Below are 288,358 nucleotides of genomic sequence, written 5' to 3'. Positions count from 1 at the left end.
TTTGGAAAGGATTTAATTTTAAATGTATACAATATGTGTATGTGTGTTTGTGTATCTAGAATTTAATATTATGGTATAGTGTTATGTATGGGAACATCAATAATAAGTATACGTGTATCTGTCTTAAATGTCTGAATGAATGCAAAATTAGATGAAACGATTTATTTTTTCTTCTTTACCAAAATAGAAAATGGAATAAAAAAATAAGGACTGAAAAAATTGTATTTGTAACAAAAGTATAAGAGTACAATTGAAGATTTAAATTTTTTTTATAAAATATTTATTGTTCAGAAAAAAAGATTTATTTATGAAACAAATTTTAAATTATTAGAAAAAATAGAATAAATTTTAATTATTTATGGACCCAATGAGAATTATAAAATTTTATTCCATATTAAAATTTAACTAGCTATTTGTGCATTAAAATATTTTATAAAATAAAATCAATATTATTCTATGTGGTATATAAAATTGAGCAGCAATTTGATATTTTATAGACGATTGAATTGAATTTATATAGTGTAGAGAGTTTTTAACTTTAAAATTTTAATGGCATTTCAATAGAAAAATGAGCTGTGATTTGTTAATTTTGTGATTTAGAGGTGCTGATTGTTAAAAAAATGTCCTTGAAAATTGCAAATCAATAAATTTTTATGAAATATACTGCTCCAATTCACTGTTTTCAATGCTCTATTAATTAAAAATGTGTAAAAAAATTATCAGAGCTAACAAAACCAACATAATTTCGGGTTCAAAAAGAGATATAAGACATAAAATATTAACAACAGGAAAAATTAATAATTATTAGTTAACTATTATAGATTTTACTCATATTTATTAGGTATAAAACGCTTCAAAAATCTAATATTTAAAAATTGTGCAAATACAATAAGACCCTTATATGAATAGAATTGAAATTTTAATATTTTTCATGCATTTAGTGCAGTGAATCAATAATGCTATTTTATTTCTTGATATTATTCACTATGAAGAGAAGAATTTTATTGAAAATATTTGCTGTTGTTACAATAAGAGGAGGGTTACCATCTAGGCTATTCAATAATTTCCAGAAATTTAAAAATTTATAAGTAATATAATATTATTATACCATTGAATCACGTGCATTCAATTAACAATTACAGTGAAAAGGAAGTGAACAGTTTCGAGTAATTTATAAAAATTGAAAATTTCCATTCGTATTCTCATTTTTTCATTGAGAATATGAAATTTTAAATGCCTAACATCTAGCTTCTCCCAAAAAAAAAATCATTCTCTTTTACAACTTTTGAAATTGGGGAAATTATTATGATTTTCTCTTTTCAATTGCCATTTAGATTTTATTTCTCCAAAATATTTTATAAACAAAATTTTTTATTGCTCTTTCAATTTAAATGAGTTTTCAAGTTTTTTTTTTTTTTATATTTTTCTCTTAATAATTTTTAATTTAACGCTCATTTTTAATAACATAAACCGATTTGGTTTACATTATTTTTTTTTCTGTAAAAGGAGTGAGGTTTTTTTTCCTAACAAAAAATAAAAAATTAAAATTTTAATTTAAAATTATTTAATAAGAAAAAAAATTAATCCTTAAAAAACGTATAATATTTTTTTTTATAATGCACGGAATAAGTTTTAAAATTCGTAAATAAAAAAATCAAAAAATGAAGTAGAAAGCAAAAATAAATTGTCATCAACTTTTTTATGAATTTTTTTTTGATTATAAAATAAGCAAAAATTTTGTAGCTTTTTTGAAGAGAAAATTAAGTAAAAACATTGAAAATGATTTTTCATCCGGATTTCGAGATCTTTAGCAATATTGTGAATAATTTTATGACAGAAAACTATTCGCGGATTTTGTTTTTGAAACGAGAATTGAATATGCTTCAGATTTAAGTATGGTTTATTTTGGGATGAAATTGTAATGGTTTAATTGGGATAACATTATTAAAAAGTAGTAAAAAATTTTACTATTTTATTATAGGACATTAAACTTAGAATACATCCTGATTTTAATAAAACATAATTGAACACATTCTTTCTAATAAAGACAAGCGTTTTTAATCCAAGAGATCCGGATATGTTAGTAATAAAACTGTTAATTTTTCATAATTTTTTACAATCAGTAAATTACAATCGCAAAGTTCTTTTAAATTGCTCAACAACGCTCCAATTGAAATCCAATTGGAATATGGGAATTTTTGTAAACATTTTTCTACTCTTTCCTAATTGATTCCATTTTTTAGCACGATTTGTGCTATTCCTCAAGTATAATTGATACTCGTAGGATATGCAAAATCCTATTTAAATTATGTTTGCGTGATTGTGTGTTTCAAAAAATGGCTGCATAAGCAATTTGCCGGTAATTCTTTGATTAGTCTGTAGCTCATTTAGTAAATCATTCGCCTGGAAAGCGGTAGGTCACTAGTTCGAGGCCAGTTGGGTGGAAATTAAAAATATTTTCGAAATTAAAAAATTTTTCTGTTGTATAAAGGAATTTGCTTTATATTTTTATTAAGAAATTAATAAAAAATAAACTACTACCCGTTTTCATTATTTATTTGTCATAGCTGGTTGTTCTTCATATTAAATCCATTTTAATTTAATTTTTTCGAAATTTTAAATGTTATACTGTAAAAAAACTTGCACTCCAGTTTCCTGTTTCAAAAATTTTCTCGAAAGTGCTTGTTTTTTTCATATTTTTTCTTTTTCTAAAAATCAAATGAGAAAATAAGATTTTAGTACCCAAAATATCATAAAAAATTTTATTTCTTTATTTTCTATTTTGTTTTTTTTTTCTTTTTTAAATGGTATCATAGCCATTTCAATTAATTTCGAGTATCGATTCTCAAATTACTCATTTTGACAGACAAATGACATTAAATTTAATGGATTTTCTGTTTTTTTTTCTTTTTATTTTCTTTCTTCCTTATTTATTTGTTTGTTTATTTGTATTTTATCCTATAAATGTTTTTTGCTTTTGGTATATTAAAGCCAATAATAGTATATACCGTTTATGTAGTTTATGCTTGATATTCCGCCACATTTAAGTATAGTAAAGATGATTATGTATGTATGTTTGTATTCGTTTTCTAAATGGATAATAGCCATAATAAGTGTATGTTTATAAAAAGGATATAAGTAAATTTAGAATGTATGAAGTAGATATTGTTTTTTTAGTGTTTTAAGCACTCAAAACAACATAATATCATTTTATCGTATTATCATTTAAATATCAGGCATTCTGCTTGGAAAAAGAGGAAAATCAACTTTTCAAATTCACAAAAAAATATTAAAATTCTATTTAAATTAAGTTAATTTTACATTTCGAAGAATATATAACTTTTGTTTTGAAGATCCTTTTATTCTTATTGTCTATATTTGAATGAATTTAATTATATTAAGACATGGTCTCGTCCTGAATGAATTTTAATTGTAAACTTAAAAATAAAATTGTGCATTGTTTTCATTCTGTAATATTATTTAGAATAAAATAAATTTCTTTTAAAATTAACTGTACACACTTTGGTGTAATAGCGAACAGAATATTTTGCTAATTTTGCAATCCTTGCTTCTATATAAAACTGAGGTGACTTAGATTTGTCAAATGTGATTTCATTAAGGCTATATAGAACTTAAATATTTTATACATAGAGCTCATCTGTTCCTTTCTCTTACAATTCATTATTGTAAATGAAGATTAAATCATTTTGGTTTGCCATTCATTGACATCATGAAGAGGATGACAATCGATTAATGCCTTCAAATTAGTAACATTTAATTAAATTAATTAAGAATTTGTTTTGATTAACTATTAAGATAAAATGAATTATTAATTAATTTTACGTTTTATTTAATTAATTTTAAGTTTTGAGCTTGGTAATATTAACAACTAGTGGCGCCTTTAAATTGTTGATTTTGAAGGTTAAGTAAAAATTTTTTTTCGGTACTAACCATCTAAATTAAGTTGCAAATTTGGAATACACTAATACTTATATTATTTAATTAATAGGCATATCCTATGTTTACATCAAACTGTATTTGAAAGTTAAATCGTAGACAGCGACTTGTAAGAAAATATCGCATAAATTTGGGACTTCTAAATTTCATAAATGAAACGTTTAAATATTCATCAATGTTATATTAACACTTTTCACTAGAATTTTGCATATTTTTCGGGGTTTGATAAAGATAATAGTACAGAAAGAGTTCATACTTTAAAAAATAAGCTTTTAAATTTTTTATAAATAAATTTAAGAGTTTATTGTAAGATTATTGATAGATGATTTGAGATTTTTTAGAAGTGTTTTTCTGTTACTTTGCCGTATTGTTGTAGAATTCGTACAAGAGTGTAATTTTAAATTTCATATTAAAAATTTTTGAAGCGAAACTTTTGATCATCGTACGTTTTCAGATAAAAATCTTATTCTCACAATTTATATACGAAAATAGCTAAACAATTCTCTAAGTACCAAAATAACAAGCCGATACTTACATAATACAACAAAAAATCTAAGGGGGAAACAAAATAACTGCTTAAAAATTGTAATTCTTTTTCAATTTTAATTCAAAGTTGCTAAGTTGAATTGAAGAACAAAAAGTGAAAAACAAAAATTGATTTTTTGATCGAAAACACCATTAATTTTATCCTACGCTATTTTTCGTAGAATAAAAAATTTATTTGAAAAAAATTTTTCTTTGAATCACAAAAAAGTGTTCTTTTTTTTTTAAAAAAATAATAAACTTTAGTTAAATGGAAAATTTTAATTTTGTTGCTTGCTTTCACTCATTTCATATTTACGCTATGAAATTTTATGAGTTTTCGTTTTAAAAACGGAAAATTTTCCATGTATGTGTGTGTGTATAGATATATATAGAAATAGTTTCAATTTTTCTTGTTATCAGAAATAGGAAAAATATTATAGACAAAAACTATATAAAATTTTCAATAAAAATTATTTTTTTTATCGTTTTTAAACAACTATCTCTCCTACTGTTGTATTTGTATGGATGTATGAAAGAGAGTTTGAAAAATAATAAAAATGACAAAAAAAAGGTTCTTAAAAATATATAAATTTTTAGATCTCTCTTAAAAATATTTTCGCACTTTCACAATATTGATGATTGAATATTAAAAATTAGAATTTTGCATATTTTGCGGGGCGAAGGGTTATAGTTTATACATAAAGATAAAAAATATGAAAAAATATGGTGTTTTTCTTTGAATAAAATTTTCTTTTTTAGTATTCATAAATTTTTTTTTTTTTTGTCATTTTTATTTTACGATTAGGAAATTTCTGTTTAGAATATTAAATTAATTATATGAACCAATAAATTTATATTACTTGGCAATTATGGTAAATGATCCAATTAATTTTAGAACTGATATAGCTAGTAAAATATAAAAATATATTTGACTAATTTTTTATTATTTTTCCATTTGGTAAATTCAATATGTTAAAATGAAGCATGAAAAAGTGTGGGTGAAAGTTAAGAAGTCATTTTCAATTTAAGAAATTTTCTAAAAGATTTCTCAAATTGACATTGATTTCTAGATGTCCAACATGTTCTTATACCTATACGAACGTATGTTCAAAGTGAACAATAAATTTGCCTTACCGTGTATAATGCTAAGAAATAATGTCCTGAGATAAAGAATAAATGTATGTTTTTGATCGGCGTTCAAATTTTGTCCATCCGTCCGTTCCAACGATAACTCAAATTTTCACAAATGATTTGTAATAGCAAATGCCATAACTCCCTATCAATTAGATGTGATCGGGGCAGTGGACCGGGTAGCTGCCTTGAAACTTCCAGAGTTGTTTGGTTATAACACCAAAATTTTTTGAAGCTATAATATCGAAAGTTCGCAAAAGCAAAGATATTATTAGTTTGTGTTATGTGTGATATTGTTGAGTTGAGTTGTGAGCCAAAGTTATTTTGTTATAAACTGAGAAATTTTTCACTATTTCACTATTTGAAAACTATTTGAAATTTCTTAATTTGTGGTGTTATATATGTATCACCACTAAGCTGTGGTGAATTTTTGCATAACACATAAAAACCAGCGTTAGGTATGGAACATTGTGGTAATTAACACAAATCTCTCAAAATCATTCAATGAGTATAAAAGAATTAACATGGTAAACTCTACCTATTCTGGTTTTTTTAATAAACTCGTTCAAATTAACTAAATTGCTTTGTCAAATTATACGTATTTCAACTGTTTAATTTAAAATTTCAGAATGGGGACATTAAAAATAAGATTAACATATGGGTATCTTTATAAATCTTCAAATTTAGTACAACTGATTAATATTGCTTTAGGCTTAATTTAAAGAATTGCCAATAAGGCTTTTACCTGTACAAATGCTAAAATATTAATAAAATCAAATTAAACACTATTTACCTATTTTCGAAGAAAATTTTAACAAATCAAAATTTCACTTCATATTTGCATTAACTTTCTCAGTTAACTTAATAAATTAAGTTTGAATATTTTATAGTTTTGTCTATAACTTCAATTACAAATGCTATGATATATGGGGGAAATTTAGAACATATGAAAATTCAATTTATAATTATTAAACAGTAATATTAGATAACAAAATTTGAAATTTGTAATTATTCAAGTTACACAAGATACACAATTTTCTAAGAATTCCTCGTAAAATTGGAATTAATTTCAAATATTCTCTTTTTTCTTTCCTTAATTTCAATTGAAGGTTATACAAATTTCAAAATGTCATACCAAAAAAAACCTAAAATACTAAAGAAAATTAAAAAAATATTATTGATGTTCTGATGCATAAATAAGTGCTTTGCTTTTCAAATTTGGGAATTAACGAAATTCAGCAGTTTCTACATTTTCTATTAATTTTAATAAAAGCACTCATTTGCTCATATACATTGTAAATAGGTATGCATGCACAAACTATATTATTTTTCCTTTATAAAACTCTCGAGATTACAAAATTTTCACAAAAAATTTTATACTTCAAAACCAAAAAAAAAAGAATCATGAGAACTACATATTTATGTATGGATACCTATGTTGTTTATGTATATAAGGTATTTATGAATATATATATGTGAGAATTTTTATCATAATTTAAAAATTTAGGCCAAAAACTATAAAAAAACACTATTTTTTTTTCTCAAGAATACTCACATAAAATGCATAAATTCAAATTACTCTTATTTTAGTACTGTCCTTGTAGAAAATATAGTGTGAACTAAAATGTCAATTCAAAATATCAACAAAAAAGAAAAACAAAAAAAAAATGAGAGAATGAGAAAAAATGAAAACAAAAACATAAGATTTACGACTTACAGAATTTATCGGTAACTTAACTACAGAGAAAACTACATAACATTTTAATATGTGAAGTAGGGATGTGTTAATGCAGCAATATGTTTTACACTAAAAAAAAAAATAACTTACTATTGCTGTCATCAATGTTATTGTTGCTATGTATTGAGTATAATTTTGCTCAAATAGAGAATTTATAATGTAATTATATTGATTTACGTATTTTAAAAATTTAAGCAATACGAAATAGCATTTACTTTGGCGCTGTAAAAGAAGATTTAATGGGCGCTGCAATCATTTGTAGATTTCTTTTGCACTCAACAAAATTTAAAGAACAATTTCCATGCTACAAAATTTTCTCTTTGTGCTGTAAAAGTATAATATAAAATTGTCAATTGTTAAACGACCATTATATGATTACTTTTCCCTAGCAATTGTAAATTATTATTATTATGTCGGACAAGAATTATATTTAATGTAAGAAAATATTATTTAGAGAATTGTCGTACACCACAATTACATTCACGGATTTTTTGATCTTGAATTAAGCAATAAATTTGTGTAAATAAGCAAAGTAATTTGACAAATGAAGTTTTTAAATTTTAATTACATACCTAATCGCATTGCGAGAGTGCTCTCCTACTTATCCTAGTTATCCTAGTTAAGAAAGTAATATCGTTTAATTAAATTAATAATTAATAGTTAATTTCAAATATTCAAAAATTAAAATGAACTGATTAAATGAATCTTAAATTAGCATTATCACTTATTATTAATTAATATTTAAAAATTCTTAAACTAAGACTTTTACTCTCCATGGAGTATATCACCTGGATCAGGTTATTGAAATTCGAATTGATTCATTCATCTTACATTTTATAATTAATGAATTTAAAAACTATACTCTAAGTTTAACCCGTTGTAAATTAAATAAAATAAAATAAATTTTCAAAATTAAAGCACTCAAGATATCCCTATATTCTTTATAGTTGAATATTTTTTTAAAAAACACTATAAAAAGCATTATTAATTCCCAGCAAATACCATCTACATTATATAGTATATTTATATGCAGATATATAATCTATTGACGTGTGTTTGTACACATATTGTAAATTATAATCTAGAATCTAGAAGCATTATAATACATTCCATTATTGTATATGTAAAATTATAAGTAACTGTATAATGTAGATCCTTAATTCATATAGAAAAATTTACACATCTTAAAAAAAAAAGCAAAAAACAATAAAAACAAAAAGAAATGAGGGAGAGAGAGAGAGAGAGAAAACATATTCATCTTAATATAAAATGTAAGTGTACATTTAATAAAATATTTTGTTTTTTTTTTCCTTGCTATTTTTGAAGGAAAGGATCCTTAAAGAAAAAAATATAAATAAAAATTGTAAATCTATTTTTTTTTTTATTTAATGTGTGACCTTTGGTCCTTTAATATGACATTTCTAGTATTTTTTTTTTCATTTATGAATAAAATATTTTGTTATTTATCTTTTTTGAAAACTACTAAAAACTATCTAAGGATAATATAAATATACACAGAATACAAAAGGAAATTGAAGAAAATGAGGAAAAGAACTTAAAATTAAAGAATTTTTTTATCTTACTAAATTCAATGTAAGTTTAATAAAATATACAAGATGTTCTAGAAGCTAAAATAATTATATATATATATATAGATATTTATTTATTTGCATGTACGTAATATGTATAAAACGGTGAATTATGAATAAATATGCGAATTAACTTATGTGCGTATATATGAAAAGAGAAAATATAAGAAAACTATGAGTATTGTAAAAATGCGTGACATATTTTTGTAATTTTTGAATTCGAATAAATTTCGAATTTTAATAATTTTTAATAAAGTGATGTTGTAACAGTATTTCGTAAATAATTTATAATTTATTCCCGTATATATTGTTATACAGGATTATGCTATGAATCAATTTAATTTTAAAGTTTTATACAAATTTAAATAATAATTTGTGATAAGACTTTTATTTCCAATATAATTTTATAGGTGTTAAGTTAAGTATTCAATTATCAAAAATTTCAAATAAAAAAAAAATTGGTTTATTTATTTAAAATTACTTAATAAATTTAGCTATTAATGTTATACAGTATAACAAATAGCACCTCCATTAATGATATATAACATTCTTTCAACTATGTAAGCCTAGTTAGTCTAAAGACTCAACTATATTTTATAGGCATATTTATTTCCTTGGATGGATGCAAAAGCGGTTCAATTTAAGAAATAATTCTAACTGTACTACGCTGTAGTTTAAGGTGTTCAATAAAATATTAATTCGAATTTAAAATTAATATCTATCAAAATTTAATAAAAAATTCAAATTATTAAAATTTAAAAAAAAGTGCGAGAGACGTTTAGCGGCTGCTTCTCTAACAAAAACCAGATTTAACAAAAGAAATTTAGCAAAAACACTAAATTATTGTTAAAAATTTTTAATAACTCAATAATTTTTTTATTATTTTATTTTGTCTAATAAGTTATGAGTATAAGTAATGTTCCGATTTCAAAAGGAAATAGAAAACGTCACATAAACAAGAAAGTAATTAAACAAAATCAATGCTACTGTGTTGCTTGCTCTTAATCACCCTCTTTTTTATGTTCTTATAATAAAGTAAACAAATACAAGTTAATTTTGCGCAACATATTCCTTATTGCCTATGCATTCCATAGTCCGTACTATGACGCGGAACACTGAAAAGTTCGACAAAACTTAAGTTATTAGAGATTCTTCCTGTAAGAAATTTGAACCAATAAAACCGGGACTACCCAACCCAAATTAATGAATGAAAACTTTATCGGGAACCATCCTACGACAACGAAGCCACCTCAAGTCCAAAAGCGGAATCCTGCTTCTTTAAGAGGCTCTAATCTAAATGGATCCGACCAATCCATACCACGAAGAATAAAACGAAGAAAACTCTTCTCCATAGTTTCAATACGATCAGTATTAACATAACGAAATAGAAACCAAACTTGAAATGCCTACTTTAAAACGTTCCATCTACTCTTTTAAGAGACGTAACATGACTCTTATGAATTTTACGGAACACTTTGCATATACATATACGAACCCAGTTTTATTTGATTTTTAGGAAAAGTATAATAGTGAACAAGTAATTTATTTTAAAACAATAAACATTATAATGTGCAAAATATATGTACATTACTTTCCTATTTATACCGTAACAAAACATGGGTGTAAGAATGTTTGTGTATGCACGAATACAGCATATTTTATAAGGATCTAATTCAATATTTTGTTTTTATTGTATATAACCTTGAAAATCCTTTTAATGTCCTTGACTCGCATACAAAATGAAAAAACAGAAATAAAACAAATTTTTTTTTTATTTTATTTGATTTTTATACATTATTTTTTTTTTTTTGTTCTTTTTTTTTGAATAATACTACTTTGAAGTACGTGCGCTTTCATATGACTCATGACTTTGTTTTTTCCTGTGAATTTCATATAGTATGATGTGATAAACAACGAAAAAAAACTTAATTTGGAATAGAAAACAAAAAGTTAAAAATGATGAGTAAATTTAGAAAACAAAAATTCCCTTTTTTTTCGGTTTTTAATAGAAATAGAATATTTCGTTTCCAAAATATCCTTTTTGTGTTTTTTTTTTTTCTTGTTTATGAATAATTTTCAATTATATAATATTTACATAAAATGGAAAAAACATTATGAATAAATAAAATAAAATTTGCTTAGATGCTTTCATCTAAATGAATAAACAATAAAATATGGTGAAAATTTTGACTGTGATGTTCGCAATGTTTAAAACAAAAAAAAGGAGAAAAAATAAAAAAATGAGTGAAATTTTGGTGGAGAGAATGGAAGCTCATCTCTATAACCTTGGCATAATCACATTTATGTTTTATTTTTTCTTTGTTGTTTTAGGAAGCCATTGGCATAAAATTAAATGATTAGTATGATGGAAATTTTAAAAGTTTGAAAGGCTTTGCAGAAAAAATATTTAATTAAATAATTTTAATTATTGAATATTTTTAAGAATTTAATGATATTCGGTAAATGTCATGCTACAGTATTAAAATTTGTTGCATTTATATGTAAGAAATCGAAAGATTATCGGCTTCCCTTGTTTTATGTTAATAAGCTGCTTCAAAATTAATCTTTCTAGCAAAATTTATTGTATTTACTGGTTTACATTTGCATGTTTCCAAACCTTGCCCTACTTTGAAGCAAATGAAATGGGAATTTTTCAATGTACAGGAAATATGCTATAAAATAATAATATTTCAGTAGAAATCTTGCTTTTTTAAAATGCCATTTCTTTATTATTAAAGATAATAATTAATTTGCTTCCGCGAAAATCATTAAGTTAATTAACAAAAATATTATATTTAACAATCAAAGTATAAATTTTAAATGCTAAACGTATTTAAAGTATTTAAATTTTTACTCTACAATTTTTATTAAATTCATAAAATAAACTAATCTAAAATTAATTATAATTTGAAATTTTTCAAAATATTGTAATTTAATATACAAGTAACTGTAGTTTAGATTTAAATATTTTGTATTTAAATATAAAGTATAATAATAATTTCAATTTCATACTGAAATTATGGCAATTGTAGCAAAATTGCCTATACAAATTTTATATGCTATAGCAGAGAATATTATTATTAAAGAGTAAATTAATGTTATATTCTTGAATTGCATTGTATTTTACTTGTAGCATATTGAAATTCTCATTCTTATTGTGTTGCTATGCAGCTCTCCCAATCTCATACAGTAAATCTAATATTCATGTAAAATTATAATTCTCTTTTAAAAGCAGAATCCAAAGAGATACAGATAGAAATTATTGAAATCATTGTACTGAATTTACATGGTGATGCAATGTTGAAACAGGTAATAAGTTAACCTTAATAAATTGGCCTAGCATTACGAAGTCAAAAAAAAAATTTTAATGTGATTTTTAAATTTTTGATTTATGTGAATGATTTCTTTAATATTATAAAAAGTTAAAAATGCTATTTTAAAGAGGGTAAGATGGCGTATCAATATACTCACCATATTGTTTAATTTTTTTAACGTATACGATATTAAAAATTAAAGAAAAAGAAAAAATCATAAAAATTTTGAATGAAAAAATAAAAATTTTTTAAAATTTTGTTGGTTGTAACTACTTTTGTTTTGCTTTCTTTTATTTTATTGTACTTGTTTGGCATTTCCCTAAAGAAAAACCGCATTTCACAGCCAATAAAATGAAAATTTATTATTTCTGGCAAACGTAATCGCTTGCAGACATTTTCGTTTTTTTTTTATTATTCTTTTTCTTTTTGCTAATATTTTGTTTTAAATATTTCAGTTTTGCATCACTTTTTTTTTTTTTGAAAAAATATAGGTGGGAATGGAAATTTTTATTTTTCATATATTTGGTTGGTAATTTTTTTTATTCCACATATTACTATAATAATAAATTTATTACAAAATGGTTTGAAAATGGCATAAATTTAAATCTTGGAACTCTTAAGACGCAAGTAAAAAAAATTTTATTTTTCTTTTTAATATTTTTGTATTGTCAAAAATTATTTTATGCTTGAAGACGCTTTTAAATACAAATATGATGGCATATAACTGGATATTTTTTTGCTTTCTAACGTGAATTTTTTTCTTATCCTTAAAGAAAATAAAAAAACAAAAAAAGAATAAAGGAATAATGTAATTTTATTATTAAATTTAATATGCCTTCGTGTATGTGTGAATGGAAAAATAGCAAAATTGCAAACCATACATTTGATTTGTAATTTTTTTTATTATGGCGGTCTACGATATACGTGATGCAAGAAATCCTTGAAATTTAAAAATATTTTTTACATTTTACGAAGTTTGTAATAAAGAATTTTTTAAATTTAAATTTAAATTATTAGTAATTTTATATAATATACAAGCAATTTAGAATCTTAATGTAAAATTCGTATTAAAAATTGTAATTAACGGGCATTGTAATATTCAATTAGAACTATAAAAATTAATCACAATATTGGTTACAACAATTAACATTGTCAACAAAGTAAAGGTATTCGAGAATTTATTTATAATAATTAAAATTAAATTCTTTAAATTTTGTTAATCGGCAATAAAGACATTAAATTAAATTTCCAAATATTTTGCAAAAAAACAATAAAGATTTCTTATATAAAAATTATGTAATTGGATCTAAAAATATTATTGAAATTTGCTTTGATATACAAGGAATTATACTAGCGATTTAATTTTAAGTTTTACAACAATTTTCAATTCGTAGTGTTGATTATTCTACTTCCATTTGTTATAAATAACCTAGTATAGTGGGTATTTTATACTATAATAATCTAAATTTGATTAAAATGTTGGCAATTAAAGAAATTTTTATTTTAAATCCGTATTTCAAATAGGAGAAAATTAAGTCTCCACTAAATTTGAGTATGCGTATATTATTACTCCTGGAAAATTGGATGAATTACAGAAAAATACAAAATGAAAATATTGTGAGCCATTCCATTTCTATAAATTGATTTATAAGATTTCGGCAACACACAATTCTCTTCAAAAGATTTTAATAACTGTCCACAATACCATAATACGCTATAGTTCAAATTACAATGTATATGTAGATAAATGGAAATGGAAATATGCAGAAATGGTGTAAAATATTTCATATTTTACGGAAACAATATACATACATTATCTGCAAATTTTATTTACTCATATTCAAATTTTTATTAAATAATTATTTTATATTATGGCTTTTTTTTAATATCCAACACACGCCGTTGTTCAAGTATATAGATATTTTATTATATTATTGTTATACTTTATATTATTTTAGATTTTCCAATCAATCAAATTATAGGTTAGTTGTATATTTGGGGTGAAATATAAATTATTTTATAATGTTATCAATACCAAAGTAAAAATATTTATATATCTGCAAATAATATGAAAAAGTTCAATTCGATAAATTTGAGGAATTTTATGAAAAATCACGCTTCTCCTTTTCCAAAATTTTGTTTTCTTTTCATTTTTTGTAATAATTCTTAAATTTCATCTTAAATTTTATACTTTAATAATATTTTTTTCTTGATTTTGATTTTATTTGATTTAGAGGAAGTGAGAGAATATTATTTTCATTTTTGTTTTTTTTTTTTTGTTATACACATTTTCTAAGAAATTTTTATTCTTATATTTTTTATTATTATTAAAATGTAAAAATACAAATCAAATACTTGAAGCATTAAATTTAAATATGGAAAATCCCTCTCACTCTCTCTCTCTCTATCTATATTGGGAGGGAAATAATTTTTTTTTCCTTTTGGGTTTTCTTCCCGCAACGTAATGAACATCAACTGAGAAAGATATAGAAGAAGAGTTCAAGAGGAAGAGTAAAATCATTGGTAGAGAAATGTTATAACAAATAGGTAGATAAAATATTGTATAAGGCATAATATCCATAAGAAAAGGAAAGGAAGAACCAAAAAGTAAAAAAAAAACAAAGCAAAAGTTGTAAAATACAGAGAGGTCCTTGAACTTACATTTTATATTATAAATGTATTAATGTAATATGTACTAAATGTGTGGTATCAAATGGGTAAGGATATACATATACTTATATAGAAGCCATATTATACTTTAGGTTCTTTGAAAGAATATTTTTTTGATATTTTAATAAAATAATAATAATAATAATAATAAAAATTTGAGGAAATTTTAATATTAAAGTTTTTAATTCAATAAAATTTCGAAATTAAATTCGGAGAGTAGGGAAAACATTAAAAAAAAAATTTTTTTTTTTATTTCAACTTTCTTTTATACTTTTAATGGTATTGAAATTATGTTAATTATAAAAAAAAAAATAAAACGAAAAAAGAGAGAAAAATTCTTGTAATTGATGGTAAATAAAATATGAAAAATAAATTATTGAGAAAAAATTAAATAAACAGATGTGTTTAATATTTTTTGTTTTTTGTATGTTTTTCTTTTTGTCCTTCAAATTTAATATTATGTATGGTGAATTCTGTTTGGTCATAGAGAAGAATTGAACGAAAAAGGGAGAGTGGCAACAAAAGAGAAGAGATAGAGAAAATTTTGATTAAAAGTAATTAAAATGGAAAGGAATAAAAATATAAAAAAAAAAATTTTTTTTAATATAAAATATTTTCGATTTTGGGGTCTTATTTTTTTTTGTGCTCTCAGATTATTATGTATATGTAAATGATGTGTATGTGTATATGATATTGTGATTTATTCACATTTTGTATAATTACTTAATGTTAATTATTAATAAAAATATTAAATTTCGGGTTCAATGACCGTCATTACAATTGAAAATTGATTTTAAAATCAGAGTTTTTTCTTTTACTGGTATTGTTTTAATGAATTTTATTATGGGATTATCTACGTAATAATATAGATTTTCTTTTAAACTCAATATATTAATAAATAATTTAATATTTTTTAAAAGAAAAATTAATAAAAAATTTTGTTATATTCGAATAATTGTGGGTGTTTTTGAGTTATTAATTTCTTTTTTATTCAGAAAATTTAATAAAATATGAAAAAGGAGCAATTGAAATGCTTAAAATGAAGAATGTTATAAGCGGAATTTTTAAGATTGAGGTAATAATGAAATTTAATGTCTCGCTTTTCTTGTGCAGCTCATTGAGATTTGTGTCAAATTATTTAGCTCAAAATTGAATTTAAAAATCATAATTAATAAAAGCATATAGATTCTCATAAAAATATTAACTTTTTCATTTGAACATTTCAAATGTATTATTATTTAAAATTCAATTTATGTGCAATGCAATAATTTCCTACTAAGTATCTGAGAAGATGCCAGTGATTTTTTTGTAATTAATTCTATATCAAAAGTTCTATGACTATCAAGTATCCTATGATTTGAACAAACTATTTGTATCCGAAGATTTGAAAGTGTTTGCATTATGTGAAAACCATTTAATTAAGTTATGTTACAAAACTGCTATCTTATATGTTAGTTTTGGTATAAACTACATTTTTTTCATATTAATTTATTAGAGCTTAACCTTAATCTCTTAAAGAGTTAATATCACAAGTTGTTTGTTTAATAATTGAAAATACTGCATTTTGTTTTAATGTTCACATAATTCAATATCTGGTTAATTATACTCAAACTACTTAATATTTTTTTAGTAGAAAACACAAAAGGATCTTAAAATATTTTGATAGAATTAAATTCAATATATTTATTAATAAAGTAACAGTAAATCTAATAAATATATATGATGTAAGTATACCTAAACATATATGAGAATATAATGACTTCTCTAAAACTTTTCATGTCCCTTGATATAAATATTATAAGTCTCTCATATAAAAAAATCTCTTATGAATTCAAACCATGTTATATACAAAAATTTATCCTTTAATAAATTTTTCTTATTTATTATTTTTCCATTATAGAAAAGTAAATAACCTTTATACAAATTTTAAATTACTTAATTTTAATATTATATTACTATTTTAATTTTTAGCAATTTTCTAAAAAAAAATTTTGAAGAAAAAGTGCTTATTAATTTCATTCTGTCCGTCCGTGGGTCCGTTTACAAAGCACCTACACCCTTGAAGATAGAATATTGAAATTTTATGTGCACATAGATCTTTACTAGAAACTTATTTCCATAGAAGAATACTTTTACCTTATTTTTACCTATCTCCTCCCTCTCAAAATGTTATAAGCCCTTAAATTCCTAAAAACGTCATTTTTTATTTATTTGCTGTAGCGAAACCATAAGCAGCATTTATGAAATTTTGGAAACGCAGAAAAGTACAGGTTAGCTTCAATTACAGCAGCGTAGCATACCTGAACTTTAAAATAACAAAATGACCGTTAAAATCAACAGTTATCTAAAATGTGTTTTTTACTTTTTTTTCAAATTTCTAATATATAGTTTTTCTTCTAAAGTTCAGATTATAGGAGTCTGAAATTTTACCAGCTTTTAGACACTAATAAATAGTTTATTTCGACATAAGAAAAGTTTTTTCCACTTCCGATTCTTCTCGGATTATGGCCTCTCGAAATTGGTAAAACTTTAATTTTTGGCACATTATATTTCCGAAACTGCATGCTTTTCCAAATTTCTATAAATGCCGAAAGCTGAAGGTAAATTCCATGCCATTAAAAAGTATATAATTATTTTTTTTTTAACTTACGCAATTAATTATTGCATTCGAGTATTATGTTAACGTCTTTTTAAGTTTTTTTTTGTGTCATCCTAAAAGTATGCAATATGCGAAATTTAATTTTAAAAATGTTGTACATAGGTAGATTGCTTCTAAAAGCATTTATTTTTACTTGTAGAAAGGAAAAGTGCTTAATTACAAATTATGGGTTTGACCCTATTTTATTTAATATATAAATATATACAATAAAAAATTAAAAACTATTTTCTCTATAATAAATAAAGTTTATTATAAAGTTTTTGTGGATTGCATTCAAAGTAAACAAGTGATTCATTATAAAGAAAATTTCATTTTAGGTCCTTAGGAATTAAGTATGTAAAATCAGGCATACAAATATAACTAAATATACTTAATATACATTTTGTATATTTAATCTAGCTCGATATTATTATAAAAGCATTCTAGGTTAAAAATTCCATTAATTTTCAACGCTATTATAAGGAATTAAAGTATAAATTCGAAAAAATATTTTTTGTTTTTCCGTTGTTTATTTTTTTCTTCTTCTTTTTTTTTTTTGAAAATATTTACACGCATTTCTGAATATATTTTGTTAGAATATGATACCTTGACATAATGGTATTGGAACAAAATCAGGAAAATCCATTAAAAAATCATTTTTCATACTTAGATATTTTTATTTTTATAAACACTGTGGGGTCATTTAGTTTAGGAATGATTCATTTTTTGAACAAAATATGAAGAAAAAAAGCAAAACAAATGATGGGTTTTAATTTTCTATATTATGTTTAATTTAAAAATTAAATTAAATATATAGAAAAAAGAGATCGAAAAGAAACAAAAATTTTTAGCTTAATTCGATGGACGAATTTTGGGGTAATTTTTTAGTAAATTGTAGAAAATGGGACAAGAATTGTTTTTTAAGAATTTGAAGAAATTAATTTGGAAAGTGTTCAAAGAGCAAATAGATAGTGAGAAACTGTTCGGGATCCTATATATTTATAAATTTTTAAATCTTCATACTTGGTTGGTATGAAATTGGTACTTCGTTCATGTTAGGTGTTGACAATTTCTCACAGAATTCAAAATGTAAACTAAACACACATTTTTCCATGTCTTTTAAAAGAAATTTTAATTTTTTAAATTGAATGTCCTTAAATTTGATTGTAAGTATTCTCAACTCTTTGTAAACAGTCATAACGAGGTAAGTGATGAAAAAAACTGCGAAACAAATGGTTTGAATGTTTGAAGATTGTGTGTTTAAACTAAAAATAACAATACACAGAAGGAAAAATAAAGGGAAAATAATTAAAAAATGAAAAAATCTACTTGAAGAAGTTGAATCACGACTCAATAATTAATTAAACCTAATCTACTCTCAATAAACGATTGAAATTTTTCAAATTTTAAGAATTTTTTAATCTGATGAAATGAATTTGTCCATTTCTTTTAAAATATTAAAAAAATTCGGGCATTTAATAATAGGAAAATTCATTTACTTTGACTACGAAAATATTTTTGAAATATAAAATATAAACTTTTATTTATAATACCTTGCTCTTATAATCTGAGCGAAAAAGGATATCACAATATTTAAAAAACACAAAAAAAATTTTTCAATATCTATAATTAGAACTACTTTATATTATACCTACTTGTAATCTATTATATATTATTTACTTAATTTCTCTAAGCATATTTTAAGAAAAATTTTATTTTTTAGGATAATAAAAAAAAAAAAAAGAAACCAAATAAAAAGAAAAAGATCTTTAGAAGAGGAAACAAAAACATAAGAAAAATTATTTGTGGGTTTGGGAAATTGGAATTTCTGATATTGTACACTTACATACATAAAATAATATAAAAATATAAAAATATTTAGGAAGTAAAATTATTTTCTTGAACAAATTCAACATCATAAAATTTTCTCTCCTTAATCCTTAATAATGATTAATGATTTTCCTAAGTAATAATTCAATGAAAACCACAAAAACCGAAACTTGAAAAAAAAAAAAAAAACAGAGGAAATCAACAGAGAACAAAAACAACAACAAAATTATATGAAAAAGAAAAATAGATATTGGGGTTTTTGTAAGGTAAAGTTTCCCTAAAAACATAAAAATGAAATTCATTAGAAGAGCTAGAGTAAAGGTTTTTGTGGTTTTTAAGAAAGCATCAGAAATAAAAATACATTAATGTGCGGAAAAACAAATATTTTTCTAAGGAAATTTTAAATTTATATTTTTATAATATAGTTCGGTATACTTAAGACAATATTCTTTTAATAATGATAATCAGACTTGGGTTTGAGTATGCACACACACACACACACAGTATCCTAAAAATATTGATTACATTTTGAAGAAGAGAAATAAGAATAATTTTTTTTTTTTATTTTTAGTTTTTCAAAAACGAAAAAAAATGAAAAACTATAATTTTTTCTTTCTGTGTATAGTTTGAGTAATCTTCCGTATAACCTTATGAATTATGGTTATATAAGAAGAAAATTGACAAGATTTATGTATTCGATAATTTTTTGTTTTTCCTGTTTTTTTTTTTTTTGCACATATACATAGAAATTTTTCGTGAAAAGTTTAACAACAATTATTCATTTTTTGACACATTTTTAGTAATATTAATTAACTTATTCTTGAAATGTGAAATTCTATATGAATATTTTTATTTTTTAAGTTTTAGAACCAAAAATACAAAACAAGATAGAATGTGAAAAGTATAATTAATTTAATGGTGAATTTCTTTTTTTTTGTTTTGTTTTGAATCATCAATAATAATTTAAAGTTTTAGACAAATATTTTTATTAATGGTATATATGCATGTAAGAGTGTTCTAATGGACTTTTGCACATTCTTCGAGATTTTGTGAATTTGAATTAGGACTCAGAAACTGGACTCAGAAATTAAACTCGGAAAATTTTAAATAGAGACGGTAATATTTTATAGAGAAATATTTTACGCTTACGACTACATGCGCAATTAGAAAATTAACAGTTTTGAGATGGTGTCGTGTTATTTTCAAGGTGCAATATATTAAGATTAAATTGGAAAATATAATAATATTATGTTTGGGTTTTGAGAAAATTTCGTTACAGAAAAATATCTAAATATTGTTTTACTTTATTGGAAAATTCAAATAATGTTATGATCTATAATAAACAGGGTGATTTAGTAAAGAGTACAATATTATATATCATTGTTTAGGCAATCAAAACTGGATAAATTTTTCTTTAGTTGTCAAAGGAAGTCTCTATATCTTTTTCGGTAGGGAAGTTATAAGCAAAAAATCTTGGGCATGTAGAAATTTCGTGAAAATTCATTAAAATCTTTTTATCTTGGAAATTGTTGAGATTTGACTAGTTCCAAAAAAAAATTTTTGATACCATAAACATGGATATATAATATTGTACTCTTTACTGAATCACCCTGTTTATTGTAATGTACAAATTTATATGCATATTTTGTAAAAAAATTGTACTTACAAAAGGGCGGAATCAAACTTAATCAAAAGTTATTTGTTGTTGAGGAGATTTTCTTTGAAAATCAAAATGTATACAAATTTTTCATATTAAAATCTGAAGTTTTACTAAAATTATTAATTTTCAATCCAAAACTTACTTCACTCTTGTATTTATTTTGAAGTTTTACTTCTTATTTTCTATTGTAAACGTTATTTGACAAGTATATTTTCATTATAATTGCTTCTTATCATTTGCATTTCATCATCTTTCTTGAAAGAACCCTGTTAACAGGGAAAGGAAACATCTTCCTTCCTGAAGGAAGGAAAAATACGGAGGTAATATTCATATTTCAACTAGCGAAAGATGACTTTATTGTGCCTCCCTCATTGTTATTACTAATATTAGATCGCACTCTCCTGATCTTTATGTTCTCGTTTTTTATAAAACTAATTATGGGAAATTTGAGCCTATTAATAGCATGCTGAATCTGCGTAACAAATTTAAGAACACTTTCGATTTTACGATAACAAAGGATAAGATGAGAAAGCTTTTATTTGCTTATAGTTAGTTAATTTATTCTGCCTCATTTGAACATTTATTAAAATTGTAATATATCTACATTTATTGTAATTATTAATTTATTTGCAATATTTAATTTGTTTCAAAATGTTAATTTAAAATTTTTATTTTATGTTCTGTAGTACCTACTTACTTTATTCTGATTGTGATGTGTTTGAGCTAAACATTGCAATAAAAGAAAAATTTGAATTGTTTCAAAATAAACCATTATAAAATTTTAAGATTTTTCTTGATAACATGCACCATTTATTTGCTAAATGCATTAATTTTAAATTATTGGAATGAATTTGGACTCAAATGCCCTTAATTACCTTAATAATAATTTTCATAACATTGACAATAAAAATTGAAATTTACTATTCAAAATTTAATTATTCAAACACAAAGCAAGAAGTTGAAGAAAAAAAGAAATTCTTTTTTAAAATTTTATTATTTTTTTTTTAATTGCATAAATAAAAATTTTTAAAACCCTTAAATCTTGTCATGTTTTATAACCATTAATAAATTAAATACAAAAAAAAAACGACTATCGCCCATAGTTTTTCAGCTTTTTGTATAATTATTATGTGCATCTCCGAAACAACCGCCTCCTGACACACACACACCCTCTTTTCCGTGAATATTTAAAAACATTTTGTGCATATGTGCACATTGTAAAATTAACAACACGCGAATTTATTTATTTTAATGTGAATATGGTAATAAAAAAAGAGAGGTAGAGGTAGCACAAATTTCTGCCGAAAAACAACAACAAAAAAATCAAAGGACAAAAATAAAAATAAAAGAATTATTTTATTTTTATTTCAAAAATAAAATTGAAAAATTTTCCGCTCCAAAATAAAAAAACATTTAATTTAATTAAAAAACATTGTTGTACAATTTTATTTATTTTTGTTTTTGCAACAATGTTGCAACGAAACAAGTGATATTCTTCTGCTTTTCGTTGTTCATGTCAATACAAAAAAAAAAAAGTGTCTTGTACACGAAGGCATATAATGAATTGAAATGTTGGAATGTTGGATGGTATAAGCAACAAATTAGAGCGACAAAAATTTATGTTATTACCAACATTTTGCAATGATAGATTTTTGATTCGAACAGAAACTACAAAAAAAAATAATGAAATTAAAATAATCTGTTATCGTTAATCTAGTTTACTCATGGTCTCATTTTTAAAAAAAGAGAAAATAATATTTACAATGCATATGAGAAGAACTAACTGTGTTGGTTTAGCGTACAGACAGGAATTTAACATAAATGTACATGAATTTCTTTTACTCTTATAGTATTTCGCGGTTATATTTGGAATCTGTAATCAGAAATAGAATTGAATTGGAATTAACTTAAAAATTATATTGCATTAAAATTTCTCTCTTATATAGATTCTTCACCTGTTTCATATGAAATTGTGTGCCACGGCATAGCGCTATACGAATTGCTTAAGGCTTGTTGTTTTATAAAAATCCGATGCGAGTATTTTTATAGGTCTTACAATTTTTTTATTATTCTTTAACAAAAATTACGAATAAAGATAAATTTATATCATATACATGATGAAAAATGTATCAGTAATTAAATATCATCCAAATTTCGGAAATTTGAAAGATTTTTCGAGTTATTTTTTAACAAATAACGAATTGTACGTGACTCACAACAATGTTTTATTGTAATCAATACAAAAAGTTTTATGATATTAAAAATTATTTGGCTGTTCGTTTCTTTCTTTATTAATTTATGCTTTTAATTAAAGAAATAATATTAATTAAAATGAACAACGCCTAAAAAGTTATTAAATATTTGCAGAATTATTAATAAACTTCAAAATGATAACACACATGTTGTAAAGCCAAAATATTTGTTTTATACAGATTTCTTTTTTTTAATTGTTATGTCTAATTATATTATTGGTATAATAAGAATAAACGTGTGGTAATAAAATCATGTAATTACCTAAATCCACATCATGACTTATTTTTATTTAGGTATTATGAACTAAACAAATAATTTTGGTATAAGAAAATAAAATGTTTATAACAATAAATTTGTGTAATAAAAATAATTCAAGAATTAATTATAATAATTTTATGATGCCGCTCCGCTTGCAATTCTTACTATTATGATGCCGATAATTATTCTGATGATTTTTTCTTCATATACAATGCCAATTATAATTTTTGGCAGAATCCCGTAAGATTTTTACATAGAATGGAAGAGAAAGAATATAATAAAAATCTTTTTAACATATGAATTGATATTCCGAATATAGAATGAAGATTTTTAATATTTTAGCTAATAATATAGCTATATTATTTCTTTAGTATGTACTTGCATATTTTTGTTTAGTAAATGAATATAATAGCTATAATTAAATTTATTAAGTCATAATATTTTCAAGAAAATATTGTTATAAAATTTTGTTTTCATAATTTTTTTGCAAAGATATTCAAGATTCTTAAGTATCATAATTAAGATACTTATCAAGAATCATAAGTATCATAAGCTCTGTTAGATGCGACTCTTAGATGCTGATACAATATTGGGCAATATTAAATTACATTACCGAACACTGTTTAGTTCAGGAATGAAAAATGTTTTCAAACACATTCATTGGATAGTATAAATTTCACGGGATAGTAGTTTTAAATAATTTAGGCTATGTAATCGAATTTCAATTGGGAATTTTGTATTAATAATGAATTTAAGAAATAAACACTAGTTATATCTAGTCTTGCTATTCATTATTTTTCACTCGGGTTAAATTTGGAGCATGAAAGTAAAAAAGAATTAAGAAGATGACAATATCAGTGAAGAGTCATTTTCGTTTTTAATTATAATTTCAAAGCCCCGAAATATATGCAATTTTTTAAATATTTCAACAAATTGTGAATAAATTTATCTTGCTATACAAGATTAAAGCGTTTCTTTCATTACTAAAGTTCAAAATGAAATTCTTGACAAGCATGCTTCAGATTTTAAATATTAGTTCTGGTCATATTCACCAATTATATAAAAATTTCACAAATATTATTTTTTCAAATATTTCTTTTGTTGTTTTCACTTCACTGAAAATATTTCTTTACTATAATAATTTTACGGCCACTTCAAGAATAAATTTTTTTTTTTTATAAAAAGAATTTCATTTATTTTGCAAACGTTTTGCTTTTTAAGAACCAATTTATATTGCAGAAATTGTGGTTCTTCAAAACATTAAATTTGTTGGTTTATCCCGGAAACTTTATGAATTGAAATTATCAAATGGTACTCGTATTATTTTCACAATAAGATTATTTGAGATAAATGATTGATCACTTTAACAAGAGTTTTCAATTACGGCAGCATATTCAAGTATAAGAAAAAATAAATGTAATAAGATCTAACAAGAGCTTATGTATAAAACAAACGAATTAAAGTAAATGAAGGTCACAACTGTAAAAACAACATTGACAATTTTCCATTATTAATAAGTGAAATGCTGTATATAACTTTTAATTAAATTGCTTCCACTTATTTTTGTATTGTAAGAACAATGACCATTTTGAAATTTAATATTTTAATAAGAACGAATTAAATAATTCAAAGTTTTGCACAGATTTACATAACAATATCTGCAAAATCATTAACCTTAAATTTTTGTGTGTTCATCAACAAAAATTTTAAGTTGATTTTGTGTTAAGATAATAAGTCAATTATATGAATTTGCGTCGTATATTTTCAAATAATTTTTTAAAGATTTCATTGAATATCCTAAGGGGAGTATTAGGTTCATACCAAATTTCACATATATCGAGATATGAACACAACGCAAAGCTAGTCTTTCTAAAATTCTGTGTCTATTAACTTCGTTCACGATTTGCTTTTTCTTCCTGATTAAAAGATAACGATCTTAATTTGCTATCTGATAGATGAATTTTGTATTCTAAATTAGTCTTTCATGAAATGATAGTTTGGATTTGATTATATTGGATGGTTTGTTTGGCTTCGCAGTTGGTCTGAAAAAATACATGTTCTTAATTTCCTCCCAGTCCGATAATTTGTTACAAGATGTTTAAGAAAATTTTCCAAAGTTTGTTTTAATTTTACAGATTTTCTTTAAAATTTGTCCACCTCTCCGTGGAAATCGGAAGTTATCAAGCTTAAGTATTAAAACCAATTTGGATACAAGAAAATTGGATATTTGCATACAAGAAAATATTAACATGAACTTTGTTGAAATTTAATATTAAGAGCTTTGCTTGTCAATGAAACTTTCTCACAAATTTCTTATAAAAGTCGTACCTCAATGACTGAGTCTCAAAATAATACCAATAAGAACAGATTTGCGTATACTTTAAATATTAATACAGAAAAAACACAATGCATTCGGTTATGTGCTGGCCACATCAGACTTTTATTTTGTATTCGTTGTTGAGAAAATTATAATTTCACTTTCATTTAATTTTATAAGTTGAAGAGTACAAATAGACTGACTGACATTGTTGACAAAAAAATGTGATGTCTGCGGGAATGGTATGGTGAAATTGGCGAAAGCAATGAAATAAAATGAAAGCAGAAAAATTATAATTTTGTTATTTTTTCAACAAATCAAAATGTTGTTTGTTTTTTTTTTATTTTTTCTCATTTTAATTTTCATGAACTCTAATAGTTTGGCTCTTTTGATGAATTCAAAATTTTATGGTTCGTTGCGGTTCAGTGTATTTTTCTAAAGAAAAGAAAAAGAAAAAATTCTTTTTCTTATAAGAATTTTATTTTTATTATTTTTATGCAAAAAAGTCTCAGAAGTTTAATTTATTTTTAATTTTATAATGAATCTACCGCATAAAAATTTATGTATATATTTATTTAATTTTCCCCTCATTGTGATTTAATGAAATGAAAATAAATTATATGCATATGTGCTTTAAAAAGATTTGAGTGCATCTTATAGTGCGTATGCACTTGTGTACCTTCAAATACTTAGTGTTATATGCGTGTTTTAGAAGCAGAATTTTCAATTTCTTCCTTGTCTTTCTCAAAAATGCAAAAATAAATAAAAAATGTGTGTATAAGAAAATTCGTACCTTTCAACGAACTCATTTCTCGTCATCATCTATAGTAATTAGACGTACAATTTAAGATGATGGGGCTATGCACACAAAAAAAAAATTAAATAAAAACAAAATGAAAAATAATAATAATAATAATAAAATATTAAAATCCAATTTAATTATGAAGCAATTGAAATTATTAATGACAGAACAACATTAAAAATATTTAAAAAGAAGTTTCCATAGAATAGATTCTACATTATACTTGATTCCGATGCAATGCGGCATGTTTGAGAAATTTTTATTTTGAAAATCGGAAAAAATGAAAGTTTAGAGTATAATTTTTTCATTTAGCAAATAAAAAATTAAAACCTATTAAATTTTAGTGTAAGTAGATTATAATATGGGAAATCGGATATTTTAGTGTGTAAATGAATACCCTGTGTAAAATTAATAATAATAGGTTTATTTCATATATTTGACCATAATGGAAGTAAATAATGTGAAAATATTGTATTTAAATTACTTGTAGTAAGTCATTGTATGATCATTAATAAACGCATGCATTTCGAATTTAAATTTTCGTTTCTTTTCGAGTTGTTTCGAATGAATATTCACCATATTCTCAATAAAATAACCTTGTTTTATAAAAAAATTTTCACTTAAATTATAATTCCCCTAGTACCGATTCTATTGCGAACAAAAACAAATTTGTCCGCTGTACACATTCTTTGTGACTGTTAATAAAGATCTAAAATTCTGGGCACCAGCGTTTTGCCATTAAATATTCCCATAATCAAATATTCCAAATAAATATTCCAAAACGAAATCTTCCGATTCTTTTATATACTTACTAGTATATAAGTGTTTGACGCCAAAATAATTACCGTGTCCCAAATCCTCCATTGCGAACTATTATTATAAATAGAATTACAACGGTCAGGATGGTAGTTATTTGAGTTTTGCTTTCAATCCTGTAAATTTTACTCATACTTTCATTTCCATAAATTAATAAGGGCAATTTGATTTAATTACAGAATTCAAAATTGGTTTGAAATTACTTACATTTTAAAACTAATTAAAAAACATTTTTATGTATCACAAAATGTACTATTCTTTAAGTTTCCCCAAAAAATATTAATCATATACTTAGTTAGTGAAGAGGAGAATTTAGAAAAGATTATGGAAACTAAATTTTAATTGAATAACTGCATTTAATTAAAGTGATTTATAATTTTTAAATTTCTGTCGTCTTTAATATTAGTCTGTAATTTTTTATTTTATTAACAAAACTGACTATGAATAATATTTTGTCTCTTTATAATTCCTTTTCATTTTCATTTTTTCTCTTGTTTGTTTTTATTATTTTCTTATTTCTCGTAAATTTGTCAACTTTTTTGTTGTTATTTTTCATTATTTTTTTTTTGTTTTTCATTTATTTTTGCGATTAGATTTATTATATAACACAAGATGTAAAATGAGAGGTTAGAAAAAAAAGTAAGCGAATATATATTTTCTATATCTGCAATATAACAAAAAAAAAAACAAAAATAAAAAAAATTGACACAAGAAGAAAAAAAGTATTAGGGAGGCTCTTTAAAAAGATCTTTTAACAATAAATTATCGTAGTAAAAAGTCATTTTCTAGAAATAGAAAATTTATTACTTTTATAGTATTATATAGAAGACAAGCATCCCATAATAATATAGAATCACAAAAATATATTTTATTGTGAAAGAAAGAGATGACAAGAAGTTAATGTCGAATTACATAAATTAAATGTTGCAAATAATTTAGAGTAATTTTTCATAGTTTACAATGTATTGAAGTGTATATAAGAATTTTCATGATTTTCCTGCAATAAAATAAGAAAAAAGAAAAAAAAAACAAAATTGTGATTGTGAAAGTTGAATTGCTTTGGTGCAAAAAAAAAAAAAATTGGTGGTGTGTTGATGAGGTTATTTTGCCAGCACTTAAATGAAATTATTTTAAAATTTATAGGATTTTATTTTTATTTTATTTTTTTGAAATTTGCTTTCATATCAGATTCATCTTAAAGTGTTTAGAATAAAACAGATTTTTAGTATTCAAAATTGAAATTTATCTGTTATACGGTTATAGAAAGTAGCTAGTCTTAAATTTAATAAATTTTTTTCAAACATAGTTGATATTAAATGATTTAGCGCGAAGAACTTAAATAGCAAGGACCATGTACTGTTACAAATGATATAATTTGAATTTTTTTTTTACTGTATGGAACCCAGATCTTTAGAGCCTTCGGACTTCGGCCCATATATCTAGGTTTCTGATAAATTGCACTATCGCAGCCACCCAAGATGCGAGAACTCCATCGGGATCATAAAGCCCCATTCGAAATATCTCAGTCGTAGGCGAGCCACCGCTTCATGTTTACACAATAAATGCTATACCGTTTCGTCTTTTTTCAGGCATAAACGTCACAACTCGCTCACCGTCTTGCCAAAATTTTTCGAATGGACCATCAAGAAGCAGTTTTTATATAAAACACCTAAAAATAGCCTCAACTCTAGACAGCTGAGTGCGGCCACAATCTGAATTTATACTGATTTCTTTCATTTTCACACTTTAATATGAATCCTATTGCAATTAATATAATGAAGAGAATTTGAATAATAGAAATGGTGGTCAGTTATTATGATGCTCTTTTATATTAACAATTTAATAAATTAATAAACAAAATGTTTTTTACAGTTTGGCAGGTGGAAGTTCATTTTCCTCATGTATTTTAAAATGATTTTAAACAAGGCCAACTAAATACAGGCGGAAATAAAAAATAAGGTTTTTTCGCGATAAATTTTCAAAATTAGGAATTAATGAACTCAATAAGTATATGAAAAACAAGGAAATTTATAATGAACTTATTTTTATTACAAAAATAAGTTCATCATGTTTATACGAACGAACCAAGGAGTAAACGGATCAGCACAGTTATTAGGTGGATGTGTTTGCAATAAGCAAGCATTGTGTAAGTTATGAGTGTTGGGTTTAAATATAGAAAGTTGGGTGTTAGCTGTAGAAGTTTTACCCCGGATGAAATTAGAATATTTGGTTCCATTGTCAGTATTGTTGTTGTTCTCATAATTTGTACTCTAATTGTCTTTTTATTATTTTTGGTATTTTTGTTATTTAATATTATCATTAATGTTAGTATTATTGTTCTGAAAATAACTTCAGCTTGGAGGTCTGATTGATATAATGGCATTAAGTTTTATTTGAAATTTTGCTAAAATTTTCAGGAAATTAAATTATAAAAATTTTTCTTTTTATTATCCTGCTTTGCTCCTTGGATTGGCATAGTGCTGGTATATGATATCGTTGAGTCTTTGAACCAGTTTCTTACGTCATTGAGTTTACTTGGTAGGTGACGAGCTTAACGTAACTTATAAAACGTAAATGCAATTTATTAATAATTTGTAAATAAAGATGAAAACTGTTATATAAATAAGAGAGTAAATGTTGCGACATTTATAAAATTTGAGAAATATTTAATTTTATACTGCAAATATTTTGTTCTCTCTCACTGATTTATTACTACAGCATAATAATAATAATTATTAATTAATCCGGCATTTTCTGTAGTTTCTCGTGCAGTAATGCCATATTTTTTTCTCTTGATTATTATTTTTTTTTATTTTTCTTTCATTATTAATATAATGTGAGTGACCCCGGCTTTTGCTCTTTTCACTCCTCTCTCTTCTCTTTAATATTTTTTGAAATCAATATATATCTCTATTCATATAAGTATGAATTTATTTTATTAATCAATTTTCACGGTTTTATTTTTCCTTTCTCTTGATAGTAATAATTGTAAAAATAATTTTCCATGTTTTCTACACGTTAACATGTTTTTTACATAATATTTTTACCGACCGTATTGTGTAAACAATAGGTAGGTTATGTGATGGCAACAAATTTTGCATATCGAGTTTTCAGTGGGAATGCACTTCTCCATAGTAGGGAAGTGTAAGTAAACTATTTTTAGCAACCTGTCGGTCTGTCGGTCTGTGTGTGCACGCGTGTATCTCAAGTTCGGCTGAACCGAATTTGATGAAATTTTATATGAAAGTTTGTTTCCACCATGGCACGGATCGATCAACTTTTGGAATATATCAGATCTCGGGAACTGCACTTTTTAGCGGGCCTGTTTTACATTTTTGACCATTTTGAAGGAAATATTCAACCGATTTACTTGAAATTTCATATATAAGCTTTGCTCGACCGTCCGCAAAAATATGTTTTGGAATAAATCATCCATCGGCAACTGGACGTTTACTATGGGCCAAATATACATTTTTGGGTATATAAAGAGAAATAATCAACCGATTTCATTGAAATTTAATATTTGAATACCTCGTATTAAAACAATGAACATATAAATTTTTTGGAAAGATCAGGGCTCGAAAACTGATCTGTGGGCCGATTTTACATTTTTCAACATATCTACGGAACGAATTTATGAAATTTTTTGAAATTTGATATTTGAATTCTGGTTGATACCGAAAATAACATTTCATGGAATTCGGGTAGCACAAACCGAAACTCTACTAAGAGCCAAATTTACATTTTTCTAGGTATGGTAACTATAAGCTTGCTAATGTCCTAAAAATTGGAAAGAAGTATTTAAAAGACATTTTTATAATATTCAGTAACACTTTCTCTTAACTAGAAAATACACAATGCGGTCGGTTATGTGCTGACCACATCAGATTTTTTTTTAATGTATAATATTATTATGTTCCTGTAATTTTCATGTATACTTTTATTTTGATATATGTTCGTACTTATGTATTTATAATATTAAATTTTGTGTAGGTATTATGTACAATACCTAAAGTAATATGTTTTAAAACATAAATACATAATATCTATACATATATATATATTATATTATTAACATACATATAATAATATTACTCGTATATTCAAAAAAAAAAAAAATTTAAAATCATGTTCCGAAAATTATTCCCCAGATAATTTCATTTACTTGTAGTCATTATGTACCACAATCTATATACTTACATAATATATATATTAATATGGTGTAGATATTTAAGCGACTTGCGTTCACTGATTACAATGCTGTTGTATCGTCATAAGTGTAATATGAGTATGAAGTGCAATTACTTTTTTTTTTGTTTTTTGTCTTTCTGTTACGATATGTGAATATTTGCATATACATACACACACGGATACATATTATGCATATATATAAATGATACTTATTCGTGCATGCACATGTACTTTATACTAGAATGGCTTTAAGTAAAACAGAGAGAGACCAATTTTCCTTTAATGTTTGGCAAATGAGCACACAAAAAAAGAAACAAAAAGAAAATTCTTGATAGCTTTTTATGTCATAATCATAGAGTTTTCGTTTTTCTTTTGTCATTTTTTCTTTTTATTTTTGTTTTTTTTTTCTTGTTACTTGTTTTTTTGTTTTGTTTTATTCTATATTCGTTGTCCTTGTTTTCCTATATATATATATATATTTAATTTTTTCCTTTTTTTATATTTTTTAAAAGGAAGAAATCATTATGGGAGAACAAAAGAGAAAAAAAAATGGAATAACTTTAATGTTGAATTAAATTTGATAACAAAAGTTATTCGTATTGGAAATTGCGTACTTCCATTTTGAAAGGTTTATGAAAGTTTTCAGCCTTTAGTTTGAAATCCTATTTTTTGCAAAGAAAATTCTTTGAGGAAATTATTATGGATTATTATTGGAGAAAAATAAATATTACAGTTTTTTATTAATTTTACAAATTTTATAGAAAATAGAGCACATAGTTGCACACAAACAACACATAATATTGAAATAATCCAAGCAAAGGGTGATAATAATGCAAGCAAAATATTATGTAGAAAAGCACACAAGTTATGATTGTAACTGAAATATTATAGAGTTTAAATAAATTGTAATTTGAATTTAGAAATTCTTTATTTGAATTTTGAGTTCTCGATTGAATAAAGCTGAACAATAAAATTATTTATTTTATAAATTTAAATATAAAGTTTTCTCACAAATTTTCTCCGCTGAAAACTCAAATTATTTTTATTTATTTACTCGTATTTATATTAGAACAAATTTAATCAAAAAATATCATAAAGAGAGCACTTTTCGTAAATCTATTTTCTCTTCTTTATGGTAGGCTCGTCACCTACCTAGTTAGAAACTGATTCAAGTTCTACAATATCATGCAGTAACACTATGTTACTCATAGGAGCAAAGCAGAATAAAAAAAACTCCTCTTAAATATTAAAAAATTATAAGCACTAGCATGGAAACAGTAATTGAACAGAACAAGAGAGAACAAAAGCATGATCTTGTGAATTGTGTTTTCGGGAAGTTACACTAAAACTTTTACGTTACAATAGCCTTAATCAAAAATCAGTTTGACTTCCATTAGTAGTTCGCTCTTAAATACAGTTAATCTTAATTATTATAGATTAATAGAAATTATGAAAAAAAAATGTCGCGCAAAATATTTTATTAAACGAAAATTTCCTTTCCGCCTTTCAGTTTCTTGATTTTTTTCTGGCGAATAGGAAAAAACCGAAATTTTAACTTGTAAAAACAATAGGAGGTGTAAATGGACGGATGATCAAAATAACTGCAAAATGGTTGTTTAATTTTTTTTTTTATCCCAATTTTTTTCTTTCCTTTTTTTTTTAAACATCTCAATTGTATTGCATATATACCAACTTTTCTTGGTTTTGTTCTTGTTACTTTTTTTTTTTTTGGACAAAATACGAAAATGCGTTAAAAAAATATAAAAGGCAAAAAATAAAAAGAAAAAAAAATCTTCAAAAGAACCGAAATATACAAAAACAATAACCAAAAAAAGAACCAATAAGAAAAACAACAAAATGAAAGAGTGACATAAAAAATAAATGTTTTTGTGTATGTGTGCGAGTGTGTGTGCATGTTTTCTGTTGAATTTATAAATCTTTACAGATTGTTTGAGATTCCATGAAGTTCCAAAACCAAAAACACCTAGTGACACTTTATTTTTTGGACTCTTCTTTTCGCGTTATGGGGCATAAGAGTTAGAATATCTTAAAACTGTTAAAATATTTTAAAAGCCCACTTTCTATACTCATATTAAAGTTAATGAAATTCTTAACGTGTAATTATGAGTAAATCGTGATTAAAGAAAAATTTATTGAAAAAATTTTGATTTCGCACTTGAATTTCTCCGAAAATTTTAAACGCCTTTAAAACCGGTTATATTACGAATTTAAGAGGAATTTTATTAGCTTTAAAATGAGTGTACAAAGTTGGCTTTACTCGAGTTATCAATTAAATTGTAAAAATTAGGCCGTTTTCAGACATTTCAACTCTGAGGCCTTCGAAACTCAAGCGGGAGGATCCAAAAAGCAAAAAATTACTAGGTGTTTTTCGTTTTATTGTTCGTCTAAAGTTATTCTATCATCCTGGTTTGGGAATTCCATTGATTCCCGAACACCCTGTATGAAGTGTGTAAACCGGTACATTTATATGCACGTACATATTTAGTACAGCCTGCCTCGTCCTGTCTGTTTATTATTATGATATCCTGTTTTTTCTTTTTTATCTTCCTTTACTCTTATTTTCTCTATTTTGTTTATTTTTCTTGCCTGTTTTTTATTTTATTTATTCAATTTTTTTTTCTTCTTTTTGTTTTTTTGTTAAATTCCTTTTTTATCGTTTTCGGCTCTGTCAAAAAAAAAAAAAAAAATTTCCTTCGATATTTGTTGTTTTTTCCTTTTGTTTTTATTTTATTTCCTTTTCAGTTTTTTTTTTCGTAATTTAGAGTTGTTTTTTTTGTTTTGCTGTTTTTTTAAGTGAAAAATAAAGCAAAAGAATAAAAATCGATTAACTTTTTGAAAGGACAACATTGTATGCAAGAAAATGTGTGTTTGTTTTAATGTTGTTTTACTTGTGACTTAAAAAAAAAAAAACAAGGAAGAAAAAGGAAAAAAAATAAACAGAAAAACACATGAAAATTGGAAGAGTTTTGAGAAGAAAAGCAGCAGCAGCAACAAAAATTAAAAGAAAAAAAGAAAATATTAACCAAACATCCAATTTTAGGTTGCCTCGATTTTGAATATTTGGTACGGAATTCATCCTATTGTTTTTAATATGCTTTGATTTTTTGTTTGGTTTGTTTTGTCAACCTCATGTTTTGTTGTTGTTTTCTTTTATTAAGGACTCTTCTTTTTCAACTCTCTTGTTGCAAAAACAATATTCAAGAGTTTTCTTCACTTATCAGCAATGATGATTCAAGCAATGATGATGACGACAATTTAAGACATTTTTTGGTTTTTTTTTTATTTTATTTAGGAATATAAGAGCAAGTTTTATAACATACTCTCTCCATAGCTGGAAAAATGTTAAAAAAATGTTATCTGAACACTCTAATTTTCGTTTTTTAGAAGAAACAAAACAATAAAAAAAATTAAATTAAAAAAAATAGCGAAAAATATTAATTTTTAAGTGTGTTTTTTTTCAACTATATAGAGTTTTAATATTTGATCTAGTTAATTATGAGATATTTTAGTGGAATAAATTATTTTTCGCTATTCAAAATGCACTTTTCATAAATAAAGTAGGTAAAGTAGGTAAAAATGTTCACATCTCAACAAGTTTCAAAATCCACAGATTTACATCAGTGCCTTATAATCAACCTCAAAGTGTTTTTTCTCTTCATATATCAGAAAATTATAGTATAGCAATATTGATTCCGGCATTAGATAGACGCATGAACAAGACGACCTTAAAACAATGGTTGATTTTTCATGAATATTGTTATAAGAACATTAATTCCGAATAAAGATTCCAGAACTAAATTACTGCAGCTTTCTCCAATTTTAGTACATTTGGTATGCTTATAATTAGACCTTCAATTTTGTGTAATAATCGCAATTTTACATAATATGTTTTGGGAATTACTGAGAAAAACATGGTATACAGCCTATTCTTTTTTATACCAATTTGTTGTCCTTGAATTTATGACTGAAATTTACAACAACAGGAATATCTTTTCTTTCATGCAAATATTCAATCTCAATTAAGTTCCTTGAGGATTTGCAAAGATTGACGACCTGAATCAAGTTAAATGGCATCTTAAGCTATCTTAGTCGGTCTTTTAGCTCAGCTTTTTCAATAATATTGCGAATTTCTTTTCAGTTTTAATAATTGTGAAATTTTCATTAGGTATTCAAAATTTAATAATTAAATTTAGAAAAAGAAAAAAAAAATTAAGAAATTTCTATAAAAAACATTCTCCGTCCTTCGAATTATCTCAAATTCTTTAATGAATATATTTGCCTTTCTTCCTTTTGTTTTATTTCCAAAAGAGCGGGGCATTTTTAAAAATTTTGTAGATTTAAAAAAAAAAGTAATAATAAGTTTAGCTTGAAAAAAGAAAAAAATAATAAATTTATTATACGATTGGGAGTTTTTCTCTTTTTTTTTATTTTCATTCCATTTCACAATTTTTCTTTTAGAAGGACCTAAAAAAACAAAGAAAAAAAAAGTAATAAGTAGAAACAAAAGCGTTTAAAAAATGAAAAAAAAAAAAAAAATTGAGAAAACAAAACGCATAATAATTTTTTTTTTTGTCCTTTAATAAAAAAATAAAAATAAGAAAAACAGGACATCAGAAAAACAATAAAAATGAAAAATAAAAATAAATTATTTCGCGTTTTCCTTTTTTTTTTCTCAAAGATCGCTCCGAAAAATATAATCGAATGGCTTTTGTTTTTGTTATGCAAAAATAAAAGGAGAGGCAAAATTTTAACCTCCTTTTTTCTTTCCTTTTTTTTGCCAATAACTGAGATTAAAGAAAAATCTTTTATGTATTGGAGAAAAGTAGTGATGATTTAATAAAGAATTCAATTTTAGATGCTTAATATCGTAATTGTCGAAGAATTGTTGACGAAAATAAAAAATTTAATGTAAATTTTGAGAATTTTGGAAAAACTGGGACTTATTGGGAAGATTCCTGCAAGGTCCGCTGGAGATATGAGCCTGCAACGAATAAAGGGAAAATTGAGTAAGGTCCACTGGAGATATGAGCCTACAACAAATAAATCGGAATTCTAGTAAATTCCACTGGAGATATAAGCCTACAACAAGTAAATGGGAAAATGAGTACATTTCACTGGAGCTATTGATTTGAATTAAATGTAATGTTGGCTTAAATGCGAAGTGACATAATTTTGTGAAAAAATTGAAATTAGATGAGAAAACCTCACAAAATTCATATTTTCTTTTACTTTTTTTCTTTTTACAAATTTTCGTATACAAATTATAGCAGCTCGTCTATTTTTAAAAATTATGCAAAATTAATTTCAAAATTTGAAATAAATTTGCCGAAATATAATATGAATGATTGGCATAGGCGGAAGGTATTGGATTGGATATAATGATATACAAAAATTTCAAATTTTTCAGAGTTCAGACGAATTACAAAACTAATTTATGTCCAACTGCAAATTATTTCGAATAATTTAATGAATAGCGTTTTAAACAGCTATTACTAAGGTTAGTGCAATTTCAGATTTGTGATATTTTCATATTCAAAATCGAGATTATTCTAAATTTCAATTATAATATAAAATAATTCAAATTTCCTCACAAAATCATATTACGTAATACAGCAACTCATTTTATCCCAACAAATTTTTGGAATGATTTCAGTTTAAGATAAAAAACAGAAAAAATAGAAGAACAAAATGAACAATGAATAAAACGATAAAAGGATGTTAAAGATGTCACTTTATCAAAAAACAAGAAAAAAAAAAGGAAAATGAAAATCGAATTAGAATTTTTTCGAGGATAATAAAATTTGTTTTTTAATTCCCATTACCTTTTCTATCTTATAAAACAAAAAAACAAAAAAAAATATTTCATATTCATCCAATACCACTTTAAAAAAATTTTTGAATAATATTGAGGAAAGCGAAAATTAGAAGAGAAGTAGAGTAAAAAGGCACAAAATGACAATTTTTTCTCTATCCCTCTCTCTCTCTTTTGCGTTTTAGATAATTAAATTAACTTCTGTGATGCCATCTATTTATTTTCATGCATTTTAAAGACTTTATATTTAAAAATTTTCCATTTTCAAATTTTCTTGCGTTTTTTCTCTGTTTTTTTTCTGCGCAAATATTTTCTTTATTAAATTATACAAAAAAAAAAATAAAAAATAAACGTCTTCTCGGAAAGTAATTGAAATATTTCAAAAATTAAATTCAATGAATAGAGAAAAAATCTCTTTGAATGAATTTCGTGCTCTTTTTTTTCTGATTATTTTTATAGAGAAATCAGGATTTTCGCGATAAACTTATAGATTGAAAGAATGGAATTAAGTGTTCTGTTGAATTAAAATAATTACCAAGTTGAGAGTTTATTGATATTTTTCTAAATTTTTTGTGAAAAATAAAAGGTTCTTACTAAGAATTTTTTTTTTTTTGTAAATTAAGTAACTAGCTAATCAGAAATTTGATTTGGATTTAAAATTCTTCATTAATATTGTAATGAATGAAAATTTCCTTAAACAAATTTTTCTAAATTTCAAATTTTTTATTTTTAAATTAGTCAGAAAAAGAAAGAAAAATTTAAGAGGGAAATTAGAAAAAAATCTGATGTGGTCAGCACATAACCGACCGCATTGTGTATTGTCTAGTTAAATGAAAGTGTTACAGAATATTATAAAAATGTCTGTTAAATACTTCTTTCCAATTTTTAGGACATTAGTAAGCTTATAGTTAACATACCTAGAAAAATATAAATTTGGCTCTTAGTAGAGTTTCGCTTTGTGCTACCCGAATTCCCTGAAATGCTCGCCAGTTAGTTTCGGTAACAACCAGAACTCAAATATCAAATTTCAAGAAATTCCATCAATTTGTTCTGTGGATATGGTGAAAAATGTAAAATCGGCCCGCAAATCAGTTCTCGAGCCCTGATCTTTCCAAAAAAGTTATATGTTCATTGCTTTAATATGAGGAATTCATATATTAAATTTCAATGAAATCGGTTGATTATTTCTCTTTATATACACAAAAGTGTATGTTTGGCCCGTAGTAAACGTCTAGTTGCCGATGCCTGATCTTTCCAAAAAATTTACATGTTCATTGTTTTAATACGGGAAATTCATATATTAAATTTCAATGAAATCGGTTGATTATTTCTCTTTATATACACAAAAATGTATATTTGGCCCGTAGTAAACGCCCAGTTGCTGACGCCTGATTTCTTCCAAAAGTTAGGAATTTTTGCGTATGATCGAGCAAAGCTTATATATGAAATTTCAAGTAAATCGGTTAAATACTTTCTTCAAAATGGTGAAAAATGTAAAATCGGCCCGCAAATCCGTTTTCGAGCCCTGATCTTTCCAAAAAATTTATATGTTCATTGTTTTAATACGAGGAGTTCATATATTAAATTTCAATGAAATCGGTTGATTATTTCTCTTTATATACACAAAAATGTATATTTGGCCCGTAGTAAACGTCTAATTGCCGATGCCTGATTTCTTCCAAAACATAGGAATTTTCGCGAACGGTCCAGCTGAGCTTATATATAAAATTTCAAGTAAATCGGTTGAATACTTTCTTCAAAATGTTCAAAAATGTAAAACAGGCCCGCTAAAAAGTGCAGTTCCCGAGGCCTGATATATACCAAAAGTTGATCGATCCGGGCCATGGTGGAAACAAACTTACATATAAAATTTCATCAAAATCGGTTCAGCCGAACTTGAGATACACGCGTGCACACACAGACCGACAGACCGACAGACCGACAGGTTGCTAAAAATAGTTTATTTACACTTCCCTACTATGGAGAAGTACGTTCCCACCGAAAACTCGATATGCAAAATTTGTTGCCATCACATAACCTACCTATTGTTTACACAATACGGTCGCTAAAAAGAAAATATGTAGAGTTGACCGTTTCAACTATATGCTGTATACCCGTACGAATGAATGATTTCAAGAATTTTACTGTAATTGTCACGCCGTTTCATCTTATTCATTATTCATATTATAGTGCTATTTTAAGCATATATGAAAACGATACTGAAAACGATAGCCTTATTACAATATAATTTATGAAAATTTTCAACACCGTAATTTTATTAGTTTCCTCGATCTAATCAAAGAACTACTGAAGTTATAAGGCAGCTAAATCGAGATATTTCAACGATTTTTATCACACATGACAATCTCAGTAACATATGTATGTAGTTGTTTGCGCGAAATTCCTATATTATAGCTTTGATAATTTCTGATATAATACAAAATAAATATTGAAGTTGTATGGCAGCTATTCGAACCAGTATCTCGATCGTATCCAATTTAATTAGGATTCTGAAATTTACTACGTATATAAGAAATCTTTTGTGAAAATAATTTTGTGCTAGTTTTCAAATTATATTAGCTTTACAATAAAATATATCTGGATATTTTAAGAATTACTGCAATACTTTATGTAAATCAACTAATTGTTTGTGATTTATTAAAAAAAATAATTGCATTAGTCTTTGCAATCATTTAAAATATTCAGTATGATGCCGGGAACAATCATTCATAATATCAGTGGCGTCTGCTAAGATGAGAAATTAAAATAGAAATAGATATTATCATTAGTCCTTTGGAAATGAGAAAAATTAATTTTGATGCAAAAAAACTAGAGAAGGAGAGCGATAATTCCCTCTATTATTTTTCGATCTTCTGCGTTAATTTCATTGGTCTGCTTCAGTAGATTTTAAGCACCATATATACTATATTGGATGTTTATACGGAGGAATTCCATCATTCCACCATTTCAAAATAATAATTTAAATAACAATAAATCCGTAATGGTCACGCAAATATTCAGTTTCTATATATGTATATTAAAAAAATTGTATATGAATCAAAAGATAAAACAAAAAAATAGAGGAAAGCCAGGTCTAATCATAAATTATTTTTTTTTTTGTAATACAAAATTGGTAAACTAAGTAATCATTTATCCGGAAAATAATTTATTTTTTCATTTATTTATTCTTAAATCTAATCATAAATTATTTTTTTTTTCTATATTGTACTGATTATTTTTACATGAGATCATTAACTACACACCACATGACATCTTCATTATTAACATTGAGTAATGAAGAAAAAAAAAATTATCTCTCTCTCTCTCTCTCTTTTATCTCAATTTTATATATCAAATAATCAGCAAGCATCTAAAATAAATGATTGTATTCGCAGGATTCACAGGACATAAATTTACTGTTTTCTTTAATTTATATTTTATTATTTTTGTATGTAATATAAGTGTAGGTTGGTCAAGTTTTTTTTTAAGAGTTATTCAGTATGATTCTTTACCCACAAACTGGGTAAAAAAGTGGTTGAGGAAAAGAAAGGGGAGGAGGAGGAGGAGGAGGAGTAGTAGAAGGATGCTGGATTGTAAAAATCAAAATTACTCTTTTTATATCAATGATTGACCATTTTCTAAAGTGGAATCAATTAAAATTAATTAAAAAAAAAAAAATAATACAAAAAATTAAATCGTTTGATCAGAAAAGTTAATGAAATCCTTTTTGTGTTATTCTTCTTTGTTTTTATCTTTTTTTATTGCCTTCAATTCGAAAAATTTTAACAAAGTTTTTCTCAACCTGTTTTTGTTGCGTTCTTTCTGGTTTATAATTGAAATGTTTAAAAACCCAAACCACTTATGTAACTGATTCGGTACTTTATAAAATAAAATTTTTTCCTTGTTTTGTTATTCTTGTTTTTTTTTTTTTTTTGCATTTTCTGTTAATTTTAAAAATTTCTTAATATTCCATTTGTATTTTTTTTTTCTTTTATTTTTATGGAAAACTTTTTTAATTTGTATTCCAAAAAAAATACAAAAAAAAAAAAATAATTGAATCGATTTGTTTGTTGTATCAATATTTTTCAGCTTTTATTCGCTTTTGTGTATCCAGTTTAGTGTTATGTTTTATTTTATACACAGCATAGGGCTACCAACACACATTTACATTCTTGTACAATACTGTATAGTGAAAATTTTGCTAAAGGATATAAGAGATATTAAAATTTTTTCTTGTTATTGAATTTGAACATGATATTGATTGTGATGCACGGTTCCATAATCCACGTGACCAGCTATATTTTAGGCTAGGAAAATATTTTCAGCACATATAATAATATTATATAAGACCAAGGACCTTCTTGAGCATTTTAATAGTTACACGTACTGATACCAAAAAAGTTTAAGTATTACTGAGCTTCTACTTGTTATAACTATGCAAAATTAGTTTTGTAATTATTATTGAATAAAAAATGGAAGTCGATTTTCCTATTTCATTCCAAAATTACACAAATCATTTTATTTCTTAATATTACTTAAAACTGAATGGGTTCATTCTGTTTTAGTAGAGTGTTTATGCATAATTGGTCAAATCAAGTTCTATTATTAATAAAATTTTAGTAAGTTTTCAAAAATTTAGTTGTAAAAATTTTAATTGCTCAAGAATTTGGTTAAGTTGAACAGTAATCGGATCTCTCTTATATAATATAGGAAATTTCAAAAGCTTCTTTAAACTTTTCTTCATATAAAGAAAAAATTCCTAGCATTTTCATTTTAAGTTGTTCATATAATAATTAGGTTATTTTATTCACAAAATCGGACAGAAACTGTAGCTTAAAATCAAAATTTAAAATTAAAAATTTTTGAACATTAACAGAATAGGAAAAAGTTTACCAACCAGTAATAATTTTTGTTTTCCCAAAATCAACTACAATTTTGTATGGTAAATTTTGTATGTAATTTAATGAAACTTTGCAACTAGCTTTCTGCTTTTTGGAATTTCCTTACACAGGATTAACCTGTTACACTGTGATACAACCTCTCAGAGGCGGAAAATATTTTATGAAAAAAATTATAATATTTCTCAGGGAGGGGGCCCCGCAAATCAATATTTAACCAAACTAGATATAGCTGTACTTTCAGATATGTTCTTGGATGTTGACTGAAGAGGCTGTTTTACAATAAACGATTTATAACCCCCTTTATAACACTTTTAGTTTAAATTCCTCAACGATTTCAAAACAATGAATTTTTAAAAATTTTTTCGCTTCTTGCTTTTTTGTGAGAAAATATTACAAAATTTTAGAGAACAATAAGTTTCTTTTTTATAAAATCCTGTACATATACTGGATATCGTATTTTCTGTAAAAATTTCTTTAGATTGTAAACTATATTTTTAAATTTTTCAATAGCAATATTTTATTGGCGTTTTGTACTATATTCCTTTTTGAGTTTTATATATTGGCAAAAGGTTATGAACGATTAGAGATGTATGTATACCACATTAATCATAATGCAATATAATGTTTCAATGTCCATACTATGTGCACCAACAAGAAAATATTGAGAGCACACAGTTAAAATATTTGAATTTTATTTATTTTTTTTTAAATATTTTAAAAGTTTTCAATAGTATACACATGGAACTCAAAAATAAATGTATATGTATATGTATGTTTACATGTAAAATAGTAATATTTACTGATCTGATATATGCTAAAAGGAAAAGGATCTAAAATATTGACAGCTACATTAAGAAATTCAATTTTTTTTTTTGTTTTTCTTTGTAAATAACAGTAAAGTTATTTTTATTTTATTTCTTTAATGTGAATAATGTTATAAATGTGTATATAAAGGGAGGGTATTTTAGAGTCCGAATATGATCTATCAAATTCCATTAAAATTTACGATATTATGCATGTATTTTTTTTTTGTATTATAAAAAATACAAGATATTTTGCATAATAAGGACAGTTTGTGCTTAAAAAATATACTTTGTAAAGTAAATATTTTATTTTTTTTTATTTTTGAATCGCTGTAGGGGGTTTGTTTTTTACTTTTCATTCATGATATTGGATAACGAAAATTGTGAGTCATAGATAAATATTTCTAATGAAAATATCATAAAACTAATGTTTCGATGAACATAGTTACTTTATTCGTTATTGAAAATTTTCAGCTTAGAACACAGTGGTATTAAATCTTATAAAAGTTATTTTACTTTAGGATTTTCCTAAATGTGCAGGTTGTCAGGATTTTTCCCTCTGGAAATTTTAAGTTAAAATTAAATTTAATATGCACTTTCTGATATAGCCTAATAAAGAAGTATTAATTATCCCATACAATGTTTGAATGCTATTTATGGTCGCCAATATTATTAAAATGACTGAAACTAGAGCACAATGTAGAGCACAATGAAATTTATTACCTAATGTAGTATTAAAAATTAATTTAACTATAGCAGAAAGTTCCACTTAAATTCCATTTAACTCATAGTAATTAATTTGGAAATCAGTTCTTTATTAAACAATTACAGTTAATTCAACAATTTGATTTCTTCATTATAAAACCTAATGAAATTTATTTAGCATCTGAGAATTACCACGCAACTAGCGAGACTATAATTTTAAGTGTAAGTTTTAACTTTCAAATTCCTTCCCGTTAAAAAAGTTTCATAGTAAGAGTACATATATTTACAATGTTTTCCCAAAAATTATTTACTGAAAATCTTGTTAATATTAGCACAGCGCTGGATCTATAATATATGCAAAGTAAGCGTTTCTAATTAGCGCCCGAACATAATGGTGCCATTGAAAACATAAAAAAAAACTCTAAATTTTGAAATAAAAAGTTTTATTCAAGTTTTTTATTCCAAAACATTTTTTCATTCTACTTACGCCGTAAGTGTAGTGTGCAAAGCGTAAAGCTAAAAGTTTAATTCCGGAATTTAATTCTACACTTTATCTTGCATTCAGCACATTTAAATGAATGTAAATTTGAATTTTTTTCGTAATTAAAATATTTTAATAAATTTACGGTAAGTAACCACATAGTACCGTAAATTAAGTTACGACCTGCTCCTTTTAGCTAATTTCTTCTAAAACTCACCACTGTTATAATTGCATGACGAGTCTAGCTGAAATTTCTTAGTCTAGCTTTATTCTATTGGATATGCTCCATTTTTAAGATTTTGAATAATTTTATTTTGAACTCTAAAAATTTTTCTGTTATTTAATCTCCATCTTAAAGCGAATCCTGAAAATTCAACGTACAAAAACACATACTAATGTTGAAATTTTAAAGTCATTAAAACCTCCAATATGATTTGATTGCATATTTCATACCAAAGTTCTAAAATTTTGAACCTTTTGTTTTACCCATTTAATATTCTTTTAAGTTAATTTTTTTTTTCATATTTTTTTTTTTAAATTTTTCATAGCAAATTTTATTTTTATTTTTTTTTTATTGTGATTTATTTAAAAATTCCACGTGACTTTTCTTATTTTTTTTTTATTTTTAAAATGAAAACTTTTTTTTTTTTTTACTCTTTAGTAGCATGATAAAGTTACAATACAAGAATAATAAAAGTAAAGGTGTACAACTAGAATGGTGGTAGTTTGCACTTGTGGAACTGAACACAAAAAAAAAACTGTCCGAACTTTTAGAAAACTAGAAAAATAAAAAGTTTTCCGCCCTTTCTGTAAAACTTTATTCTTTTTATAGCTTTTTGGATAAAAATGATTGAGTTCCCTGTGAGAGCATTATATGGGAAGATTTAAACAAGAGAAAAACATGAAAAATTTTAAAAAAGAGAGGGTGGTGAAATGGTGAATAATTTTTGCATACTTATTTTTTTTTTATTTTCCTTTTTTTAAAAAAACTTTTTCTGTTTGAAAAATTCACTTTTTTTCTGTTTTTGTTGTATTTTTTTTTTGTTTAAATTATTTTCCTTATGTAACCCGCCTCTTTCTCTGGTCTCAACAGCTTTTCTCTCTTATGTAATATACATGAATTCATGTTTAATCTATCAGAGATTTTCAAAAAACACAAAAAAAAAATGTTCAACTTTTTTAATATTAAAAGGATTAAAATAAAAAATTGGAAAGTGGAAAAAAAGAAGTAAAGAAAGAATGAATCGTTTTAGTCGTTCATGACTAACTAGCGTACAATAATGTATATGAAAAGTATACAGTCGAGTACAAATGGCTTGGAATAAACTTACGGAAAATGTAGAAAAGCAAGAAAAACAAAAAACAGGAATTCATGATCCAATTCTGTCAAAAATTTTCAGAAAATGTTTTTCAATTAAACTGAAAGGTTCCACAAACTACGCATACCGTGTTATAGCCCTATAAAGAAGGATCAGAGCAATAAAATAGCAACAGATATCGAATATCTTTCTCCAAAATATTTTATATTAAAAATAAAAAATTGAAATTTGTTCAAAAGTTTCTGTTCTAATAGTTGAAGTTTTCCTTTTTTTTTCCAACACCACCACCCTATACCACTAAAGCAAAAATTTAGTAAAATTTTAAAAGTTCAAACTACGATGTATGCTTACATAAATTTCAAAAATTTTTTTATTTTAATATTGAAGCGATAAAAATTGAATAAAACAAAAAAAAAAATAAGAGTAAATTTTGTATTGAAAAACGGTCCAATATTCGGCAATTTTATACAGACATACAAACTGACACATATCATACGTATGTATGTATGTGACTGTATTGATTTTTTATTTATAACTGAGAATTGAATTTATCGATTCCATGTTAATTATATTTTTTTTTTAGAGAGAAAATGAAAGAGAAAATAAAATATTAAATTGCATAACTTTAGGGATAACTTTGAGATATTTTCATATTACAGGCAAAATGTAGATGTAGATCTATTAAAATTAAATTGAAAATTTATGTATTTGAATATTCTCCATTTTCAATTCTCAAATTTAATTTTGTGTTAAATTTGAACAGTTTTAAAATAAGAATAATGTTTTTTTTTCTTAATAAAATATTAACAGGGACTTTTGAAAAATATTTCCTATTTAAATATGAATTTAAAATTTGAATTTAAAATTTTTTGTTCGGGATAGTTAAATATGACAAAACTTTTGGAATTCGCCCGTGTAATATTTGCACGTAAGATAATAAATTTTTGAAAAATTATTTGTTTGGTATAATAAACCAAAATTCCTCAGGGTGATCTAGCACAAAATCGGCGCTATACTATATTATTGCATCCCTTGTTTCGGGCGAAGTTAAATTATTCAAATTAAAGTAAAAAAAAAGCCTACCTCATCAGTTTGTACTTTTAAAATATCTATAAAAAAGCTATGATCTTAAAAATCTATGCGGTACACGATGTAACATAAATTAATTCATGGGAGGGATTATAGTAATAATCCATTATTACAATAATTAATTCATTATAGGGATTACAGTCTAAGTCTTGTTAAGTGAAATTTATCAGCGAAAAATATTTTATTCCAACAAGACTTTCAGTATGTTTTTAGTATGTTTCTAAATCAGTATGTTTTTTTGTAAATTGTTGCATTGCTATACTTATGGGCATGAAACCTCTGACTGTGACGTCGAAAGGGTTCCTAAGTAAAATTTCTATATTTTTTAAATGTTGGCCAATATGAAAATTAAAATAGCAATTCTTTTATTTAAAACTATTTTTTTCCTAAAAATTTAAATGTTAACAATTAACCTTTTAAATTATAAAGAGTAAAAGTATTTAATTTTACAAATAAAAAAACATTTTTCTAAAATAAAAACTTAAAAAAAAAAAAATACAAAACAGAGAAAAAAAAAAACATTAATGTTGAAAATTACCAAAGGCGGACACATAAAATTTAAAATTATTAAAAAAGAAAATTCAAGACCAGTGGTCAAAAAATATACAAAAAAAAAAAAATAGTACAGAAACTAAAAGCAAAAATTTAAAAAAAAAACATAAAACGATTCTTGGACCCTTGGATCCTTGGATTAGAATTTCTTTTTGGAAATTTCAGTTTTCATTTAAAGTATGTGTGTTTGTGTACTCATGTTGTTGCTGTTGTTCATTTCTACAAAATTTTCTTTTACATTTTCAATGCCAAGAGGAATAAAATGTAAAAATTTATCATTTTTCAACACAAGCAGAAAAAAGGAAAGAAAGCAACAAAACAATGAAAAAACTAAAAATTGAAAAAGTAGGGAAAAGTAAAACAAAATGAAAACAACACGACAAGCTAAACTTTGTACACACAGACATTCCGAATAATTGTGTATATTTAATATATGTATGGATGTATATGAATATACAATATTTATACTCGTATACATATACATTATTACACAAAATAATATTGTAGAATTGGAAATTGTGCATTTGGCAGAGAAGTAAAACATTATACACAAATGAACAAAGAAAATGGAAAACGGAAAATGGAAAATAAACGGAAATTGGAGAAAAAATAAGAAATTAAAAATATAAATGAAAAAAAAAAAAAAACAAAGAAACAAAAATTGATATAGTTTATTTTTTCCCAAAAAAAAAAAAAAAAAATTCATTTTTTGCAGTTGAAAGGCAGGTTATTACGATTTCGTCATTGCGTTTATTCTTTTCTCATTCATCATTGCGTATAAATATTTGTGTATTGTACGTGTATGTTTGAGCGTATAATTCAAAGAAATTGATCTCTTTCAAATTTAATTTTGTATGTCCCCGAATAAGTAGTAAAAAGGAAGTTTGTGTTGTTGAAAATATGCACGTGCTGATTGTGATATAAAAGTTTTGTACAACAATAAACGACAACATTTTATTTATATTTAAAGGCAAAAAAAAAAATAACACCAATCTTCTTAAATTGTTAAAGGCAATTGTAAATTGTATTGTAACTTATACAATTGAAATGCGAGTACTGATGTGGTACAGTATTAGGTTATAAACACCCTATATTGCTGTTTTTTTTAGGAGAAGTGACGATAATATCAGAATTAGAATGACAAACTTAAATTGATTAAAATTTTTATTTTATTTTGTAAAATTATGGTAAAAAATGTCCAAAAGACAAGTGTACAAATGTAACAAGAGTTAGAACATCAAAGTAAGTTCTCTATAACTATTATACTCCCAACATTTTAATTAATTTTAAAAAGTAAAAAGCATCTGCACACAATTGCAACTTGGACGACATTGAAATTTTAAAATTTTTTAAATATCTGCTTCAGATATTAAGGGTTTCAAAGAAATTGTTAAAATTTGCCAAACGCATAAAGTAAATGAATTATTATTTGGTATGGTTTATGCATATTCCGAAGACTACATCACTATCTCAAATTTTTTCGATATTTGCAAGAAAAAAAGGTGAACAAATTGAAAAATATCACATGAACGTGAATAAAATTTTTTTCACAATTTTTAGTTATAATTTTTCAAATGCCATCTAATACATTCTGTCTATGAAGCTTCGATATGTCAAATGCTTCGATTTTGAAATATTTGGTGCCTTACTACGTAGTTTGATTTTCGTATTCGGAAAAATGGTAAGGTTACAGTACCAATTAATATGAATGGTACTACCTTTCCACTTTACTTCCTGTCTCATAAACTGAAAAAAAAACAATTAATTTGATCTTTGGATATAGAGAATTAGATACAAAGATTTTCTTTTCTAAATATGACTGGAAATAAGTCCAATTGATTTTAAATCTAATATAGAAACTCATAAATTTAACCGATATTTAAAAATTCCTAAATAATTAAGAATATTTTATAGTCTAGTCCAAAATGAGAATTCCTTTTGAAAAATTTTTCCCTTTAATTAGTATAATTTAGTGAGGTACACAAACAGTATCTCAATGACAAGCAAATGAACAGTATAATTGTTCTTTTTGTATCTTACTAAGAAATTATTTGAATTTAATCATTTTTGTTTCAATTATTCCTCAAAATAAAATCTAAATGGAAAACTGTTCAATCTTAATTTTTTGATATTTAACTCACATAATTGATATTCTAATTATTAAATAAAATATTTTCTTAATTTAAGACACTTATGGGAATTAAAAATTGGAAAATTTTTTTCTTAAAATTACTTGTCGTCTATATTAAACAATCTTAAGTACACTTGAGCGAGACTGAAATGAAATTTTTTCGAAATCATTCAATATTCTCAATTCAATTTCTTTTTAAAACTAAATGGTCACTGGGAATTGAATGGTCACAAAAGACAATATAATATTATAAGAGGAAATAGAAATAATTTTAAGAATTTAAAAAAAAAAAAATAAAAAAAATTACAACAAGAAAAGGAGCACAAGTACAAAATGTCTTTGAAAATGAGATCAAAAACAAACCGACAGCTTAAAAAGAAAAATGTCCTGCTTTTAAGAAGATTTGTTTTTTTTTTTTGTTTTCCCGTTTCCTTTTTAGTTTTCCTATTTTGTTATTGTTGGTTTTCCATCTTTAAATAACAAAAAAAAAAAAAAGTTTGGTGTCTTTTTAATTTTCTTTATTATCTTCTCATTAATCATCATTGTACGAGCATGATGAAAACATTTGCCTTGGTCAAGGAGGAAAATTCAAGGATGATAAGAAAAAAAACAAGCATTTTTTTATACTACTTGTTATTTCCCATTTCTAGCCTTACTTTATCATTTTCATTTTGATGTAGTCTTAAATTTTTAAACGATTCTCTTTTAGTTTTACTTTTACATTTTTAATATTTTATTTTCTGTTTTGTTTTTTTTTTTCTTGTACAATTTTTTCGTAAATCAAGGATTTCAGGACATTTAATACTATATCTACTTTTAGTAATATACAATTTATTTTAGTAATTTTGTTCATTGCTGCCTGCTATTCGAATGCCATTGAGTATTCTCGTGTACATTTTTGAGTTTATTTGAGTCTATACCTACGGAACAAAAAAAGAAAAAGAGAAAATTTGAAAATTAAAAATAAAAAGGAAAAAAATTTATCTACAGCGCATTGAAAATTTCCTTTTTGTCTATATTTCTCTCTCTTTCCGCCTTCTTGCTTTTTGATTGCTAGTTAGTTTCAAATGTTCATTTTTTTTTTGAGAATTGAAGCAAAAAAGACAATTTTTTTTTTTTGATATTTTTAATCCTCTATAAAATGTCCTTTGCTCCCTTTAGAGTGCAATCTTTCAATAGGATTTTGTTCTGGTTTTTTTTTTTTTTTTGTGTGTTTGTGTGTGTAACGTATAAAAAATATTTTTTTATTAAAAAATGTTATAGATCGGGAAAAACTTTATTTCTGCACCTCAACTATTTTAAGTAGTTTTCTAACATTTTTTTTTTTTTTAATGAAAATACTAACAAACCGCTAGATTTATAAAAAAATACGGAAAAAAAAAAATTAATAATTATTAAATTAAAAGTTTTTGGTTTGTAACTAACATGCTGTTTAAAATTTACAGAAAAAAAAATATCAGAGAGATTGAAATTTTAGTTTTTTAAATTCGACGACGAAAATATTTTTGGTACACACAAATTCTATGGTTTGAAAATGCTTTGTATAAAATTTAAATTTCTTTTAATTCTATAACAGTATCATAAACAGAAAAACCCATGATTTTGATGAATCCATGAGAGAAAGAAAACTATTAATTGGTAACTTAAGTTTTAAAAGCATCTATGTTAACAAATTTATTCATAACCAGAAATATTAAAATCTTAAAATATATTTGGTCTCAAATAGCATGATGCTTCTATAGAATTAATTTTTTTTCCTTACTCCACTTGTGAGCATTAAGAACTTTCAATTAACTTTTGAGTCAAGCATCAGTTTTACAAGTCATTTTAGGTAAACTAAGTATTGAATACTAAGTATTGAAGGTTATGATTCTTTATTGTTTATTTTTAGTTTGTGTGCTCTATCGAATATTATATCTACATAATATTAATATGCAATTCATTTTATATTATCATTTTATTTTATAATATTGTATATTAAGTTTTATAATATTAAGTATAATTATAATTACAGAGTTTTAACCCAAGGCCCTTCGGTCAAAAAACTGGTGCCATTAATATTGTACCATTGCTCAGATATCGAATTAATTATTCATCCTATATTTAATGGATATGAGCGAAATATGCCACTGAAAATCATGATTATTGATGAATACCGCATAAATTGCAGTGTAATGTACTGGGAATACAACCGTTTAATATTTTTATTTGGAATATGCTTTTGCAGTACTACATAAGTGGTTGAGTATATAGAATAAAAATTTTTAAATCTTTTTTCTCGAAAAATAAATTTTACTAAAGATATTAGAGGTTACCGTCAAAATAAGTAGGAAATGTGCTAAAATATTGAAATCTTAATTTTGGTTTTTAATATTGAAAACTAAATTTTGATTATAATTCCAAAATGCTTAAGTGGTCTTGAAGAATTTTGAGAGATTTGAGAATAGAGTAACATTTAGCATATTGATGAACTAAATTTATTTAGCTGAAATGTGTTTCGTGTTGCAAATTAAAAGTGAAGTAGAGCATAATGATATGCAATCTTCTCTAATATTTTGTAAAAACAGTTTGCCATTGACTGATTTTCGGAGTCAATATTTTCAAAAACTGCATTCCGACTGTATTTTTTTTCTATACAAACGTTAATATTAAATATTTAAAGCTCAAAACATTAAAAATTTCCATGTTGCAGCAAATGTTTTAAAAATTAATTAATCTCAAAAAATTATATAAATTTTAGCTATTCAATCTAATTTATTTTGAAAATAATAATTAGACCTAAGTAAGAATGAAAAAAAAATATTTGAAATTGATTAATTGCTATCATTTTTGAGCTCATAATTACCTTGTACTTGCGTTTTCTTGCTCTATTTTTTAAAGTAATTTTTGCTTTTGTATATGATTACGATTTTTTTTCCATCTCTTTATAAATATTTTCATAAATTAATCATTTTGGATTTAAAACAAAAAATGATTTCATTAATTTATTCTCTTTGTGGTTTCTTTTTTTTTTTTTCTTTGTGCATTAACAACTAAAATAAAATTATCAAAAGTAAAAAACTGTTATTAGCGAACGTATACTATAAATTTTAAACGCAAGGTCATAATTAATAAAAAAAAAAGTTTTTCTCTATATCTTAATTTTACTTTAAAAAATTTTTTATCACACTTAATAACAAAAATAACACTACTTAATCCACGTTTTATAAAACCAAAAAAAAAAAAAATATTGCCAAAAAAAATTACTTTGTGACAGGTGAAAATTATAACAAGTAAAAACGTTTCAGTCGGTATAAACCGATTGAATTATACCCTGCACCTTTCATTGTTGTATAGCAATTACTCAAACCTGTGAAACCATGAATCATGAAGTTTCATGAATCTGACTTTATTATTTTTCCAAATATTTAAAATTAGCTTTTGGAGTTGTATGGCAGGTACCCGAACCTGCCAAGCAATTCCACTAAAACTTCGCTAATATATCTGATCTATAATTGGACACACAACTGCCAAGTTTCATGAATCTAACTTTTTTATTTTTTCTAATATTTAAAGTAAGCTTTTGGACTTGTATGGGAGCTACTCGGACCTGTCAATCAATTCCACCAAAACTTCAGAAATATCTTTGACCTATAATTGGACACACAACCGCCAAGTTTCATGAATCTGACTTTATTATTTTCCCGAATATAAAAAATTTGCTTTTGGAGTTGTATGGCAGCCACCCTAACTGGTGCAGCTATCTCATTGAAATTTTTAAAGCATATGTAGAATATAATTGGACACATGTATACAAAATTTTATATTTGTATCGTTATTAGTTTTTGAAATAATTAAAATAAACTCTTTGAGTTGTATGGCAGCTACCCGAACCCGTTGTCCGAATTGGTCCAATAACACGGACGGACGGACTGACATGTCTAAATCAACGCAGAATTTTACGCTGAGCAAGAATATATATATATGTCCATACCGCAGATGACTCCTTCAAGTAGTTACAAACTCCATACCAAAGTTAATATACCCTTCACGAAGTGCAGGGTATCAAAAATATTCCACATTCAAAATTCCATATTAATATTACATACACACTCATACAAGTACATACATAAAAGAATCACCTGTTCGTATTGCACTACAAAATATGAAGTGCCATGTCAAAAACAAAAACAACAGAAAAAGAAAAGAATAACAAAATATGAAAATATTTTTTTTTTTCTCGGGTGTTTATAAATTCACATAAGTTGTACATAGAGGGCATTAATATTTAGCCGGTAAGTGTCAAGGTTAAAAATGTATAACAAAATTTTTAACTTTTTTGGCAGTTCAAAGGAAAAATAAAAAAGAAAAACAAAATTAAAAGTTTCTCTTTTTATTTTCGTTATTTTTTTTTTGTGTTTTTTTTTTTTGGGGAAAAAAGAATAATTATGAAAATTAACACGAATTTTGCGAATACTAGGAATGATTAGTAAATTTAGAATTGTGTCGAAGACAGGCAGTTAAAAGTTTTAAAATTCAAAGAATAATTTTTACTAAAAAATGAGTTTTGTAAAGGTTGGTGTAGTTGAAGGTATTGTGGAATGGGTTACATAAGCAATTTAACAGTGCAAATTTCTAAAATACTGAAATTAAGAAAATTTTATATTAAAACCCAAACAAAATCTGCATCTTGTTCAGGTTTCTTACCCATGATTAACACAACAATCATTTTTCATTGACTCTGTTCGCTCAATATTCGATATTATAAACTTTAATCTGAAATGTTTAACATAATTTAGGGATATCTTGAAAATTTTCGATTCGGTTTCTTGAAATTATTTTTTTATATTATTATAGTGACGCGAGACGACCTACTAAAATGTATTAGTTTTTAAAGCGTCAGAGTATCTTTTAAGTTTATTAAAATATATAACGTTTTTGGGGAAAAAATTGGCAGAGAAGGATTTGAAAAGAGGAAAAATTAAGACTTTTGGACTAAAACCGAATTCATATTAAATAGATAACTAAATAACTACTATAAATTTTTTCAAACTGTTATATTTTGCTAAACTGTTATATTTTGTTAAACTGTTATATTTTGTTAAACTGTTATATTTTGTTAAACTGTTATATTTTGTTAAACTGTTATATTTTGTTAAACTGTTATATTTTGTTAAACTGTTATATTTTGTTAAACTGTTATATTTTGTTAAACTGTTATATTAATTATGTTTCAATTTGATTCTTGATAAGTAAGAAAGAAATTAACATAAAATATATTATTGGAATATTGTAGCTTTTCATATAAATTCGGAATTGGTTGACTTTACCAAGATTATTTTGTTATAATTGTGAGACCAATTTGTTTTTCTTCGAAATTTTTGTTTCTTAACGGAAGCTGGTAAAACTGCTACTGAAATTTGAATATGTTTGTGAAATTTCTTGTTCATCAATATTATATTTTTTGCATTTTAAAAAAATTATTTAATATTTAAGATTTTATTTATAGTGAATTAGTAACAGTGTTAACTTTTTTAAAATTTCCATAACGTACAGTCTTACTAGAAGTGTTAGTAAATTCTTTATAGTTATTACTTTTATTTTATTATTTTTTATACTTCAGTTTAATACGAATTACTTATATTAAGAGCACATAAAGTATTATACTGAAATAACCATATTTAAAATTCTAAATATAATCGAATGACATTGTGAATGACTAATTATAGGTGAGTCAAATAAATAAATGAATAATGTTTTCATTTAGTTTTTTATTTTTATATTCTGTTTATTTGTATATTTCGTATAATAAAAATTGTCTGGTTTTGTCTTAATGTCTAGGTCATTTCATTATAATAATAATTTTAATTTTAAACATTCTATTTATCTTATTTTATTTAATTTGTATAAGTTATATGGAATTATTGTGAAGGATAATAGGCGTGTAAACTTTTGTCTATTTGGATTTAAAAATTTTTTTTCTTTATATGAAATTAGAAATGTATATTAGAAGTATTTAATGTTGCATTAGTATTATTTTTCTAATTTGAAATAAAAGTGGTATAAATTTAAGACCAATTACTAAAATTACATGATTCACAAAAGTTTAATTGCAACACGGAGCAAATATTTACATGGCGCTGCTATGTAATATTTAATTAAAGTATTGAGTTCAGCTCAGTATTAATTTCACCTTCGATATTAAAATAAGTTGTTATATTTCAGTGTAACTGTCATGGTACTTGCAGGATGAGACTATAATTAATTCATGAAAACCTTCTTTTAAGTATGACTGACTAAAAATAATTACTTTTTATCCTTCACCATCTAAATGAAACTTAAAATTTCCATTATCAGAATAATTTTGAAGTGATTATAAAATCGTACGAAATTTACTTTTTATATATATATAAATTAAATGCAAATTCAGACCTAATTAGACCTGAATCTTTTCACAATATTATTATATTTTATTTTCAAGTGGTGTTGGTTGGTGTTTCTTAAAATTTTTGCTCTAAAATTTAGATTAAAACTTAAGAAAAAAAATTTTTTTTAAATAACGTTTATTATCGTTATGGATAATTAATTCTCCTCTAAAGTTTTTCATAATCAAGGAGAATAAATTTTTCAAAAAAAAAAAAGAAAAAATCTTATAAAGAAAATTAACGGCCTTAACAAAAATCTTTCATATTTTATCTTAATCCTTCAAAAAAAAAAAAAAAAATTACTTCTTAAAGGAGATCAATAAAATTAAAAAGAAAATCTAGAGAACCTATCCTTTTCAGTGTAAATTAAAATAAGAGAAATAAAAAAATGAAAAAATATTCTTCAACCAAAAGTCTTTATCACTTTAAAAAACTATCAATCACACACTTGATTCAAAAATTTTGTCTTCATTAAAATTTCTTAGCACGCAAGACTAAGAAAATTTCTTATATTATGGTGTATAAAATACGGCAACGGATGGAAAATGAAAAGGACATTTTTATATAAAAATAAAAGAGAAATATGAAAATTTTTGAGGGTAAGAGAGAAAAAAAAAAACAAAAAATCAAAAGAACTTTTGTTAAAATGAATGAGAATTTCATCTTGATAGAATTTTTGAGAAATTTTATTCAAAAGTTTTTTATCAGTTCTTTCACACAGAGGGAAAGAAATAGAGTGGAGGATGGAGAGAGAAAGAGTAGTTAATATAGAGAAGTTATAAAGAAAATGAAAATTACATGAATACAATTTTACAGAAGATTAAACGAACATAATTTATACCAGAAAGAAAAATCTTAATTTGCAAGTATAATTTTAAGGCTTTCTTTCATTTTTTTTTTTTCATATAGAAGTGAAAAAGAACACTTATACAATCTACTCTACTTTATTTTTAATTCTTCATAGTTATTTTCTTCTTCCTTCAGTGTTTATTATAATATCGATATTAAAAATTTAGAATGTGTGCTATTATTATAGCATACATTTAGGATGATTTATAAGAAAATTTGAGATGTAAGCTACAAAAGATTTTCTATTGCCAAAAATTGCTTGTTATTTGGCCGAAAATATCGATTTGGCCGAAAATTTAATATAAAGTTTTTTATTATTGGACTTAATTTCTCAAAATTATTTTATTATTATACCCGTACGAACGTATGTTCGAAGGGTATACTAAATTTGCCTTACCGTTTGTAACGCTAAGAAATAACGGTCTTAGATATAGACTCAAGTGTATGTTTTTGATCAGCGTCAAATTCTGAGTTGATTTAGCTTTGTCTGTCCGTCCGTCCGTCCGTCCGTCCCAACGATAACTCAAAAACTAATTGAGCTAAGTTCACCAAATTTTTACAAATGATTTATTGTACTAAGTGCCAGAACCCTATTTAAATTGGACATGATCGGGGTATTGGTTCGGGTAGCTGCCATACAACTTCAAAAGTTATTTGGCTATATCTCAGAAACTATAAAAGCTATGGTATTGAAATTTCACACAAGGGAATATATTAGTAGGGCCGATGTGCTTGATAAAATTCGTTAAAATTTCTTGGCTCTTTCTGGTAGCTGCCATACAACTTACTACAGTAGTTTGGCACACACAGTATTTTGAAAAACACATTGTACTGAAATTTTTCATAAATCAATATACGGCAACTACATAGTCAGTTATGGCATCTTTATTCGCACATAGGATAACGAATTCGTACGGGTATCACAGAGTTGACAAGGTCAACTCTATTTTTTTCTCGTTTTTCTTAAAATTATGTTTCAAAAGTAGAGCATCTCCCATATCTCCCATATATACAGAATAGTTATTGTTTATGTGGATTGATTTAATTTCTAGCTAACGAATGTACTTTAAATGTAATTTTAGAAAGTTATCTCTAGAACATCCCTAATCTGTGTCGCTAAAAATATCTTCTAATCACAAAATTATAGAAAAATCATGGACACCAATTCTATTTAAATCCAATATCAATCCTAAATATACTATTGTTGAGGTTAACAGCTTTCACTTTTGCAGATTCTGAAAACAAGCTCTTTTTTAGCATTTTGGAACTTGAGATATATAAAAGAGAGTTGAATTTTATCGAAATAAATGGTTTTGTTCCAACAATAGGTGGGTGAATTTTAGGGTGTTGAAATAAAAATGCTGGTTTTTAACTTAGGAAAACAACTTTGTAACAACTGAATACTGTGACTTAAAACATGGAAACGAAGTGAATCAGCAATTGAAACGAAAGTTTGTTGAATCAAGAATTCATAGCTATAGTTTCATTTGAGTTTTATATAACTTTAATGAAATTTGAAAAAAATGGATTTCATAAGTCGAACTTGGTTGCTTTTAATACTAATTCTAATTTAATTTTTAACAAAATTTTGCTTACAGTCTTTCCTGCTTTTGTGAACTCAAACTTTAAGTTTACTTTACTTGGAAGACAACAACCTTTTCAGTAATTTTTCTGTTACTTAAATTTTACACAAGAAATGAGAATAATCAAGGACATTATAAACGAATCAAAGTAAATTATCATAGATAAAAGTCCTTGTCTATATTATTATTATATTATTCGTATGTTATGTATATAGAGTATCAGTATATTTTATTTTAAATGAATTCTGTGAATTATATTAATATATCAGCCGCTATTTAACCTGATTTAATTATACTTATGCGGTATATCGTATATATATACACCATTTAGAATTATAATTCTATTATATTATTTTGATACATATAAGTACCCATAGATCTAAAGCTAAATAAAGAAATTGTTAACCCAACCATGGATAATTATATTAGATCAAAAACATTTTTCAGATTTTCTTCTCCTTTATCTTATCAGTTCGTCATGTTTCATTTCAGGGATAATAAAAATGAAAGACAAAGAAACCAAAAATAAAAAAAAAAAAATGTAAATATGTTTCTGAGTTAATTTTATATACTTAAAATATATTAGTATTCAAGCATTTAGGTATTCTATCTCTCACCAAAACACATTCATCACTTTTTCCACTAAAAACTCAAAACGATATAATACGCAGTGTGGTCTTATTGTTAAAATCCATGAAGAAAATTTTTTACTGGATAAAAAAACGAAATAATGATTCTGAAACTGTGAAACTGTAAAAGTAAAAAGTGAAAGAAATGTTAAGATTTTCCTATTAAAATTAAGAAGTTGGAAAATTTTTAGTTTTCATTTCAAAAATTCATAATGAGTTTCACTTAATTGTGCATAATTATTGCAATTGTCCTTTTAATGAAATTAATTTCATTAAATTTGCTATAAATTAAATAACCTTTAGCTTGAATCAGTTTAATGCCCAAAACCTGCCCAAACCATAACTTATTTTTCAAATAAAAATAAATAATTTGGTAATATTATTATTGTTTAATTGAATTATTAAAGGGTTTTGCAGGACATTTTCAGAAAATTATAAAAGATTTCAATTTTTAGCCTTTTTTTGGTTGCTTGATATTCGTGTTTATATGGCAACTGGAAGTTTCAACTAATTCAGTTTATATTCGTTTTTAAGTGTGATAAATAATTAGATAGTGATTTTTGAATCTGAAATTGCAGAAATCCTTCATTAATTAAGCATCTGAATTAAGCATCAAAACAGTAATATAATTTTGAAGTAAGAGAAGCTAAGTTTCCCTGTATTCTAATTTAGTAGAGAATGATTGTATTTTCTCTTGAAATTATTGACACATTTGAAATACATTACTACAAGTTAGTAATTTAGTATCATAATAACAAAAGAAATTTGAAAATAGAGAAAAATCTGCCATATTATGTGCAGAATAAATTGTTATAATGAATTGTTGCAAGTCTCAAATTTTTGTACTCAAATTATATTTTATTACCGTACGTATTGTGTAAACAATGGGTAGGTTATGTGATGGCAACAAATTTTGCATATCGAGTTTTCGGTGGGAACGTACTTCTCCATAGTAGGGAAGTGTAAATAAACTATTTTTAGCAACCTGTCGGTCTGTCGGTCTGTCGGTCTGTCGGTCTGTCGGTCTGTCGGTCTGTCGGTCTGTCCGTCTGTCGGTCTGTGTGTGCACGCGTGTATCTCAAGTTCGGCTGAACCGATTTTGATGAAATTTTATATGTAAGTTTGTTTCCACCATGGCACGGATCGATCAACTTGGCCTCGGGAACTGCACTTTTTAGCGGGCCTGTTTTACATTTTGGAACATTTTGAAGAAAGTATTCAACCGATTTACTTGAAATTTTATATATAAGCTCAGGTCGACTATCCGCAAAAATTCGTATGTTTTGGAAGAAATCAGGCGTCAGCAACTGGACGTTTACTACGGGCCAAATATACATTTTTGTGTATATAAAGAGAAATAATCAACCGATTTCATTGAAATTTAATACATGAATTCCTCGTATTAAAACAATGAACATATAAATTTTTTGGAAAGATCAGGGCTCGAAAACGGATTTGCGGGCCGATTTTACATTTTTCACCATTTTGAAGAAAGTATTCAACCGATTTACTTGAAATTTCATATATAAGCTTTGCTCGATCATACGCAAAAATTCCTAACTTTTGGAAGAAATCAGGCATCAGCAACTGGGCGTTTACTACGGGCCAAATATACATTTTTGTGTATATAAAGAGAAATAATCAACCGATTTCATTGAAATTTAATATATAAATTCCCCGTATTAAAACAATGAACATGTAAATTTTTTCGAAAGATCAGGCATCGGCAACTGGACGTTTACTACGGGCCAAACATACATTTTTGTGTATATAAAGAGAAATAATCAACCGATTTCATTGAAATTTAATATTTGAATTCCTTGTATTAAAACAATGAACATGTAAATTTTTTGGAAAGATCAGGGCTCGAAAACTGATCTGCGGGCCGATTTTACATTTTTCATTATATCTACGGAACGAATTGATGGAGTTTCTTGAAATTTGATATTTGAGTTCTGGTTGTTACCGAAACTAACTGGCGAGCCTTTCAGGGAGTTCGGGTAGCACAAAGCGAAACTCTACTAAGAGCCAAATTTACATTTTTCTAAGTATGTTAACTATAAGCTTACTAATGTCCTAAAAATTGGAAAGAAGTATTTAACAGACATTTTTATAATATTCTGTAACACTTTCATTTAACTAGACAATACACAATGCGGTCGGTTATGTGCTGACCACATCAGATTTTTTTTCTATGCGATCCTCTTAAGGTACCGCCATATGAAGATATATGATTTTATTGTTAGACTTGTTGATGTTGCGCTGTCGTACGATAATCACTGATGTGGTATTTATTCATCAACTTGTTTAGGGGAACGTTGTTTCGTTGTTGTTTTGTTGTCTGCAGGTTGCTTTCAATGTTCGTTATCACAGTATGGATTAGGGTAGAAATGCGTGTCGCTAGTTCTAACTCTATTTATTTCCATCTTGATGATTTTAAAAGCAACTTAAAAATTCTGCTGCTTTTGATCACCATTGGTTCTCACATTGAGAAACTCTTTTTCTTTTCTAAAAATTTTTTAGTTTTTAGAAAAAAATAAAATTCTAAATAGAAATTTTTGAACTCTTTAATCGCTTTAATATCACTCTAAAAAATATCATTTTTTTTTTCTGGAAAAACGAATATGCAAGTTATTAAACTATCTTGATTCGATTATAAAAAAATAATTTTATTTCACACAATGTCACAACTATTACTTAAAAATTAAATTTTACAATTACTTAAATTCGAATTGATAGTTTAATTATAATATTCTATTCTTATTAACACCAATTTTAGACTAAATCATATCTTAAAATCTAACAGTATTTATAGTAATTAAAATTAAGTTCATTTCCGGCCTCGTGCAAAATTATAGACGTTTCGTCAGCATTTTTGATGGGAACGATAATTTCGTAATTTCTTCATGTTTAAACATGTTCGATTGCAGACGCTGTGTCAGCAATTTTCATGTGAACAGAAATTAGTATCGTACTGAAGATGTAATTTGATACCACTTGAATATGTAACTAAAGACGGTGATAACTCCTCCCCCTTCAAAGATCTGCGTCCCGTAGATCAAGCTGGAATTTTGGTGCTTCTATGTATTTTCCTTGTCTTATAATGATTTGATTCTGGAAGACATTTATCGGCGTCTCGCAGTGGGGTATGAGATCAGAACTGTCCTCCTCGCCACTATGTGCTGTTTCCGTTACGCTGTCCTCATCTGAACTGCTTGCCGTTTCGGTCGAGCTTGTTGATAAGCTGTTTACTTCGGTTGGCAGCCTGGATAGTGCATCCGCGACAACATTTGTTCTCCCAGGCTTATAGATCAGCTCGTAGTTATATTCCTCAATTTTTGATTTCCATCTTTTGAGCTTTGCATTATGATTCCTATTACTCAAGGTGAAAGTGAGTGGTTGGTGATCTGTAAGTATCTTGATTTTGTTAGCCCCATACAAATAATTTCGCAAGTTGTCTAATGCCCATACTATCGCCAACATTTCCTTTTCATTTGTGGCGTAGTTTTCTTCCGTGGTATTGAGCGATCTGGAAATGTACGTAATTGGCTTATCTTTTCCAATCTCACCTTGTGATAACACCGCTCCAATAGCTGTGTCGGAAGCATCGGTTGTTAGGATGAACGGCTTCTCGAAATTTGGAAATATTAGGACTTCTGAAGATATAAGTAATTCTTTCAGCCTGTTAAATGCCTTTAACTCTTCTGCATTCAATTTGATTCCAACTTTCTTAGATTGATTGGCCTTTATTTGTGCGTTTTCGCCTCTTGTTAAGCTCGTTAGTGGTTTCGCCACTTTTGCAAAATCTTGAATAAATCTGCGATAATATGATGTGAGTCCCAAGAATGATTTTAGGTCCTTCAAATTTGTCGGTGGCATGATGTTCTGAATGGCCGCCACTTTTCTGGGATCGGGTTTGATTCCTTCGCTTGTGACTATATATCCAAGAAATTCTGTCTCGGTGTTGAAGAATTTTGTTTTTTCCAGGTTGACCTTCAGGTTAGCTTTTTCCAATATGCTAAAAATCGTTTCAATGTTCCTTAAATGTTCCTCCTCCGTTTTTCCATATATGATAACGTCGTCGATGTATACGTAGCAGCTTTTGCCTATCTGATCCTTTAGAACATCATCTATCATGCGTTGGAATATTGAAGGCGCATTCCTCAGCCCGAATGGTAGTCTTAGGAATTCGTACTTTCCATTCATTGTTGAAAAAGCCGTCTTGGGAATGTCCTTTTTGTGCATCATGATTTGGTGGAATCCGGATGTCAGATCTAATGTTGTAAAGAATTTGGCCTGGCCTAGGCTTGCTAGTGTGCTTGTAATATCCGGTATAGGATATGTGTCTGGTACCGTTACTGCGTTAAGTCGTTTAAAGTCGATAACCATTCTATACTTCTTCACACCTGATGAGTCGGGTTTCTTGGCTACTACCCAGATCGGTGAGTTGTAAGGGCTTTTCGAAGGGCGGATAATTCCATCCTCTAGCAGCTTTTTGATTTGTTCCTCTACTTCCTTCCTCATATTGGCTGGGTATGGATATGACTTGGTGTATATGGGATCATCAGTAGTAGTTTTAATTTCTGCTTTCACTTGTGTGTCTATTATTTCCCTGTCGTTTATTGGGCCAAATATTTTCTCGTATTTCCTTATTATTCCCATAATTTTTTCTTGGATTGCCTTCGGTAAATGGTCTGCCCCGATTTCGATGGTGTTGACTTGAGCTGATGCCTTTGCCTTTAACGGAATTTTTATATCTGGCTTGATCCTTAAGGTGTTGTTCTTTCTGTCTATAATGGCTTCGAGCTTCTTAAGCGTGTCGTCTCCAATTATACCATCAAAGGTCTTCAATCCTGGCAAAACAAAAAATTCAATGAAGGTGTTGTTTCCCAGACTCTGAAAAAATCTTCCTCCGATCTTCTTGGTGATTGTTATATCTCCTCCAGCTGAACGTATCTTGAATGGTTTTGTTGTTGGTTTGGCATTTGTCGCGATCTCTTCTCTTACAAAATTTTTATTAGCTCCTGTGTCGACTAGAAATTTTAGGAGCTGGTTGTTTTTTGTCTTGAATTCTAAGTAAGGAACGCTTGAAAGGCGTCCGTCATAAAATTTACTTCTTGAACCTCATCATCTGCATATGCTGGTTCTTCGTCATATTCGCTGCATTCTTCTGGGTGGTCATCTACGTCGTCTTCAAGTGTTTCCATATTGAATAGCCTTTGGTGCTTATTGCTAGGCATGTTGCCTACTGATGGTGGCCTCTTGTATATTCCCCTGTAGTTGTCTGGCCGGTTCATATAATTAACCTGACGTGTTTGCATGGATCGGTCAACGTCCATCTTCTCTAACGGTTTTGGCGGTCTAGGTGGAGGTTGCGATTCTCTCTGATGTTGAATGTTGTAAGCCAAGTTCCGTTGTTCCACTGTTAATGGCTGTTCTGGTTGATACGACCTTGGGTTCCCAGCACTTGGTTGTTGTCGTTTCATGGACATTTTGTTGAATGGTACAGTGATTCTGTTGTTATCATTCCTGTTGTGTATAGCGAAGTTTCGGCAACTATAGTTCTGGAGCTCTAGACACGTTGAATATGCTTCTGGCAGAGTTGACGGTTTCTGAAGCATCAAGTACCTGGACAATTCCCCATTGAGCCCTCGGATAAATACGTCCAGTGCTCTGTTTCTTTGTGATTCTATCAGTACGTCTATAGTTTCTTTTGTATAATTCTCGGTCTTGATCTTATTGATTATGAGGGAGAATTGATGGTTGACTCTGGCGTAGAATTCATCTATGGTTGATCTTCCCTGTGTCAGTGTGCTCATTTGGTGCTCCAATGTGCGTATGTCCCGTTTGTCGGCATAATGCAGGGACAAACACTGCTTGATTGCGGCCCATTCTTCGTCGAACAGGTTGTACGATATTAGAGCTGCATCTGCTCTACCTCTAATTTTTCCTCTAATAGCTTGTAATATTGCTCTGTATATGGGTTTGTTTCTGACAACTTCGTAATCTCGTAGAATTGATTCTACGCTGTGCACCCATGATACATACTGCACTGCATCGCCATCAAAGGTTTGTAAATCTTTGACACAGTCCGGAAGTCTCGATATTTGTTTCAGGTCGTCTTCACTTTTCGGTGCTGCCAAATTTGTTACCTGCGGTTGTGGTGTATTGAACTGAGCCTCTAGTTTTGCTAGGCGAATTTCAAACCGTTTGCTTTGTTCAATTTGAGCATTGATGGCTCCATTTAATTTTTTGAGCTCTTCCATTATTTGTTCCATTTTTAACTTTTTATTAAGGTAATTTCACTAATTAAATTATTCTATTACGCGGTTTTAAACTTTTAAATTATATTTTTCTTTCAAATTTTGTCGATTAATTTCAAATTTTTTGTTAAATTTAAGTTTTTAGTTGGTTAATCTTATTAATTTTTCACTGGTTTTATTTAAATTTCTGATTACTTTTGTTTTATTTTTTAATTAAATATTTCTTGGTAATATAAAATTTAATTGGTTAATCTTATTAATTTTTTACTGGTTTCATTTAAATTTTTAATTACTTTTGTTTTATTTTTTGTATTAAATATTTATTGGTTAAATTTTAATTTTTCAATTTATTATCGGTTAATTGATTAATTTTTCAAATTTTCAATTTAATTTTCATTTATCACTTCAATTTTTTTAAATCTTAATTTTTTTTAAAATTAACGAAGCTTCTATATTTTTAAAGCTTATTCAGTGAGATGCAGTTAGTTTCCCTCAGTTAAGTTTTTAAGATTAAGTGTAATGAAAAACTACTTACAGGAAAAAAACGTAATTCATCTGTTTGAGTCTTGGTGAGTAATGCGAATAGCGGTTGAGTTGTGTTTGTCCTTTTTAGACGTGAACTTTTATTCTCGTAAACGTCCTACTGCGGCACAATCTTCAACACTTTTTTGTAAGTACGGTTTGCTTCAGTTCCTTTTTCTTTTTATTTCACTTCGGATTTCCACAATACGCGCACTATAGTTGGGTACACTTTTATCGCGATATGCTTATTTTTCTTCTTTTCTTTTAAAATTTAACGAAGAGTTTTGCGATTTCACGATTCAAGTCACGTTGGGCGCCAGTTATTAAACTATCTTGATTCGATTATAAAAAAATAATTTTATTTCACACAATGTCACAACTATTACTTAAAAATTAAATTTTACAATTACTTAAATTCGAATTGATAGTTTAATTATAATATTCTATTCTTATTAACACCAATTTTAGACTAAATCATATCTTAAAATCTAACAGTATTTATAGTAATTAAAATTAAGTTCATTTCCGGCCTCGTGCAAAATTATAGACGTTTCGTCAGCATTTTTGATGGGAACGATAATTTCGTAATTTCTTCATGTTTAAACATGTTCGATTGCAGACGCTGTGTCAGCAATTTTCATGTGAACAGAAATTAGTATCGTACTGAAGATGTAATTTGATACCACTTGAATATGTAACTAAAGACGGTGATAACTTGCATTTTCCATTTTTAAATTAATCTCAGTGTCTATATGAGAAAGACTCAATTTATTTAAGTGCTTATGATGCCATTTTTAGGATCATTTTTTAAATTCGGATCGTTTAAATTCTATATGCTGTCATTCCATTCATTTTTATCCCATCAATCTGTCAGTAGAGATGGTTGGTGGCCAAATTCATTTTTACGCTATATAAGAGGTATTATTAATTCAAATTTTTATATTGAAAAAAGAGAACAGAAAAAAAAAAAAGAAAAAATGAAATGGTTTTTTTTTTTCTTGTTTATTTTGCTTTTATTATTATGGAAAGGACTAAAAATATTCAAGGCATATTTTAAGTAAATTTAAAAAAAAAAGAAAAATTTTTTTTTTCATTCTTTTTTATTCCTTTTCGTTTTTATGGTACTAAGCAAATATTTATTTATAATTAGAATAATAATACATCAAATCAACTTAATTTTAATAATTGATTCAATTTTTAAATTGAAGAAAAAGAAAAATTTTGGATGGGAAAATTTTTTTATAAAAAAGAATTTTCAAATAAAAATTAAATGAAGATGAAAAAATTTTAAAAGAATGAGAAGAAATTTGATATTTTTTTTTTTTTGTGGCTACCATAGGGTCTCTTTGACAAGAGAAATATCTCAGAGAAAAACACAACTATACAAACACATATACAAAGTTATATTGAATCTAAAGGCCTATTGAACATTTATTAAAACTTTTTGGTTAAGGTTCTAAGATTGTATTTATTTTTTTTTGCTAATAAAACACGTTTTTTGTGGCTTTAACAGAACATTGTTCGAATAAAATTAATTTAAAATTTCTTTAAAGGAATTTGTTTGTGTTCAAATATCAAAGGAAAAATTTATGATTTAATCGAAATATTGTAATCTTATAATGACTAATATTAGTATATACTTTGTGCGAGATAGTACACATACACAACATGTTCATATTCGGACACTGCCATGTTGTGTTGACCAATAACAGTATAGAGCTGATAAATTTTGTATTCAATACATGACTTACAATATTTCAGTATTTCTAAAATTTTCAAGAAAATTTTAAAATATTTAAAATTTAGAATGTTAATAATTCTTAAATATGAATTTTAAGAGAATTTATTGTTAAATGCCATTAATGCATTGTTTTTATTGACAATATCGAAGTATATACGTAAACAAGATGCAAATACCAAATTCAAATTAGTAGAATAATTGAATTGAAGTTGATTTAGTTTTTTTTCCTACTTACTTAAAGGAATCATTGAAATTTGAAATTAAACAAAAACATCTTTAGCATGACATTGAAATTTAGGAATGGTTGAATTTAGAATGAATAAATTTTATACAAATTAGTAAATTTTAATGAAACTCAACTTTTAGACCTAAACATAATTATGAAAAAGTATTGATAATTCTAGAAGAGCTACTGACTTGAAACTTTAGATTAGGGTCCTGGAAAATGCAAGAGAATAAGTTTTAACAAAATATCAATTACATAGTAGTTGTTTTATTAATAAATTTATTATTCCAAAAAAAAAAAAAAAAAAAATTTAAAATATTGAATTAAAATTTCAATTTCATTTCTTTTTGATTTAATACTAAAATTTTTTTTTATTTTGATGTTTGGGATCAAAAATATTTTAGAAAATTAAAAATATTATAAATAAATTTTAATAAAAGATTATTGTATTTACTTGGAAACCCGAAATTTTAACAAAGTACAGTAAGTACAAAGAGAAGGAAAGTTAAAATGAAAGGAAAATTATCCAATCGAAAATCGGCTTCAAAACATTTTGTTTTTATTAATTTGTTAAAAAAAATATTTTCTGTAGCTTTGTAATTGTTTTTAAGGAGTAGATTTAAAAAGGTTTTTAAATATGCATTATTTCGCACCCCCCATTCAACCACTAACGATCCGAAATCAATCCTAATTCAGGGCATGCTGGAGTTGTAACCATAAACTTTTACTTTTTGGCGTTTGAAAATATTTTTTCTATTTTTGGTCAAATTTTAATTATTAGCGAATTTATTCATTATTAAGAGTAGTCTTCCCAATTCATCTAAGTTTTGATGAAATAAAACAAATTTAATTATTTTTCAAAATTCATCCAAGCTTTTAGAACTAATAGAAATCCTGCAAAATCAAAAAAAAATATGAAATTTTTTAATACTGTAGCATACTTTTAGGGATGCAATATATTATTTTGTAAACAATAGGTAGGTTATGTGATGGCAACAAATTTTGCATATCGAGTTTTCGGTGGGAACGTACTGCTCCATAGTAGGGAAGTGTAAATAAACTATTTTTAGCAAAATGTCGGTCTGTCGGTCTGTCGGTTTGTGTGTGCATGCGTGTATCTCAAGTTCGGCTGAACCGATTTTGATGACATTTTATATGTAAGTTTGCTTCCACCATGGCACGGATCGATCAACTTTTGGTATATATCAGGCCTCGGGAACTGCACTTTTAAGCGGGCCTGTTTTACATTTTTGAACATTTTGAAGAAAATATTCAACCGATTTACTTGAAATTTTACATATAAGCTCAGCTCGACCGTCTGCAAAAATTCGTATGTTTTGGAAGAAATCAGGCATCGGCAACTAGACGTTTACTAAGGGCAAAATATACATTTTTGTGTATATAAAGAGAAATAATCAACCGATTTCATTAAAATTTAATATATGAACTCCTCATATTAAAGCAATGAGCATAAAAATTTTTTGGAAAGATCAGGGCTCGCAAACTGATGTGCGGGCCGATTTTACATTTTTCACCATATCTACGGAACGAATTGATGGAATTTCTTGAAATTTGATATTTGAGTTCTGGTTGTTACCGAAACTAACTGGCGAGCATTTCAGGGAATTCGGGTAGCACAAAGCGAAACTCTACTAAGAGCCAAATTTACATTTTTCTAAGTATGTTAACTATAAGCTTACTAATGTCCTAAAAATTGGAAAGAAGTATTTAACAGACATTTTTATAATATTCTGTAACACTTTCATTTAACTAGACAATACACAATGCGGTCGGTTATGTGCTGACCACATCAGATTTTTTTTTCATATAATAAATTATAAAAAATTTATAATAAAAAAATTTTCCTTTTTATTATAAAATTTTCCGAGTAAACGATAAATACAATGTAATCAAAATGAATTCAAAATTGCTACAAAGAGAGAAAAGAAAAAAGAGAACACGCCCAAAAATAGGCTAAAATAATAAAATTAATTAGAAAAATATTTTTGTTTTTCATTTTGTACTTGTGTTGATATTTTTGTTTTTTTTTTTTTTTTTTATAAAAACAAACAAAAAATAAAAAGGATAATAAAGTCCTTAAAATTTTTGAATTTAATTAATTGAATCAATTGCCATTTCAATAATATTTTTTTGTTTTATTTTTTATAAATCTCATATAAAAATATAAAATGGGGAAACAAAAATTTAATTGATATTTTTGACTTTTTATTTTGTCAAAAAATAAATTAAGTTTTAAGTGTTTGGGGGGTTTGCGATAGAGAGGAGGAATTATAAAGAGGGTGAATCGGAATTAAAAAATTGAATGAGAAATAAAAACATTGAGTGAAACTAGGGTAGAAAAAAAAATTTGTTTTCTCTTTAATTAACAAAAATATTTTTTTAAAAGATTGAAAAATTTCCACTTTTAAAAGAGTTTTTTTTTTTTTTTGTTTTAATTCAATATAAACAATCACTGTTTTTCAAAAGAAAAGGATTTAATTCTTATTTTTTTATTTTATTTTTATTTTTTGGAAAAAGAGGCAATAGAGTTTCTGTATAATGAACATATGAAATTGATATGAGGAAATAAAAGATTGCTGACTGCTCAGTTCATTGTAAAATAAGAATTAAAATTATTAAATTTTCTTTGTTAAAAGGAAATTTATTCAACTGGAATCGTTTCGTGGAAAATTTCTATTGAAGTGCAAAGTAGATAATAGATAATGTAGAGATTTTTCTGACATTTTTGCTGATTTTATGAATGAAATCTGTTAACTTGAGAAATTATCGTTGAAAATAAGCATTTTATTGAAAACCATTTTGTTTTAAATTAATTATAAAATAGGAATTTCACTTGATTAATAATAATGTACTCAAATTTGTTTACAAAGTCATTTGTGCTATATTTTGTGATTTTTCCGAAAATATTAACAAAAATTTTGATCATGAAGAAAAAATCGAAATAAAATTCTAATGACATCTATGCGGCCACTGAGGCACAGTTTAGAATTTAAATCCAATTCATTGTCTTTGTTTGATTATAGAAATGGATTTACGTTTAGTTTTTTTAATCAAATAAAATAGAATAATGCCTAGCTACACTAAAAATTTTACTTTCGTCAAGTGTTAATTAAATAAAACAAAATTTAGAAAAATACATAGCCTGAGAGTGTAAACCCAAACTCAGACCTATCGATTTAGTTTAAAATATTTGGCCTTCATTCATAATTCAAACGAACTGAGAAAATTATTTTTAAAAATTTCACAGTCTTTTATAAAAATCTGTTATTTTTCAACACATTCAATTTATTATGATTCTACTGTATTTCATTTTTTGATAAAATTTAAATTTTGGAGTTCATAGGTTGACATTTTATTAAGTATGTATTTTTTTTTTTTTTTTGTGTACTTATCAATAATTGATTAAAACCGGTTTTATAAGTAGGTAGTTGCTGTTTTTTTTTGTTTTCTTCTCTGTTCTCATAGTTTTATAGAAAAAATCACAGTGCAATAAAAATAAAAAAAGATTTTTTAATGGCTTTTAAAAAATATCAAAGTAAATAGGAAAAATAACAAAAAAAAAAAATATTCTTTGTTGTTCTTTTTACAATTTGGAATTAAAATGGTTAAAATCTTCTCTATTCATTAGAACTAAAAAAAATATACTGAAAGTGGGAACAGTCATTATGCTCTTGTTTGTTTATTAATTAAAGTCAAAATGTTTTCAATATTTAAATAAATTAAATTTTTTTTTTTAAAAATTCCAAATTTTATTGTTCAATTCTTTTGTAAAAAAGAAATCTCGTAAACAAACTGTTGATCTATTTCAATAAACGTGAGCGTTTGAACGTTTACTCTTAAAAATTCTTAAATACAAAAAGTTCAAGAAAAATATGTAAATGAGCTAGCTACCAATCAATTAAAAAGTAAATATTCTAATATTAAGAAAATTTAGAATTAGTATATTTCATTATGATACTAAATATTAATAGTAAAGTAAAATTTTTCAAATAATAAATAATTAATAAAGAAAAAATAAAACTTACAGGAATTTTTTTTGTAATTGTGCCAATTTTTTTTTTTCGTAATTATTAATATACCCGCAGGAGGAGTTGCTTTTAAATCTTATTATCTAAAATTTCGTTTGCATTCCTTTTGTAATTTTTGAGATCATTACCGTACTGTACATATGGTAATGAACAATATAAACCAAATGAACTAATTCAATAGTTTTAAAATAAATGTGTTATACACAATATTCCAAAATACATTATAGGTTTGTAATAAAGAAACCTTATAGAAAAATAAATTTATTTACTGAATTTATAAATTTGGTTATGATTTTATCAGGAATATTTTGAAATTTAAATGATTGTAGCAAGGATAATTTGCATTTAAGCAGTTAATAAATTTTCAACTCATACGGGTATTTAATAATAAAATGATAATTTTGAAGCTTACCTGAAATAAAAAAAAATAAGAAATATAATTAGAATATTATTGATAAATTTTTTAATTTGAAAATTAATTACTAAAATATTTTTATAATTAATATAAAATTAACACAAACATTTTTTTCTTGTACTTAAATTAAAAATAAAATTAATTTTTCTTATTTATACAAGACCATATTTTTAATTCTGTAATTTTAAATATTATTCAAAAGTATTTTATTGTCTTCACGTAATTAAATACAGTTTTCCTTGCCTAATTAAAAGTCTATTTAAAGTATATGAATTTAAGGGCACACACAAATTTTAAATTTATGGAAAACAGGTTTTTTTTTTTGATATCGGACTCAAATGGTCTCCTCTTATATGCCAACAATGATCCCCATTAAACTTCAGTATGATATTTGGGTATTTACATTATACGAAATTATTATAGGCAGTAGTAAAATGTATTTAAAACGTAAAAAAGCATCCAGTTAAAGGTAAAGCCATGTATAGTTAAAGGCAATTGTAAAGGAATCCTCCCAGAAATTCCCTCAAAAATTTGCGCCACTATTACCATATTTTAAATTGGAAAACCTGAATTTTCACTTTGCTAATTTTTTCAATTTGGGCACTAGTACGCTTGAATAATACAATTGAATAAGAAATTTGAATTTATTTGAATCTCAAATTTCAGAATCTTTTATTTATAAAAATAAAAATTGTACACAAACGGTCGGAAAAACTAATTTCAAAATTATTTAAGAAATTTAAAATAAAAATTCGCAACGAAATTTTTCATAAATTTAAAATTCAAAATTTTATTATACCAAATTGGCAATATATTTTATGAGTTCATTCAACTCTTCACCTGAAATGATTATATTGCTATGAAATTAAATTATAAAAAAAAAAAAGAAAATCTGCCCATCATTAAAAATATTTTAATTTTCTCAGATGTTTTATGTGTTCAAATAATATATATATATATATATATATATTTTTTATTTAATTTTTCTTTTGTTTTTTTTTTTGTTTATTTTCAAAATTTAATATTCCACTTAACCTCATTATGGTAATTTTTACATTTAACTACATTTTACTACTGCCTATAATAATTTCGAAGATTAAATTTCGAATTAATGGAAAAAATTATAATGTAGGTTTTGAATTTACTATATATTATTGTGGTTGTTTAAATATTACATACACATATACAATTAATTTAATTGTTAAAAGGTTTTAAGTCAATAAATTTGATTTTTGAGTAAAAATAATTGAGTTCATATAAAATTTGTGTATGAATTTTCAAAGACACTAAGTAAAATTATTTTGTTTTATATAACAGAGTCAAATTGTGCTAACTTAAAAAAGTCGCTATCGAATGAACTAGCAAAAATGTTCGTAATAGTAATAATGATTTAATTCTCATTAAAACCCAAATTATTTTGCATGATAAAATTTCGGTAAATTTTGAACAAAACTTAAAATTCTTTTTGTATTGTTCATAAAAATTTTCTGAAATGTTTTGATGGTCTATAACTCTATACCAATCCAAGAAATCATATTTTTTGAGTTAATAGACTTTGTTTATGCAGCGATTATAGAATAAAGAAATTTCAATTTAAATCCGCATTTGAGTTAACTAGTAGTTTCTTATTTTTTTTGAGCGCTCGTTTTGGAATCATGTCCTTCTCACCATCAAAATGTAATAACTTTATTCCAAATTTTAAATGCCGATATTTTAATAAAATAATTTATTCAGTAATAAATATTTAATTCTATTATTACAAGGACTATAAATTGCAACAGATTTCAATAGGATATCTCGTGATCAGCTGCAGCCATACTATTTATCTTGACTGTCCCCCATTCATTTGATAAAGACGGTCAGATCAATTCAATTCAATTTAATTTTCATTTAAAAGATATCATAATTATTATTAAAACGGGAAACTATGAAAAATCTTATTTATTCTGTCTTAATAAATATGTACAACAAACAATACAAGTATATTATTTTCAGAATATTTTAAATAATTCAGTCAAAAAGTCAATTAAAACAGCAAGCAAAGAATTTTTTTTTTTTTTTTTTAAATTTCGTGAATAAAGAAAGTAAATGCGGCAATAATGAACAATAAAAGAAAAAAAAAAAAGATCTTAAAAAAAAAATAATAATTGCCTTTTGGGAATTTTTTGTATCTCATTTTGTTTTTTTATTTCATTTGTGAAAATTAATTATAAAACACTGCAATGCGGTTGTAATGACGATTGCCTATATACAATATAAAAATATGAAAAAATTCTCCTTTATTAGGATTCCCTAACAATGCCTTTTAATTTACTAATATTTTCAAAAAATCTTTTCCTTTAACTAATTGTGAGTGCAGGTATATTTCAAATCAACGTTCACAAATCGATAATACTAATAATATCAATAATACTAATCTTGGTGCCTATATGTAGGGTAAATTAAAAAAAAAAAACCATCTATGTGATTGTTTCGCTGCATCCTTACTCTTTGAATAAGCCATAAATAAAGTAAATATAAAGAAATTTATATTTAAATATTTAAATTTAAAGATTTTCTTAAATCAAAATGGTACGAGAGCTGTTTTAGGAAGTACTTTAGCCGCTTCGATATTGCAGGAACTATTATTAAAATTGAGTAGGAGTATGAAAAAAATTTAACGCATTCTTTGAAATAAAATTTATGCTGATTAATTTTTCGAGAAAGAGAGGGAGGGAAGAAAATCTGCGTACAAAATTTTACAGAATCTCAATTTTCATAACACAGTTATATGTCAGACATTAATTTTTAAAGATTAAATGAACTGTAAGGGCAGATTTGAACCAAACGTAATCTGTTGTTTCCTTTAGCAGTAGAATGAGTATTTTACAATGATTCAATCTAGGATCAGGCATTTTATAAGCTCAATATTTTTCTGGTACCTTGTCATAAATTGCGATTTTTGTTGGCTAAACGTCATTTAGAATCATTTTTTTTTTCTTAGCTCTATCAAACATTGTCAAACATTGTCAAACATATCATGATATGTACTGCATAACAATAATAATCATACAAAATCGAGATGAAAAAAATATTTTCCAACTTGTGCATTGGACATACGATCCAAAATTTTTGTATTTAAGAGAAAAGCATATTATTTTTCATTTCTGAAAAAAAAGAAAAACAAAAAGAAGGAGAAATGAAATTTTAACAAACATAAAAATGTTATCGTTTGTAATAAATATTTTTTACACACACTTACAACATACATAGATGTGTATATATGTATGTATATTTTATCTGTATGCTATTCTTTATGCTATTGCATGAGCATAATATAAAAATATGAAGGAGAAAAAAAAAAAAGAAAAACAAAAGTAAAAAATATTATGGTAAAAAGCAATGAGGCAAAAAAAAAGTTTTTTTTTTTTGCAATAAAACAAAAAATGTGGTACAGCAAGCACAAGAAAAAAAGAAAAAAAAGAGCACCCCAAGAATATCAGTCGGACTTCTTTTGAAACATTAAAAACCAAGAGGGAATCATGATATTATTATGATGTGGCTGTCATATGGTATCGTAATTATTGAGTTTTCCTTGTATTTTCTCATAAAAACTAAAGGTTTCGTTCTTTTTTCTCTCTTTTTCTTTCTTTTAATGACTAAAGAATCAGTTTGAATTTTTTTTTTGTTGTTGTTTTACTTTTTCCCATTCTTATGCAGCAAATTACTTATCATTTTTTTGTGGTTGGATTTTTTATTTTACTTCAGAATTTTTTTCAGTGTTTTTGTTTTTTTTTTTTTGGTTTTTTGCGTGACTCGTAAAATTTTCGCTATTATCAGATGTTTTTTTTTATATATATTCATTTAATAAAATTAAAATATATACGAAAAATTTTTCTTATGAAAATTATTAATGTTTTGTAAAAAAAGCAAAAAAAAATTATCTTGCAAAGAACAAGAAACAAAAACAACAAAAGAAAAATGTTTGATGTGCCATTATTTTGGTTTTTATTACGACTGATGAACTGATTTTAAAAGAAACAACAGAACGCAATTACTTACAATATAAAAATGCATTAAAAAGAGTTTTAATAGCACTCCAAGTCTATAAAAAACGATAACAAAAAAAAAAAAAAATAAAAAACAAAGAACTTAAACGAAAGAATGAATTTTATAGCCAAAAATTTAAGAGCAATAAGAAGAAAAAAACAAGAAGAGAAGAAAAAATAAAATAAAAAATTTTTAGCACGTTATTCCAAGAATATAAGGAAAAATATTAATGATATGATTATTAATCAAATTTTGTCACAGATTGTTGGACATCTATAAATAGAATTGTTGTGCAAAATTTTAGAAAACACTGAAAACTTTAAAATCCAATGCATTTTTCTTTTTATGTGGCAACTTGTCTTACAACAATATGATAGAACTTTTAACGGATTCAATTAGGGAGGCATTCACAAACAGCATCTTTTGCTTTTAAAATTTCATAGCTTTCTGTATAACATATGCAGTTACCAGGCAATATACGAAAACTATAAATTAATATTGCTAAAGCAATTGTGTATGATTTAATATAATTAATATCATTTTATTAACATACGAATGTAAATGGTAAATGTAAACAGTATAAATGAACTATTCTCAAAGTCTTGAATTTTTACATTTTTGAAATTCCGTGTAAATAAAAGAAATAGTAACGTAGGACTCTTAATTCTTAACAAATTAACAAAAATTATTAGATTTCTATTCACTTTCCATTAAGAATTTTCCATAAATACATACAATGTTAGGCTTCTGTTAATAAATTTTTCTTCGGCTCAATAAAGATAAAAATTGGTCAATGTTATCAAATAAGGAAAAGAGCTTTCTCTCATACCATTTCTTTGCTCTATTAATAAATATTTTTTAAAACTTATACGTATATTTACTTTTAATTCAAGTAAACTTGAAATACACAAATAAATTTAAGAATATTAAAATTCGAATTTAATATTCTTAAATTTTATAATGTGCAGTTTTTTTTTTTTATAATTCTAAAAGATTAATAATAGCTTCATTTTAATATAAAATTTATGAATAAAATAAATTTAAATACATTTATTATGATAAAATTTTTATGTACAGTACGGTACTGTACCGTAAAATATGCAATACCTTTTTTATTTTTTGCTTTTGGCAATGATTTTTGATTATGACTCTCTTATCTCTACTTTTCTTCAAAAATATTATCATTGATTGCTCATTTTGTTCGAAAAATGCATTCATTAATTTAGTTGTGATAATAACATGAAATTTTAAATATTTATTCAATTGAATGTTTTGTTTTCAAATGAATTTAAAAATGGTGAAGAAATTTAGGAAGTTCCTAAGAAGTTGCTTCCAAATGTATAGAATTATTAAATTATTCGTCGATATTTAATTAGTATAAAATTTTGTTAAAATATGAAAGTTTTCTTCATTAAATACGAAATTTGTGTCTTAATTATTTTTCAAAAAGATATTATGAATTTGCCAAGTAATCAACAATCTATACACTAATATAATTCTGTTCTATCATCAAAAGGATGAATAAGTAATATAGAAATTATGATGGAGAAATTCATTGCAATTTTAAATGCGGCAGGTGGTATTATAACAATAAAATTGTTTAAGATTTTTTTTTATGGCCTAGAACAAAAATAATTATTTTAGAAAAATGAAAGTACTCGCGTGCCTTAAAATAAACAAAAGATATTTGTTATTAACACAAGTATGTCGATTTATTTATAACCAACATAATCTTATTTTTACATACATTATAAATATAGAATCAATGAGATTTTTGTTGTTGAATTTCTGCGACTAAGTCATCAATATCAGGATGATAATTAGTTGTTTTTAAAGAAATACAGACTTCACTTAAAAAATTTTTGAAAAAATTTTTTAGCAAATATAATTTTTATATTTTAAGCAAATATAATATCGGAAACATAAAAAATTTTGCACTGAAGTATTTATTAGCGCGTGCCAGGGAAAGTAGAGACGAGTGCCACCTTGGGCACGCGTGCCTTAGATTAGCCATCCCTGGCCTAGAATGTCTAAGCTATTCATAATATCAATGGGAATTTCCGATATGAAATTTTACACATTAACCATTTTATATATCAAAAAAATTTTGCTAAAATAATCATAATAATCATTAACATTTCTATTACATTTTTCTGTATAATATATTTAATGTTATTTTCATTATTAATCTATTATTCAAGTTATTATTAATAATTTAATCTATTATTTAATCTATTATTGGTTGGAAACATTTCAGATTTTGTCAAATCAATTTAGAAAAAAAAATGTTTTTTTGTCATTTTTTTATAACCATGCAAGCAAATAATTTTTCTTGCTAAATTAAATTATTTTTTTTTTTCTTCATAACCTAATATGGTTATTGTATATACATTCGCTTTCTAACACCATAATAATATAATATGCAAATTTCATAATAAATTCTTCACCTCTTTACATATATTAAATAAAAAAAAATATAATGACAGTAACAAAAAACAAAACTAAAAACTTTTTAGTTTTCAACTCTGTCTGATTTAATTTTCGTTTTTTATTTTCTTTATTGTATATATATTAAAATTTACAATTTCCTATTACACAAATTCAAATTATTAAATAAATAAAAAAAAAAACAAAAAAATTAGAAAAAAAAAATATGGAATTTCTCACCTGTTCGTCATAAATACTCGTAAAATACAGGTATACCTACATGCAATTCGAATACCTTTAAAACTGTTATAAATAAGCAGTAAAAATAAATTTTTTTCTCTATTCTCTTTTTCTAACATTTTGCATTCAAAAAGTAATGTTTTAAAGCATAATATATAGAAAAAAAAATGAAAAAATCAAAAGAAAAAAATCTGTCGCAATTTTTGCATATCATAAAACAACGTTACACTATGCTACTTCTTGTCTAAACAGCAGGTGAGAGTTGATTTTTGATGCTATTTTCAGGTGAGAGTGTTTTTTTTTCCTTCTTGTTCATTATTCTTAAAAAAATTCAAATATTTTTCAATTTTGTTTCTGCGTTTTTTGTTTTATTTTAAAATAAAAACTCAATTTAAAAAAAGAAATAGCAAAAGCAATTTAAAATATCAGCAGGAATTTTAAATGCTTTCTAAACTAACAAACAATCAAACAAAAAAAAAAAACAAAACTTAAAAAGAATAAACAATGAAAAAAAAAGCAAAAAAAAAGGCAAAAGTAAAAAAAAAGAGAATTTAAAAATTTTTTTTTGCCTAAAAATATGTCACAACAAAAAAAAAGAGAAACAACAACAAAATAAGAAACAAAAATAAAGAGAAATGGAAAGTTTAACTTCCGCACATTTTGTTGTTGTTGTTTTTTTTTTATTTTAAAATTATTACGAATTTTTGCTCTTGCTTTTTATCTTTTTGCAAATTCAATTTCGAAATTCAAAAAAAAAAAATATTCAGGTGTTTCGAAATATTTGAATTATTTTGAGGAAAATGTGTTTCTTTTCAAAAATTTTATATAATTTCCATTATTGTTCTTATTGTTTTATGTCATAACTAATGCTTGTGTTTACTTACTGACTGTTAACTATAAGGTAAATTTTTTTGTTCTTTTCTATATATAAAACTTTTTTTAATATTTTTTTTCTTCTGAATTGCAATTAAAGAATGAAAATTTTTCTTTAATTTTTTTAATTAGATTTTTATTTTTAAGTAAAATTGAGTGAATCCTGAAGGCGATTGAAAAATATTTATTTGTTGTCTCAATAAAGTTTATAGAATAGGCAATATGAAATCATTGCTCCAATATAATAATAAAAGAGGATGAATGAAAATAAGTCCTGTAGTATGTCAAGAGTTGGAATGAAATCACTTGATTACTTGAAGATTATATTTAAAATGCTTTGAAATAAAAAAAAAAGAAAATATTGGATTCATAATAAATTAGTTATAATTTTATAGGTATTCAACTAGAACTATTTGCAAAGATGAATTTCAAGAAGCTATTAATATTATTATGGTCGCAGTAAATGTAAGAAAATTTGAGTGAATATGAAGAATTATGAATTTTTCAACTTTTAAATCACTTTTATAATGTATATTATAAACAGAAATTTGCAATATTGTTGAGGCAATCAACATATTTTAGTATTATAATTATGTATAAGTATACTATAGTATATTATTAAGTGTTAGTATACAATAATATTGAAATATGAATATTTCATGAAAATATGAAAATTTTAAATAGTAGAAAAGAGAGCAACTAGGACTACGGCTTGCAAAATGAAAATAAATTTTTATTTGGAAATTTTGTTAATATCGGCTTACAAATTCGCACAAATGTATAATATAAAATTAATAATATTAAGACATTAACATTTATTTACTCTTTAGATCCTCTTTAAATTAAATATAGATTATAGTTGTGATTTGTGAGTAAGTTGTTTGCTCCTATAATAAATCAATAATTCTTATATGATGTTATTACTGAACTAATTAAAAATTCGTTATTAACTCTCTCACACTCTTAATATTGCATTCAATTAATTAAGTAATTTTAGTAGCTTATAAAAAATATAGAGTCAGAGATATGCGGAATATTTTTATTTGGATTTTATTCAAATTTCTCAAATCTAACAAAATATAGGCTAATATTCCCACACTTTGTTATTTTTTTAGTAGAGAAATGGTTTCCTTTCTGTTTTTCAAAACTGTTTCTATTTTATAGCGAAAATTTTAAAGAAATACAGGGATTATCATTTTTAGACTGATTATTCCCCCCACCCCCACCCCCATAAACACCTTTATTATTTAAAAAATGGTAACGCGTTTCTTTTTTTCTAATTTTATTCTTTTTATTTTTCAATTAAGTAAAAACGATTGTGTGAAAAATAACAAAATAAAGGTTGGTGTAAAAAAATAAAAAAATGCTTGTTGTCATTCAAGGCCCTTGTATATTTTTTTTTTATTAAATTAAACGTTGCAAACTACCTTTGATTATTATTTTGTTATTTTCTTACCAAATGTTTTATTTTTTTGTTTGTATTTTTCTTAATAAAATTTATATACCCATTGTTGTTAATTGCTAATTTAATGCGTTAAAATATCGGGAGAAAAAAAAATATATATAAAAATTAGGTGAATGTACATTTTCTATTTATTTTATGTAGGTATGTTGGTATACACGTGAATGTTATTTTGATTGTTCTTTGCTTCATAATTTTCTTGCTTTAAAATGCTTTTAAAATGCTTTTGAAAAATGAAAAATACATTTTAGCGAATTGCTATTAATTTTTTACCACAATGACGACACCTACACTTTTTCTTTTAAATTATTTTTTTTTGTATTTTCTTTTCTACTTTATCTACAATAATATTGTGTACGGTTGTGTCGTTTTACTATAGTAGATAATTTTTCAATTTAATTTTCTTTGCTATTTCAAATTTTTTTTTGCTTTTTTGAATGGAATTTCAAAATTAAATGTTGATTTAGCATTTTTTTTTTGTTCTTTTTCATTTTTATGCTTTGTTTTGAATTTTGGTTTTTGTTTTGCTCCCCCACAGTTTTGGAATTTTCGATTATTATATTATTGTTATTATTTTATGTTTGCTACTGGTATGGCTACTGGTACAACACAACTACTGTTATCATAATGCTATGGTAAAATGTTCGATTGAAAAACAAAAATGATTTTTTTTTAATAGAAAATTGCATGATGATGATTTCATGCATGAATGAAGTAAAGGTGCGCATTCACATAATAATTGCAAAAAAAAAAATAGTTTTCATAGAGAAAAAAGAACAAAACAAAAACAAAAATTTTTTTTAATTTGCGTGCAATCGACAACAAAAAAAAATTAAAAATGAATGCGAAATGGAACGTATGCAAAATTTCACAAGGTAGCTTTGTAAAATTTTTTTTTTTTTCTGATTTTTACATTAAAATTAGTCAATCAAAAATTTAATTGCCTTTGTTTTTTGTTTTTGCTATTTTTCTAGTTTAATATGCGTGGAGGTTCTCATGTTAACAAAAAAATTATAGAAAAAACACACGCAGATTATGGAATACATTTTTTTTAAATATTTCTAAAAGGTTTGCAAGGACGTCATGTGTAAGATGGAAAACTGAAACTGAAATTGAAAAATTGTATGACTTTTTTTTTATCAATACTTTTATCATATAAGAGAAAAAATATTTGATCAATAATCGAAAGTTTTGTAATAAAGTTTGTAATAAAACGGCAATGCGGAAACTTATTTGATAGCGAAATCTGTTTCTGAACCATGTTGAGAAGCCTGTATAGTCATTGTTTGTTCCTAGTTTTGCATGACTGATGCATTTAAATAGATTACTTCTGTTATATAAAGATGTTCCAAACAAAATTTTAGAGTGCATTTGAGGTGTCAAATTACGGATTAAAAAGTTATTGTAAAATATTTGCAATTGAAAAAATAAATTTCTTGAGATTCATTCATATATTAATAACTGAATGCCAAATCTTTTAGTTTAAGTTACAATATTCGAAAAATTAACAAGATATGGTCCCTTAAATACGAAAAATTTTACTAAAATAGTATACAGTACTCTCAAGAAGCAAAGCAACCTTCGTAATGTAAAATTTCTTGTTAAATTTATTAAAACACAAATTTATCCCTGAGGCTGTTACAAATATATGCCAGTAAAATTCAAACATCATGGATCTCCTATGACAATCATTATTAATACTTAGATATATTGCATTTTCCGTAACCGCTAATTGAATTTTATTCAATTTTTCATTTACACCAATAATTCGTATTTCTATGTCAAATAATATTTTAAGTTGAATTTTTAGTTTATTATCGTTTTTTCTAATATTTGATAAATGAGTCCTATGAGAATTTTTATGATTCCATATAAGATATGGTTTTGATATTCTACTTACATATTTCTATTTAATTTTATTTCCCATTTTCCCACATATGAAATAAATTTTCATTTTTCATTCTCATGTTTTTTAACAAATATATGAAAAAACAAAGAATATTATGAAAAATTTTACTTTAGTTTTTTAGTCTGTCCGTATATTTAATTTTTGCTTTGCCGAAATTCGTAAACAAAATCAAAATATTTACCCAAGAGTAAATTTTTGGCATATAATAATATTAAGTTCGAAATATGATTTTTCGGAATCAATCTCGTGTTGAAAATCGGTTATACAATATTCGATGTTAATTTTCCATATAAGAATGCCAATCTTCTAAAACAGAATAAATTTGCCTAAGCACCATTCTCAATGATATTTTTCACTTCTTTTTAATACACATTCAACAAACAAATAAACGATATCCTATATAACGAAACAAAAAAAAAATATGGTTATTTTCAACAATCTTAAATTAAACTTATTGTTAGTTATACACTTATACATAATGGCAGAGGGTTGTCCTGGAAGGTATTATAATAATATTTTTTTCAATTTTCTTTAACAACTTATACGCTAAAAATTTATTCATATACCTATATAAAATGTTTAATAAAGAATGAAAAGCTGAATGGTGCGAAGTTATTGTCGAAGGAAAAAAAAAAAAGAAAATGTCCCATAAACTACTTTAGTGTTTGAGTATAATATAAAAACTTTTTTAAAAATCTAACAGCGTTACAGCTGATAAATATTAAATAATAAAAATAGCAATAGGAAAACAAAATACTATATATATATATATATATATATATATATATATATACAATAAAATAAAATGAAGGCGAAGAAAAAAAGAGATAAAATAATTTTCTTCTGTTTTCAATTTTCATTATTGTCCTTACAACTTTCTTTTATACCATTAAAAAAAAAATGAAAACTGCTCTTGAATATTGTTTTGTTAAATTATTATTTTTAGTGATGCAAGCTCCTGTCGCTATACTGTAATTCTTGTTGTTTATTATATAATATTCTTTTTCAAATGTTCAAAAACTGTGTGTTCAAGAAGAATGCATAATCCTTGATTTTAGTTTTCATATATCAACTTCGTTATGAATGTGAATTCGTTTTAAACTTCAAATGTGTTTATTTATTTTATAATGTTATCACAATATTAAATATAGAACGTATTTTTTATAGGTATACTCAAGGCTTAGGTACCTTTTGTCGACTTCATATGTACAGACGAAATATTTATAGATTTTTATTGACTTGGAAGTTAAGGGAAAATATTTTCTCCCTTCTTTATAGGAATTTTTTTGAATAAAATATTCATCGGAATTCATTTTTAAACTGCATTTTGACAAATCTACTCTACGTAAGTAATGAGAACATTATTTCGAAACCAAAAGTGAAAATTCTCTTGAAGCAATTACCATTGAAATAATTCAAAAATATTGTTTTCCAAACAGAGAAGTTGGTTGAATAATTCAGTTCAGTTGGTTGAAATCAGAAATGATTTTCTCAATAAAAATCATTTTTTCAATCAGCTAGCGGGCCTTACTATGTAATTCGATTTTCGTATTTGCAGAAATGAAAAGATATTGCCACATAAATTGTTTGGTAATATTTTACCATTTTTTTTGAATACAAAAGTCGGTGCACTTAAATTCAATTACATAGTAGGGCTCCAAATCGCATAAATTTTCTATTCTTGTTTCAATTAAAATTAAATTTTCTAACATAAAATTGCAAAAAATGTTGTTCATGCATCAAAACCCTATCAAGGTTAATGAAATAGAGCTAATACAGAATATAGTTTTCTTAATATACATAATCGATTTTTGTAATAAGAATTCTGATTTATTTGTGACATGTTGGATTTAAAATTATTTTAAATTGTTGTTATTTATTCGAATATTCCAAAATATTTATAATTTTTGATATGCAATTTCAGGAATAATAATAATATAGCAGAAACGAGTGAGGGCTTTCAAATACAAATCTAATTATCCATGTTAAAAAATTTTTGGTAATTCCAAAATCTATACATCATATTAAATATTATGTGAAACACCCTCTTTCTCTAATACTCAATATTACAATAACATTATTTTTTCATTTCCTATATATACTTATAATATAAAATTTACGGAATATTGTTAGAAAGTTAATTGAAAGTTTGTCTCCCATCAAGGTATAAAAACACACTAAGATCATCACACAGTTGCCAATATAATAATTTGAGTTTATTTTTTTTTTGTGTTTCAATTTTTCGAACTTTGTTTGAAATTTCACCGAACAAAAAATAAACTTTGTTTTAAAATAACAAAAAAAAAAATGAAAAACAAACCATAGTAAAGGTGTTTCATGAATAAGAACAAAAAAAAATCAAAAAAAAAATAAAAAATATCAGATCAATTTTATAATAATATGGAAGACAACAGAGGGGTAATGTCAGGTGAAGATTATTTTTTTAGTTTAAGAAGAAAATAAAGCTAGAGTCTGCAAAATTTCGTTTATATAATTTATAAATACTCGCGTACATACACAAGTTGAGGAGGTATAAATCCTGAAAAATGTTGACGATGAAAAATATTTTTTCTTTTTGTTGTCTTTTTTCATGTTCCTGTCGTTTTTTTTTGTTGTTTTTCAGTTTATGTTCATTGAAAACTTTTTAAATTAATGGAAAATAATAATAACAGTATTGCAAAATATATATGTATATAAGAAGAAGATATTTTTGAAGCAAAATATTTTATATAATAAAAGAAAAACAACAACAATTTTAATAAAATAATAATAAGTATAGCTAGATACTTGGAATTGAACGCCTTTAGCATTCTACTACCACATACACATGGGTATTTTTTAAGTTTAACAAAAAAAAAAAGTTAAAAATTTAAAGTAAATTAAGATGATGGTACAAATTTTTTTTTTTATTATTTAAAGAACTTCAAAACTTATTAATTTTAATATTGAAAATTTTCGCTTTAAATATTTTATGTCGAGAAAAAATAAATTTCTTTTCAATTCAATTTCCCGGTTTAGACTGTAATATTGAAGTGAATATTAGAAATACACAGATTGCATATAATTCTTAATAGCTCTCATATTTTTTGAAGTTAAATAAGGGCTCAGGCAGATGTGCAATTTTTAGTTTTGCAATTACTGCCTGATTGTATAATTCTTGCGCGCACACCTAAACAACTGAACTATGACGTTAATTCAAATCGAAATGCTATACCTAAAAATTGCAAACAATTTGTTTGATTCTCTTAATTGCATATATACGTACTTGAATATAAATATATTGCATGCAAATATAATTAGAGCAATAAATTACTAGTATTCAATTAATGTAAGAAAAAATGCCCATAGATTAAAATACAAAATTTTGAGCAGTGAATTAAATAAAATATACAAATATTAACATTATTTTAGATATAGAAATCAAACATTGCTCATGCAATATATTTGATTTCAAACATTTTTTTCCTGCAATATGTTTTGATTGAATATGTGTTGTAAGAAATTTTATGCAAAACAAAACTCATTTAAATGTTTGTACATCAATATTTTAGTCAAACTATTATTGAATCAAACTTAATATATGATGAGCGTTTAATAAAATATATAAATCCTGACTAATAATATAAAATTTTGGTTTAAAACCACAGGAATTTTCCATTTGGTTTTAGAAGAAATGATTGAAGATGTGGAAAAATTTTGGCAGAAGTTTAATCCTAAAAAATGCAACAAATGTTGTTTATAGAATTTATCATAATAAGTGAATATTTAAATTTGTTTAAGCTTGTATATGATTTAGGTATGAAAAATTCTAATAGTTCGGTTTTGTATGACAACATTAACTAAGTTTGATTTGATGTGTTCTTATAGAATAATTAGAAATATAGAACAAAAATTTTAAAAATTTAGAAACTTTCGAGAAAATGAGACAAAAAATATTTTTTTATTTTAAAAAAAAAAAAACTTTTTTATAACGCGAAAAGCTACTTATGTACCATAACTTCTGAAATTCATATAAGTCAGGAAAAGAGTGGTAAATGTAATAAAAGTAGAAGAAAGATTTTTTCCCTTTTTTTTCATTTTTTTTATTTATTTATCTTTTCTGTTTGTTTTATTTTCGAGAATAATGTTAAAAAACAAGGATGAAAAAGGAAAACAAAAAAAAAAAAGAAAAACTTTTCATCTTATTGGAAAATTGTATTATAAAATATTTAAGCGAAGCAAAATTGTTTTCGGATGTTAATAGAATCTGATGTGTAGAGAGAAGACAAGTTGAATTTTATTTTTTGTATTTTTCTTATTTTTCTTTTTTTTTTTGCATTATTAACTAGATATTTTGTATATTTCTATATTTATAAAAGTTGGAGAAAACTTATGATTGTTCCTATCAATTCTAAGGCATTAAATATTTTATCGAAAATGTCAATAAAGTAAAAAAAAAATTGAAATATTAATGAATTTAAAAATAACTCACATTACGAGTATGTAAGAGAATAATATGAAGGAACAATAGAGTGGTAGAAACTATATATACTAGTATATATTAAATTTTCTCTGACATGAAATAACCATTAGAAATTTTACCTCAATTCTAGTAATATCTATAAATTATTTCTAATATTTTCTACAAATGTTCTTTAAGTAAGTTTCTCAATCATCTCATTATTTAGCCGACAATTTTAGAGAATAATTGATTTTGAGGAAGAACAAGCATTTAATACTTCGTCTCTACTTAAGAAATTGCTTATAATATTTAATTACTTGTACTGTATTTTCAGTATCAATATTACAAAAGGAAATAAAAAATTTATTACACTTTAATTTAACTTTATTAGCTAACTCAACTTCCTATAAATATTATATAAATTTTGTACGTATATTGAATATAAGAAGTGTGCCATGCCAGTAGCAGCATAAAAAATATTGTTATAAAAGTATTATGTAAAAAGAGAGAAACAAAAAATCAAATTAAATTTGCAAAGAGATGATAATAACATGCTTATTTTAATGAGATAGAAAATGAATATTGCATTTTAAAATTTAAACGATGGAAAAAGTAAAAAAATAAAAAAAAAAAACAAAATATATAAACGAGATTATATAATGAGTATAATTTTATGAAAAAATTTAAAATATTCTTTTTTTTTTTTTTTAGTATAAAGCTTAATTATATTTCGTAAAAAAAATTTTTCGATTTAATACGAGTAAAAAGTATCGAATACAATTATAATTAATTTTACAATGAATTTTAGATTTTAGATAAATATCTTAAGGCGATTATTGGAAATTTTATTAAAAATGTCGCATTTATACCTTTTTAATAAACATAATAAACAGAATTTTGATAAACAATTTCTAATTGAGTAAAACAGAAAATATGAAGTTGTTTTGAAGAAAAAATTAGATTTTCAGCTTAATTGAACTTTTGGTATATTAAAAAGTTATCAATTTTCCTCAATTTATTGTGTCAGTAGAAAACTAAGGTACTGAATTTTATGTTAAATTTCAAAAAAAATTTGATTTATTTTTAAAAGAATCAATTTATAAAATCTAAACAGAAATATTTAAATCTTTGAATTACTTGCTAATTAATTAAAGAACGTTTGTTGATGAAATTACCAAGCCTAACGTATACCAATAACATCCAGATCTGGTTCATACTATTATTATAGGTAATTATTATTATTATTAAAAGATTATTTGTTGTCCTTTATAACCCTTTTTAATTTTATCAGGCCCTGCTAACTGATCTACATCATAAATAATTTTATGATATGTAATTAACCTTATACAATGCAAATGTAAAAAATTTATTAAAATTTTATAGTTTTCTTAAAAAAACTTAATTTCTTTTAAAAATTTAAAAATATTGTTATGATATAAATTTCGTCTTTACTTTTCAAGACTTTAAATATTTTTGTATAGTATATTTTTAGATCTAACACTTGAAATTTTATGATAATTATGAATATTATGTCTTGGATGATTAAGCTACAAACCATATTCACAAACAGGTGAAGAAAATTTTAAAAAAAGAAATTTTTGTCTAAAATTCTAGAAAGCCTTGTTAATTTAATTGATTTTTGTTAATAAATAAATAATGTATTACTTATCCGTTCAGTTGTATTTGATTTTAATCATTAAACAACCATGATCATATTAAAAAATAAATTTTTTTTTTTATTTAAAACTGTACAAGAATCGCCCGTTAAAGAACAAGAGATGGCAATTACTGTCAATAAAAATATTTAATTTAAAATTACAACATCATTTTCGTATTTGAAAGGGAGAATAAATTTCATTGCTCAATATTTACACTGAGAATTCTCTTTAAATGAACATAAAAATGGAATTAAAGAGTATTTTCTCCATGCTTTTTAATTCCATTGTTATTACAGAGGTGACATAAATAATATGGTATAGATATGAGTAAATTATGAATAATTTTGTGTTTAGCGACAAATTTCAATTAAATAATTAAGTAAATTTTGCACTATATGTTATGATAGCTTGTAATGATTTCTATCTTTTAATTACTATATTCCTAAGAAGTTTAGGTATCTTCTATTTGTAATAATTATATTACTAAATAAATTATTTATAATAAAAATTAGATAGAAATTTTTAATAATTGTAAAAATAATTTATTATTTTTAAGAGTAATATAGGAAGCTCTATAGGTTACATTAAAAATGTTTTGAATTTATAAAAATATAATAGCAAAAAATAATGAATTCAGAAATGTATTCTATGTAACCGGGAAAAATTTCAATAAAATTATAACCAGAATCTTCAATTTTTAAAACGCAAATTTTAGCTTTTCATACTTTTTCATCCGTGCATTGTCATTATAACTATATACTTACATGATTTTCATCTATATAGAATTTTTTTCATGTACATAATTAAGCATTTTTAATCTCTCATTATGTACAATATACATAAAAAAATTTTTATATTTTAGTAATGGATGAAACATCTGGTACCCGATTACACCCACATATCATTATAGGTATGTATGTCTATTATATTGGAGGACACATATCCTACTATATTTTATTATACTTTACTCATATAAACATACATTATGTATGTATATTAAAAAAAAATACATAAATAATATTTATACTCTTCATATATAATATTTATAAGAGTAATTTAAAAATACAAAAAAAAAAAAAAAACCAACGAAATATAAAAATTACAGACGACATAATTTTAACCTACATTGTTCCAACATGGTGTAGTAGGCAACATGTTAAGTTATATAGATACATTTCTGTATATACCATACGTCATGTAATAATAAATGTAATAGGGGGTACACTATAAAAAAAAAAATCCTTTAGTAAAAAGAAATAATAAAATCATGAAAATTCAAAAAAAAAAGAAAATAATTATTTCCACGGTTATTTTTAAACTTTGAATAGCTTATTAAATCAGTGTGACTTTTTTTTCTTATTTTTCTTTATTCAATTTTTTTTTTGCAGTGAATGCCCCGAACTTTTAATTTTATATAATATTATATTCTGCCATTTGCTTTTCATGTACAATATAATATGTATGTATGTACCTTTTCGAAATCCCTGACCCTTTCTTCTCTCATTCGTTCATCTATCTATCTCTTTCAGCTTAAACCTTTTGAGTATTATGTATTTTATTCTGGTTTATTTCATTTTACGGGTAGGTTTTGTTGCTGTAATTCATGTTTTATCATGTCATTGTTTTGTTTCTGTATATATACATACATAATGTGTATATATATACATATATTTATATGCTGATATATAGTTGCTGTTGCTATGCTGGTGTAATAATGATGCTGCGATGTATTGTACAAAATTTATTTTTAGAATTGAGATGAATATCATTTTAAACTTTTGTTATAGTAACAACAGTCATGTCTTGTTGTAAGTATACCTATATTATAACTACTATATTATATATCTATGTGATATATATAATATATATATATATATCACATAAACATGAAAAAAATTGTACATTATTTTAAGACAGAAAGCAAAAAAAAAACATAAAATACAATATCCTTGACGAATACGAATGCAACAAAAGATAAACTATAAAGAGAAAGAGAAAAAGAAAGAGATGGTAAGAGAAAATGGAAAAAGGGTTGAAAAAAAAAGAAAAAAAGAATTGAAATATCCTATGTTACTCTTATTATTTTTCATGTCCGTTTTTTTTTTTCCTCCCCAATACAAAATAAATTATAGTTTTGAAAAGTGTCATTTAGTTTATTTTACCATTAGCTATTATTATTATTATATTTTTTTTTATATGAAAAGATTGAAATGGGGTGAAAAGAATAAATTGTACAATGGATACAAATTATATATGAAGACGTCACACATATTCTATATTTGATTTTTATATTCTTGCTTTTTCTTTTAATATTTGTATACAAGATGTATAAGTATATAATTGGACGTTAAGATTTTTGGATTCTGTCCGTATGCACAGGGGAATTTATTGTGACACTTTGTGTCCTGATAAAATTGCAATACAGTTCGAAAGATTGTTGCAAATATATTATAGAGAAAATGGAGAAAAAATTGGAAAATTTGATGTTTACGATATTTTATCGAGCTTCATATTTTTTAGTAAAGAAATATAAAAATACGAGTATTATTTTTAGGAAGTTTTAAGGTTTTCGAATAATACTCAGTTTTTAGTTTTACTAATGTTCGATTACTCATTTATATTTCATTAATTTACATTAAATACACGCAAATATGTAATTGTAAAATTGCATCTTGTAAATTTGTCGAACAGTTTACATTTTTCATAAAATTATTGCAACTGTTAGTTGTGAGACTTGTATTAAAGCAATTGCTTATATTTAGTTGCTTATATTTTCGTTCATTTAACTTACAACCAAGCGGAAATATTTCAAAACTAAAACATTTGGCATGTATTTCGGTTGTCGAAGTCCTGAAACCTTAAACTCATATTAGTAAAATAGTAAGAATAGTTGTAATTAAATTTTATTCGCCTTATTCTAAAAAATTTGAAAATTAATTAAATTTTTTTAGTCGCTATTTCCGGTGTTAAACAAAATTTTATGGAATTTCCTTCGTTTCATATGTTTATCAAACATGTATGAAATGTTATCAGGTTCTCGTAACAATTATTATTTCTTATTAAAAAAATTTTACAATACAAAATGATTTTGGGTTATTTGTGCTTTACGTTTTCAAGCCACATAAAATTCAAATGCATTCTTGACGAATTTATGATGTGCCAAGTAGGTATCATACATGTATGAAGCGTTAGGATTTCAAAACTAAAATACAAGCACATTATCGTTTTATTATATGAATATTTTCGTATTCTTTCAAAATGTAATTGCAAATACTGGGCAAACTTGAAGAAAGATAAAGATTTAAAAAAAAAAACAAGTATAGCTAATTATAGAAAAAATCGAGTAAATCTTTGTTTTAATGATATTTTATACGTATAAATACTTAGGATTTGAACAGTTTTTATAATAACAATATTCTTCGTCATTTTAAAACTAATTTAATGACTATTCAGTTTAACCCCATATATATACCTCTATATGTAAATTTTTTTAATATTTTCTCATTGTAAAAGGTTTTCCTTTTATATATTCTAAGATTTATTTTTAGTTTTATTAATAATATGTTGGGGTTGCAAGTGCTTTAAATAAAAAACATGTCTTTCTTTTCTTTTTCTTTTTTTCAAATTTATAATGGAATTGGCTTTAGAATTCAAGGTATTTACACATAGAATTATATGAACATATCTATATTTATAGTGATATATATATATATATATATATATATATTATTTTGTCGTATGTAATAACCTAAACCCCATCATCATAAGTCATAAATGTTCGTTTTTTATCCTTATATCTATTGGAATACAATAGAATATAATAAATGTAGATACCCTACGTTTAACAAAAAAAAAATTTTAAGGAACTTATTAGCTTGAATGAGTTTAAAAAGCGTATGTGAACATAAAGGGACAACACAAATGCAATAACCTGGTGCACCATACTATTACAACTATAAATTTTCAAAAAAAAATTTATATTTTAATATTTAGGCACTTTCCTCTTTTGCTAATTTCTAAGAACTATTCAGAATATTTTTTTTTTTTTGAATGAGTGAAGAAAATAAAAGTGAATCAAAAATTTTTAATATCTACGTATACATTATAGCATTATTCTTCATATACAAAATATACACACATTTGTACAGTTCATTCAGGGTCAGAAAATTTTTATATTCTATAATAATAAAGGTTGAATGTAGGTGGATGATTCATTTTCTTTTTGTATAACAATTTATTTCATATAGTTATGAAGAATATCATAAAAGAAAAAGAGAGAGAGTGAGAGGGAGAGAGAGAGAAGGAGATTAATGAAAATAATATGATGAAAGATTATTATAAAAAGTTTGGTCATTGTGTTGTCTGACACATAACATTTTAAATGTCCTTAAAAATAAAACAAAAAAAAGGAAAAATGAAGAACTTATAAATTGTCGTCGTTCATCTTTGCTTTTTAATTTTTGATGAAACCAAACTAAAATTAGCTCTTTTATACATTTTTTTTTCTTTTAATTTTAATTAGAGCTTGATATTTGCATATATGGGAAAACATAACATGTGTTGGTATATGTACTTGCAATATAGAAAAATAATTGTTAAATAAAAATTTAATAGATCAATACTTAACTCGATTCGCTGAAGGCAGGTAAACTATAGGATAGCAATAGCTTCTATAAGAAACATTTAAGCAGAATAGTTGTTCTCTTTTAAATTTCTCGAGAAATACTGGTATTTATATTTATGGTCTGGCCTTTCTCATATTCATATTTAAAATACGAATTTTTATTAGTATGTAATCGATTTTCGCTCAAAAACTGAAATTTAATAGAAATATTTATTTCTAGAACAATTCAGGCAAAAATTAAATCCGAAGGCAAAAATAATCCGAAGAATTAAATTTTTCACGTCTGCTTTTTAAGTATTTTGTAATGTGAGAATTTTTCTGTTATTGAAATTTTTAGAGCGGTAGATATTTTGTATTTCTCATAGTTCATTCAGAGACAAATACAAAATCGCGAAATCAATAATTCAATATTGAATAATTTTTCATGAAGTTCAATTAATAATGATTTTGAAATATTTTATTTATTTTCAATCCTTACATTCTACCCTAATATTTTACCCGATGAGTTCTATGCAATTCACAATACAAGTTACTACAGTGTTCAGATTGTACTAGCGAATCTTTTCATCTGGGAGTTTTGTAATACAATGGATGCTTAAGAGCGTGATCGTGTATCTCGTTATTTTAACAGAAAGTGAGTAACTATTATATAATTATTTAATGTAATTTTCAAGTGAGAAGAATTGCATACAAAATTTATTCATTTTGTTTTTGAAGGGGAGACTTACAATCAATAATTTGAGAAAAAATGAAAAATTCTATTAAAAAATTGAGAAATCTTATTGGAAAAATGAAGTTACCTATTAGAGAAACGAAAAATTCTGATTTGAAAGTGATTAAAACTTGAGATGATAAAGCGAATTACAATTTTGTTTTAGAGAAAAATGGAGACAAAAACCTCATTTGAATTTTTTTTTAAGTTTTTATGTAAAAAATACAAAACTAAATTAAACTAATTATTATAAAATCAAAAACTAAGGCAGTCTATTTGTAAAAAGAAATTAACATTATTGTTGTTGACATAAGGGATTTATTTGCTACGTTATGTTGATGAAATTTTTAATTAATTCAATTTGCAGGTATCGGCATTTTTCTTAAAAAAAACTAAAGAGATTTTAGATATTTTTGAGGCAATTATAATTCAATATCGCAATTCTGTAGAGTTCTGTAGAGTAATAAAATGGAAGGTTGCATACAATTTCTGAAATTTTATTCTGCAATATTTGTAGCATTTTTACTAGATATTTAGCACAATCATTTAACAAAGGAGCTGCATACAAAAGCTATGGAACAAAAATCAATTTATAAGGCAGGTTTTCTGTTTACAGAATTTTTACAGAATGCCTATAATTGGAATCTTATTTGCTTTGCTAACAGTGTTAGTGTGGTTTTGTTTAAAAGTAAGCTTTTTCTCGAATGCAAGGTCTATGTACTTTATGGATTTTCATAAAAATTTATGGGATCCATTAAGATGTTTAATGTGCTAATTGACAGAAATTATGCTCTTTTTTTTTGTAAATGGGGTTTACGGATATTCCCCAGAAAAACTTCGTTAATATTTTATATTAATGAAATATTTTGATTTTTCTGTTATCACTTATTAATTTAATAGTACAAAATTTTTGTTATATAGAAAATATAGAAAATTTATGATATTCATTAATATCTTATATTCCAAAAATATCAGAGAAAATAACGATTTAAAGTGAATTTAATAAACACCACAATATTTTCTATATTTTCTATATGGAAAAATATAAAATTTATCATCTAAGTATTTTTTATTCTGAGATTGCTTTGGTTTTTCGATTTTCTTTTTTTTTGTTTTTTAACGAATAATACGAACAATAAAGTCAATTTTATTTATTATAACCAACTAAAGAAAATAGGAGTATTATAGTTTATTTCAACAAAAAAATCAGAAAAAATAAAAATATAAATAAATTGCTAGTTATTCTTGGTTTATTTTATACAGTCAGTAGTAAGTTGCCTCCGGGGATTTGTGAAATAAAAAGGAAAACCGCAAAAAAATAACAATACATAAAGTATAGTAGAGTACACTTTATAGCATATCAGATTTATTCGTATTTATTCTCTCATTTATTCTCATGGCTGTTATTTTTAAAGGAATAAAAACTACTTTATTATAAAAAATTTTGTTCTCTGATTTCTTGTGAATAGACCAAAGCAAATTCAGAAATAATAAGAATAATTTAAAAAAAAAATAAATATAAAGTGAAAATCATAAAAAGTTTAACATGAATTAAGAATCGATATTATTTTTTTCCTGTTTTTCTTTTTCCTTTTTTTTTCGTCATTTTTATTATTATTATTATTATTTTGATAAGTAATGCAATTTTAAGAGAACTTTAAGTAGCTACCAATTCAGAAAAATCTCAATATGATTTAGTAAAAATGTTGTATGTGCTTTGGAATTTGAATTATATAGAGGATATGATGAAGAGTGATTGGTAACATTGATATTATTGTTCATTAATTTAAAAAATAAAAAAACACAAACAAAAACAAAAGTAAAAAGTTTATTATGAGTTTTAGAATTATGCAATATAGGTAGTATATAGAACTTCATTTATGAGGTAATTCAACTCAATTCAAAAATGTTTAAACGATTGAGTGAAATTCAGGAGTTTTTGAGAATTATGAGAGATTGAATTGATTTTGAAATTCTAAATTGAAGTGAGAATTATTTATTCTCAATTTAAGAAAATTTTTTACATTTAATGGAATTTTTTCTCTCCCACTGAATTTTTGATGGCAAGTACAATATTCTTTAATAATTTTCTAATAAATTGAAATTTAATATTATGACAAAAATAATTAGTATTACAATAACTAATACTTTAATGGTTTGTATTGTATACGTTACAGTTATCACAGATATCATTGTGAGAATTTTGTTATCATAGAAACAAAAATTATAATCTAAGTGCAAATTGAAATATTGTGGATTTGAACATAAAAATAACTGATAGAAATTTCTTTATACAACTGCAGAACAGATGAATGACGTAATCAAAGGACGAGTCAAAACAGGAGAATTAAAAAAAAAAATTTTTCCTCCCCGAATTGGACTCAAACCAATGACTTGCAATAATTTTAACATAATGTGAAGCCGTATAAAAATATGAAGCCGTTTATTGGACTAAATGTGCGTAAATAATGCTATCTATACAATCTTAGTTTTGGTTAGAGTAGATTTGACTGTTATATTACACCCTAGAACGTTGACAAAAAAAAATTTCAAAAATAGCTGATTCTGGCCTAAATAAAATTTGTGATTCCAAAATAATCTTTTACAAAATTTTATTAATTTACATTATTTGTATATGACTTTGCAGCTAAAGCTCTAATTTAATGAAAATCTATGCAAATTTTGGTTTTTACCACATGATTATACTTTTACTATATACTTAGACTCCCAAGAACGTTAATAATTCTTGGGAGTCTATAGATGCGTAACTTCTTATTTAATCCAAAATATTAATTTGAGCGTAAATCTATTATTTTTACGTCTTCTTTTTGGGCGTGAAAACCACATTATTAAAATAAAATGAATGAAAAAGAAATTGGACAACATTTTTTTGGGTAAAGATTTAACAGTGACAGCACGTGTATTATTAAGAGCTCGAGAGGTGGAAATTTGTGATTTTTTTATATAATAAGACATAAGTGTGTTGCCATAAAAAATCTTTTTTATTATCCTTTCAAAATAATATTCTCCTATCATTTTTTATGCATTCATCTTTATTTTTAGTATTTTACTTATTTTTTTTTTTTGTTTTGTTTCTTTATTTTTTGCTGTTTTGACTATTTTGTTCGTATGTCAACGTACACTTATACATTTTTTATTATGCAATATGGAAGCTTTTTTTTTTCTTCTTTTTCTTCATTATTTATGAAACATTAAATTGAGTTTTTTTTTCTGTTTTTTTTTTTTGCATTCTTGTTTTTTTTTTACTTTGTCTTTCTTTAATGAGCCTCAAATGCTTTTCATGAATTTTATCTTTGATTTTCATTCCTTTTCTTTTTCTTTGTGCTTTTGTTTTTTTTAAATTTTTGTAGATGAAAAATATTAAAGAATTCAAGAATTGTTGTACAGTTTATTAGGACTTTATCTTGGTTTTCTAATTTAAATTTTAAGGCGTACATTTCTTTTATTTTAAATTATAATATACTTTGAAGAGAAATGGCATTAATTTAAAAAGGATATATGTTTCTACCTCTATTTTAATTTTAAGATTTAAATAAATATTTTAATGAATTTGAGAAAAAAAATGAAAACAGTAAATAGAAGAGAAAATTAATTTTAAAATAGGATATTAAATTGGGTACAATATTTTCAACAATAAATTAAACAAATATTAATATAAATGAATATTTTTTTTGAATTTCTAAATCATAATTAGATTTCATTCAAAATAAAACATAAAATATTTTCATTGCTAACTTTAGAATATCTCAAGTGTAGCATAAGTACAGAGCATAAGTAAGAACCAGTCCTTTTTTTCTAGAATGTGTTAGAAATTTCTTCTAAATTGTGCATAAATATTTCAAGAGTCGACAAATTTGGAATAATGAAACCCAAGTTCTTATGCTATGAAAGAAAATTTTTTACAAACATGTTTACTGTCAATAATAAGATCGTTTGCAGTGTAAACGAATTCCATTTGTATCAATGATTAAAATATTCAAAATGAGTTATTAAGATCACTTCAATTGCTTTAGATGAAGTCTCATATTTTGGAACAAATAAATTAAAACTTAGGTTAATTATTTAGATTTTCAAATTAAATATTATGACACTTTACTTTTCGAGACGGAAATATTGTTTGATAACTTGTATTTAGGTTTGAAATCAACAAAATGTAAATAATATTGAAGTTATCGGAATTTGAGAGAGAACATACCGCAACATTGCTAATTTTAATAAAGCATTAATTTGAAAATGCAAGATATTTCTCTATATTTCGCTTCAAATCCCGTAACAATATATCAACAATTACCGCTTTTATTCAAAATTTTCTGATTTCAAAATAATTTTATTAAACAAATTTCATAAATATTTATTCATATTCAAATCTGAAAGGGTATATGAATATTATTATATAAATTCATAATATTGAGATCATATTAATTGGACAATTAAACAATATTAAATTCAAACCATATTAGTTGTGTTGTATATTACGATGTATACGAAAAATAAATTTGTTTTAGAAAAATATTGAATTTTATCAGAAATGGTGAAAACGTTTAAGAAGCCACCATGATTAGTAGAGCATTAATATTACATTCAGCACACTCTTTAAAGTAATTTAGTAAGAATGACTTCTCTATATTCTTGAAATTTTGGTATACTTCACAAAATTGGTGTATTTTAAAATTTAAATTAAAATTTTTTTAGCATTCTAAAATTAATCTAATTTTTTGCTATTACAAAAACTAAATTTTTTTCACCTCTTATTACTCTACTTAGATACAAGATCCTCTCAGTGCAAATAATATTTAAATTAATTTTATCTCATATTATTATTATAAGAGAAGAAGACACAGAAAAAAATCGTGCTTTTTTAATAAAAAAAATTCCTTTTAGTTCTTATGGAATTACGTGATAGTAAACTATAAAAACAAAAAAGCTAAAATAATGTTCTTTAATAAGAACATTAAAGTTTTATTTTATTATCTCACTTTTTTACTTGTTGTTCTCATTTTGACCATTAACGTTTTTAATACAAAGAAAAAAAAAAGTGTAAGGTATACAAAAGAAAATTACATTTTTTTTTTTTCGTTTTAAAAAAATTTATTAATAAAAAAAGTAGAATAAATTCATAATTTACTATATTTTTTTTTGTTGAAACAAAAGGAATCATTAAAGAATGAACAAAAAAAATTTTAAAAAAGTGCGAGTGATAAAAAAAAATTTATAATGCAATTTTTAAAAAAACAAGGAAAAAAAAATGTTAAAAATTATACGACAGGTTTAAGGATGAATTTTTTTTTATGATTTTGTTTTTCTATAAAAAGCAAAATTATTCAATTGAATTTCTTCTTTGTTCAAAGTTTTACGTTTTTTTTTTTTTATAATGATGGCGTGGTTATTATTATTTAGAACTTTTCGTTGAACTTACGTGAATTTAAAAACTTTTTCCTGAAACTATGACTGCATAATTAAATTTTGTAAATTTTGAAAATTCAGTTTAATGAATTTTAATAAATATTTTATTAAAAGGTTATTTCTTGCATGGTTTATGGTACATGCTGTCGTTTAACAACAAAATTGGTGGTCTTACATTTCATACAATATCTGGCGAAATAACCGAAATATGAGCTTTAAATTGAAGAAATGATTATTTTGTGGGTAATGATTATTGTTGCAGTTGCGGCTACTTTCATAAATATAGTACAATAATCACTTACTTAATCTTGATTTAAGAAAATTCGATCTTTAAAATTTTTTAATATCATTTTCTTACTTTAAGTAAAGTCACTTGAATCTCGCTAAATTTTGATGGATGAAGAGATGCGCAAAATACAAGACAACGAATTTGACAACGATTTTTTTTTTCTTTCAGTGTATAAAAATCATTGAGTTAATTATGTGATACTCCTATAATAAATAAATTAAACTTGGTTTTGTTATTTGAGAACTACACTCACTGAATTCTAGTAATTATCAGTAATTATTAATTATTAGTAATTATGGTGTAGTAGACCTTTTTATTTTGAAATTTTTGTAAGTTTTAAATTTGAATAATTTTATTCATTTTTCGTTTCCAAAAAAGTTTTCCTGAAATATCCATAAAATTCATGAACACTTGGTAGCCTCAACCATTTAACATAATATTCTCATAATATTACAAATAACTAAATTGCAAGAAAATTGTAGTTGCAAAATTTTATTCTCTTAAATCATGACTCACTTAATACGTCACATGATTTTCCATTTTAACTCAACATTTTAACTCACTACAATAGAGTTATACACCTACATGAATTCTAAGATATATAATAATATATAAGCCCTCAAACAGTTGACACCTAAAAATAATTTTTTTTTTTCATATTCTAAATTAACTACGTCAATCTCTCTATTAATAATCTCTTTGATGATTCTTTGATTTCCTTTTTAAATTACATAAATTTAATTAGAAACTTTATGTTTATTTAAAAATAAATTAAATTAGAAATAAAAATATTAAAAAAAATATTTTGATATTTAATTACGAAAAAAAAAAACCTGATGTGGTCAACACATAACCAACCGCAATGTATTAGTGTTACAGAAGATTATGAAAATCCATTTCAAACATTAAAATTTTTAAGGACATTTGTAAGCTTTTAGTCATACATATAAAAATGTAAATTTGACTCTTAATAAGGTTTCGCTTTATGCCATTTGAACTCCCTGAAAATATTAAATTTCAAGAAATTCTAAAAATTAGTTCCATATAGTACAGTAAAAAATTAAAAATCGACTCCTAGTTCGGTTTGTGAGCTTTCATTTTTTCAAAAAATGTTCAGATTCATTGTTTTAACGGGCTGAAATTCAGTAGTAAATTTTAAGGAAATGGGTTGACTATTTCTCTTTGCATGGGCTAAAATATAAAATCGGCCTTCAAACAGGTTCAGTTCCTGAGGCCTAACAAATCCCAAAAGTTATTCAAACCAGACCATCTCTCAAAAAATAGTTTATTTACGCTTCCGTACAACTTATGAAGATGTGCGCTCCCACCGAAAACCCACTATCCGAAATTTGGTGTCATCACATCACCTCCCTTACTATAAGCATTGCGGTCGCTAAAAATGATAGCTTGCAAATTTTGCTCCATTTTTATACCCGTACGAACGTATGTTCGAAGGGTATACTAAATTTGCCTTACCGTTTGTAACGCTAAGAAATAACGGTGTTAGATATAGACTCAAGTGTATGTTTTTGATCAGCGTCAAATTCTGAGTTGATTTAGCTTTGTCTGTCCGTCCGTCCGTCCGTCCGTCCATCCGAACGATAACTCAAAAACTAATTGAGCTAAGTTCACCAAATTTTCACAAATGATTTATTGTAGTAAGTGCCAGAACCCTATTTAAATTGGACGTGATCGGGGTACCGGTTCGGGTAGCTGCCATACAACTTCAAAATTTATTTGGCTATATCTCAGAAACTATAAAAGTTGTGGTATTGAAATTTCACACAAACGAATATATTAGTAGGGCCAATGTGTCTCATAAAAGTCGTTGAAATTACTTGGCTCCTTCTGGTACCTGCCATACAACTTCAAAAGTTATATGACTATAATTCAGAAGCTGTTAAAGCTATGGTATTGAAATTTCACACAAATGAATATATTAGTAGGGCCAATGTGTCTCATAAAAATCGTTGAAATTACTTGGCTCCTTCTGGTACCTGCCATACAACTTCAAAAGTTATATGACTATAATTCAGAAGCTGTTAAAGCTATGGTATTGAAATTTCACACAAATGAATATATTAGTAGGGCCAATGTGTCTCATAAAAATCGTTGAAATTACTTGGCTCCTTCTGGTACCTGCTATACAACTTCAAAAGTTATTTGGCTGTATCTCAGAAACTATAAAAGCTGTGATATTGAGATTTCACACAAGTGAATATATTAGTAGGGATGTTCTTGATAAAATTTACTAAAAATTTCTTGGCTCTTTCTGGTAGCTGCCATACAACTTCAATAGTAGTTTGAAAACCAGTATTTTGAAAAACACATAGTACTGAAATTTTGCATAAATTAATATGGTAATACGGCAACTTAAAGTTATAGTCTGCCCCATAGTTAGTTATGGCATCTTTATTCGAGCACATAGGATAACAAATTCGTACGGGTATCACAGAGTTGACAAGGTCAACTCTATTTTTTTCTCGTTTTTTTTTAAATTTCAATTTAATTAATTTTTTTTTTTTGTGAATTTTTAATAAAAATAAATATTGCAAATATTTTTGCAAATTATAGCAAATGGAATATTTTCGCTTAGTAGCGATTGCAATTGGAAAATGAAAAGTTTTTAAATTTTTCGTTATTGGAAATTCATTTTATGCATTTTATTTGTCATGCAAGTTTTTCCTTTTTTTTTTCTTTTTTGCATTTAGTTGTTTTTAAGTTCGATGTACATGTTATAACTACATAAATATCAATACAAAAAAAAAAACTTCAAATACCAATAGTTAAATTAAACTTTTTCTGTTCAGTTTTTTTTTTACACAATATTTAAGCATTATTAAGTTGGAATGGAAGAGAAACTGAAAAGTTTTTAATATAAAAGAATATTATGTTTTTTATTTACATTGAAATTTATATTATTTCTTATTTTAAAAAAAAAACTTTATAAATTTTTTATAAAATATTTTTAAATAAAAACAAAATTAAAAATTTTTTTATAATAATTGAACTGGAAATCGCAGTTATTTAATAGAAATGGAAAAAAAATGAAATAAAAATATTTTTTTTTTCCCGATTTTTCTAACAAAATTTGAAATGAAAAATATGCTTATTATGTTCACTTTGTTCGTACGGACTCTGTGTTTCCGTTTATCAACTTCTTTGCCTTAAGAACTAAGATATAATTTGAAAATTTTGTACCCAAATAAATCTTTGTTGGAAAACTTCTTCCCTGGAAGAAAATTCAACCGATCTACTACTCATCTTTCGCCTAATTAAAATTTATGGCCCCTTGTGGTTTTAAAAAAATGCCATATTTTAATAATTTAGTATGTAATAACCTTAAACATTTCTTAAATTTAGCTTATATAGAAAAATATAGAAATTTGTTTGTTCTATTTGTGGAACAATACAGACGAGAATTACAAATGATTCAATGGCAATTAAAATTGATTTTTATAAATTAAATTATTACAATGAATGTTTTAAAAAGAAATTTAACATCATTTTTTCTCTCAAATGATGTAAGCTATAGCAATTTAAAATTTTATCAACTCCTGTCCACTAAAATTTTTCCTCCCTCCTGTCAGAAACGAAATTTTTTTTCCACTCCCTAAAAGTATGCAATAATGATTGATTAATCATAAATGAACAGTCTTAATATACAGACCATAATTTTTTAAAACGTGCTACTTTCAAAATCATTATAGTGCACTAATATTATTGCAGGTACTGTGTTATAACGCAATGCTGTTAATTAATTCGATTAAACTTCATATTTATGTGTATAATACAACTGTTAAAACAATTTGTAAGGTAATTAATCATTATTTTTATGGAATTTTCAATTTAATATTCAATTTGGTACAAACCTAATCAGGAAAGTATTTTAATATGAGTGACATATAGGAATATTATGAAATTTTCCAGCATTTTCACAAAAAAAAAAATGAGAAAACTCAGTATTGGAAAGTGACGGTGCGTGCTCCTTTTATTATAAATGTGCCAGGAACTAAAAATTAAGTTGATAAAATGTAATTTAATTCTACATGCTTGGTGATTTTTAAATACTAAATTTTATATTTATTTTATTAATTATAATTAACTTTAATTATGAATTCCAATTAAAGTTAATTACACATACTTAATTAAATATTTGGGATCATAACTCATAGGTCTTATTGTAAAAATATTCTATTTCTTTTTCTCTGTTTTCAAAATCAATTAAATAAAATATGAAAAATTTTAATAAATTTTTCATTAGACAGCACAATAATATTTTATTTGAATGACCTTCATTTCACATTTATTTTAAAAATTCTAAAAATTATTTAATTTATTTTATTTTTATTCTTATAATGTATGAGTACATTAAAAATAAATTACTGATAAAGTAAATTGAAAATTTCATAGCAAATAAATTATGATTCGTAATAAATAAATTTTTGAGAAAATGTCCAGAATATTAAATAACCTGTCACAATTAACAAGAACATCATGTCAAAATTGATGGTGTGAATAAAATCTATTGGACCGAGAGAGAGAAAAAAAATAATGACAAAATATTTGTGTCAGGATATAAAATAATTTATAATAATTTATTATTCAATTGAAAATTATATTATAAGAATAGTAAGTGATTATAATTAATTAAGTACCTTTTACCTTATTTGGTAAATTAATATGGAAAAAGGTTTTTCAAATCTTTAATTATCTTAATATTAAAAGTATAAATATAAATTTTTGCTTTAATTTTACAAAAATCCAGTCGAATTTTGATAAAAATTATAAATTTATTCAAATTATGATTTAGTTTGTGCAAACATTACTTAATTTTTATATTTTATTAGAAGACTAAGTGTTTTTAATTGTGTAATTTTTAGGGAATTTTTCTCTGACATTTCCACGTACAAAGCGTATTGTACTATTATATCGAATTGACGAAATACTGTAGTCTATACACGAAATATTGCTAATAGCTTCAATTTAATCGGTTGTATAAATATTATGCTATACATGCTGTGAGTGCAGAACATACGATTGCCGGAATATTTATAGATATTTTATGATAGTTTTAGCTGTTGAATAAATTTTTACCGCCCGCATTGCATACAATAACAGAGTTAATTACAACTTTTTCGAGAATTAGAACGGAATACCTCTATTAAGAGGTACTTTACCCTAATAAAATTACCTCTATTAAGAGCAAAAACTGCGGTTTTGTATGTTAACTCAATTGAAGTATTTTAATTAAAAGCTTACTAGTGTCTTGCGGTCAGTTATATGCTGATCACATCAAATTTTTTAAATAATATTACATAATTGAAATTTCCTGAAAATCACTTTTGCTAACACTCAATTATAATTTTATTCAACGTACATTCCGATATTTAAATGAAAAATTTAAATTTGAATTATGACAACTATTATTTTCATTAGATTGCTATACAAAATTCCAACGGATAACCACTTGGAAACAACGCAATTGACAAAATTGATAGAATTTCTAATTCAGGTAGAATGATAGATTACAAGAGTTTCTTTAGCAGTAAATGGTCATTTTTGATTTAATGAAGTCCACTTTTGCTAATTCAAATGAAAATCTCATTGAATTTCTGTAACATGGCAATGTGGCACTTGTAGTGAGGATGAGAGGACCTCAATACATATTCTGGAAGAGTGTTGTAATATCGTCCGCAGGAAATGGGAAACAGTACATCTTCCGGGAGATTCTCACGAGTTCATCATGAGGGTGGATCTCGAGCGAGTACTGCAACGTATGCTAGACATCCAAAGATTGTCACCGGTTGTACAAATCTACACCCGGTTGTACAAATCTACAATCTAAATGACTTGGCCATAAATTACTAAAAATTTTTCTAAATTTCACATTACATTCATATTATTTTGTTCACAACTTCATTCCTCTCATCTCGCATTAATAATTTCCAATAAATTTCTAATCTTATTTCGTCTTAAAAAATATTTTGTGTTTATTTTTTTTTTCCTCTTTTTCTGTATGAGATTCGCGCAATTCATTTAATTTATTAGAGGTGATAAAAAGTTTATGATCAGTTTAAGTTTTTCGCTTTTTTTGTTGGCACTAATCAGAAATTAAAAAAAAACATATGAAATTTTTGGTGATCAAAATCACAAAATAGAAAAAAGATTCTAGTTTATAAAATTAAAATTTTTTTTTCTGATTGACCTAGGTCAGTTAATCAATTTGAAAATATTTTTTGTTGTAAAATAAAATTTTTAAAATTTTAAAATATGTGAAGTCTTTTTTTGCATTTGATGCCAATTTTTTTTTTTTTGGCCTTTTGGCATTTTTAGTTTTTTGTATTCATAGGTACCACTTAATCATGTTTACTTTAGAATAAGCCTTATAAGGTTGAATAATTTTATAATTTTCAAGAAGTTTATTGTAAACGACACGATTGCAAGTTGGAAAAAAATTGCTCTAGATTTTATGAAAATTATTTAGAAAAATTTCAACATTTTATAACAAAAATATTGTTTCTTTGTTCCCCAAAAAGTTTTATTCCAATTTTATTTTTTGTTTTCCATTGTTAGATCAAAAAATTTGTGCTCAGAAGTTTTTCTTTGAAAATGCTTTCTGTTTTTGTTTTGTCTTGTAGTTTCTTTGTTATTTTCGCTAAATTTTTATGGATAATATTTTTAATTTAATAAAATTATTATTGTTTTCGAACCAAAAAGTGTTTACTATCAGATAAAAGTCATAAACTTTTTTTTTTTTGAATATAAGAAAAACATTCGATTTTTCTAAAGAAAATTTTAAAATTTAATATTTTGTTTTTGTTATTTTTTTGTTATTAAATTAAGAAAAGCTGCTATAAATCAATTGATGAATAAGAAAAATTAAATTGCTTTTAAGAAAATAATATAGTCAGGGAATTAAATAGAAATTTTCCTGATAATGGGGGGTGATATGGATAGTAATTTCATTTATTTATGATTAGAAAAGGAAATTACATAATTTTATTTGTCAAAATGGCTGGCTGGTTGGTTGGAATGAATCAGTTTGTTCTAACTATAATAGATCAAAAAAGTTTAGTTGCAATTAAAATATATGATGTGTTCTTTGTTACGGAAAATTTTTCACAAATTTCAAATAATTTATGTAAACTCTCTAGAAAAAAGAGGTGCTTGTTCTCGAAGATTATTGAGTTTTATTCAAAAAGAAGTAAAAAAGAATGAAAATCATTTTGACTCATTCAGTTTCACTTATTCGTAATTATTTCTTATTAATAACAGAATAGCTTCTAAAATAATTACATAATTTTATTTCCCTTTTTATTCTCTCAAATATAAAATTTCCTCTCATTTGTCACATAGAATTTTTGTATTTTATAAAATAATTTGATATTCATATGAAGCATGTGCTGAAGGTAATGTAAATTTTATGTGAAATATGTAAATGTTCAGAATTATTTTAATAAATATAGTAATTTAAAGGGTAAGTTGGTATATTGATGTAGCAGGCGAACCTACTGCACACGGCATACTAGTTAGTACAAATTTGAGGTTTAACTACCACTATCCCGTGAACACTAACCGTTATTGAGCATACGATTTCAGGTGGCCGGTTCTCTTTTTAAATCATATCTAAGCCACCCGGATTATCTTGAGGAATCTTACTAAAGTAATTCAGATATTTAATAAATTTTATCTAAAATGAAGTCTCTACTTTCCTTAAAATTCATACTGCAAAACTTTTTCTTTTCATATTGCCCATTAGAATGCTTCAATATTTTAAATTAACTTCTCAGTTTTTCTTTATAATAAAAACTAATTTCTTTTTTTATTAATTCATAGTGAAATATTCGATTTCTATTTTAAGAAATGCAACCATTTGACAAAAAATAGCTTAGAGTGATACACTCTAAAAAAAATTCCAAAAACTGTAATCAGAAAATTTGGAATAAATGCGGTAATCTTAATAATTTACGGCAAAATTTAGATAAGTTTTGCGCTTTCAGCTACATACCTAGTTAAAAACTCAACAATTTTGAGATGTTGCGGTATTATTCTCAAGGTGCGAACAATTCACACCAATTTCCAGAATTTTCCAATAAAAATCCGAAAATATTTTGAAAATTTTTAAATTTTATAGCACATATACAAAATACGTTTCTTTTGTAATTATTATTTATTATTCGTTTAAAAAGAGAATATTGACCTTTGAGGACTATTAAAATAAAATAATTGAAATTTTTTATTTCAAAACCTTTTATATACCAAACATATTTTATTGGTTTTCATAAAATTTCTTCTATATATTTAAATTTTTTATTAAACAGCTTCTCATATAGTAATTGTTCGCCAAAAGGCATATTTTTTAATTGTAATAAAAATGTTCTTAAACCTTAAATAAGCGTTTAATAATTGAAAATTAAAGTTAAAAGTCATGCAATAGTCATAATATTTTTCCTTTTCTTGTGTTCTTATTTTTTTTTTTTGGAATAGCAATCAAATTTTCCTAAACAAAATTATAACGTGTGGATTTATTGTAATTTTTCTTTGACATGAAATTTTTTTTTAACATTTTCATTACCTACCTAGTTATAATGTAAAGGATTTCTATTTGTTTTATACTGCCTAACCACTTGGAAATAAAGTATTAAATTTTATAATCGGCATTTTATACCAAAAAAAAAAATTAATTATACACTATAATATAAGAAATATGGTGTAATTGAAGAAATTTTTTTTTTAAGAAAAAAAGGTAACTTTTTTATTATAACTTTTATGTTTTAATAATAAAGTTAGAACGTGTATTTTATACACTATGCATGTAGTAAATTAATTTCAAAATAAAACAAAAAAAAATATGAGTGTTTGTTGACAGAAAGGAACAATAAAAAAGTTTATATTTGTATGAGTAATATAAAAGATAATTAATTTTAAAGGATATACGAACAACAAATCTGCAATAAAATAAATACATTATATGTACATGAGTATGTATATGTTGACATATTGTCAAAATATTATTTTAGAATAAAATAAATCAGGTACTTAATATTAAATCACAATTTTATAGAAAGGAAGGATGTATGATTATTTGTATTAATTTTTGTATTTGAGAAAAGGAGAATACATCTTGGCAACATTAATTATTATTTTGGGTATTATTCGCTATACTCTTTAAATTTTTCAAATATTTTAAATTAAATTTATTTAGAACATTTTATAAGTATAAAGTAGCAAATTTCTGGGCTTAATATTAAATATTAAGAAAATAATGAAAAAGTAAATTAACATCAAGAAATGTTATAATTATTACTATAACACATTTTAAAACGATAAAACTATTTTAAGACAATCGACCATTATCTTGAAATTTTTACTTAATTTGATCATAATTTTTCTTAATTTTAAAATTAATTCAAATACGAAATTATTGTATTTTTAAAATTGCAAATATTTTTATCCTTGCATTTTATTTTTAGTGTTTTCTATGTATACAGAAAGTGTCATCTTATAGAAATTTTATTAAAACTAATAAAAGAGGTAAGTGTACAAAGGGGTTAATTAACATTTTGACGAAAATCGAGCTTTTCAGATAGAACATCATTAAATTTCATATATTTTCAACTGTGATTAATCTTATAGGTAGAAGACGAGATTGGACAGTGCACATAGGAGATAATTAACAAAAAATTAATAGCTAATAGAAAATGTAAGTTAATCCTATTGTCCATTTACCTTTTCTTCTAAAAATTATTGTAAAAAAGTGAGTAATGCTTTTAATGTTATTTTTAATTCAAAACTAAACTTTAATATTGCGATTAATTAACATATCGGATAATATCGTAAAAGAAATTTTTGTTGTTCATAGACCAAATTAATATTAGTTTTTGGATATTTTTAGAGATTCGAGCTAAAATCCTTTTATACGAGTAGCTTATAAGCGTCAACTATTATTTTTATACCCTGCACTTCGTGAAGGGTATATTAACTTTGGTATGGAGTTTGTAACTACTTGAAGGAGTCATCTGCGGTATGGACATATATATATATTCTTGCTCAGCGTAAAATTCTGCGTCGATTTAGACATGTCCGTCTGTCCGTCCGTCCGTCCGTCCGTCCGTCCGTCCGTCCGTCCGTCCGTCCGTCCGTCCGTCCGTCCGTCCGATCGCACGATAACTCAAAAACGAATAATGCAATCGACACCAAACTTTCACAAGTTTTTTCTTTTGTGCCAAGGACGAGCCCTATTGTTATTGGACTAATTCGGACAAAGGGTTCGGGTAGCTGCCATACAACTCAAAGAGTTTATTTTAAATATTTCAAAAACTAATAAAGGTATAAATACAAAATTTTGTATACATGTGTCCAATTATATTCTACACATGCTCTAAAAATTATAATCGGATAGCTGCACCGGTTCGGGTGGCTGCCATACAACTCCAACAGCAAATTTTTTATATTCGGAAAACTAATAAAGTCAGATTCATGAAACTTGGCAGTCATGTGTCCAATTATAGGTCAAATATATTTCTGAAGTTTTAGAAAAATTGCTAGACAGGTTCGGGTACCTGCCATACAATTCCAGAAGCTAATTTTAAATATTTGGAAAAGTAATATAGTCAAATACATGAAACTTGGCAGTTGTGTGTCGAGTTATAGGCCAGATATATTTCTGAAGTTTTGGTTGAATTGCTTTACAGGTTCGAGTAGCTCCCATACAAGTCTAAAAGCTTATTTTAAATATTTGGAAATATAATAAAGTCAGATTCATGAGCTTTGGCAGTCGTGTGTCCAATTATCTGTCAGACATATTTCTGAAGTTTTGATGGAATTGCTTGACAGGTTCGGGTACTTGCCATACAACTCCAAAAGCTTATTTTAAATATTTGGAAAAATAATAAAGTCAGATTCATGAAACTTGGCAGTTGTGTGTCCAGTTATAGGTCAGACATATGCGTGAAGTTTCTATAGAATGATTTCACAAGTTTGAGTAATTGCCATACAACAACGAAAGGTGCAGGGTATAATTCAATCGGTTTATACCGACTGAAACGTTTTTACTTGTTTTACAAACATTTTGTATATACACACCAAATAACATGCATAGATGAAAATATCATTTTAAAAATACTTATGGCACCATTTAGAATGTTAGCATGTTTTAGTTTTATGTACACTACATTCCCAATTTACAATAGAACCTGATATATTAAAATTCAATATTTTGCAGTTACGACGCTTTTGAATAAAATAACAAAAAAAATGTATTTTTTGTTTTTCTTTATTCCACTTGGAAGCATTAGGACCTTCTTTTTAACTTTTAGAGTCAAGCCTCAGTTTTACAAATCATTGGACTTAACAAGGGGGCGACTACTATTATGCATTAAGCTTTATAATATTAAATATAATTTTTATAGTCACCGGACTAGGATTTAAACCCGGGACCCTTCGGTTAGAGGACTGTAGTCAAAATAAAACAAAATGTATAGCCGTTATAATTTGTAGCATTGTTTTTGGCATTGTGTTTTTGACAAAACAGGTTGTCACAATATTGTCAATTATTCGTTATGCCATACGTACATGTTTTTGTATTACAATCATATGTGTCAAAATTTTGTCTAAAATATATATTTATATATACGTACGTATAGATATGTGCAAGAATAAAGCTTTTAAAAAGAAAACCTCGTTCAATCACGATTCGACTTACGACGTAATTTTTCGGAACACACCGCCATCGTAAATCGGGGACCTAGTGTACTTTCTTTATATATTTTCTTAAATAACAACAAATTGAATATGTAACTTTGAAATATAAAATTAAAAACCATATAAGAAATGGTTTAAGTTGGTTAAAAATGCGATCAGAAAAACACAGCAAATTTAAGTTGCTTAAATATTGTAATTCGAAATGAATAATATTAATATTCTTCTTAGTTTATAAAAAATTTTTCTTAATTACTGTCTCGTCTCTGTTAGCACTAAAGTCATTAAATAAATAAAAATTTTGTTTATATACATACATATACACACATATAATGTATTTCTATAACATTCGTACCCAAATAAAATTGCATTTAAAAAGTGTTCCTTTAAAAATTTTATCATAAAAAAAAAACTATAAATGAATCATAAAAATTTAAGTACTTTTTTTTTCGAAAGACTTACAAACTTTTTTTTGTGTTAAACCTAAAAAGGCACCAAATAGAGTGCAGATAAAAAAAAACTTTTTTTTAACGCGTTCATTTAAATTTTATCTTCTTTTCCTATGCCATTTTTCCTGTAACTTTACAGAAAGCACAGGAAAAATGAGTTAAAAACTTTAGTTTTTTTTTTGTTAAGTTCTTTGATTCAAAATGGCTTGGAAAACCTTGAAAAGAAGTTATAAATTAGTTTTGAGTTGTTTCTTTTTTTGCCAAATTTACGATGCAATTGGAAAAAAAAATGAAAACAAGCTCGAAAATCAAAAATGAGCGAAATAGAATAAATTAAAAATATTTCGATGCCGCCGTTGAATTTGGAATGTAATATTAATTTGATGTACACCCTACACACACCTTACGTAGTCTACTTTTGAATTGCCTACTCAAAACGTCTCGTTGATTATTGAAAATTTTGAATTGATTTGTTAATATGAATATGAAATAATCATGAATTTTCGTATATTTTAGCGTTTTCCAAGGATCTTCAATGAACTGATGATGTTCTTATATAGTGAGTATAGGAGGGTATTTCAGAATTAGTTCTACTGTTAAAATACTAAATATTTTAATAAAAAAATATTAAATATTTCTACTTATTTGAAAAAGAAATAAATCATATAATAATTTGATGACATTGCAAATTTGTTGTATATATAAACTTTCTGAATAATACAGAAAAATTTTAAATTTTGTTTATACTGAAATCGTTTATTGCTTTCAGTAAAACATGAGCTCACTGTAATGTTAATAATTTTTTTTTTAAATTTCTGTAAAAACTAATATACTTTAATTTATTTAATTTTGTGTTATACAAGACGAGAAAATTCTGCAAAAAATCTGCTATAGAATAAAATTTTCAAATTTTTAAATTAATAATTAAATTAAGAGAACCTATCTTGAAATAAGTGGTTTGCTAAAAATCAAAATTAAGATGTTTTCTGCTTTTAACTCGATTACAATACCTACACTATTTCGAGTTAGGCGATGTGTGTATTTTAGACAACAACTCCGACTGCAACAATCGTAGAACTACCAAAATTTGTGAGCATATAAAATTCAGAACGGAGAATATGCTGATACACAAATCTCATTTTTGTCTTAACTCGAGTTAGACGGTTTGTGTTTGTGGCCATTTGAATTATACACCATGTTATAAAGGGTATACGAAGGGTTTCTATTTCAAATCGATGTAGTATAATATTTGTTCCTAAATCATAAAAAATTTTGTGATAAAAAAAAAGAAAAGAATTTTTAATTTTAAAGATAATTTCGTTGCCGAAATTTATTTTTTGTTTTTCTTTTTTCCAAAATTAATAAATTTTTTTATATTGAACAAAACAATTTTATTGTTAACACAACCTTAGCCGTAATAAAATTTAAAGGTTAAAAGAAATTATTTTAATGCTTTTTTTTTAATTTTTTTTTTGGTCCGGCTTCAACAAATTTTTTATATTCTTATGAAAAAATTTTAATTGTTAAATTTAATTTACGATTATTTATATCGTATATCTATAGATTTAAGAACAATAATTTTGTATGAACGGCATGTGGTTTGTGCAATTAAGTAATATTATGTAGAAAATAATTCTTCGAACTCAAATTGTGTTTCAGTACGATATTTCAGTTCTTCTATATATGGAAAAATTTCCATTTATTTTAAATCAAATTTTGTTCACTAGAGATTATCTATATTGCAGGAAGGTCATTGCAAAATAAAAACTAAAACATTCCTTCTTATTTTGACAATATTAGAACTTGTATCAAGTGCATATGTTGAAATCAAAAATTATTAATTTACTTTGAATATTCTCTTATTAATAAGATATCATTTTAAAGAAATTTGTTAGATCTTGAAATCCGTGAGATCTTCGCCAATATTCGTGAAAGTAATTTTACTATATAATATGTAAAGTACCATTAAAATTGATATTAAATGGAACTAATTTAATATAATTGCATCCATTGAGGAGATTTTTAAAATTTGAATATTTTATTGTATTTAATGCTTTGATTGATTTATGATAAGTAAATAAATTTATATTTTACATTATTGTTGTACGAGTACACAATTTTTATATTTTGTATAAAATGTTGTATACCTTCCACGCAATTTTTCAGCTTTATAATATTATATAGTACTTAAAATCATATATTTTATGTACATAATGTGCAATAAAATTATTCTTTTTTATAAAGATTTTTATTTAAATATCAAAGTGTATTCGTATTCAAAACGAGTTGGATTAAATTTCTCTATATGCATCAATCCTTGATTTACCAGTTTTTAAAATTTTTTTTTTTTTTTTGAGTAATGTCCTTTTTATTATTTTATTACATAATACATACATATGGTATAAAATTCTGAGTGAATGTGATTTTAATATTTTATTAATACTTTTATCCGAAATATTAAAAAATATAAAATTTTTAAGTTCTTTTTTTGTCCAAAAATTATATATTGAAAATTCTATAGAATTTTATTCATATACATATGTATATACGCATGTACTCTATACAATGTATATAGGAGGAGAATATTGAATGTATAGTAAATTCAGATTATAAAAGATTTAAAGATTTTTGAAGCATAAGATTATTGGGTACGTTATTGTATATAAGTATATGACATTTTTTTGAATCAATTTATGACTATTTTGCAATATTTTATGTCAAAAGTACACGCATATATTGTACACACACATACATACATTATATACTTTGTAGGATTTTAAAAATTTAATACTCTATATTACATCATTTTATATGTATATATTAAAATGAAATTTGGAAAACTTTTGCTATATTATTCCTAATCATAATATTAAAATAGAATTAAGTACAAATAAGAACATACTTAATATGTCCGTATTTGTAATGGTATGTATGTACATATGTATGTATTGAAAATAATAAAAGAAAAATATTATATGGTATAACATGACGTTCACTTTATTTATTATTTTCAAAATAAATTTAAATTTTATATGGGATATAAAAATTCATTTAATGCATAAAAATCTGCTCATCTGTGAATATCAAAAAAAAATGTTTTTTTTTTTTTTTTTGCATAAAATCGTAAAAAATGAAAAATTTATGTAGGTATGTATTGGAATATGTGCGAATAATGACTGGTCTTATACTTATGTGCTTATAATAAATTGCACCCCTATGTTAATAACAATTTAAAATTGTATATTGACTGACAAAATGTCGATTTTCGGAAAAAAAATACAAAGAAATTTTAAGCAAGTAATTTTAAATTCGAGTTAATTAAGGTAGGCCAAATAACGTTGGTTAAAAAGCAGAAAGTGCATTTATTGAGAAATTTAGTAATTAAGTGAGAAAAACATGTTAATCTTCTTCGTCATCGAAGAGAATTATGTTAAGAAATTATAGAATGCCGATCCAATTGCATTTATTAATTACCTGTACAATTTTATGATTTTTTCAAATTGAATTTACTCAAAACAAAGTTTTCCCACTTCGTGCTTTTTTCCTCTTGACTCCTACGAAAAGTAATCTCAAACCTACTGCAACAAAACTAGTACACTACATATTGGTAAATACCTTAAATTTTGTATGGTTTTCAAATCTTAAAAATCACATTTTTTTTATTTAAATACCTTTTGCTGCAGTTATTCAATATTATATTCACTATACTATGCAAAATCATAAAAATCATGCATTTGTGTACAGTAGAGTTTCAATAATATTAACATAATTGTAAAACCTATATTCATTTCTAATTCATCTTGAATTTTAAACAATGAGATAATCAATAAGAATCATAATATTTAATTTTAGCAATATATAATATAAACATCATTCAGCTGATATAAGCTTTTATAAAATTCGATGATTTCATAATTTAATTTTCTAATTCTAAAGATAATTAGAAAATCACCAGTATTAAGCAATTATTAACTAAGCATATTATTTATATTTTTTATTATAATTCCGGAATTTTTTATTACAGTTCCTTTATCTCTTATATGAATACAAAATAAAATTGTATTCGGCAATATTATTAAATTTTTTATGAAATACTTTTTGATTTCACCGCTATCAAAATACTTTGAGCATTATAAGTAAATATCTCCGGAAAAAAAATCTAATTTAATTTTTAAATTAGATAAATTAGATAAAATAGTTTTTATATTATTTGTTATTTCTACTCTTGCGATTAATTCAATGAACTCAGAATATTAAACAAAAATTTATTTATCAATATATTTTGCTTGTATCAAACAAACAATATAATATTATACATAATACTAACCACATATTTCACATTTATATATTGAAATTGTCTAGAAGTCTAGAAGTATGTGATCAGTTTTTATAATTAAATTGATAAGTGAATATAATACAAAGTAGGTGTCGAAGAGCAAATTGTAAAAAAATTTTCATATTTTCTAAAACAATAGAGCAAATACAATATTAATGGCCAAGACTTGAAAAATTCAAATCTTAAATTTTACTTCGATTTCTGTTGATTCTACTGTACTAATTATACATTATTCATCAACTATATATACGGAATATGTTAAACACAGTTAAAAATTTATCATAATACACAAACAAAATGAAAAATATCTTTTATATTCAAAAAAAATATGAAAAGGAAAAAAAAAAGACAAAACTATTAAAACGGAACAAGAAAATTTAAAAAACTCCTTCTGATTTATGACGTTTTTAGTCTGCATCATCACTTAAAGTCAAAAATGGGAAAAGAAAAAAAAAACGAAATAAATAAAAAATTAAGTTGAGAGCAAACCAATGGTTTGTAAAAAAACACATTTTATAGTTGCAATATTCAAGTTACCAAACAATATTTTGTAAGATCTGCAAATTAAAATTAAAACTCGTTGAAATTTTATAGGACATGGAAAAGATTTAATCAATATTCTGCTAGAAGTTTTAAAATAATAAACAAAAAATTCTTTACAATTTTGGCGACAAAAGTTTTGGTTTTCTTAAATTTGCATTTTGGAATAAATTGCATATTGTGCGGGGCAACAAAATTAAATAATATTTTATAATATTAGTGATAGTACAGAAAAAATCCTAATAACAATAATACCAACAAATTAATAAATGAAAACTATGAAAATATCAATGTGCCAATGTCCAGAACAAAATATTACTGAAATTTGGAAGGATACACAACAAAATTTACAATTTTTAAGGTTTTTCTGCGAAATATAAAGTGAAATGACGGTATAGCAAAAATTTTGTAATATTAAAGCTTATGATACAAAAAAAGTCTTTCTCTTTGGCGGCTGTAGAAATTTTACGAATAGAAGCCTGGACAACGGAACCACAAAAATAAAAAATAAAATTAAGACATACTTAGAATTTTTTTAAATATTTTTTTCTTCGGAAATGTGCTAATAATAATAATAATGAAAAAAAAACCAGGAATGAATAAAAAAATATTAAAAATATAGAAGACCAAAACAAAAAAAAGCCAAAAATTATAAAAGAAAAACCGATAAAAAAAGAAAAGGCCAGAAGGATTACATTTCCCATTTTTTCTTTTTTGTTCTTTTGTTATTTTTCTCTCATATTTCATTTTTTTTTCTTTTCTCTCCGGTTTAATTTTTATTACATTTTAACTCTTTCTGTATAGTACATTAAAGCATAAAATTAAAGCTATACACTCTAGTATAATATAATATAAGTAAAGTACCAAGCATATAGAAGAAAATCATTATTGTAATCATAATGAACAATCACTCATCATAATGGATATACTCGTATGTATGTATGTATATGAAAAGTTGGAAATAAAACAGATTCGTCTCTTAAAAATCAAAAAATTTTTGAAAAAAGAAAAAAAAAATAGAAAAAGAAAACACAAAAAAAAAATCAAAGCAAAAATAAAATCGTAAAAATGTAAAAATTAAGATTAGAGAAAATGTTAAGAGAGAAAAATAATAATAAAAGAAGAGAAAAGAAAAAAGAAAGAGTAAAACTTCGAAAATAAAAACAAAAGACAAAAAAAAAAAACCAACTCTTTGTGTTTTGTTTACGTTTTTTTTTTTGTGTTGTTATTGTTATTTTTGTTGTTTTGTTATAATGCCCGAAAGGGAATATCAACCAGTAAATTGAGTATCTATTAAAAACATTCAAGTCGTTCTGTTCTGTAGTCATCGTAAAATTAAGAATTTTATAGATTTCTTCAACGTAATGACGTTTTTTTTTTTTGTTTTTTATTTTTTTATTTTGGGTTTTTGTTTCATGATTTTTATGTTTTCTTGACATTTATTACATTTAACTTTTTCTTATTTATTTTTCTTTTTGTTTTTATTTTTTTCGGGTTGTAGAAAATATCGTAAAAAAAATTTTTTTTTTTTGCAAAATAAAAACCACTTAAACATGAGATCTGAACATTTTATTTTTTTTTATTTTTAATTTTTATTTTTTGATTTTTTTTAAGTAACTTTTATGGGTACCTGAATTTCAGGGTCATTGCACAACAAGTCATCCATTAGTTTGGTTAAGCTCATAAACAATAAACATGATGATAGATTCATATTATAATCTTGTATATTGTGTGTATTGGAAACAAATTCAAAATACAATATATTGAATGGCGACAAAAACAAAAAAAAACAACATAATTTTAAGGTACTTAAGCAATAATAACATTTGTAATCACATACTTACTATAAATATATAACATTTTGTATAATCATTTATACTTAAATTTTATTTTTTGAAATAAATTTCAGACTTATTTAAGTTAAACATTTCGATTTTAAACACTTTTATATGATGGATTTAGAATATGATATGTTGAAGTTCTCCTTATTCTGTGACAATAAAGTAAAGCTACCGGAATCGAAGTAGTATAAAATCAAAATATTATACAACATTTGAATATTTTCTGTATATAAATTCTTTGCAATATTCGTATAACATTATATTTCAAACTGAACAATTATTTTGTATAGCGCAAATATTTTTATATAGTGGAAAACTAATGTAAAAAAGGAAGACGCTTTAATTGCTCCAAAAATTTTGTCGAAATAGGAAGAAGAGCATGTTATAATTTCAAAAATTTAGCAAATATTATAAAATTTTGTAATGAAAACTGGCAACAGTCTTTCTAAAATAACCCAGGAATTAAAATGCATAGTTATTTAAAAATTGTATTCTCAATTCCAAAAAAAAAAACTAGAGTCTAACTTAAAAGTGTTACTAAAGACTATATTTAAAATTTTCTAAAGAATTTTCCTTAAATTTAAGACTCATTCTGAAGGTACCTATTTTACTAATTTTTATAGTTTTTGACTGATTCCGGGAAAATATTGCAACAAAAAATTTCTTATTTCAGGATAATTAAAGTCAGTATAGTATGATAAAATTGCAAAATTTCGGTATCAGAAGTTTTTTTTTTTTTTTGAATCATAAGAAATGGAATAAATTTTTTAATTTAGTATTCTATATTTCTGTCATTCTGTACAATACAATTCTTCTTTTGTTTTGTTTTGCACTGCGGAAATGCCCCACAATATTTTTATTGTCTACTTATACAATAAATTTATGAAACATTTCTATTTTTGGCCTACATTTTGGTATTCACACCATTTTAGAGCTTCTATTAAATTAATAATTTTGTTATAATATTGCTTATAATAATTTAATTACGTCTGCAATTCTTTCTCGTACAATAAGAATATTTTGGGTTGTTATTTGGAATACAATAAGATTTTTCTTCCATTTTGAAGGAATGAATTTTTTTTTTGTAAATTTAAACCAGGTATATTATTGTTATTATTTTGTTAACAATTAACTGTTATATAATCATATTTTTCGCAAACTTAGACTTATTAAATATTAATTATTATTCACTTAAATATTTTTTATTATAAGCAACTCCAAATATTCATTTGGTATGAATAAATTTATTAATTTTTCTATGTTTGGATGTGATTTTCTTAAAATGTAGGTTGAATTTAGTTTTATATTTATATATATGAGTAAATAAATTGTTAAAAAATAGTAAGACAGAGTGTTTATATAAATGGTTATGTATAGCGTCATTATAGAAACTGTTAAATTTTTGTGTTAATTGCAATATGAATGGGTATACAATAAAACTTATTTTATGAAGTTATTTGTAATGAATTCAAACTGATATATTATAGTAATAAATTGGAAGAATACGGGAAACAAAAGAGTTCATTGTTCAATTGTGTAATATTTTGTGTCGCATTTTTAGAATTTTAAATTTAATGTTTTGTACATATTAAACTCATACTATATTGTTAATTATTATGTCGTCATTTCAGAATTATTTGCAAATACAATACTGAATTGTTTTGATGAAATATAAGATATTGTGTATAATAACTAGTTAAAAGTAATTAAGGTTAATTATTTAAATCATAATTTGCAATAAAATTTATTTAAAATGATTAAAATATAATTATCGTATAAATAATTAAATAAACATTAAAATGTTATTTTCATGGGCTTTGAATTTTTATATGGTTTTATTTTTCAAGTGAATAGTAAGTTAAGTTTAACAGAAAAAATAGTCAACTTGTAATTGATTCTAAAAATAGCATCCGATCAAAATATCTGCTTGTATACCAATTGAAATGACTAATCCAAATAAGTTAATTAAAACTGAGGGTTCTTTCTAGTACAATACAAAATTAATTTGTATTAAATATTAATATCAAATGAAATTTTCTTGAATTTTTAATGTTATCACTCTTCCAATTATAAATGCATAATGTATCACAAAATTTCAAATAAAAATTATTCAAAAATTAAAAAATTGAATGAAAATTGTTTAAAAAACAAAATTCCTAATAGCAACTTCCGTTGTTTAATAGCAGCAAAAATAATAGTCGCATCCTAAAAATTCACAAAATGCAATTTTCTTTGAATATTCCAAAAGTCTGCACATTTGTTTTAAAAAATTACGAATAGCAAGCACAATTTTATCACGAATCTTTAAATGATCAATTATTATTAGTAATATTTTTATTAAAAATAATAATTTTATTATTTATTATTTAAAAATTCATGAAAATATAATTTCAATTTTCCAATATTTATTATATAAATATTCTGGATAATATTAAAAATTTTTTTTTTATTTCGTTTTTTGGGCAAAATTTTATTCCACAATATTTTTTAAATAATAATTAAAAAATAATGCCAATAATAATTTTCCATAATTTATTATATTTGTTTTTCTTCATTATTTTCATTTCATAAAAGAATATTTAATGTCAATAAAAATGTTGAAATAAAACTGCCATAAAATCGAATAGTAATTGATCGAATAGTGACCAAAAATGAAGAAAATCAGAAAATAAAATTTAAATGTCTATACATTTATAAATCAGTGAGCTATAAGGGGTGCCTATTAAAATTCTATTAAAAGTGAGATTTAAAAAACTATATTTTATCATGGAAAGGAGTAAATAAATGACTCTTTTTTATATACAACATTTTTGAACTCATGTATAACATTAAAATAGAACTCGTTTAAATTCTAGAGTTACCGAAGCCAAAAAGCGAACTTATTGGAGAATAAGAATTTCTAGATACCCTAAAATGGAGCCAGGAATAATAAGCAAATTGTTTAATCCTAAAAATAAATTATCTTAATTATCAAGCAGCTTTCCTGATAAACAAAATCATTATTAGCAGTACTACGACTGTGTTACCTTTAATTCATATTCACTTTATACTTACAATTAAACGCCATATTATCGCTATATTTCTGAATTTAAAATATTTTTCTGTTCCAGTATATTTCGAGTTTTATTATTCGGTTCATTGATTGCAGTAAACATACTCATATTTTTTAATACTCGTATGTAATTATAAAAATATTGTTTTTAAAAATTAAAATTCATATTTATATTTAATCGATGGTCATAATAATAAATTATTGTAGATACCATTAAAAATACCAAAAAATATATAAGAGTAAAACGAAAATCGAAAAACCGAAAAAAAATTCAACATTAAAAGCTATAATTGCCTTATTTAAAATCGCATTTAAAATGCAAAATAGGTTTACCTTATATTTTTTCATTTGGTTTTTAAAATAATTTTGTTTTTCATCGATTATTTATAATAACATTGAAAATAAAAAATATTGGAATAAAACTTTAAATGCTTGCCATCACGTGAATTTTTAATTTTTGTGAAATTCAAAAAATTTAATTTTTGCAAAAAAAAAAAAATTTACAATATTCCGTAAATAAAACTGAATAGTAAATAAATAATTTATTTGTCACCGGGGACTGAGGTTTAATTTGTTTACTTTAAATTCGGACCAATTGTTGTACATTCATAAAGCGATCAAGCATAAAATTACAAAAAAGATGTTGATATACAACCAAATGGTGAAGCCTATTTGGACGTAGGGCTCGCAACTATGGGTAATCGTAAGCCAAGTAATCGTAACATTCTCGATTTCCGTGCTTTCCTTAACGGAATGTAGACACAAAAAAAACAATAGAGCCAAACTAATGGTTAGTCAGTTCGACTTGTTTTAAGAGTTTATGATCATGTTCCTGCGTTTCTGTTTGGGTTAAAGTTCAGCACTATTGATAGGTCTGACGATTGACTATTTATAGGCCTGTCTTTGTTTGACTGCACTGTTGATAGGCCTGTCTTTGTCTTTCGATGATTTTTAATTCGCAAAATGAATAAAGATGATATTTTTTGACTAAAATTATGCATTGTGTTTCATTTTATAAATTCACTATATATACTTGTTAAATGAAGGAAAAGCTTTTGTTGAAAACCCTATTTTATTTTTAAGTACATTTCAATTCCTCATTTAAGTTTTCAGGATAACAATAAATGTTTCTAGGAGTTTTCAAATATTGCGGAAGTTTTTGACAATACCACTTCTTTTAACACCGTAACATTTAAGTTTGTCTGTGATCTAACCCACAAGACTCAAAATTTGTAATAGTTGTCATAGGAAATAAATTTAAAGTAAACGACACCTGATGAATATTTGGACTTTTTTCAAAATTTAATTTTACTTTTTTTTTTGCATTCTAAAATTTTTTATTAACAGAAGTAGTAACTGTACAATATTTTGATGACTGTACAAGTGCAATAAATTTAAAAATAAATTATACAAACTACTCAAACTCACTGACAAACAATTTTCATAAAGTTTTCGTATTGTTACTTATTAAATTTCTTGCAATTTATATTGTAGGTACTATTGGGTTCTAACATTAATAATATTATAACCCCTATTACATTTTATTATTCGTTGGGTATCACCAACTTGATTTTTAATTTGTAACCTACGAAAGATGTGTCATTAATTTATAAGCTAAACTAAAAATTTGCCATACACGTCGATCTGACTTTGAAAATTTACAATAATTATGAGCTTCCTTAATTCAGAAGCATAAATATATAATATGTTTATTGTATGGATATTTTGCTGTCACTTAAGTAGTTTATGAAATGTAGATCAAGATTCTTACCAGCGTTTTAGTTTTTGAAGTTAAATTAAAACTGAAATATTTTCTTATGTTCTGGTTCTCGTATAAATAAAGACATCCTGGAAGGATGATAACCTGGAAAATTTGACGCCCCTGTACAGGAGTTCCTGGAAAGACACAAGAAGGAGAGCCGGCTCCAGATATTGGACAAAGGCAAAGAGATAAGAAGATAAGAAGATTCACTTTGTTGCAGTTTAAGGTTTCTCTTAAACTGCAACAAAGTGAATTTAAATTTTTTATTGAAAAAGAATTTCTGTTTTTCTTTATTTAATTTTAATTTTTAACTGTTTTTAACTTTATTTTAATTCCTTTCAGTTGTATTATTGCTCATTTTTATTTAATTTTTGATATTTCAATCAAAAAATGCAATGAAAAGAGGAGAATGTTATAAAAATAAACATAAATATGAAAAACAAATACTTAAAAATTTAAAAAATTTTTCAAAAATAAAAATGAAAAATAAGAAATGTTAAAATGTTAAAAATATCAAAGTACAAAATGGCACATACTCATAATAATTATTATTACCGTTATTATTATTATTTTATTGCAAAAATTTTAATGCATCAATTATTCTTTTGCAATACAACTGAAATGATATCAAAAAATGACAACAAAATAACAAAAAAACAACAGAAAATGACGTGAAAAATGAAACATTGTTGCCTTTTTTTTCCCTTCTTCTTTTTTATTATTATACTATTCAAGTGGTGCCATCATGGGGAGGAATTAAAAATTACAATAAAAAAAAAAGAAAAAGAATAAAAATTGAAAAAAACTTAACAAAAACTGAACAAAGCGGAAAAATTTGAAAGAGGATGTTTCTTTGTCAAATGTTATAAAACTGTAATAAATTATAATGTGTGCATACATGCATACATGCAGGGTGTTGCGACGCCACTAAATAAATGTTTACTATTTGTATTATTTTTCTATATATGTACCTATTTTTGGTGTATATCGTAAATCATTTGTTATTGTACATGTAGAGGTAAATAAATGTAACCTATTGTGTGGTGTACTACTATCATATTGTGTTATAATTTGTTGGAATTAAAAAAATTGTGTAATATTAAAAGAGTTTAGAGTGACACAATATTAAGTTTAAAGTTCAAATTTTCTATTGAATGTAATATTAAGTATTGTAGAACAAATAAACAGTTCTTATTTCTTATACTTACTTTTAAAAATTTTTAGTAACTACACGATAATTAACGTTTTCAAAAGAATGTTATTAATAATTATGTAACGCATACAGGTTTTTTAATTTGGAATTTTCTTATTAAGGTATGCCTTTTATAGTATTAAAAGTTTGTAATTTTACCATTTTCATTAATTATCATTCTGAACACCTTAAATTAATGAAATATATTATAAATCGTCTGTTGAGAATTAAAACAGTATATGATCCATATACTTTGTTATATACACTATTACATTTCTCAAGAGACGAAATAGTGCTTGATCTAATTCAAATTATAGCAATAAGCCACTGAATTAAGTTTAAATTATTGTACTAATACATTATGGAACTCCAGATTTATTACCATCAAAATTTTTATCATCAAAATTTTCAGAACAGATTTTTGTCACATACCAAGTAAGAAGTAGACTTGTGTATTACTTACGAGTAGTATTTTTCTTAAGATTTCAATTGAAAAGCGAGTTTAACTCTATCTTATTGTAAAAGTTATACTCAATTCATTTCAATGAAAATTTATATTAATAATATTAATTTTTCTTACGAGCATAATAATTTTTTTTTTCCGAATTACTTCAGGAAATTAAATGGCAACCTGAAAATATTCTATTCACTTTATATAAGTAACAAAATATTTTTAGGAAATCATGAATATTTGAAAATCACAGATACAACCAGAATATGTAAATATTGTGGGACAAAAGCTAATAATTTAAAAAATTTTTATTTTTCAAAAATATTTGTCAAAGGAACCATAGACCCTTCAATAGGAATATTATTAAATTTTAACAGAATGACTGACTGTCATTTACAAAAAAAAAATTATTTTAAGATTTAATTATGAAAAAAAATTTTTAATATAATTTTAGGAATGAATCAAAAATTTTTAATAATAAAATGCCCTGTAGCCACTTAAAATATTTACAAATGCACACAATATTTTTTTCTTTCTTATTGTTATTATCATTATTTGCAATTTTTGAATTATAATGTCCAATAAAAGTAAAAAATAAAAGAAAATATCATACGAGTGTCATAAAAATATGCAACTCTTTATAAGAATTTTATTGTTTTACAATGTTGCACATTACTGTATAGAGAAAAAAGAAAAATTTTATTTTCCATTTTAGTTGAAATTTATTGAAATATCAAAGGCAAAAAATTTGTATAAAATTTTTCAAGGGAAAATTTGATTTTTGTATAAAATTCTAATTCAAATTTTATTACAAAATATTATTAGTATGCATATTATGCTTATATTATTAAAATCGGATAGTTACTAGCCTGGAAAATTTTATTGTATAATTTTATATGGATGTGTGTGATACACAATCATTAGGGAATTTGAAATTTTGTATACGATTTTTTAATTTAGGTTTTTTTTTGTTTTGGTGCAAATCAATAATATTATAAAAGTTTTTACGACATATTTTTATTAATTGCAAAAATATTCAATTTTTACTTTAATTATTAATCTATCAGTGTCATTAAAAATTTTGTTATAATCTAAGTAATTTGTGGTTGATGGAAATTGCATTGAATTTTTAGAAAATACTATGATTTATTTTTCAATTATTGTAGATTTATTTTGTAATTAATGAAATTTCAATCGATAACTTAAAAAAAAATGGTGAAGTTCCAATTAATTAAAATTGTAATTTGGCACAATTCAATTTAATGCCGTGTCTCGAGTAAAACCAAAATTCATTATTTTGTATCATACTATTAATATTTGAAAAAAAAAGTAATCATTATATTTGGTAACTGCAAAGACTAACCACTGTAATTTACTGCATTGAAGGACATTATTTTAAGGGATTATTTTTGGAAAATATGAATTTTCAATATTATGTAGCTTGATAATAAATTGAAATATTTGAACTCTTCTCCCTGCAACCCAGTCATAAGTACGTACTGTAACTCGAATTAACAAAAAACGAAGTTATATGTTTAGTTTTAAAAAGCTTATTACAAGAACCATCTGCTGAAACAAATTACAGAAAGTTATTAAAATATTTTTTATTCTAAACTGAAATATTCTGAAATAAATGCTTATTTTCCGTTTATTTCAGCATGATTTCAGGATTATAAAAAATTACAATTAAAAAACTTATATGAAAATAAAGAGAATTCAAAAATTTTCCTACAAAACGTAGCAAACGATGGGTGTTGCGAACTGTTTGGGCCAAATTAGAGATACTTGAATGAACTTGAACAAAACTAAAACAAAAAACGTTACAGTTCTTTAGAAATTTAACCAGATTTTATTAAATTGTAACTTTTTTTGAAAATTTGTTAAAATTTTAATTATAAGGTAGGTTTATTACATGAGATTTATTAGCTAATTTTAATTTTAAATTAAAAACTGGTTAAATTAAATATCTGATGGACTATGTTTGTTTAACTTTTATCTCTTAATTTACAAATTAACCCTTAATTCCTACTTTGATCGAACCACAAATAAAATATTTTAACATTAAATCAAACGTATTTTACTATGCACTCTCAAATTGTGTATTAAAACTTCGATTCTCCTATAATTTGTAGCAAAAATTAATTGCAACTTAAAACATACTTAAATTCCTATTTAACCTTTCACGCAATAAATTTAATGTTAAATTTCTTTTTTTTAAATTTAAAATTTTTGAAATATCTAAAAGTTTTATATATCAAGAAAATTTTTGGATATGAAATATTAGACAAAATTATCCCAAAGGAGAAAAGATAGGAACTGAAATTACAAGGCAAAAAAAAAAAGTAGAAAAACAAAGCAGAACTCTTTTAATATTAAGTGCCATTATAAAGTACTGGTATAGAGTTTTTGTAGGAGCAATCGTTAGAAAAAAATATTTCTTCCTGTTTTTTCCCCCTTTTTTTTTTGTTTAGATAGAAACAGGAAAAATATCCCCTTATTAGGACATTGACCTCCTTTTTTTATCCTATTTTTTTTCTGCTCAGTCATCTGTTTTTTTTTTTTCATATTTTTTTCGCTTTTTGTTTTTTCCTCAAATCCCAAAACAGAAATTTTTTATATTTTTATGTATGTGTAGTTTATACATTTAAATGGCATTATTAAAATATCTTTCTAATATAAAAATATTTACATATTTATATATTTATGCATATATAATATATATATATATACTGCAATGGAATATTATGAACTACAGGAAAAAAGTAGAAGTTTGAATTGAACTATTTGTTTTTGAAAAAAGCTTATTTTACTTTAATGTAATTATGATTTGAACCTGAAATTGAGTGGGATGATTAAAAGAAAACAGAAAATTACTAATTCGGGTACCTATTTGTAGGTATATAGATAGCTCCCGAATTTTTTCTTCTTAAAGTAATTGAGTGAATATTAAGTACCCCTTAAAACACATTTCAAATTTAAACTACAATTGGAATTCAGTCTATGAGAATTCGTAAATTTTCCTCCGCAGTGTACCAATATTAATCCAGATTTCAGAATAATTCGATACCCACAAAGCAAAATATCCTAAATCATTTTTACTAACTTTCCAGTATATGACGAAAATAAGGTTAAAATCAATGTTGAGTAAATTCTGCGCGGATTAAAGATGGTCTGAATATACAAAAAAAAAGTAAGTGGAGGACCGCATTTTTGGATTAATAAGGCGGTTCCTTAACTTATATTATTGTTATTTATTAATATTAAATAATTATTATTGTTAAAAAAATCATTTCACAAGATTCTACTCCAGACAAAAAATTTGTTAAATTAAGCATACGTAAAAGATACGCTTTACAATTGTATAATTATCCAAATTCGTTGAAAACTTCTATTTAAATGTATTGAACAACACTACTGTAGATATTGGAATTTTAAAACAAATTCGGTAAAACCCAGTTATTTAACGATAAATGAAACTCAAATCAAAATGAGTAAAAATACTAGCAAATTCAATTTAGAATACTTCTAATTCGAATAAGACTCACAATTTTATTAATATTTCCGGATATGAGTACCACAAAATATTGCTAAAAACAATTAAATCGAAAATTGCAATATAAATTATTAAAATTCCTGAAAAAGTAAAAAATTTTCAAACAATTTCGATCTCCATATTCCAATTTTTAGCCCAAATCATATAACATTAAAAAAATTTGTAATAAATAGAAAGCAGGATAGATAATGAAATCCTAAATTTGAAATTGATGTACAACAAAAAAAATATTTCAAATTTTTTAAGTTTTTTTTTTATTTTGAAAATGTAAAAAAGGATACAAATTTAAAAACAGTTTGTATACATGTATGTAGCTGTATATGTACATAAAATAAAAATATTGCCGAGGTTCATGACAGGAATTTTCCATGATATCCGAACATGTAAAATATTTATATATAAATGTTATCGCACCTTGTACCTTGTCATTTTATTAAATTTTTAGTTCGCATAAAATATGAGATAAATGGAAAGTTAGAAAAAAAAACAAAAAAAAAATTGGAAAAAAAAAGTAAAAAATAGGAAGTTTTTTGAATTGTAAAAAAGGATAATGGTAACGAAAGATAACGTTATATAGGAAAAAAAAAAATTTTTAAACCATAAAACAAAAATTATGAAATTTTGAGAATAAAAAACTTTTAAATTATTATTTTTTGACGAAATTGTGTTTGAAAAAAAAAAGACTTTTTTGATTTTTAAAATATTTAACAAATTATAAAAGTTCAGTCTCAGTTTTTTTATAAATGAATTTAAAATGACACTAGATATCTATTTAAATTTTTAAAATTCATAAATGCAAAATAGCTAATACAAAACAAAAGAGCGTTTTTTATAAACGTTTAGAGGAAAATTTTGAAAAAAAAAATTTAATAAATTCTCATATAAAAGATGAGTTTGACTAAATATTCATTTAGAAAAGTTGGAAGAGTTTTTAGATTAATTAAAAGTGCTCAAATGCGATTAAAACACTTTTGTAATTATAATATTGTTGTGAATTCAGTTTTTTAAATTAGGTGTTGAAGCGACATACTCATATTTTAATACACGCATGAATAATAGTGTCAAAAGCGGGAAAATGAGTGCCAAATTATGTGCCATATAGTCAGAAAAGAAAACTTGGAGCCAATAAAATTTTTATTATTGGAATAAATTGGAATTATGTTAAGAATTTAAGAAATTTCGAACTCTAATACTATTAACGAATTCGAACTCTAATACTATTAAGTTATTATTAAAAGAACGTTTTAAATATCAGAACAAATAAAATTATCAGAACGTTTGAAAAATAACATTTATTAAGTCCAAATTTGCAGTAGCAAATCAAATAAGAATTCGTTTTGCCAAATACGACGCGCCGAATCAATGCACACTGATTCAGAATTTGTTGAATTTTATTAAAGGAGCTAAATGTTTGTTAATAGTGAAAGAGTTGTCGGTAGATGAGCTAAAATGCTCTAGATTTTAAAGAAAAAAATTGATGAAAATTTCAGTAAAGTTTACAAGTATTTTAAGTTTTTTATAACATTTGTTCCAATTCATAAATGCAATCCTCTGTATCTTCATACATAATTAGAATTTTTGAAATATTAAAAGGTAGCAAACATATTCTAAATGCCAAAATATTTAATCCTCCAATACTTAGCATACTGGGATAGAAAAATTTTAGTATACTGCCGAGATTATTCGTAGAATTAAATTAAAAATTCAACTTAATAGAACAAAAATTCCACAAAAATATCAAAACAGTTCTTGTCATAGAAACATTTTTATTCTGGATGGCTCTATGAATGCAAAATAAAAATAAAAAAAATTATAATTAAAATCTTAAGGAAACGACCGAAAAAAACAAAAAACTATTTTGCTTCGAAAACAAACCATTCCATATTTGATTCATTGGAAATCCAGGAAAGGAACAAAGATGATATTTTTTTTATTTTTTTATTGTTTTTTGTTTACCTTTTTTTTCATTTTGTTTTTATAATGAAGTCAACATTTTTATTGTTATTTGAAAGGACATTTTGAATTTTTTTTCATTTATTTCTGTTTCTAATGGGTTCTTTTTTTTTCTCTTTTTTTTTTTTGTTGATCAATTTTCCTCGAATTAACAATCAAACAAAATAAAATAAACAAATGACAAAAAAAACAAAACAAAAAGGATACCAAAGGATAAAAAATAAATAAAGCACTTCAGAGAATTTTCGTCAAAATACCAGTGAAGTTTTTAGAGACCTCCTTTTTTTGTTTTTGGTTTTGTGTATTGTTCTGTATTTGCACTGGGTGTTGCGTTGGAAAAATTTAATTTCATATAAAAATTGGTGAACTACTTTAACTTATGTGCTGTTTGAAAAAATTTGCATAACTTATTGGGCTCAAAATTTATGCTATTGCAAGAAGTTGTTCAGAAGATATTGCGAACATTTTCTTGATCGATATTTCTCATCTTCAATTTTCTTTTATACTTCTCAATTAAATTCTCTATCTATCTGTAAGTTTATATTTGTGAATTCACGGTGTACCTTTAAATTCTCTTAAATAGAACAGATTTAATTCATTTAAATAGGTAAGAAAATCAGGGAAAAAGATTAGGCTTTTCCCAGGAAGAAGTATAAATAAGCTCAGTGATTATTATAGAAAATACAAATTATATATAATTAATAGCTATTAAAATTCTTCAAAATGTTGCCGTTAAAAAAATTATTAAACACTTGCAGTTTATAATTTAAACGCGAGTTAACTATAACCGGAATTACTGTAATCCTTTAAAGTTCTATGTCTTTTTTTCCACTAAAAACGTAATTTTCTAAAAGTTTTTACACTTATTTTATAAAAATTTTAATAATAATGAAAGAAATTGTCGTGTATATGAGCTCAAAATTACATTGTTTATTATTTTACAATAATAGTCACGAAATCTCTTAAAAGTTTTTTTTGTTTTTGTTCTTTTTTTGGGAAATACTTTTGAACGAGTGTATATGCATAATGTAATATTATTATTATGCACTTGTGTCACCTTGTGTTCACATATACCATTCTACATAAGTAAGATTTTATGTATACCTCGGTGTGTACATGTATATATACAACTATAATATGTATACAAGAATATTTCCTTTTTTTCTTTTAATTTTTTAAAACTCAGAACAGAAACACAGAAATATAATATTATTATGTATATGTATGTATGCACCTACAAGACTATTGTATACAATTTTGAAAAGACAAGAAGTCAGAAAATATTCTATTATACTAGAACACGGGCGCTTTTATGTTGTTTAATTTCCCGACAGGATATGAGGTCAATCACATTTTGCGATCCTGTGAGGTAAAAATTTTTCTACTTATTCAGTAATATTTTTTTTTCTATGTTTTCTATGTTTTTGGTATTTAATTTTTAACAATTTAACCAGTGCCGTGTCATATCGCTACTTATTATTCATTCAAAGTACATATAAATAGTCATTTAATTCATGAAATGAAAATTTTTTTCGGAAATGAAAAAAAATATTATTTTTTCTTTTTATTCTTTTCTAAAAAACAAAAATCAAAAAGAATAATAGAGTAGCCATAGTCGGAGAATTTAACGGTGTGTTTCCACGTATAACAAGTATGCATACATTAAAAAGTATTAAAAAATATATGTAGTAGAGAAATAGAGAGAAAGAGAACGGTTCATATTTAGAAAAAAAAGCATACTTATAGGCGAACGAAAAAAAAAAAATAGCAATAAAATGAGAGAAAAAAAAATCTTTTTCTTTTTATTCTTCAACCAGAATTTAAATTGGCTTCCGTTTTATGAAAATTATAACAAAATAGTAAAAGAGTAAATAGGATAATGAAAGCAGTAAAAAAAAAAACAAAAAAAAAAAGCAAAAAAAAATAAATAAAAAAGTCTAAAAGGAAGAAAAAAATTTGCTTTCTTGTTTTTACTGCTCTTCGGCATTTTTATTTTTTTCTCATTTTCTTTTTGTTTTTATGCTTTTGAAATTTTGTAATTCAGCTACAAGCGGCTGTTTAATGCCGTGAAACGCCGTTCAACAAAGTTTATGGTATTTCCGACATGGAATAATATTTCAAAAATTTTTTTTCTTCAAAAAAAAAATGAAAAAGAAAAAAAAAATGTTCATGATAATGTCAAAATGTTTAGTTGTGCATAAAGCAAAACGAATATAAGAAAAAAAAAGTACAAGATATTTTGTTTTTTTTTTTTTGTTTAAAGAAAAACAAGAAGAAGAAAAAGATGAAATGGAAAAAAAAAAGTTCCTTAAAATATGCAAAGAAAATATTGTTATTTCTTGCCTTTTTATTTTACCTTTCTCTTTTTTCTTACTGTTGTTGTTGTTTTTTAAAGAAATAAACATTAAATTTAGTGAGCACGTTTGTATATTTTTCAGAATTTAGGTAATTTTATTCAAAATTTTTATATTTTTGCAATATTGTAAGTAAAAATCTTTTATTATCCTTTTTAGTTTTGTTTTTTTCTTGTTCTGTTTTTAGTTTCTTTCTTTCTCTTTTATTTTTCCTATTAAATTTTATTGACAAAACAAAAATTTGTTATTTTTCGATTATTAATCTTTATGGTTATTAATTTATTATAAGATTTGAAAAGGTGACAGAATTAAAAATGGTTTTTTTTTTAAATTTAATTTAAAAAAAATTTTAATGTTTGAATTGAGGAAAAAACTTCTTGGAATTTTAATATTTAAATTCAATTCGAATTTTGGAATAAAAAATATTGGCAGAAGTATTCAAGATAGCATACAAAGAACAGTATTTGATTGGAATTTTGTTCATAAAAATCATGAATTTTTTAATTACATACTAAGTTAATGAAAATTTTTCAATTAATTTTAAAATTACTTACATATTTCGAAGTTTTCTTAATTCTATTATTTTCTTAAATAAAAATTTCTGCAAAATTAATCATTTTTACCGACCGTATTGTGTATACAATAGGTATAGGTTATGTGATGGCAACAAATTTTGCATATCGAGTTTTCGGTGGAAATGCACTTCTCCATAGTAGGGAAGTGTAAATAAACTATTTTTAGCAACCTGTCGGTCTGTCGGTCTGTCAGTCTGTCGGTCCTCGTATTAAAACAATGAACATGTGAATTTCTTAGAAAGATCAGGGCTCGAAAACTGATTTGCGGGCCGATTTTACATTTTTCACCATATCTACGGAACGAATTGATGGAATTTCTTGAAATTTGATATTTGAGTTCTGGTTGTTATTGAAACTAACTGGCGAGCATTTCAGGAAATTCGGGTAACACAAAGCGAAACTCTATTAAGAGCCAAATTTATATTTTTCTAGGTATGTTAACTATAAGCTTACTAATGTCCTAAAAATTGGAAAGAAGTATTTAACAGACATTTTTATAATATTATGTAACACTTTCACTTAACTAGATAATACACAATGCGGTCGGTTATGTGCTGACCACATCAGATTTTTTTTTATAAATTTAGATACTTGGTATTGCATCAGAAATGATTTTAGAAATTTCTAAAATTTTCTAATTCAAATCGCTTTGAGCAACGATCGGCAAACTTTAGTGGGTTATGGACAAATATGTGCTATGTGAGTATAAGCATGAGCCATTCAAATTCTTTACATTACCTACTCACAAGAAGAAAAGACATTTTCAACTGAATTTATTAATTTTTTGTTATGATAAATAATAAATTTATATGGAATTTTATCTACCTTTATTATCTATTATTTATGATTGAGTTCTTAAAATTATTTTGGAAATTTTAATTGTCGCAATCGAACCTATTTTTTTCTTGCAAGCAGAATTATGAGCCGCATTTTACCGACGGCTGCCTTAGAGCCAAAATTATGATATTGGTATATGATAACATATTTGAATTGAAGACGATTTTAAGAAGTTAATCGTAAATGCGAGAAAAAAATATCATAATTTTTGTAATTTTCAAAAAAAATATGCAATATTTCCAAAAATTTTAATTTAGTTTCAAAAAACCTACGAACGTCAAACTAATAGCAGGCGCTCTAATACAAGTATATTTGCAAGATGCCTAAGCAAAAATTCAAAGTTAAAAAATAGTTCGATAAAATCAGTACTAGTCCGAAAATCTTTTAAAACTTTCCCTAAAAATTAAACAAAATCTTTAAATTCAGCTACCAATTATGATTTAGTCGGGTTTTATCCCTTTAAATATATAGAAAGTTCTAATGCGAGGATATTGTACGTTCAACATGAAAATACAATATTAAAAATTCTAAAGTAATTTTTTCTTACATCTACATAAGCACATAAATTCAGATAAAGTAAATATGAGAGAAAAGCTGATATATGTACTTGTAGTTCCATTACACATACATAAATATGTTTATCAGTTCTCCCGCTATAAAATATATACATAAATACATATATAACAATTATACTTAAAAAAAAAACTTAAGAATACTTCAAAAAAAGTAAAATATAATATGCGTATTTTAAGATTTTTTAAGAGTACTTTAAACTTTAAAGAAACTTTTTATGTATAGGTACTTTAGTAAACCATTTAGATTTACGTACAACCAAAGTGATTTTTGTTTCATAACTTTAAAAGCGTATATATTCCTATAGGGAAATGCTTTTTGCTTCAAATATAAAAATAAAGATTATTTCATTTTCATTTTTTACATATTTAATACTATATGAGCAGAACTTTAAAATACGCATAAGAGTTTAAGATTACAGAATTATAAAATCTTAAGGAAAATTTTATGAGATTGTGTTCTAAATTTTAAAATGTCTATGTTAAAATTGAAAAATCATTATTTCAATTGAATTAATATGGAACATAATGCTTTTGATCATTATAACTAATTAAATAATAATCATTTATAATACTTAATGGATTAATATGATTATGCAATACATTATAAGAGGTAGGTTCGTCACCTATCTAGTATAATTTAATGAAGCAAGAAACTGGTTCATGAATCATATCATTCACCTGTCCTATGAATTCTTCCAAGAGCAAAGTAGAATATAAAAACAGAATGTAACTCCTTAGACAGAGTTTCCATATCATCATATTTGTTCATAGACTAAAATTTTTCTTGGAAATTAAAAAATAGAGTACGTACAGCCAAATTCTTGTTGAAAAAATTTCTTTTGTTAAAAAGTTTTCAAAATTTTCAGATTTTCTCAAAGTTGCCTTAAATGAACTCGAGCAAAATCACTTATTGCTCATTCATTTTGTGGAATTACTCTAGCTCAAATCATCTTAAATACTCGAAATAAAAATTTAATGGTGAAAATTTGTGCATTACAATCGATTATTCGAGAATATGTTAAAATAAATCAAAATTATTTTTAATATAAGGAGGTGTTTAAGTTATAATGAGTATATAAAAAATTCAGGTAAGAAGAATTTAAATGTTTTTATTCCGAAAACAATTATTTTGTATAATTTAAAAGAAAACAAAAAAAAAAAACCAAATCTCAGAGAAATTTTAATGCACAATTTTAAAAATAAAATTTAAGTCTCAATAGACCGGAAATTGTAAGAATTTCTGTTTTATTGAAAAAGAAAAATTTTCATTCTTATAGCTACAAAACAATCAAAATTTTAATACAAAACAAAAACAACAATAATAACAAAAAAAAAAGTAAAATTTTTATTTCAATCATTTTTAAACCAAATATTTTCGTATGCACTTAACTACAAACATACAATAAAATTTATATTGTGTGTACCTTTTTATTGTTTCATTTCTTTGTTTTTTATTTTGTTTTTGTCAATTTTAATAAAAAATATTGTTTCTTTGAACATTTTCGGATGCTATATTGTATTTTTTATACTGAAAGGATTTAAAATTTCAAGTTGAAAACCCAAGATTAAAAGAAAAGGGAATTACATGCTAACTTTTCACCTAAAAAGTATGTTATATAATAAAAATAAGAAAATAACAAGAAAATTTGTGTATTTCCATTCTCTTTCATACATCCTTTCCTTTTTTTTTATTTTTTTTTTTTTGGTTTTTGTTATAAATGCATTAAATCAATTCACAAATGTACACTTTAATTTTTTATATTTTTCTTAATTTTTCTTGCTTTTTCCTATTTATTTCAATTTCAATTGTTGTTTCTGTTTAAAATATTGTAATGTGTACAATGTGTGTATATAATTATTGTATTTCTTATAAGTATGTAGTAAAGGAAATCTTATCCTTGAAAAATTCCGAACAAGTATTTTTTCTCTCTCTCTCGAAAAACAAAATAATAAAAAAATAAAAGAAAAAATAAATGTTACACGTTTTGTTGTTATTTTTTTTTTCTTCTTTTTGGAACATTAAAATCGCATTTCATATGGTGAAAAAATGTATTTTTCACGAAAAACAATAAAAATAACACAAAAAAAAACACCAAAACAAAAATGTAAAAGAGCCATATTTAAAAAAAAAAACTCAAACCAAAAAATTTATGTATTGTAATATATAAATGGGGTGTACATGTTCTTAATATACATAATTGTAAACATATAGCACTTAAAAAACAAAAAAAAAAAATGAAAACAGAAAAACAAATAATACACAGAAAAAAAAATATGTTCAAAATATTTGAATTGTTTTTGAAGGGATCTGGTTTTGTCATGAAAATCCAAGAATAAAATAACAAATTCCAAAAAAAAAAAAACAAACAAACAACAAAAAGAGAAAAACAAGAAAACAGGGAAGAAAGAAAAGGACGAAAAATCAACACTGGCAAAGAATTGGGAAAAAAAAAATCTGGAAATTTGTTTTTTTCCCCATTAAAATATTTACCTTAAAAATATATACACACATGTATGTACAACCATATATGACAGAGTAAATATGTTACATGCCATTAGCATGACATTATCCTATTTCTTGGGTTTGGACATTGAGAGAATTAAAAAACTAAATAAAAGAGAAATAGTAAAAATCTGATAGAAATTCAAAAGAAAATTGAATTTGATTTTACAAAAAAAAAAATATGGTACTGCTGTGGAATGCAATTTTTACATTGCTTAAGAATAACGCCAAAGAACCTATCTAAGGACCTTTATTATATTTTTAAAACTAGCTTAACTTAAAAAAGATTCTCCTTACAATAAATTTAGGGAGAATTAAGGAATTATATACGTGAAAGTACAAAGGTATGATAAAAAATTGATCCATAACAAAACCCCCCAAAAAAAAAACAAGTTAACAGAACTAGTCAACCCTAAAGGATCAGAGCAAAATTTCATTGTTTGTTTAAAAGTGAAGAACAATTTTGAGAATTTTTTTTGTTTCTAAACCAAATTTTTAAAAATATTATTTTATTCTCGAAATTCCTTTACATAAAATTTAAACAAGTTTATATTAAAAAATCAGATAAAGTTAGTGAGAGAGGAAGTGAGTAAAAAAAAATTAATGTCCTGGTTTAGAATTATTGGAATATCATGACATGTATAATACTTATAATATTACTGTAACATTTTATTTGTATAAAAGTATAGGTGTGTATGATATATTTATTTAATACTCACATGCATACATTTGTTTAAAATATTATAGTATTTTGGAATAAAATGTGGGTGGAAATAAAACACATAAATAAACGAAATAATAAAAAGTAAAGTATCCTTTTTTTTTTGTTCTTCCTTCTTTTTTTCTCTTCTATTGTTTTGTTCTATTCTTAATTTTTGTTTTCCTCTTGTGTCCTTTTACATAATAATATCTATATATTTTGCGTTTGGTAAGAATTTTTTTTGAATTTTTATATTTCATTCTAACATACTCGTAATATGAAAAGGAATACAGTAAAATGTCTTAAATGTACGAGTATAAAATGTTAGAATAGAATAAATATTTAAAATTTACAGAATATTTTCATTATTTTTAATATTTTTTTTCTTTTTTTCTTTAATTTTATGTACTTGATTTCAATTTATAGACTTTTATTATACGTATAGGTACATAGTAAATAAATTATAAATTGTTAAGAATATAGAAGAAGAAAGTTTAAGAGAGTATAAAACAATACATTCAATTTTCTGGATTTATGAAGAGGGTGAATCGTATGTGTAAAGTTTTGATTCTTGTACAATTTTAAAAAATAATTTTTTTAATATAAAGATGGTGTTAGCAATTTAAAAATATATTTCGAAATTAAAACAATTAAGTATGTTTAAATTGAAATTTGTTTTGGTAAATAATAATTTGTTTGACCCACGTAGATGATTCAAGTGTGATTGAAAATGCATAAATATGTAGGGTACGAAAATTTATGTAGCATGTGCATAATATTTTAATATTACTAAAATTAAGACTTTAGAACATATTGATGAAGTTATATTTTTAATTATAACTACCACCTGTAGAATATGAACTATAGTTTAATTCAATTGTAGAAATCGCGCACATTATTATTACTCAAAGAAATTTTTCATTAAATAAATAATAATAATTATTATTGTAATATTATAATAATAAATTGCGATGAAAAAAAAATTTCTGAAGTTTTAGTATAGAATATTTAGGATTCATTGAGATTTGAAAACAATTTTACTAAATTAATATTAAAATTTACTTACCATTATTTCATATCATCATTAATTAATAATATCGTACTAATAATAATTATGATAGTATAATGTAAAAATCATAAAAAATCGATCATCGGGATTCCAATAAACTGTAAAAAAAAATGGGGAAAAATAAAAAAACATAAAATAATATTTATCGGAAATATTTTAAAACAAAAAATAAGGAATATATTCTACTTAGTATAAAGAGGGACAAAAGGTAGAAAAACGATCAGAAAAAGCCCAATTTCTTTTATTAATGAAAATGTTTGTATATTTGTTTTTGAATATTGAATAATTAGAGTTTAAACCTACTATTCATAAATGATATTCAAATTTATATTATAGAACGATGTTGATATAGTTCTATTAAAATTTAATTAATATTTAATAGTGAAGTCCAAAAGGCTAAACAAACGTAATTGTTGGGATTATTTGGCCTTTTTCTGTAATATTTAAGTATAGTAATATTGACAACAAATATATCACCGTTTTAAATAAATATTCTCATGTCCCAAATATAAATTGTCGATAATGAAAAATTGTGATACAAATTTTTAAATTATAATATAACAGTCTATAAAATAAAGTAATTCTACAAATAATTCTTCATCTAGTTGAAACATTTATGTGAATTTTGAAAAAACTTCTATATTTTAAATTTTGATTCTCAAAGATTTCTAATGAAAATTATTCAATATTTGATTAGGAAGAATATTGTAGATACAGGACAAAACCGTTTGTCATATATTTACATACATATATGCAAACAACATAAGAATTTTTTGATGAAAGTTCACCACTCAAAATATTGTGTTAAGTCAATAAATGTTCTGTCTATATGCATATAGCGTTTTCTATTTCTTTCGAAAATCATATATAATATTGTGCATTTATTTTATAGAAAAAGGCAAAACCTTCGAAAGTGTTACCATTGAAAACCATTTCCTATTGTTGTTCAAAATTCCTTTTCTAGTTATTCAAATGATCTAAAATAGTTTCGAACATATTAAAATTAAATTGCTTGAAAAACTTTTGGTTAGGTTACGGTAGGTTATGTTAACGCGGCCCCCCAAAGAGTATATATAGAACACCTAGACCCGTTGTGATATTTTGGAAAACATTTACAAATTTTTAAAATAAGCATTGAATATCATCCTTTTAACAAAAAATTTAATATTAAAGTAGAACAAGTGGAAACGACCAAATTTTTCTATCCCTGATTTTTCTTTCAAATAATACTCAATATAATTTATTGATGTATAACAATTAAATTACAATAATTTGTGACGATTTAAATTGAAATTTAAAATAGGAAAAAAAGAATGCATTTGGTAACTTTAAAAAAAAAAATCTATAAAAGGACAAAAATAAAAACCCCAAAGTATTATTGTAAAAAAAAGGACAAAAATAAATGTGAAAAATTTGTATGAAATTTACAATGAAATAAAGTTGGGTCAAACCAATGGTTTGTATTGTAGCACTTTTCCCTTCAACAAGTTAAAATCCTGCTTTTAAAAACACTCTATGTATATCTACCACACTATTAAAATTATTTTCATTCATAAACGATACTATTTCTAGGATTGCATATATTTAGGATGAACGATTTATGCAGTCTTTGAAATAAAGCAAAAATTAATATAAAAAGGGGTTAACATAATGCTCGATTTTAAGGGTTAATTGTGTGAGTTAAGAAAAATAATTATATTTTTTAATTTCATGGAATTTACCAGTAGCTTTCTGCGTTTATAAAAATTTGGAAAAGCTTGCGGTTTCGGAAATATAAGGTGTCAAAAATTCAAATTTTACGAATTTCAAGAGGCGATAACTTGAGAGGGGGTGGAGATGGAAAAAAATTTTCTTCTAACGAAATGAATTCTTTGTTAATGTCTAAAAGCTCCTAAAATTTCAAAGTTCTTCAGGCTGGGGTCTTGAAGAAAAATGACATCAAAAATTTGGAAAAAAAACGACTTAAGATAACGGTAAATTTGAACGGCCATTTTGTTTTTCTAAAGTTTAACTGTAGTATACCGCGCTAGGGGAAGCAAGCCACTGTCTTTCTGCGTTTGCAAAATTTCAAAAATGCTTATGGTTTCATTGCAACAAATAGTTAAAATAGGCCATTTTTAGTGTTTTGGGGGGGTATAACTTCTAAAGGGGGGGAGATAGGTAAAAATTTTGTTCCACGGAAATAAGTTTCTAGTAAAGATCTATATACGTATTAAATTTCGGCTTTCTATCTTTAAGAATGTAGAAGTTTTGTAAACAGACACACGGACAGACGGACGGACGGACGGACGGACGGACGGACGGACGGACGGACGGACGGACGGACGGACGGACGGACGGACGGACGGACAGAGTGAAACTAATAAGCACTTTTTTTCAAAAATTTTTTGGAAAAGTGCTAAAAAATAGGGTAAGAAAAACTTGAGAAAAAGTTTGAATAAGTACACAAGAAAAGAACGTGATTTGAAATAAAAATGATTGTGTGTATTTGATGTTGGGGCGTTGTGCATGCATTTTGAAAGTAGTATAAAATTTTTATTTGTTTAACAAAAAAAAAAAGTCATCTGTTTTCAACGGTGTTTCAATTTTTACTTTGTTCTAACAGCAGTTGTTGTTATTGTTATTTCTCTTGCTTGTTTCTTTGGTTATCGTTAAGAAAAGAAAAAAATGTCGGTAACAGAAAGTTTCAAGTTCAACTCTTTCCTATAATTTTTCAGATATTTTTTATTTTTATTTTTTTTTATGTTTTTATTTTTATTTTTTGTATTGTGATATAAAATTTATATGAAAAACTTTTATCTTATGTGTAGAATATTTCTCATTCCTTCTTACTGAATACCCTACCCTTGCTTTCTGTTCCTGTTTTTTGTTATAAAAATTTTCATATTTTAGAGAGAATTTTTCTTAGAAAAACTTTTTTATTTGGTTTTTTTTTTTTTGTCAAAAATATAAATTATGATTACAAATGCCAAACTGTCAGAATTTAAGGTTACATTTTTGTTGTTTTGTTTTTATTTTGTTGTTTTGTGTACCTCACATCAATTCAAGTACGTGTATGTAGAGGAAGATGAATAAAATTTTGTTGAATATGACAAAAATATTTTTCCTTTTGTTTCATATTTTTTTTTTTTGAGTAGTTTTAAAAAAGAATTTCAAAAAGATCTAAATGGGATTTTTAAAAAATTTAAAAAATGAATTTTTTTTTTCCTAATATGTAATTTGCTGATGAAATATGTAAAATGATTGTAAATAACAAGTTAAAGAAAAACAAGAAGTGAGTATAGCAGCAAGAAGAAGGATGGGAGCAGGTAAATTGTTATAATTTATTATACCTACTCCTTTCTGAAGAACTTTTCATCAAAAATAATAACAAAACAAAAAAAAAAAAAAGAAGAAAAATAAAAACAAAACAAAATTTTATTTTTTGCCCAATCCTTGAATTTGATTTGCGTATTATTTTGTTTATGTTTGCACTGAATAAATTTTCATATAAAATGAAAATATAATTGAAAGTAGCTAAAGTATGTATGTAAGTAAGTATATAAGATAATCTTATGTAAAAGTTATTCAAACAAATAAAACATTTATTTTTCTTTTTTGAATTTCATGACCACACAATATCATCTGACAAAGAGAAATTTTGCAATAAATTCTAATTATGATTTATGAAATATATGAGAAATATTTTGTTTTGAAAAAAAAAAAAGAAAGTTTTGTCAAATTTCATTTTACATAATACAAAATATTTTGATTTAGTGTTTATTGTTTAACGTACATTTATCTTAGATATAAATTACATTTTGAAAATAATGAAAGTATTATAAAAGTAGCAGAGAAACTTCCTATATAATGTAAATATATTTACTTAGACATATAAAGAGGAAAAATGAAAAAATATACTGAGAAAAATTCGATATTTTTGTATAAACAGAACAGACTATTTCCGAAATCACAACCACCTCACTTTATAGCCTTTTCACTTTTATATTGAATATAATTAAAATTGTTTCACAAATTTTCAAATTAGTTCCAATTTTTGATCCATTTATAAAAATTAATTATTTAGTTAGAATAAAAAAAGTTCTGAATGGGGTACAATAACTTTGTAGCAAAATTCAAAATATTTTTGGATAAATTGAGAAATATTTATAGCACTTTCACAAAAAAATTTTTTTCTCATTTGGTAATATTTTTGTTGAATACCGATAAACTTGTGTCGTTCAGAACATTTTTTACTTGTTCAGCTAAATTATATTTTGAAAAAAACAAAAGGGCTATTTCAAATTTTTTTTTAAAATTAATTTTTTCGAAATTATATTTTGAAAAAGCTTGTCAAAAGAGCTATTTATATTGCCTTTACTACAATATTCATATAATAATAATTGAATTATCCACGAAATTGCTTGTATATTATATCGCTTCCCTTTAGTTTATTTTATTCGTATATGAATTGCAATAATTTTAGCTCGTTTGACTATAAAAACTATTGGAATATTTTTAGACATATTACTTATTTCTGCTTTGAGTAAAAATTTTACGAGTATTATTAAGTATATATATTTTATTTACAAAGTAGAAATATGATCTTCGAAATGTTTTAGGATAACTTTAGATATGCGTTTTTTTCAGTGTATATTCTACATATAAATAAATAAATTCTAAAAAAATCCTCTTATATTTTTTAGCAACAATAAAACCGATTAAAACAGAGAAATCATAATTATTCAATTTGCAAACTATTGTATGAAATTTAAAACTAATTTGGTAATTTCGAAAGAAAATAACTGTTATACTTACGAAATAATAAATATTATATTTGATTCTACATTAAATTTTCACATTGATTTTTAATTTTCAAAAATTTAAACTCAATGAGAAATCTTATAGTTTTATTAGTCACTAATTTTTAATTTTTCACTGAATATCATATTTTCCTGCATATATACAATAACACTTTAACATTCTTCTCAAAAAATTCGCTATACTTAATATTATATTAGTATGCATAATCCGCACTGTAATTGAAAATAGCTACCTACATAAATGTTTCACAACATTTTGATATTAAATTTTGCATTGCATAAAATAAAATATTTTTATTCATACAACATATTGTATGCAATTTCCCAAATTATATTTATACACAATATTAATAAAATTATAATAAAATTCACTTGATTATTATACAATCTATTTGAATTATTGAAGAAATCAATAATTTTTTAACAATACAATTTGTTATTATACAATATTATCGCAGTATGTTTAAAAATTTCATTATTCGGATATTTTTCATAATAGTTATTGTTAAAAAAGAAATTAATTTTATATCTATTTTCTTTAACAATATTTATAAATTAGACAATTCAATAAAATTTATTTTCATTACAATTTTCTTAAAGAAAAATCAAATAGAAATAATCGAAAAGTAATTTGCATCAAACAAAAGTTCCGCGCAAAAAAAAAATAATAAACACACAAAATTAAATCGCGTTTAATTCTAATCCGAAACTTTATTTTAACAATACACTTACCGATCACTTCGATAGCTACCCGACAATTAAAACTAAAATTGTAAAAATTCCAAATGAAAAAAGGAAAATATAAAATTAAGAATGATACAAAAATTTTTAGTTAAGCCAAAGTCACTCAACTCAATTTACTTAAATTAAATACTTCAACTTCAACAAGAAAAACAAATTTAAATGGAAAATAAGAGTAAAATAATAGTAAAATAAAGAAAAAACAAAAAAAAAAGCTTTTTAACAAGGCGCGTAACATACATGATAAAATTATGTTGTTACTCTTCAAATAATTTATTTTCAAAATTGTAAACTTCTCTTTGAATTTAACATTACTATATTGAGAAAGGTTATAGTCGCTTATTGATATATGATACTATTAGCTTCTCGCTAGTCGCTTCACTGTTGCTATATACTGCAGTTTATATTATAAAATAGTTTTGAATATTTTTTTATTCGGGGTCATATTATATAAATTAGAGAGTAAAGTTTATAATATCTCTCGCTAAATGAAGTTGATTTGTTATTTTTATTCATAAATAATTAAAAATAATATTGAGATTATATTTATGAGTGGGTGGTGGATAACTACATGAGTAGTTATGAAGTAGTTTTCTTTTTATACTTTAATTTTATTGTTTTTTTTTTATTCATTGACGACATTATCATGTATTGAATTCTGGTTTATTAAGATTTTTCTTCCTTATAGCAGCAATTGGACATTAAATAAATAAAAATAATAATAATTATAGAATTTAATTATAAAATTTAAAATATTGTAATTTTAATTATAAATTCATTAATTTTAATAAATTTTTTTTTGAAGAATTTTTCATATCTTTTATTGTATGTATGTAAATAATCAAAATTTATATAAATATTTATATAAAAATATTTCAAATTTTATTTGTACTTCTACACAAATAAACAATTATAGAATACAAGATATATTATTAAATTTATTAAACAAATATTAATTTTAATGTCACCTAAATAGAATATTGATGTTTATATACATATAACAAAATTTAAATAAATATAGTACAGCTATATGGAATATTATAATGTGTATTATAATATACATACATACATAGTAATAATAATAATATACTAGTTGAAAATTTAATAGTTTGTCATCAAGTGTTTATTTTAAAAATTTGTGAAGAGTGTGTATTTTGTAAATGACGAAAATTTAAAACTTGTTTCAAGAGCTTTTCTAGAATTAAATAAATAAAATATTAAAAATCTTGTTAAACATTTATGATATTTAATATTTAAAAAAAAAAAAACATTGTTGTTTACACATATGATTATTTAAATATTTTACTTACTTATTTAAATAAATTTTACTGATTTAGATTTTACTGTATTTTTTAATTCAGAATTTTGGTGTCCTTATGGCTGTTGCATAGGCTAGTGTTTTAAATTGTTATATGTAGGTATTTTAACAATTTTTCAAAATTCTAAGTTATTATTACAATTAATTAATTTTTTTATATATATTTCATTTTATTTAAACAAAATGCAGTATATTTGAAAAATTTATATTGAGAAATTAAAAGTTAAATAAAATTAATTATTATCATTTATATTTCAAAAATAATTCAATATTTCGATTACAATATTTGTTATATATGTTGGAATTAGTAAATATTAAATTTAAATTTGCAAATTATAAGTCTATTAGTGATGTGTGAACACTAAATACTCGTTACTGACCGGATTCAAAGTAACCTCATAGATCAAGGGTACATGTTACTCAACATTCGCTCATAATTTTTCATTTTGTTACATTATGTACCTAGTATTAACTAGTATATTGTTTTTCTTATGTATTTAATGGGATAATCAGAATGTGATAGATTCGTATTAGAATTGTTTGACGGGTTGTTGTTGTTGTATAGATGCGGTTATTAATTGTGATGTTAATTGTGTTAAAATATTATCCTAATGTACCTAAATATAAGTGGAAAGAATTTAGGGATTTTTTTTTATTTAAATACTGTAAATAATTATTTATGTATGCAAGTAAATTTAAAATTTAGCTGGAATAGCGTAAATATTTGAAAGCACTTCAATATGCTCTTATTAAAGAGCTTCTGATCCTATAATAGAAGCTAAAAGAACAAAAAAAAAATTAAAAAGTCCCAAAAAGTGGTACCATTTTTCTTGGACCTTCCTTTTTGGGAATGATCGAGTGGCATAATTTTTTCACAAATTAAAGTTCTTCATCAAAATTCAAGAATAAGTTTTTGAATAATGTCTATCCGACTTTTAGTTTTCAAGATACAGAGATCCATTACAGAACCTAAAATATATATGTTAGCAATATGATTGATTCCATTTTTGTGATGGATGATATATAGATTTGTTTTATCATTATAGTTAAATTAGGACAAAAATAGCAGTCACTGTAATCACTGTTCTTTTTCAATGTAGTTTAAACTGAGAAATCACTTGGAATATATTTGCCATCTGTACTCGAAATATTTCAAAAAAAATTAGGAGTACCTAGTAACGAGTATTGACAAATGATGTAACGAGTATTAATGAATACCACAAAATAACGGAATTGAACATTCCTTATGTCCATAATTTACAAAAAAAAAGTGCCTGATTTGCACATATTATTATTTTTAATTAATCAGATCTAAAACATATGTTTTTTTGAAGCAGAATGCATATTTTAAATAATTATCTTATAATATCTAATATAGTTCGCTTTTTGTTTATAAAAATAAAAGCTGGAATATATTTTTGAATTTTAAAATTAAAAATAGCTGCTTAAAATATAAATTCTCTAATTAAAAACAGAAAAAGTAAATATGTTAACAAGTGTGTTGTCATCGTTTACTAAAATAACGTTGATCGATTAATAAACAAAGTGTCAATAACTTTAACAGCTTTTTTTTTTTGTATTTTATAAATCTGTGAACAGTTTGGTTGTAGAATGGTGGCTATTATTAATCTGAATTTATTTACTTAATCCAATTTTATAGAAATAATTGTTTTGAAATAATTGAAATATTTTGTTAAATGAAGAGTCTTTTGTTGTCATAAAAAATTTATTTCAAATTTAGGTCTTTATAAGCGAATGAACTTTATAATAACAAAACTGATGTCACATTCTGCACTACAGCAATATTGAATGTAGTGAAAAGTTCAAGCCATAATTTAAATTAAAATTAAAATTTAAGTTAATTAATCACTTTAAAGCAAAATTTAATAAGGTGAAGAGAACAAAAATTTCGATAGTTTTTAATATTTAAAACAAATTTTGTATTTTAAAAAATTGAGTATAACAGAAAAGCAAATCATGATTTGCCGTGTCATAATAATCTCCGACAAAAAAAATATACAGAAAAATGCAACTTCAAAGGATTTAAACAATATTGTTCGGAATCCTTTCACAAGTAAATTGAACATTTTAAATATGAAAAATTTCTACATATTTTTTGAATTTTCATAATATTGCTCAAGATGTTGTAGCTATTAGTCGCAATAGTATACTATATGAGATTTCGATAACTGGAACTGATGGCTAATTTTAAAGTATTAAATAAACTATTCACACTTGAAACTAGCGGATTGGCTGCCATCCTTTGAGCATAAATGAATATTTTTTATTATATACAAAATTTTATTATAACAATTATACATAGAATCAGTTATGAATATTCATATACCTATTTTCATTTTTATCAATTCAATTATATATCTATATTCTGTACATGTATATATAAATATAAAATGTAACCGGAAAAATACATGTACAACCGGAAATTAAAATAACTTTCTACCTTTGAGTTTTCAAATTAAAAAAAAAAACTAAAATGATGGTTTTCAATATGAGCAAAACAAAAAACAAAAAAAAAACAATGGTACTGTGTGCTACACTCAATTTTCCCTAATGATTATTTTTCAATTGGGATTCGATATATATGTACGTGTACATAACGCTATATATATGAATATTATATACATATACATTATCACCATTTTATGTTTTATTCACAGCTATTATTAAAATATTATTATGATTATAACACAAAGAAAATATTATGTATAATTAAATCTAGCTATGTAAAATTTATTGATTTTGTATTTTCATGCTACATTAAAAATTCAATAATAATTTTTATTGTTTAGAGTATTTTTACAAAAAATATTTATTTTTAATATAAAGAACAATTAAAAAATAATAAAATACAGAAAAACGAAAAAAAAAGTAGAGTTGACCTTGTCAACTCTGTGATACCCGTACGAATTTGTTATCCTATGCGCGAATAAAGATGCCATAACTGACTATGGGACAGACTGTGACTTTAAGTTGCCGTATTACCATATTAATTTATGCAAAATTTCAGTACAATGTGTTTTTCAAAATACTGTGTGTGCCAAACTACTGTTGAAGTTGTATGACAGCTACCAGAAAGAGCCAAGAAATTATAACAAATTTTATCAACCATAGCTTTTATAATTTCTGAGATATAGCCAAAGCTTTTATAGTTTCATAGATATAATACCATAGCTTTCATAGTTTCTGAAATATAGCCAAATAACTTTTGAAGTGTGGCAGCTACCCCGATTACCCAATCATGCCCAATTTAAATAGGTTCTGGCACTTATTACATATAAATCATATGTAAAAGTTTGGTGAACTCAGCTCAATTAGTTTTTGAGTTATAATTGGGACGGACGAACGGACGGACAGACAAAGCTAAATCAACTCAGAATTTGACGTTGATCAAAAACACACACTTGAGTCTATATCTAAGACAGTTATTTCTTAGCTTTACAAACGGTAAGACAAATTTAGTATACCCTGCGAACATACGTTCATACGGGTATAAAAAGGAAGTTTTATACCCCATATCGCAGCTAATATACACCAGGCATACATGCGTTCTTTCTTCTTTTACAATAAAATAATTGTTGTATTTATATTTGTATAGTTCTGTATGTAAAATTGCGGTAAAATCGCCCATCAATAGAATATTTTTTTTTTGCAAATAAAAATAACAAGAGTTTAAAAAAGTGAAAAAACAAACATAAAATATAAATGAAAAACTGTCGGATTTTATGAATTTCCTAGCGAAAAATTAATTAAAAATTTCTATTTTAATATTATATTTTGTAATAATATGTATACATATATGTATAATAAGTACATAGTATTATATTCCATTTTGAATATTTGAACAAAAATCAACGCAAAATTTTATAATAAATTGAAATGAAAAGGGAAAAAAAAAAAAAGAGAAAATTATTCCGGAAATAAAATAAACAAGTTAAAATCATATTATTTTGGTTTTTATGGTGTACGAATTAAATTCAAATAATTTTATAAAGTTAAAATTTTAACCATTATAGGTATTTTAACCATATTAGTAGACTACCGTCCAAAAGATATTTCTTTATATTTAAGAATTTTGCCTTTGATTGTGTAGGTGGAGTACAAATTAAAATGCAAAAAGGATCACTAATTGAGTCATTACCTTTCATCACTTACACTGACAATTTTATCACTTAAATAGAACACATTGTTACAATTCGGCACAATTGAAATGATACTGAATATGATTTTTTATTAATTCTTATTTCAGCTTAGAAATTGTGTGTTAAAATTAAAATTTTTTAAATTATAAATAAAACTTACAACAATCTTGAGTGCAAATTTCAAAAATTTAGATGCTACATAAAAAGTTTTTTTGATTTAAAAATAATTTAAAAATTATTTAGAAAAGAATAAAGCACCTCGATTCTCGATTAATAATGGGCTCTGCTCGCAGGGTAATAATATTGCTCCTTTCCTATTCGTACAACCACAACAGAAGAATAGATTTTGTGAGAGAATGGTGAAAATTTTAGATTCTAGTTTTTCAATAATATTGAGTTAATAAATCAAAAAAAAAAAAAAATCAAATTATTGCAAATAATTTTCCTAAAATTATTTAGGAAAAATTTTTCTTCAATATTATTGTGGTACTGCAATTTACTTCTCTTGTATTAATGTCGATGTATTGCATAGTAGTAATAACATTGAGAAAAAAAAACATGAACTGAAAATACAATATAGTGAGCATAGCTGGCTAATTGAGAAAGATTTTCAGAAAAAAACGAATTTCTTTGCCTACTTATAGGCTTTCGAATTAAAAGCGTCAAGAAATAATATGAAAAATGATAGTTCAACTTCCCTTGTTGCAATTTTTCTCAGAGAAGAAAAATATGAAATCTTACTTCAAGAACTTTGAATGCCGGCCAATTAATTTAATTTTTCTTGCATGCATTGTACCAAAATTACAGCATAAAAACACTCATTTTAAATGGCTACGGAATTTTGGTTACGGAACGAATTAAAAAAACAAATTAATTCTCAGTTTAATTTTTACTCCGCGTCACTATGTTAATTTAAAAAATAATTTTATATAAGATTTTTTTCTGTTATTTTGTTATAATCGTAGTATAGTTAAGCCATATGAATTTCATTTGGTTAGCGAATATTATAGGCAGACATTTATTGTACGCAATTTTTTTAAGTGAATAAGGGTTAAAACTAACTTTGAATATTTTATATAAAATGAGATAAAAAAATTTGGTGTTTTTATGCCATAAAAAGTATACACAAAAAAAAATTCATATTATATTTGTATATTTCTTTGTTTCATTCTTTTGTTTTGATATTTTAATCCTTTTGGGACTGAAAAACAAAAGTTAACAAAAACACACAAAAAAAAAAGTTCATTTATTTATTTTATATGGTGTTTGGCAATAATATTTTCAACAAATATTAAAATTTTAAAATTAAACCAAAAATTTAGCCGAAAAAATATTAAAAGTATGTAAGTATGTAAATATATAAGTAAATATTTATTTTTTATAAAAATTTCCATAAAAAAAAATGTTGATGCTATTTTGTTCTTTTATAATTATTTTTTTCTGTGTAATTTTAACCTGTAATATTAAAACAATTATTATATAAGCTTTTTATGTAAAAATTTAAACAGAATTCAGAATTTAATTCGATTATTTTCATATATATGTATATATGTTAGTATTTAATACTGTAATTTTCTGTAAAAAATTTTAAAAATATTTTAATTAGTATTCAATTTAATTAATAAAAAATAATTTTTAAACTAAATTTTCTTAGATTGTTAACAAAATTCTTTCAAAAAACTTCTAATTACGGTTTGTGCAATAAAAGTTTCTATATTACATAAGTATGTATTTACATGTACTCATATGCATATACGAATAAGATTATGAAAATTTATTCAAAATTTGTAAACTTGGAAAATAAAAAGACTTAAATTCCTTCTTGAAAAGTATTTGTGTACAGTGATGCTGCAAATATGAACACAATGAAAATTTTAATATTGAGTACATTTTAACGTTAATTGTGAAAATTTATGTAAAAGTTCTTTGAATTTTGTAGTGAGTGCTTATTTTTAATAATTTACTTAATTTTGAAAATACTGAACTTTATGAATACTGAAGCTACAAATATAATATAAGTAATTATATGTTATCAGTACATTAGATTGTTGATTGTAAATTGCAAAGTAGTGCATGAGCTTTTAATATTTTTATCCTCCCCAATTAGGTGTGGGATAAGGCCCAGCAACACCCCCTCGAGATCCACCTTATTGATGAATTCGAGTAACTTTGAAGACACGGTAGACCGCAGCACGTAGTTTCCCAGTATTTTCCTTCCCCCCATTCTGCCAGAAGATGTGCCGCGGCCTCCTCATCCAGCCCGCAAGATCTGCAAACAGCTACACTTTATAGCCTCAGCCTCTTAAGGTTCCTCCTGAGCCTACAATGCACGTCAAGATACCAGTGAAAATTCTCACCTGATTCTTGTCGAACACCATGACTTTTCAATAGCGCTCCTGAACGTAATCTCTTAGAAAATGCCCTGTCGAAGTCCCGGAAGGTTAGTTAAGCGCTCCGAACGCCGTCTCTCCATTTCAGTACGCTAACCCAAGCATTTTTTTCAGTACATTTCTCTAAATCAACATCTTCTTTATTTCACAAACTGTAACTATACTACTACAATCCACTCTCACTTTCACTGCAAATACTAGACTATTGAATTATTTAAAATGTATAGATGATTATAGTAAGATTTCTTAAAAAAAATTGTATTGAAGTGTTGCAATGGGAACCGATTTACCGGAGACCCTAACAGATTTACGAGATATCCTATTATTGTCTTTAACTAATTTATTTTTTATAATATTCAAAAAAAAATTTTCAATTTTTATTATGTTCAAATATAATAGTAATCTATTGTATATAAATGTAAAAATAGTTTTACGGTTCAATGTGCATATTAGAGGTGTTTAGAATTCCGAAAATTTTCTTTAAGAATTTTTTTTTTTCTGTTATAAAAGTTTAGGAATTCTTCATTTTAAGAAAATCTAAAATATAAAATTAAATTAAATTTCCTTTCTTTTTTTTTGTAGATGAAATTTTTTGAGGAAAATATTTTCTCACATGAATAAACTTTTCCTTTATTTTAATGTTATTATATACTTACATATTCATACAAACATATGTGATTTATGTATGTTAAGTATATTGTAGAACTCTATTATATTTTTATGTATGTATAGCTAATAATTGTAATACTATGGATCGTTTCTAAATATTAAATATGTATGTATGTTTGTATATAAAGATGAAGTCAAAATAATAATATTTGATTGGCATATTGTATAATAATATGTCGGTTGCATATTCCAAAAATATTATTATAAATTTTTGTAAAGTTAAGAAAATTTTTCAAAAAAATTTTTTTTTATTTAATTAGACATTCAAAGCCAACTAATTTCATTTATAATAAATGCAATATAATAAATGATAGACGTTTTAAAGGAAATTCAGGAAAATTTTAAATAAGAACAGTGCTTTTTATTGTTACCTTCATATACAGGGTGTTTCGCACAAGGTGATGGCAAATAATTTCAGGGATGATTCTTTAATCAGTTTCTAGCAAAAAAATTTAACGGGGGTGGGGGAGTAGCAGATATACTTGTTTTTGAGCTACAGTCTGTTTAAAAAAAAAGGTGCCGAACTTTTCCTGCATATAAATAAATGTTTATAACTTCGGAGCCATACAACAAATAGCAATCACTAGAAGCTTGTTTTGCAGGCAATTCATTTTTCTTTATTTTTTGTTTTACAACTAATTTGAGTTGAGCCTTAGTTTTCGAGATACACTTCGTCAAAGTCAAATTTGTTTTTTTTTTTGAAATTTTTTTACAAAACTCGAAATTTTTCGAAAATGTTTATTTTCTTCGATGCTCTACGATGAATTACAAAAGTTAACCCGTACAACATTTTTCTCTATCTCTCATAGTTTTTCCAATAAAACGTGTTAAATGTTTTCAAAAAACATGCGAACATTTTTTTTTCAACTGGCTGTAGCTCGAGTATATCTGTAATCCCCTCACCCGAAGAATTTTTTGTTGGAAATTGATCAATGAATCATCCCTAAAATTATTTGCCACATTATGCGAAGCACCATGTATACATAGTTGTTGTATATATATGCATAAGCGTTATGGATATTTGTAATATTGTTGAACAAATATACATTACAAATATACATATACATAATATATGCGTATAATAAATTTACTGAATTTTATTATTAAAATAGTTATTTTTGTTTGATAGAAGTATTTTTATAGAATTTTTGTTTTATAAATAGAAACTGCTTTTGGTATTGTAATATATAAAATCTAATTTAGGCACCTATCAAAAAACCAAATGTGAGGTAAATTTTTCAGGATATAAAATACATAAGTGTAGGTAAACACATAAATTAAAAATTTCTTATTTGAATTAATTTTGGAAATATTGAAACGTTCAAACTACATTTTTGTGAAATGATTTTGGATTATTCTAAAAATTTTTATTATAATGGTTATAGTACTAAATTTTGTGTTTGCAATGGGCTTAACGGAGGTGCTTCTGGAATTATATAAGTCGGTTTATAAATTCACATTGTAAATGCTTTAATACTGGGTCACTAAGGATTTCACTTAACATTTTATCTTTAGATTCCGTTTTCCAACTTGCGTTTTTTTATCTCAATTTTAGCAAATTTTTAAGTATGAAATACTCTTTTTTCAAACTTTTATGTAACACAAATTATTTCTAATTTTAAACAAATGGAAAGGGTTTGATAATTTGAATATTTTTTACAGGAATGAAAAAATTTCGTCCCAGAATTTTCGATTTTGAACAAAAATCAAAAATTTTCGTTTTCTAGACTGTTTTGACCATAAATGCACTCTAGGTTTTGGAGTGCATTTTAGAGGAAAGGAACGAAAAATTTGTGGTGGTACAGCATGTTCTTGAAAAACGTTTATAATTTGAATTTTCGAAATAAACAAGATTGACTTAAGGTTAATTAATAACCTATTGTCTTGGTTGATTACACAAAAACTGGTAAATTGAAATATTTTTAAACCACGTTAATCACAACATCAGAACGCAATATATACAAAATTTTTGCAAGGATTTTTTAAAGAAACAAAATTTTACATCAAGTATTTTGAAAAATTAAAATAATTATCATATAATTTCCATTATTATTGTCATTTAATTTTTGCATCATATTATTCAAAATCTTATTTAATTTAATAATTTTACTGCCTATAATTTTTTTATACTAAAATAATCCTTTTTACTCTCTTTAAAATTTCCTTAGAAATTTTCCTCAAACTGAATTATAATATTGTTTTCCTTATTTTTGTTTTGATTAATGATACGTTAAAATTGTGACCATATTTAATAATTTATAATATTAATATTTATACATATAACATATTATAAACTTGTATACATAGATATAGTTAAAAATGTCAACAAACGATATAAATTTATTAATATTTTATGAAAAATTTTTTCATTTAGCCCTGAAAAGGAAAACAAAAAAAATCTTTGTTCATTTATTTTAATTAATAATTAGGTAAAAACCTCATTAAAAAATATTATATATTTTGTTTTAAGGAAGTCATACAATCTATATATATTTTATATATGTATAAATATTATAATAAATATATTATTTCGAAGGCGAATTATAAAAATAAATAGAAAAGATATCATTATAACGGTATAAATATTGTAATATAACAAAATATCTGTGACAAAAGTAAAAATCTGAGTAATTCAACTTAGCAAAAAGTCAAGGAATTGCATAGTATTTATGGTTCCAATATATTATATTCAAATCTATATTTCAGCTAATCCATTCAATTCAGATAATTCTTGAAATTACTTCAATAAATTCTTGAAAAATCTGATTGTAATCAGATTATTTTGAGTTCGTCAAATTTAATGGAAAAAAAATCATCATGTCTGAAAATATTTAATGCTATTATTTCTTACTTAAGAAAATATACTTTTTATTTCGAAAATTTGGTTATATTTAAATCATGATTTCTCTTAATTAATTTAAAATTTACATAAAAACCTGAATTTTTTCAGAAAAACATTAAACTGCGATTCTAAATGTGATCTGAAGTTTATAGACCCCTTCGAATTTCAATGAAAATTATTTAAAATTTTTAGTTCTGATTTAATAGAAAGAGTTAAACGGTCCTGATTAGTTAACAATAAATACAACGAACTCAAAATTTACCATAATTTAAAGTTTATAATTAATTTGATTTGTATTGGTTCTATTTATTCTCGTACAGTTTTCCTTATTGCCACAGACAAAATTTATTTATTTTATATACAAATACTATGAATTGAAATACAGGCATAAATATTAGTACAATATTATAATTATTATACATTGTATAAAAATATAATATATTTTTATATATAATTTTACATTTTAAAATTTATTTACCATCAAAAAAAAATTTATCTTAATTAACATTTAATTTTAGCGGAAAAACAAGAAAAACCAAAAATGAACAAGAGAAAAACAAAAAAAAAAAAAAAATTATAATAATAAACGATTTTAATTGAAAAACCTTGCTATAAACAGTTTTCTAGATAATGTCGTTTCTTATTATTGTTGTTATTTTTAATTTTTTCTTTTTGTTTTTCGCTTTAAGAACGAAAAATCTCAACCTTTTAATCTTATTTAATGCAGCAAACCTTAATTCCCATTATTCCGTTCATTCACGAAAAAAAAACACAAAAAAAAAAAAATATTTAAAATTTTATTTAAAACAAAAAAAATAAAATAAACGAGAATGAGAGCACAAGAAAAATAAATGAAAAATAAAGGATGAAAGATGCCTTAATTAAGAAAGGAATAAAAACAACAACAACAAAAAAAAGTATACAAATAATCATTAATTTTACATTCACAATCAAAATGTTATTATATTCTTTACTTAATATAAGTAAAGAATATAATTTTTATTATTATTATTATAATTATTATATTCTCTCTTTCCAATAAATATATTTTTATTATTACTTATAAATATACATACAGACTTATATTCATTCACTCATTCGCTCACTGACTCATTCCCTCATTTAGTTGTTGGTTATACGAGTAATAATATTTCTCCCATACTTTAATATTAATAAATTTTAATTATACCTTGTTCATACTTATTATTATAACACTTTTGATATTATCACTAATAAAAACATTACATCGTCATAAAAATTTGTATATTATTATAAAAACATAATCAAAATAAAAAAAGAAAAAGGAAAAAAGAAAAGAGAACATGAACTATAGTAATAAAAACCGTTATAATTGTTATATATAGTCATATATGATTTTTATTTGTTATACACATATATATGGCTATGTTACGCTTACATTTTACATCATTTTACATTACAGAATAAATCTCTCTCCCAAATTTTATGTTCAATAAGAGCATATATATTTTGTTATATACAATAATATAATATTTTGAATTTATATAAACGAATGTATGTTATACTCCGAAATGAATGTAATAATTAAAAATTCTCGTATATAATATAACAATATTGTAGTAGTAGGAGAAAAAATATTTTGAAACAACAATAAAAAAATTTCTAAAATTATTATTAAACTTAAAGAATTAAATAAGTTTAATGAATGATGAAAAAACGATAAGTTATTTGAATTACGAAAATATTTTTAGAAAAATTATTTTTGAAAATCTATTAAAATTATGATTATATAAAAGTTTTTGAATTTCTTTATTAATAACACTTTGTATGTGTATCATTTAATTGTGTGTTCTTTTTGAGGGTGTATAACAAAACGAATATTTATATATGTAAGTAATTATTGTTTTATTTTGAATAATGAAAATCAAATGTAAAAATCTAGTTAATTAAAATTCTTGAGTTCCATATTGTGGCAACACTATTTTCATCACTTTTTTTTGCAAACTTAGTTTATAGGTATGACTTTCTAAATTCAATTGAATAATCAATTTTTTGATTTAATTTAAAAAACCAGTGTTACTCTATTACTGAACTCCCGAAATTGGTATTAGCTCAGATTTTAGTCATATATGACAGAAATGGAATTCTATTTTATATACATTCGATTCATGCAGAATCTAGAATGTATATAATCTTCGATTCATTCCCAACAGAACTAGAGTTATTTTTATAAGATTATTTATACGAAAAGATTTACTTTTAAAATAAATTTATAAATAAAATTCTAAAATTATTTTCTAAATAAAGAAAGTTATATCAAGTAAATATAGAACAAATATAACAAATTATTGAAACGTCAATTCTAATATTTCAGAATATTTTAAATATATGTAGTAACAAATTATAGAATGAAATACATGTGTATATTTATTATATTTTTTAATTCGATGGTGAGGCATGTAATGAGTAGAGTCTATTTTAGTTTTAACATCATTCTGGTCACCTATATCAGCTGTGATAATAGTTAATCCCGGATAGCAACAAATTCAATTCTAAAAATTTTAATTCAGAGCATTCATCACTGAATATTTTAATCTGTAATTCATATAAAGAAGATTGAAACTATTTCGTGATTATTACCATTTTTCGCATACCTAATTTATACATAATTTAAATTAATATCACAATTAATTAACTTTATTCGGTGTAATATAATTTATTTATTCTAATATTTGACCCCAATTGTTAGATGTTATGGTCTTCGATTCTCAGAATTTCAAAATTTTAGTTGAGTAATCAAGAAATGTAATATTTCAGATAGCAACTATTTAGACTGCCAGATTATAATTCACAATTTATTTTAATTTTGTATTGCATATTTTGCCATCAACATTAAAATTTTATATTTAAAAATAAAAAGTTCTGCATCTAGTTACTGAACCAAGTATCAATTCAATTTCAAAATTTTACATAATTTAAGTTTATTTAAATGTTAATAATCTGATACAAATGTATGGACGTATGTATAAGTACTTAAAATTCTCGGTGCCACGAAATTTGAAATTATAATAATAAAATTTTCCGAAATAAAAGGACATTAACTAATTTGATAAACAATTATAAACAATTTCTAACATTGTTGTTTTTCAATTACCTTGGAATAGTTTTTGCCATACATTAAACTTTTGTTTTAGTTTATTTTAGCAAAATAATTATATAGAATGTATGTATGTGTGTATGAATAATTTTTAATTAGTATACGTGCCTTATCATAAGTATACGGTTATCAAAAAAAAACATTTTTGCATAATTGAATTTTTTTAAACAAATAAAATGAATTCAATTAGAAAATTAATGGTGAAAGGAAAACAAAAATGGAGAAAAAAATTAAAAAACAATACTAAGCAACCTTAGAAAAATAAAATTTTTGAAATTTTTTGTATAATATGATTAGTTTTTTTTTTTTATTTTATCTATTGTGAGAATATAGAAATATGCATTAAAAATCCATTAACCATAATATCCAAGTTCAAATGAAATCCATGATCTGATTATTATTTTAAGATTTTAAATTAATGGTCTATATATACAAACGCATTATTACTCGTATTTCTTAAGGCAATTAATTTGGTTTTTTTTTTCTATAATTTTTTATTAAAACATAACAATAGATTATTCGAATTTGTCCACATAGGTATGTATATACAAAGGGAGATTTCAAGGACGACTCACATACGTATATTTAGTTTTGATTTCCAAATTTTCTATTGTTATTATTAACTTTTAAGTATCTATATTAAATTTTAACAAAAATTAATTTAAAAATAATTTTGTTTAAAACAAAACTAAAAATTTAAAAAAATAAAAATTCAAAGAGCTGCTAATGTAATGTATATGCAACAAGATATACGCTAAAAAATTACGTTGAATATTATAAGACTACTGAATAGTGTGGAAATGTAAATTGGAAAAAAGAAAATGGAAATTAAAATTCTTGCAAATTGAAAATTAAATTTCAATTGGAATTAAACCTAATTGGTGTATGACTGCTTGAAAATTGCTAGATCTGAGTTATTTAGTTTAAATCAAAAGATTTTTTTTTTAATTATAAAATTTTTGGATAAAAAATTCCCTAATTTTTGCATTTTCTTGCATTAAATTCCAGGTAATAAGTTCTCATGAAAAACTACTGAAAAATTGTAGAAATTGTAGTAAGTGAACAACACCTTTTCCAAGATATTAACATTTATTATTGTGAAATATTTTGTATTTCCTGCTGTGATTCTTTGATTACAATTTTCACGTTTTAAATAAAAAATGAAATTTTGCTTTAATAGGCTCACTATAGGCTCAAATGTTATGAATTTTATAGTTAATTAGTCCAAATTTAGAATTGTTTATATTTTACCAAGTTTTAATAATATACTCAATTTCTTGTACTTATTAATTATAAAATACTTTTTATAATTAATAAGTTTTTTTGTCTCTCATACTAATAAACTCTATCCTTAATAACTGTCAACTCCCTGATGAAAATTCTCCTCCCTGATGAAAATGATAACGATTTTGTTAGGCCATTTGATAGTCACACTTTTCAACATCTAAGTGATGATTTTCTTCCGATATTAATTTTCATGGCAATTGATGTTTGGCCTAATCTATTCGCCTGATTTTTTATTAACATTATAGCGTAAATTTATACAATTACAAAGCATATATCTAATTATTTCTTGAAGACTACCTCCCTACCAGTAACTTAATTTGTATGTAAATGCGTATATTTTTTAAATGAAAACGCCTTCATTTCTACATCATATACCAGAAGATATAATCTTTTTCGATCCGTAATATTATTCAGAATATTTTTTTTAAATTATAAGCAAATTTATTTCACTGAATTATTTTAAATCGTCTGGGAGCTTCCTTTGATATATGCATATAATTCAAGTTATAAAAAAAAAATAAATTATTTTTTTTTTTCAAAGCGAATCCTTTACTTTATATAAACAGTTTAATTTTTATACAATCCTTATTCCTTTTTTCTTATTTCGATTTTAATTAAATTATAAACCGTATTTTTAAATTAAAAAGAGAAAAAATAGCAATTCGTACTACATATAAGCGATAAAAACTTAAATAGGCAAAAAATAGCAGCAACAGAACAAACACCTTATAAATTCCGTTGAAATAAATTTTTATTAAAATATTGTAAGTTTTTGTTGAACAATTCTTGTTACACATTTCCTGAAAACAAAACATGCAACATAAATTTTCTTTTAAAATATCTGCATGAAAATATAAAAAAAAAATAAGGAAAATGAGAGAGAAAAAAAATTATATTTTATTTTTTTTTTATTTTTTGTTAAAGGATCTATTTATATTTTTATACCATATACATATATATACTTACATACAATATTCTGTATACATTGAACATAAATAGAGCTGTAATTAACGGAAGGATATTATCGTCCAAAATTCATTCTTAAAAAAAAATTTATTTGTCTAACATACCATAGAGTATGAAATGCATACATGTATGTACATTATATATTTTAATGTATACCATTCTAGTCGAAAGAGAAATAATATATTCGGTTGGGTAAATGTTTCTCCAACATAATTTAGTTAGTTTAAAAATTAAATTATTTTGAGAGGAAAATGCATGTATTTTTTTTCTCATTATTTAAATATTAAGAGGAATTGATTGGGAATTGAATGAAATATCGCAATTTCACAAAAGAGATCATAGAGATTTTTATGGTAATAGACAAACAATATTAATAATGCATTGCTACTAATAGTTATCAACTCATATACTGCGGGCACTATATAGCCTTAATATTTCAATGTTCTCTTAACTTTATTAAAATACTGATAAACGCACTTTTTTCAAAATTGTTACAAAGGGGGGAAAAAAATTAATTGAATTTAAGCTCTTAGAAAAAATTAAAAATTTTTTAATATTGTTTTCAATATTTTAGGTATGAAATCCCTAAAAGTATGCAATTTTTTTTTTAAATATTCTTAGTTGAAATCTATACCTTTGCGTGCATCATATTAAAGGATATAACTATGAGACAATTTTAGCAGGATACCGATTTTCAGAAATTTTTTCGTTATTTTGGTATGGAAATGAGCCGTAATTTTTCATAACACTTATATCTGGTTACCTACTCGTAATAATTTTAATAATAATTTCTTAAACAATAATTCTCAAATAATTGTACGCAATTTGGCTAAAAATAGGTAAGCAAAAATTAATAACATTAATTAGTTCTAAAGCATCAATTTTCTTAAACTGTTGTTAATTAAATTTTAATACAATTCATGCATATTAATAATAAAATGAATGCCTAAAGTGCATGTTGATTAGACCTACTATAATTATTACTGTTCTCTTTCTCTATCTATTTCAATTTGAATGTTTTAATGTTTGTTTTTTTTTATGTTTGTGTATTTTTCTTCTATATTTTGTTGTTAAGATATTTTAGATTTTTAGATAGCCTGCAGGCTGTTTATTAAAACGATAAAATGCAATTAGATAATCATTTTTACTTTTATTATGTTCTTATATTATTTTTCCTGTTTTTCTTTTTAATTCAGTATTTTTTTGGCAAGGATTTTATTGGCATTTTATTTTTGGCACTAATATTCATTTTAAAGTGTCAAAACAACCGAAAAGGAAGAGATAAAGAAAATATAGAGAAGTTGATAATAAGAAATAAATTAAACATACAATAATATTATATTTTGATTGTGTGTGTGAGTGTGTGTGTGTAAATATTACTGCCTGTTTAAAAGCAATTGGTGTAATAAATTTTTTACATATTTATTTCTCTTTTTTTTTTGAATATAGTCAGTGAAAAGGAAAATTATTTTCTTGGATTAAGATTTTCTTTTATTTTTGTCATTTTTTTTTCTCATTTTTTCTTCTTCTTGGAAAATTTAATTAGAGACCATTATTTATTTTAATTGAAAATTTATATTATGTTGAAAAGAAGAAAAAAAAGGACATGTTTAAAAGTTGATCGAAGACAACAATTTATTTTTATTATTTTTAATGCTACATTTTGTTTTTTTTATGTTGATTCAACATGAATGTTGCCCAGTTTACTACGCAATTAGTATTAGTATTCTGTGTGTTAGTGTATATGCATGTATATATATGATTTTTATAATTGCACATATTATACAATTGAAGATGTTATAATGAACAGTAATAAATCTTTTAAATATTTTATTATACCATTTTTTTTTAATTAACTTGTTGGCGTCTCTATATTTTTATTCTCTTTCTCTTAAATTAATGTCACACTTCGTTGAAATTATATAATTGAAATGATGATATTAAATTGTGCATGAATAATTTATTAATCGTTATTGTTATTATTGATAAGAAAAAATATATATTTTTTTTATATTTTATTTTTAAAAGAATGCGAAATTTAAAAACATTTTACACAAGAACAAAAATTTAGTACATTTTATTGAAAAACAGAAGAGAGAGTCTAATAGGGAAGAGTAAAACAGTTTATTAACAGAAAAAAGAATCAATAAATTTATTAAGAGAGAGTGAGGACCATAAATTAATATATTCATCACTAAATTATTGAGAGGGAATTTTATTTTTTTTTTGATTTAATTAAATTCTTTATTTGAGTAAATAAAGGAGAAAGGCTTGGGAGATTTGCGTATATATGGAGAGTAGCCTATTTAAAATTTCCTTAACTCAATGCCTGTTACAAATTAAAAATATTGAGAAGGAAAAACAAAAAAAAATGAAGTTGAAAATTTTTTAAATTTCATACAAAAAGCAAAACAAGTAAAAAATTCAATACCGCAAGCACAAACAAATAAGAAAAAAAAAACGAGAAAGAAAGAGAAAATTTAAAAAAAAAAAAGAAAACAAAGTCGTCATAAAAGTCAAAATTGAAATTTTTGCTTCCAAAAGAAAAGAAAACATGAAAATGAAAAAACAAAGAATTCTATGTTTATTTAAAAAAAAAGCAGAAACCTGAAAGCCGCTACTTTTGAATAATAGAAAAAATACAACAAACGGAAGTTAATTTTTCTTTTTATTCTTATGGGGAAAAGATAATTTATTTTTCTGTTTTGTAACAAAAGAAAAGAATCCACTGAAAACAAATACAAAAGATAAAAAAAAAAAAGTAAAAAACCAGAACAAGAAACTTTTTGGATTACTAAAAGAAATGTCCTTGCTAAAATTGTGCTTTGTTTTTGTTATAAGTTTTGATCAATCTATACAGAATTTCCAGCAGTCAACTGAAAAGAACGAAAAAATTCCGACTACAAAAAAAAAAACAAATAATTTAGTAGTTGGCGACAAAGGAGTTTTTTTTTCAATTTTTTTTTTTTTTGCTTTTTTTTTAGTTTGTGAATGATCTAACCAAGTGAAAATTTTTTTCATAAACCCTACGGCAAACAATGATAATTTTAATTTTTATAATTTCAAGCTTGAATAATTTGATGAATATGTACACAAAAAAAAAAAAAATATTTATAATTTCTAAAAATTTAATTTCAAAATTTTTATCTAAAATTTGTTGTAGACTTAAAATTTATTTTCAAAAAATTTTAAGAAAAAAACATTATTATGGAACTGAAATAAGTTATAGAAAAATTTATAATTGTAGCAAAAAAATTGCATACATTTGGGGGCACTATTAAATAATTTCTATGAATCGTACTAACTGACTGTATTTTCTAATAAAATTAAAATTAAATATATATTGTACCAAAAAATTTGATTAATTAATAAGAATTAAAAATTAATTGTTCAGAATAAAAAAGATATTACTAAAAATCTACGTATTAATCCTGTTTTTAAGCTCATGTAGAATATGCTTCTCAAACTAAATGCTCTATTTTGCTGCATTTATCTATCATATTAAGATCTGGATCAGATTCGTATACAAGCTGCAATTTGTTTATTAAGTACATCTTTTTTCAATTCGTATACTTGCTTCAGTAAGTTTTATTTAAACCAAATTAATAAAAAAAATTGTAAGATTCCTTGTAAAACTCTGTGAGATTTGTTTCCAGCAATTTAAGCCCGCTTCTTTATTATTTAATTTAAGAATAGTGAATAATTTTTGTTATGTTTCTCAAAATTCAAATGATTTCATAAAATAGAATGCTAGGTAATATGGGTTTATAGGGTGATTTAGTCTCAATGAACTGAGTGGTTTACTACATAAAAAGAATGACGATTTTTGCAAAAAAACAATCTAAAATTTTTAAATGTAAGTGTGCTACATTGAAGGGCAAAAAAAGTAATTAATCTATGCAAGAAATCAATTAAATTCTCTTCTCTCTTCTTTCTCAATTTTAATCAAAATTTCTTTCCCATTCAATTCATGTGGCATTTGTATTCTTTTACAATATTATTCACAAAAAATCCGAAAATCATCAATATCTAAATATATTTCATCAATCTCTATTTATGTGTTTGTATATTAAATAATTTTTAACATTTAAAATATTCTTATTCATAAATCCCTGTTTGATCATAGGAAACCAAAAAATATGATAACTGACAATAAAAATTTTTATTTTGAATTCGCTTCTCGTCCTTTTAATTTCAAACAAAGGTGTATAATTTTGTATACTATATAGTAACAGTTTATATGAGAAGAAAAAAAAACTAAGTTTGAAATTGTTGTGTAAAAGAAATGATACAAGAAAAAAAATAGGTTCCTTTTTTTGGTATTCTTATTTTTATTGTACAAAAAACAGAAACAAAATAAAGCTTTTGCACTCCTAAGGACATTTTTATCAATGTAAATACAATTTTTATGTATGTTAAAACGTAAATTTTATTCTTGTTAATGATATTAGTGAAATCGTTTTATTAAAAACTAAATGTAGAAGATTTTTAAGTTATTTTAGTTTAGATGCATGCATGTTTTCAATTTAATTGCAAATCTCAATTATATTGAAATAAATGTAAACGTTTTTAAGAAAAATTTTTAATTTTTCACTTTAATTTTTGAATAAAATTTCCGACGCATTTTAATATGAGAAGAAATTCCACTACTTCTAATGTGATTTTTGCATTTCAAGACTGTTTAGCAGAACGGTAATGCTTTACTTTAAATTTTTAAATAACAGTTATTTAAAATTTTTAAATAACAGAGAAGCGTGTTATTATTTATTACTCGACACAATGTATTTTAGGTCAAATAGAAGATAAAAGAGAATTATTAAAAAAATATATATATCAATCCTAAGGAATACTTTTATTGTAATTTTCAGAGAAGTCATTGTGTTATAACACTTGAAAATAAATTGTATTGTGGAATAAGAGTAGAAGGTCAAATATGTTCTTTCGCCGCATTATTAGATTTACACAATTTAAACTTTAAATCTGTCGGATTTATTTTGATTCATATCCTTTATACTCTACTGTTACACAGTAGAGTACAAAGGATATAAATCACAATACAGTTAGATCGATTACAAAATTTTAATAAAAAATTATCCCGTATGCATTTATTTTAATTTTTCGTCAATTTTATTTTATTGATGCATCGTAAAATTCACAAATTAATTAATTTATAACTGTGTCTTGAGTAAATTAATCATATTGTATTTGAACAAAAAAATTATGGCTGATACACAAAATTCGAAATTCCAACATTATATTAAGAACAATCAAACTAAGCTTACGTAACTGGTAATTGTTTTCACAGAAATTAATAACAAAAAAATGTTCATAAAAGTTGAATAGGAATAGTATCGCATTCAAATGAAAAATAAACATATAAAATTTCTTTTTAACACGTATACACACAGCGTCATAATAAAAAGTGTTAACATGTACAAATATCTTTCAAATCCCGAAAATATTCAGGCCAGAATTCTCATAACAAAAAAAAATTTATTTTTTTTTCAGTTCAAATCTAAATAATACTTAATAATACGGAGGAAATATAAAACAAAAATTTGTTTTAATCCAGGATATGCAAAAGTATGTACAGTTAAACTTAATTCTCTTACCATTAAAATTATAATATTATACATATAAGGATAAAATTCACAAGGAAATTATTATTAAGGAGTGTTACTTTGAAGTTTTGGTTTTCTATTGTGATTAGTGGATTTAAGTACTTTTGATTCAAAATGTTTACATGCATACTCTCTTTTGAAGGCATACATACAAAATTCACAATGTATAATAAATATATATATATATATATATATATATATACTTATATATAAGAGATTTTATGTATGTATAAGAGAATGTATTAAATGCATACCAATCTTAAAATATCCTCAAAGACTTTTTTATTCTTATTCTTAATTTTTTAAGAATTTATCACACAGTTTTCTGAATAGACGTTATGTTTGCATGCATCTATGATTTGAATGTAAAAGGTATTCATATAGCTTCACATTAAAAATTTTCTTTTATGAACATAATATAACACTTTCCGCCCTGCACATTATATAATTACATATTACATATATATATACCCGTATATATACATATTATATAACAATATTTATACACACGTTTCAAATTTTGTTTATTTTTCTTTCTCTTTTTTTTTTCTCTTTTTGAAAGATTTTCACCTGGATTAATTTTCACACGAAAACTTTTTATTTTTCTGTGTTTTTTTTTTAATTTTTCCAAGTATCATCATCTAAGTGTATATATAAGAGGTTCAAAGGAATTGTGAAAACAAGAAAAAAATGTAAAAAATAAAAAATAATCTGCATATTATTATTTATTGTTATAATCTACATACAAAAAAAAAAACGAAAAAAAAAATAAAAATAAAGGTTAAAATAAAGGTAAAAATAAAGGTACACTTTCATCTTTTTTTTTTTTTGTTGTGTTTTGTTTTTTATATGTATAACACTATGATATATGGATGATGTTATTGTTATATATTGTTGTCGATGTTTGGCATTTATAAAGTGAGAATATTTTTATACCTTAAAGATATTTTAATTATTGAAATATTAAGTCAACAATATAACAACATGGTGTGGAGAATAATAATAACAAAAAAAATGAAAAAATGAAACGGAAAACAATAACAACAAAAAGCCGTATACATTTTATTGTTAAAACCGGCAGAAATCATTATAATATTCGTTCATGTTTGTGTTTATGCATTTACGTTCTCCTATACTGTAAATGTATGAATGTAAATTGTTATACATTGCAAAAATATTGCTCTCAATGCTGTCAAATAGATTTGCCAGATAATCTTCACTTTTTAATAAAATCTTCATTTTGAAGAGTCCTTCGAAATCTTCAATTGAAGTTCACTTGAGAAAAGTAGGAACCCAAAATACTACGATTTCAATTCGAACCAAATCAGACACCAAAAAGACAAACTAATGACGTACACAATGACATATGATATTATAAAATGTATACGCATTTAGTAAATGCGCCAGGTTAATTAATATATTCGAATTAATTGCAGCGGAGAATATCAAAAATTTTTCGGTAATGAAAGTAGAGTTGCAATTCGTTCACCTTTGACTTTTTTGTCAAAATGTTTTTCTTTTTGTGTGAAAAATATGGAAAGACATGTAAAAAATTTGAATTCTCAAAAGCCTCAATAGCAGTAAAAAACCTTAATATTAGAGATATATTTGTTTATAAAATTTAAAAGTTTAAAAATCTTAATTTTTAAGATAAATCTTCACTTTTGGTAGCACTGGTTGCTATACATAAAAATATACAAAAAATAATTAATATGATAATAAGTGAGATAATATATAAGAGAAGAAAATAGAGACGGCGAGTGAGAATGTTATTATTTAGAGAGTGTGAAGAAGAGAAGCAAGAGAAAAAATTTTGTTGATCTGTAAAATTAAGTGACAAAGAAAAAGAAATTCATATATAAAGGATAATAAGGAAAAATTTATATTTTATGCACAAATATTTTTCTTTTAATTGTTTTTTTTACCTCGCGTTCCTACGCCATTATTTTAGGTATAAATTTTAGGGATATGTAATATTTATTTTTCTCCAAAAAAAATAAAAGAGAAAAAAATGAGAGCAAAATAAGATTAAAAATGAGATTTTTAAATTTTTTTTTATATTTTCTTGCTTAAAGGTTCAATTACCACTTACATATATTTTCCTTTTTTCTTCATGAATAATAATAGGAAAATTAAAAAAAAAAATAAATTAATTTTGTTTTTTTTTTCCCCAAAATATTCTGTTAATTGAATTTTCAATTTAAAATTTGTATATTTTTTTCAAAAAAACAAAAATGATGATGTATTCCACAAAATATTAATTTTAAAATAACAAATAGAATAAAAAATTTGAAAAATTTTAATTATTTCGAAAATTATTTAAATTTCTTTAGTTACGAGTGCTACAAGCTCTTTAGCATCTGTTCCTGCATATTGTGGAACAGAATTAATAGAACAAGAACATTTTATTCTGTTAATAATTCTGTAAAAGCCAAAATGCTCTACATTTAAGGCATAGCTGTTTTGGAAATAAAAATAATTCAATGCATGATTTTTTAATTTATCTATATAATTTATAGATCGCAATCATTAAATAAATGCAATAATGCGAGAAACAAAACCAACCAACATAACATAATAATAACATAATAATAATATTAACCAAAGCCAACACTAAGCATTTTCTTCAAAGAAAATTTTTTGATATTTATTTGATATTAGAAAATTCTTAATTCTATTTTCTCAAATTCTATTCACAAAATTTAATGCTACAGAAAAAAATTTAATATAACAAAATATATAATATAAAAACGTAGGAAAACGCCTAGAATTATGCGACATTTTTATATTAGATTTAAATAATATAGTAAAATTTAATTTCCGATGACAAAATTTTGGCACTAAAATATTGTGCAAAAATAGTGTTAATCAAAAAATAAACCGCAATATCTGATTTTCAATAAGCGGTGTTTCGTATAAGGTGCAGGCAAATAATTTTCGAAATAATTCTTTGATCAATTTCCAGGAAAAAACTGTATGAGAGGGTGGGCGAGGGTTTCATGATTTCGCTATAAACATTTATTTATATGCAGAAAAAATTTGGTACCCCATACAATTTTTCGCTAGCAATGCATCAAAGAATTATCCCTGAAATTATTTGCCACCTTATGTGAAATCCCCTGTGCATGGGAAATTGAAATCACGTATAATATGTACTGTATACAAAATATAATTCTACAATAAACATAAAAACATATAGATCAAATTAATAACTTAATAGAACACGGAAAACATAATATAGGCATTTACGCATTAGGGCTAAAAATTTTAAATTTGCAATGATTCAGTCATGAAGATTTAAGAAATGCACAATATTATGGTATATTACTACCTTACTATGTTTCCAAAATTATTTCTTTCTACTAGAATTTGATGCTATTTAAAATATTTTTATCACAAAATGAAAAGCTAAAACTAATAATAAAACCAAAAATCCTAATTACAGGTTTTTTTCTATCACATTTCTAGAACTATTAAAATAACTGTTTGAATAAATAAACGAAATTTTATTTCTCTTTCATTTCCAACATCACAGCACAGTATTTGACCTCGTTAACCCATTAAACTAAATCATAGATTAAAAAAATACATTTTACAAGTTAACAGTAGCTGTAGATTATTAAAACAACTTTCAGAAGAAAAATGAAGAAACAAAATGAAAACAATAGATTAATGAAAACAAAGCGGCCACACAAAATTAAAATATATTGACAAGAAAAACAAAGATAGAAAAATAAACTGGGTACAAAATCTAGAAAATGGTAATCACTAAAAACCTCATAATAGTAACAATAAATCCAATAACAACAAAATATAAACTGGATTTTCTTTCAAAAGAAAAAAACAACTGGTAATTATAAAGTGAGCCACACTTTTTAGCTGTTCCATATTCATGTATATGGAACATGAATATTTATACTCAATAATTTCAATAAAAATGCTAATTTAAAATTTAAGTCAAGTGAGCAGTTTCTATTGGATGTAAAACAAGAAAAAAAATTTAATAAAATATTTTGTAGTTGTATCGGAAATTTTTATCAAATATTATGAAAATGAGTGTATGGTGGTTTTTTTTTTAGTGGTATCTGGTATATTGAGTCAATTTAATTTACAAACATATAAAGAAATGGAATTGAAATCCAATAACTTTCATAGAGCAGTCTGTTAGAGTATATGCATTGCAATTCAATTGTAATTCTTTGTTTAATTAAAAATTAATAGTTATTAGAGTTTCAGAACAGTGATGACATTGATTGGGAGAAAATAATGAAATGAAGAGATGAAAATATACTAAAATGGCTCGAATTTCCCAAAATGGAAATGAAAAAAAAATTTAATTCCTTTAAACACTTAAGAATATTGGTAATTCAACCTTCCCAAATTGAAATTTTGAAATTTGTCTTAATTCATTTAATTGGCATGTGAAACACATTTTTATCCTCGAATTATTTGTAATAGTATGTTGTTATGCATTAGAAAAATTACTTTTAAACAGAAATCGATTTTAAATCTTGTATTCAATCTGAAACAAGTTGCCTCTGAAGCAAGAACTAAATTCACTGTAAATAATATTTATATTTTAATCGATATTTTTTTTTGAATTCATAGAAAATTCGGGAACATCATTGCATAAGTTTTTATGAAAAATGAGAAATCTTTTCACTTGTAGTCTCACTTATGCGCAACAAATCTAAATAAAACAACATTTAATCCAAAAATCATTGTGATCTGCAACGGGTCTATAATTACTGTATATTAGGAATAAATCATAATATATAGTAATTAATTTTCTTATTGTCGCCCGAGTGGTATCTTGGTCTATATGCAACTTTCATGATTTTTGATTCAAGAACATTTTCACAAGTTTTCGAGAATTGCCTTTCAGAAAATGTGATCCGTTTTTCGATATCTCATTTAGATGCAGATGCTACTTTGATCCACCTTTATTTTTAAATCCATTTGGGATACATTTTCAATCCATTGGAATATATTAATAATAATGTAGATTAACAAAAGAAATTGAAAATGGTATTTATTACGCGAATAATTCTAATAAATTTGTGCTGCAAAAATTTTATTTTCCTTTCACAAAATTATATGAGACTATAATTTCTAACAGATTATTACATAAAAACTTTAAGGCTTTGGCTAAAAATTTAGATTTCATAACTTTTCACATAACTAAACTAAAATTTTCTTTTAGATTTTTAAAATAATTCCTAAATTCTCTTAAAATAATTCACTTAGGAAGCGGAATTTAAATTTTTTTTTATACAAAAACTTTAATTTTGAGTTTTACTGGAAAACTTTAGGCATTGTACGTATAACAATATTTTGTATGATAAAATTCTTCTTTACGAACAGAAACATATAATGAAAAAGTTTAAAAATAAATTAGATAGAAAAAATTATTGACAAAATATAGGAAATTTTTATAGAACGACGGAATTTTCTGCATCTCATATTTCAAATATACGCAAAAAAGAAATCAAAACACTTTAATAAAATTTCTGAATAAAAATTATGAATTCATTTTGAGTGTCAGTTTTCTTCTAATGGGTCAGTAATATTGTTTTTTTTTTCTGCATCAATTTCCGCATTTTCAATATTCTTTCATCAATAAACATTTTTTTTTTCGTTTTGCAACTGAACAAAAATTCATATAGCTCGGTAGATTGTTATGCGCAATAATGATAGCAATTAAAATTTCATTTAAAGGAAAAATGAAACCTGAAAATTAAAAAAAAAATATTTTTTTTTCTGTTTTTTAATTCACTATTTTATCGCTTCCATAATTCACTTATATGCTCAACATATTGAAACCAAAATAAAATTATTTAAGAATAATAAGAGATTTTTTTATTTTTTTTTTTAATTATTTTCATGTTTACAGTAGAACTCGTAGATTTGGAACCAATTTATGTATACAATTGGTAAATCAATTTCTGGTTAAAATTTATTCGAATAAGAAATTCTTTTAAAATTTTCTAAAATTTGAACAAAATTTGATTAATTTTATTTTTAAGATAGGTGGGGCCGCATCAGTATAATGAGTATAATAAAGCTCAAATAGCTATAGTCGTTCTATTATCTACAGGACATGTTCCGAACAACCAAGTGACGAGAACAGGTCGGTTATCTAAAATGTTATTTAGAATATAATGTTAAGTTTCATTCAAAAACTGCTTGTTATAAACGATTTTTACTCATGTTAATAGAAGATATTCAATTTGCTTTTTATTTAACAAGGGTAAAATTACACAAACTTATTTAATTAAATAATAAAATTACACTTAGTAAAAAAGTCAAATACTGAAATTTGGGTATGCGCTTAAAAATAAGTTGTTATTTTAGTCAAAATTACATAACATTTATTTTGCACACAGAAAAGATTACACCTATGGCAAATTTACACAATTTGATGTAATTTTTAACAAAACATAACTATATTTTTTTGAAAATAAATTTCTAAAGTGAATTTAAAGGCAATGATACTACATTATGAACCATTTACTGTATTTAATGAAATTAATATTATAAAATTATTTTTATTAATTTCGGTAATATAGGTAATAGATAATATGAAAATGTATAGCTATAGTATGGAAAGCAAATAAAAAACTTATAAAATGATCACATAAATAGTATACAATATACTACTCGTATTATATACATAATTATACATGAAATTGTATCTATGCATATATATATATATATACTTACATATATTGTTATATTTTTAAATTGAATATATATTAGATATCAACTTAATCAATCTAAATAGCGTGTTATTCTCATATTAAATGAATTTTATATACATACATACATATTTTATATTCTGTATGGTTGGTTATATTTTACACATACCTATACAGCTAACCTCTTGTGTAAGCACATTATAGTGAATTATAACGGAAAGTAGGTATATATTACAAAATAGAAAAAATAAAGAAAAAATAGTTAATGAAAACAAACAAACAATAAAAAAAAATCAAGGAAATATAAATTGAAAGATATAAAAATCCAAATAAACAGAAAATTAAAATATAGTAGTGATAAACTAAAAGGTAATATTATTTGCAAATTTATGACTTATGTTACACATACATGAATATATATGTATGTATATACAATAAGCATGTAAGTAGCAATATTCATTATAGGTTTTTATTAAAATAAATTACATTCTATAATATAATTTTGTCGTATATTTTTCATACATACATATTTGAAATTTTAATATTTAATAAAAATTATTCAATAATATTTTGAAAATTCTTTACGAAATTCTTATCTAAGTTTCCTTGTTATAATGTTTCCTTATTATGATGTTATGTTGTTGCTATTTATAAAGAGAGAGAGATTGAACTTATATACTCTCTCTCATAATAGTTTACACAAAATAAAGAGCATTTAATTTGTTCGATAATTGTCATTATTATTGACAATAATTAGATATTTGAACTTGTTGCACATGTAAATAATCACATTTGGACATCCACAACATTAATTGTCATATTTTGCAACAAAATTAATTCACCTTATGGGGTACAAATAATTAAAAACCTTTTTATAATGCAAAATCTAATGGAACAATGAGAATTTTGTTTTAATGGAATTTTATTACAGGAGTTTGACTAGTCGTTGTATACGATAATAATGGAAATACCCAGTGAATAAGCAAAATTTTTTGATTTCTCTTTTAAAAAAATTTGTATCACGGGTGATATACTATGTATACTAAATTTTTAAAGCTTTTTTTGTCAAAATATGTAAAAATGTATATATTATGCAGTAAACGAAGTATTTGCAATCATATAATTAAATTCTGCGGTCAGTTTCCTAACTTTTGTATGTAAAACCAATTTATTACTCAATAACAGATAAAATTTCCGAAAATACCGTTAGGGTTCAGAGAGACATACGTTTGAATATAAACTTATGAAATAGCTACAAATAAGCAATCAAACTTGTTGCAAAACTAAAGATTGCATGTCTATCTGAGCCCCTAAATTTATACAATATTGTATTTTCGAGATTTTGATAATGTTGTAATTAAAAATTCTGATAATATTGTAGAATTTTACAGTTAATTCAATTATCTTGTGCGTAATAGTACAGTAATGCATTCTCTATGTATTTAAATTAAACAATAATTATCAACCAACCAAATATCCCTCAGCGAAAATCGAGATAAGTTATATGAAAATAAAATTACAATGTTTTACAAAATCTTAATTTTCAACAGGATTTGGAAGACGTTTGGATATTTTCATACCTACATCCTTTCTGAAAGTTTCAACAGTCCATATAGTTTTCACTAGCGCTGATTTTAACTTTCATGTTAAGCTATATTTAATTAAATAATATTGTTCGTTTGTTTAGTAAAAAATTTGCGTTCTGTTCTATACAAAGTTACTTAAAATAACATTAAAATCATCTATACGCATAAGTTTTAAAAAAATGGAACTAAAAATTATTTATGTATGTATGTAATATTATTAAATTTATTAAATATTAGCTCATCTGACATTAATTTAATTTTTTTTTTCTCTTCTTTGATTATTATTATATACACAATCTATTAAGGCAATAATTTTCATAATCCATTTCTTTAGGGTTTTTAGCTAAATTTTTATGGTTAAATGAATTTTTTTTTTATATTGTTATGTAAGATTGTATACTATATAGAGTATAATATGTAATATAGCAATTATAACAATAAACATTTTAGTTCTAAACACATAAATATATGTATAACAAAAAAAAACATTAATTTTATATATATATATATATATACATTTAGATACCCTCTATAATATCTGTAGTAAAAATACAATTTATTCTTGTACCCACTATCTATAATGGCTTGAATGTTTTCTTGTTTTTTTATGATAATAAAATTAATGTTTATTTTTTTTTCTCTATATTATTATTATTATTATTATTATTATTATTTACTATAACTTTTTTAATATTTCTGGCATTTATTGTATGTATGTTATTAAAAATATACAATATAAATAAAATCCATAATTACAATATAAATTATTAAAAATTGTTTTTGGGTGTATGATATTGAGAAGGGAAACGTAGCTTGAGTTGAAGAAAAATACAAGAGATAAAAACACAAACAAAAAATACACTTACTTTATAGAGCTTAGAGGTGTTTTACAAATTGAATTAGTTTTAATGGAGAAATTATGTTTTTTTTTTTTATATAATGTAGGTTTATTGTAATCTCTGATAGTTTTTATTGGATTTTAAGAGTTTTCTGTTTTCTTAATAAATTAATCATACAATATTATAGCCATATGAACACGTACGAAAGCATTTAATATTAACAAAAAAAAAAAAAAAAAGAATAATGAAAAATTCAATATAGCTTTTAGCCATCTGGTGTTATTATAGTCACATTTAATTTTGCCCAAAATTGTATATTAAAAATTTATAATTCATTTTGAAATGATGAGAAATGGGGAACTTTGGGAGGATGGTTTAAAATAATATTGTAATACAAAGATTATACGAATGATGTACAATGCTAAAATTTGAAAATAACCAAATCTCATTTAAAAATAAAATATTAGAGTTTATTAAGGCGAAATTCAAATTTTTCACTTAAACTCTAAATTAGATTTTTATTAAATTACGTTGATTTCAACTACATTCCTACATGAATATTCTTTAAAATCTATGTGACAAATTAGGTCTATATAATTAAGTGAAGATTTATGATCTCCACAATTATTTGAGTATAATCAAAGCATATTTTTGAGTAATTCAAAATATTCTTACAGAAGGAGAGCTTTTCCTTTAAAGCCCAAATTCGCATAATTTGCAGGTATCATTTTTTTTTTATTATTCCTAATGAGTAATGACTACAGATAATTATTATTATTGTAATGAGCACACAAGTTACTGCATATTATGCATATATGTATAAACAAATTTAATTATACATTATATTCATATACACATATAAAATGTAAATAATTTGGGATTTTATTTGATTTATGAGACAATATTACTAATGAAAAAAAAAACAAATGAATTAAATTTTTATTACTCATATTTTTTATACTTGTATGTAAGTATGTGAACACTTTTACGTACGATTATAAAAAATTTTTGAATTTTGCAGTATAAAATTTATAAAAGTAGATTTTTTGTATATAAAATATTTTTTGATTTATTAATTTAAAAATTCATTCAATTAATCATTATAGCTGCATCTGTAATCTATAATAAAAATAATTGGATAAAATTAATTGAATTAGTACAGATGCATTACTTTGCTCTACACAATTACTACATAATTAATATGTGAATTAATTTATGTTAATATAACAGAATATGAGAATCTAAAATAAGATAGTATTTGGTTACAATTACATAGATTTGTTGAGATTTTTATAATACATATTACAAGCAGCTGGCCAGTTTTTTTTTTTTCAAACACCTTCCCTTATCGGTTTGGATTAAATGAAGATTGTAATTTAAGAAATTAATTTGTGTATTTGTATCATTATTTACTTGTATGAAAGTATCTAAATAAATGTGTGAAGAACATTTCGTCTGCAATTTCTTCATACCTCTGTAGCTCAGTTGGTAGAGAGTTCGCCTAGAAAACGGTAGGTGACTGGTTCGAGTCCAGTTCGAGAAGAAAATTTTTTTTTATTTTTCTGCCTTTAACTCGTTCCTTTGATCACGTCATCCATCTGTTCTGCAGTTGTATAAAGAAATTTCTATTAAGTTAATAATGTTTGAATCCTTTTATGCTATACAATTGGGGAATCGAGAGTATTTTTACATTATACAATTAAAGAATTGAGAGTATTTGCATGGTTCTTTTTATAATTTTTATATAATTTTATTATGTTTACTTATCGTATATTAATATAGTATTTGGTACATAGCCACCCAATTTTAACTACCTGCCTAAAACAAATTTACGGCAATAATGGCAGAAACTCAAATTTATGAATTACAAAATTCTCCCCCTATAGTAGTATTTAGTATGGAATTTTTCTTTAATAAAATAATTCAGAGAAAATGTTATTCAAAAATTTTTAGGATTAATAATTTCAAGCTCAGTTTCAATTATCACAAATATGAGTATGCTTTAAAATGGTGGAAGTGAAAAGTCACTTTCTTCAAGTTGTGTTGTTTTCATTTCAGCAATGTGCGATTGTTTTTCTCAATTTAGGTATGTTTTATTATTAATGCGTACCCCAAAATGACAAAGGACTGTAAGGATATTAAATTTGAATGGAAAATAATCAATGTATTCAATTAAAGCGAAAATTTCCCTTAAGGGGCTCATTACTAGGTGTTTTAACCTGATTTTGGTAAATAGAAAATTAATTAAAAAAAAAAATGTAAAATTATTTATTTAGTATTTTAATTTATCAAGTTTTAGAAAAATTCCTCTGAATTTATGGGCGATTGATATTTTGCTTTCATATTCCGTCGTTCCAAAGAAATTTTATTTACCAGCAAGTATTTTTATACTATACCACTATTTTAATAATTTTCAACCACTTCTTATTCCTCAACATAATAATTAAAAATTTTATTAAAATTCTAATTAAAAATTAATAACAATATTGACATACTCATTTACAGATCAATGATTTCCTTTTTTTTTTTTGTAAAACTAGATTTATTTAAAAAAAAAAAACCAGTTCAAGTATTTTTCCTTTAATATCCTAGGAAAAACAGCATGCGAATATGTAATTTTTTTTCTTTTTAATTAATTTAGTTACACATGTGTGTGTATGTTAAATGGAATACGTAAAAATATTTTCAACTTAAGGAAAGCAAAACATAAAACAAAAATAAAAGGAAAAATACCAAAACAACTATAGCAAAAAAAAAAAACAAAAATTATAAAATGGAAAACTCTACGGGATTTTCTTTTTAGAAGTGCAATAACTGTCGAAAACATTTCATTACATAATATGAGATTACATACATATTTGAGCACGTTATGTATTTTATTCTTATACATGAAAATATTATAATATTATTTTTGCTATATATAAATATGCGTGTGTATATAAACTGTATAGTACTTTAGTATATATTTTACTTTTATTATTATTAAAAACCACAAAAGTGTTCTACTTTTGTTGTAGGATAATACAGTAAATTTTATGGTTGAGAGTTTACGTATAGAATATTTTTTTTATTTTATTCTCATCTGTCTGTTATTGCTATATTTTTTTTCTATATAAAACATTTTTTTTTATTTTTACTTTAATCCAAAACAATAATTTCGAAAAATATCCTTGTTATCCTAGTTGTATGTTTAGGATTATTAAATGTGATCATAAATAATTAAAAAGTATTGCCTTGCGTTTCAATTTGAGGTTATATTGTATAGGTATGTTTTTTTTTTTTGTTTTCTTTTTCATCTTTTGATATTTGCTCTGAAGAGTCTCATCAAAATAATAATATAGTTAATAAGGATTGAAGAAGGTACACATGTGTGTATAGAATTACAATATCGTTTAATTTAAAGAGAATTCAAAACGTAAAGGTTTCGATAGGGAAAATAACACAAGTATGATTGTCCTTTGAATTTTTTTATCAAAATTTTTTCAAGATATTGCAGTTTTTTTTGAATTTCTTTTATAAGTTGTTTTATTTAATATTTAGCTCTTGAGCGTATACAATATTATTTTGTACTTATTAACTGAAAATTAATTAATATTAAGAAAATCATTTAAATTGTTAAAATTATTAATATTAATTATTGTACCATTACCAAATCTAGCAGAAGAATCGATTTGGTAATGGTACGATAAATTTAGAAAGTCTTCCATTCTAATGCGAATTCCACGCTGTATTATATACTTTAGTTTTATATATAACAAAAATATTGTCATTTATTTAATTTTGGTAATTTATTAAAATTTACATTAATTAAAATCTACAGAATTAATTTTCAATTCAAAAATCAATATTTTAAATAATCTCTTCCCTGAATCCTGCATACATACTGTTATATAATAAATAAATAATGTTGTTTTCACTGACTTAAAACCACAAAAGCCCAGCGTTCATTTCACAAAAGATTATCATACAAGAGGAATACTTTAAATAGAATAAATAAAATATTTTCATCTTATAAATGAAAACTCCTTTATTTTAATAAACATTTCTAATGGAAACACAAAAGCAAGCTGCAGTAAAATTTAAATATTTCTTTACCTTAAAATACCTTAAAGCCTAACACCACATCATATTTTTTAATTGAAGTTAAAGTTAAAATTAACGAAAATTGAAAGTCTTATATCTTTTCACTTATATGCAATCAACTAACTAATATAGCCATTAAAGACAAAATATTTTCTAATTTAAAAGTACAAAGAAAATTATAACCTTCTGGCAGTGCTTTGAAGATAATATAAACAAGAATGTTTTTTGTCACTCATTCAATGTACCTATATATAGCGGTTATAATACTGTCGGTAATATTCTTAGTTAAACAAAAATAAGGACATAATATTCATGTTATATAGATTAAGATCGTTTTATATTTTCCGATTCTTTTTTAAGATAACAGTAGTATACATGTTGCGATATAGGCTTTTAAAGAAAATTTTCCAAATAAAAACAATATTTTCTTTATTTTTCTCATAATCTTCATGATTTTTTTAGGATTTCCTTATAATATAATATAATGAAACATTATTTTTAGAATAAATAGTAATTGATTGTCTGATAACCTCATTGACTACTTCTTTTCAGAACAAAATGTGAAATGAAATCTCAATATAGAGTAAAATTTCAAAGAATTTCAAAAATAATCCAAAAATTTATTCATATGTGCACGAATATTGTATAAAATTAAAATGGAATGTAAAAATTGAATATTTTAATAAACCTCTTGTTGCATACTTGCAGGAACCCATACGAAATAGAACTACATATTATTTTAATTTTTTGAATTCTAGGAAAATATCAAATAATCTTATTTAAATTGTGTTGACGCAACCCGACGACTTTTACTAATCAAAAACTTCAAAATTTCAACTAAAATATCAAGGATTTTCTACTTCCTTTCCTTGTATTTCTCTATATGGTTCATATTTTACGCATTATATAACTACGTAATAACTTTGTATACTGGTCCATTTATTTTGGAACCATTTCATTTTTCTTACATAATTTTTTTTTTCCTAAATTAAACTGAATTTTGATATTGGGGTAATTGAATTGTAAATTAATCTCAATAGGACTATTTTTTCCGATCTTCAATAATAATATGAGCACATTTATTTTTATTATCGGTATCGTAAGCGAGTTTTCAATAATATAAGAATAAAAAAAAAACCAAAAATAAAATAAAATTTCTTTTTATCAAAGAACACTTGCTGAATTCAAAATTTCCTATGTCCTTTCTTTTGTTCTATTTTTCCTCCTTTTACTTCAACTTCTTATTAAATCAACAAAAGATTTTTTTTTTCTTATTTTCTTCTGGCTTTCTATACATTATATAACGATAGTACGATAATTTATTAAAATGATTTAAAATGAAAGTGTAAGCAAAATGAAATAAGAAAATAAAAGTAAAAAAAGAAGAAATAGGAAAAATTGTAATAAAAAACAGGAAAAAAAAACCAAAAATAAGGACTCAATTTCTTACAGTACGATAATTGAAAGGTTATTGAAAGGTTATAATATTTGTATTAACAACATAAAATGCTGCAATATAAAAAAAATATTTTAACACTACACGCTATTTTTTATGTTCTTATGCGACAAACTTTCATGAAGAAAATTAATGAGAGGATCAAGGCACTTAGCTCCTTCGTGAAAGTTTCACAAATGATAAATTACAGAAACTGTTTGACAAATCAAGAAAATAAAATGATGTCAAAAGAAAGCACTAGTATAGTACATATGCGCTTAATTACTAATTAAATTTAAGAACGAATTCGGCTGAGAAATTCAATATGGCGATAATCGATAGTCGTAGTGTCAATAATCAGATCTTATTTCTTCAAGAATGGCAAGAGAGTTCTCCTTATATCGATTGAGATCTTTATCGAACTATTGTCAATAATGTTTTGTTTAAAAATAAATAGATAATTTAAATTCGGACAAAATGTTATTTTATAATAGAGAAATTTCCAAATTCAACATTTGGAAATTTCTCTATTATTTCCTTTCGAATTACTTGAAATCATGTTAGCCCAGCAACATTTGACAATATGGAAGAAAATTAATATTATGAAAAATTGTCAGTAGGGCTCGGTAAAGTGACCCAAGACTTTATTCCGTTATAAACTACGTTTATAACAGAAACATGCGGATTATATATCTGAAATTACTTGTTTTGAATGTTAAAAATTATGTATTGGTTTTTAGATAAATAAAATAATTAATATCAAGTTCTAGGTCGTTAAAGCCCGTAATAAAATGGACAACCTATATCTATAATTAGCAATGTACTTAACAATTGGAGTTTTCATGTAAAAAAAAAAAAACACTAATTTATTGAATTACCTGAATTTTCATTAATAATTGGTATTGTATTTTTTTACAAAATCGCTGAATTTCAAAAACAAGGAAAATTCTAAAGTAATTACTTTTTTTTTAGTTACTCTTAAGCTTTACGAGTTTTTTGTTTATTTTTGGATACTTAATTCTAATGGTATAATTTTGAAATAAATTCTATTCTTTTTATAGCAAAACATTTTTTATTTCCGAACTAAATGGATATCGAATTTTATCATAATTTTTAAATAATTTACAGAAACTATTACTTGGAGTAAAATTAAATTAAATGAAAAAATTACAGCAAAACTTCTTAGAACAGAATCGAATACTAATGTATATTATTGTAGATAGATTGAACCTCAAAACTCATCAAACTCCATGAAGAGCAAGTAAATCCAAGAAAAAAAAAATTAATATTAACGAATATTGCTTTGTTCTGTAATAAATTCTATAATAAAATTTAAAATAAAATATCTAAAATTTAAAATAAAATGTATTTCTTAATGAGTCCTGCGGAAAATAACAAAGATTGTAAATTTCATAAGAAACAGTAGCTACGGTAATATGAAAAATGTTTTACGAAAAAAAATTGAGATAATTAAGTAGCTGTTATTGAAAAATGACTAAATGATATTTTAATCATTAACAAGGACATCTTATTGTTTTACAATAAAATATAAAAAAATATTCTTGCCAGCATATTATTTTGGAATCTTCATCTTTCCTATTCTTTGTTCATTCAAATTTCAAACTTTACACTCTTGACATTATTTACCACTACATTATTTCGCCCCACCACCCTCTCTCTTTTATACATAATGTAACAAATAAAACATTAAAAATATATTGAAAATATTTTTTTGATTCTTTCTTCTTTACATCAATTATATTTTACTTTCAATATTATATAACATATTTTTAGGAGCCAATAAGATAATTCAACATAAAATATTGCCATTTCTTATCAATTTTATTTTGGATAGAAATTAGATTTCTCTCGAAAGATATATTTTTTATTTCAATAAATTACAAAAATAGAGAGAAGAAAAACTGGAGAGAGAGAATGGAAATTTTATTTTTTCTTGTCTTTTTAATTTTTTTTTTCTTTCTTTGGAATTTATTTGAATTCTGGTAATCTCGTAAATTTTAGAACAAAATAATTGGATTATAAATTTAAGATTATATGTAAAAAAACAAGGAAAAAACAAATTAAATAAAATTTAGTGTATAAAGTAAGGGTTAAAATAAATTAAAAATTTCATCAAAAACAGAAAAAAAAAAATTTTGAGAAAAAAATATTTCCTGGGAAAACAAATTTTTTATTATTATTATAATGTAATTTTTAAGGGATTTTCTAAAGAATAATATTTTTATAAAAAAAATTGATGTAGCTATATATAACAGATTTGTAGATAAAGATAATTTTTTTTGATTTAAAATTATTTTATGTTAAATGATAGGAGGAAACGGTGACCCACCTTCTATGCTCATGTTCGGCACTGGCGAACTCCAGGCGGAGATTCCTTGGGTCTTACTTCTTCGGGCACGCTACTGTCTTAGCGGATGTAAGCGTTAGGAATTCGAACCGATTTTTAAAGGGTTCGGGCTGGTTCAGATGAGAAGTGGAAGCCTATGTGTAACCTTCGGGGAGCCGCGACAACCTAACGTAACCTAACCTACTAATAACGAATAATTCCATAACAATTTTATTATTAACTTTTATATAACAGGGATTCTCAAACTTTTTTAGATTAAGAAACGTATAAATCGTTATTTTTAAGACATTGCAGTTCATATACAACAATACAACAGTTACATATTTTAAAGGGAGTAGTGACAAACACAAAATGAAAAATATAACAAAATTTTAATTACAATTAGAATTATTTTATTGTATAATAAATCTTATCTATTTCCCTATCTATGACACACCAAATTTGAAATATTGAGTAGCATATTTATTAATATCAATGTATTGATTGTATTAGTTTTACATTTTAAGAGCTATTAGAATTCATAATGCAATTACTCATAAAATAAGCTATATGCTCATTCATACCATGAGCTATTAGAATACATAATATACATAACACAGCTCATAAAATAAAATTTTTGTGATATAGCTCATATTATTATGTTATTTATCGAACAGTGAACAAATTATTTATGCAACGATACCTTTACAAATTCCTAGCACCCAGATTAGGAGAGCGTTATCTTGGGATACGTAATTAAAGTTACTTAAAAGTTTAGTTCAATCACTTTTTTTTCTGATTAACCCTATTGGAGTTGACAAGACGATGGTAAACACTATACTCTAAAACATTCTTAAATAACTTACACAATATCCTTTCGTACGCTTCATATACGGCTTAATTCTGCAAATTGTTGCCTAAAGTTATGCAAAAATCTATGCAATCAAATTTAATTTGTAATATTAAAAAACAGTTTTTTTTTTAGTTCAGGATTGTAAATAACGACACAAATAACTTACAATTAATTTGAAAATATAAAAAGAAAAGAAAAATACCGAATATTTTTTTTTTATTCTAGTTAAAAATTTTGAAATTGCTGTCTGTGTATAATAATATTGTGTGTTACATTTTTATTAAGAGAAGTGAAAAAAAATTATTTTAGTTTAGTAAATTTTTATTCCAATTTTTATTTTTCCTCCTAATTTTTGACTGCTAAATTTATTTTTTTTTGTTTTGTACTTCCTACATTTTTCTTTTTTTTTTTGTTTTTTTTTTTTACTTTTGTTTCAATTTACTTTTTGCATTATATGAAAGCATTTAAAAAGCGAGGGTCTAGATTAAATTTAGGTCAGCAATAGAACATTTTCCATATAAAACAGTAATAGAACAATAACAAACAGCAACCATAATAAAAATAAGGCAAAAAAAAAGCAAAAGGCAACAAAACAAAATAAATTTTAATGGGAAAACTTTTTTATTTTCTCTTCTCCTTATTTTTTACATTCCTGGTGCTCTTTCTCTCTTTTATATTTTACTGTTTTTTTTTTTTTTTGTTGATTCTCACTCTTTCTATTTTAGATAAAAATATTCGAACTTGGGAAAAACTTCTAATTTGTAAAGTTTTATTTAGTTTTTTTTTTTTATTTTTTGTTTTACATTCATTCATTTATTCGTTCATTCGTTCGTTCGCTTATTCGCTCATTCGTTCACTCGTTATACTTTTAATGTTGGGTTTTGCTGGTTTGTTTATTAGAAATTTTGTAATTATCTTGTTTAATGGTTAGATAAAACTTTTAGATTAAAACTATACATGTTTACATATTTACATACGTATGTATATATACATGTACATATATAAGGGTGTACACATGCAAACAAGAGATGTAATAAATATATATATTTTTTTCCCCCAAAATAATACAAAACAAAAAATAAGAGAAAAAAAAATAAATACCTAAGTAAAAAAAAAAATTTGAATAGAAAACATAAATAAACACAAAACTAGTTAAAAATAAAATGAGAAATAATATTAATAAGGATAAAAACAAAAAAGAGAATATGTTAAAAATTGCATTTTTATTCTGCTTAATTTAAAGCTATTTTGAATTTTGATTTGATTTTAAATAAGAAATTTTTAAAATCAAAAATATAGTTACACTATTATGCAAGTATATAGTTTGTACATAGGTATGTAAATATATGTATTAAATAGTAAAATAATATACATTATCCTTAAAATAGTTTAATAGGGTTTAACAATTTAAAAAGGATACTGTAAAACGTAAAAGAAAAAAAAAAAGGATTTTTTTGTTTTGTATTTTAGAAAGGGAAGTAAAAAATTTTCAAAATCTGATTTCATTGTATAATCTAAAATAAGAACATAAAATTAAAAATGAATAAAGTTTAAGTAAAATTATTGTTTTTAAAAGTTTTCTATTGAAAGAATTTAAATAACAATATTGACTTCATCTATAACGAAAATGTATATTTAGTGCTATAAGCAGTGTTCCGATATTGCCAGATTTATCTGACTTTTCAGATTTTTCATAGGTCTACTATAGATGAGCAGATTTCGTACCAAAATGCCAGATTTTTTAATTTGGCCAGATATTTCCCAAGTGATCACTTTAAATTTCTCGTGTTGTGAATGATTATTACTCAAGCGGTAATCCTCGGTATTTCAAAAATCAATATAAAATTACGTAATTTTAAATCAATTGACATCTAGGTGACACTGAAGCTGCATAATAATTCTATTTATGAATTATAATTTTTGAAGCTGGATAATAAATTAAATTATTGTGAATTCCGATAGACAGCGACTGTTCACTAGGCTAACCGAATACTGATTTTGATATTTTGACATTGCTTTTGAAGTAAGGTTGATTTTATTATGGACACATAAATTAGACTTCATTTTAAATGTAATTTTGTGCTAGTAGCTAAAAGTGAAATGGAGAAATTGGTTAAAAAATTCAAGTAAGCCTCATTTGGAAAATAGTAAGCCAAGAAAATAATTTATTTTTTTTTTATTTAGAGCATTAATAGAAAGAAAGTCAAAATTAGAAAATCAGATTTTCTTCTAGTTTTTTTTTTCTATGTTGCTAGATTTTTCAGATTTTTTTTGGCAAAATTTTCCAGATTTTCTATGAAATCAATATGGTAACGCTGGATATAAGTATACTATTTTCTTTTTATATAAAATATGTTAAAATGACGCGTAATTTTCCGGTAAGTAAACCAAGTATATTTAACTAAGCTAATGGAATAATAGAGGTATTCTTTGCCAAATTTTTATTGCTGAATTTTCACTACCGTCGTAAATTTTACTTAGCATTATGATCAAGCAATTAAGTAAGTTAAAAATTTAATTTGGGAGTAGAAATTGTGATGTTTAGGGATTTTATTCGAACAGAGTATATAACATTTATATAAGTAGCTAAATGGGAATGAAGGATATTATTACTGGATTTGTACTATTACAAAATGACAAAAATAAGTTTAAAATATAAAATTGTTGAATATGAGAAACATAATCAAATATTTTAAAACGTCATGAAAAAAAAAAATAAATCCGAATTTTACTAAGGAGTAGTTTTAGTTATAAATGGTGGCTTCATGTAAGAGAATCCATTTTGTGTACCATTATATTATTCAATGTATTAGTGTACAGAGTTCCAAATAATATGATTTGTATAGAAAAATTTTTAAGTAAGGTACTTAAATAAGTTGAGTTTTTCTTGTTTGTACCCCAGAATACTATGAAAGCAATATTCATTCTCAAACTAATTTCATTCCAAACAGGAAATACTACACGTTCCCTGTTCTTCGTAAAATATTTAAGTAATTGTTATGCAATATTAGAACCCCTAAGTTTTATTCAAATTTAAATTATTTTTTAACCCAAAAAGTAATTCAATTAATAATTCTTTTTTTTTTTTCTAAAATATTACTTGTGCCTCTAAATATTTTCAATATCTATGTGAAAAGTAATTTAATTTCCAATTCAATTATTTAAAGATTAGAAAAGTAATCAATTATTTATGCGGATAAAAATTGGATACAAGAATGTATTATATGGCCAATAAAATTTAAATTTTAACATTCCTAAAACAAATTAAAAGTAACAAAGGAAAATACTTAAATGTTAAAACCTTGGGTATAATCCAACACATTTTTTTTTTCTATTTTAAATTGTTGAAGAAAAAGCTATGCTACTATATGGAAATTTTTTTTTTTACAATTTTTACAAAAAAAAAAAAACTAATTGGCAAATATTTTAGTCAAAAAAAAAACAATTTTGTCCTCTTTTTCCCTCAGCTCTACGTCTCTTTTCTTAAACAAGAAAAGAGAAATTTTGTATAGATTGTACACTCTAATATTTTCGATATAAGAAAAGTCGAAGGACAATTTTGTTTTCTTTTTTTTTTTTGTACATTATTTTGATAATAAAATACAAGCTCAATGTAAAAAACAAAGGATTATTTTGAATTTATTTAATAAAATTTATCCTTTTTCCCCAAATTTCGTATACTTTTTTTTTTTTTGTCTAAATAGGAATTTTTTTCTTTATCCTTCCTTCTCTAAAGTTTACTTTAAATTGAATTTGAAGCAAAAATGAAAGCAAAATAAAAGAAGAATAAAAAAAAAATTTTCTCTAATATTCTTTCGTCCTTAAATTTATATAATTTACAGAAAATGCAAAAAAAAGAAAAACAAATTGGGAACAAAAGAAGAAAAAAAAAAAGAAGAACAAACTACTGTGCAAGATAATCGAATTTTTCTTCTTTTTCTTCTTTTTTTATTATCCTTCTCCTTTTTTTTTGGTTTTATTCCTTTTGTTGTTACTCTTACAACGAAAGAAATTTTTACCCTCCATTAATGTCCTTTTATTATCATTTCTATTATTTTTATGATATTCAAAATCTTTTCATCCATTCATAGTTTTCATTTTTTTTCTCTTGTTTATTATTTTTTTTTCTTCTTCTTCTTTTCTTTTGTTTGTTTTATTGCTTTTCTGGATTTTTTTTTTGGAGTTGTGAAAACACAAAACAAAAAAAAAAGTTCTTGCTTTTTTGTTTTGTTTTTGTTTTTTATAGATAATCAATACTGTGTAAGAGAACAAAGTAAAGAAAGAATAAAACTTTAACACATGAGTTTTCTAAATTTTCTCTTTAAAGAGAAAAAAGTATTAAAAATATTGGGTAGAAGAATCACATTTTTACTCTTTAATATTATTATTTTATTGTATTAAGGTTACCGATTCATTAAGAATTAAATGAATGAGTGCCTAATTAAGAGTTTATTATCTAGTTTATTATCTAATTAAGGTTATGTATAACGTAATATAGAAAATCTAATATTTTCATTACCAAATATAAAATTTAATAAAGCATATTTCTTATGTTGCGGAATTTTTCGAAATAAAAAAGTATAAGACTTATGAGAATAACTAATAAAAAATTTCTTCATACAACTGCAGAACAGGTGGATTAAAGGAACGCAATCAAAGTAAGAAATGTGTAGGTCAAATCAGCGACCTACTGCTTTCTAGTTGGTTGACAACAGAGGTATGAAGAAATTGCAGACAAATTGTAGAAATGTAGGGAAAAGTAGGAAATGGAAGGTTTTTGGAATCATTTAAATTCAAGCTTGTTTTATTGGTTTGTCTTGTATTGGATCTCAATTATATAACCATAAAAAAAGCTGAAATAATAACTTACAATATAGAGTTTGTTTTGCAATTCTTTCCATTATGTATTTTAAGAGTTTCCGATAAATTCACTTTTAATCCACAAACCTATATAATGCATTGGAAATTTTTTTCTATAAATTCGAGAAAATGTCGACTTTAATTGTAAATATACTAAAATTATATTGACTTAATATAATTTTAGCATAAATACTAAAAAGTTTTCGATATAGAATTGAATTTGCAGCCGAATTGAATAGAATTTGCGCAATTTCGCCTGAATAGAACATGAACCAATTGAAATTTTTACGAAATTTTTCAATTTCAGCAAATTTCAGCATAAAAATTTAAATTTAATTTCAACCCTCATTTTAGTGTTCTTTATTAGTTTAAATTAGCAACAAAATCTAGAAGTTTACATATTAATAGTTAAGAATTCACTGATGACTGCATTGGTGATCATAGATAGGTTCCCTTTATATTTTAATAGTAACTCACTGAAAATTTCAAACTTGTCAGAAAAATATAATACACAATTATACTAAGAAAACAGATAACTGCAACATTTTGTTGATATGGAAATCTTGAAATTATTTTTTGATATTAGATTGCTATAACCGCACTATTTTGGATGCTTCCTTATAAAGTGTATATACTCGTATATATAGAGAAAAACCAATAATAGAATAATGTACAACTTTCTTACAAGAAATTAATTTTTTTTTCCGGGGAGAAAACTATTTTTAGGGCACTTAACAATAACAAAATCCAAGAAAATAAACCGAAAGAAATCTGTTGTTTTCTTTTTTTCTTCTTTTCAAATTCTCTTTGGAGAAAAAATTAACCAAAATATTTTTAGAAAAAAAAAAAAATAAATAAATAAGAATTCTTGTAAAATTATAGAAAATATTTTTTGTAATTTGAATGAACAAGCCCCATCTGAGAAGGTTTGAATTGTAACCTATTTCAGTTTTTTAAGTACCGCAATGGTCTCTAATGCAAGTTAATACCAATTTTGTATTCAATTTTGAAAGAGTTTTTCGTCTAAATTCAAATTAATACAAGAACTTAATGATTAAGTGAAAGAAGGAAGTCAAAGAATTTGACATTACGTTTACAGAACCTTATACTTATATCTCATTATATAGTTGGATAAAAAGCGTAGCAGAATAAGAAAATTTGTGACTTTTTATCCCCACAAGAATTTCACAAAATTAAGAAATATTTATCGTAGCTTTAGTACTACAGTCAACAATAATAGAATATTAATTTTTATGATGAAATTTTATATTAGCCACAAAATATATACGAAATATAATTTGTACATATTGGTGGCAAAATTAAACAAATTATTTGGAATTGAAATTATTAATTTTGGGGGGTTCAGAGAAGAGATAAAAGAGTACGTTATTGTGACAATGATATTTATGTTGTTATTGTAATTTATATAGAAACATTAACGACATACAGTATAATATGTATAGCCCTAACTACATTTAAGATTTACTCATAAACTTATTCAACTAAATTTAAGTTTGGTCTCGTTAATATTCTAATAATTGATAACAAATCAACAAGTACAGAGACTGCATATGAATATTTTACATAAAAAAAAAAATAAAAATGTTTTAGCATGTATGTTAGTAGTATACATATATATACATGTACATAACATACATAATATAATAACGTATACATTTTAATATTTACTTACCAATAAAAATAAAAATAATGAATAATATTGGCGGCGTCGCTATACTGTTGCCAACTTCCGTACAATTACTATTAATTGTAATGTAACAAAACTCGTATATTATACGAACATCTTATATTATATTCTTTTCTATTACTACATCATTGTTATAAAATTATTGACTGTCATTTGTGATTTTCATAGAAATTTTTATTATACGACGCGTATGTATAAGCGTATATATTCATATAAGATTATAAAACAGGCGTATACATTTACAAGTTAATATAAAAGAATATAAAAAACAAAAAAAAAAATTTAAAACATAAAATAGCGAAATATTGCGTGTTGTTTCGCACTAAAATAATTGTATGTATACATATATATTTATTATATTATATTATTATACATATATATATATATATATTTACAATAATATTATATTTTACAACAATAAAATGTATTAAAGTTAGGGATAATTTCCTATGTGAAGCATAAAGTAAAAGTAATGTAGATATTATGGAAATTTATAATGGCCTCCGCATAATTATGTGGGAAATTTATGATATCAAAATATTGAATTAATTTGTAAAATTTATTTTATTTAGTTTGTTTTATTTTTTTTTTTTTTTGACATAGAATAATTTTATTATAAAAGAACTTCATTATTTTCTTTGTTTCTTTTATATAAATTACTAAAATTAATTCTGAATTAAAGAAAAACAAACACAAAAAAAAAATAAAGTTTTAACCATCAATAATAATTGCCTGAAATTTTTCTATTATAAATAGAAAAAAACTTAAAAATTTAATATTCAAAAATTCTTCCTAGTAATTCTGAGGGTATGAAATTTCAAAAGTTACAATATTCGATAGATTCTTTATACTCATGAATATTTCCTCTATATCTGTGATTAGAATTCTTTTTAAGTATTTTCCGTCTTTAGTTGTTATCTTCATGAAATTCAGTTGTTTTGAATTCTAATGACTAACACTTCCTTCCTATTAGCAATTCTAATAATTATTCATAACAAAGTTACATGCTAATTATTAGCATGTAACTTTGTTATGAATAATAGTTGATAAGTTTTAATCTTAAAAGTAATGATAAAATTTAAACAAATTAAATCTCGTCCATATTATGTATATCTTCCAAAATTTCCTGATATTGGAATTCTAATAATACCGTATCGGTACACAACTCAGTAATTGGCATTTATAAGGTTAATTCTGCATTAATAAAGTACATTTTTCTATATTATACAGTATAGAATACTGCCTTAATACAGAAAATGAAAATTATTGAAAAATTTTCAATATTTTGTTTTAATTTAAAAAAATTAGCATCTTTGACGTAAATAAAAGGACATAATTAGCAACATTAATAATTAAATCGAAAAAATTTATAACATTTTCGAAAAAAATTAATTATATAAGGTGATTTAGAAAGGTATACAACAAAGTATACCATTATTAAGAGGGTCAAAAATGAGATAAACTCATGTTCTAGACTAGGTTTTATATCGCAAAAATTTCCTAGTTACAGAGATTAAAATCGAATTTTCACAAAATTTTTATTTGTTCAAGTTTTTTTCTTTATTACTTCTGTTCCGAAAGTAGGGCTTCAAATAAATAATTTTTGGAAAGACTTAAAGCGGCTCAAAATCCACACGTTGATTTAGTATTTTATGTACTTTCGGAATACCAATCATTAAATTCAATTATTCCTTATAAAATGTAAAAAATCCAAAAATTTCACTATTTTTGATTTATTTCATTGTTAATATTATAGTCTGTATATAAATTGTATACCAGGTTGTATAACTTTCTGAACCATTGTGTATACTGTGTAAATATACGATAAACCCTAAAATGTGTCGTATATCTAAACACTTTATATACTTTACATACTTGAATTTAGATCTTTTCAGACGCAAATAATAGAAATTACTCCATTCTTATCATAATTACTGTCACATATTTTAAAAGTAAACTAATTCTTCAAGCAGCGAAATAAAACACCCCATAAGTTTCCAAAACACATACCGGGAAGGGAATATATGCAATTTTATGTTATTATATTTCATATTAGAATTATTTGAATTTTTTTCATAATGTCGTCATTAATAAATTCTCCGTTTCTTAAATTTCTAGGGAAAAAATTTGTTGTACCCGGAATAAAAAATTAAGCAAAGAAAAATTGCAAACGCAATTGCTAATCAACAAAATATTATGAAAATTGGAAAAAATGTCATTAATCTTTTGAATTCTAAACAAAATTAAAAAAAAAAAATTCAGTTTTGAAATTAATATAAAATTTCTTACAAAAATTTCAAAATTTATCATCTTAATAAATAACTTTTTATTACCTTATATACATACACGCTCAAACATATGCTAATTTTAAAAAAATGTTTTAAGATGAATGAACTCTCAAATATTTTATTAGCCCACTTCTATCACTAAACTTATAGCAAATCATTTTATTTAAGCTTATTTTTTATATATTATGAGATTATAATAGGTGATATACATGATTACAAACACACAAAAATTTATTAAATTGCTCTAAATTTTAAATACAACCTTTAAACCATAATATATACATAAACATATAACAATATAATCGAAACATAAATTAAAAAAATAATAACAAAAAACAAAAAAAAAAATTTTTATGGATTTTTATGTCCTAGGTCAGTTTAATTTGTTGTACGCATATAATTTGTTTTTGTTTTTTTTTAAATTATAATACATAAATTGGTTCGATATGGCATATTTAATTATACATGCATATATACATAGACAAAAGTGAATATATAAATTATAGAACAACTGTTTTCTCTATTCCATTATGTTTTCTAAGTCTATTTCATGAAAGTGTTGCCATTTATTCGAAAATATTACGATGTTGCGTTATTTTTAAAATAATTACGCCGAACAAATTTTTCTGCATACATAGTGAATGTTTTAAGTACATCTGTTAATATTATAATCTGTTATGTTATTGTTAATTTTATAATTTGCCTAATATTGACAAGTGAGAACCTAAAAACATAATTTAATTTGTTTTATGTTTGAAAAAAGTGTTTTCAATATTTAATTAACTAACATTAATTTTAAGAGGTGGTATCTCTTCTACTACAAACTCTATGGACCAACAGATACATAAAGTATAACATTTTTCATATAATTTCATAGTTACTCTCCCAAAGCTTATAAGTCCATGTTTTCTAGGTGTATCACATATTATTTGCAAAAAATCGAGACTTTTTTAGCTTTCGATATTCCATAGTAATTACAAGTATGGAATAAGTTTTGGGACAATGTTAAAAATTAATTTCGGTGTAGAACTTTTTTCTGTAATTTTAATTTAATTAATTTTTTTTATTTTCTTTTATTGCATTAGAAAAATTTTTATAATTTTTCTTCTTTAAAATAAAATAATTTTTTTTCAGTGTTCTGGCAAGACCATTTGGTATTTTTTTTTTCTGTTTTTCTTTGTTTCTCTCATTATTTACGACCATTCCATTTTAAAATATGAAAATATAAGTGAGGGTATTAAAATGTGAGAATGAGAGCGAAGGTAAATTAAAAAAAATGAGAAGGTAAACAGAGAAGAAGTGAAAAATATTGTCAAATAAATAACAGAAATGAGAAAACAACAATATAAACATTCTCTATTATTCGTTTCAATAAAATAATATTGAAGTTATATTCTAACGAATAATAGATTCGTTTAACAGTATTCGTTGTAGTTATTCCAGATTTTCAATAATTTGTATGATATTTTTTTATAAGACATATTTTGAGGAACTTTTCATCTACTACCAAAATTGCGCTCTTTTTCATGAAGAAGAATATAACAGAAAAATTTTCCAAATTTTTTCTTCAGAATGTTTAGAAATTTCAAGCGGCAAAATCTATTAATTTATTTTATTATTGATAACTGTGTAAAGGGAAATATATTTAAATTAATGACTTAATTTATTACAATATACAAAAATATCCTTGAACTTTTTTTTCTTACTTCCTTACTTACAACAACGAAGAAGAGGGAGAACAAACATCACGAACAACAAAAAATTAAAAAGAAAATAACAAGCAATAAATATGAAGAGAAAAAAAATAAATGAAAAGAAAAAGTAAAATTACGATTACATCATTCGAGTGGGAATTTCCAAGAGTGAAGATAATTATAGTTTGTAAAGTAAAATAGTTGCATATTTATAGGGGTGAATATGTTAAATAAATTGGTTTTTTTTTTTAAATAATTTATTTTGTTCTTTTAAAAAAGTTTGTATATTTTTGTTTATTTTATATTTTTAACAATTTGTTTTTAAGGTTTTCTTTTCAACTGAGTTCATCAGAAATAGAAAAATTTTCAGAAATAATTTTATTTTTTCCTTAAATTACCGTAAGACTCAAAATTGTTTGTTCCACAATTTCATGTACTGTTAATGATAAATAGAATTAAAGAGCCTAATTTTTCAGAGAATGAATATAACAAGACCTGTAATCAAAATTTTTAATAAATTTCAAAGATATAAAATAAGGTACAACGAAATTCTAATTATTACTCTACATACAAAAATTTCTTAGCAAATTCATATAGGATTTTTTTTACTTTTAATATGAGTCGTATTTAGTCATAATTGTGTATTGTGTATACTTTGTCCTCATTCTAATAATAAAACAATGAATATATGAAGTGCATTTAATCAAAGGAACATATGTTATATACTTAATATATTAAAATAATGGAATAATAGGAAAAACTCCTATAATTTATTATACAAGAATAAACCATTGTTAAAAAATGGAAAAATCAAAATGATCAGGCCGTATTTATGTTATATAACAAAAAGAATAATTAAAATGCAAAAATTATCAGTTTGTAAAGAGAATAAGAAGATGAACAGAAAAATTTAATTAAAAATTTTTAATTGCATTACATAAACTACTTCATACATTCATAATTATAATTTGTCATATAGTACAGAACTCATTTTGGAATCCACATATTTTAAGCTTCATATAATGAAATATTATGGGTATTTTCAAGAAACTATAGGAAAATATAAGAAATTTTATAATTCCTACAGGTTTCTGGAATTAATTTTGTAAAATTATTTTGTAAAATTATTATGGAAGGTTTTCAACTTCCAATTCCTTTAAATATATTAAGCCTAACTATATGCAAGAAATGATAGCAAAAAAATATGAAACCTTCAATATAGCTTTAATATTACATCCAGATTCTTATTATATTTTTAAAACTAAAATTCATAATTCTATATTCAAAAACCCGAATACATATACCATGCTAAATATTAACATTATATTTATACACGAAGCTTATATAATATGCATTTTGGGTGTGTGTTCATCTACGCAAACAAAAATTTATATTCTGTGAACATTACGCATTTCAGCTTATCTTTTTATGAACAAAATATTTTAAGGATTCAATGATTACATCCAAAATCATCACAAAATTTTGTTTCAGAGAGGATTAAAATCTATAGAACAAAAAACAAAAAACAAAATAACAACACAATGAAAAATATAGAATTTTTTTTGTCGACAAAACGGTATATTATTTGTTACAAACTAAAACGATAAATTTGTTTTTCTTTTCATTTTCATTGTTAATACAAATTTTATATTTGATGATAACAATATTGGCCGACATAAATTCAACACATCAAGAGAAATTATAAAAATTATAAATAGCAAAGCACATATTAATGTTCATTCATGTAACAGAGCAAAAATATTTATGTATATGTATGTATGTATATCGTAATTATTTTTTATATCGGGATATTAGGGTTTTAAGACTTTGGTAATAATTGTAATCAGTAATATTAAATGGGAAATTCGTTTTAACAAAGTAGAAGCTTTAAACATGAAATTATTTTAAATAACTCGTATTTGGAAACTTATATATAGGAAGACCCTAACTACAATATGTCTTAGTTAAATATTTAATATAAAATTTTAATAAACCCGTTCAATACTGTGTTGTTCTTTGATATCACCTTTAACTCTAAAATGTATTGTATCACCTGTTTAAAATTGTTCTTGTAAATGAAAACTATAAGCTGGAGGTTTTACTTCTGTCCTCTAGAATTTCAAAAACTCCAATCATTTGTCTATAACTCTTGATAAAGATAATAATTAGATACTTCACATTTTTTGTTAATTTTATTTTATGTAGAAAATGCAGACACACTATAATTACTATTATACTATGCTATAAGCTTGTTCTTATGATTTTATGCTATAATAATTTTAAAATTTTTTGTTTATATAGTCATTTATAATAATTGGCACTACATTGTCATTTTATCATTTCAAAAAACCTACGTTAAAACAAAAACCAAAACACAGGAAACAAAAATTTAATGGGATATGGAAAAATTTACTTTTGATCACGATTTTTAAAATTCCCTTTAAAATTATATACACAGAAACCTTTCTGAAATACCTTGAAATTCCTTAAACCTAATCAAATTATTATTTATATTTCTTTTTTTCAATTCAACCAGTCAAGTTTTCTTTTGTTCTCAATCATTAATAAATTATGTTAAAAATTATAATACGATAAATTTTTTTACTATCTAAAAGGATATTATTATAATATAGGATAACAAGGACGAATTGATTATAAAATATTTCTATATAAGATTTATTGATAATGAAGAAAGGTGATTTTTTTTTAAAATAAAGAAAATGTCAAGGATTTTTAACAAAATAACAAAATAAATTTGAGCATAGAGTTTAAAAGGAACAAAAATATTTGAAACTCACATTAATAAATTTCATTTTTATTTCTTTTCTTAATTTCCACATATCTATTGAAAAATTCTTTCTATTTCTTAATAAAAGGAAACCTCAATTACCAGAAATTGGTAAAGAAATCTCTTCTCATTCTCTATTAATATGACATGGCCCTAGTATTATGTATTGTAATTATATTTTAATGGTATTTAATTGAAATTTGTAAAAATTTGTAATTTTTGTTTTAAAATTTATTTTAAATTATTTAAATATATTGGATAAATAAATTAAATAACATATACATACATAAATAGAATAAAATCAGAAAAAAAAATAATGAAATTTCATAAAGATCAAAATATATAAAAAAACTGAAGAAGAACAACATTTTATTAAAAATAAGTGTATATGAAAAGGAACGAAATATTATTTACTAAAATACAGAGTGTCGGCAAATAGTGTAACTTTACTAAGATTAAAATTGAATTAATTGAACCATTTCTTGAATTACTTTCAGATCTGAACATTTGATTTATTAGCTGGATTAATAAATTTTAAAAATTTAATATTTTATTTATTAATATTACTTTGAATATTTAAGCTACATACAAGAATATGCATCATATTATTGCACTGTTATATTAGATCCGAAAAAGCAGTAAAAATGCATAATTTTTTTTTTTTAAATCGAGATAAATTGGTAATTTAAAAATTTTTCGAATATTAACTAATTGGTAATTATGAATATATTATAACATGCAATTGATTATTCTTAAATTTGGCAAGAAGCTTACAAACATTATGCCCCCAATAAATTTTATTTTTGTTATTTTTCATAGACGTAAATTATGGAATTTTTTTTAACATAGCTAAAGAAAATTTTATTATTTCTAAAGGAACACTATTTGCTCTTTCCATATTTAATTTTATTTTGAAATTTTAATATTATATATAGGTATAACAATTTTATAATTTTAAAAGTATAAAAAAATTTATTGAGAAGTTGTTGTGAAAATTTTGTCCAATTTTTCGGATACAAGACTATTTAAATTTTTCCTACATTGTTTTTATTTGTTTTCACAGTATCCACATATTTAACAATAATATATATGTATGTAAAATATTTACAAATATTATTGATTACATCTAATAAAAATCTACCTTATCGATCGAAATAAATTAAGTTAATACAATAGTGAATAAGGTGGATTTTTTATTAAATGCTCTGTTCAATATTGTTAAAATGTATAAAAATTATAAATTATAGATTAGAATGAAATATAAAAGTTAAATATGAAAAAATTAAAGAAATGTAAAAAAGCAAATAATATGATTCTGTTTTATATTTAGAAGCAAAATAATTAAAGATTATTATTAATCATCTAGGTATTTACAACAACTTAATATATAAAAAATTTAATTTATATTATTTTTAAAGAAATGTCCGGTTATAAAATTATAAATTTCAATAACAGAAATTGGTCCACAATTTATTTAAATTTTCTTCAATATTTTTTATAAATGAAAATCAATATTCTTGAGCAAAGCTACTGCAATAGAATGTATTCTTATCTCTAGGTTAAAGAGCGTTTCCATACAATATAATGCAAAAGATTTGGATTTTATAAAATACCTTTTAGACTTTTGATTTGATAAAGTAGTAAATTAGTCAAATTAGATTCCTGTTAATATAATTAAATTTTTTGAGATTTCCCTTAGAAGGTTGAACTGTGCAATAAATTATAGTATCTGTAATAACTGATATGCCGGGTATTTCGCATAAGATGACATATAATTTCAGGGATTATTACTTGATCAATTCCAGCAAAAATTTGTATTGATCGGAAGAGTTGGGGAAGAGGGGGTAGTATAGATATGTTCGTTTTCGAGCTATAGCCAGTTGAAAAACACTTATAACTTCCGAAAACTTAATATAAAAAATACTTATAACTTCCGAATCATGCGATATAGAGTAACCATCGGGGGCTAGTTTCACAGGTGATTGATTGTTTTTTATTTTCAGTCTTTAGACAATTTTATTTGAGCTATTGTTCCGAGCTTTATGGCCAAGACAGATTTTTTTTTTTAATTATTAAAATTTTGCATATATATATATATATATATATTGGTTATTAAATAAGTATTATTATCGACATGCAAACATTTTAAAAAAACACTATAGAAAAAATATTTTGAATATTTTGATAAAGCAGACTCTTTGAAATATGTTAATAGAAATATATGTGTATAAAAAACAAAAGCAAGAATTTAAATAGTAAAAATTAACGATTATATACAAATTCCATTAAGAAAAACTAAAACACATGTATGTATATATATAGACTTACTTGGTTTAAATTAAGGTTCTTTCTGAAAATATAGAAAAAAAAATATATTAATAGTTTATATAGAAATATTTTTTTAATACAAATAAAATAATTGCAATCACTCAAAATTTTTAAAATCAAAAATAATATAAATTTAATAATAAAAAATCTATGGTTGGCCACATTTTTCTTGCCATCCCGCATGTGGACTAGGCTTTCTACCTATATTTATTTTCACTATATTGATGGGAAAAAAAACCTGTTCCGCTCCGGAAATATCCACAGCTGAGCCACACCTAGCCAGCTCGTCCGTTCGTTTACTTCCAGTAATGTTATGATGGCCGGATGCGTAAAAACTGTGACACTATGGCCAACACTCACCTCGTGACAACATTGTCCCACCAACTTCGAGAATACCCTAGGCGACTTTATGGTCAAAACAGCGTCTCAGTGGTCGTTCAATATTGCAACATTACTAGGCACAATAAGGTGACAAAAATTCCTTAATAACTGTGTAGTTTGTTAACTATATATTAAACCAGTTTATATTGAGCAATTTTTAGATCTATCATAGAAAAAATCACCTGAGAAAAACATTTTGCGAAAGAACGATATTCAACACAATTCCCAAGAATAAAATATTATCTATCAATAACATAATTTTCAAGTAAAATTTAAATTGCTGTAAAAATAAAACATAGTTTTCAGCTAAGCTTTAAATTCTCAGTTCACAAAAAACAGTTCAATAAAAACGTATGATCTGATCGAAATTTAGTTGAAAAGCTTGAGAGGGAGAGTTTTTTACTCAACAACAAATTTTACTCTGATTGAGATTGAATACATTTTTTTTTTTTGATTTTTAATTAATTCTTGATTTTGTGTTTTTCTCTTTCGATTTTTTCTGTTTTTAATTTATTTTTTCGTTGTAATGTAAGTCAATTATTTCGAGTGAAAATTATTTTAATAAATTTTATGAGTAAAAATTATATACACTCTTTTAAACATTGATTCTATAAACGTGTGTATATGTATATGAGCATATATACATAATATAATTATTTTTCGTACTTCTAATTAAATTTTTTTTTTTTTTGCTTTGATGGTTTATTTCTGTTCTCCTTTTATTTTAGTATATCAAATTAAGATTTTTATGAGTATTAAATGAGAATAGTAACGTAATGCTTAAGAAAATAAAAATAAAAAAATAAGAATAAGAAAAATGAAAAATTAATAAAATTTGAGAATTTTATATTTTAATTTTCTCAGTATATTTTCTTCATGAGAACATGAGAAAAAGAGAAAATTATAAAATTGTCAAAAAATCTCACAACACAAGTCACAAGAAAGCATACTATATAAAAGACATTGAAAATTTAATTAGTGTAAACCGTGCAAATAATTTATTCGAAATGAAAAAAAAAACATAAGAATAAAAATAAAAATAAAGCTGTAAAGTGTATGATTTTAAAATATATAATTTAATTTTGCTACTCGTAAAATTTAAACAAAAAAAAAAAGACAGCGGCACGTATATTTATTATTAGAAAATTAAATGACAGTTTGTTTAATTTTGTGCTTCTTTGAGTAGTGGGAGAATAAAAAATAATTATTGCAAAATTAAGATAAAATTTAAGAACTTCTTCTTTTTTTAGTGAAAAATTTAATTTATTTAACCCTTCAGTCAATAACAAAAAAATATGTGCTTGATAATCAATACGTGAAATACTCATGGTATGCCATGTGTATTTTATATAAGTGTGAAAATTTACGATAAATCTACTCAGTTTTAATCTTTGCAAAAATTTAGTTTTTCTTAGGAAACCTTAGTTAAATTTGCATACATTTTGTTCAGATTTTTAACGAAAAATATTTTAATCGCTAAATTTATTGGATATTTATGGAGGCTATGTGCCAAATGTTATGTGCCTATATTCAGTCACAGAAATCATGTTGAGTAAAACGAAAAAATCTTTCATAACCATAGAGAATAACAATATAATGAATACCACTCATTTTTTTGGATTATAAAATTCTTTAAAATAAAATTGAAACAGAAAAAATATTTTGACGAAAATTGAACGAAAATATTAGTAATATTATTAAATAGAAAAGAGGAGTTATTGTTTAAGGATAAATTCATGTCAAATTTTGAGCCAAAACCCATAATGAAAGTGAAAGAAAATTTTAATAAAAGAAAGTTTTGAATTCATTTATAGAGGAATAGGCATACTTATGCAAATGAAAGTAAAATAAGCAAGTTTTGAATTTTACAGGGACTGAGAATATACATACTTTTGCTAAATATCACGCTTCTTTCATTCAAATTTTAAAAGTTTGCAATAATGTTGCAGTCTTCATATACATAAAGGAAAATAATGAGATTTTCATAAGCTTTCATAATCAACAGCCATCCCAATTTTTTTGAAAAATAGCATAGACATACTTTTGTATCTAGTCTCCATTTTATGTATTTAATATTAGAATGAAGATCATTTCAGTTTCTATACAATTTGAAATTTTCATTTCAGAAATAATAACATTACATTTTACATAAAATTTTAGCAGATTTACATCAGGTTACACCAAATAACTGTTTATTATGAGAGTTTATGAATTTGAACTTCATTTGATTACATAACGATAACGTAATTCATAAATTACAATTTCGAAAAAAAAGTCAAATTTTTATTTAGGTGCATACAGAAGGGTTAAAAATGCATATATTTTTTGTGAAGAATTATTTCGTTAATAAAAGAGAAAGAGATTCTAATTATACAATTATTCAAGAATTAAAATTTCTATTACTCTTGTATGACATAAAAATCTTATCATTTTATTACATACGAATTTTGTTTTCATTCTTACTTTCTAAATTAATATTTTAACAATTTACATGAGGGCGAAATTCACCTCCATTTTTATATAAAACAAAGGAATTAAAAATAAATTTTTTTGTCACCTTTATGCACACATCAAAGTTTATTAAGATTTTTAGTTTTTGACTTTTTAGTATTTTGTAAAAAAAAATTCCAGTAAAAAGAAAAGTAAATACTCAAAATTTTAACAAAAGAAATCTTTCTTATTGGTTATTACAAAAAATTAAAAAAAAAATTGACTTTCTATTCAAAAACTTCTTTCCTTTTACGTTATATTTGGAGTGAAAAAAGAAAATGATATCCTAAAAATGTCAAAAATTGTAATCCTTTCATTAAATTTATGAAAAATTTATTCAAAATATTACAGAAGAAAGAGGATAAAAAAAAACCTGAAGAAAAAATTCATTTTACTTATATTTTTTTTAATAAAGTTTCTCCATTGTGAATGAAATTCAATCCTTTTCAAAAAATAATTTACTTTAATTCTCTATGTGGTAAAATAAAAATCTATATGAAGTAAAGATATTATTTTTTTTTTTCTTTTATAATAATATATTTAAAGAACATTAACACCTGACCTTTAGGAAATATTTTCTGGATTTTGTTTTGAATATGACAAAAAAAATTTTTTTTTATAAAAAATACGAAATATTTATATGGAAGGATCTAATAATTTATTATAGTTATAAGCTATACAAATATGATATTAATGTGGAAAACCAGTAAAATAATGTGAAAGGATAATGTAAAATAAGAACAAAATGAAAATATAAAAAAAAATTGAAAAACTGAAATGCTCCTTCATTTATAAAAACTCAGTAACATAACAGTCGTACTCATTTCGACTACAAAAACAAAATTGTGATCTGAAATATTTAAAAATTTCAGCTCAAATTTGATTTCAGAATCATATTACTTCGGCAGCCTGAATAATTCTTGTATTAGTAATTATTAGATCTTCAAATCGAAATTACGTCCAACAAATTTTCTCTTATGGAATTTATGGAAATTTTGCTATAATTAAAATTAATTATTGACTTTTAGTCATATTGCCTTTAATGGTAAAAGAGGAAAATTAGAGGAGGAGAAAATGAAGAAGACAGGAATAGAAGAACGACTGTTTCATAGTTTACGTTAGCTATTCTTATGTTATCATCAACAATTTTTTGAAAAAAAGGAATATTATTTAATATTTTATAAGCAAAAATATTCAAGTGAAAAGAAAGTAACTAAAAAGTACAAAAAAAAAAAAAAACAAATTACATAATTTCCTACTAGTCATCAAAAACCTAAATGTTCATCTTCTCGGTAGAATTCTTTTAAGTCAAGCATATAAATATAAGATTTAGATATACATAATTTTTTTCCTTTGTTTTATTAATAATGAAAAAAATAATGCATTGCGTAGGTTTTCAATAAATAGGAAAGTATATTATAATTATATAATGTGTACACAATATATGTACACACATATATACTAGTAAAAATTTTACTCGTTTACTTGCTTCTAAATATACTGGAACTTACTAAAAATACATTATATAACACAATATATCGAATATGTTTACATATCACGTAAGCTTTTTCAAAATTTGATGTAAATACACCGTAAAAAAATATATATAATATATATTAAAAGAAACTCTTAAAAGCGGACATATACTCAGGCCCGGTTCTGGCTTGTTCGGCGCCCTAAACGGTTTTCAAAAACTGCCCCACCCCTTGCTTTCAAAGCAATGTATAATACGCAATAAACATTGCATATTGCGCGTAATATATGCATCCTTGTTTTCTGGCGCTTGTCGAATATGCTTGTTTTGCATGTATGGCAGTTCTGCTGCTGCGTATGCTCCCATTTCAATTAATTTCATCGGGAAATGCATAACAAAATCATGTATTAGATTTCCTACATTATTGTATAACCTGTTTTTTATAATACTTAATATTTTATTAAAATTCACCACACAAATGCTTTTTTTTTGCAGTGTATGTTATCTATATTAAATTTTGCAAAATGTCTCATCATGGTTGCATAGGCATAATTTTCTTAATACAAAAATATTTTATATAGCATGATAACATTTTATCTTTTAATGTTATATATGTACATGTACTATGTATGTATAATATATTGCAATATGTACTATGTATGTATAATATATATAGGCTTTAAATTTAATGTAAAAGAATAATATAAATTGGACATGCTCATATGTATCTGTATGCTTTCTTCAATTTCTTGAATAATATTTTAATTTTAAAGATTTTAGATTATATAAAACAAATATGGCTACGTATATGGAAAATTTTAATATAAAAGATTTTTTTCTTTAAATAAAATCATCATTTTTTTTATAAATAATTTGTAAAAATGTAGACCTGTAATTTTAAATATAAGGTGTATCTGTGCACCAAATGTCTATGGTCAAAATCAATCATAGCTTAAGATGCTTTGAAGAGGATAATGAGTTGTTTATACTGTAATCTATGTAGAACTTACTGAACTATAGAAAAGAAGATGACGATCTTTTAAAACTGTTTTGTAATTTCGAAGCTTCGAAATGGCGATATTATGTTGACATATGCAAAAAAACCGATATTGGTCAGAAATTAAACTCTTAGCCTTAATAATTTTTTTGGATATTTTCATATTTTCAAAAAATCCCGTTTTCTAACACTGACAGAAACCATTGTGATTCGAATTGTACAAGCAAAAACACAATACTTTACGTAACAACTAAAATTGGTTAAGTTTTATTTTAATGGAAAATAATAAAAATTGTCAATATAAGAAAATGTAAACACTTTAGTTTCTTTATGTCACTTCGGATTCTAACTAACTAGGTAAATAACTAACGTATAGTTTTATTCCTTTTTAATATAGAAATTAATTTTTTGTAGCAATTCGATTTTTTACTAATATAATTTAATATAAATTGGAAAATTAATATATTTTTAAGTAATCAATTTAAATACTTACAATTACAGCAACACTTTCTTACACCAAATTTCAGTTTAAAGAGAAACATCTATTTAATAAAATATCCCCCCCTTTCTACCTTTAAAAATTTGACATGCAACGTAGATTCAAATTATTTACAGAAATTTGCTATAGTTTAAAATCTGAATCACATCGAATTCTTTTAAATAATAGTATAATATTTAAATATTAACCTGTTATTGCTTATGACCACATAGAAACACATAAGAGATATAACAAGACACAAAAATCTAACCTGAAAAATATATTTAATATAAAATGTACCTTAGTATTGATGTGCCATCATATAGATTTTCCAGATTTATTTAAAATGAAATATGTTTTTTCATTTTGAAAAGAATGAATTATACAAAATAAAAAAAAATAATGTCAGAAATAATATTATATAATTATTATTATATAATTTCTATAGTTTTTATATTATATTAATTTATAATACAGCCGTCTGGATCTTAATTTTATCGAGGTTAAAATTACACACTTTTAAGTACTTATATACTCGTAATATTATATTATATAGTTATATAGACACTGTTATACAGACCATACACCTAACTGCAACTATGATTTAAAGAGACACACATATAACATATTAAATGAAGCATTAAAAATAAAATTTATTAATTTTATAATTATAAACTGTTATAATTATAAAGAAATAAAAATAAGGTTACCTAAATTTACTCATAAAATATATATTTTATAACAAAAAAAAAAAAAAAAAGAGCCTTATAATTATAGTGTTATATAAATCATACAATCAAAAAATTGTCACATTTATTGAAAAATATACGCCCAATATTATACAATACGTTGATATCCTTAATACAATATACAATGTCCTTTAAATATAAATTCATATTGACGTTATAATTTGTAGTTGTCAATAATTTTGAGAATATAGTTTCAATATAATTATGACGGTTAAATATCCTGTATAACAGCTAAATTGATACAAAAGAAAGAAATTTTTTTCGCCTATATTAAAGATTATTAAATTAATATTACAATACAGTCCTTTAAAATGTAATTTTTATTTAGTTAAAAATATAAAAAAATAAAAATTGTTATAAATCTGTTATACTAATATTTTGATGATAAATCAAAATATTTTGTGAAAGCTTTCTGGTTTTTATTGGTCGTAAGACACAAAATATTCTGGCAACATGGGTACGCCTACTTGTATGCAATATTTCTTTATTTACTTTTATGTTATTATTTTTAATGGCCAAATATGTTCTAACATTAAAAAAAATTTCATTATAACATGAAATTTTATTTTAGTTCACATGAGACTAATTTGTAATTAAATTTTTAAAAATTACGTGGAATATTCAAGGTTTATGTTAATAAAATCGAGATTACCTCTTATCACTCTCAAATTATTAAAATATATCGTTCTATTTGAGAAAATATTAATAACATAAAAATTTTATATAAAAATGAACTCCAGACATTATAGATAAGTTAAAATTTTAGATTAGTGGTTAAAAACTTTAATAAACTATACCATTTTAACAATAATTCACAATTTCATTGAAAAACACCTAACCAATTTTTATTGTTTCAGTCTGCTTTTTTTTTGCTGCTCCTCAAAATTCCTTTTTGGTCTAGCAATTTCTGAATAAAAGTTTTCATCTTTTTTCATCATTAAATTTTAGAAATACAAAAGTGTTATATGTTTGTACATTTATATAAAATTCGAAACTTTTATAAAAATAGAAACATAAAATATGCGGTAAAGTTATTCAAAAAAAAAAGATATATTTTTCATTCAAGGATCAAAAACTTACCGCAGCAAATTTTTAAAAAAACAAATTCGAATAATTTTAAACTAATGTACTATACTGGAAAATATTTGATTTTAGAAGTCATCAAGATAAAAAGGCGGATTCTCTTGCAAATTCTTTTTGATGTTATTCAATTCTAAAACCATTTAATTAAAGCTACTTAAAATTTTATAAAAATTTCACTATACTGTGCAAAGAAAAATATTTCTTTTGAAATGATATATAAGATTTCTAATCAATTGCTCTATATAAATCAGTAAGTTTATGTATAACATTTTTAGTAATTTAAATAGCTCGAGTAATTTCAAGTCGAAATTATGAACTTTAAATAAAAAGCAACGTCTTAAGCATTTCTTTTTCTTCACTTTACTAAAAACTACGAATTTCAATTTTTCTTTTTCAACTAGAGCTGCGAATTTGGAACTAAAATGGTCCACAGCCAAAATGTCGTTATTATAGGGATGGAGACAATGAGTTGAATTTAAAGAGTCGGAATCAAATCATTAAATCGAAACTTTTAATGATTTTTTAACATTTCAGAATCAGGGTTGATTTTAAAATTTAAAAGCACAAAACTATTTCTTAAATTCCAGTAGACCATAAATATTAATTGTGAATTTATTGTATTAAAGAGATAGCCCTCACATCATTTGTATTGTTTTACTTCAAAGAATCGAGCTCAGAATCAGATTTTCGTCTCATAACAATTTTATTTCTGAAAATTCCTCCTGTATTTTATTACTTGCAATTTATTCCTCATACTTCACATATGTTACGACAGAGATAGAGATTATTGATCTAGATCATATGAATAAAGATTAAAATATTCTAAAAACTTCGACTATTAAAATTTTGATTGCAAAATCTCATTTTTATTTTTTTTTTGTGTTCTATAAAAAAAAATTTAACCATTCCAAATAATATTTCAAATAAACCCCAAAAAAAAACTTTAATTTTAAATTTAAATAATCCTTTTAAGCAAAAAAAAAAAAAAAAATCATAATATTATTAAAACATGAAGCTCATTTAAACAATTTCAAAAGTTTAAATCCAATTTAATGAGCAATCATTACTCTTAATGGAAACTTTATACTAAACACATGACGTGTGCTTTGTATGTTCAATTTTTTCGTGCTTCTCTTATTTTTTGGCAAAAATGAATAAAAAAAAACTTTTCAAAGACGAATTAAAAGCTGCTCTTTATGATGAAAATAGTTTTAATAGTTTCATGAAAATCTATAAATTTAAAAAAGTAAAATAACTATATAAAAAATATTTTAGATAAAATTAAACTTTTATAATATGTAGAAGAAAAATCCATCCTTTGTTTATACAACATTTAATAATATTTTTGGTATTTATGTTCAATTTTAGTAAAATTTAATGTTACTATAATGAGTACACTATAAAAAATTTGTACTGTATTCCACTCCAATTAAATAGCCGTCTGCAAAGTGAGGTACATGGGCGGAATGAGAACCATGGGCAGAATACTTCAAAATACGACCGCAAAATTCTGCTTGGAAGAAAGAAAAATATTCGATTGCGATTATTAAAACTTGAAAAAATTTTTTCATAAAGAATTTAAAAATTCAACCATATAGAAAATATAGACATAGGTATATATAAAATTTCTTACAAATTTATTTGTCAAGACAAAACCATCTATAAAGTCAGCACTTCTTGTAAGTAAGTAATATAAGAAACTCGATTGGCCCATACTCATTACTCCCATAGTACAAATTTGCCCAAAACTCAAAACCGTTTTGACGAAGTTGATTTATGTTATAATATTTTTAGCACTTTTTTCAAAAAAATTTTTGAAGTGCTTATTAGTTTCAATCTGTCCGTCCGTCCGTCCGTCCGTCCATCTGTCCGTGTGTCTGTTTACAAAACTTCTACATCTTGATTATTTTATACGTACATAGATCTTTACTAGAAACTAATTTTCGTAGAACATAATTTTCACCTATCTCCCCCCCTCTAGAAGTTATACCCCCCCAAAACCCTAAAAATGCCATTTTTTAACTATTTATTGCAGTAAAACCATAAGCATTTTTCAAATTTTTCAAACGCAGAAAGGCAGTCGCTTGTTTCTTCTACCGCGGCATACTATAGTCAAACTTTAAAAAAGATAATGGACGTTTAAATTTACCGTTATATAACATCCGTTTTTTTTCAAATTTTTTATGTCGTTTTTCTTCTAGACCCCAGCCTGTAGCAGCTTAAAGTTTTAGGGGTTTTTAGATATTACGAGTAACAAATAGTTCATTTCGTTAGAAGAAATTTTTTTTCCATCTACACCCCCTGTCAAGTTATCGCCTCTTAAAATTTGAATTTTTGACGCTTTATATTTCCGAAACCGCAAGCTTTTTCAAATTTCTACAAACGCAGAAAGGTAAAGGTAAATTCCATGACATTAAAAAATATAATTATTTTCCTTAACTCACACAATTAACCCTTAAAATCGAGCATTATATTAACCCCACTTTATATTAATTTTTGCTTTGTTTCAAAGACTGCATAAATCGTTCATCCTAAATATATACAATCCTAGAAATAGTTTCGTATATGAAGGAAATAATTTTACTAGTGTGGTAGGTATACATAGACTGTATTTAAAGCAGTATTTTCACTAATATTGTTGAAGGGAAAAGTGCTGCAATACAAACCATTGGTTTGACTCAACTTTATTTAATTAAACATTTCTTTTGGAAAAAGTGAAATAACTTACACGCTACGGCTCCCAATTATTAAAATCTAGTTATTCATGTTATGTATTTAAATAATAAAATGTTCTATATTTCAATAATTTCGAAAATAAAGTTTCGTTCGTGTTTCAATTCATTTGTGAATAGTTATTATAGAAGAATTCGTATTACAATACTGAATTTCTTCTCATATTTTATCGCAATTTACTCAACTTAAAATTTAAAATACTCAAAATTACATGACCGGCTGAAAATATTCAACGTTTTTTCTTAAGCGTAATTTTTTATAGTAATTTTACACTTATAATTTTTAACAGTGTAGTATAAGGCTTTAAAATTAATATTATTATGGCATATTTTTAAAATAAATTTTACTTTTAAAATATTTAATATTGATTTTATTCTTTCTATACTTAAATTGAATTAATCCAATTTTAACTATAATTAAATAGAAGAGTTAGAAACATTAAAGAATAGATATTTATTTTATTAGATATGCAATTAGCAAAAGATTATGAGTTTGACATAATTATTTCATAAAATAATTATCAGCTGAACGCATGGTTGAAACAACCTTGCCATCAATGAAATTCATAAATTTTAAACATCGTTATAACGTCACTTCCTATCGAATGAACTTTTTTAATGAAAATAAGAGTTCTATACAAGGAAAGCCTTCTGTTCTGGTCTGTTCTGATTCGATAGGCTGACCATCTATAGAATCGAAATACAGAGAAGGCTTTTATAACTTAACATAATGGAGTTCAATAATATTTAAAAGAAATAATTAATTAATAATTAAATTTTTCTCAAAATTCAATATTCCGCGTGTGTTACTTTTAAATTTTACGCAATTACTAAATTTCATTTCATAGAGAATAAATATTAATTACTCGTATTAGTACATTTTTATGTGATAAAAATGTCAACAATATTTTGATAACTTAGGAAAAATTCGTAATATTAATTATTTACTAATACTTCATATAATAAATAATATGGGTTTTCATTTAATCCCTCAAATATTTTAATATCAATGTAGATTTATTGCAATATCAAAATGAAGAAGAAGGTATTTTCATGAGCGTCATATTTGAGGCGGAATCAGTGTTCAGCATTCTGAACAATGACGAGAGGATTCTGAAAATCGAGAGGATGTACAATTTAGTTTCAAGCATTAGAACATTTTTTGAATTGTAAAAAAATGTGCTAATAAATTATAATAGATAAACGAATTTATATATTGCAGAAAATATAAAATTATGGAGAATATTTTAGCTTAAGAATCCAATATAAATGTTAGTGCGACGAAGAAACACAATTTCCATTTTCGTAAAATATGAACTTTAAAAATCATTTTGCAATTTCTAAACAAAAATTATGAAACTTTAGCAAAACCTTTAAAAATGTTGGCAGCTGTGTTAGGCGAAAATTATATTAACCAAATTGGAATCGAAAAACTCGCACTTTAAGCAGATAAATTTTCCCATCTAAATTGATATTCACAGAATACTGTTAATTATTAAAGATATTAAATCATCTATATGATTTTTACTCAACACATATATATACAATTAGACATACACATAATATATGTATAGGTAAGTGCTATAATTTATTTTTATAGATTTTATTCTTATTTTATCCTTAAAAATTTATTGGCATATAAAATTTAATATCATTTCAAATGATAATTAAAATTTCTAATCAGCTTTTGTTATCTTAAATGGAAAATATACCAAAAACAGTTCAAATATATTTGTTTTTGTATTTTGTTAGCCTATACGTTATTATTAATTATAGAGAAATAAACTTTTTTATATTTTCATTAAATTCATATTCGAAAAATATGGTCATGACGATATTAGAAAAAAAAAATATTGAAATTAATATTCTTAAAGATTATGATTGATGTGATCTACAAATTTCATATCATAATCAAATTGAAGTCAACTTGAATACAAATTAAATAAAATATGCACCAGGATAATTAAATGAAATTAATTATTCAATAAAATTTCATTATTCTCATAAATTTGAATTCAATACGAATATTATAAAAATAATTTTTAATTAGCCTTCCATTAGTCTTCAAAATGGGTCCAATCTCAATTAAAATATCGTGAATTAATAACTTTCTTTTGAAGGTTAATAACTCGATATATTTTATATTTAGCAGGAAAGAATCCTTTTCGATACTTTGGAATGACTGACCAATGGTCATAATTGAATTTTTTCACAAAAATTTTCGTTTGAATTTAAGCAATTGCTTACATTTTTAATTCGAATGTTTAACTAAAATTTCCTTGATATCCAAATATTCCACATTAAATAGCCATAACAACTATTGAAAGTTGAATACAATAATTCATATGAAAAATTCCTTTAACTTTCATATGAAAAATTCCTTTAATATTAATAAAATATTACAAGTACCACGAATTTTCACAATTTTCTCAATTATAAATTAATTTCATCGAAACTTATTATGCCTTAATTAAAAATTTGAAAACTTAAAACCTATATGAAAAAAAAAGTTTTTTACTTTTCACTTACAGCTAAATCTATTTTTAATTTTAAAACTTTCTATATGAGTGGTTGCATAAATGTAGGCGGCAAACCTTAACTTGAAAAAAATCAAAAATTTGAAATTGTAAAAATTTCTTATATCTATCTGATTTTGTACACAGGGTGGTTTTGATTTAATTAAAGTGATTTTTACAATCACTTTGAGAATTGGAAATGGGAAAAACTATTTTTAATAAGGACATTGTTTGAAGTTTCAAACTCTTTTATCTAGGACAATATGAACATATCGTGTACGGTATTAAGAAAAATTTTTGATAACATATTGTTATTTTAATTTTTATTTCCTCTGGTAATTGATGCTCCCAAAAAATGAGGAAAAGTTTGAAATAAATTTTGTTAAATTTCAGTAAATCAGACTAAAAAATTTTGAAGTTAGAAAAATCCAATTGAAAAAATATATTCGTTCTAGGAACTCAACCATAAATCATAAGTTTATGTGTTAGATCTTTAACAACAGGAGGGAAAAGGGATGTAAATTTTTGAAAATATTCATTTAGAATATTAAGAAAACCAAAGAGCAATGAAATTAAACAAAAAAATTCATTTTTTAATTATGTATTAAAAAAGGTCCGAAATTAGTTTTTTCTAAAATTAGGATTTTCAAAATTTCTATATCTGATATTAAAAAATAACCATACTTTTTGGAATGCTGAAAAGCAATGTTGTTACTTATAGAAATATTATGTACAAATTTTTGGTTAACGCTGAATTCAATGTCTTTTTATGTAGAGAAGCTACATATTTTTATGTCTTCGTTCATTCTAAAACATTATGGTATCTTGGCCAATCTTCGAATCTTTTCATAGAGTTGAAACAGTTAATTTTATCAGCTATTCCTCTTTTGAAGGGCAATTTAACATGATAATATTTAACAAAAATGAAATTCTATTTGGGAATATAAATATTTTGAACGATTCTCTAAACCTTTTCGTATCTTGTACTTATTATAAAATCACTCTGTATATACATACACAACAACAATATTTTTCCAAACGTTAATTACAGATTTATGAAATTCTGATTCTTTTCGCCTTCATATACAGATACAAACTTACATATTAGTTATTGTACAATATAGACAACATTGTATAAATTTTCATTTTTCAAAAATTAATATTTTAGACGTCATTAGTGTTAAAATTTTTTACATAATATAATAAGAACACACAATATACGAAATCAAATCATCGAATGTAATACACCTACATAAAATGTTTCTTTTTGTAGTAATTACCGTTATTCTATAGCATTAAAATAGAATAATCAATTTCATTTTTACTTTTAATATTAATAAAGTTGGGTCAAACCAATGGTTTGTATTGTAGCACTTTTCCCTTCAACAAGTGAAAATTCTGCTTTTAAATACAGTCTATGTATACCTATCACACTATTTAAATTATTTTCATTCATATACAAAACTATTTCTAGAATTGCATATATTTAGGATGACGCATATATGAAGTCTTTGAAATAAAGCAAAAATTAACATAAAAAGGGGTTTACATAATGCTCGATTTTAAGGGTTAATTGCGTGAGTTAAGAAAAATAATTATATTTTTTAATTTCATGGAATTTACCGTTAGCTTTTTGCGTTTATAAAAATTTGAAAAAGCTTGCGGTTTCGGAAACATAAGGTGTGAAAAATTCAAATTTTACGAATTTCAAGAGACGATAACTTGAGAGGGGGTGGAGATACGAAAAAATTTTTTTCTAACGAAATGAACTATTTGTTAATGTCTAAAAGCTCCTAAAATTTCAAAGTTCTACAGTATGGGGTCTCGAAGAAAAACGAGATTAAAAATTTGGAAAAGAAGGACTTTAGATGACGGTAAATTTTAACAGCCATTTTGTTTTTCTAAAGTTCAACTATAGTATGCCGCGCTAGGGGAAGCAAGCCACTGCCTTTTTGCGTTTGCAAAATTTGAAAAATGCTTATGGTTTCATTACAACAAATAGTTAAAAAAGGCCATTTTTAGGGTTTTGGGGGAATATAACTTCTAGAGGGGGGGAGATAGGTAAAAATTTTGTTCTACAGAAATAAGTTTCTAGTAAAGATCTATGTATGTATGATATTTCAGCTTTCTATCTTCAAGGGTGTAGAAGTTTTGTAAACAAAAAAAGTGTCCACGGACGGACGGACGGACGGACGGACGGACGGACGGACGGACGGACGGACGGACAGAGTGAAACTAATAAGCACTTTTTTCAAAAATTTTTTTGGAAAAGTGCTAAAAAAAGGAATGAGGTACGTGAATAAGCACTTAGAAAACAATTTTTATAAAATCATTTTGGAAAAGTTTCTAATTTTTCCAATAATACCACTTAACCACACACACCATTATAGTTATATTTTTAAATGTTACTAAATTTAAATAACATGTAATAAGAAAATTAGGATTTTTAAACATTAATTTTGATTTTTCTTTTTCTTTGTAAAGAAATAACCCCTTCTGAAAATATGTTATTTATCATGCTAGAGCTATTATTTAAATAATTCGTTTTGCAACAACTAAAAAATAAAAATAAAAAATTATGTTTTTTTCATAAATAATTCTGACAAAACTTTACTTCGTTTTTATTCACCATAATTTTCATTCAATTTTTCCAAAAATGAAGAAAAAATTTTATTCAAATTTTAAAATTTTTTTCAGTCAAATAACAACAATAACTACATAGTATGTAGCAGTAGTAGTTGTAATAACAAACAATAAATGAGAATGAATTTAAATAGCGCACACACCATTAAATACGGAAAAGAGTTTAAAAAAAACTATAGACTTACCATAATTCTTCTTCTTTTTTTTTTAAATAAAATTTTTCATATTTCACTTTATATTTTCTGTAACAATTACTATAATGAGAATAGTGATGGAAAATTAGTTTTTCAGTGATGATAAAATTGTTGTTGAATTTCTTTTTGAAATTTAGCATGAATTTTGAATATCAGACAGAAATTTGCTTATTCCAAAGATTATTTCATACAAATTTGATTCGTAATTAATATTCTACACGAATGATGTTTAATAATAAGTTAGTGTGTTTGATAAAAAAAATTTGTAATACTACTCTCGAATAATACTAGGAACGGCCACTTTAACAATCTCACAATCTAACGTTTGAAACAATCTCACAATCTAACGTAAATGTAAGTAACTAAACTATTACATCACAAAAATTGCAATCAGTTTGTAAAAAATCACAAATTGTTTAATTGCTTAGTTCTATGAAATCATACAATTGCATGTGTGCCCTTAAATAAAAACCTATGGAATTCGAATAAGCAATCAAACAGTTGAAGAACTAAAAATTACATTACTACCTAACCCCTTAGTATAACGAAAATTTTAAATAACAAATTTAATTTTTGACAAAGCATTGCGGATTTAGTGAAGTAGTTTTTCTTAATGAAAATTATTAAAAAAATAAATTTTAATAATGTGAAACTAAATTAAGATTATCTATGCTTCCTAAAGAAATAACGTACAAAATAATTGTTATATTATAAATTCAGGCTGTTCGATTATGCGTTATTTATAAAAATTTGAAAAATACTAAGGATTTTATACAACTTACAAATAAAGACAAGTTGAGTTATGATGACTATCAAAAAATTTCTTGAATTCTTAGACTAAGATAAAGTTTATCGTAATTTGCACAGTTTTTCACAATTTGTTTTAAGAAAATTTGATAGTTTAGTAAAAATGGACTCTAGATCATAGTTTAGAATCAAATAAATTTAATCAAAAGGACGTGCCTTGCTCTCCAAAATTTTGTTCTTGATTTTCACTTTTACAAAACAAAAATGTTTCCAATCCCTGCTTTGTAAATTAAATGAACTTAATATTATTTCTTTTATTTTCTTATTCATTGTTTTTTTATTATTCTTGTGTAAGTGAAAATTCCATTCAACACAATAGAAAATTTACCCTTCCATAAAATTATTATTTTACAACATACTTATTTAAATATCGTGTGTGTTCCCATATATAATTTCCTAGCTCTTCAAATATTCAATTTAAAACGATTATATAACAATAAAATTCAAAAATAAAAAAAAAACTAAACTTAAATTATCAATCAGAGAGAAAAAAAAAATATTAGAAAATATTAAAAAAAAAAAAACTTTCATGTTACTAAGCGTGTAGAACTACAAACAATAAGAAAAAGAAAAAATATAACAAAAAAAATTTTCAAAACTTTAAAATGATTGTAAAAAAGAAATAATTGAAATTTTTAAATTAAGCTCCGTACCTGGTACTCAAGAAATAAAAAATGACAGGTTAAAACCAAAAAACAAAAAGAAAAACAAAGAAAAAAATTATGCGAAAGAAATAACGGTGTTTTGCTTCGTGCTTACAAAAATCATATTTAAAAAACTTTTTTTTCTTGTTTTTGGTTACAAAACTTTTAGCCAACTATTTTTTTTTTAAATAATTTGAGCGTATACGTCGTACATGAGTTTGAAATATCTTTCAACATTGGTTAAATACCTAAAATTGTTAAAATTTCAGTATCGAAAATTTTTGTATTAAAAGTGCCAATATTTTCGGTACCATGCTAATAAAAATTTTAGTGAATTGGCAATTTTCATAACTAATATGAAAAGTGTACGGTTGTAATTATGAAAATGGTATGGAGACATTCCGAGATCAAGCATTCTTAATATTTTTTGTTCGACAAGAATTGAAATGAGTTTTACTTCTTTCATCAAACAAAATTGAGATGGCCAACTAAGAGTGGCAATTAGTATCATCTTGTATACTCTCTGAGTTATAAAAGAAGAAAAACAATTCGCGTAATAGTTGAATTAAATGTGAACATCAACCTGTATCACTGCCATAGTATTTAACGCAACTATGTGGATAAATAACATATGTCAAAAAAGTTTAACAACTGGTTTCATATTCTATTTGATTTCATATTGGAAATTGAAGAAAAATTAATATAATTCCATTGTTTACATAAGTTTTAAATAAGAGACTCATAAGCAGAGTAGCGTAGCTCATAATCAAAAAAAAAATTTATTAATATTGCAATCGTTTGTCTTCTTAAATCTGCAATATTAATAATTGGTTTCTAATTTATTTATCACACGCCACTCTGCTCCTGAGCACCTAATTTAAAGTAATTTAAACACATACTCTATGTAATTTATTAATTAAAAAGTTTTTGCTATTAATAAAAACATTTTTAGAAATTATTATAAGAGTAACTTTCAACATTACTATTAAGATTTTATTTAATTGTTTGATTACATAATGAAAATAAGTGAGAAACATTTTAGAAATTATGTTCTACAGGGATGAAATTTTTAAAGTATACTTGTGTAAACATTCAGGAGTTCTTAGTGATTTTGTTTGTTATATTTGACAGAAGATTAAAAAATTGGACTCTTTCAATGGTTTTTCAATTAGCTCTGGAATGAATTTTTAAATGACTCATCGTCAGACGATTATTTCAACTACTTCAAATTATTTTATTAATCAAATTATAAAATTACCAGATTATAAATTTTATATTAAAAACAAGCCGCAAAACTAACCTGATTACCCTTATATTATAGTCATAAATAATTAAAAATTGGAGAATTTTGAGAATAAATGAAATTTTAAAGAAATTTCCAATAATTATTAATATTTTTTTCCTCATTCTCATTTCGAATATTCTTCAGGTTTTTGTTTTTTTAATTCTACTTCTCTATAACAATCACTCGACATTCAGTTAATTGGAAATGAAAATAAAATTTACCACGACACTATTGAATGAATTACGAAAAGTAGAATTGGAAAAATTTGGAATTTTTTTCCATATTTTTTTTTTCTTCTTATTAAATTATTATTATAAGTACTTTTGAAATAATAACTATAATAATAAACCTATGGATAGTTGGTTTTATTTTTTTTTTTCTACATATACAAATGAAATTAAAAGTGTCATTAACAGCAAATGACACATCATGCGATTTTAAGTGGTGAAAATTGTAATAAAAAAAAATGAAAATTTACAGAAAAAGAGAAGGACGATACCAATGATTTTCTTTAAATTGGAAAAAGTTTACGTTTTTTTAATAACCGATTTTTGTTATTTTTTATTTTAGTTGTCAACGTGTTGTAAAATTTCCAATCTTAATACAAGGGATATCAAAGATTTTAACTAAAGGTGGCTAATTTTTCTGTTCTATCAACTTAATAGAGTTCATGGCATGGCTATTGTGATAACATGCAATATACTCGACTTAAGTGGTGAAAAAGAAGAAAAGAAATTAAGTTGACTTAAAACGAGTTAAAACTGTAAAATTGTCGCGCGATTAGAATAATTTTTTCTGCTTTAAATTTTTAAATTGAAATTTATTTGCAAATTAACACCTAAACGCCAAAATATTATTTCGAAATAAATATAGAATGAATTTCACCCCTATCAGAAATTCCTTATCTAATCTGAATTTTATTTTTCTAAGCCGATAAATTTCAATATAATTTTCAGATTATGATAGAGAAGAACATTCTTATACGAATTTGCGAAGGTAGAATTCGTTTTTTCGTTTTTGAAAATTCATTTATAGCAGATACTATCGAATCAGATTGATTCAAATGAAACCAGACGGGTGCCAAAAAGAGAAAATTACGAAATTTATCTATTTTTGAACTCGTTTTCGAAAGCTATTTAACTTTCGTACAAGACTTTTCATGTTAGAAATATAATTATACATATACGAATCTTAAAATTCCGTGCTTCATTTGGATAATAAATATTGCAGAAAAATTTTCTTTTAAATTTCTAAATAAAATTAAATTTTAAATTTAATTGAGCTGTACAAAAAATATTGAAACATTTGAACAAAATTATATTGAAAAATTAACAAAATAGCAAAAATTTTACTTTTATAACTACAATTATAATCCCAGCATATTATCTCATTTACAAGATATAACATACCGGAACCCTCGTGTTTTATTTGAAATATTATACAAATAAAATTAAAATTAACAATTTCTTTATATATCCAGACTCCGGAAAAATATTTACTCAAAAAAGAAGTGAAAAACGCCAAATGATTTGCATATTGACTTGCTACTATAACATTCTAAGAAACCTTGGACATTTTAAATGAATAATCTCCTTCATTTTCATATGGTTTCGAAATTTATTTCAACTTAATTACAATTACTTCTGAATTAAATTTAAAATCACTATTATACTACAATATAAAATTCAAAGTTTCTCTTAATAATTGAAATGAGATCTAAACTCAATAGTAATATGTTCAATTTTCAAAAAATTCAAAAAAAAAAAATTAATACCTAAACCTTCAAAAATTTAAAGACTCCAATGTGAAATCCAATAACAGAACAAAAAAGAAAATCCAAAAATGGATTTTTAATTAAATTTGTTCGATTTCAAAGTATTTTTTTTCCTTAATGAAAACTTTTATTAGAAAACTTTTTTAAATGTTTGTATAGCTTTAAATTTTTTTATTAAACAAGGAAAAAGGAAAAAAAAAGCAATAACAAGAAAAATTTTTTTGAGAAACTTTTTCTTTCAATTTGAAGAAAAATGTTTTCTAAAATCAGCAATTTAGGTACCTAAAATAAACAGAAGAAAAATTCTATATACGTTTGTAGTCCTTGGAAAATCAAAATTAAAAAACACTCTTGAAAATAACTTTATAATTTTCTAAGAAAATAACAATCATTATTATCTTTAAATAAAAAAAAAATACTCTTAATACGAAAGAAATCATATTTTTCTTTTCTGTTTTTAAAGAAGTCAGCAATTTTTCAATTGAAATCTTTATTTTTTTTGTCTCTCTGTTCCTTCAATCCGAAATTGAATATGTTAAAAATTGATTCAAGCGATTCACATATGTTTTTTTTGTTACTCATTTCCTTTTGTTTTTTGCAACCTACTACGTGAAAATGAGTCCAAAAACGTATATAATATAGACAAATATATACAGAGATATGAAATGTAAATGAAATTTATTTTATAATGGAGGCGTTTTAAAATCTAAAAGGATTTCTAAAGAAAGCAAAATAGCTTTCTAGCTGGTATGAATATTTATGATTTACTGTAGCATATCATAAAAATAAAATTTTAAATTTTATTGCCTACTTTTAGGAATGCAATAATAAATTTTTATATCAAAAACTTTTTGACAAATTTTTATGCTTTTATTGTCGTAATATAGCATTTTACTTTAAATATTATATGCTTTTAAAACAGTTCAATTATTACTATATAACAGTTTAATTTTACAAGATACTGTAAATTTTATAATATACTTAAAAAAATTTATTACTAAAAAGCAGAAGAAAAAAATATATTAAAAAATAAAAATAACCTTGAAAAAACTAAAATTGAATTTGGGTTTGCAGTTATAACTGCTAGAAATCTTATTAGTTAAAACTGTACGGCGTATTAGAGCTACTAAAGCAGCGCTGCAATAAAAACTCTAGTTTAATTTCAATAAATTTTCTCTACTCTCTAGATAATCTGAGTTAATAATTCTCTGCTAATTGAGGCCGTGAATATTAGAGCAGAAGAATTATGAATTTAATGCTGTCGATGGTATTTTGAAGGTTTATCAACAAAAACGGAATCCTTTTTGCAGCAAAGTATGCTGCTATTGCAGATCTTTATTAGAACTGCAAGCGTAAATTCAACCTAATTCTCCTCCTATTCAACTTTTTATATAAAGCCAATTTGCAATTTCATTTTCGATCAAAATTCAGTATAAAATTGAAGGAAATCACAATCGAGTAAGCTCAGAGTTTAAAAAATAATTTAATTTTAAAATCAAATATTTTTAGTATAATCTATAATTTAAAATTGCGAGGAATTGAGAAGAGCTGAAGAAACATATTTTTGGAGCGATATATCCTTGGAACAACTTGCCGAAAATTTGTAGAACTAAATTTTTACTGATGAGCCGTTTGAGAGAATTCAGAAAATATTTAACTATTAATTTTTGTATATTTTTTAGAAATTCGTATCTCCTGATTTCTTAATGTTACAAGCTTCAAATAATTCTTTTAAAGAAAAACTTTTAATGTTTCATATGATCTTTAGCTTACATTCTACTTTGAGTTTGATAACTTAAATAGTTTAATTAACACAAGTCTTTAAAAATGGACTGAACATTAATGTGCTTTAGACCCATTTATGTGCTTATAGACTCAGAGTTTAATTTGAAATTCAAAGAAAAACTTACAATTTTTATCATAAAAATTAAATTTTAAATAAGTTCCAGTGTATAGAAGGAAAGAATTTTCAGTATCACGAATCACATATATCGCAAATTCACAAACAATTCAAATATGTAATTCATTTTGAATTATTTTTACATTTTCTAAATTTAAAAAAAAAATTTACTGAATTGCGGTCTCAAATGAGAATTTATTTCAAGATCCTTTCAAAATGTTCCGTTTATATTATAAAATGCCTTTAATATTATCCAAATTTTCTAATCTTAACATGCTACTTACATAATTTTTGAATAAAATACAAAATAGTTATTTTAGGTACACAATACGTAATTCAAAAAAGAAGAAAAAAATAATTTAAAAAAGTGATCACCCGCAAATCCCAAATGTCCATTTAAAACCACAAATCTTCGAAAGACCAAAAAAAAACAGTACAACACATAAAAGCCAAAAAAAAATAAAAAACCTAAAAAATGTTCTCTTAATTTTGTGATTGTCTTTTAGAAGCTTTTTTAAAAATAAATCAATAAATAAGTATGGAAAATGTTCACGATAAAAACTTAATCACTTATGAATTCCGACAGTAGACATTGTGTCTTAGAAATCTTCAACTTAATATCGCAGAGATATTTGAATTGTAAAGTTGTTAGTTGTAAAATTTAAGCTGGAGTTGAGTAAGTTATCACAAACATGTCAAACTTAAATTATTTATAAGTAAGTAGTTGTTCTATTCGCTATTAAATTCCTTATAACTAGACAAAACCTTCCACTGAAATTTTTCAATTGAATTAATTAGAACAACTGAAATTCTCTCATATTATCAAATTTTTTAATGAGTATTAAAGATTTTTAAAATAAAGATCCAGAATTTATAATTGCAATTTCCCCTACAAACACGTACAATCCAAGTATAGTACAAATAAAAAAACTTGAAGTCTACTCTGATGGAAAATTTTCAGTCTCAAATAATATAATATCCAATACGTTCTTCTGAATGCCAATCAAGTATATTTTGAATAAAAACATTATTAGATCGTTGTTAACCTCTTAAATTTATACAAGCTTCTTATACAAGCTTTCTCTCTTAATCTCTTTATTGCTGTAATATCTCATAAAACCATACATAAACCATTGCTAGAGCTTTTAATGTAAGAACGATTCCAATAACAGCTACCTTCAATAATCCACTACTGCATGTCACAAATCCAAAAGCCTCTCTTAATCTGGTAAATTTATTAAAATATCACAGAACAACTTGTATTACGAAACACATTATCTTCAATATCCTATAATATTTTTGTCGCATGGACACAATGTTACTTAAAAAATTTAAATATTTGTATATGTTTCCAATTTTTAAGGGTTTTGAATATTTTTAGTATTCTTTGAATGTTTTAATTTTAGTTTTCTTCTGACTAAAACATCTTTGTTTTTCTTTTTTTTTTTTTGTAACATGGTTTATTATAAACATTACCCAAGCAACACATATCAACATCAAATTGTAACCACATATACAGTGTATTTGTTTTTGCAACAAAAAAAGCATAAAATCCTGTTTTATTATATAACATTTTTTGTATATATATACCTTTATTGTTATATAAATACAAATAATATGTTATATAAATTGCATGTTAATACGAATAATTTATAAAAGTCAGGAGTCGGTTTTCTGTTTTTGCAATGAATGGTAACTGAAATTTACATCTAAAAAATTTGGATGAAATAGAAATGTTTATTTGATTTTGGGAAAAGCGTTTGATACAGTGTGATGGAATTTTTCGAGGAATTTAAAATTTTTTAAAAATAGAACATAGATTCTCTTTCCTCTTTTATAACATCAAATTAGATTAACGTTATCGATGAAAAGTATATCTATTTTTTTCAATCTTGTAAGCCACCCCGTGAGTTGTAACATTTTTTCCTGATTAATTTGAATTGTGTGTGGTCGGCTTAAAAAACTTTTTCGAAAACGCGTATCTAAATCCATTCCATTGTCACATAGAACCTGCAATTGCCCTAAAACTCTACACTTAACTTCCTGATAAGATAACTCGTGATCAAAATAAAAGGACAACGCCACAAAGAGGTAAAATTGATAAAAATCGATAAAATTTAATTTTCTCTGAGGTGGACGTAATTTTCTCGTTCAGTTAATTAAATTTCATTATTTTCTTTTAGTTAAGCAAGACCTTTATAATAAGCGAATTTTCTTTAAAAAAAGACATGACATTTTTACTTTGATACTTCTAATTTTCGATAAATTTTATAAGTACCTAAGTATTTCGATATATTCTTCGAGATTCCACCGAAATATTAAGGAACTTCAATACCTAAATTCAAGAGACTTTTAATATTGTTAAAAATAATTGGAACTTTTCTGATACCAACGAGAGTAAAGCACCAAAGATTATCAATTTCTGTTTGTTTGGCGTGATATTTTTATTTTGTTTGACCTAGTATTTCCATCATGTTGCTTATAACACCAAATTAAATATCTTAATTGGAAGAATCTTAGGCCCGTAACATACATATAAGTTTTCAGATTCTGACATTTTTCACTACATTCATTCATGTAAAAAAATTCAACATAATATTATAATGAAGGGGATCGAGCTATTGATATTTTTGTTGATTCATCATGGTTTTAAATATGTGAATGGTAGTGTGTATTTCTTAAGACAAACATACACACATACATGGATTTTATACGTTGTTAACATAAAAAAAAAATAAAAAACGAATTTTAACATCATGTTTTTTTTTTTGAATTTCGAATTTAAGTTTTCTATGTAAAATCGAAAAAGAAAGGAGCAAAAATGAAAAACAAAAAAAATTGACATTTTTTTATCCTAAAAAAACACAAAAATTTCGCAATTTTTTTTTCCTTTAATTTTTTTTTAATTTTTTACTTTTTTTCATGTTTCAATTTTCAAGGTTATGCTGGGAATCGTATTTCTCATTTTTTTTTTTTCGAATTTGACTTTCATTAATAAAAGTAGGGTTGGAATATTTAAAAAAAAAAAAAGTATTGAATTTCCTTTTGTGTTGACTTAAGTACGAATTTTGTTATTTTTTTTTCTTTTTATTTTAATATTTGATCATATTTAATGGATTTTTTTTTTAAGTCAGTTGGGTCTTTAATATTATTCAAAAAGGAAAACAAAAATAAAATAAAATTTCTATCATTGTGACTTTAAGGTTCAAGTTCAATGTCAAATTATAATATTATTATTGTAAACAAAATAAAACCAACCGAATTGTTATATTTTGTATAAAACGAATGTGAGTAACTGAAATTTTTAACCCCAGACTCTACTAAAATTTAATATTGAATTCTGATACCTGAAAAGAGGATTTCCTGTTATATTGATTCGGTAGTAGTTTTTTTGAAATGTCCGACCAGAATTTTATTGAATTGATATTTTGTTTTTGTTATCTGCTGTATTGCATAAAGTGGTAATGCATTTTTCGTTTTTATAAGAAAAATTTAAAATTACTAAAAATTCCGTTCCGCTCATTGGTTTTAACGTTTAAATTGAAAACGACAAAAAATAGAGTTGACCATGTCAACTTTGTGATTCTTGTACGAATGTTTTTCAAAAATATTGTACGAATGTTGTTTCTATTTAACAATATTGAAAAAAAAAAAAATCGACACTGAAAATTTTCAGGATGGTTCTATAACTAAACTTGTTTGTTAGCAAAACCTCAACCAAATTTGAATAATAAATGCTTTATACATAGATAACGTGATATTCCCAAGTTAATTATGTAAAATAGGGTGATTATTGCAAGAACTTTTACCAACACAACTGAATTTCTAGTGGAATTTTGGCCCTAGCACTCTATTCATTATTTATCCGGAATTTTAATACTGTCCGCTTTACAGATTCCGAAATATGACCAAATTATTTTTAGAGTTATATGCCAGCTGTTTGAAAAACTGCTTTGATTCAACCCAAAATAATTGATTCAATCCACTTTTCGCTGAGACAGACGAACATATATGATCAAATATGAATAAATCGACTCAGAATTAGTGGCTGATCAAATCTAGCTCAGACTTCTATTTCTTAGCATTGCTAATGGAGTGGTATAAATTTATAATACCCTTCGAACATTCGTTCTCACGTGTATAACAATAAATATGCAGTGTGTTCTGCATAAAGTATAACAAAATGGGCATAATGTATAACAAAATGGTGAGATACGACAATTTTTAATACGTTTCGCGGAATTTCTACTTGTTCAGTTTTCGCGGCTATGACCACCATTCCAAGAGAAATAGAACTTTGAAATTAAAGGTTTTTGAAATCAAATTTTGTAAAAAATAAACTTATATTGTTAACTTTTTCGCTTGTATACTTTTCAAATGCCTAGCAATACAAGTTTTAAAAAAATAAATAAGTAAAAGTAAATTGCCGGTTGTAATTAACTTTATATTTCAAACAATTAAAAATTTCTTTAATTAAAAACGTATAACAAGACTAATATTTTATTATTCTTAATCTCATATCATATTTTATAGCAATATTTTCTTATTAATTTGCTTTTAACTAGCATGCAAAATGCACTATAATTTATTATCGCGAAAACTATACTTTCCTAAGAATAAATTGTATGGAAAGTGCTACCATTTTTTTTCCTTTAACTCATAAAATATACATTATTACTTAATTTTTAATAAGGTATCATAATAATAAATTCGACGAGCACGTTTTATTCCCACGTACACAGGTTATTATATTTTATTAAAAACAAAAATAAAGTAAAAAAAAAATAAAGGACCTAGTATTATATAATGTGCACAGGATTCAAATAGGATTTTGTTTTTTTATATTATTTTATATACATATAAAAATTAATTATGACTTTGCTATTTATTTTTATTTTATATTTTATTGTGCGTGTTTTAAGGTTTAACGTATTTATCTGACACATGTACAATATGCTTTTACATTGTGCAATCAACGTTAATTTCACCTGTTGTTTTTTTTACCTTTACATCATACTATACTATTAATTTTATATTATTAGGCTGACACAAAAAGAAATCATTTTCGAACATTATTATTTTTAATGTAAAATTTTGAATTGAAGTTATAATTGCGGTTAGTTGTTAAATAAAATGCTCAAATTCGAGTATAAGGTAATATAAGACTTTAAATCCAACTCAGCTTAAGAATATAATGAATTCAGATCAAAACATTCCTTAATATTAAATTCGGATTAAGAAATTTTTAATTTCACATTGAACACAAATTAAGTCTTAAATCTAGCTATATTGTATTGTAAAACTGAAAAACTTGTCTCTAAGTTGAACAATTTGATATTTTATAGTTAATTAGTTAAAAATTTGAGGATCGATTTTTCATGGAAATCGTTTTAGTTAAATGTCGAATAAAAATATTGGTTCATTTCATGAAAACATGCACACGTATTGTTATTATTAAAATTACATATTTGGAATTCGGCATATTTGACGATTTTTTCCGTAACACCGTTTTTAATCAATTAAAATAAATTCAATCGGAATTACAATTGAAAAAATTCCTGAAATTTTCAAATTATTTTCGTATCAAACTAATATTTTAGTTTATGGTTTAAAAAAAAGAAAGGACTACATAGTGAAAATTACTTTCTTATTCCATTAATATTGAAGTAATGAGAACAAAGAATTAAAAATATGACATAGATATACAATTACTATATACTATATAATATTACTAAACTTATAATTCACCACCTTTGACATTAATTTCATATTTTTTTTTCCATATTCTACTCTAATATTATATATGTACACTTATACTTCTTGTAAAATAATTTATCCACATTATTTACTCATATATATATAATGTAAATATATATATGTTATATATGTACATGAATAGAATATAATTGATTCCCCATGCGCCTGTAATAACACTAATTACATCCAGTGACCTGCATAATACATTCAGTAAATAAATTAAATATAATATGCTTATATTATTTATATGTATATACTTGTATAAACATATTCAGATTATAATTATTATGCATATACATACAGTGGCTTCCATTAAAATTTCGGTAAATAAAAAAAAATTCATTTTAATTTTAGTTCAAAAGTGATTAAAATTTTCTACGATAATCTAATTAAAATTTCAAAAGATTTAAAATTTGTTTGGAGGATATTAAGACTTGGTAAATTTAAATTTGTTCAAAATCTTATATAATGTAATTGCCTGAAAAATAGCATGAAAATCTGCATTTGAAATTGAAAAAAATTAAATATGTCGCGGTCTAGAGTCTACAAAAATTAAAATACAAATCTAATATTGAAATCAGGTCATTGTTCGCCTGTAAACCAACAAAATTTCTGTGTTTCCTTCATCCATCAAAAAAAAAAAGGTTAGTCCTTTTCTAAACTTCTAAAAATAATTAAGATAATGTCAAAATCCGGTATAAAATGAAAAACTGAACTTCAAATATTAGTCACTGACTGTTCATATACCCTTTAATATAAAAATGTCCTTGAAAGATTTTAATACTAAACATTCATATATGAATAAAATGACACCTACGTTTAGAATAATAATCTAAAATGAAAAAAAAAATTATTTCATTGTTAGATTATCTAAACATTTAATATTCATATACATCAAAAGGATTATAGTATACAACCAAAAAAAAAAAACATACTACAAAAAGGATATTTTCAATTTATTGCTCTAGACTTTAATACTTGTACACTATAATATAAAATTTTCATAACTAAAATAATTGCTGGTAATAAAACTTTAAAGTTCAGGTTGTCTAAATATTAAAATTAAAATTTATAACATTAAAACATGCACTTATAGCAGAAACAAGAAAATCTTTTATGTACATACTTTTTTATTCTGCTTTTGTTTCCGAATATTAAAAAAAAATGAAAGGTTAAAAATTTTGCAAAAAAAAAAAAAAATTATGAAATTTCTAAACAAGGATGTTTAAATGAAAATATGAAAAAAAAATATTTATGCAGGCACATAACCTTTCCTTTATCCTTTTATTATTGTTATTATTATTTTTATTATATAAACTGAAATTCTTTGAAAATATTTTGGAAAATTTTTAAAATTCCTTGAATTTTATCGTACAGGATGCAAGTTTATATATACATTCATATATATGGTTTAAGTTTATTGCATAATGAAAAAATAAAGAGTACATTTTTAAATTATTGAAAATTATATTTTAGAAATTTTCATAAAAAACACAGGAAAAACACAAGAAATAAATCAATAAATTTGACGACAAAAAACATTGAATAAAATATTTTTTAATGATTTATTTGAGTTGCATTCGAAATTAAAATTTAAATTTATAAAAATAAGTTCATTACCCAGTAAAAATAATTTTAGATTGAACAAAAATATTGGCCTATAATAATAAATATCGCCAAATTTGCCATATATGAGTATGCAAAGTAAGTATTTGCAAAATAATTTAATTTAATAAAAAAAATTACAATTTTTACGATTACCTACGTGTTTTCCAAAAAATTATACGTACTTATATTCAAAAATTGCACAATAAAAAGCAGAAAATTCCAGTCTTTATTCCTGCACTGAGCATGATATTAAGAGGCGGTTTCGGAAATCACGTAGGGCGCTAAACAAAGTAGAACCGGGTTTGATAATAATACAGAAAACTCTGTTATTTAATTTCAAAGAATAATATTGAAAAAAATGAAAAAAAAAATATATATTTATACAATTTTTGTTATTTTATTGCACTTCTCCCAGCTATTGAATTTAATTTTAAAAATTTTTAAATATTACACCGAGGTCTAATTCGATATCCCTATAGAAATCACAAATGTAAATCTCATTACTCTATTATAAAAAAAGTAAGACCTTATCCACAAAAAACTATTCCATCCGTTGTAATTTAAACAAAATTACTCTGTTTGGAATACTGTCGAATATTTATTTTATCTGTGAACCCAACATTTGCCGGCTTTTATTTTTAGAATTATTCGGAATTCGGTATCTATTAAATCGAGCACACGTCGAAAATCAAAATATTTTTTTTTTAATTTCTAAAAATTTTATTGCAACAATTGAAATAAATGTAGTTTAACAATTTCAAAAATTATAATTTCATTAATTTATTAAAAACTAATTACTTTAATAAAAAATATTTAAAATAATTTCTCAATTAAAACATCATAATACTCAAAATCAAATCTCAACAAATTAAATACTAAAAACAATTGTGAATTAGATCGATTATATTCACATTAAGCCGGAAATGAAAAGAACAACTAACCAAGTGATAAAATTTTATTTATAAACGTCTAATTTGCCACCTAATACAAATCAAAAAGAAAACATAGAAGAGTAGCATTTTTGAATATTAAGTAAGAAAAAAAAAATTATTTCACATAAAAATGTGAAGAAAATAAGAAAAACTTTCAAAAATGGAAAGTTTTTTTTTTTTTCTTTCTTTCACTTCGTTTTAGTTAGTTTGGTCATGTTTATTACCAAAATGATTATACTAGAGAGTAAACATCATTATATAGGTTTTAAACTTTGTTATTCTGCGCACATCAAACCATCATGAAACCATCATATCATAATAACATTTTTAATACTTGATGAGGAGATGAGAGTAAAATTATGGTTACTTTTCCAATTTTTCTTTTTTTAAATATTTTTGTTTTTCACTTTTATACTCAAATTTTCTTCTGTACTTATTGAAATCATAAATTGAATGGTATTATAAATTTAATAAATATTATTTTAACTGGGTAATGTAGGTAGAGATGCACATTTAAAATATAAAGTGTATTACAATATTGTAACCCATTTCGTTTCATACTCGACTTTAAATACTACCAAAAACAATACCTAAATATCGAAAATATTTGGGTATAAAAGTCCGAAGCTGACTGGTAGCTATTACATAACAGAATGTTAAATATACAATGAAATTAAATGCACCTTACAGAATTCGGAGTTATTCCGGATAAATTTTAAGCAATTCCGAATTAATCCGAATGAAAATTAATGCGGAGTTCCGAATGCTATATGGGTTAATATAACATTATTTTAACAGAACATTGTTATATTTAAGCTTCTATATTCATATTCTTGTGTGATTGCCAAATACTAATTCCAAATTCATTTTAGCCCTCATAAAATCCAATTGTGATTCCTAATTTTTAAAGTTGTAGATTTTGAATTTCGGAAATAATAAAGTCGCCTGCATAACACACGATTTTCATATTTTGTATACAAAGTATCCTAAAGTTTGCATGAACAAATTTGAAATTTTTCATATATTTCTAAATAGTTTTCATTTTAATGTTTAATCCACAGGTTATAAAACAACAGGTAAAAATCATGATTAAAATCATGATGTATTTTCCTTTTCTATTTACTCCCTAAGATATACACAAGATGGCTTTCACTATTTTGTACAACATATTGTACATAATAATTTTATGTTATTTCTTTTATAGTTTTATAGTAAGATTTATACAATAATATAGCATTGTATTTGCGGGTCTATTTATTTACAATTTCAAAAATTACTAAAATACAATGTCATGTCATGTCATAAAAGAATCAAGTTAGTTGAAAAGCTTATCACCAATAAAAAATTGTTGTTGTATGTATGTACATGTTGAAATAATAAAAACCAAAATCATATTTGAACTTTTGATATATTTGGATCTTATCCACTATATGACTTAACTGATATAGATTCAGATGATGAAGATGGCTTTATGATGAGAAATTAAAAATAAAGAGAAGAGAAAAAAAAATTTTCTTTTACTTTAATTATGTCCAGAATGTAAATTTAATGTGGCATAAGCAACTACGTATGTATATTATGTATGTATGTATGTAAGTATGGAAAAAGTCAAAGAAAATAATATTAAATTTCTAGTCAGGTAAATAGGCCTTTCATAAATTTCCATATAAGAAATGAAATATTATAGAAAATGCAATGCGTGCGAATGTATATCTGATTATGTTTCATACGTTTGAAATCAAAATACAATATGGAAGAGACAGAGATATTATTTGTGATGCTACTTGGAAATTATAATAGTTTTCTTAATTTATCATCAAATATCAATAAAAATCAAAATCAAGTTGAATAGAGAATAGTATACTCATTTGCATAATTAAAGGAAATAATTGATACAACGCTATTGAAATTCAATAAGCCAATAATTTTTTCATTGTATAATCACAATGTTGATTTTGTTTTAATTTTACTTAATTAATTAATTACTTAATTAGTAAATTAATAAAATTTATTTGATACAATTCTTTTTTATTCTGAATTTCATTAAATTGTTCAGTTTCATTAAACTGTTCAGATGTAGCAAATTCCTGTGAGGACATAGTCTCTTTCGGTATACGATAAATAATTGAAATATTACAACACATTAAATATAATCAGAAAATTCGGACAATTTCTTTTCAAACTTTTGAAAAATGGTAAGCTGGGGCAATATTTACTTACGCCTATGTCTACGTTAGCCTATACATATACCTACGTTAGCCTATACAAAAAGGAGTGTACATTTATTCCTTTCAACTGTTGGACATTATTTCTAATTTCATAAATTAGTTTTTAATTTTGTGTAGTAAAGTTTTAACAGGAAACGGCACTACGTTTACTACAAACAACTTGCAACACATGATGTCATACACAAACTAATTAAGGAATTTTTCAAAATAATAATATATAAAATATTAAGTTTTATACCTTAAACTGCATTTACACAATATTATGGTTAAAGATTTCCTTACTAACCTGAAAATACCAAAAAACAATAATGAAATTTATTAATTAAATTCATCAAGATTTTATGTATGACGAAATTTGTTATAAATTTTGACTGATACTATATTTTAATACTAATTTACTTAGAAATACATAATACTACTTAAAATAAAAAATTTATTTACAAAATAAAATTATGCAAAAAAAAATTGTTTATGAAGGCTCAGATTTCAAAATAAATATGAGACGAGTCTGTTAATGTACAATAATATTTAATTTACCTGCTTTTCGTGCATTAGAGTGGATCACCGGTACGTATACTCGTAATTTGAAAGAAAAATTAAATTCCTTTGGCACATTAGGTCTTTTCTAACAACAAAATACTTATAGCAAATATTTAAAGTGCACCCACAATCGTAATATATTGTACAACATTTAGGACACATTGAAATCAAATAAAGCAAACTTTCTTACACCCTATCAAGAATACGAGTATAACGATTATCATTTTCCCTATTAAAAAGTTGAAGTTTTTACCTTATGAAAAATTTAACCCAGTACATGTGGTTCAATTCCCGGCTTTTTAGACTGAAAATGGCTGAATGAAATTTACCAAAATTGTTAATATTACCCTAATGGAGAAACATTTTCTCGCTTTTAGAGTATTTATCCAAAGAGAGTTAAGTTATTGACCGATATTAATCCCCCTAAATATTGAAATTGCATCAGGGTTTAATTATTTGATATTAAACCCTGATGCAATTTCAATATAATAATTACTATAAGAATCTGATATGGTCAAAACATTATCAATGCGATTGTTTTGTTATGAAATTAATTTTTCTTACAGGGACGCAATTAAATTATAAAATTGAAAATAAAATTAGTTAAGCAACCCATTAAATTGGTGTTTAGAGACTTTCAAAAATTTAATACAGAAACTCAGTAAAAATGTTCGAATATCTGGGAACCCTTTGAAATTATTAACAAAATTAATTTTCTATGATGACAAGAAAATATGTTAAATGTGTCGTCTCAGAAACGTAAAATTAATTAGTTGCCTTTTCATTAAAAATTACACTTCATTTCGAAATTCATTGCAAGAAATTTATTGTGAAAGGAATACCTCCCTTATTGCAAATGGTCGGTAAAATATTTTAATGAATTACAGTATTTTTTTACAGTCGAGTCGAATATTAAATTTCTGTTTAGTATAGCCATTAACTTTAAAAGAATATTTAATTCGTAATTAGGATTTCATGGGGCACAAGAGTAACTACAAAAAACAATAAATTTTTACGACAATTATAATTTTTTAGTCATTTCTATTGAATTTAAATTAATCTGAAAAAAATACATTGTTGCAAAAAAAGGCACCACAAATGCATTCTGTTCGTCTTTATTTTCCAAAAAAAAATTTATTTCAAACTGCAAACTTTAATTATGGTTTAATTTTTAATCAAGCTTGATCCCAAGACAATTTCAGTTCTTCAACAATTTTCCATATTGCTTGTGGTGATAGGTTACTGACCAGTTTTATTAAAAACAAAGGCAAAATTATGTTTTCCCAATGTTAAGAAACAATTGTAACTAGGGGTATCGAATAAAAATAAGTCTTACATCATTCGCTGCAATTATACTTGTCTGAACAATTGATAATAAATAAAAATCTAATTTAATAAAAATTTCCCCCTACTTAAATAAAATCGAAAAATTTTCACTCTCTTGCCGAATTTTAATCGTAAAGCATTACCAACTGAGCTGTGGAAGTTTAAAGAAAATGTAGGGGTTTTGTTTAACATGTTTCATAATTTAGGAATTTTAAATTATACTCGTATTATTATATTTGTTCGTCTTATCATTCAATTATTTTGAAAATACGCAAGTACAAGAGTCACTGTTTTGAATAAAATTTGGTGGAGCGAAATTCCCTTTCGACAGTTTTTCTATCGTCTCTTAAATAATATGTAAAAATTTTTCTTCAATGACTTTTCACCATTTTATAATAGAAATTTATAATATTCATAATTAATATTTTCGTTTTGTTGCTTAACGTTCATTCCTTTGGCACCTGAAGTTATGTACCTACACCTCTCTTATATGTAATCAAAAATATTTTAAAATAAAATGAAAAATCTTTCAAGAAATTCAATACGCAATTTAAATGTTCAATGAATTCAATAATTAATTCTAAACAGCAAATTGTGTTTTTTTCCCTATATTATTTAAGTTATTTGAATACTAAAATAATATTGGAAAAAAAAAATATTTGTAATAATTTCACACCTGATTTTAAAATTCTTTAAAATATCAAATCAAAATCCGGTATCAATTTTAGGCATCAACGATATATTGTTGAAAATTCTTAAAGTGACCATACCAATATTATATATTAAGTACTTTGTATTTAAATCATATTATACACATACACAATACATACATTAAATAATTGTTATAAGAGAATAATTGTAATAGAAAATTGTCTACAATTTATGCTCAAGCGTACATATACATACATATATACATCTACATACTATGTATAATAAAATAGTTGGTATTTTTTTATTAATTAATTATATTATTGATCAATAAGAGACAGACACCACCTACTTACTCATCAAAAAGCAAAGAAGCAAAAAAATTAATTCCTGTCAACGTTGACTTGCACATATTTTATTGATTACAATAAAATATTTAACAAAATACACAATATCTACACGATATGTTTGTACTCGTATGTACATTTTGTCTGTACATATTTCAGTTAAATTTCAATAAATTTTTTTTTTGTTAAAAATTCAATCAACTTATAAGTTTTCATACTACATGTGTATATACATACATACAAGCACATCATACATAAAAATCATGAATTGATTGAAAAGATATGCAAAAATAATTTTTGCTTTTATAAAAAACGCACCTTTTGAATTGCTAATTTTTTGTTTTTGAATTTTTTTTTTTATTTTTGTTTCATTAAAATAATATTTTATGAAGATTATTTAAATATTTTAGGCTAGGTGAAAAGAAATTCTTTCTTATATGTCATGTTCGTGAGACTATTGCATTTAAAAGAATGTTGCGGTGAAAATTCGAACTTTTTTACAAAAAAAAAATTCAATTTTTGAAATTGAATTATTTTTTGAGCGGACGTGGTTTTCTCTTGAGGAGAGTCATTATCTCAAACTGCAATAATATTTTTCACATTTCTAAGATGCGATATCCATTAAAATTGAAGAACAATAATTTTCGGATTTAGTTATAGTATTAATATCTGTAAATGCACTATTGCTGGGCAATTTTGATCAATGTAAATCAACAAAATATGGCAATAAATATGGCAACACTCTAGATACCTGGTTAGTCAAAAAGGCCTGACACATTGCTTTTAATAATTGCCACAAAGAAATTCATTAATTTGTATAATTGCCTATATATCGTACAATAAAATTACAAGTGTCATTTTAACAGGTATGAAAAAATCGGGAAGATCTCATATTGTAGCGTCAAAATTTTACTTGATTTATCTATAATTTTACTTGATATAGTCCTTCAAATTAATAAAAATATATTTCAAGAGTGACTGATGAGGTAATTTTTGAATAACTCTTTGCCAGATCGAAGTGTCTGTCAAAAAATATTTTGTAGTTTATTTTTGTGACTGACAAAAACGTATTCAAAAGAAATATGTCGTGGCAGTGGGAGAATAATTTTATGAATACGATAAAAAAAGTGTTTAAAAGAAAAATTTCGAAAAAAGTAATCACAAATAGTCAAAAACTGAGCTTTTTAAGCAAGTTACTTAAAATTTTTACTTATGCAATAAAAAATTAACACCCCCATACCCTAATTATATTATTCCGGTTTTTCAAATTAAAAATAACTGCTGTTGAATTAAATGATGAAATTATTGTTTATTTTTAAAACTTACTAAAGAAATTTAGACCACTAAATTTAGAATTTTTATTAAAAATAAAAGTATACGTCATTCACTCAATCATATTTTCAAATTTTCAATATTAAAAAAGTAAAAGCAGTGCCAAATTGAGAATCACTCTATTTTCGATGAAATTTTTTTCTTTGTTGATTTTTTCGCTTTTAAAAATAATGAAAAATTTTAATTTCTCATTATTTTAAATTTTTTTTTTTTTAAATTTTTTCTTAGAAAAAAAATTAGAAGTTGAAACACTGCTTACATAACAATTTGTATACGTACACGTAATGTTTTTGAAATTATTAATAATAAATGTCGTATATTCCATAATTCATTATCAAAGTTTTTTTTAAAAAAATTTAAAAAAAAAAAACTAATTTAAATATTTATTAATAAATCTTTTTATAATTAAATAGTCATTAATAATACTATATTAATAATTAAGAGTCTTCAAATATATTTTACTGACACTTCATCACATCACCATAAATTTATACAAAAGACATACTGTTGTCTACCAATTATACAGATCAAAAGAATTTCCGAACATTGATTGACAATATTTAAGATGTCATAAATTTTGTTTCCTACTTACGAAAAAAATATAGAAAAAAGGAATTAATCTAAATAGAAAATTAAAACTAAGGTGAATGCCAAAAACAAGTGTAAAAGTAATTAAATTGAAATATGTTTATTTTTGCACGTCATGTGAGTAGAATAACAAAAAACACGATTAAAAGTGAGAGAGAGGGAGAGAGAGAGAGCATGACGAGAGCATTAACTTTGACACTTCATTTATTTTTCATTATTATTGATTATTAATATAAAAAATAAATTACTACATGAATGACGTACAGACTCTGAATAACAACTAACCTGTATGAAATTTAAAATACCAAGAGTTTGATGCTTATATTAAAATCACCTTATTGATAATAAAATAATTTTAATATTCTGCGAATTTGTAGATACGTCAAAATTAAATCAACTTCCAAAAAGTTCCATAAAAAGGGAAACGTCAGCAAAGACATAAAGTTTCAAATGTACTTTTGTTTTTCAATTTTGCAATTTTACTCGTTACCTCAGAAGAATTTCTAAAATGCACCTGTACTTATTTCTTTAAAGCGACTCACTTGTTAAAATCATAATAATAATTATTGTGTGTTAATGTTATATAAATTTAAAGTTAATAAGAGGCCGCTATAAAGGAAATATGTCAAAGAAAAAATTCCAAAAAAGTTTTTTGATTCGCTCATCGTTAAAATTGTCAAAAATAAAAGCAAATGAACAAAACAAAATTTACAATGCCTACCTACCTATCATTATACTTACATATCACATTATATATAAAACTATAGCTCCATACAAACTCTATAGAATATCTATGTATATATATAGGCATACAAAGAGGCGCATATATTCATAAATTACATTTTAATTTTTATTTTTGCGATTATATAAGAAAAAATAATTATAAATGACAGAATGCCATACGGAAGCAATAACGTCAATCTTTAATTTTGAAGAGTTTTTTTCGTTTGTTGTTTTACTTTAATATTAAAAAAAAAAAAACCTGACAACAATTTAATAATAACCTTCAAAATTTATTTTTATTATGCAGCACCAAAAACAAAAAATAAAAACTAATTAAATTAAAAAAAATTAAATATTGGATAAAAAGAGATAGAGAATATCAAGAATTAACACTATGCAACCCTGATGTACGATTTTTTTCTGTTATTTTAATTTATTTACTAAGTTATATACCTATACATAATATGTAAGTACAATTGTAAACGATTCGTGTTATTCGTACTAAAGTAAATACGAGTAACAATAAAATTTCGGAATTACTTTGTTGGTGTTCAATAAAATTGTGGTAAAATTCTTCTTCCCAGCTATTGACTTACAATATTAAAATATATTCAAAAATAGTGAAAAATGTTTGACTAAAATGTCTTGCATCTAGAAAATCTGAGTGTAGAGGCTTTATTTTTTAAATATTTAGAACTATAGTTTTCATGGCTGTATGGCAATTACTCGAAGCTGTCATACCATTCGAAAAAAAAAAAAACTATAATTATTGACTCATGACGGCCAAGTCTCTTTGAGTTGTATGAAAGCTACCCAAACCTGTTTCCCGAATTATATTATTAACCTGTTGTCCAATAACAATAAGTCTTTGGCAAGTTTGGTCATATTTACTTTATTAGTTTTTGAGTTATCGCGCGATCGGGCGGACGGTGAACATGTTCCGCTACGAAAATTTTACGCTAAACAAGAATATAATATATGTCTATACTGCAGACAACTCCTTTAAGTGGCTACAAACTCTGTACAAAAGTTACCCTTTCACGAAGGTGCATGATATAATAAATTAATTTATGTAGCGAAGTACTTCCTTTTGGATTTTTTAGTTGTAGCCTCTTGGTTGTGGTAGACATTTTTAAATCCAACAAATTTATACACTTATTTCGTTGACCAATTAATAGCTTCCGTAAAAAAATTTTGATGTGCCATAAAAATGAATGAGTATATAGTTTTCATGTTGGAAAACTAGAAGTTTTTCGTGTGAGTGAATTTACTTTCTGTTCCAATGTATAAAAAAATATAAGATTTCGAATGAAGTTTTCCTTTTCTCAAGTTTTTTTCAGAATCTGGTACATTTCCAAGAAAATTATAATTGCTATGTAATTTCAAATTTATTCAATAATTCGAAATATAAGTAATTCTAACAAGTTTTCAACAAGATTTTAGAATATTGCTTCGCTGGAAATGCCAAATTTTGGTATTAATTATTAAAATCGAAAGGATCAGTTATAATGTAAAATTAAGAAAAATTGGAATGAGCACCTACCGTATTATATTTCATGTTATCTACCCCTTATGGTTACTTGTGTTTTACAACAAAAACTTTGTTAAAATAATTGAACAAGTTAAGAGTGTTACGAAGATGGTAGCAGTATCGGACGGTTCATACCCGTATAGGAATTACAAATGATTCTCTTCTTGTTGCGCTCCACAGGGTTTAATTTTTTTTTTAAGAATAGAGTACAAATTTCGGAGGGAAATACTAATTTTATGAATTCGTTTGAACTAAAAAACTACATAGAATTTAACTTTCTATATTGTCAATGTGTTAAATTTCAAATTTACCATTAAGCAAATAAAAAACGCATAATATACAAAAAAAAATTAGTAATAATGACAAAAATTTTAACTTCTCTACATGTTAGGGCGACTCTTCTCCATTTTCATCATTACAATAAACTCAATAATTTCATTTTGTAAAATGAATTTTTTTTTTTCATATTTTTCCTATAATTTTTTCCTTTTTACCGACCGTATTGTGTAAACAATAGGTAGGTTATGTGATGGCAACAAATTTTGCATATCGAGTTTTCGGTGGGAACGTACTTTTCCATAGTAGGGAAGTGTAAATAAACTATTTTTAGCAACCTGTCGGTCTGTCGGCCTGTCGGTCTGTCGGTCTGTCCGTCTGTCGGTCTGTGTGTGCACGCGTGTATCTCAAGTTCGGCTGAACCGATTTTGATGAAATTTTATATGCAAGTTTATTTCCACCATGGCACGGATCGATCAACTTTTGGTATATATCAGGCCTCGGGAACTGCACTTTTTAGCGGGCCTGTTTTACATTTTTGAGCATATTGAAGAACATATTCAACCGATTTACTTGAAATTTCATATATAAGTTTTGCTCTACCGGCGATGAAACCTCCTAATTTTTGGAAGAAATCAGGCGTCAGAAACTGGACGTTTACTACGGGCCAAATATACATTTTTGTGTATATAAAGAGAAATAATCAACCGATTTAATTGAAATTTAATATATAAATTCCTCGTATGAAAATTATGAACATATAAATTTTTTGGAAAGATCAGGGCTCGAAAACTGATTTGCGGGCCGATTTTACATTTTTCACCATTTTGAAGAAAATATTTAACCGATTTACTTGAAATTTCATATATGAGGTTTGTTTGACCGTCCGTGAAAATTCCTAGCTTTTGGAACAAATCAGGCATCGGCAACTGGACGTTTACTACGGGCCAAATATAGATTTTTGTGTATATAAAGAGAAATAATCAACCGATTTCATTGAAATTTAATATATGAATTCCTCTTATTAAAGCAATAAACATGTTAATTTTTTGGAAAGATCAGGGCTCGAAAACTGATCTGCGGGCCGATTTTACATTTTTCACCATATCTACGGAACGAATTGATGGAGTTCCTTGAAATTTGATATTTGAGTTCTGGTTGTTACCGAAACTAACTGGCGCGCATTTCAGGGAATTCGGGTAGCACAAAGCGAAACTCTACTAAGAGCCAAATTTACATTTTTCTAGGTATGTTAACTATAAGCTTACCAATGTCCTAAAAATTGGAAAGAAGTATTTAACAGACATTTTTATAATATTCTGTAACACTTTCACTTAACTAGACAATACACATTGCGGTCGGTTATGTGCTGACCACATCAGATTTTTTTTTCTGTAATTCGTTTTGGTTCATTTAAGTTCATTTACATTCAATATTCATTAACTGTATAATATGAATGAATATTTTGTACTATAATAATTTCCGTTTAAAGGCCAGTAGTCCCGCACAATCATTGCATACATATATATATATACGTGCTTACATATTATACGTACATACTGATGTAAACATACTTTAATATTAACCAGATGTAGAATTATACGACCGTACATTTAAACATTGTGTATATGCACATATAGTAATGTGTGTAAAAATGTATATGCTACATTATTTTTATATTTTTCCATTTCCATGTACAAATTTAATTATTATTTGAAAATCTTAATTCTCATGAGTTAACATTGGTTTTAACTAGCCCCAGTAGCATAAAATATTATATACACAATTATAGGATATTTTGATAAAAAAAAAATTAAAAATACAACTACGAGTACATATATATTATGTATTTACATTATACAGGGGGTGCAAGATTCAATGACACTTTTGAAGTAGGTTGATAGAATGGGGCTAGACAAATAAAAAATATTGGCGAAGATTTTCCTCTTTTCGTTAACCTTTATTAAATTTAATTATTTAATTGCCTTTAATAAAATAAAAGCAATTGTTTGGAAATAATTTTAAAAATGTTGACTTTGCATATTTCGTAAACCAAAAAAGTTATGTCACGAATTTGCGAAATTTTTGAACTTTAAAATGAATTCATCTGTCATATAATATGAATGTAATACCTCTAAAATACTCCAATAGTCATAACAAAATATTTAAAAATTGCATTTTTTTCGGAAAGTATAACTTTCAAATCTTAAGACTAAAGAAAAAGAGGACGAAATCTTGAAAAATTTCCCCTATTCGAAAGAAATCAACCTGTTAGCCTATAATCTATATGAAACTCCCACACATAGAGTTTCGTGTACCCTTGTTATATGTATGTGTAAATATTGTAAATTTCATGTCTACATATTATTATATCTGACACAACCAAAAATTATAAACTTATAATGAGAATATTTTCGTCCTTGAATAAAATTGCGAATAGTAAAATAAGCTGTATCTGAACATGTAATGTGTCCAAGTATATGTACATGTATACGTAAATATAATATTATAGGCATATGAAAGTCTTTAAAAAAGCAACATACGAGTATTAAATATAAAAGTAATATTTATGATTATGCAGAGGTTAAATTTTAATAAAGTTAAACAATAATAAAACGAAAAGAATTAAATATAATTATAAAAAAGTGTAATCAAAAATTAAATTTAATAATAATTGGGAAGATTAAAAAAAAAGAAACGAAAAATCTTCAAAGAAATCATTATACTCGTACGGCATCGTCATTACATTTAGAACTTCCGCGTTATATAATTTTTTTGTTTTTTTAAGGAAAACCTCTGAGCATATGCGCATTTTGAAACAAAAATTTTGGTACTCAATCGTACATATAAATTTTATGCATTTTTAATATTAATTTAAACGGTACATGCATACATACACACATACATATTTATATGAACATATAATTAAAATGTCCAAATTTGTTTTGTTCTTTTTATGCCATTGTGGGAGTATTATTAGCGCGAATTTTAGCCTTTTTATTTTAAATGAAAACATGTTTTAGCAAATAGAATTTTTGCTGAAAAAAAAAATCTTATTTTGAATATTTTTAATATTTGTTCTTATTTATGGGCCTCATATATTTATTGTAGCCATTCATTTAAAATTTTATACTTTTTAATGTTTCTAAAATATACACTGAAAAACTTTAGTGCTTAATGTATTTAGTAAACAAACACAGTTGCATATTGTACTAAAGGCTACGAAAAAATAGCAATTTCCAAAAATATTTTTTAAAGTCTACAACAAACAAATAGAGGAATTATGCATTCTATTCTGTTTTTGGCATAGGGTATTTTAGTTCTGAGTTAACTGCGGCGCAGATAAATAGAATTAAGATATTGACTTAAGAAAAATTTAGAAAAATTTTTTATGATACTAGACTATAGGACAAAAATATGGTACGATATTAGAAGTTAAGGAAATGACACCATACTCTAGTATGAGTTTTAATACACATATTTAATTAGCATTTATCTTATAAAGAATTAAAGTTACATACCTATTTTCAAAATTGGGGGAAAAGAAATAATATTGCCTTTAAACGCCACATTTAAACCGGTTTAACTGTCAACATCAACATCGTACAAAAATTTTACCAGATTCTATTCAATACTATTGTATGTGTTCTAACTAGAAAAGCAATAAAAACCGAAATATCAAAAGTGACTATTTATGAATTTACTAATAAAATTTTTAACTATTATTATATGAAATTAAATACAGAATTGCTAATCGATAAAATTTCAGACAGTCTTATACTTTTGGTATAGGATATTTAATTGATATAATATAACGTATGTATATAATATATATATGTATAACTATAAATACATATGTATAATATAATTATGTAGAAAACAGAAATATTTTGCAATTACTAAAAATTTTTAAAATTGTTATACTAAGCACTACAATAGTAATAAATTGAATATATGCAACTAAAATATTAGAATATTTAGTATAAAATCAATAAGCATGCAAATAATATCGTAAATATAATAATTGTATAATCGAATTAAAATATAAATGAATAAATAATATATTATGTATATATTTTAATTCTAGTTTTATATAATATAAATATGGTGTAATTTCTCAATTAAAATTGAGAAATTAAGTACATTGCCATTTAATTATACTTTGTAAAACAATAAACCAATATAGTTTTCTATTATAACAGAAATACATACATACTCCATTCCAGAGAAAATTTATAAACCAGTATAAAATTTTAATTGTCGTTCAGTATAACGAATTTGTTGGATTGTAGATTGGAACTATAATTTACATACTTATAATCAAAAATATTTTTGACTATTTGAATATGAAAAAATATTTAAAAAAAAACACTCAAACACTAAACAAAGATTCGGTTTTTTTTTTGGAAACGGAACTCTAATAGAAAATTTCAACAAATTCCGACAATTGGTTTCTTACATATGGTAAGAGATGTAAATTCGGCTCCTAGTTCAGTTTAAGAGACCTGATAAATTTGATGCTATCATATCACATCCATTATTGTAAGCAGTGCGGTCGGCAATATGAAATATTTCAATGAGCAATTTATGTGGGCCCCTAAAAGTATGCTAAAAATAATTAATTTTTGTATGAAAATGTTTTCAAAAAGTTCGAACAGTAATTTTTCATATTTAAAACCCTAAAAAAATTTATGCTCTATGAAATCAATATACCCGCACTAACTGTAATGAATACTCGTAACGTGACGTACATTTTCCATATCGCTCCAAATAAGAGGCAACAACAGCATTAAACAAAAATCGAATATGACAAAGACTATAGTATTCGCTTCTTCCTTAATATTGCTTTAAAATATTTTATCGAAATTTCAAAAATAAAAAATTATTGTCTGATGCTAATGAATACCCCCCTCTTGACGTTGTATCTGTGTTAAAATTACAATAATTCATTACAGCGATATTTTCTAAAAATATGCAAATATAGGAAATATCTAAAAATGCCACTGATAGCACTGAAAATAAGAAAAGACTGGACTAAACAAAAAAATGAAAAAAAAATTGTAAAATATTGAGAATTTGCACTAAAAAACTACTCTCTATCGCTATAAAAAAATACTTTTGAATTCTAAATATTTTGCAAGAGTCAACTATAATTGAATGAAACACTTCCATAGCTGATATTTTTGCAATATTTATACAAATACTGTGTACATAAATGTTTTGTAATCATAATTTATTCCAATTTAATTTTTTGTTTCAATGTCAACCAGATTTTAAAGCTAAACCATATAAGAGTTAAGCTGTAATCAAATTAATGCTATAATAAAAATTTATTCAAAGATTTTCAAATTAAATTTTTTTTTTTGTCATATACCTAAATCGTTTATATTTAGTTTATAAAAGTTTTCTTACTCCGTTCGTAATACTATAATTTAATTAATAAAATGCAGAATTTCATTAAGACTTCAAATTTATTTTCAAAAAACAGACAAGGCTCAGCAAATTTAGTTAAAATTTAAAATGTGTTATTTTTTCTCATTATTGTGAAAGTATTTGAAGTGCAAACCACACGTTTGACAGAATGCGAGTTTAGAATAAAATGAAGAATCACAATTGTTGTTAAATAATAAACAAAATCCTGATCATTTACTATCCTTTTAATGGCTTAATATCAAAGCAGAATCAAGAACTTATTTGCTTACATCCTACATTGAGTTTCTAATTGCTCTTAATATGGAATACAACATGAATTGTATATACTAATCTGCACTCATGAACTACGAGTAATTACCACGAATTATAAGTAAGACCGACCATAATCAATGCCAAATGGTAATAACATGCACTATATGTACATATGTCTAAAATCCAATCTTTTTATTTTGTTTCTATTGATGAAAAATTGTCTTCATGTTTTCAATATGATCTCATAGGAATTACACAAAATGTGTTAAGCTGAAAATATTTTGCGAGTTATTTTACAAACATCTGAACATATGCGAAATTAAATTATATTATACTAATACGAGCAGATGATGATGATGATAATGATGCTGAAACCACTAGCAACAACATGACAGTCAATTAATTATTTATACAAAAAAAAAAAAATATTTATAACAAAACTGAAATTAAGCAAGAAAAAAAAATTAGTTTTTTTTTTAACTGACACAAAAATTAATATTACTTAAAACAAAAAAAAAAAAAGAGAGAAAGAGAAAAAAAAAGAGAGGAACAAAACACAATGGTTATTTTTAAAAATTAAATAAAAAATAAATAAAATTTAAAAAAGAAAAAAATTTAGCAAAATGTTAAAATAAAATTTTTAAGCCAAAAGGGTTGATAATTTTTTTTGTTGCTCTAATTTGACAAATGATATTAAAACCCAAAATTATTCCAACTATTACATATAAAGGTTACTCAGAAATTTATATTTCTACCATGACAACGAAAACCAAACGTTGTAAGAAGTGAACGAGAAACGTTAATAAAAGCAATAGAGAATTTTGAAATAGAATTTCAATCCATACTCTACGATTCCGTTTTCATTCTCTAATTTCATATAGGTATTCGGTTTTTTTTGTATGAATTTCATTGAGTAACTTGCTCTTAATATGGACACAATTAATTTCAGATAATCGTCATATAATTTTTTTTTAAATTTATCTAGTTGCTCTATATAAAATATTCTCAAAAAATGTGCTGGAAAATATCTTAAAATTTCTTTAACACTTTACAAGAAACTAAAGAATAATTTAAAAATGCAGGGAAAAAAATAAGAAAATTTTTGTTTTATTTGTTTTTTTTTCTTCTCTCTTCTTTTATAAATCTTTGCAAGCTGGAACAATAATTAAACGTAGTAGCAATAATTTTGATTGTCAGTGATTAATATTAAAGCATATTTTGTGGTTTTTTTATTTTTATTTTTCTTTTTTTGAGGGTTTGGCTCCTTTTAAATGTTTTTATATTTTTTATGCTAAACAAAATAAAGAAACCAGTTCCCGTTTTACAATTCCTGTTGTCGATTACATTTTGTTTAAGTTGAATATTTGGAGCAATTCGAAATACAATATTTTTAACTGTTATACGATTTTGAGAAATGAAAGATTTTACAAAAGAAATTTCATATTAAACATTCAGAAATTCATAAAATAGTGTAAACACACTATTAAATTTCGTAAAATAATGTGTCTAAATTGCAAAAACAATGCTTGTTTTAAATTTATAGGGTAAATAACAGAGTTTTACTTAGAATTTCAAACTCTTCCTGCACAACCGACGTATAAGAGAATAGTTGGAAGAAATTCGCATTGATTTACATTAATTGGTTTACATTAAAATTTCGGTAGATGGCTTTATATTTTAAATATTAATGTAAAATTTTTAATATTTAAATTTATAAATTAGTTTTTATTCCTATATTATTAAACAATTTTTCATATACAAAACAGTATATTTCATTTGAGAAAATTACTCACGGAGTGATTGATTATACGAAATTGTTAGTTAGTTATGGACGAAAATCCACGATTCTCACTCCAACAATAATCAATTTACTCGAATGTGCATCATTTAAAATGCAGAATTTTGTTAACCCAATAACAATTCACATATTTAATTTTATTATTCAAAATTAATTTTCTATGAACCAGAGAAATTATTATAATTTATATTGTACTTAAATTATACTTAGTAATAATTTTTAATTTTCTGGCATAAAATAATTTGTAGTACAATATTATAAATTAATTTACATATTATTATTATTATTATTTGTCAAAACAAAAAAATTAAATTTTTTTGCGCAATTTTATTGTCACATTAATTTATTTTATATACCAATTAAATTATTCAAGAACTTGTAATATAATAAATTAAAATGTGTCAATAAGTAGAACTACATTCATATACAATAAATTTGATTGATAAAATATTTTAGTATGACTTCAACTATAAATAATTTTTATTTCATTTATTGATTGATTTTTTTTTATATTATGGCTATTTTGCTCTACATATATAAGTGGTGATTTTTCACTTTTGAGTATACTAGTTAAACAACTACACATATATAAATTTATGGCTAGTAACAAAATTATTTTAACGAATAAATTTTATTATAAATTTAAAATTATTTTTATCGAACGTTCGGACTAAGACGAACAATAATTTAAATTAAATTTTATTATTATAAATTTGAAATTTTGTCATATTTTCACTACAACATGCTATAAATTTTTTTGAAACTTAAATCTATGAATCAAATACATTCGAAATCTAAGTAACTTTTGCCAATTTTCAACACGAACTATATCTAGTTACATTGTATCTATACTTAACTGAATTGCAACACCTCAATAGATTATGGTGCTAAATCTAAACCAATTTTTTTATTAAATTCAGTTTACAATTTCCATTAAATACGAAAATAAAAAATGCAAACTTTTAATCTGGATTTTTATAATGTACAATAAACAATAAAACAAATATAAGCAAGAAAAAATTATTTTTCATTATGCTTTTTTAAAAGAACACTAAAAATTCAATCTCCTTTTTTTGTTAATAGCATTTTTTTACTGTAAGAGGAGTATTGTGTAATGGCACGAAATTTAAAAAGCAAATATAGACTGTTGATCCTGGAATTGAAATACACTTCTCTGCTTTAAAAAAAAAAATACATCTGCCATAGTTTTACATGCTCCTAGTACGAGTAATAGAAACAAGTAGAAATCGGAATGATGCGAAAAAATAACAATTTCTCTTAGCACTGCATTTTTATGCTTCTCTTATTCTGCCAAAAATATAAGTTGTCTTCGTTATTCAGAGCCATATATTATTATTGCACATGCAGCATAAAATTTTATTGTTTGCGTAAATATTTCATTTTAGCCAAGGCTACGTAATTTTATTTCAGGCAGAGCACTTTCCAGATTTTATACATAGAAAAAGATTTCTATATAAATTGACCAAATTGTCAGCATATATTTTAGCTATCATAGCAATATTTTATTACAGAACAAGGAGAAGCATTATAGTAGTACGAATTTGTAAGTGAATATTATGTTCTATTGCAGAAACTGTCATAATATTTAGCTAAATTTTCAATATTTACGAAGTAATTTTAGAAATGTTTTGTTTGTCATCTACGCATAAAGAACCTCACAAGGTCAATTTAAAATGTTACAAACCAGCTATGCATACCACTATAAAATAAAAATGTATTCAATATGGAGAGAGAAATATTGTTTATTTCAATATAACAGTTATGTTCTTTAGCCACTGAAATAGTTACCAGTTTTTTCAATGTGTGTAATAGAAATTTAAAAAACGATTTTTAGCATGGAATAAGCTTATCTGTAGCCTATTCTTGCAACTCAACATAATTTTAACAAAAATTTTAACGAAATTCCTTTTTGAGAAATATTGTAATGAATTGTTCCAGTTTTTGGTCCACATCGGAATTCGGTGGATGAATCTACAAGTATTATCCTAAATGTTTGTAATAATGTATTACAAAGATTAACTGATTTGCTTGTACTTTTATAAAACATTTTCCGCCTTATGCAACTCGTTCTTGTTGGACTAATACCAAAATATATTTAAGTACATAACCAAATACAAAACAGTAAATTCTCGGGAATATACAATGCAGTCGGTTATGTGTTGCTCACATCAGATTTATTTCTTTTTTTGTATATTTTTGAAAACAAACTTTTTTCTCAACCATTTATCCGATTATAAAAGTGACATTCAATATTTTCAATTCTTATATAAAGCTTCCAATATCGAATTCAGTGTCCCATAGTATTATGGTAGTAGATTAATGTATTTATCAGGCAGCAAGAGAGAGGGTCTTAAAAGATTAAAAGAGTATTTAAAAAAATATCATTTTAAAAATATGGATTGAATTTTTCTTTTCCAATTTTCATTCTTTTTGTTTTTCTTTTTTAATAAAGTGGAATATAAAACTCTAGGCATTTTTTTTTTTGTGGCGATTCCATCTCATCAGTTATAAAATACCACGGTATATAAAAGTACATAAACAATGAATCAGCAATAAAAAATAAGAATAAATAATAATAAAAAGTAAGGAATATTTCCGTAAATTTTAACTGGAATATTTTTTTTTTTCATTTTACGTCTTATGTTCATGTTATACCTTAAATATTATTATAAAAATAAGTCGAAAATAAAAACAAAAAAAAAATTTATAATAATAAAATTAAGGTGTGCCATATTCCTTGCAACAAAAATAAACTTAAACATTATTAAGCGATTTCAAATATGAATTTCGTATAAAAAAAAATAAAAATGCTTTAAGAGTGCCAAGACAACGTAAATTTCAATATTTTTTATGTAATATTCTTGGCCCAAAACCATAGTACATGTGGTGGTCAAAAAAAAAGTTTATTAAATTTTATTTATATTTGTTCCAGTTATAAAATTAATTTAATAAAATTTTTAAAATCTGTATTGCTTAAGCCCCCAAAAAATAATTTCTCCACTTTTTTTATTGCAATTTAAAATAATTTTATATAGATTTGCTTTCCATTAACATCCTAAGAGAGCATTCTATTTACAAACAATTCTTATCTACTTGGAAATATATTCGTGGTTTGTTATATTATTTACTTAAAATAAATTAGTTTAATTTACAATTAACTAAATTGAAAGCTAATCTACAAAATGAAAATATTAAATTCAGACATCTGTCTGAAAAAATATATTTATAAACCACTTTTGACTACTTTTAAACCTGTCTTGTACACAGCTTAATTACTGATATAATTGTAAGTGTTTAAGAGTAGTAACAGACAGGTTTAATAAATAGAATTAATAATGAGCTTGCTAATGGATAAAAGTGGTTCATTCATTTTTGGTACAATGGTGCATTTTCTTAACATTTTTCCGTTGCTCAATATTATTAAAAATTATTTACTCTTTTGTCTTATTTAAGGTAAATTATACAATACATCGATGTTGTTCAAAAGTTCGGGACTAGTAAAGTAGAATCGACTTTTTTAGAGAGAGTGTAAGGATACAACATGCAATTTTTGGTTGAATGTTCATATCTAAGCAACTAAACTATTGCGTCAATTTTATTACTTAATCAACACTTTTATTACTTAATCATATGCGACCATTTAGTTGCATGCGTGCGTTCTTGAATATAAACAAAGAGAGGATATTGACTCAAGGGCAACAAAAAATTTTATAATTTACAAAGTGTTCTTCCAAAATTATAAAATCAAAATTTTTTCAAATATCAATTTCATTCCCAAAATTTTGAAAACTTTTCAATCTTTCTTTGTTTTAATTTAAAAAAAAAAATTTATTTACCCTATAATTTAAAATTTTTTTTCTTTTCTTTCTTTTTTCAAATGTTTTTAAACTAAAAATAGTAATCAAATCTTTAACAAAATTAATTTGATGAATAATTCATTTAGCAATATATTATTGCAATTCCGATTACAACAACAAAAAAGAAAACCATTAAAAAAAATTTACAATGTAATTTTTAAAAAATTAAATAAATTCTAGAGATTTCTATAGCAGATTTGCAATTACAATTTTCAATTTCAAGACTATTTTTAAAGGTATTAATGATAAAAACTAGCAACAAAATAAAAAAACTAATGTAATTTACACGTTGATTTTGTAAAAAAAAAAAAACAAAATAAAAAATCAAAAAAAAATTAATTATAAATTGTTTAAGTATAAGAAAATTTTCTACATCATTTCGATTTCTAAAAATGGATGCAAAGCTAAAAAAATAGTTAAAAAAAAAAAAAGAAGCATAACTATAGAGAAACAAAAAGTTCAAGGAAAAATAAAAATTGAAATTCAATTAAAAAATTTGTGTGACGCGAATTCAATAATTCAATCAAAAAAAAAACAGTAAAAAACAGAAAACGCTGATGGCATTTCATTTCGTCATTTTTTTCGCATTTATGCCTGATGTCTATACTAAAGTGAATTATTCACGTGATTTCAAGACGAAAAAACAAAAAACGTAAAATAAATTTTGAATAGTAAAAAAAATAAATTAAAAAACAAAAAAGAGAAGAAAAGACTCAAAATATCGCAAAATGTCTTCAATCGTTTCAAATAACTGGGCATTCATTTTCATTTAAATAAAAATAAATACGAGATTTTGCGCACGTTACCTGTACGTGATTAATAAAAAAACTTTTTTGTTGAAAAGAACAAGCAATGGTTACGGAACATAACTCAAAATGAAGTAGGTTCTATTTGTCCCATTTCATATTCTATGTATGGCAGAAACGTAAAATTTAATTATTAATCCCGTAAAATTCCTTATAAAATTGGTCATTAGTAAATCGTAATTCTGTCAACAATTCTTTTCTCTTTGAAATTGGTAGAGCAAATCACAGAATGTGGATGGCTCGCATGAGAACTGAGAAAATTAAAGGCGAACATTGTTAAATTTATAAAATTTATAGATGCAATAACTGGAATCCAAATAGAATCAAAGCATATTAAAAAGTAATTCAAAAAAACACAATAACAATTTTCAATGAAATTAATTAAGAAAAATTTTTTAAATAACATTGATACCAATACTCATATTTTGTTAACAGAAAATACATAGGAAATAAAGCAATCTAACAGCTCCCTGAATGCATTTGAATATGAAAATATTGAATTACTTAGAATGATTTTAAACTATACAGATCGCGGATGTAATAAAATTAAATAATCGACATAAATTTTTATTGAACGTAAAAATTGCTTAAAACTGATTTAGTTAAACTATAAGCTCTTTTTTCAATGGTTACTCAAATTACCTATAGCGAAAAGCATATTTATTGGATGAAATAGCATTCAACTTCTTTTCTGACTCATAGCTTTTTTTTTCATATTAAAATAAAAATTGTAGAAAAAAAGAAAATGTTTAATTTAAGATGGGTATTTTAAGATAAAATCCTTTTATGCTTACTTTTTTTAAAAAATCGAAAAAAAAAATATATTTTTTTTTTGTACCACAACAACTCAACAAAAATTGAAATCTTGGTAGCAGTCAGCCAGCCAGTCAGCAATAATAATGGTAAACAAAAGCACGTTATCTCGCCTTTTCTTTTACCATATTTATTATATGCTTTTTATTAAAAGAGGTTTGGCTTTTTATTCTTATTTTCTTTGGTTTTTTTCTTACTTTTATAATATTAAATAAATAAAGGAAAATCAAAACTAAAATATGAAAGAAAAAAGTAAGTATGATCGTGAGCACACGCTGTGAGTGTAATTTTAAACAATTGATTTCTAATTGATTGATTAAAATGTGAAAACTATCTTTTACTTGAATGCAACCTTCATATTTTTATTTCTCTCTCTTTAAAGTTTTTCTTTTTTAATTTGTATTTCAAAAATGTTAGCTAATATACGAATAAAGAGAAAATCGTTTTATAGCAGAAAAAAGTCCGGTTTTCATATTAATTTCTGTAATGAAATTTTATTATAACGACATTGTGCCGTTTTACAGGTCCTCGGTAGTATAACTATTTCTGGACATTAACGCAACAATGTTGTTAAAATTAACGCATTTTCTATGAGAAATTTTCATAAATAAGTTGAGGGAAGAAAATTGCATCAAAAATATGTTTCGCGAAAAAACTTACTTTTGTCTGATAAATTATAGACTTCAAGCGTAAAAATATACATACATATATTCAGATACACATACATATATGAGATTTTTACAATTCAATTTATTTAATCTTGAACACTTATTTGAATTTATAATTACTTTACGAGTTTATTGGAATATAGCAGCAGTTTTTAGCCGAAACAAAAAAACCAATTTGGTTGTTTTTGATTACTAAAGCGTAGGGGAAAAAAATCGTTCAATAAGAGTAAAAACGTAGGGTTTACTATACGCCAACCAATTAGTATAATAAGTATTTCTAAATTTATTCAAAGATTTTTAGAAAAAATTCCTATATTTTATCTTCTATAGCATATTAAGATATTAAATTTCTGTAATTTTAATAGAATTTTTATAATTATAACAAAAAAATACAATTTCATTATTCCTTTATAATTAATTTCTTAAAACTTCAATTGGAGATCCACAATTCGTGCACAGCACTTTCCCCATTGAATTATTATTTCTGAATACACTCGTAAATTGTATACAGTACTTAAGTACAATTTTTGCAATTTTAATAAATTAAACTTTAGTAAGCAAAATAAAATTTTAATCACACTTTTGAAATTCTTTAAAATTACATAAAAATTTTATAAAGCCATTAAAGAAATTACAGAAGTTCTTCAATTTCATTTAAATTTTAGTTCTTAAATTATTATTAATTAAAATTATTTAAATAAAATAAATTAGATCTCATTTAAAAATATTTTCATTACATTAAATTTTCTCATTTGAATTCGATGAAAATATTATCGCATTAAATATTTTGTTGCGACTTCTTCAGGATTATTTCGGGAACATTTTAAAAATTATATTTATTATTATATAAAATACTATATAAAATTATAATCCAACATAATAGTCTCATGTGTTCTAGGTCTTTTTAAGATCTAAAAAATATTCTGATAAATAGCAATTTTATGTTCAGTATTTTACCTTATTCTAAAGTTTTCATTCCCTTCAGTAGCTGAAAACACTTAAAAATTAATTCAAACCCCAAGTTTTTAATGGTACATATGATTTTTTTTTATCAAATTAAACTTGAAAAGATGATTGTAATTTATTTGAGTTCATTCATTACATAATTTAAAAATTACTTAATTTTTTCGTCGTTTTAACAACGAGTTAAATTTGCATATTAAAATATTATATTATAGTTAATGGGGAAATAATAATTTTGAAGGTCTTAAAGACTATTAACACACCTAATTTCATAAGAATATTTTGATTTCGTAATATCATATATATATTGTAATGTCACGTACTATTATATTTATTATTCAATCTAATAGAAAAGATCACGTTCAGCATACGTATACACATATGTATATATATATACTCATAAAAAATCTTAGAATAGTTGTCTAACAGAGAAACAAAATGTAAATACATTAATTATTCGTGATTAACAAATTGATATAGAATGAAACGAGAATGTCATACTGTTTGAATGCCGACTTGTCTTTCAAATTATCAAATTTATAAAAATATTTTTTTTAATGATAAAATTTGGCAAGACATCGAAAATTTTCATATTACACTTGATAACATTCCGGTGATATCATATTTTAATTTTTATTATTTTTCCTTAAGATTTTAAGTAATTTCATACTCCCTGAGAATGTTTTTTAGAATAAAAGTAAATATTTATACCGGGTGCGCCTAAAAGTAGACAAGCATTACAAAAATTATAACATTATAATATTCACAATGTTCTAAACAAAAAATTTATGCGAGAACAACCCTAAATAATAATATGTGAAATTTGTTGCTTTAAGGCACAGGCAAACATGTAATTTTTTAGTTTTGTGACTGTTTGATTGATTATTTGCACAAGCGGGCCTATGTGCAACTGTATGCTCGAATAATTTGAACTATATGGTTTGGATTGACACACTTGTTAAGTTGATTAGACATGTGTGCAACGATTTTAAAATCAACCAGCGATTGCAAAATTAAAAATTGCATGTCTGCCTGAGTCCTTACTTTATATCAGTTCGATTTAATTTAATTTTGCACTTACATCCTTTTCATTTTAAGCAGTCAAACATTATAATAAGCAAAATACGATGAAGAATATAGTTTTGTCGAAAGTTTCTCGAAATATTTCAAATTGCAATTATCAAAGTCAAATTCTAATAGGGTACGGTTCAAATTGAAGATTAGTTGACTACAATTTAATCAGAACTAATATAAAAAGCGATTTCGGGTTTCAATCACACTAAATGGTGGAAGCAGCGCCGGATCTACCATATATGCAAAGTAAGCATTATGCAATGAGCGCTGGAACACAGGGGCGCAATTATTATGCGCAATATGCAATATTCTTCATTTCTTTGAAAATGGAAGGCCGCACGTTATGGAAAGCGCGTAGAGCGCCGAACAAGTCAGAACCGGGCCTGGGTGGAAGTATAATAATAAAGGCTTTATCTGGTGGCATTGCTCTTCTCGATGAGTACCCGTACAACACGTAACGCAAAAATAGGAAATTGTTATGCAAAAAGAATATTACATACTACATAAAATAAGGGGTAAAATTTTAACAGTTTAAAAATTTTTATAAAATCATAGCTATTTTCCATATTAGTTGTTATGGGTAAATACTACGTGTATGACCATAATATAACGGGATTTATTTATTCTTCATTTTTTTTTTTAATTTTCGTTTCTTGTAACATTTTTTATTTGAAAAAAAAATTTCACTTTTTTATTTGCTCTGCTAACTTGAGTGATTTTTATGTTAATTTCAAATATTTTAAATTTATTTTTTTTTTTATTTTTTTAAGATGACATAAATTTTATTTGTGCAAAGTTGTTAAATCCCAATTAAAAATTCGCTCTACAACGTCATCATCGGAATCAGGCACCGTAAGATGAAATTTGAGATTGAGTATATTTTTTGCTTTTTCTGTTTGTTTTTTTTCTTTATTACTTGATTGTTTTTATTATTTTATGTTTTGTGCTTAATGGTAAAGCATTAATGTCACGGCTACATCGAACTAAGTAATTACAGCTTCAAATAAACATGAACTGTATAATTTTTTTTTTTCGCTTTTATTTATTTCGTTAGCAACAAAAGGAAAAAAAAAACAATAATCGCTCTGATCGCGCATTATAAATTATTATTATTATTTTTATTATTGTTATTGTAAGAGTTGCGTATATTTCAAAATATAAAATGTAGGTAAAGAGAAAAAAAAAAAACTCAAATACTCATATGGTATTATTAAATAGGAAATTTATACCAAATGGCATAAGGCGTATTTCTATGCCATATAATATATGTGTACAGGGGGCTAATCTGAACATTTTAATAAATATTAGCAATATTAACCGTTTGACAGCTATCTATCGGAATTCTAATACATTTTAAAACTGCTATAGAAAATTTGGGTATAAAATAAATAAAAAATATATATCTACTTAAAACATTATAACTTCTCCAATCTCATAAAACTTTTAACATTTAAAACTTTTAACATTGCAGATAAAGAATTAATGGAAACAACTGTTAGAGGCATTTAAAACATATACAAGTAGTATTTCTTGGTCGAGGTGTTTTAAAAAAATCATCTGTCGCCTTGGAAAATGTTTTTGTTGGTGGAATGAGTATGAATGTTAGATCTTTTAAGAAGAAGGCGATTCTAAAGATTCACTTTCCACTCTCAATATTTTCCTTCTATGACCACTGCTTACATCATTCGTGTCTAAAGATTGATCCGTAGATGTGAAATTAGAACTCAATTCAGAGTCCGAAATATTATCATGACGAAACTAAATCTATTGAAATACTATATAGGCAACATAATTTTAAAAGAAGGGGTAAAATATACATATATATGAAAAATACAAATTTAAATGTTCATTGCCGAGCGACGGAGCAAAATTTATATATGAGTAAAGTTAACAGTTTGCGGTTCCCTTACTCCATTCCACATATATTGTAATATAAAAAATTAGTATAATAACTACTAGTAAACTGTAATTACTGGCAGACGAAATTCAATAGAACAACTAATATAAAATCTGTAAAATCCAAACGGCTTTTTATTTAATTGGGAGTTATGCAGATTCTCTTATTTGATAACATCAAAACATCTTCAATAATATAGAATCCAAAGAAATTCATTATTTTTTTATCTAAAATTTCAGTTTTACATATTTAATATTAAGTATGAAATAAATGTACAAAATACAACTAGAGTTTCCATAACCAAGTATAACAGTTCCATATTATTGAATTCCGTTTTTAATAACTGATTTATCTGCATCTTTTAATTGAATTTAAAAACCGCATGTCACCAATAATAATGCAAATCTAGGACACTTAAATTTCTTATAATTGTAAACATTAAATAATAATACAACACCCTGTATATTACAACAGAAACAACGAAAAGAAAAAATATATATCATTAATATGTGTGATACAGTTAGAAAAGTCAAAACAAACTTGTTTAACAACCTATATGTATGTATGTATACAAATACATAAATAGAGACAAGAAAACTGTATGGTTAAATTTTAGATTTCTTGCTGCGGCACAATTATCATATTATAAAAAATTATAGAAAAAAATTCAATATTTATTTCTATATAAATATCTAACATGCTTCATACATGTATATGAATCAAACCTGTGTGTATTATACAGCTACATATGTATATATATATACGTGTATATTGAGAGACCGCTGACCCAGCAATACAATGTTATATGAAAATTATTATATTACTTATGCTATTAACATCGCCATTACCATTTGTTTTGCTTTTAAGTTTTAGAAAAAAAATATATATGAAAGAAATTCAAAGAATAACACAATTTCTATTAGTAAAGCAAAAAAAAAAAATTTTTAAAAACTTAAAACAAAACTGTGTAGAATACAAAAAAAAAAATCTTTCTTGATTTTTTCTAATTTACATTTTTCTATAAAGTTAAAGCTAAAACAAATTTTCTTTTTTTTTTACATTTTGTTTACCAAAATTATTTAATAAAAGCACGCACGCACTATTCTTATAGTTTAAGTAAGCCAATAATAATACTGTCTATTGTAATATTACTATGTAGAGGCACATGTGTGTGTACATAAGTTAATCAAACAAAAATACACATCGAAATTTTATTTCATACTTACAATTTTATGTTATGGCTACTCTATATACACAATGTCACGTTTCCTTCTTAATATTTTTGGTATATTTATAGTTTTCTGTTTTTACATCCGCAATAAAATAACTCACATACAAATGTAATTAATTTTTTTTTCTATTTTAATTTTTTCTTTATACATTTAATATTTCTGTTATGTTAATTTTCATTATGTGTAAATTTTACAAAAGAAAAAAGAACATAAAAATTAAGAAAACAAAATGTGTAATTCTTAATGTGTAAAAATCTCGCTTAAATTTCACATTAATCTTGAAAGCATTCAACTCTGTAACTATAGTATTACAAGTAGACTTTTGTAATTGTAAAGTAGACTGCAATTACAAAATCAAACATCAAGTTTATCTACTGAAAATATACGTCCATTCTAAAAATTTAGGAATCAAATGGAATTTATTCCATTTTTTTGTATCTTAAGGAAAGGTAGAAGTAAGCTGACAACCGTAGAGAGATGATCGGCAAGTACCTATGTAATTTCGAAATTTCCAGTCAGGTTGCCATCGTATAAATATAGGCTACCATTGTTGAACTTTTAAACGATGTGCTCTCGTAGGATAATCACTGATGTGGTTTTCATTCGGGAAACTTTGTTTCACCGTTTTTTGTTGGAGCCATCCGAGAAAATTCGAACAATTTGAAGTATAGAGCTTTTTAATGTTCGTCATTACAGTGAGAATTATTGTAGGAATGAGTCGATAGATGTTGCGTGCCTTCAATTTTAATTCTGATCTTTGTTTCTAGGAATTTAAATTATGCTTTATTAAGTTATATAACAATGGTATTGTGACGCAACCTTTGTACGTAATACATAATCCAAAATTTTTTTGTGTCTCTCATACAAATAGACTCTACCCTTAAAATTCTCCACTATTCTTTTCGCCCTCCATCAAACGATGATAATTTGGTAGATAATCTGATAGTCTCATTTTTGTACATCACAATTATGATTGTTTTGGCCCTTTTATGCAATATTAATTTGCGTAGCAATAATTTTATAGAAAAACTGTAAATGCTTCCGAAATGTACATAATCTTTGTAAAATTTCAAATCTATTTCAAAGTTTCTGTAGTTTCATGTTGTGAGGTATTCGGTCAATAACTAGAAAATAGAATTTTCAGATTAAAAATTTGTTAAAATTATATTAAATATCTCAATTTTAAGCGAGTGAAATTCGCTAGCGAATACTCGCTTAAAATTTTTAAGTGAGTGAAATTTTCCTTGATCAGGAAAATAAGTAAGATTCTTACTTTTTTTTTCCAAATCAAGATTAATTTTTGTACAAAACAGAGTTCCAAATGAATTAATATTGTATGTACATTAAAAATTATTGAATAATTTATTTACGATTCAGATATTTTATTTTAGCTTTAAAAAATATAACATTATAACAATTTCTGACATTCAAAAACTATTCTGTTCGAATTTAATAATATATCAGAATAATTTACATAGCTCTTGCGATTTATGAAAATATTAAAATATTGCAATACGAATACATATTTTTTCTACAAATTAATAATTTCAGTGTCTCACTGTTGTTATGCTCAACTATTTCAGTGCCTTCATATTAATGTATAAGTTATACATGTTTCATTTTTTTTTAATTATATTATTTGACTTTTTCATCATCTTCGTCATGCCATATAAATAAATTTTAAAGATTTTCTTTTCTCTTTTTGAAATATTAATTTTTGACAAATTTACTTGAAAATTAATTTTACTTTCATACTTGAAAATTTTTAAAAATTTCAATTCTATATTATAGTTTGCTAACTAGCTAATTCTATACATTTTTGTATTTGATATTTATGGTATATTGAATCAGTGGTGTGCTTATTGCATTTATTGTTTAAAAAGGAAAGCAAAACGCATCTTGTCTGAATTTTAGAATTTAAACTATTTTTAATAAAATACTTTTGAGTTATATGATTTTGTTACATTTTCCAATGATCTATATACTTTTGAATTTTTTTAGTGTTATTAATCAGATTTTACTAAATTAACTAATTAGAAAATATTGTTAATTTACTAATACAAATATTGCATATTTTTAGGAGTATGTCCTTAATATTGTTTAATTAAACCATATCTATCATTAAATTAGATATCATCTATGTACATGATTCGTTGTTTATTTATTCCGAAAGATTGAATATTGAAAGATGAACTTTTAATATTTGAATACGCTTTTTAAAATGAATGTTGGTTTTGAAAATTAAATAAAAACTACAGTATCAAAGATTTGAAAAAATCAATATTATTGAAAAAAAGACATTAAAAATTAATTAAAAATTTACTTTCTATTTTATATTTTGTGGCAAAAATTTCCAAAAATTCATATTAAATATGCAAAAAAAAAAATAAACAAACTAAGAGATCACAAAGGAAAAGAAAAATATTATTGTTATTTGGTTTAAAAATTTAAAATTTTAATTTTCAAATAAAATCTTAATTTAAAATCAGAAATTTTACGAGAATTTATTCTTTTGAGGCGAACTTTTAAATTACAGAACTTATTAAAAATTTCCATCTTAAAAAAAGTCAATATGTTAAATGCATGAAAATTATTCGAAAATAGACACAAAAATGCTTCGATTTTCATATTTGGCAAAACTAGACCAAAATTACTCACTTCACAAAAGCAATACGCTCAAAATAATGTGCCAAATATTTACTGCATCATAATTGAAAATTAAAGCCCTAAAATTTTCATAATTTATAAAACGTGTTGAGCTCAAAACAAATGCGGATCGAGTTAGTTTTATTTGCTATCTATTTGTATTGTTCCTCCAAATTTATTAATTCCAAAAATTAAATTAAAAAATATGAAAAAAAAAGCCAAAAACTAGGAAAATATTTTCTCTTTTAATTACTTTATATACTTAAAATTATCGGAATTTATTTTAAAATTTATTCAATCTAATTTAAAATATTTCAGTTTTTCCTCCAAATATCAAAACATACCATAACACAAAAACCAATGCATAAAAATTAGAAGAACATTCAATTCTAATTTAATTCGATTGTATTTATACCAAAACCACCTTCAACTTTTTAAAAAGGGAAAACTAATTTTTTTTTTTTTTTGTAACCCATCTAATAAAAATTTCACCTTAAAATTATTTTTCGAAATATAATAACAATATTATACAAAACAACCAAAAACACGGACGCCAATTAAAAATACCAATTTCCCACCCGCTATATACACGTTTTTCAATCCAATTAAAACATTTTTGTGACAAATTAAAAAAAAAAGCAAAAATAAATTCAGAAAACAAGAAAATCGAAAAGTAAAAATTAAAAAAAAAAAAAAATAATTCTGCTTTATTATAGGTTATGTTTACATAAAACCATATCAAAGGCATTCTATTAAAAACAACAAACTAACATGCAATAACAATTAAACAAATTAGAATGGATAGCAATATTGATGAGGGTTTTCATTGCCCACCCTTTTTTTTTAATTTCACTGTAATACAAAAATTCCTGTTGCAATCTAAATTAATTTCTCAAGAAAAAAAAACAAACCATTTATTTTTTATTTTATTGTATGTTTTACAAACGTTTGAAAATAGTAAGAAAAACAAAAAAAAAACAAAAGAAGAAAATAATTTTTTTCAAGTTCATCTAAGCGTGTAGAAAAAAAAATAGCGCGACGCGGCGGCATTAGTAACATATGTGATATTTTTTTTGTTTTTTTTTTTTTTTTATTGAAAATACACGAAAAAATCATCAGAAGCAAAACATAGAAGCAAAAGAAATTTACATATGAACTCGCATCGCTATTTTTATAGTTATTTTTCATCTAAACTTATTTAAGGTAGCCAGCCGTATACTATATAATTTTTATGATCAATAAAATGTTTATAATAATCTGAATTAATTAAATGAGAAAGAAAGAAACAAAATATCCATAAAGAAAGAGATGAAAAAATTTGATTTTTCTTTTTTGGTTTTCTGAAACGTCATTTTACCATAAATATGTAAAATAATTTTAATTAGATATCCAAAAAATAAATACTCTGGCATGCCTAAAATATATTTTATATATACACACATATAAACCGCTATATAATAATTTATATGTGTATAATTTGTGCGTAATTATATATGAACGTACATATGTGAAAAAGCCATGACATAGAAAAATTTATTTTAAAAACTGGTTGACTGATTGTTTGATGGACCTTTTTTTTTTTTCTCTTATCTTTTGTTTTCGCATATTTTGTTTTTTCCTTTTCATGCAGAAATGTTTTTATATTTTATTAAAAATTGGAGGCGTACGTAACAGTTTTCGAAATTAAATAATTCCCATTTAATTGAAATTAATGGGCATTTGATAGCGGCAATATTAGAATAAATGAGTATGAAAATATTATGCAATATTATAGGGAAAACAAGATATGGCCAACAACCTTGTATTTCCAAAGAAATATCATTTAGGGTAACACTATAAGTTCTTTTGAAAAGTGATATAACTTGGAAAATTTGACATTCTGTATTTATTGCCTATATCTATGCATACTTTTCCTTCTTAAATATGGTACATTATTTTGACGATATTGTGAACTTTTACAATAATTTTTGGGTAAGTTAACCCCTTTTTTAAGAAAATGCAATTTATAACGCCATAAGGTATGCAAAATCAAATGAAAAACTTAACTGGAAAAACCACGGAACAAAATTTTATTTTTCACTGTGTTTATAGCAATTTCATTTAATAAACAAATTATTTGAATATTTTATCATTGCCGGAACACTTTGTTTATAAAACAAGTCCCTATAATTTTGTTTCAGTTCTAAAGTAATTTTATTCATAATATCATTAATTATTTATAAATAATATACAAACTTAAGAATAATCGTTACTTGGTAAACTATAGTTACAATTTTATTTAGTCTAGTAAATTATAAATGAACATTTCATTTTGCTACCCAGTTTTTTTGATCAAATAATAAAAACACAATATCGTACGGTAATAACAGTTTGAGAATTTTTAATGAACAGTCATTTATGATACTTATAGTTCATGTTATACTAATAAAAATATTATTTTCAATCTATATGAATTTACTTGCAAAAAATTCGCCTAATTGCATAAGATTTTTCTCATTTATTAATTTATTCTCTAAAAATTCATTCTTAGCTCTTAAAAGAACAAACTGTACAAATTTAAATTTAATCATATCTTAATAACAAAATATATTTTTTCGAATAACTCAGTTTTTGCATTTTAAGTTTAGCATTTATTTTTAATTAGAATTCATTTCAAAGCACCCCCATGCATAAATTATCAAATTTATTATGAAAAAAAAAAAACAGAACCCACTAACCCAAACGTATTTTTTTTTTTCGATATTTTTATCTTTACGTTTTCTTCCTATGGAGGTGATCAATTCAAGAAATTTTTATTTCATATTAACACACTCACACAAACAAAAATAAAACCTCATCTTCTTGTTTCTTTATAAATGCGCGATATTTGCGATTACGATGTTGATTGCTCTGTGCTTATTTCTGCTAGTTAGCTATTTAGGAAAGAGAATAAGAAATAAAAATTTTTAAGGTTTTCTTTTTTTTTTTTTTGGTATTTTTGTAGTCCACTTTTAACCAAAAAAAGATAAAAAAAAAAATTCGAAGTTCAGTGACTTTTTTTTTAATCATTTATAAATTTTGTACGGTTTCTCTGTTAAGCATCTTTCTCTGTTATTTTTTTTTTGTTTATTTTTTAACAAAACGGGCAACCAACTATTTATAAAAAAAAAATAGAATCTTCTTTTTATGGAATCTTTTTCATCTTTATCATTATCAAACTTGTAAATTTTTTTTCTAACCTTTTCTTTTTTATTTTTTCTTGACTTTTCAGAAACTAATTTTTTTCTTCTTTTTTAAGCATATTTCCAAAAAAAAATTTAAAATAAAATGCGCTTAATAATTTTAGTTTATTCGTCTGTTTATAAACCCTTAAAGCCCTTTAAAGAGGAAACCTGAAATTTTATACAAAAAATTTATCTGAAAAACAAAATTTCTTTAGAAGAAATTTTGTACCTATCTCTCTTCCACCAAAAAGTTACGATCTCTCAAAAAAATGGAAATGTTTTTTTTTTTTTTTCTGAAAATTTATGGTATTGGGACCCCAATCAGTTTTTCAATTCTGTAATGCAGAAAAGCAGCGTTTCGCTTCTATAGTAAGGAAAAACACACAATGCTGCAACTAATGCTCAAATAATGCACATAGTGCTGAAAACAGTTATTGAAATGTTAAACACCTTTGTTTTAAATTTCCAATATCGTTGTTCTCTACGTTGTAGAAATCAATGACATTAAAAATTTTTAGAAATTAATAAGTGGTTTATTTTGTTGGACATTTCTACCCTCTCTTATTTACTTTTCAAAATTAGCAAAATTTCAATTGTTCAGTTTTTATATTATATTATAAAACTTAAGTCTTTCGCAATTCTTCTTAACCCAAAAAAATAATATAATTATAAATTTTTTGCTATAAAAAAATATTTTCATTACAATAACGTTTCTTTTAACTTTTAATTTTTCTAAATCCCTAAAAGTATGCAATAATTTTGACATTTTTTATATAACATACTTTAATGAAATCATTTGACACATTAATTATTAGAATCTTCTTACAAGCAATATTTTCGACTATTCAAGAAAAATGTGCTAATTTAAGATCCATTGATTTGTTCCAAATTCATTATTTTAGATTTTTAGATTTTGACTTTCATACTCCAGCTATAAATTATTATAAAGAAATAAATTTTTGGAATATCTGTTATATATACATACTAGAAAAAAAAAATAAATATACTACACAACAACAACAAAAAAAAAAATGTATTTGAATAAATTAAATTGATACTAAATGTTCATTGGAAGTGACAAAGCAATTTATAAAAAAAAAAAAAAGAAAAATAAATAAAAAAATTTCTACTAACATTTTGTAGAATCGCGTCTCTCACTTCACTAAATACATTAGTATTTTGATACTTGATTGGTTCTAAAGAAGAAGATTATATGAAATTTATATTTAATATTGAAATATGATAATTTTAAATTTAAATAATTTTTGATAAATATTAGATTAATTTGGTTTTAAACATAATTTATTGTAAAAAAAAAATATAAACTTTAATATTAATCGTTTTTTTTTTGACACGTTCCATAACATTATATCGATTTATGTGAAATTACGATGGCGTAATGGTATGTTATAGAATACCTATGTACGTACAATTTATATAGAATACGATAGTAGACAGATACGACTAGACATCAAAATAAATAAGATATTGAAAAAAAAACGTGCAAATTAGAATATCATATTGGCAATAGAAATGTGATTGGTAAAGTTCATTTTTTTCTAATCGAAAAGTAATGACTTTTAGTTATTCTAAAATTTTTAGCTTTTGGGGATTTTTAAAAATTTTTGATGAAGTTAAAATTAAAGATGTGTTATTGTTGTGACATTAAACAGTTTTAATATTATAACGATAATACAATATATTCTAAGAAGTGCCACCTTGTTGACTTTACAATTCTTCTGTTGACTAAATCCTTCGCAGCGCATATGAAGTCATGCGCCTCCTTCTCATCGAAACGATCTTAATTACCCAGTAATTTGAAAATAAAAAAAAATTAAAATTTTTTTAAGTGACTTGCACACAGCGTCTAATCTACAATATATCCAAAATCAAAAATTTTAGGGACGAGACATTTTTTCGAAATTTGCGGAGGACATCAAACAAATAAGAACCTAATCTTACGCTTGTACGATACGGAGAGCTTGTTGGTCATTTGCCAAATTAGTATGAAATATTAATTAGTATTTCCATATTCCTAAATGAAAAAACTATAACTTCATTCTTTATATTAGAAGCAATCAACACATTTCCCGCCACAAAACTCTATCAAAAGCCATAATATTATCGCAGATATCTTAATTATTGTAATGTAATTATAATTATCTTGTGCTTATAATTACTCAATAAAAATTAATTTAAAATAATTTTTAAAATCAACATTCTCATCAAATAAATTCGTTCATTTGCTATGACACTCAACAAAAATAATGTTTTATAACCTCTAAGTGGCAAACCATTTAAATTAAAATTGAAAATTACTCCAAATTTTATAAATTATCTTTTGTATTGCTCTCATTTCAAATTATATAGAATGTATTTATATAAATTATAAAGAGTAAATGTACTCTTTTCAATGTACCGTCACGATGACCTTTAAATTAAACTAAAAATATATTCAAACACATATAGATATTTATTATTTAAAATATATAAGCAGATATACATATAAAAATTTTATATTGCAAAATATGTATTGCAATTCAAGAGAAATATTATTTTTAATGAATTGTCATAAAAAAAAAAATACCAATAAAATATTTGACCTTATCAATAATTTTTTCAAATTTCATTGAATTCCGTGTCATCTACATCTAAATGTATATTATGAAACAATAATGTAATTTTTAATGTAATTATCGACAATTAAATGCATATGTTAAAAATGGTAATTTATAACAATCACTAAAAATGTATTTGTAAAATTTAATTTGGGTAATTAAATTCTATAATATAATTTACGTTTGTTTAGAATTTGAAGGCAATTAGTAGCACCCAATATAGTTTAAATTAAAGATTTCTCAAAATATTTAAATAAAATATTCAAATATTCTTACCATTAAAACAAAACATAGCTGATTTCAAATAATTTTCAATGTGACTCACCTGAAAGTAAAAAATATAAATAAAATAATGTTAGAATATGATATTAAATATATTATTAAATAATATTATTAAATAACTATTAAGAATTTACAGAATAAGCCAAAAATTTCATATATTATTTGATTTTTTTTTTGAAAAATAAATGTTACTCTTGTCCTTTATTTGGTCACAGCTTAAATAAACCTAAGAAATCATAAATACACAAAATAACTCGATTGAATAAGGAATTTTGAAGAAACGCGAATACTTTGAATAGTCATTAGACCCTATATTTTCACCCGTAGCACTTTTTATTATCAAAAAATTTCATAATATATTCAGTAATATTTGGTTTGACTCAAATTATACAATATAAGGTAAACAAAATAAAGTGAAAGAAATATTCTTCGAAAAATATGCCTTGATATCTGCTTTAAAAAATTAGATGTTTACAAATATGACAGAAACAATAATAGAAGTGTTGTTATTTAACTAAAAATTTTATGGAAAAATTTGAAGACTGACTAATTTTCCAAAATCATTTTTTACTTATTGTAAATTTTGCATACCAAACAATATTATACCCTCTATTATAAATTTTCAATGTAACAATATTATATGACTAACACATTTACCACCATCAATGTCAAGTTACACCGTACTACTGTATTTACAATTATGCATATTATATACAGTTATTTTATAAAAATTCAATAAAGAATCTTAAAATTGAAAGAAACTTTTAAAGAGCCGACAAAACTTCGGTTTTTAAAGTTTTTACCAAAATATTTAAAACATATATAAGTAATCTTAAATCATATCTAGGCACATTTTTGTACGTAAGTACAACAAAGGTAAGAAATATAAAAATATTTTATAATTTATTAACTAAAATTATGGGTGTATACCCAACTTAATTATATTATTTGTAAACATTTCTGTTCTAGTAGATTTTAAGAATAATAAAGGAATAATAAATAATATACCCTCTTCTATAATATTCCTAATAAAAGTTCATTATATGCAATGTAATTTAAATTTGTTTTGTTTTTTAATAAAATTGTATCCCATACTATTTAATTCATAACACAATAATTGACAACACACCATATTTTTTATGCATCAAATCAAATAATTTTCTTATTTTTATTATTTAAAAGAGCACTCGAAAAAAAAAAGTCAATAAAAAAAAATAAAAAGAACCTTTTCATATAATATTCTTTATTATTAATACGCGTTTTAAAATTCCTATTGCGTTTCCTCACATTTCTATATACATAGATACCATTTTTATAATATTTAAATAAAAATACAATTTTCAATTTCCAATACAATAATAATATAAGTGACTACTATACACAATAAGAATAACAAATATAATAAATATATGTGTGTATAATATGCAAGTATAATAGAAACCCATTAAAACTTCCCATATTATATGCTTATTTCTGTTGGAAACAAAATGTATATCTAGTTTGAATTGTTGTGTCTATAAAATGTATATGTAAATAATATGGTGTAAACGAATCAACCAACCCAGTCGTTCAGACAGACAGTGTCATCTAGTCTTTATAATTTCACATTTTTATATGACAATCAATATTTTTTTATTCAATCACATACTTTCATATACACTAAGGCTATATATATATTTAGATATAATATTTGTGTGTAAATACTCTGTGTACATTTCATACAGAAATTTTATTAACGGTAATATAGGTATACAATGCATATATATATACACAATCAATAAAAGTAAAATAAAATAAACATAGTAAACATTTTATTTTATTCTTTTCATTCATTTTTCATTTTTAGCACTTTTCCAAAAAAATTTTGAAAAAAATTGTTTGGAAATTATAAAATATTTTTCTTAGCTCACACAATTAACCCTTAAAATCGAGCATTATGTTAACCTCTCTTTAAATTAACTTTTGCTTTATTTCAAAAAATTAAAAAACTGTTCATCCTAAATATATGCAATCCTTAAAATAATTTCGTATATGAATGAAAATAATTTTAATAGTGTGGTGAATACACATCGATTATTTTTCAAAGCAGTATTTTCACTTGTTGAAGGGAAAAGTGCTACAATACAAACCATTGGTTTGACCCAACTTTATTAAATGATCGAATCGATTGGGAATTTCTTATTTAAATAACAAACAAAAAAAAATATTAATTGAAGGTGCAAAAATTTCAATAAAAAGTCAAATATTATGACGTGGTCACAATTTGTAAAGGTACTTATATACATATAATGAAATTTTATTGAAAAATCAATAAGATTTTCTTTTATAGTTTTTGTATTAAAAACAAATAAAATCCTGAAATTTTATATTACTGTCAAAATTTCATATACATATGACGCATTCGATTACAAAATGAATAGTTAATATGATTACGAAATTCAACACCTATACTTCATATATTTAATCAATAGTGCAGTGGTAGTTGAAATCATGGTCGGGTAGATATAATAATTATAAAATAAAATATAAAGGTAGTTGCCCCATGTATCTATAATATTCGATAAATGTATAGACAAGCAAAAATAAACAATAAAATATCAATAAATCCCGGCAAACTGGTCACCGCCTTGTTAATATCGAATGGCCTGCAAGACTAATGCTTGCCTCGAAACTAAAGTGGAAGGTCCTAATGCTCCCAAGTGGATTAAGGAAAAAAAAACGTCATATATTTAAAAAATTATATGAAATTATTTGTACAAACTAAGTTGACCAATGCGGTGAGAAACAGGAAAATTATTGTCAATTTGCTTAGCTCAGAAATTTAATTGACATTCATGAATAAAACAAATTACCGTTTCGGTAAAATAATCTTGTTTTTACAGCAAATTAATTAAATAATTTTTAAGAATAAATTACAAAATAATAGTAAAATAATTCACTCTATTTTTATATTATTTGCAACCAGAAACAACTTCTATGCCATACAGTGTACATTAGGCATTTATGGACTAAATATTACTTCCATGACCAATATTATTCAATGTATAAAGGAATAGATTTAAAGGAGACAGAATGGAATTCCAAAAAATTAAATTTTTTTTTAACATTACCGCGAAATTATTCTAAAAGATAGGATGGGTATTCCAATAGAATTTTGCGGATTTTTCTTTAAATTAAAAATCTAAAATATTTTTGTATTTGTACGTTATAGGTATTTTTCAAAACGGTATTTTAACACTTTTTTTTTATTGCTTCTTTATCAACAATGTCATTGTCAACCAAAAAACCGATTTGCCCATCAGAAATACAAAAAAATTCATTTGATATGAATTTGTCGTTGTAGACGAAATTTTTTTTTGGAAAGAAAACCCATTGAAAACGTAAAAAAGCAATGATTATAGAACCGTTAACATCCGGTGCAATACGTAGAGAACATTCTAAAATATTTATTATACAAAAAAAGTAGAGACAGAGACAAAATTTAAATTATAATCAAAAAACCATTTAAAAAATTTGAAAATAATAAAAAAATTTTGTTTGTTGTTTTATTGTTTTACTTTTTTATTTAATTTTTATTATTTAAATTGAAATGAAAAACAGTAAAATAAGTTTTGAGTTTTAACAATGGTCTTTGTCAATAAAGGTACACACACATAGTTTAATGGTACATGGTGCTATGTGTATATTGTAAATGAAAATTAGATTTGGGTGAAATTGAATTTCAATTCGATATTGTTCTCCTTTAGACCTTTATAGCCACAATTTAAAATTTAGTATAATAGCAAGTATTGTAATAGCTGTGACAGCGAGAATTAATAATGAGTCATATTATATGTTAATAAATTGTCGCTAAAATATTGTTAAGCATTGTACAACTAGCTGCCCAAAACTTAATTTAGAATTTGTATTAAATCAAAAATTAAAATTTTTTATAAAATTTTCTCTTTACCTTGAGTGCTTTAATTCACAAGTTTCTAAAACTCCTTAAAATTATTTTAAAAATTGCTTAACCTTATATAAAAACAAAATTCTTATATTAATTTATTCACAATCGTAGGCAAACATCGTAGGCGAAGGGCAAAATTGCTACACATACCAACACATTATACATAAAAATTAAACAATAATGTAGGCATTTTGTAAAATATTAAACAAAAAAAAATTCACAATAATTTTTTTTTTTTAATTCCAGGAAACTATTACAATAATAATTTAATTTCACGATTCTTAAAACACGCTGTATTATTATTAATGAGCGAAAAAAATAAACCGCGACATTGTGTAGAGTATATTAAAAAATTTAGTTATATACATACTTACACACATACAATATAAAAATATATTGCAATGCATTCACAAATAATAATAATTGCATCCATTTTTATTACAAAAAAAAAAAAAAACTGGTTTTTGTCATTAAGGTAAAGCTGCTTTACCATAATATTATTTAAACGTACTTATGAATTTATATATTGTACATATGTATGTATTTGTGCATAAACTTCAGCAATATTCAACGGATATGATCCATACAAAATAATGTAAATATAAATATACTTAAATATTGTTTAAAGTACCTGAGTATCACACAGATGTTTGTTATGATCACATTAAAATAATTGTGGTCAATATTTTTCATTCTTTTTTTAAGCTGGCATCACATTTTATCTGCGCGTAAAATGTTTGCCAATCAAAAATGCAATATTCTGTTCTTAATTATCATATATGTATATACACATAATATACATAGTGTAATGTGTGCAATGTGTAATACTGGGGATATAAAAAAATTTAATGTGTTTATACGTAAAGTGCATACAATGCAAACAAGCTCATTTTTAAATGTCAACTTATTTCAGCTTATTTTTAAAACACTTTATTAGGTATAGTTAGGTATATGTAGGTATATTTCCCCTATATAATCTAGATATATTGTTAATTTAGTTCCTGAAAAATTAAATATTTGAAAGGAAATTTTATGAAATTATTTAATAGAGTTTATTATTGAGTCTATGACGTTATCAAGTATTTTAGTCAGTAAAATTACTTTATAAAAGCTACCACACAATTTTTATTACTATCGCATTGGTGGCAATTATGAATAAACTCAATATTTATATTAGTTTTGACTTATAAGAGTTTTGGAAATTTTAATTTAGCTTATTTGATTTCAGGATTTTTTATGTGAAAGATGCATTTGAACAAAATTGTTCTCCGAACTACTACAAAACCTTCAATAAATTGAGGTATCAAATTAAGCTTTAAAGTAAATTTCATTTTCCGCAACTATCAGATTTCAGATTATTTGAAGCTAATCTTCCGGCACCTACTTACTTTAAAAATTTGTGATAACATGCCCAAATTTCACAGTTTACATTAGAACCAACAATATATAGAAGTAAATGATGAGAAAAGTGAAACTATTGCAGTCAACACATCAATCCTCTCATATTATTATAACATTAATATTATGCGTGCACATGAACAATTAAATTTATTCATTATATTATTTTCAATTTGTTCTTGCATTTTACAAGCATATTGAAGATAATCAAACTCCCTTTTTTCCATTTTTTTTTAATAATTTTATTTTAATTTGAACTTTTATAAGAACTACTACACTTCCCGTTTCCCAATACATTTGTGTATTGTATCTGCCCATTATATGCATAGTTATGAAATAAAAACTGAAAAACATTGCTACTTACCCATTGGAAGTTTCCTATATCCGGAGTGATTCTATAATATTATATTAATTAAATTAATTGAATAATTAAATAATTCGAATGGAAACATTTTAAATTAACTCATTATGAATTAGAATTCTTATACGGATATGATCCATGCAAAAAAATGTATTAGAATAATAGACATCTAAAGACTCAAAAAAACAGAGTTTAAAGTTTTCCTATAATAAAAAAGAAGAATATCAATTTCTTTCATTTGTATTATTAAAAATTTGCATAAACGGAAGCTCAGTATATTAAATTAATTAAAATTAATTTCAATTTAGACTTGTTCTAAAAATTAGTGACAATTTCCTGAAATAAGATCTATAATTAAGCGTTTCAAGGCTTCTATTAGAACAGATTTAAACCCTTGAGTAAAAATATAATTATATTTTGTTTTTTTGATTTTTCCAAAATTAAAGAATAGAGAAAGGAATTGAGAAATAGATGGATCCCATACAGCGATATTAAATTAAAATTGTAACGAATCAGTGAATGTGCTTATACATTTAAATATAGCGTTGAGGGTCTTTAATTCTAAAATTTATAAATACGTTCCAATAAATTGAAATCAATACAAGAATAACAACTTTTCACTGTGTTTTATTGTTACATTATTACCTACACCCTATTACATTTCTATTTTTTAGAAAACTCGATATTTTTCTATAAAGAAACTCGAGTATCCTTTTAGAAGTTTTTCTTGAAACAAATCTTATATTGATATTATATTCCTACTGGAAAAGAGAAATATTTAAGTCGAATTTCCAAATTTTTTTCCCTTTAATAATAAATAGTTTAGTTTTCTAATTCGAAACGTAAATATGGTTATAGTCACATATGTGTGTACCATACCCACATATTAACATTACCTATAACAATTTTTAATTAAAATCCAATCTAATATAAAAAGAATTTTATAGAAATTTTCATTAAAAATATTTGATTTTTCAAGAAATTTATATAATTAAAAAAAAAACTTGAATTATAAGACTAAGAACATGATTATAGAACTTCAAATTTTAGACTTTTTTCATCAATCAACAGACGAATTCAAAATTAATTTTCTATAATTGCTATCCTTTCTTACAAACATAATTATATAAAACACTACATATAATATTAAGCATAAGTACATACACACAAGAAATGTATGTATATAAAATATCATGTCATATCAAATCGAACTTTAATTGTCTAGGACGTGTTTAGTCATCATCTAAAATTATGGCCTTATTTTTTCCAAATCATTTGTCGTTTTTCTTAAAAAGCGCAATGATATGAAAGAAATATTATATAAAAGAAAATTACCAAAATGATATTTTGTACTCAAATATAAAATTAAATTTGGATAGTGTACTTAATTTGACATTTCGTTCATAATCACTATTACGCAAAAATAACATTAAATTGATAATTTAGGGGGCATTTAATCGTTAAAAATTATCTATATAAGCCTTAGATTTTTAAATTATCCCGTAAAATTTTTGAGAAAAAGAAATTACTTTACTCAGAACTTATAATTGGAACGTGTTAACATTTCTGATTAGAAATTCGATTATGCAATAACATTTCACTCTTAGCTTCATTAATTTTATAAATTTGTTAATTTATATTTTACGCTTACCTTATGTAAGCGTTGTTGTCTTTATACGATATTGTTTATAGTTTGATTATTTCTTCAGTGTAAAAAATATTTTATTTATTTAAAAATATTTTATTCGTAAGAGAAACGGATCCCTCGATCTTTACACATCGTTTTTGAAGAAATGAATCTATCAAATTGAATAGGACTCAGTCCTCTTAAGTACTTATTCAGTGGAAAAAGATCATAATAGACCCTCTGAAGACGTCACTCCAGACGCTCCAGACTCTAATTTGTAATCTAGTTTTCCTTCTTGTCATGCAATCCGAATTAATTTTATAATCTAATCTTTTAATTTTTCAATTTACATAGCTACAATTCAATTATTTGCTCAAATAAAGTTTATGAATCTTTAAAAGAACACAAATATATCCTATAGTTTTTATATATCAAATATTTTTACATTTTTCTACAATATATTATTCTTATATTTTATACAACATGTAGACAATATAATGAGTTTAGATGTGCGGTATTTAAACGAAAAATTTTAAGCGATAATAATAAATGATAATTTTATGCTTACCTATTCTTCTGTTATAAAAATATAATAAAGTATGTAATGTTTGTGTTCTATATGTCCTTGCTATCTTGATTTTAATTATAATCGTGTGTAATTTCTGTTTTCGTTTTGATTTTTTTTTTTTGCTTTTGTGTTTCGTTTTGGTTTTGCTTTTTAACGAGCATGTAATACAATATAATTTTTAAGAAAAAATATTTTACATTGAAAATTACACACTCACACATACACACAAAATAATAATTATAAAGCCTGATAAAATAATATATATATATATATATTTTTTTGGTTGTCCTACTCAAAAAGGCAAGCCACCAGCTAACAAACACAAAACCAAAGAAAAGTCACAGAATGTTAAGCAAAAACTAAACTATTCGTAAAATATTGTGTAAGAAATGAAAAAAAAAACGAGAATAAAAAACAAAAAGGAGCAGAAAGAAAAAAAACAAAAAAGAAAAAGAACTTGAAAAGGCCAAGGACATTTTATATCATCCATCAATCAAACTCGAAAAAAAAAACAAGAAAAAAGAAGAAAAAGAAAAATGAAGAACACAAAAAGGCAACGACAGCGAAACTACAAAGCGAAAATTCCTTTTTTTTTTGTTTTTTTTTTGTGTGTTTCTTTGATTAATTTTTTGTTTTTTTTTTTTGTTTTTGGTTGCTTTCAGCTTTTGGTTGCTTCACCTTTTTTTTTTCTCTTTCGTCGTTTAATTTCAAGTTTTTTTAATAAAAAATATACAATCGTCCCAAAAAAAAAACAAAAGAAAACCAGCAAAAAACAAAGAGACCTAAAAAATTACAATTTCCTTTTATTTTATTTTATTTAGTTTTTTTTTCTCTTTTGCTCGTTTCAAATTTATATTGTTAGTGATGAGCTCATACTACTTCTACATAATTCAAAATGCATTTAAGTTTGAAATATTTGGACAAAAAATAAACTCAATAATATTATTATATAGTCAGTCCAACTGCAAATTTTTGTACGAGTATGCTAAAATTTAAAATCAATTTAAGTGCATTTGCACATTTCGAAAATAAAACCGATTGGCAGGGATGCAGAATTGAAAATAAATTAATTGATATGAAAGGAAACTAGAGACCCTGTGATGATCGAGCCATAATTGAGCAACTATTACAGATGGTCTATCAAAACCACCCGGCTCTCTTGAGGAATATATTTAAATACCCGACTCTAATTTTCAATATCTCGCTTCACAAGCTCTGCTCCACGTAATCACGAATAATCCAGGCGATTTATAGTACCTAATTGGCTTTAGTATTATTCTTGTTATACTTTAATATCAAAAATGTTATTAAATGCAGCAAATACAATGTCAAGGACAAGAATACATTTCCGAAAAAAGTATATTTTCGAAAGTGTCAGAATGAATACGTCACATATACGTTTAATAAGCGTTCTTTGCAGGGTACTCGTATTGATCGAAGTAATTAAAAATTTATTATTCTTACCCAAAATTAATCAAAAATTCTCGCATCGGTTAACACTTTTTTTTTTAAAGTAATATAACGTATACTTAACAGGGTATTGTGAATATAATATTTAAGATTTACATAGGGTATAGCTCCCTCGAATTCAGCATAATATTCATATTTCGTTGACAATTCCGACTGTCTTAAAGTTTCTTAAAGCAAATTTAATTTTAATACTAACTTGAAATTTATTTTCTTTTTTGTTCTCTTTCGTTTCTTAAATATTTTTGAATGGACAACCAAAAAAAAAATATTTAAGTTAAGGTTTTTTCTCCAATTTTTCCTTTAAATTGTGTGGTTATTTAAGTTTCGCCTTCAGGTAAACAGGTGTACATTTTATTGAATTAACTCTCAATATTAAAATGTTATGAAAATTAAGATTAAAAAAAATGAACATAAAAGTTTTTTTTTTCTTTTTTTTTCTTTAAAGACAATGAAAAGGATCAAGAAATTTTACATTTAAGTTTATGTACATACACATATGCGAACATCGTTACAATGAATCGAGTTTTTTTTTAAGAAAGGAAAATGTAATTTAAAGGAAATGAAGAAAAAAAAACAAAAGCAACAATCAAAATGTAAAATGATAATGATTAAATTGTTGTACCTCCAATCGTTTCAAGCTATTTTGTATTAATGTTTTACTCCTAACCTGAAATGAGAATATTGAAAGTTTCTCTTCAGAAAGTAGTTATGTCTTAACCATCCTACTGTTAGTTATTTGAATAGCTCAGAAAATTTTTTTAATTTTTTTGATGGAGGACTTTTGAATGAAGGACTTTTAAAAGGAATTTGTATAGGTGTGTAAATTAACTTTTTTTTTCCTTTGAATTTTATATATATTTTAAAAGATGGTAGAAAAAGTTTGTATTCAATAGTTTTTTTACAATTTTTTTTTAATCTCTTAATATTATAAAATGAGCGCTTCAAATTGTATAATGTTTAAAATAAATGTGATTTTTTTTTTGTCTATTAAAATTTAATTTCACTATAGGTCTTTTTTGACTTTAATTGGAAACTTTATCTGAGCTTAATCTGAATCTTATTACTATTAACCCTTTACAGCATCATGTTATGTACCTTTTTTTTGGTGCAAATTTTTTTTGTTAGTATTATTATTCTTTGATAATTTTAATTTCTACAAATTTTAAATTTAAATAAATAGTTTAATAAATAGTAAATAAATATATACAATTTAATCAATAGTTCACAAATAATTGCACAAACATTTACCATTAAATTTTTATTATTAAATTTAATATTAACGAAAAACGAGAAAATGTAGGGTTAACCGTGTAAATTTTGCGATTCCAGTACCCCATACATGTGATTTATTTTAAGTGCAGTATGTTAATTACTACACTGTTCCACACTTTTTTTTTTAAACTACTTCGTTCCTAGGCGGAGAATAGGGCTGATGCATGATTATTGTAAACAACCGTGACCAGTTTCTGACGTCATTGAGTTTTACTGAGTAGGGCTAACCTACCGTAGTTTTTTTATATTAAATATTTAAGGTTATTGAATTTACTATTTTATTTTGATGGTATTTTTTAAATATCGGATATTATTGAAATATGGTAATTAAATAATATTAATTTTTTTATTTTTATATGTAATGTGTATAAAGCTATGTGAATATAATTTTTATAGTGACCTGACTGGGCTTTGAACCCGAGACCCTCAGTTAAAGATAACCAGTGCAATAACCACTGCACCATTGGTAAGGTTCACTTACTCTTAGTTATCTATATGCATATAGTACTTTTATACATACATGGCAATTACCACATACACTCATACTACCTCAAATACATTTTATTGAAAATAATGCAATCATATTACCATATTCGTTTATTCAAAATTTCAGCACTAAGTAATTTCATTAGCTTCCATAATATAAAACCAAATGACTTCCGAAGTTGTATAGTGTCTACTACCACCACAAATTAAGAAATTTCATTATAGTTATATTATAATATAAGAGTCCTAATAAAATATTTGCTTGAGCGAACTTTCAATACTGTAGATTTGATAATTTCAGAAATCTAATCAAATAACATTTAAAGTTGTATGACAGCTATATAATAGGCACTCATGATATTTTAATTTTGATTATATTCATTATTCAAATTTTACTAAATTATTCGAATTGGTTTACTAAAAATGCATGATGAATTTTTCCAGGTATTTGTATACTCCTATTTCAACTTATAGCACCTTCAAATTCTGAAGTTCTTCCAGCTTATATTCTTTAAACTATTTTGAAATTCGATGCTTTTTTTTTCTAATATGTCTCTTAAATTATAAAATATCTCTTCACTTTATACTCGTATGCAATAAGATTTATTTTATTAATAAATAAAATTTTTAATAAAATTTCTCCTTTTATTTTCAAATTTTCCTTTAAAGTTCTCAAAGAACTAGTTTTCCAATCAAATTATCAAAAGAATTGTACTTAGTAAAACCCAATTGGTTTAGTCGATATTTTGGTAATATCACTATGGTGTACAATAAAATTCTATATTTATCCTTAAAGTATACAATTTTATAAAGTAATATAATATTATTGTATAAGAGTCATAAAACTTTACTTGAATTTTAATTTAAATTTTAAATAATATTATAAAACTATACCATATTATATAATACATTGGAATATTACGAAATTCTTCCTACTTATCTCTATATATTTTTTTTAATATTAGAAAAGAAAAAAAAATAATAAGGCGCCTAAGATTACGTATACTATTCATGTTATTTTTTCTTCTTTTATTAAAATTCAAGTTATTTTATTAAGTTGCCTCTTGATCTTTTCAACATTAAGCTACTTATAATAGATAAACTTGTGATATTGGTTTTTCTTTTGAATCTTTATAATATTTTTTTTTTATGGTATTGTAAATAAATATTTTAAATCTAAAATAAATTGAAAAGTAATATATGTATTTTGTTTTCAAATTTCAACTACAAATATATCTACATATAATAATTTAGTATCTAAATTTAAAATACAGGGATGGAGTATAATATATATATATACATATATTTAGGTATACATGAAGATTTTCCAAGATTTTCTATTCAAAATTTTTTATTAAATAAGTTTTATGTTTCGATTTTGATTTTTTTGTTATTTTTTTTCTTTTTTATACTTTATTTTTCAATATTATCCCTTCCGGTTCACATATTTTAAATAACTTGTAAATAAGCAAATATTATAATATATTGTATTAGATATTAGATTTAGATATATCAACGGCTTAAATGCTTATTTCAGATAAATGCCATTTCTAAAATTTTTGTGCTAAACGTGTTTTCTAAGTATGAGTAGAAATTATTATTAGACGATTGTTTAACACAAGCATTTAGAATATGAAAATAAATCTCCCACAAACAACAAACGTGACTATCAGTGACTATAATGCAAATCGTCATCATTAATAAATGGGAAGGGAAGAGAAAGAGAAAAGGGGATCAAAAAATAATATTGGTAGTATTAATTTAATATTAAAAAGTAAATTAAAAATTATACAGCTAAAACCAAATGTATACTGCAGGACGAGTCAATAGAGAGCGCCACATAAACTAGGAAGTAACTAAACAAAATCGATGTTACTTTGTAGTCTAGTCGTAGGCACCCTCCTACTTATGTTAGTCAAAAAACAGACGAATACAAGTCAACTTCGCCAAACATACGATTTATTGCAGTATTTGGTAGATTTGTTCTATATTTTCAACAGGTTTTGAAATATTTTATGATCATGTTATCATTTCATATTTCAGGCAATCATATCAAAAAGTATTTGCCTAAAAATTATATATATTTATTGTAATTGTTTTTCGGCTGCCGTTTTTGCCTGGAAGAGGACGAAATGGTGAAGCACTTATTGTGTAAAAGGTGGCTCGCCTATGGCTGAGATGCTTTGGAAGAGGTTTTATGTCCCCGATAGAGGTATCGCGGTTTGGAGTGGCTGTTATATTGCAATTTGTCAGGGCCCTAGATAAAATGCTAATGCAGACGAAGATGGATAATCTTATAGGTCGACGTGAGGATCGCTTAAGGGCCCCGGTCTATTGTGGCAAAAAAATAGAAAAATTTTATTTTCGGCGACTTTAAACAGATTATTACAACTCCATGAGCAGCGAATCTTAAAATTTATGAGGCATGGAATTTAGGCAATAGTAGAAAGGAAATATAGACTTAAAAATTCTTTTCAACCTTGGTTAAACATCATCCCTAAGGTAATTCTTATAATTTTGGAATAATATTAAAAAAAAAAACAGAATATTCATTGAAAATTGTACAGCATTTTTCAAATTAGTAAAGTATATTACTTCAAAATCATTTTCCTGAAAATCTCATTCAAGGTGGTAGTCCGAAACAAATACTAAACCGGCATTAAATAATGTGTAGCTAAATTACATATAAACTTGTACATATACGTACATATACGCACAAGTGTATGATTGCATATATAGTTTATTTGTTTTTTTTTCTTGTGTAAAATAAATAATTCAAGCCATTACTCATAGTAATAAATTATTTTATTAAATTTGTGGTATACACGTAATATATCTACATAAATTTATATTATATAATATTATTTATATACAATTGCGCAAACAGATATATGTACATACGTTCATATTGTATATAATATATAATTTGACATTGAAGTGAAGAAAATATTGAAAATACAATTTATACTACATACAACATAGAATAAATTTAGTGAAATGAAAATTGATTCTTCTTTTATATTATAATATATTAAATGAAATGTATAAATAATAGTATTGTAAAGGTGCATGCTATACAAATATATAAGTTCTAATAATATGTATATTTAAATATAGGCTATATTATAAATAATTTTACTCTTTTACCATATTATTTAGAATCTTAAAAATATTTGTTCATGCTACCATAAGTATTCCTAATATACATATATACATTTTGAAGTAATTTTTACCAATTGTAATTTATTCGGGAACAAAATTTCTTAACTTGTTGAATCGACTTCGTATTTCTGTCACCAACAATTTTTGTATTACAAAAAATTAAGAGTGGACAGCGCTCTTATCGACCCTAAATTGCATTGGTAAAATTATCAGTATTTTCGGAACAATATTCCAAAACAGAACGGATTCATATAAATCTATATAGCTTTTCAAAAAAGATTTAAAATTGACTATTGTCAGTTCATTATTTTTTCGCTTTCTTATTGACCTACTTATATATCAGTTTTTGTATAGAATTTTTTTCAAATTTTCAAAGCATCTTTAAAAATTAAAATTTTAATTTTAAAACTTTAGTGAGTATACATGCAATCCATTAATTTCCAAATAATATGAAATAAATTAAAATAAGTTTTAGAAATTAACTTTTTGTTGTCTTACAAATATGGTTATTTTCTGATAAAAAAAAATATCTAAACTAAATTCAACAAGTTTTTCATTATATAAAATGCACAAATATTGTTTAGTATTTTTTGGATAATATTTTTATTGATTTCTTACAAATTTATATTATTTTGAAATTCATACATCACATAATTTTGTAATTACAAGTTTTAGGACTTCGTTTATAACACATTAAGTTTATAAAATATTACAGTATACATAATCTGAGATAAAGATATTTGAAATAGCTGCAATATTCACTTTAATTTCTTAGATTTTTGCAATTGTACTAATTTTTACAATTGTACTAATACTGGCACATATTTTAAGGTTAACACTCGATAAAATTACCTTTTTTCGGAAATTATTCAAAGCAAGTTTTATAGTTAATTTTGCAAGTTAAATTATATTATTTGCATTAATAATGGTACACTGCGAAAAAATAACTAACACCTCTTATAAAGAAATTCTATTAAATTTTGTTGTGGAATATAAAGTTGACTATTAATCAAATAAGTATTGTGTTGACTTTTACCATAACTGACATTGTACCAAAGCTCAGTAAATACGTATATGATCATTTTATACTCTCGGGGACATGAAATGAGGGACAATTTTATGAAAAAAATCGTTCCTTGTAATGTAATGTAAATAAATATTTAACCCCCAAAATCCCTATTGAAAATTTTTTATTTTCAACAAATAAGTGTATTGACTTTAATGACTATAACTTCCATAATTATTAACCTTAAAGTTGTCTAGAATTATTTTTTGTACTTACATACATAATATCGGTAGAATTATTTGCTATACATACATTTATGTATACGTATGTATATTCTCTATTAAATTTGTATTTTCCCTTTTTTTCTTCTTATATAAAATAAATTCATTTCCAGAACATAAACTTCTAACGATTTGTTATGATATTTCAAAAAAAAAAAGAAAAAAAATTATTATTAAATTTTTTCTCATTTGTTATTTGCTATCTACATGAATTCACCATTAAAAAGTTATTTTTCGAGAAAATTGAAATTGAATATAGAGATTGTTTGTTTTCTTTTTTCTTTTTAAATAAAAAAAAATTATTTATATGAAAATTTATGAGAGTAAAATCACAATAAAATTTGAAGAATGTCAATACACACTTATTTAAATTATTTCCAATATATGAACACTTTTGTATTTTATTTTTCATTTTTTTTTTGTTTGTTTTCTTAATGAAAATACTAAATTTTTCTTAAAGATAAATTTTAATGAAACAATATTGTTTTCGAGATGCTATTATTCAAAATTCGTTTTCCAGATATACTCACACTTACATATATGAAATTCATTTAAAAATCATTTTAGAATCATATACGAGAAAAAATAGAATTGACCGTGTCAACTCTGTGATTCCCTTACGAATTTGTTATCCAATGTGCGAATAAATATGACATAGCTGATTAGTATAACCATAAAAATTTATGCAAAATTTCAGTACTGTGTAATTTTCAATATTTTCTAAGATATGGCCAAACTACTGTTGAAGTTGTATGACAGCTATCAGAAGAAGCCAACCAATTTTAACGACTTTTATCAAACACATTGGTTTTACTAATATATTCCCTTGTGTGAAATTTCAATACCACAACTTTAATACTTTCTGAGATATAGTCAATTAAATTTTGAAGTAGTATTGCAGCTACCTAAACCAGTACCCCGATCATATCCAATTTAAATGGGGTTCTGGCATTTATTATAATTAACCATTTGTGGAAATTTGGTAAAACTTAGCTCAATTAGTTTTTGAGTTACCGCTGGGACGGACGAACAGACAAAGCTAAATCGACTCAGAACTCGACGCTGATCAAAAACATACACTTGAGTCTATATCTCAGACCATTATTTCTTAACGTTAGAAACGGTAAGGCAAATTTACCATAACCTTCGAACATACGTTCGTACGGGTATAACGAGGAGAGTCAAGCGACCATAAGTACTAACATTTTATAGGGGCAAAATTCTCCTCAATTTATTTATATAGAAACAAAAAAAGAGATTCTGAAAAGTTATAATTTTTTTTTCTCAAAATAGTTATTACTTGAAATAATTAGTTATACAAAATGAATTGTAGATTGTTACAATTTCTATTTAATTAAAATGTTCCCAAAATTCTCAAATAATTATATTAGAAATTATTTAATTTATTTACTTACTTCAGTTTAAAAAATTTTAATATTCAAATTCAAAATCAAAAGTATTCAAATTTAAAGTTAACAGCAACAACTGACAGAGTTAAGGCCCGGAGGAATCGCAGGATTTCGTAATACATGAAAAAGACCTGCCCCATACAAGGGAGAGTGCAAAGCATTATTAGTCCGTCGAAATTTTCATTTTTTAGTATAAATACAATATTAAAATCTTTCATGGCCTTCGAAAATCCTAGAAGTGAATATATAAATCAAAGACGATTTTGTAGACCGAAGTGAATAACACCAAAAAAAAAAGTGACCCTATAAATAAATACAAATTTAAAAAGACAAAAATAATTTCCAAAAATTTAAATTATTCACTAATTTGCTAAAAATTTAAAATGTAAAATAATCGGTAATATTTTGTAGTTTTTGTGCATGACGACATTTTTTCAAATAAATATTTTAAAATTAATAATATTTTTGCATTAAATCTGAATTTTTTTTGAGAAAACAATGAATTACGATGAAAATATTTTAAAATTCGATAACTAATAGAAAGTTCTTCATATAACTGCAGAACAGATATAACTGGACCTACTCCTTTCTAAGCGAATGTTCAACCTACTGCGGTGTAGTGGCTTAAAATAATTATCACAAATTGTTATTTTTTTACATGAAATTGCTATAAATAATCATTTAATCGAATCATACAGTCACAAGAACATATAATTAAATATAGTGCCCACTACACTAACGATGTTACTAATTACCAATACAACCCCTAGTTGCTTATTTTTTTTACTAATTCTTATACTTAAGAATGACTACTATGTTAATTCCGTCACACAACTGCAGAACCGATTAGTAATGGCAATTGTATTGGTTATTATAGTAATATTAAAACTTGGCTCTGAATTTACATTTATTAAAGCATAAATTTTTAAATTTCAAAATATTTTTTTCAAAAATTTCACAAATACAAAAATTTTATTTTCATTTAATATATAATATTCTTGTTGCATAACATTATAATGATATTAAAATATTTTTACTTTAATAAAAAATTCCAATTAAATTACATTACCATAAAGAATTTTTAATATTTTCAATTAATTGAAACAACTTTTACTTAATTTTTTTTTTGCTGCGCATTTCACTTATATACATTTATAAAATATATTATTTCTGTTAAATTTCATAAATTACATAAGTTGTCATAATTATAAAGATCGCTCGCGTTCAAACTATAAAAATTTTTTATTTAAAATTTCTCTATAATTTGGCGTCATTTTCATAATTGAAAAACAATTTTTGAAATATTTACAAAATCTCTATAATACTAAATTTTACATATACACATACATATGTATACAAACATAGTATCATGTAAATATCTCAAATATAAATAAGTAATTGAAAAATATAAAATTAATATTTTTAACCACTTTTCGAATATAAAAAAAAGAAATACAAAAATTTTCTATATTTACAATCACCGTCAATTTTTAATACCTAAAATTATTTTGCATTTCCCCTAAAATATAGAAAATAATTTCACTCATCTATAGCTATACATTTATATTGAAAATTTAAATAAATTATAATAATTAAAATTTAGCTGAATCATTGCCAACACAAGAAAAAGCAAAACGACCAGAAATATGAGAAAAATATTAAAATATTTTCCACAAAAAAAAAACTAAAAACATTATAAAAACAAAAGAAAAATAATAAGAAAAAACAGAAAAAACCAATCAATTTACATATGCCTCAAATCAATCATTAAATTTTCAAGCAATACAAGTGTCAAATTAAATAAAAATTTTCTTAAAAAAAATTAAAATTTTAAATAGAAAATATTTTTATTTATTTTTCTTTTCTGTTAGCCAAAAAAAAAAAAATTTTCACAAATTTTCATTTGAGAATTTTTTTTTTCTTTATCTAAAAAAAATAAATAAATAAATATTTTGTGTTTGTGTTTGATCATCCGAAAGAGGCAGAAAATGTGAGTAAGCATAAAAAAAAAATAAAAGAAAAAGAAAAGAAAAACAAAAAAAAAATTTTCTGCTTTTTTTTTTTTGGTTTTTTTTTTGTTTTTGCTTTCATCAGTCAAATCAATTTTTATTTTTTCCTTTTTAAATTTCATGCCATTGAATTAGATCAACTTCTCAAAGAAATTCTTTGCATCATCCCTCGTGACCCGTCGTTACACCCTCCCTTTCTCTTCCTCTTTCGCCTCCTATGTAATGTGAAAAGACTAAATAAAGTCAAAAAGTTGCCAAAAAAAAAAAATAAGAAAAAATTTTCATTTTTTTTTTTTTTTGCTTTTAATTTTCGACCTTGAAATTTTTCTTTGCTTTTCTCTTTTATTTGATTTCTTGTTGTTGCTTTTGCAATTATTATGCATTTTAGCGTTTTCGAGCCAAAAAATTAAATTTTGTTTTCTTTTGGTTGTCGTCGTTCTCGCGTAAAAAGCCTTAGCAAAAATGGTATTTTTTTTTTTGCTTTTTGATTTTTTTTCATTGCCGCCTGGGTCATTTTGAAAAGATTTTTTTTTTTTTTTGTTTTTGGAAAATTTCCAGTATACACACACACATATTTTTTGTTACTTTTATTACATGTAGATAAAATTTAATATCAATTGTGGAATTGCATATTATAGCATTTATATATTTTTATGTAGGT

General features: G+C 24.2%; 1 long non-coding RNA gene across 1 annotated transcript; it reads right to left on the bottom strand.

The window, feature by feature from the left end:
- Nucleotides 1–69,857: 69,857 nt before the first annotated feature.
- LOC129606115 (uncharacterized) lies at nucleotides 69,858–201,180 on the bottom strand. The gene is made up of 3 exons (XR_008696748.1): nucleotides 201,157–201,180; nucleotides 139,715–139,815; nucleotides 69,858–72,181 (listed from the first exon to the last, which is right to left on the bottom strand). It is a non-coding gene; the product is annotated as an uncharacterized LOC129606115 (long non-coding RNA).
- Nucleotides 201,181–288,358: the final 87,178 nt, after the last annotated feature.

This window comes from Condylostylus longicornis, unplaced genomic scaffold (genome assembly GCF_029603195.1).
Source record: "Condylostylus longicornis isolate FDR11 unplaced genomic scaffold, ASM2960319v2 ptg000017l, whole genome shotgun sequence".
In the NCBI taxonomy this organism is placed as follows: Eukaryota; Metazoa; Arthropoda; class Insecta; order Diptera; family Dolichopodidae; genus Condylostylus; species Condylostylus longicornis.
This window is presented reverse-complemented; position numbering and strand designations above follow the sequence as displayed.